We start from the raw sequence: 208,949 nt of genomic DNA, 5'->3' as shown, positions 1-208,949 counted from the left end.
CATTTTCTTTAACACTCAATATTTCTGTCTGTTTGTCCGTCTGTCTGTCCGTCTTTTTGTCTGTCCGTCTGTCTGTTTGTTATTTGTCTGTCTGTCTGTCTTTTTGCCTTTTTTTCTGTCTGTTTGTTCGTTTGTCTGTCTGACCATCTGTCCGTCTGTCTGTCTGTCATATATGAATAATCAACCTATACCTGAAATCAATTGAGTTACAAAAATGATCTCAATTGTACTTGATATTGTAAAAACCCCGTTTCTTTAACACTCAATATGTTTGTCCTTCTGTCTGTCTGTCCATCTGTCTGTCTGTCCATCTGTCCGTCTGTCCATCTGTCTGTCTGTCATAAATAAATAATCAACCTGAAATCTACTGAATTCCAAAAATGATCTCCATTATACTTGATATTGTAAAAGCCCCGTTTCTTCAACTCTCTCTCCAACTGCTGCGACTCAACTAAACAGTAAAGAATAATACAGTAATAGATATAATATATGTGGATATTATGACACTAGAAATATTGTCGTCAATTTAGGTTGCTAAAATGGACATCACTTATTGGTTAGTTCATTCATTCAGTAGAGGGGATGGGGTAAAGAGAGTGGATGGTGGTATTGTTATTTTAGCCCACTGCGAATTTCACTTTATTAGAGTACATGATAATCTAGTGCAACATCCAAGTAATAATATAATGATAATTATAGCATAACATAAAATAACAAGATAATTTGAAACAACCACACTTTACTTTTAAACTAAAATTTAACAGGGATATAAAGGGAAAGACAATTGCCAATAAATTTATGTTCATCCCCATTGATGATGCACAAAATTACCCTTTTTTCAATTACAATTAGAGTTTAAAACTTAATAAACAACAATCAATCAAAATTCATTAAAAGTCTCCAAAGTTCTAAATCCACTGTTATGTTAAGTGTCCAATCTACAAAAGGGTTACTTTTGTGTATCATCATTGGGGATATACATCAATTTATCGGCATTTGTCTTATCCCTTTAGATTCCTGTGTTGTATCTTTTAACATTAAAACATTTTGTTAGATTCCTTTATTTTCTATGTGATTAAGTATAAGTTTGTAGACTGAATTGTGGCTAAAATAAGGATGACAACATCCATAAGTAGCAACGCACAAAAAAAAGAGAATACGCAAAAACCCAAAGTAAATCACGAAACTTTTGAAGAATGAGGCTTATGTCTTTTAAAGCATTACCAACATATAAAGCATGTATCAAAGGAATCTTCACTAAAAGATTCTTCAATAGCAGGCGACAAAATCATAATAGCGAACTGACGAACAGACAAAGTGAATTATAGAGAAGCTTCACTACTTAAAAGTATATAGTAACAGCCGCATAAAGTGTCAAAGATATTTGACAGCTTTTGCCGCAACCATTAGCTTGTTTCAGAGACGTCCAATGGAAGAATACCATCCCCCCCCCCCGCATGAATTTAATTTTTAAGTTTTTACCCCCAAAATTTTAATTTCCAATTGCATCCCCCCCCCCCCAAATAAAAAGATTGGACTTCCTTGTCTTCTTTGTCTTTATACAGTCTGTTCAACTGCTGTTATTTTTAGGGCCCTTACTTTTGATTTATCCCAATGAGGGGAGAGGGCATAAGCCTGTCAATTACACTGGTACCCAAAGTTTTACAGCCAAGTTAACCTATTCGTTAGCAAAAAAACTTGGATATTGAATTTTGATGGGTTGAAACCCAACTAGCAGTGTATAAAAGGGGTAATTTTGTTTACCATCATTGGGAATTTAAATCAATCCCATGTGTGTATTTATTTAAACTTTATAAAAGGTATAAATCTCTATTATTGACAGAATAATCTCAAAACTTTTACTTGTCTTTAATCAATTATGATTCTTTTTATAACTAAATAGTGTAAAAGCAGGAGGGGGGGGGGGGGAGGGGACATTGAAATGTATTTTACACTGACATCCAAACTATTATAAATACGTTCTTTGGCTTGAAAACATTGGGTACTTTGATTGAATTTTGATTGGTTTGTTCTAAAATAGTAGTGTCTAAACTTATCAACGAATAATTATGATTAATAGGGTAATTTTGATTGTCCATTGTCTTATCCCTTAAGATCCCTGTATATAAAAGTTATTAAATACCCCCAGGGGGCTATTTATAATAGTTATCAGATTGTTTGATCAGCTGAAATAAATTTCCTATTCGAGCTCTAGTTTCCTAAAGTGTACAGCAGATAACCCAATTATTGCAGACCCTATTTTCAGCGACTCCGGTCAAATGGAAAAGCGATTTAATGTATAAACGATTTATACATTATACATTCAAAAATTTTAATTTTTCAAATTTTGATTTTTTTTGATGTTTGAAGCTTTTTTAGCTAGTAGCAAATATTGAGATAGGACGCGGAAGCTACGCACACTTTCGGAAACTAAATTCAGTTCATCGATTGTTTAATAACTTATAACAAGGATGACAACATCCATAAGAGCGAAGTTCAACGAACATTTATAGATCAAGAAAAATCGATGTGTAATTAATGGATGCATCACATTTTCATGTACTCTAATAAAGTGATACTTACAGCTGGCTAAATTAGATAACAATAACCCCCATTCACCCTTTTTACCCAAATCCCCTCCCCTCCTACTTTATGAACAAATTGACCAATAAATGAGGTCCATGTTAGTAATTAGTATTAGATTTTTCCTTGTCAATATATCAATTTGGCAATAATTTCATATTTCTATTGCTATTCGTTACTGTAGACTTTTGACTGACATACAGACGGACAATGTAAATTACATTCCAAATTCTCAATGGTACGGAGAATCAGAGCTGAGTAAATTTCTTTTCCCCCATAGCGTTACAGACTGACGGATAGACAAAACAAAGTGAATTATAGAGTAGCTTCGCTACTAAAAAAAGTTATAATTATTGTCAGATATATATGACGTATCAAAATATAAAGAGTTGCTAAACAATTATTTATATCAAAACAAGGATTACAACATACATAAATGCGAAGATTTAAAATTAGAAAAAAGGACATTCGAACCATTACACTTGTAGAGTGTCTTAACTGAATAAGATGAATATAATGTATAAGATGTAAAATTGTAAGTAAGTTTGTAGCAAAACTGTAAAATAATGGATACTGTTTTAGGACACACTTACATTTTTAGAACTTTTTAAAAAGACCGTAGCACACTTGGGTTTGTATTCTCCTTAAAAACAGCCTAAAACCAAGACAAAAATACAGAAAAGGAAGGGACATTGGACTGTTTTTTTGGCCTTGTAACAAGTTCTAGAATTCGCTTGCCAAAAACTTTGGGAACTTAAATAGCAATGTACAAAAATTTCACAACGATCGTAATCTAAAGAAGGGATAGTTTTGTATATCATAATTGGGAATGCATTATAATTTTTTGTCCATTGTCTTATTCCTTAAAATCCCTAAACATTTTTCATTGTTTTTTTTTGTTTTTGCTTATGCTTGTAATAATATTGATTTTAAAGATAACAACAAAACGCATATAGCTAGAGTTTGTGTTTCACAATGGATATATTATTACTTGGATGTTGCATGTACTCTGATAAAGCAATGCTTGCAGCTAGCTAAATTAACGATACCCCCTTTACTTTTTTCCCCTTACACCCCTGTACTGAATGAAACTCACAAATAAAAGAAATCCATATTACAAAGCTAAATTGACGACAAATTTTCCCTTGTCAATATATCCATGTATATCCTATATCCATTTGTTTTAAAATAGTTTTAACAAGAATGACAACATCCATAATAAATATTCAACAAAACGAACGGTCAGACAAACGAACATTTATAACAAAAAAGCGTATCAAAGTATAACTGCCTGAACAAAAAACATATAAATGAAAACAAGGATGACAACATAAATTTCTTGCTACGCTTTCTAAGTCGTAACTAACTACTACAGGAATCACCATGGAAATTTTGAAATCAGAAGTACAATTCTAACATAGTTGAATTAACGAATAGAGCTGACCGTCACAGACGGACGGACCTATCCTAATTATAGAATACTTAGCATGCCTTAAATGTTAACAGAATCGCTACAATAATATATATCTTTTTTGTCAGCCATGTGACGTCACAAAAATGAGGGATTAGCCATTTATTTTTTAAGGGGGTTTTCTTTCCAACTTCTCCTCTCATCTCCCTCATTTTTATGACGTCACATGGCTGAACTTTGAGACACTTTGTCCAGCTACTTTATAAAATAAAAAAACACTAAAATTCATAATGCTTATGGACCCCTAAACGTTACAGAATCACTAAAATAATATATATCTTTTTCGTATGTTTGTCTTTCTCTTAGTTGAGAAAATAGTTTAAAACCACCACAGGACCAGTAGGTATATTCCCTGAAGAGTAGAATCCAATCGGTTCAGTGGTTACCGAGACCTTAAGGGACGGACAGACAGACAGATGGACGGACGGACCGACAGACAGACAGACATCAAGCTACTTTGTATTATAGATATATTTTTCTGTATGTTTGTCTTTCTCTCAGTCGCACAGTGGGAAGTCAAAAACGCAAATTATAAAAACAACAAAAATGACAACAATAGATATAGAATACGTGGTTATATTTTCAGGGGTAAAATTTGTCGCCAATTTTGGTTCTAAAATTGGCCAGTAGGAGAGGAGGGGGTGTGGATGGGAGGTATCAATATTTTAGCCAGCTTCGAGTATTACCTTATTAAAGAACATGAAAATCTAGTGCAACATCCAAGTAATAATATATCGATTATGACAACATTCTTAGGTTAAACAAAATTATTTCTTCTGTAGATAAAAATTATTTGATTAAAACGTAAATGAAAACAGTTTGGAACTAAGCAATTCGATCGAATTTGTAAAGCTTTTTAAACAATGAAAACATAACTTGTATTTTTTTAAAAATTTTTAGAATGAAAATAATACTTATACCCCGAGATTTTGTAAACACGCAAAACTTTGGGCAACCTTAACCACAAATGATTTTATAAAAAATTTGGGATGTTTGTTTTAAATATATTTCTTAAAATCGGACATACAGACTGACGAAAGTACATTTTTATTTTATAAAGTAGCTTCGCTACTAAAAATAAACAATAGACAGATACCTAAAGCTTCCGTATCCATGTTCAAAACAAAACTGATAATAATATCACATTAATGTCTAGTGTGGCCAGTTTCGGACAGTGTACCCAAAGTACACTGGTACCCAAAGTTTTATAAACACAATTGCTCATTCATTACAAATTTCGTAACTTCATAAAAACAGAAGACAGACTGACGGACGTACAATTTATAATTATTAAGTAGCTTAGCTACTAAAAAAAACAATAATAATGGTACCTAAAGCTTCCGTATCCATGTTAAAACTGATGATAATTTCACATTCATGTCTAGTGTGACCAATTTCGGACAGGTGTACCCAAAGTACCCAATTACACTGGTACCCAAAGTTTTATAAACACAGTCGCCATCTTTCCTTTGGGTAAGTTTATACAAATTTAAGGGGAGGGGACATTGGACTGTAAATTACACTGGTACCCAAAGTTTTATAAACACAATCACAATCATACGTTAGCTTGAAAACTTTGGGTAACTTTTATACAAATTTGAGAGGGAGGGGACATTGGACTGTAAATTACACTGGTACCCAAAGTTATATAAACACAATCACGATTATTCGTAAGCTTGAAAACTTTGGGTAACTTTATACAAATTTGAGGGGGACATTGGACTGTAAATTACACTGGTACCCAAAGTTTTATAAACAATAACTATTATTTGTTAGCTTGAAAACTTTGGGTAACTTTTTCAAATCTTGATTGAGTTGAACAAACTAGCAGTGTCCAAACCCTTACACCAATAAATTAAATCAACTTTAGGGTTAATTTTGTTAATCATCAATTGGGTTATTTATCTATGGGTCGTCCATTAAGATCCCTTAAATGACTAGACTATTAATTTTTCAAGATTTATTTTTTTAAAAATATTTTGAAGGGCTTAGTAGAGTGCCGACACCATCCTCAAAATAAACCTAATAAGGCATTTTTTCCAGGGTGGGGAGGGGGTGGACCATTGGGCTGTTTATTGCACTAGTCCCCAAAGTTTTACAAAATCATTTTCTTATTTGTTACCTTACCAACTTTGGGGACTTTGATTGATTGGTTCAGTAAGTTGAGCGTCTGAACCACTAATTGTAATCTAAAGAAGGAGTAATTATGTGTATCATCATCGGGGATGTGCATCCATTTATTTATCGGTCATTGTCTTATCAATTCCCCCTTCCCCCGTCAAAAAAAACACTGTGAACGCCACTACCTACCCCAAATTGTCCCAAATATTGTACATTGGAATATGTAATAATATGTTGAATTATGAATAAACAAGGATGACAAAAAACGAAGTCTAACAAACTTTAATAATGAATTTATTATTACTTGGATCTTACACCAGACTTAAATGTATTCTAATTAAGCGAAACTTGTAGCTGGCTAAAATAATGATCCCCACAATCCATCCCCTTTCCTCCTATTGGATGAATGAACTGACCAATAAATGAAGTCTTTATTAGCAACTTAAATGGAAATGTTGACGCATAGAAGTACACAGACGAATACCCTAATCATATAATAGCTACGCTATTACGAATGATTTGTAACTCAATACCTAAACTGTAATCGTATACAGACATATGGACATACAGATGTACAGATCAATATTCTAATCATAGAATAGCTACGCTATTACTAATGAATTGTAACTCAATGCCTAATCAATCAGGGAGGGAGGGGACAATGGGCTGTTTATTACACTAGTACCCAAATTTATATAATAACGTTTTCTTATTCGATGGCTTAATAACTTTGGGGAATTTATTGAATTATGATTGGTTGGTTAATTAATTAGTGTGTCCAAACATTTCGGCCACTAATTGTAATCTAAAGAAGGACTAATTTTGTTTACCATTATTGGGGATGTACATAAATTTATTGCCTATTGTCTTTTCCCTTTAGATCACTGCTTAACAATTATTTGAATAGACAGACATACAGACCAATAACCTAATCAAATCATAGAATAGCTACGCTATTACGAATGAAATGTAACTCAATGCCTAATCAATCAAGGAGGGAGGGGACATTGGGCTGTTTATTACACTAGTCCCCAAAGTTTTATAATAACGTTTTCTTATTTGATGGCTTAACAACTTTGGGGACTTTATTGAAATCTGATTGGTTGGTTCATTAGGATGAGTGTCCAAACGTTTCGGCCACTAATTGGTATCTAAAGAAGGGATAATTTTGTGTATCATCAATGGGGATGTACATAAATTTATCGCCTATTGTCTTATCCCTTTAGATCTCTGCTAAACAATTATTTGAATAGACAGACGGACAGACAAATACCCTAATCATATAATAGCTACGCTATTACGAATGAATTGTAACTTAAAACCTAATAACCCAGGGCTATAAAGGGATAAGACAATGACCAATGAATTTATGTACATCCCCAATGATGATACACAAAATTATCCAAAATTACGTTTGCATACTCAACTTAAATAACAAACAAATCATAATTCAATAAAAGTCCCTAAAGTTATAAAGCCAGCAAAAAAGAAAACTTTATTATAAAAATTTGAGGACTAGTGTAATAAAGATCCCAATGTCCCCTCCCTCCCTGCTAATAATCAGATAAAAAGCCGGGGGCATAATTTGTCATGTTTCGATTCATATATTAGATCATTTTTAGTAGTGAAGCTTTTCTATAATTAGGGTCGGTATGTCCGTCCGTCCGTAAGGGTTAGTTCTTCTCGTTAACTTAAACATGTTAAAATTGTCCTATCATTTTTAAACTTTGCATGATGATTCCTAGAACAGTAAGGTACGATTTGAAAGGCGAAGCAACTCTATGTATATACGTTATAAGAAAGTCCGCACACCCAAATTTACAAAACTACATACTCCTGTGAAAATTAGGTATACGTAATAAACACGGCGTATTAATAAGATAAGACAAAGGACGATAACTTGATATGCATTCCGATTATGATTAATGAAACTACTTCTCCTTCAGTCAATAAAAGTACCCAAAGTTTTCGAGACAACAAATTTATAAAACATTGGGTACCATTGTTGACATCCTTGTTTATTTTTATGTAAATTTTATACACTTTGACTACAACGTAACAATTGATTAAAAGTACATTAAACAAATTTCAAAAATAATAATCTTAATATAAAACTAATTAAGATTAATCTTTTTTAGATACACCTTAATGGGAGGAGGCCTTTTCGCGCTCTTTGCGCTTTTTTGCTCTTTTTTTCTTTTTCTATTGAGCATACAGACCCAAAACTCAATAACTTTTAATTTGGTTAATTTTTAACTACATTACCTATTCTTAGAGTATTCTTGCTTTTTTTGTTGGTTTGTTAGTCTTCCGATAAAAGCATGAAAAGTGGAGATAGGAAGATATACTCTTAATTTGAGAGATAATGAGAGAGAGAGAGGGAGAGAGATAGAGATAAAAGAGAGTGAGAGGGAGAGAGGAATAAAGAGAAAGGTAGAGAAAGAGAGAGAGAAAGAGAGGAAGATAGAGAAAGAGATAGTTGATTCAAAGCTAAAAATATGAACTATTCATAAAGTAAACTTGCAACTAATATTTTAAGTTTTTTCGTTGGTTTTTAAGTTCTCCGATAAAAGCATCATAGTGTAAGATAGAAAGATAGATTCATAATTTGAGAGATAATAAGAGAGAGAGAGAGAGAGAGAGACATAGAGAGAGAGAGAGATAGAAAGAGAATAAGAAAGAGATAGAGAAATATAGAGAGAAAGAGAGTGTGTTTGTGAAAGAGAGAGAGAGAGAAAGAGAAAGAGAGAGAGAGAGAGAAAGTGAAAGAGAAAGAGAGAGAGAGAGAGAGAAAGAGAGAGATGAATAGAGTAACCTTTGCTATTAATATTTAAAGTTTTTTTGTTGGTTTTTAAGGCCTCCGATAAAAGCTTCACAGTGTAAGATAGAAAGATAGATTCATAATTTGAGAGATCATATGAGAAAGAGAGAGAAAGAGAGAGAGAGAGAGAGAGAGAGAGAGAGAGAGAAAGAGAGAGATAGAGAGAAGAGAGAGAGAGAGAGAGAGAGAGAGAGAGAGAGAGAGAGAGAGAGAGAGAGAGAGAGAGAGAGAGAGAGAAAGAGAGAAAGAGAGAGAAAGAGAGAGAAAGAGAGAGTTGATTTAAAGCTTTAAGTTTTTTTTGGTTAGTGTTAAATTCTCCGGTAAAAGCATCAGAGGAGAAAGCGAGCGAGAGAGAGAGAGAGGGGGGGAAAGGAAGAATGAGAGAAAATGTCGTAACACAATAATAAACTTAACCCTTACAGATCGGGGGGGGGGGTCATATTGACCCCCCCCTCTAGTTTTTTCAATGTCATTTTTTTTGTAGGTGAGATAGAGAGTTGTGACTTCATGACTTTTTAAGTTTAGTAAATATACGTCGGCAAGAGTTGATTTTATTAGGATATCTGGTCTGTGTCGGTCGTGGTGTCCGGTCAAAGTCGGTTGGGTAATACAAAAATTAAAAAAAAATTCTAAATAAATCTTAATTTCTACATTATGACTTTTGTGTATAAGGTAGAAACCTAAATTTTTTTTGGTGAATACTGACCTTATGAGAAAAGTGGTGTTATGACCGTTTGACCGCACCCTGACCGACTTTATGACCGATTTTTGTCCGGCTTTTACTACAGACATATATCATGAATATCGTGGCTTTTATTACAGCTAGAGACCTATAATTTTTTTTGGTAAATCCTTGAGCAACAGTAAACAGATAAAAATATTAATTGGTGCCGCCAACCGCCGTTTTACCGCCGTAACCGCCGAAAATGGCGGTTTCCGTTATTTGCCGTTTTTCGGCGATGATCAGAAAAAGTAATTTTTTTGTTATGAAAAATAAAAGTTCGTCCCTAAATTTTGTCATCCTAGCTGCAAAATTGGCCGCTCTACAGCTGTTTTAAGATTTAGCGGCTGGCCGCTAAAAAGCGGCTAAGGAGCGGCCTGACTGCTATGACTAGAAAAAGTAATTTTCTCTAAAAATACACATGAACCACCAGAAAAAAATTTTACGTCTTTATCTGTAACAGAAGCCGAGATAGAGGGGGGGGTCAATATGACCCCCCCCCCCGATCTATTAAGGTGGGAATTGGGGCCCGATCTGTAAGGGTTAACTTAGGAGGAAAGGTTAAAATTACAAGAATTTGGAAAATAAATAAATATAAACAAGGATGACAACATCCATTAGTAGCAAAGCATAAAAAATTATGTAGCGGATAAACGAACAAAGTAAGTTATAGAGCAGATGTTAAGTTATAATATTAAGTTATATATATTTTAAAGCCAGACCAACAGACAGACGAACAAAACAATGTATAAATTAAATGCACATGTGTCATACGAATCTTCACTAAACCTGTCAGCTGTTTATCTTCTATAGCAGCCAAGAAAATCACACATTTCACTTTTCCTAAAAAAGCATTGACTGACTGACAGACGGACAGACAAAGTAAAATATAGAGTAGCTTCGATACTAAAAATAATCGACTAATTTGAATAAATTAATGGTAGGGTGACAAAGTGTCTCAAAAATCAGCCATGTGACGTCATAAAAATGAGGGAGATGGGAGGAAAAGTGGGAAAGAAAACCCCTATAAAATGAATAATTCCTCATTTTTATGACGTCACATGGCTGATTTTTGAGACAAAATAACTCCTTATATAGATTGAAATTATTGATGGAAAATTATCTTATTCGTTGGCTCACAACCTTTAGGTTCTTTGCATTTAACTGTTATTGGTTGATTCAAAACTAGCAGTGTCTAAATATTTCAACCAATAATTCAATCTAAAGAGAAAGTGCTTTTGTTTATCATTGATAGGGATGTATATCAATTTATAGTCCATTGTCTTATCCCTTAATATTCCTGACGATAAATTGAAGTATATTCCCAATGATGATACACAAAATTAACCCTTCTGTAGATTTTAATTAGTGGTTGTAACGAGATTGGACACTCAACTAAATGAAACAATAAAAGTCCCCAAGTTTGTGAAGCCAACGAATAAACAAACGTTAATATAAGACTTTGGGGACTAGTGTAATAGACACCCCAATGTCCCCTCCCTCCCTGATTCTTCCTTCCCCTAGATGCTAGGGGCGCAGCTGCAAGCAACACAAAACGAACAAAAAAAGAGCAAAAAGGTAGAAAAAATGAAACGAAGATTGAAAGAGAAAAAGAAATACTCCGAGAGAAAAGGGATTTCAAAGATAGATAGATAGCTGAACAGAGCGAGAGAGAGAGAAAGAGAGAGAGAGGGGGTTGGGGGGGGGGGGGGACTGGCCATACAATACAATAAGAGAAATAGTTTTGGGGGTGTAATGGGGGTGCAAAGGGGGGTCAAAAGGATCGGATCGGCTGATTAGGCTTAGTTCAAAACAGGTATACAAGCCTTAAAGATCATCTTCTAAAAAAACCGCGCCAAAATTTGTAAAAAATAAAGGGTGAAAATATAATATTATATATGAGGGCATTTTAAATGCCTTTTTCTTAAAAAATAACTATGAAAGATGTGGATTTATGACAGAAACAATGGTGTTTAACTGTTTATAATTATAAAGGAATTAATTAGAAATGTTATTTCAAAGTTTAAAAGTTTTTGTTTAATCGATTTTTTATTTTTTTTTCTCCTTTTAAATATGAAATAAGAATAAGAATGACAACATCCCAAAACTGTTTAATATTTATTTATTTATCGCATCGCATTATAGACAGCTTTCCGCGGATATTTAAATGAAAAATTTAATAAAACTGGTATTAATATTATGATTTTTATTCTAATATTTATAGAAATTGTCTGTTATGCAATACTATACATGATTTTTTTGGAAGAACCAGTTTTAATCAAGCTGATATCAATCGGTTTTGAAGCAATACTGAAGAATAATATTTTCGTAACAAAACCGGTTTTCCATGAAAATTCGTAAAATAATGGTCATTCGTTTGCTTAAAAATTTTGGGGACTTTTGTTGGGTTGTACAACCTAGAAGTGTCCAAGCATTTCCACCATTAATATTAAATTCCAAAGGGATGTTTTAATTCATTGTCTTATCCCTAACTATGATTAAACATGCATAAAACAAACCAATTTCAAATGAATATTAAAATTGTTTGGATAAAGAATGGTAACTGGACATAATGTCTCAAAAATCAGCGATGTGACGTCATAAAAATTGAGGGATTATCCATCTCTATTGTAGGGGATTTCTTTCCCACTCCTCTTGGCTCCCTCATTTTATGACGTCACATGGCTGATTTCTGAGACACTTTGTTACTAAAGAATGGATGTAGAAAATACGTGGATTAAATGACCGGGGGAAAAAATGTCGTCAATTTAGGTTGCTATTTTCCCTGGCATTTATTTTTATTGGTCAGTTCGTTTTTTATTTAAATAGGAGTGCGAGGATGGGGTAAAGGGGGAGGGATAAGATCGTTATTTTAGCCCGCTACAGGTTTCACTTTAATAGAAAACATGAAAATCTAGTGTAAATCCAAGTTATGATAAATCCATTAGATAATGTTTTTAAAAAATCATTATGCATTAAGTTTGATTTTGATATAGAAATTCTATATATCCCATGACTATTTTTATTGGTGGGGGGGGGGATACTGCGAACCTACCAAGAAGTATCGCCCCCAGACAAAAATGACTTGCCTCCCCCCAAAAAATATTTAAAAAAAACTGTTGGTATAGTCCCTTTCGTGGCGTTTCGTCTTAATTTCACAGTAGATTTTTTCCTAATTCTAGAGTTGTACATCAATTTATCGTCCATTGTCTTACCTCTTACGATATCTTTTTTTTCAAATGAACAAATTTTAATATCCCGTAAACCTGTCAAAACCAAAATAGTTTGGAATTTTTCAAATGCAGTTTTATTTAAAAGATTATCAATGATTTGTTTTATTTATCTCATCGTATTATAGACAGCTTTCCACGGATATTAATATAGAAAACTATAGGATTAAAACTAGTTTTGTTAGCCCCGAGGGGCCGAAGGCCTGTACTAATAAATCTGATATTGATTTTATTGTTTTCATTTTAATATTCGTTGAAAATTGTCTGTTGTACAATCATACAATGCTACACATGATTTTTTAGTATGGCTAAGAACCGGTTCTAATCCAGCGGATATTTATCGGCTTCAAAGATATACTAGAAAATTTTTTTTTTGCAATCTTAAAAATATGCTTTATGATGTAACTAGCGGCTACGCCTCAAGAGGCCTCTAGGGTCACCTTAGGTAATGTGGAGTGGGAATAGTTTACCCTTCACATACATTTTTAGGTTTAGGGGTAATTTCTCTTCAGACGGTGGAGATAGCCTTACCCAATTAATATAGTTAAAAACCTTCCATATACCTACAAGAAACTTCACTATAAAGGAGAACCATATCGGTTTAGCAGTTAGCGAGATCCTTCGCTACAGACAAAAAAAGCTAACTACTTTATATAATAGGATTGTACATTTATAGTCTTTCTTTTTGTCTATCTGTCTGTCTGTTAGTCTGTGTTTGTACCGAAAAATCTCGCTAACCGCTAATCTGACATATTTCTGTATAAACTTTTTATTGAACAGGGTTCTAAAGGTATAAGACAATGGCCGATAAATTGATGTACATCCCCAATGATGATTCCCAATTCACTTTTGTAGATTGCAATTATTGGTTGAAGCGTTTTGACAATCAACTTAATAAACCAACCAATCAAAATTTAATAACAGTCCACAAAGTCGATCATACAACGAATAAAATAAAATTGTATTATAAAACTTTGAGGACAGCCAAATGTCTCCTCCCTCCATCCTCTGAAGGGCACATTCACCTTCCCCTCCCCCCCGCCCCCGCATTATAAAAAACCCTGTTTTATACTTGTCATATAAGATCAAATAAACGGCAGTATTGATCATTTTATGATTTTTCAATGAAAGTTTCTGATATTGCTTTTATGTATTTTCAGAGAGGGAGATGAAATTGGATGTTTATTACACTAGTCTCCAAAGTTTTATAACAATCATAATCGTTGGAAACTTTGGGAACTTTTATTGAATTTTATTGGTTGGTTCATTATGATAAGTGAACAAGCGATTCTACAACTTATTGTAATCTATAAAAGGGGTATTTTTATGTATCATCATTGAGGATGTACATCAATTTATCGGCCATTGTCTTATCCCCCGAAATCCCTGAATTTATTTCAGTTGCATATAGAAAACTTTTTGAATTACATAAAAGTATTTTTTCATTTTATAGAAATCTTTTAAAAGTTAAGCTTTAAAAAATAAAACATGTTTTCTCAAATTAGCTAAAATAGTTTTTAGTAATATAATCTCATATCTATACACAAATCTTATGAAAGATATTTTGTCAATTTTCTAAATACTTTTTTTTACTTTTTTGGGCATTACGCTGTTTATTACACTAGTCCCCAAAGTTTTATGATACCGTTTGTTGCTTCATTAAGTTATAATCTACAAAAGGAGTAATTGTGTGTATCATAATTGGGGAGGTACATCAATTTATCGGCCATTGTCTTATCCCTTTAGATCCCTGTTTTCAGGGCTTTATGTATTTTTTTCTTTTTCACAAGTTATAATGTAATTATTTGTCCACAAAACTTTGCTAATATGCCTTACTTCTCTTATTATTATAAATAAAATACAGGATACTGTAAAATGACATACTTTCACTGTTAGAATTTGATTATAGAGATGCCTTGCTTATAATATTATACCTTGTTGTCCTAGGAATCATTATTCTAAAAATCAGATGAATAGGATAATCATATAATTTAAAAAGTTAAAAATCACCATGTTGTAAATGAACGTACGAACTTTCCAGTAATGATTATAGAGTTGCTAAACTTCCTAAATCGCACCTAACTGATATTGTAATCATAATGCAAAGTTTGAAATGGAAAACTCAATTCTAACATGTGTATATGAACGATGAATTTTCACTTATTGTTGATGCACTACATATGGACATTGTTGTAAAATATTAAAAGCTTGTTCTTTTCAAAAGAAGAAAGTGCTGTGGATTAAAATTATGTGCCATTATCTTCTCACTCTCTTTATAATTACCAGGGAAGGAGGGAACATTGTTAATTAAATTACTTTTTGGGATCTACAGGGATAAGATGGTAGCCTATAAATTAAAGTATTTCCCCTTCTGTAGATTTTTATTGATGGTTTAAACTTTTAATTTTATTAACCAACCAATCAAAATGCAATAAGAGTCCCGAAAGTTATTGAGCCAATGAATAAGAAAATGTTATTATAAAACTTTGTGGACTAGTGTAATAACAGCCTAATGTCTCCTTTCTGTAAATTATTCTGGTACCCAAAGTTTCATACTTATCCCTTAAGATCCCTTTTTGCTAAAGCCAAGAAAACATTGGGCTGTTGGCTTAACAACTTTGAGAACTATGTAATATTAAATTTTAATTGGTTGGTTCATTAATTCGAGTGTCCAAACGTTTCAACCTATTAAAATATACATAAAAGGAACTTTTAGGATAAACGTAAATTTTTTTGTCCATTGTCTTATCCCTTGATATCCCTGCTGTTGAAAGCTAAGGAGTTCTTGTAATTCTTATTAGACTTTTCTAAACTTGGTGTGTCTTAACTTTCCCACCACTTGTATCATATTATCTTGGGTACTTGGGTACTACATACTTCTGGGGGATAAACATTAATTTATTGTCCATTGTCTTATCCCTGGATATCCCTGCTGTAAAGCTAAGGAGTTCTTGTAATTCTTATTAGACTTTCCTAAACTTGGTGTGTCTTAACTTTCCCACCACTTGTATTATATTATCTTGGGTACTTGTATCACATACTTCTGGGGGATTAATATAAATTTATTGTCCATTGTCTTATCCCTTGATATCCCTGTTGCTGTAAAGCTCAGGAGTTCTTGTAATTCTTATTACAGACTTTTCTAAACTTGGTGTGTCTTAACTTTCCCACCACTTGTATTATATTATCTTGGGTACTTGTATCACATACTTCTGGGGGATTAATATAAATTTATTGTCCATTGTCTTATCCCTGATATCCCTGCAGTAAAGTTCAGGAGTTCTTGTAATTCTTATTAGACTTTCCTAAACTTGGTGTGTCTTAACTTTCCCACCACTTGTATCAAATTATCTTGGGTACTTATATCACATACTTCTGGGGGATGAATATTACTTTATTGTCCATTGTCTTATCCCTTTATATCCCTGCTGTAAAGCTAAGGAGTTCTTGTAATTCTTATTACAGACTTTCCTAAACTTGGTGTGTCTTAACTTTCCCACCACTTGTATCATATTATCTTGGGTACTTGTATCACATTCTTCTGGGGGATAAACATTAATTTATTGTCCATTGTCTTATCCCCTGATATCCCTGCTGTAAAGCTAAGGAGTTCTTGTAATTCTTATTAGACTTTCCTAAACTTGGTGTGTCTTAACTTTCCCCAAGTGAGTGAGAGGTCATTGGACTGAAATTTACACTAGTTCCCAAAGATTTATAACCATATTTTTTGGTATTTTTATTGAATTGTGTTTGGTTGATTGCAAAATAAAGTGTAAAAAGTTTTCAACCAATGAATAAAATCTATAATCTTGTGTATTATCAGTTTATCGGCCATTGTTTTATCCCTTTAGAATCCTTCACATCCATCATTAAACTTCCCTGAAAATAACTTGACAAATTCAATTCACTGTTTATATTTGCTAATATGTGAAATTTATTTCCCATTTCTTAACTTCTTAGATTCTAAGAATAAGGGAAAAAGAACATTTAAGTTCTTTTAGTACAGTTGAGTGTAATGGTATTTGTTATGGTATCCAATAATTACATAATTTTTAGGTTAAGGAATGGTTTAAAGAAGGTATAACTTTTTAAAGGGGGGGGGGGGTAGATATACCACACTTTTCTGGGATCTTGCTGAGTCAAGTATCAACTGTTGGGAATATCAAAGGATGACTCCATGCAAAATTTGAGCCGGATCCGGCCAAAACCGGCCGTGAATTTTATGAAAAACCGGTTTTTTCCGGTTTTTAGGGGGTATCTGTAAATCGATTCAGCTGGAGCAAAACCGGTTAGAGGTACAAAAAATTTTACTTCACATGAAATTTAGCCAATGCAATTGCCTACAAAAATGTACTTCATCATCAACTTGATTGGACAACTCTTTCCCCTCCTAAATGTCCATTAAAACCTCGGAAACGGCTAAAATCGCCAAAAATCACGCCTTCGGCGGCAAATAACGGCTAAACGGTAAGCCGGAGGCGAATGAAACACAAATAAAGAAATGTCTGCCTCAAAAAGTTGTTCAACATCAAAGAGATGCTTGAAGTCTCTAAAACGACTCCTTCCCCTCCTTTAAGGGGAAAAACTGAAAAAACGTGATTTTCAAAAGTATGCCAACTTCGTGGGTGTGGGGGGCACTGAACCCGTCACCCCAGGGCACCAAATATAAAGTCTAGGCGGCCCACAATGCTGAATTTTCACCAAGTGAAAGTCTTGTGTCATTATCTCTTATAAGAAAAAAGTTATTAATTAATTAAAATTTCAAATTGTGATATTTTGATGGATTTCTTTGATGAAATGACAGGCCGGTCAATTTTTAGGCCATTTTTTGCGGTTTTTGGGCCGTCACGCCCAAACGGTTTGAGATAATCTCACGGGACCTTTTGCCCAACCTAAGTCTGGTTATTTGTGAGGTCTAGGGAAAAAAAACAGACTTACGCAAAAGATTATAATTATAATCTTTACACAGAAAAATGGCACGAGGTGAGGGTTTGAGGGGGCAAAATGAGCCGACCAGCGATTTTTGACGGCACGCAGCGACGTCGTGCTTCATCCAATCCGGGATTTTTTTTTTCTTAGACCTTACAAATAACCAGACTTAGGTTGGGCAAAAGGTCCCGTGAGATTATCTCAAACCGTTTGGGCGTGACGGCCCAAAAACCGCAAAATATGGCCTAAAAATTGACCGGCCTGTCATTTCATCAAAGAAATCCATCAAAAAATCACAATTTGAAATTTTAATTAATTAATAACTTTTTTCTTATAAGAGATAATGACACAAGACTTTCACTTGGTGAAAATTCAGCATTGTGGGCCGCCTAGACTTTATATTTGGTGACCCTGGGGTGACGGGTTCAGTGCCACCCACACCCACGAAGTAAGCATACTTTTGAAAATCACGTTTTTTCAGTTTTTCCCCTTAAAGGAGGGGAAGGAGTCGTTTTAGAGACTTCAAGCATCTCTTTGATGTTGAACAACTTTTTGAGGCAGACATTTCTTTATTTATGTTTCATTCGCCTCCGGCTTACCGTTTAGCCGTTATTTGCCACCGAATGCGTGATTTTTGGCGATTTTTGCCGTTTCCGAGGTTTTAATGGACATTTAGGAGGGGAAAGAGTTGTCCAATCAAGTTGATGATGAAGTACATTTTTGTAGGCAATTGCATTGGCTAAATTTCATGTGAAGTAAAATTTTTTGTACCTCTAACCGGTTTTGCTCCAGCTGAATCGATTTACAGATACCCCCTAAAAACCGGAAAAAACCGGTTTTTCTTAAAATTCACGGCCGGTTTTGGCCGGATCCGGCTCAAATTTTGCATGGAGTCATCCTTTGATATTCCCAACAGTTGATACTTGACTCAGCAAGATCCCAGAAAAGTGTGGTATATCTAGGGGGGGGGGATGCAACATCACCCAAGCCCCTCGCGCCCACAAATAAGCCGCTGCTGATTAACTTTATAGTGCGACTATATAGATTGCCATGTTCAGACATACTTCCACATAAACAGCCAGGGATTTAAAGGGATAAGACAATAGACAATTGATTTATATACATCCCCATTGATAATAAACAATATATCTCTTTCTGTAGAATAAACCACCAAGCAAAATTAAACAGTAGTGGCCAACGTTTAAGAACCAACAAGTAAAATAACGTGATAATAAAACTTTGGGTACCACCAGTAATTTCTCAGTCCAATGTCCCCTCCCTCCCTGACAAACAATATTAAAGGAGGGAGAGGAAATTTGGCTGTTTATGACAACAGTTCCCAAAGTTTTTTAATAACGTTTTCTTATTTATTGGCTTAACAACTTTGGGGACTTTTATTGAATTTTGTTCAGTTGGTTCAGTATGTTAAGTTTCAACCACTACTTGTTATCTACATAAGCGGTAGATTTATGTATCATCATTGGGGATGTACATTAATTTATCGGCCATTGTCTTATCCCTTTAAATCCCTGGACAAACAACACTTCACTCTGCTAATTAACACAATTAACACTTTTAGCTAATCAAAACGAGACAAATAAAAAGCGGGTTTCATCAAAAATAATTTCTTTTCCTATAGTTTGTGAAAGCTATAAATTTTTTTTATAAACTTGTGGTTATGCCCCTAGAGGCCTCTTGGGGGCACATGAGGTTATGGGGCGATGAATTCAACCCTTCCCCTAAATTCTTGACTTCTCAAAAGTGATGTATCTTTAATGTTTAATCCCAGGAAGGAATTGGTAGTTTACACTAGTCCCCAAAGTTGTATGAAATCATTTGTTGGCTCAACAACTTTGGTAACTTTTATTGAGTTTTGATCGGTTGGTTCATTAATTTGAGTGTCCAAACGTTTCAACAACTAATTGCAATCTACAGAAGGGGTAATTTTGTGTATCATCATTGGGGATGTACATCAATTTATTGGCCATTGTCTTATTCCTTTAGATCCCTGATCCTTTAATGTTTTTTTTAAATTTCTTGTGTGAAAATCTTAACATTTCTAATTAATCAGGAAAAGAAATAGAGACAAACAAAGTATTTGAGTAATAAAAATAACCATAAAACAAAGTTATCATTTCCTTATTTATAAACCCATTTCAAAAACACAAAAAGTGATAATCTGAAGTGGTGAAAAACTTATATTTAATAGTGAGCTAGTAAGTGTTGCTGGTACCCAAAGAAGTGTGTGGTACCCAAAGTTTTGAAACAATGACAAGAATGAGCTCGCACTGTGTGGCGTGGCCGTTGACCCACGCCTTCCTGTTTATGTTAACGAGCGTGGCAACCAGTGAGCTAATCATTGAGAAGCTTGAGTCGGTTATTTCAACAAAAGAAAAGGGTAAGATTAGTTATTTATCGAATTGTATTATAGACAACTTTACGCGGATAGTAAAATGAAAATGTATAAGATTGAAACCAGTTTGCTTAGGCTCGGGACAACAAAACTGGTATTAATTGTATAATTTTATTTTATTGATTGTGGAAAATTGTCTGTTACACAACCTGTCTGTTATACATGAGTTTTTAGTATAGATGAGAACCGGTTATAGTCCAGCGGATATTAATCGGTTTCAAAGCCTTACTGGAAAAATACAGTGTGGCCACCAGTGAGCTTATCATTGAGAAACTTGAATCAGTTATTTCAACAAAAGAAAAGCGTAAGTACTCAAAGTTTACTGGTACCCAAAGTTTTACAATAACAATCTCTCATTGGTTTGCCTATAAACATTAGTGACAGACAGACAAACAGGCAGACAAACAGACAGACGGACAGACAGACGGACAGACAGATGGACAGACAGACGGACAGACAAACAGACAAACAGACAGACAAACAAACAGAAAAATAAACAGACAGACAAACAGACACGGATATTAGATTAAAATTGACTGAAAACTAGGGTAACTCACAGACAGAAATACAGACAGACATACAGACAAACAGACAGATGGACAGGACAATAGGAAGTAAATTTACGTGACAATATCAGGGGAAAATAAATTGTGACGTAAAATATTTTGAATTTAAATCAGGGATCTAAAGGGATAAGACAATGGCCGATAAATTTATATACATCCCCAATGAAGATACATAAAAATTAGTGGTTGACAAATTTGGACACTCAACTTAATGAACCAAACAACCAAAATTCGATAAAAGTCTCCAAAGTTGTTGAGCCAACTAACAAGAAAACTTATTATTATAAAACTTTGGGGACTAGTGTAATTACCAACAATGTCCCCTCCCTCCCTGCGTCTAAATATTTACTTAGTGTACTTGACTTTTCTATAATTCAGTATGAGGGGAAAATGGGCTATTTATTACACTAGTCCCCAAAGTTTTATAATAACTCTTTCTTATTCGTTGGCTTAACAATTTTGCGGACTTTGGTGAATTTTGATTGTTTGATTCATTAAATTGAGTGTTCAAACGTTTCAACTACTAATGTCAAGCAACAGAAGGGGTAATTTTGCATATAATCATTGGGGATGAACATAAATTTATCGGCAGTTGTTTTTTCCCTTTATATCCCTGATCTCTCTACTTTTTTCTATCTTTATTTTCTCTCTCTCTCTCTCTCTAAATCTCTAAATCTCTCTCAATCTCTCCCTTACTCTCTATTTTAAAATAGATAGATTTGAAAGAGAGAATGAAACATTGAAATTGTTTTGACAACCTTTCTTACTTAGAGTTTACATTTAAAAGCAAAGATTTTCAACAAATAAGACATAAAATATACTATATAACGCTACTCTGATAATAACTATAAATTATAAACAAATATTCATGAAATAATCAAGGATGGAGGGGACATTGGACTGTAAATTACAGCGGTACCCAAAGTTTTGATAACCACATTTAAACAATGGGTACTTTTATTAATATTGATTGGTTAGTTCACAACTTTCCAACCAATAAATTTATGGGGGTAATTTTGTTAATTATCAATGGGGATACATATCAATTTATCGTCCATTGTCTTATCCCTTAAGATCTCTGGAAATGATCTAGTTGGTCAAAGTGCGGCATGAAACTTTCAAAAAAAATAAGTAAAATTTTGAAGGGGGGGGGGTAATTCATAGTCAGATATTGTACAGTTTTTATTTTGTACATATAGGTTTTAGCTAGTGATCAAAGATAATGGCCTATTAATTGATGTACATTTCCAATGATAATACACACAATTTTTGCAGATTATAATTAGTGGTTGAAAACTTTTAACACTGAACTTAGTGAACCAACCTGTTAAAATTAAATAAAAGTCCCAATAGTTGCTAAGCCAACAAATAAGCAAGTGTTTTTAAAAAACATTGGGGACTAGTTCAATAAACAGCCCATTGTCCGCTTCCTTAAATTTTCGGTCTAATGGATGTCTTTGATTAAATTTTGTGATAAACAAACAACAAAATCGATGAAACAAAGAATATTTTGCAAAGCACACTGTAAAAATTAAGGTGCTAGGTTTCATGAAAATTATTTTCTCGTATTCATTTGAAACCAATTAATATCCTGTGGATTAGAACGAGTTCTCATGCATATGAAAAAATTATGTCTAGCATCGTATTATATCAAGATTTCTACGAATAAAAAATGTACAATGATAAGATTAAAATCAGTTTTTTACCCTGTGCCTTCAGCATCTCGGGGCAAAAAAAATTGGTTTCAGTCTTTTAATTGTACATTTCATATCTGCGGAAAGCTGTTTATAATACGCTGCGAGAAATAATTAATCCTTCTTCTTGGGAGCTAGGTATGCCGTTTTGGAAACAAATCCCTCTCCACACCGTATAAATAACATATACAAACATACTCAGCATGTTAATTTCAGTGTACCACACTTAATCACCCAGGTTACAAAACAAGGTAACATCCAACAGACAACAAACTCTTTAATTCCATGATCTTTGCATGATAATAAGTTATGTATTTTTTTGGGCCAAGGCATTCTCCCTACTGTAACTAATAATGTTGCTGGATTAGAACATTTTCATCAAATACCAATCTAAAAATCATAATATTAAAACGAGTGTTGGTAGCCTGGGTCTTTGCAACTGGGGGCTAACAAAATCTTAATCTTTTCTATTATAATATCAACTGAAAGCTGTATATAATACAATGCTAAAACAATAATAATGGTCAGAATGTTAATCTAGTTGCAAAAAGATTTTTCTTTCTTTTCAAAGAAACTTATGTTCAAACTTTTAACAATTTGTTAAGCATTTAATTAAAATATCAATGATGAAAATAATAATTATTTCATTATGGCTTCAAAATTGGATCCAGTTCTCAGCTGAAACCAGTACCAAAAAATCATATACAGTATACGTTACAAAAAATGACCGGTCTTTAAAATGCTATTGCACACCTTCTAAAAAAGCTTTAACCATATTGTGTGTGTGTGCTCTTTATACATTTGTATGCTTGTGTTTGTTGCGGTCAATGAGATTAAAGAACATTTACCCACATTTGGCAGGCTATAAAAAAGATATTCAAAATGTCAAAAATCAACCAATTATGTATTTTGAGTGAATTTTTTCCTACCTCTACCGAAGCGGTCTCACTAAAAGATGTCTCAGTGCCTTAATAGTTGAGATATCAAACTACAAAGCTAGGATAGTACCAGCTCATACCAATAACGAAATTAATTCGGAAAAAAATCACTAAACCTATACGTGTTTTTCAGCTGACGTTGGGGGGCAACACATCGTAAAATTGACGACCTCTCCATTTTCCCCCCAAATATTATTTTAGATTTAATTCCCTTGTTGGTTATACCTTATTCCTGGGATAGTACACTGAGATACCACAGTGAGAGGGTAAAGAAGACTAAACTCCAATATCTCAACCCTAGCTTCACTTATAGCGAGCTAAAGTCAAACCAAAGACTCATACCTGGAATCCTAAAAATTGAAAATGTCTCAATTCTAGCCTATAAGATGCCCTAAGGGTACTCTAAAGTGATTTTAGACTATGGGTTCAAATTGTAATTGCCTTTTATTTCTTCTGCATTTACCAAAAAGCTAAAGAACTTTTTTCTAGCCCTTCTGAAGGCTGCGATCTGAAAATTGGGCACCCAGGGCACAAAGCCCAAATTTTATTGATTTTGAGTTATTGATACATGCTTTTTGTGCTCAAATGACTTTTATGCGAGCTAGGAAGCTGAGTAAAGTGTCTATAGAAGCAGAATTTTATGCTTGAGATAAAACTTTGAATAACCCCTAGGCTAAAATTAATTTTACTATGTGATTTTTGGGCTTAAGTTAAATTCACTTAAAATAATTATAGGTTGAATTTTGACATTTTGAACTTTTTCTTTTATAGCCTGCCAGATGTTGGTAAAAGTTCTTTGAACTAATTGACCGCAACACACACAATTATACATATATATAAAAAGCACACATACAGAAAATAGAGTTACAACTTTATTAGATGGGAGGCAGGAACATTTTAAAGACCGGTCATTTTTCGTAACGTATACTGTATAACATGGTATAAGATACATTTATAAAGAACATTAAAATAAAAAATTAATACCAGTTTTATCAACTTGGGCATTCCACTGTCTATAATAGGATGTGATAAATAACTATTATTGGATTTAAACATAATTTTAACAACAGATAAATGGATGCACTACACCACTATCTAATTTTTAGATAGAGAGGAAAGAAAGATTAATAGGAACTTTTATGCAAATTAGATATATTGGTATAAAAAAAAGTAGGAAATGTGTTTGAAAGTTTGCCATATAAATCATTTTTGTGCACCGTATAAATCTGCTCTTCATCAAGGATATCACACATACACATAAAATAAAGTAACAGGATCTGTGTGTGTCTGTTTGTACCAAAGTATCTTGCTAACTTCCTTTACACATAACATCTTCTGGGTCCTGGTAAGGTTTATAACTATTTTTGAGGAGAGTACCACCACCCTCCCAAGAGAAATGGTGAACATTTAGAATATCACACTCGCATAAAAATACTTATGATAAAGTAGTAGGATCTTTGTATGTCTGTTTGTACTAAAGGATCTGACTAACAACTTTTCCTTTACAATTTAGCATATTATTGGTTTTGGGAAGATTTTTTATTATTTTGGGGAAGGTTACAACCACCTCCAATAAGAAATTCCAATAATTTTGAGTATGGCAGGTGTCACAGATTAAGTCACCAAAGCTGGTGAAAAGAATTATATTTCAACTTAAGAATTTTAGAGAGTAAGTTTACAAGTAATTGAATTCATGCACATTTTTTTTCTTCATGTATTGTTGGAAAAAAGGGTAAGTTAGACTATAGATTATCAATTCTATAACATATTTTGTTATTTGTTGGCTTAATAAATTCTTTATCAAAAATAATTTCAATCTACAAAAAGGGTAAAATTAGAAGGAAAACAAAACAATTGTATCTATAATACAAAGTTGAACGATGTCTGTCAATCTTTCTGTATGAAGTTTATGATCTTTTTAACTGCTGAATAATTGGACTCTACTCTTCAGGGAAATATGAGCCAGAGGAATTTTAAACTGTTTTCTTGGGAGGGGATGGGTGTGGAATACATTTATTACAGTGTATTTATTTTGTACCTGGCTTGAACTTGAACGAAATACAACTTTTGAATAGAATGTTTCTGCGATTCAACAAAAATATATGAATATTATCTTTATAAAAATTGTTTATTTCCAGGGTGGGAGGGGACAGCCTTTTATCATAGTAGTCCCCAAAGTATTATGATAACAACTTAACAACTAACAACTTTGGGGACTTTTATTAAATTTTGATTTGTTGGTTCATTAAGTTGAGTGTCCAAATTTTTCAACTGTTATTTAAACAAGGGGTAAATTTCTATAATACAATGCTATACATGATTTATCAGTGTAGCTGAGAACCGGTTCCGATCCAGCCAAACTGGAAAATGAGTTTTCACTAATTTTTTATGTTGTGTTGAAAAAACAGAGTTATATAAATAATCGGCGGTTTTCCAATATTGTGTTTGAACCTCAGATTTTATTAAAAATTTATCCAATACCTTTTCGCAAATATTTAAAATGTTAATTTTTGGTAATTATTCGCGCTTTTCCGCTAGCTGTGTCAAGTAGGTGTTAGCAGGGATCTAAAGGGATAAGACAATAGCTGATAAAATTATATACATCCCCAAAGTTTTTAATTATTCGTTTTCTTATTTGTTGGCCCAACAACTTTGGGGAATATTATTGAATTTTTATAGGTTGTTTCATTAAACTGAGTGTCCAGGTCCTACTAATTGTAAAACCAGCGGTTAGGGACATCCATTGGAATAGACAGACACACACACACATTTACAAACATCCTGTTACTTATAACTAGTTCTTTGGCTAAATACAGACAGACAGACATATATCTTGTTATTTTTATATGTTTTTGAAAATAAGATATTGGTTTCAGGAAGGGAGGGGACATTGGGCTGTTTATTACACTAGTCTCCAAAGTTTTATAATAGCGTTTTCTTATTCTTTGGTTTAATATGGATTTTGATTAGTTGATTCATTAAGTTGAGTGTACAAACGTTTTAACAACTAATTGTAATCTACAGAAGGTATATTTTGTGCATCATAATTGAAGATGTATATTAATTTATCGGCCATTGTCTTATCCCTTTAGATCCCAGTATTGCTTTGCATCCCCCTATCTTGTTTAATTTTATCAATTTCTTTCTTTTCTGAATTGAAAGTTTTCTTCGTGTGTAGTGTAGAGTTATTGTCAGGGATCTTAAGGGATAAGACAATGGACAATAAATTGATGTTCATCCCTAATGATGATAGACAAAATTATCCCATTGTTGAACAATATTGCCATGCCTGATTTGAACCAACCAATGATATTGATTATGAAACTTTGGGTACCAGTATAATTTACAATCCAACTTCCTCCCTTCCAGTTTATTTAGATAAATTGCATTGTACCATGGTTATAGGGATAGTTCAATTGAAGATAATTTAATCTCTCTCCTTTGTAAGATGAACTTTGGGAGGGAGGGGACACTAGTCCCCAAAGTTTTATAATCACGTTTATTTAACAAATTTGAGACTTTTGATTAATTGGTTTATTAAGTTGAGTGTCAAAACTATAATTGTAATCTAAAAAAAGGGTAATTTTGTGTATCATCATTGGTGATGTACATTTATTCATCATCTCTTTAGATCCATGCTTTGGTGTTCATTAAACATTGGGGTAAGAAAGGGTTGTATATTATTTTTTTCATGATTGCCCTATCCCTTTCTACCATATGTATATAGAGATTATCAATAGAGTAATCACAATCAGATCTAAAGGGATAAGACAATGGCCGATAATTGATGATTCACAAAATTATCCCTTAAATTAAGATTAACAATTACTGTTTGAAATGTTAGAACTTGATGAACCAACCAACCAATTTTTAATAAATGTCCCAAAAGTTATATAACCAACGAATAAGAAAACATTACTATAACACATTGGGGACTAGTTTAATAAACAGCTCTTTGTCCCCACCCTCCCTAATCTATAAAAACTTTTGCTGTACAGCAATTTGCTTAATGATCGAAGGGAATCTTCATAAAAACTGTCAGACCTCTATCAGCATCATATTCAAATAAAAATACGATACATGTGTTTTTCAATTCGTTTCCAATTTACCAGAAATAAAATGAAATAAGGGAACAGTTATTTATTGCTTTGTATTGCAGACAGCTTTCTGTGGATATTAAAATGACAAAAAATATAAGAATTAAAACTTTGACCTATCAAAACTGATTTTAAATTTTTATTTTCTCGGAAAAATGTATGTAATATGATACAATACATGATTTTTCATTGTGGCTGAGAATCAGTTCAAATCCAATGGATATTAATCGGAGTCGAAGCCATACTGGAAAAACATTTTTTTGTGAAGTCTATAACTCTATTGGTTTTACTTCAATGCTATTCTTATAGAAACAAGCAATGCATTGGTTTTAAAATGATAGGGCTACTCCATAACTAATTTTTTGATTTTATAGAAAAAATAGCAGGAACTCCCCTAGCATCTAGGGGATCTGTATTTAAAATAACAGAGAAATAGCTTAAAACCATTTCAAGACTTGAATCTAAAAACTAAAATAGCCTAAAACCATCTCAGGACCTATGTAAAGCTTACTTAAAATAGAGAACTCAATCAGTTCATTAATTATTGAGATCTTAAGCTTCAGACAAAAAATACTCTTACTACATTTGGACACTTTACTAAATGAACCAACCAATCACAATTCCATAAAAGTCCCCAAAGTCAACGAATAAGAAGTTTTGTATAAGTGTAATAAACAGCGCAATGTCCCCTTCGTCCCTGCCATAATGTACTTTTGTGTGCTTCGCTACTTAATGGATTTGTCATCCTTGTTTTTTTTTTAGAAAAAAACTTATGCATTTGCTTTTGTATACAACATTGAAATTTGTATTTGGCCTGGGAATACATAAATAGGTAGAAAATAAAATAACAAGGATGACAACATTCACAAAAATTTATAGCAGAATAGTTATTTATCGCATCATATTATAAGACAGCTTTATGCGGATATTAAAATTGAAATTTGTATTTGGCCTGGGAATACACAAATAGGTAGAAAATAAAATAACAAGGATGACAACATCCACAAAAATTTATAGCAGAATAGTTATTTATCGCATCATATTATAGACAGCTTTATGCGGATATTAAAATTGAAATTTGTATTTGGCCTGGGAATACATAAATAGGTAGGAAATAAAGTAACAAGTTTGACAACATTCATATGTAGCGCACACTAATAATATAACTAGAATAGTTATTTATCGCATCGTATTATAGACAGCTTTCAGCAGATATCAAAATGAGGAAATGTAAGATTATAATCAATTTAGTTAAAGCTGAATGACCGAAGGCCCAGACAAAATTTTTTTTTACATTTTTATTTTTATATTTAAATATCTAATCCAGCGGATATAAATCAGTTTCAAAGTCAAAACTATAAATAAATTACATATTTTAGTGTTTTTATTAAATCAAGAATAAAGAGGTTGTGATCAACTGCTCCTATTAAGTCAAAGTATTCTTTATTATAACCATATGCATCTATATAAAACAGTCCATAATTAATAACAGTTTGACTTAATAAGAGCATTTGACTACAACCCAACACCCAACTATAAGGAATTATGTGAAAACAAGGATGACAACATTCATAAAAGCGAAGCACTGAAACGGTAGGACAAACGGACATTAAAACTTGTATAGTGTCAGAACTGAATAATTAAAATATAAATGTATAGGAGCCGAAGCAAAATTGTAAGTAAAATTGTTGAAAAAATGATTGATACAGAATAATGTTTATGGACATACTTACATTTTTAGTACTTGATTATAGAGTTGCTTCGCTTATAATATTGTACTTTGTTGTCCCAGGAATCAGTATACCAAAAATCAGATCAATCGGATTACTAGATCACATAAAAATTTGTTGTTAAAAAAGTAGAAAAAAATCAACATGTTTAAAATGGACGTACGGACATTCTGGTAATGAACATAGAGTTGCTACGCTTTCTAAATCGTACCTAACTACTACAGGAATCACCATGCAAAGTTTGAAGTCAATAGGACAATTCTAACATGCCTAAATTAACAAAAAAAAACTATCCGTTACGGACGGACGGGCGGACGGACCGACCCTAATTATAGAAAAGCTTCGCTTTTAAAAAGCTCCTCTTTATAGAAATTACAAAAAACCTTTAACATTTTGTTTATTTTATATTTATTATTTTGTAAAATGATTGACAGACCGACGGACCAAGTAGATTATATTTTGGAAACTCATTGGTATCTTCACTTTATGCATAGCAGCCGATAAAATTACATTTCCCTAAGTGATTTATAGAGTAGCTTCTTCACTACAACTTTATTTAATTTAATTTAAGTAAGAGGGAAATAATTGAAATAATTTTTTCTCTGTGGGTTTTCCTTTAAAATTAATTTTGTGCTGTATAAACAATTTTGTGCAGGAAAACAGTCATCCAGAGAGGGAGGGTACATTTAACAGTGAATTACATCGGTACCCATAGCTTTAGAACCATGTCATTATTGGTTCCAAATTAAAAGTGTTTAAACGTTTTAAACTATAATGAAAAAAAGGGGTAATTTAGTTTATCATCACAGGGGAGATATAGACAGCAATTAATCGTCCATTGTCTTATCCCTTAAGATCCCTACAATAACCTATAGTGTACTCTACTGTACATACAATGTGATACGTCAGGGAAAGAAGGGACATTTTATTGGACTGTTTATTACACTAGTCCCCAAAGTTTTATATTAACTATTTCTTATTTGGTGGCTCAATATCCTTGGGGACTTTTACTGAGTTCCGATAAGCTGGTTTATTAAGTTAAGTTTCAAAATGTTGCAACCACTAATTGTAATCTACAAAAGTGGTAATTTTGTGTATCATAACTGGGGATGTACATAAATTTATCAGTCATTGACTTATCCCTTTAGATCTCTGGCTAGAAATTGTAAATGTGTCAATATGAAATTGAAAGAATGCCCATAGTAAAATTCCTATAGTTCACCTTCCTTATCCACATATAAGGATATATATATATACTGTAAGTAACAAGATGTCTGTTAGTCTGTGTGTGTGTGTGTGTGTGTGTAGCCATTGTTTCTTAGTGTTTGGACCTAAGTAGTAATGGAGAAGGACGAGACACTTTTGTATAGCCACTAGGACTATCAAGCTCCACGCTCAAGTACATTATGCCTTGACCCGCTGTCTCTAGGGAGCTACTCTTTATTACCTCGCCCTTGTAGAGTATGACAGGTGTCCCAAATTAAGTCACCGTAATGAATGACGCTCTCCGCAGAGAAGCTTGGGATAAAGGTTGTACAGATATTATGAACGTGACTCCAAGTATCCAAACCACTCAATAATCTCCCTTCTTACACAACCAGGGGAAGTTGCGTGAACGTATTCAACTGAGAAATTCGAGTTGCCACATGAGGACTTGAACTCGAACTCTCATCACCGTTACCACTGATCTAGTCTGTGTGTCTGTACCCTTAGTTCTCGCTAACATTGCTGCACCGATATGGTTCTTCTTTACATTGAAGCTTTTAATAGGTCCTGGTAATGTTTATAACTTTTTGGGAAAAGGGTACCCCCACTCTCCCAAGATAAATCTTTTTACTTTTTCTTTCTTTGAAATAAAAATAAAAATATTTTGCTAGTTTCATTAAGATAAAACAATTCTTTCATCTTTGTATTGGGTCTTCAATATCAGATAATAGCGTCAAAATATAAACACAGCCGAGTCTCTAAAACATAACAGAAAGCACTTTACTAGCAGACAAAAAGGGTATCCACCAATTGGGCCAGGTAGTTGTCTTGGTTATACATACATACTTATAAACTTTTTTCTATATCTATTAAAAGTTAAAACGGAAATAATAAACTTAACTTTTCTGTGTTTAAAGGATTTCTGATTATCTACCTATCATTTCTTTATATCATACTAGCAGCTACGCTCCCTAGAAGCCTCTAGGGGCACTTAAGGTAGGTGGGGGAAAAAACGACCTTATACCATTTTAAATATAAGTTTCAAAAGAGTAAAAAAAACATTTTTTGGAGGGGAAGGGGGTGAAGACACCCTCCCAAAAAATAGTTTAAAACCTTCCCAGGACCTATAAGAAACTTCACTGTAAAGGAGAACAATATCGGTTTAGCGGTTAGTGAGATCCTTCGGGACAGACAAAAAACGCTTATTACTTTATATAATAGGATTGTAAAAACTTTTGACAATAAGGAATAGGCATTGTACGATAAATTGATATAAATTTCCAATGATGATAAACAAAATTATACTTCCTGAAGTGTAAAACTAGTCCCCAAAGTTTTATGCTAACGTTTTCTTAGTCTTCGGCTTAACTACTTTTGGGACTGAATTTGAATTGGTTGGTTCATTAAGTTGACTGTTTCAACCACTAATTGTAATCACAGAAGGATATTTTTTATGTATCATAATTGGGATCGGACAATTATTTATCGACCAGTCCTATCCCTTTAGTTCCCTTTGAAAAGACTACTTCTTAACTTTAGAGAAAGTTTTTGTTAAAACTCATAGAAGCAGAAATATCCAATACTTTTCGAGATTTTATCAAAAGTTATCTTTTTATAACTCACTTTGTCCGTCTGTCTGTCTGTCCTTCTGTATGTTCATCAATCCGTCTGTCTGTCTGTCTGTCCGTTTGTCTATCTGTCTGTCTGTCCGTCCGTCTGGCTGTCCGTCTGTCTGTCTGTCTGTCTTTCTGTGTGTCTATCCGTCTGTCTGTTTGTCTGTTTGTCTGTTTGTCTGTATGTTTGTATGTTTGTGTGTGTGTCTGTCTGTCTGTCTATCTGTCTGTCCGAGTGTCCGTCTGTCCATCTGTCTGTCTGTCTGTCTGTTTTTGGGTACCATGAAATTTACAAACCCCCAACCACTCCAGTTGTAAAAGGTTGAATTGTTAGGCTTTGCTACTTAAAAATGTTGTCATCCTTGTTATAAATATATCATATTAACTTTATATATAGTAATCAACTTTAATTTTCTTTTATTAAATATTTCCACTTTATTAGCTTTACTTACTAACAGACGAACAGACAAATATCCAGGATAAGACATTGGCCTATATATTGATGTACCTCCCCAATGATGATACACAAAATTACTCAACTTAATGAACCTCCAATCAGAGCTCATTAAAAATCCCCAAAGTTGTTAACCTAACGAATAAGAAAACATTGTTTTAAAACTTTGGGGACTAGCGTATTAAACAGCCATCCCTCCTTAAAAGCTCTACTTAAGAATGTTGTCATACTAAAGAGACGCCCAAGCTTTTTATTTTAGGGTGGGATGGGTAAAATAAAGAGTTTATTGGCCGTAGAGATACAATTATTTAAGGTTGTCAGAGGGGTGGATAACCCCCCTCCCCCATCCATATGCACACTTTTTCAACTTTAGGGACTTTGTCACACTAGTCCCCAAAGTTTAATAATAACGTTTTCTAATTCGTTGGCTCTACAACTTTGGGGACTTTTATTAAACTTTAATTGGTTGGTTCATTTAGTTAAGTGTCCAAACGTTTTAACCACTAGCTGTACCCCCCTTCTGTACGCTTCGCCAAGAAACGTGGAAGACGAAGAAAGTCGCTCAATTGGTCGTCATAAAAAATAAGGGATTATCCATCTCTTGTTTAGGGGTTTTCTTTCCCACTCCTCCTCTCTTCATCCCTTATTTTTATGACGTCAGAATTTTTTTTGAGGGACTTTCTTCGTCTTCAGAAAAGTTGAAAGTTTAATTGCAAAGAAGGATTTTTTTCTACTTACTTTAACATTGTTCAGACAGGTTCAGAGTAAACTTTTTTTGCAGCGAAGCTACTCTATAACTTCCTTTGTCAGTCCGTCCTTCACTCCGTAACAATGTGATTTTTTTGCTTCTATTAAAGTTAGACAGCTAAAATTTTTTAGTGAAGATTTCTACTTTTATTCTAATCATCAGAGTAAGACACTAGAGTGGGAAGGTGATAAATAAATGTATTTCCCCATTCAAAGGACTTTGTGCTGACTCTCAATTGGGTCTTTGAAAATAGACTAGTAGTGTTGGGAATATTTACACAGCCAAGTAGCAGAAAATGATTTGCTAGCAGAAGAAAAAGGTACTTGGAAAAGGGAGGGCGGAAGTTTTCTGTATATACGTCTACTATAGATTCAATACATTGTTTTGTCAGACTGTCTGTCGGTTATGCTTCAAAAGATGTAAACTTTATTAAATAGGGTTTAGTTATTTTTTCCCTTTTTTAAAATTGTTATGAGAAACGAATATTTGCTGTGTCAGCTTGTCAATTCCATGATTTTTAGAGCTTTGCTTTTATGGATGTTGTCATCCTTGTTATTCAAACAAAGATGACAACATTAAGAAAATGCAGAGTTGTAGGGGACAATGGACTGTAAATTTCAGTCGTTCCCCCAGTTTTAAAATCACGTAATTTAATTCTTTGACTTAAAAACTTCTGTGGGCTCTGTATTAAAGGGTAGTAAATAGCTAAAAAAAATAGCCTAAACCCATCATAAAAATAGCCTAAAAATACCTCTGGACTTATACAATGCTTCCATGAAAGTACCATCCATTCCGACCAGCAGTTTCAGAGATATTTTTCTTCAAACTAAAAAATCCATAAAATTTAACTTATTAATTATTAACTTTGAAAATTTAAAAATCTTTACACTTCAAGAATAATGGATTTATTATGACTTTGATCTTACACCAGATTATCATGTACTGTAATAAAGTAAACCTTGTAGCTGGCTAAAATAACGATTCCCCCTTTATCACACCCTCTCCCCTCCTCTCCACTGGATGAACGAACTGGCTAATAAATGATTTTTATGTTATCAACCTAAATTGACGAGCATTTTCCCCCTGTGATAATATCCACGTATTTTCTACATCCAGTCCAAGAATAGAATCAAATTTAACTTTTAATAACAAAATTAAAAGTTTAAAAAATCAAAAAAAAGTTAAATTTATGTTTGAGAAAAAAGTAGCTTTGGAAAAAAAATAAATGCAAACTCGATTTTAAGAAAGCCTTTGATGCAAATTGCTGCGACTTAGTGTGGGGTTTGGGTTGGTTATTGTTTACTAAATCTTTGGGTACTTTTATTTAATCGATTGGTACCCAAAGTTATATTGGATGTTCTGTTGGGCAATTTGGTTGAGTATTGTTTACTAAATTATTCTTTGAAAGAGGGGATATGGATAGAAAATTAAACTAGTACCCAAAGTTTTATTAATGCAAATTATCTTACACAGCGCGGGATAAGATCTGCTGGGAGGGAAGGGGAAGCAACTTATACTGGTACCCAAAGTTTTATTGATGAAAATCATCTTTCTCAGTGTGAGGTTTGGGTTGGGTATTGTTTCCTGAATCCTGCTATGAGAGTTTGTAGATTATACTTGTACCCAAAGTTTTATCCTACTCAGTGACAGGAAGGGTACACTGGCCGAACTATTACCCAATAGTTACCTAATTTTTATCAACACGTTCTCTCATTGATTTGCCTAATAACTTTGGGTACTTTTATTTAATCTTGATTCGGATGGTACCCAAAGTTTTATCTATTCACAAGCCCTGACTTGTGATTGATCTGTTTTTTGGAGTACTGATTCCTATTACAATAATGTACAATTTATGAGCAAACATCTCTATAATCAAGTCCTAAAAATGTCAGTACGTCCTTAAACAGTATTCTGTATTTAAGAAGTTTTGCAACAAATTTACAAATAATTTTGTCAAGACTTGTATATTTATATTTCGTATATTCTGTTTTGATACTTTACAATTGTTAACGTTCATTTGTCCTACTGTTTCAGAGATTTGCTCTATGGATGTTGTCATCCTTGTATAACTTTCTTATCACTTGTAGGTTATAACCCCTTTTTCCTTGCTTGACAAACCTAAATCCTCCTGGTTTACCTTTTGGATTTACAAAAATGGGAAAGGGATCGGATCTCGCTAACCATTGAACCGATATGGTTCTCTTTACAATGTAGCATCTGTTAGGTCCTGGAAAGGTTTATAATTATTTTAGGGGAGGGTACCATCACCCTACCAAGAGAAAGTTTTAAATAAAACCACGTTAGAACAAAATTTTGGGTACCCATTACTTAACTATGGGTACTTTTATTGATTTTGGAGTGTTTAATTAAAAAAACTAGTTAATGTTTCAACCAAATATTTTTAATGTACAGAATGGGTTTAGTATGTCAATTTATTGTCCATTATCTTATCCCTTAAGGCCTATGAAAATACATCCAATAAGATCTAAATTTATTAAAAGTACCCAACGGTTTTTTTAACGTCTTTAAAAAACTATGGGTACTTTTCTTAAATTTGGATTGGTTAATAAATAAACAATTAATGTTTCAACCAAATATTTTTTTAAAATTAACTGAGTGTGTTTATTATGTCAATTTATTGTTCATTGTCTTACCCTTAAGGCCCCTGAGATTATATCGAATAAGAACCACAATATGATAGTAATATGATCTTAGCTCTGTCAATTACGAGGTGAAACAAAATATCAACTTTCTTTGCAAATTTATAGATTGATAGATAGATAGTACCCGTCCCGTTTTAGAAAAATTTTGTTAAAATTTTTGCCCTAGCCATAATATGGTTGATTTATGCAAAATAGTTTTTCTGTAATCCAAAATTTGCGATGATACAAGCACTGCAAAGTTTTTAAAATTTTCAAAAAGACCTGTTTTTAAAGCTCTTGTACCATCTCAATTTTAAATATTTGTACAAAATTTAAATTCTAGTGTGTCGATATAAACCTGAAATTTACCAAAAAAATGGGGGCAGTTTCAATTATAACATATGGACAAATGTGAAGCAAGTAATTTTCCAAAGTAAAAATTGCCAAATTTCATACATTTATAATAGGGTTGGGCCGGATTGGACGGATACAGATATCCGGCTGTTTTATAATGCTGGATATCCGGTATTCAGGTTTATATTGACACACTAGAATTCAAATTTTGTGAAAATCTTTAAAATTGAGATAGTACAAACTAGGGTTGGGCCGGATATCCGGCCATTTTCAATATCCGGTCGGATACCGGATATTGAAACTATCTGGCCGGATATCCGGCAATATAACCTTTAATATTTTACAACAAAAATCACTGTTTTTTTTTTTAAATCTTAAATGGCTGTAATTTTCTTATTATTGAAGCTAGAAGAACAATTTTTTCTGAATATGTTTATCTTTATGTAAATTTTATATTAGAAATCTCAAAACATAAATTTTGGCGGTGGCAGCAGTACTTGGCAGCTGCCAGCCGCAAACTGACGGTTGGCAGGTAAACGGCAACGGATTTTATGAAATTGTAATATGTCATGAAGATGTATAAAAAAAGCCTAAGTCTAAAATTTGAAATATTCAAGTAAAAATTTGCGGTCACAGGAACCGTTTAAAGGTTTCAGGAGACCTGGAGGTTCAGGACTTGCAGGATTATACCTGGAACCTGAAATCGACTTGAACACCTATATTACATATCCTAGCATCCTGTGCCCGCCAGGAAGGAGGTATTAAAAAAATTTCAACTCTCAGTTATGTGTCATACCCATATTTCGAAAGTCACTTAGTTATAGCCCTCTACCTTTTATACACAGAAAATGGGATAGAAAAAACAGAGGGGGGGGGGGGGCAGGCATTCAACGCCACCTCCCCGCCAATCCTCCAACTGTTAGGGGTTGATATTACAGATTGAGGGTAGTAATAGTTAATTAGATTTATTTGCTATTAAACACATTTAATTTTTTAACTATTTATTGGTGGAATACATAAAGTAGTAAGCTTTTTTTGTCTGTAGCGAAGGATCTCGCTAACCACTGAACTGATATGGTTCTCCTTTAGAGTGAAGATTCTTATAGGTCCCAGGGTGGTTTTAGGCTGTTTAATTTTTATAAAAAAGTTGTTGTAAAAGTTTAAGTTATTTTTCTGCACTTTCATGTCCCTTCTAATATCCCTAGATACTAGGGACGCAGCCGCTAGTATAATATAAAACACCAGTTTATAAAGAGATTTTTTTGCGGGTATTGTCCCTTTCGTGGCAACGCCCCTTAAGGAGCGATTATTCGTATTTTCACAGTAGCTTTCCTCCTACTTCTAGCCCCTTGCGGGGGACTCTAACCTTGCGGGGCCAATTGCATAACCCTGCGGGGCAATCGCCTAACAAATATAACCTAACCTAACCTAAAATAACCTATTAAAAGCAATTTTAAAAATACAACGAATCGCCCCTTAAGGTGCATTGCCACAAAAGGGACTATATCCTTTTTTGATACTTTAATATGTAGTAATTTGGCCGGTTATCCGGCCGGATATCCAGTAATTTGGCCGGATAACTGGATATTTGCCGGATACCGGCGTTGGCCGGATATCCGGTATCCGACCAAAAAAATATCCGGCCCAACCCTAGTACAAACTTTTTAAAATCTGCAAAAAGGTCGTTTTTAAAGCTTTTAAAGATTTTTACTAAAGCTTATGAAAATTAATATACTACATAATGCAAAGTTGTATAATAATCAATAATAATTGATTTAGATAGAAAGATAGATATAAAGGCAGATATATAGATAGATAAATTAGCTATAAGCCAGGAAGAATGAAAAGTTAAGAGGTAATCATTTATCATTCTAGGAATCATCATTCAATCAATAATATTGAAAAGGGTTAATCAAGTATAAACATTAGATAATAGATAAACTTATATGATATTAGAAGGCATTGCTTTTTAATAGTAGCGAGGCTACTCTATCATTTAATTTTTCTGTCCATTAAAGATAGACAGCTGACTTTTTTTTATGAAGATTCACTGTACCAATGACTATACAGTATGTAATTTTCTTTGTTCGTCAGTCTGTGAAAAAGGTTTCTTGATTCTTTGATTTTTGATATAAAAAAAATCCCACAACAAATTATGACATCATACGATAGAATAGCCAATGAGATGCCAGTATACACTGTAATTGACCAATGGTAAAATTTATACTGGCCTCTCATTGGTTATTTTATCGTATGACGTCATAATCTGTTGAGGTATTTTAATCATCTTCTTTTTTTAAAATATCTCCTTTTCCATATTCCCATCCATGATTTTTTGTGCTTCGTTACCTTTGGATGTTGTCATCCTTGTTATCAATACATTATGTATAAACATTTAGATAAACTTATATTTTGAAGAAGCTTTACTTTTTATTAATACATATGTTTAATCAGGAATCTAAAGGGATAAGACAATGGATGATAAACTGATATATTTCACTAATGATGATGCACAAAATTAACCCTTTTGTAGATGCAAAATAGTAATTGAAACAATTGGACCCTCAACTAAATGAATTAACCAATCAATTGATTTTATTTTTGATATAAATAAATGTTTACAGTACATTTTTTATATAATTAGGTTAGGTTATAGTGGGTACAATATACACTGTATATTATACAGGGTTGGGTATGCGATAAACCCCAAATTTATTATTTATTTGATAGATTAGAAGGGGGGTATGTGCTCGCAAGTAACTTTAAGGGAAAGCACTGATAAATCTATCTGTCCATCTATCTAGTATTTGTTTAAGGTGTTTAATGTAAACTCTATTAATATAAATACAACATTGTTTACTTTTCATATTATAGATGTGAATTAAGAATTATACTACACAAGGATCTAAAGGGATAAGACAATGGCCGATAAATTGATGTACATCCTTAATGATGATACACAAATTTATCCCTAATGTAGATTACCAATTGGTGGTTGAAACGGTTGGACGATCAACTCAAACGACCAACCAATTGAAAAATATATACTGGGATATATTTAAAATAGCATGGAAAAGCTTACCATAGAATTAAGTTACTTTTTGCCTTCTACTAGATTTTATTTTAAATATAAATAAATGTTTACAGTGCATTTATTATATAATTAGGAGTAATAAACATACTTACAAGTCATTATATTTACAAAAAAGGGAGGGAGGGGATGTTTGGGTGTTGGTTATACTAGTCCCCAAAGTTTTATAATAACGTTTTCTTTTTCATTACCTCAACAACTTTAAGTTGGGTCTAAATTTTCAACCAATACATGAAATATACAGGGATAATTTTGTGTTTCATGATTGGGGATGAATATTAATTTATCGGCCATTGTCTTATCCCTTTAGATACCTGACTTACAAATTCTATACTGATGTGACAAAGTCAATTAATAGAGTTGAGTAAATAAGAAGCAAAAAAGATTACAATTAGTGGTTGAAATGGTTAGACACTCAACTTAATGAACCAACTAATCAAAATTCAAAAGTTCCCAAGGTTGTTAAGCTATCGAATAATGAGATGTTATCATTAAACTTTGGGTACTATAGGAAATAAAAAAGATTACATAAAGTGGTTGAAATGGTTGGACACTCAGCTTTATATGCCAACTAACGTTATTAAAAAACTTTGGGGACTAATGTAATAAACAGCACAATGTCCTCTCCATCCCTGACTTACAAATTGTATATTTATGTGACAAAGTCAATTAACAGAGTTAAGTAAATAGGAAACAAAAAAGATTATTAACCTACTTGGAGCATTCATATTAAGTACTTTGCTGAACACTTCCCTTAGTTTTAGAATAAATTAAAAATAAGGGTTGGAAAGGTGTGATAGGTTAGGTTATATTGGGTAAATGGTATCCCCACAAGGTTAGGAAACCGTAGGTATAAGCTTCACCGGATTAGACATAGGAAAAGTTTACTCTCTCTTATTTTTAAAAGCAATGCTTTTCTATAGTTAGAGTATGTCTAAACGTCCGTACATCTAATTTTTCGTAAATTTGGACATGTTAGAATTGTCATATCGATTTCAAACTAAGCATGATGATTCCTTTAGATTCCTGTGGTAGTTAGGTACGATTTAGAAAGCGTAGCAACTCTATAATCATTACCAGAATGCCTGTACGTCAATTTTAAACATGTCGATTTTTTACTTTTTTTAACAACAATTTTTTAAGTGATCTAATTTCCGATTGTTCTGATTTTTGGAATATTGATTCCTGGGACAACAAAGTAGAATATTATAAGCAGAGCAACTCTATAATCAAGTCCTAAAAATGTACATATGTCCGAAAACATTATCCTTTATCAAGAAGTTTTTCAACAAATTTACTCATAATTTTGCTTCGACTTTAGGACATTTATATTCTGATTATTCAGTTCTGACACTATATAAGTGTTATTGTTCTTTTGTCCTACCGTATCAGAGCTTCGCTTTTATGAAGTTGTCATACTTGTTATATTATTTTCAAATAAGTGGTTGGGGTTAACAGTACAGGCATATTCTTATGAATGTATTCCGTCTGTTTTCAAGGCTTTATTCCTTATCTTTATTAGGATAACAAGATAACTTAATATACACCTTCTAGTATGATAATAACTATAATTCATATTGTATAAAAGACAGCTTTCCGTGGATATTAAAATGAAAAATTACAAGGTTAAACCTTTTTTTTTTGGGGGGGGGGCGGGGGAGCTTTTCCCCCCAAAGTATTTATAAACTTTGCAGGGCCTATGAGAAGATACATTGTAAAGGAGAACCAAATCGATTCACAGTTAACGAGGTCCTTAGGAACAGACAGACACAGTTCCTTTTGGTGTCAAATTGTATAATTTAGTCAAATTTTTTGTTAAATTCAAAGATACACAAATTGAAGAAAATTAGTATTACGATTAGAGCTGGTTCTTAGCCATACTAAAAAATTATGTTTCATTTCGTAATATAGCCTCTTTTCCACGAAATTAAAAATCACAAAATTAATACAAGTCATGTTAGACCAAAGACTTCAGCCCCTTGGGGCTAACATTGGTCTTTATAACAATTTTAAGAAAAATCCTCAAAAAATACCAGAAACTATTTTAAAAGGGTCATCAGGGCCCAAAGACATGAATAAGAAACAGCTGATCTTCATTTTAAAAGAAAACATTTTAAGTATCGCTAGGGGCGTAGCAGCTAGTTTTATCATAATAGATACTTAATGAAAAAAAATATATGTATAAAGAAAAAGATTTACCATTAATGATATCAAGCATTAACAGTTGGCCAACATATTATATATATTGTGTTTAGAAACTTTATTTTAGTAGTAGCAAAGCTATTCTATAATTAGTTTGTGTGTCTGTACGTCTGTTTGATCTACCAATTGTTTAGAAACATCCTCTTTGTGGTAGCAAAGCTATTCTATAATTAGTTTGTATGTCTGTACGTCTGTTTGTCCTATCAATTAATAGTTGGCCAACATATTATATATAATTGTGTTTAGAAACTTCCTTTTGGAAGTAGCGAAGCTATTCTATAATTATTTGTATGTCTGTACGTACGTCCGTTTGATCTTCCAATTAATAGTTAATCAACATATTATATATAATTGTGTTAAGAAACTTTCTTTTAGTAGTAGCAAAGCTATTCTATAATTAGTTTGTGTGTCTGTACGTCTGTTTGATCTATCAAGTAACAGTTGGCCAACATATTATATATAATTGTGTTTAGAAACTTTATTTTAGTAGTAGCGTAGCTATTCTATAATTAGTTTGTATGTCTGTACGTCTGTCTGACCTATCAACTGTATAGTTGGCCAACATATTATATATAATTGTGTTTAGAAACTTCCTTTTAGTAGTAGCCATGCTATTCTATAATTAGTTTGTATGTCTGTACGTCCGTTTGTCCTACCAATTTGTTACAAACTTCATTTTAGTTGTAGCGAAGCTATTCTATAATTAGCCTGTATATGTCTGTACGTCTGTTTGATCTAAAATTGAACAGTTAATCAACATATTTCATATAATTGTGTTTAGAAACTTCCTTTTAGTAGTAGCGGAGCTATTAAATAATTAGGTTTGTATGTCTGTACGTCCGTTTGTCCTACCGATTAATAGTTGGCCAACATATTATATATAATTGTGTTTTAGAAACTTTCTTTTAGTAGTAGCAAAGCTATTCTATAATTAGTTTGTATGTCTGTACGTCTGTTTGTCCCATCAATTAAAAGTTGGCCAACATATTATATATAATTGTGTTCAGAAACTTTCTTTTAGTAGTAGCCATGCTATTCTATAATTAGTTTGTATATGTCTATACGTCTGTTTGATATTAATATTTAGTCAACATATTATTTTTTTCTATGTGAGATTTCTCTTGGGTGGGTGGTGGTACCCTCCCACAAAAATAGTTAAAAACCTTTCCAGGACCAGGACACGGCTTTGATTTTTCTGTACTTTACTTTGTTGTATATATTATTTTAGGGAGATTGATCAAATTTACCTTCATTTATCTATAAATATTGGCAGGGGAAAATTTGTCGTCAATTTAGGTTGCCAACATGAAGATCATTTATTGGTCAGTTCGTTCATCCAGAAGGAGGGGAGGAGAAGGGGTAAATAGTTGGATTAGTGTTTTAGCCAGTAACAAGTTACCCTTTATTCGAGTACATGATAATCTGATGTAAGATATAAGTATTAATGTATCCATTAATAAAAGATTTTTGGCACTCATGAAACCTAATTATTCTTTGGCAAAGATCAGCCGTGTGACGTCATACAAATTCATCTCTTCCTTAATTTTTATGACGTCACACGGCTGATCTTTTGAGACACTTTACAAAGCTTTGTTAGACTATAAAGGTAAAGTTATTATTCGGCTGTTATTTAAAATAGACTGCAGTTTTCTGGAGATAATTAGTTTGAAATTTTTTATCACCAATTGTTCTTCACGCGTTATCTCTAAATAGATGAATGAAGGGGTTAACCCCCCCCCCTCCCCACCGAACATATAAAATCCCCTGCTCAAAAATAACAAGCTTTGGCGTCATTCTTTTAATTCTAGAGTAGCCTATGCCCAGTTCACAAAAAAATTTTAAAGGTCGACTGATTTATTCTGTAGGTCAACCTAAACAAGTACAACTAACAAATGCCTTCATAAAATCGGTCAACCTAAAGCTTCTTTAGGTCGACCTAAAATTTCCAGAGGTTGACCGATGTCTTTTGTGAACTAGGCTCTAGTCACTCAAAATATGAAAGTCATTGTTTGTTTTATTATTTCTATATAACAAAAGAATCTTAATTGTAAGAAGGGAATTATTTTACCAGGGAGGGAGAAGACATTGGACCGTAAAAAAGTACCGAAAGTTTATGACCAGGTTGCCTTATTCGTTGGCTTCAAAATTTTTGAAAATTTACAAAAGGGGTTATCAGAAAGATATAAAGATAAATTTAGTAATTCTTTGATATGTATATGTAGATAGAAAGATAGACATACAGACAGACAGATAGATAGATATATAGACAAATCCATTAATTCTTGGCATTAATTCATAAATAGATAGATAGACATATAGATGGACACAAAGACAGAAATAAAATAGACATACATACAGACAGACATCTAGATATATAGATAGACATACAGATATCTAGATAGATAGACATACATACAGACAAACAACAAGATAGATAGACAGATAGACAAATCCATTAATTCTTTGCAAACATGATAATCAAATTACCCTAAACATAACAATTTTGTGTGTGTGTGTGTGTGTGTATGTATGTCTCTGTGTGTATATGTGTATTCAGGGATCTAAAGGGATAAGACAATGGCCAATAAATTAATTTACACCCCTTCTATTGATACACAAAATTACCCGTTCTGTAGATGACAATTAGTCTTTGAATCGTTTGGACACTCAACTTAATGCACCAACCAATCAATATTAATTAAGGTCCTCAAAGTTGTGAAGCCAAAGAATAAGAAAACGTTATTATACAACTTTGGGGACTAGTGTAATAAACAGCCTAATGTCCCCTCCTTCTCTAGTGTGGGTGTTTATGTGTGTGTGAATGTGTGTGTGTGTGTGTGTATGTGTGTTTAAACTTCTTATTGTCATTAGTAACTTCTTTGAAAAACAAGGAGGACAACATCCATAAAAGCAAAGTTCTAAAAACAGAAAATATGGACAAACAAACAATAACACTTGTATAATTGTCAGAACTTAATAAAAGTAGAATATAAACTTAAATATATTTCCTACAATATCAATTGAATACAGAAAACTGTTTTTGGACATATTTACTTTATTATAAAGGTACTTTACTTATAAGCTTGTACCTTGTTGTCCCAGGAATCATTACTTCAAAAATCTGATAAATATAATACTTATGTCATACAAAAATATTACTGTCATCAAATTTCCTAAAAGTATATTGTATGGATAATTAGCTGTAATTTAGCGTTGTCATTTGAAATTGAAATTAATGTGGGTAATTTTTATTTTAAATCTACATCCTTATAGAGAAGAAGGGGACATAGGAATGTTAATTACGTTAGTCCCCAAAGTTTTATAAAAGCATTATCTTGCTCGGCGAGTTTTATTGAATTTTGATTGGTTGGTTCATTATGTAAATAATTAGCTGTAATTTAGCCTTGTCATTTGAAATTGAAATTAATGTGGGTAATTTTATATTTCAATCTATGTACTTACTTCCTAAGCTACTCTTTATGTACTATACAGTTTGTTAACTCGAACAAAATTACCTGTTTTGTTAAAAAACTACTAGTTAAAAAGTTTAAGCAGTAATATTTTGGACAAACTTATAAAGTGTGGTTATTATAATTTGGGTACCACGCTACTTTACAGTCCCCAATGTCCCTATCTTATAAATTGTCCTCAAATGGTGAATTTTCAGAACACAGTAATAGTGTCTGACTGATTATGACGTAACAAAAAAAAGTAGCCAATGAGAGGCCACTATAAATTTTACCATTGGTCAATAACGGCCTCTCATTGGCTAATTTTTTTGTTACGTCATAATCAGTCAAACACTATTACTGTGTTCGAATTTTCATGTTCTTATCCAAACAGATGAATAATCAAATTGGTTGTCTGATTTGGTTTAATAAACCTTTAAACTTATACAGGAATATAAAGACAATGGCCCATAAATCGATGTACATTCGAAATGATGAAAAACAAAATACCCCTTTTGTAGATTACAATTAGTGGTTGAAACGTTTGAACACTCAAATTGATAAACCAAGTAATAAATATTTAATAAGTCCCCATAGATAGTTGCTAAGCAAACGAATAAGAAAACGTTATTATAAAACTTTGGGGACTAGTGTGAAAAACAGCATATTGTCCCCTTTTTCCTGGGTTTTTATAGTCCCTACCTTATTTATTGTGCTCAAATGTTGAAATTTTATTTTCTAATCCAAACAGATGAATTATAATCAAATTGGTTGTTGTCTGATTTGGTTTATTGAACCTTTAAACTTATACAGGGATATAAAGGGATAAGACAGTGGCCGATAAATTGATGTACATCCCCTATGGTGATACATAGAATTATTCCTTCCCGGGAGTGGACATTGGAATGTATATTATGATGGTCCCCAAAAGTTTTAGAAGCGTTCGTTGTCTCTAGGAAGTATTACTTAAGATACCTAGGTTTAATTCTATTATGTAAAGTAGTAAGCTTTTTTTTTGTCTTTAGCGAAAAATCTCGCTAACCGCTGCACCGATATGGTTCTCCATTACAGTGAGGCTTTTTAAATTCCAAAGATGGTCCTAGGCTATTTTTCTGCCCTTCCATTCGAATATAGAGCCCCTAGATGCAAGGGTCGAAGCCGCTTGTGAAACATATAGCATATAGTTTAGTTTATAAAGGTAAAACTTATGCATTAGAGCAAAGTTCTAAGTAAGTCGACCATTTTGCTGTTTTGGATGTTGTCATCCTTGTAAATTTTAGGATTAATGCAACAGGGAGGTATGGGATATTGGGCTGTTTATTTCACTAGTCCCCAAAGTTTTATAATGTCGTTTTCTTATTAGTTAGCTTAATAACTTTGGGGACTTTGATTAGTTGGTACATTAAGTTAAGTGTTCAAACGTTTGAGCCTTTAACAGTAATCTACAGAAGGGGTAATTTTAGTCATAAGGATGTAAATCAATTTATCAACCATTGTCTTATCCCTTTAGATTTCTGTTAATGTAAGCAGTTAATGAAGCATCAATTTAGATATTTATTTATTCCAAGGAAAAACATCAAAATTTTCAAGATTTTAAAACCTAACATTTTATATATAAGTGAAACTTCTTTATAACTAATACCCAATAAATAAGAATAGTACCCAAAGTTTTATTGAAATATTTTCTATACAAAACCTAAAAACTTTGGGTACCTTTTTTAACTTTTTCAACATTAATTTTAAGGGGTATTTTGTATATCATCACAGGGGATGTACATCAGTTAATCATCCACATAATTATTTATAATAAACACCATTGGTTGAAAAGTTTAGACACTGCTAGTTTGTACCATCCAACTAAGAACTACTAAGAGTCCCCAATTTTTTAAAGAGTGACCGTGGATATAAAACTTTGGGAACCCGTTAAATTTTCAACCCAACGTCCCCTTCCTTTTTATTTCAAGTATAGCACTATACATGAATATTGTCATCCTTGTTATTTTAAGAAAATTTAATATATTTGACATCAATAAAGAGTATTCAATTATTTAAAAATGAATATATTGAATGCATTATTGAAAACTAGCGGCTACGCCCCTAGAGGCCTGTAGGGTGATTTATCTCAGGATGTTGGAGATACCCTCACCTAAAATAGTTATAAACTATTCATGTGGATTCCTAAGAATCTTTACTGTAAAGGAGAACTATATCGGTTCAGCGGTTAGCGAGATTCTTTGCAGACAAAAAATGACGTATTACTTTATATTATAGGATATACTAGCGGCTGCACCCTTAGCCTTTGGGAGCTCTTTATTTCAAAGGAATAAGAAAAAAGCCTAAAACCATTCCAAGACTTCCTCTTCTGAAGTTTCTCTACAATGGAGGAGCCAATCGGCTCAGTGGCTAGTGAGATCTTAAGCTGCAGACAAACTACCGTACTACATTATATAATAGGATATATATAAAGACAATAAATATTTAAAGAGTTGCTTCTCTCCTAAAGAAATTTTTAAAAGAAGATTCATTTTGATTAAAATGTTTCCAAAGTTTTTAAAAGAGAAATTTGATAAAAAAGTTTTTGAAGTAATTTAGCAATCAGTTCACATAATTGTATCTGTTCAACTTTATTGCTGGCATTATATCGCCAAAATAATATATTATTACTTGGATGTTGCACCAGATTTTCATGTACTCTGCTTAAAGTAAAGGTCGCAGCTAGCTAAAATAATAATAACTCCCACTCTATGAATGAGATCCATATTAGCAAACTGAATTGACAAAAATTTTGGACGTATTGTCTATATCAAATTATCGACATCAGACTGTAGATGTGTTAGTAATATGTAAGCCATCGCCACTTTATTTTGATGCAATAAAAACTTACATAATCATTAGAACCAAAGGAAGGGAGGGGAATGGGATATTGGACTGTAAATTACACCAGTACCCCAAAGTTGTATTTACAACAGATAATTTTAGATTACAGAAGATATAGACAGGAGAAAATTTGTCTTTAAATTAGGTTGCCAATATGAACCTAATTTATTGGTAAGTTCGTTCATAAAGAGATGAAGGTGGTGGATGTGGGGTATCGTTATTTTAGCCAGCTAAAATAATAACTTTGTTGGATTACATCAAAATCTGGTTTAAAATTCAAAAAATAATGTATCAATTAAGAAAAATTATAAAATTTTTGACAATTTAAAGACTTTCAATAATAGTTATTTCTCGCGTCGTATTATAAACGGCTTTCCGTGGATATAGAATGTACAATTATAAGATTAAAACCAGTTTTTTAGACCCCAGGTGCCGTAGGCACAGGCTAAAAAAACTGGTTTTAATCTTATAATTGTACATTTTTATATTCGTAGAAAGCGGTTTATAAAACGATGCTAGACATAGTTTTTTCGTATGGATGAGAACCGGTTCATATCCACCGGATTCGAATGAATACGAGAAAACTATTTAAAACTTATTTTTTTCTAGGTAAGTTAATATACAAACAGCTGTTGACGTCAGAATCAGATTTAGAAGAACAAAATTAGAGGAACTAACAATTTAAAATTGTTTTGGTGGTTTCCATCAAAGTGCCTATCGAGCATTAAAATCTCCCAACCCTGTTATTTTTTTCAATAGATTTTCCCTTATGCCTAACCCCATTTGCGGAGCAGAGATAAAAAAAAGCTCCCCTAGTACTCTTTTTTTTCCCAGTAATCACTTAGTTTTTATCAGACTTACATACAGACAGACAGACAGACACACACACACACACGCAAACATCCTTAATCTTTTAATTGTTATTTGATATTTGTTTATGTAATAACATTGGAAAAGAACTGTTATACAATTAATTAAATAATTATCGCATCGTATTATAGACAGCTTTACGCAAATATTCTAATGAAAAAAATACAAGAAAAAATACAGTAAACTAAAAAGTTGCTGTTTTTTAGGGGGGTGGGGGGGGGAAGACATTGTGCTGTTTCTTACACTAGTCCCCATAAGTTTTACAATAACGTTATACTATTCGTTGGCTTACCAACTTAACGGACTTAAATTTTATTTTTTTATTAAGTTGAGTGTCTAAACGTATCAACCACTCATTGTAATCTATGGAAAGGATAATTTTAGGATCTTCATCAATATATCGGCCATTGTCTTATCCCTTTAGATCCCTGATAATTTAGTGTTATGTAATAAATCATAAAAGTTGCTGTGCTAATATATTTTTTTACTTCTTGTAATTCTTATATTTTTTACACAAGGTATAAATGTCAGGGAACTTAAAGAGTAAGACAATGGACAATAAATTTATGTACATCCTCAATGATAATGAACAAAGTTACCCCTTCCTGTTATATATGATATGAATTAAGTTGACATAAAGCATAACTACAAGATTGGACCTAAATGTACTAAAAATCACAATTTCAAAAATCAAATTAACAGAACAGTTGGCAATGTTTAAAAATGAACTATGAATAAAGGATTTTACTTTATCATATTAGAAATCTTCATTAGATAAAGTTTTAAATCGATAGGATGGATATATTATTACTTGGATCTGACACCCGATTTTCATGTACTCTAATAAAGTGACATTTCCAGCTGTCTAAAATAAAGATATCCCCCAGCCAACTCCTTCATCCCATCCCCTCCACGCCTACCGAAAGATCAATCTGACCAATCCTAAATTATCGACACATTGTCAATATATCCACATATTTTATACCCATTATTGTTGTTTTGTGTTCACTCCAAAAAATTTTTACAGACAATATTTTATTTGTTTATTAGATAATAAATCATATATTGTACAAATAACACAGGTAGGGAGGGAGGGGATATTGGACAATATAATATACTGGTACCCAAAGTTTTATAACCAATTCATCTTATCTGTTGCCTCAGAAACTTCGGGTACTTTTTATTTGATTTTGATTGGTTGATTTTAAACTTGGGTTGTTAAAACTTACAATTTTAATCAGAAACAGAAAGAGTAATTTTAATTGGATGTTTATATATATTTTCTTCCTATAATTTAAAGTAGCAGGGTTATCTTATCAGTAGCTTAAGATTTCGAAAACAGATTGAGTTCTTCATTTTAGGTAAGATTTACATAAGTCTCCTGATGGTTTCAGGCTTTTAATTTTAAGTCTTATGATTGGTTTATGCCATATTTGGAATGGACCAAAATCACTTTAGCCATATAAAGTAAATGTAAACGTCTATTGAGGTTTTTTCAAAATTATTGTCCTTGTAAAATAAGTTTTTTTTATTGTGAAAAGATAAAAAAGGTGAGTAATTTAATAACAATTATATCTTCTGTTGAAAGAACGTAATAAATTTCACTTCACGGATTAATAATTCCCTAGAGTAGTAGGCAGGTACATAATGTTTTTATATGGTCCTTCTGACCCCAACATTCGTCAAACTTATAAAAGGATTCTATTGCAGAGAAACACCATTGTTAATTTTCTGCCTTCAAGTTATACAAGGATTAAATTTTTTCAAGGATTTAAATTCAAGAAAGCTAACTTTTTCCTAAAGAATTCATCTATTTATAGCAAACTCATAGGTTCAGAACCAAACCCTGCAAGGCCCCTCAGGGCTACCTTTTTTATTTCAATAACCATGGAAAGCTGTCTATAATACTATTGTTAGGAAATGGGTTAAACAGAGATTAGGCTTCCTCCCTAGTATTAGTGGAAGTCATATATGTGTTGTTTACGATAAAAGAGCTAGCCGTAGCTAGCCATTAAATATACTCACCTTATGTTGCTTTTGTGAGGTCTGTTATATGGGCTTAATCTTGGTGTTTGCCTAGGTGTTGATTGCTGATGGTATTAGGGGAGTTCCTCATCAGTAGCCTACTATTAATCCTTATAATAAAGTAAACAGATGTTTGTTTGTTTTCTGTACTGAAGGATCTTCCAAACCAATCGGGTAACTAGGTAACTTCTCATAGGTCCCATGAAGGTTTATAACTATTTTGGGGGAGGGTACCACCATCCTTCCAAGAGAAATAGCTACTAGAAAAAATTCCCCCCCCTTAAAATTTTTTTTTAGCTGCTAGTCTAATTAATAATGCTAGTTACTAGTAAGTACATGACACTATTCACTAAATGACTATTGTGAAATTAGAAATTCTAACTCTATCACTTTCTACCTAGTCTCTGTCTCTCTGAAAGTCTGGAATTATAATTCTAACAGAATACACACAATAAATTTCTTCCGAGCATATATTATCACACAAAAAGTGAAAATACTTTACTAATTTGAAAAGTAATACCTTACTTTGTCTTACTCATGAAATTAATCATTATTTGCAAAATGAAATTTTTTGTAGATTTGATGTTTAATATATTATATATGAAGTAATATATCTAAAACATATAAGATAATATTAACCCTGCATGGCCTTTACCTGTGGTATGATAACCCAATATAAAATAACAAAAGCTAAAACACTAAAAAAAACAAGGACGTTGGGATGGTCATGCATAACTATGCATTTGAGTGTAGCCAATCAATTGTTTATGTTTGATAACTATTTTTTCTGCTATTTGTTGATTTTAGATTTTATGTTTCTATGTGTATTTCGACCAATTATTTGATCTAACTTTTGTTCCAAATTGTCATAATAATACCAATTTCAAATACAAAAATATGAATGAATTTTTTATTAAAAAATAACTGTAAGATTTTTTGATTTATCAAAGAAAATTTTATATACCTTTCTATTAATAAACAATCATTGCTATCCAAGTAAATGGATATGCTTAGACTGGTGGTCAATTCCATAAGTCAATTATCTTTGTTTTGTTTTTTCATATCTTAATCTCTTATTTTCTTACTTGCAGCTATGCCCCTAGAGGCCCCTAGTGTCCCTTGAAGGGGAAGGGAGAGTTGACCCAATCCATGTTAGAATTTATTTTTTTAAATAAACAAAAAATTTTTGGGAGTGACTTATTTTCTATGGAAAATTTCTCCCAGTTGGTGGTGGTACACTCCCCCAAATTAAACCTTCCCAAGACCTGTGAGTAGCTGAATTATAACGGAGAACTTTATCAGTTCAGCAGTTAGCAAGATCCTTTGGAATAGATAGACAAACACTTTATTAAAGTCATATTACTTTATTATAAGTATTTTTATATATGATTTTACAGTTGTACTTGAAACAATCATTTTGTAAATGTTTTCCTGTTCTCTTGAAATTGAAATTTCATTTGATTTATGTTGTCATATGCACTTGTAAATAGAAAGTTCATTTTGGAGAATTTATAGAATTTAACAAATAGACAAAATATTGGTAGATTGGTTAGGCTAGCTACTGCTACAGAATTTGTGTTTACACTTTTTAATTTTTCTACCCTTCTTGAACTTTACAAAATTGTAAATCTAGCTTTGATTCTGGAATTTTATACATATATTTGTAATATTATGCTGTAATGGGTATTACTAATATTCTGGCTATATATCATGAAAATTATCTCTCACTTTTGTAAACAAAGATGGCAGAAGTTACCATTTTTTGCCATGTGATCACTAAAATAACAGAATAATAATGAAGCCTATTCCGATGTGTGCAATATTACAAAAATGAATTACTTAACTTTATTATCCGTACATTAACATTTTACATACAGTAAAACTTTTTTAAATACTCTTTCAAAATCATGCAAAAAATAGCTTAAATTCATTAGCCATATAAGCTATTAAACTCCATTATATATATACAAACCCCAAACATAATTCATCTATAATACATCATATTCATATTATATGTGTGTATGCATGTTTGCCAGAGTCTTAATGACAGCTATTCACAAGATATTCACTGTGTATTCTGTTTGATGTGGCAAACATAACATTCTTAGCAAAACACTCTTAGAAACTAAATTAATTGTGAATTGCTGCAAATTTACAATAGTTATGGAATTTATTTCAAGAAGTAACTCATTTTCTCTCTAATAATCTGGTTGGAGGTGGGATCAAAAAGATTCATCCACCTTTATACTAAGAATTTATTGGATAGAGATCTCTAGAAGCTATAAACTATTATCTTGCAGGACTTTAGAAAGTTTTTTTACATGCACACATAAAGAATACTTAGTCATAGTTTGGAAATCAAACAACTTATCCTGGTTTTAAAATAAATGTGAATTTATATTTTATTTATATTTTCAAATGTTAATTTTTATTTCAAAGATAACTTAGTGACAACTTAAAAAATTATAAAGAAAAGTTATATAAATTTACTAAGATTTTGAACACGAGCTTGTGGCCTAAATTTTGATGATAATATTTCATGGTGATGTCACTCCTTTTAAATAATAGTTTTAACAATAGAGCTAAGAATTAAGATTCATCAAACAACAAAGTCAAGAGCCCAGTTCACAAAAGACAAAGGTCAACCTCTGGAAATTTTAGGTTGACCTATAGAAGCTTTAGGTTGACCAATTTTTTAAAAGTATTTGTGGGTTGTACTTATTTAGGTTGACCTACAAAAAAAATCAGTCGACCTTTAAAAGTCATTTGTGAACTGGGCAAAGAATATTTAAAATTGCTACGTGCAACAAATTAGAATTAGATATTAACAAAAGCAAGTATAGAAAAACAACATGAAACAGTTTACATTTTAATCTGGATTTAAATATTTTAAAATTGCTAACAATGTATAATTGTAAACAAGATATTCTTTGCTTAATAATCTAATTAAATATTGCCTTATTATCCTAGAAATTATTATTCAATATGTAAATCTTGGATACAAAAAAATAGTTTTATATTAATATTATCAATACTAATTTAAAATTTTTAAATAGAATTTCATGTTTTAAAAGATTTGCTTTTAGTTGAAAAAAAACATGTCTCATTGACTCTAGAAAAAAGTTGTCTCACAAGTTTGAAAATTGATATAACCTGTTTTGAGAGAGAGAGGATTCCTTTATCTTCAATTTGACCATTTATCATCCATCTTGTGTGGTGACAAGGGATAAAATATTAGAATTGCAGGCAGGAATGTAGCCTTTATTTTATTAGTGTTAAAACAGTACTTAGTGCTGCTTTATCTGGTACTGACAGCTACACCTCTAGAGAACTCTAGGGTTATGTAAAAAGTTTTTTTATTCCTTGATGTGTGATGGTACACTCCCCCTAAATAGCTAAAAACCTTCCCAGAACTTATAAGAAGCTACACTGTAAAGGAGAACCATATCATCTTGGCGGTACAGCTCATTATCATGTATATTTTACAGTAGAAAATCCCAAATAAAGTCATGATATTAAATGATTGTTTTTGTCAAATTTTGGCTTATGCTTCCTCATGCTTGCAAGTTTTTTATTCCTTTGATTTACAAAGTAAAATGTGTCTAGGTCTTTGGAATCTTAACAACCATGTTTATTTTCTACAAGCAAAACAAGCTTAACCCTTAACGGTCGGGGGGGGGGGGGGGCGTTGAACGCCCCCCCATCCGGTTTTTTCTATCTCATTTTCTGTGTGTGAAAGATAAAGAGCCCAAACTGCTTGACTTTTTAAGTATGGGTATGACACATAACTGAGAGTTGGCATTTTTTGAATATCTCCATCCTGGCGGGCACTGAATGCCAGCAAACCTGGCAGGGTCATCCAGGTAAAGAACAAAAATTTGTTTTTGATTTAAACAAAGCATTTTATCTTACCAAAATACTAAAATATCCTCTAGTAGTACATCCTCATATTAAATACAGGTGTTCAAGTCAATTTCAGGTTCCAGGTATGATTCTGCAGGTCCTGATCCTCCAGCTGCCAAGTACAGCTGCGGCCACTGAAACTTAAAATAAAATTTAAATAAAATAAACAATTTCTGCAAAAAAAAATTTTCTTCTAGCTTTAAAGATAAAAAAATTACAGCCGTTTGAAATTTTTAAGTAAAAAAGGCTAAAAACAAAGGTTGTTAAATAAAAGGGTGAAGGAAGCGGAAATTGACCTTGACTTACTTTAGGTCGGAAATTCACCATAACACAGGGGACTTGCACAAAAAATTTTAGCCCTCTAGCTCTAATAGGAACTGAGATAATGAGGGGGGGCGTTCAACGCCCCCCCCCCCCCCCGACTGATTAAGGTGCGGCAAGGGGCCCGACTGGTAAGGATTAATGACCTAAATTATATTCAAAGATGCCTTATTGATTTTCTAAATCAATATTGTAACTCAGTCATTGTATTTTAAAAACATTTGATAAATTTTTTTCTAGCTATACTGAAAAATTATGTATAGGCTTGTAATACAGACAATATTCATAAATACTAAAATAAAAATCATCATAATATTAATTTTTAGCCTCAGGGCTAAAAACTTGATTTTAATATCCATGGATGCTGTCTATAATACAATGCAATAAATAACTATTCTATGTTTTTGGATATTTCATTTTGTACCTCACTGTATTATGTACTAAATTAATATTCTAACAAATATTCTTCTATGTCAAAATCCACCAATTTATCTTACTCTCGACAACCCCCCCCCTAACCCTCCCCCAATCATATCTTCCCTTCTACATCTATATACACATTATATATCATTCATTCCTATATTATCCCTTCTATAAATACTGCTTATACAAGACTGCAGATGAAATAAATGTCTTTACCAAATCCCTACCCTCCTACTAAATAAATGAACTGACCAATAAATGAGTCCATGTGAAAAGCCTAAATTGACCACGATTTTCCTCCGTCATAATATCTAAGTATATTATATATTCTTTTAATACTACTCTTGATTGCCCTTACACCTTTCTCTTCTAGAATAGCAAAACTTAACCTAAACTAAAATATCGAAAATGTTTGACTTTTATTTTGCAGTTTTGTTAAAACGTTTTAAATGCACTGTTCTAAAGTCAGACTTGACAAAAAAGAGGACTTTTCTTTCTATTATCTTTAAAGAGGAGAAACATTTTTAAAAGCGAAGCTTTTCTATAATTAGGGTCGGTCCGTCCGTACGTCCGTCCGTCCGTAACGGATAGCTTTTTTCGCAAATTTAGGCATGTTAGAATTGTCCTATTGACTTCAAACTTTGCATGGTGATTCCTGTAGTAGTTAGGTACGATTTCGAAAGCGTAGCGTAATCATTACCAGAATGTCCATACGTCCATTTTAAACATATTGATTTTTTAACTTTTTTAACAACAAATTTTTATGTGATTTAATAATCCGATTGATCTGATTTTTGGTATACTGATTCCTGGAACAACAAAGTACAATATCATAAGCGAAGCAACTCTATAATCAAGTCCAAAAAATGTAAGTTTGTCCATGAACATTATTCTGTATCAAGCAGTTTTTCAACAATTTTACTTACAATTTTGCTTCGACTCTTATACTTTTATATTCTGATTATTCAGATCTGACACTATACAAGTGTTAGTGTCCGTTTGTCCTACCGTTTCAGTGCTTCGCTTATATGGATGTTGTCATCCTTGTTCAAATACAAAAAAGGGTGACAAAATGGATAAGACAATGTATGATACATTAATGTACCTCCCAAAAAACAGCTGAATTACATCGTTTTCTTGAATTGTATGTTGTACCGGGATATGTGTCATACTTTGATCTAAATAAAGGGGTAATCTTGTTTATCATAATTGGGGGTGTTATGTGCATCAATTTATCGTTCATGGTCTTATACCCTTAAGATGCCTGAAAAAAAAACAGCAAATTTTTACTAATTTTATAATCATTATTTACAGATGGGGTTGGTTTTGTTCATCAAAATTGTATTTATACTTTACATCAACTAATTGTCTGATCCCTGGTAAAGAAAAGAATTTTTTTTTACTAGATTTAAGTAGATATGTGTGATCCAACGAAAAAGGTAATTTTGGTCATCTTAATTGTGGGTGTACTTTGAATCAATTTATTGACCATTGTCTTATCCTTAAGATCCAAGAAGATGCTTTAAAAAGAAAATAAAACATCTACATATCAGTTTTACTATATAAAATTAGGTAAGATAGGGGTAATTTTGTTAATTATAATTGTGGGTGTAATTTACATCAATTTATTGACCATTGTCTTATCCCTTAAGATCTCAGAAGATGCCTTTTGTTTATTATAATTGTGGGTGTACTTTATATCAACTTATTGTCCATTGTCTTATATCTCAATATCCTTGAAATGCCTGGAAAAGAAAAGAAAAAAATAGATCTATCAGCTAATTTTTACAAGATCAAAGTAGGTCTGTGTCAGTCAAGAATAAAGGAATAAAGAATTGTTATTTATCGCATTATATACAGCTTTCCGCAGATATTAAAATAAAAAAATTATAAGATTAAATCCGGTTTTGTCAGGCCTTCCCTTTGTTATAGGAATAATGATTTAAAAATTTATATAAAACATGTTTTAACTACTAGGGATCGTATGGAATAAGACAATAGTATAAACCATGAATTGATGTACATCCCTTTTATTATTTACAAAAATTACCCTTCTGTGGATTAAAATTAATGGTGGGTAAGTTTGGACACTACATGTTTGAAATCCACTAATCTTTCAACTACAAAAATGAAAAGTGGTTATGAACTTTGGGTACAAGTGTAATCTACAGTTTAATATCCCCTCCCTCCCTCCATTTCAAATTTGTTCCTCAATGCTAAGGTAATCACTATGTAAGGTTTAACAATGATAGATCAATTCTAACATATCTGATTTAAAAATTTCTTTACTGACAATCCCAAAAATGGATATATTATTACTTAGATCTAACACCAGATGTTTAAGTACTCTAATAAAGTGAAACTCCTCATCCACCCACTTTATCCCATCCCCTCACCCCCTGTTGGATGAACGAACTGACCAATAAATGAGGTCAATGTTAGCAACCTAGATTGACGACAAATTTTCCTCTGTCATAATACCCGCGTTTGTTCTACATCCATTGGTTTAACATTGATAGATCAATTCCAACATGTCTGAATTATAAATTTCCTTTTCAGACAATATCCCAATATTTGTGAGTAACACGTTAATAAATACAAGCAACACAAAGAAATATATGTTTTTATTCTACAACAACAAAATAGATACTTAAATCAATATATTATTACTTGGATGTTGCACCAGATTTATATTTACTGAGTGATGCTTTCAACTGGCTAAAATAACGGCATTCCTTATCCACCCTCCTTACCCTCATTCCCTCATACTTGATGAAAGAACTTACCAATGAATGAGGTCCAAAATAGCAATCTAAATTAAAGACTAATTTCCCCATCCATTTATCTATAGCGAATGCATCTACCCCCAACAAAAGTTTTATTTTACCCTCCCCTATGTTAGGCTACATTGTAAAGGAGAACCATATCGGTTCAGTGGTTAGCAAGATCCTTCAATACATCCGGACACAGGTCCTGGTACTTTATGTACAAGGATTGCTGGATTGAATGCACGTCAAAACATGTTGATTTCCCCCTGTCCATTAGCTGATTAACTGTAGACACCTCTCATTCAAACATTTTCTATCTATCTATCCATCTATCTATCAATCACTCTATAACTGATTAGCTGGTAGACACCTCTCATTCAAACATTTTCTATCCAAACATATATCCATCTATCTATCCATCTACAGCTGATTAGCTATAGACACCTCTCGAATAAGAGAAATTCTCATTTAAACATTTTCTATCTAAATAAATATCTATCTACCTATCAATCTATACATCTAAACATTTTTGGGGATATAGGGAAGGAACAATGGACTTATAAGTACATCTTTCCCCCCATAATTATGAGTTGAAAGGTAATTTGATAATCAATATGTTTATCTGTCTATCGATAGTTGTTAATTCATTATCATCAAAGTACATCCCAATTTCTTCAGATGTTTGCTATTACATATACAATACACCCAGTAGACTGAAAATATACAAGTTTAAAAAGTACAAAAAGCTAAATGATCATAAAATAAAAACAAGATTAAAACCAGTTTTGTTAGCCCTAAAGGGGCAGAAGGCCAATTTTGATCCACACCGGATATAAATTGGTTTCGTTAAGCCATACTGGGATAATCCTTCTGTATAAAATCGGACCCTAAATTTATAATTTTAAAAAAGTTTCTCACGTTTGTCTGACATAACAATTTTTAAAGGCGAAGTTTTCTATAATTAGGGTCGGTCTGTCCGTACGTCCGTAACGGATAGCTTTTTTCGTTAATTTAGGCATGTTAGAATTGTCCTATCGATTTCAAACTTTGCATGGTGATTTCTGCAGTAGTTCTGTAGGTATGATTAAGAAAGAGTAGCAACTCTATAATCATTACCAGAAAGTCCGTACGTCTATTTTAAACATGTTGATTTTTTAAAACTTTTTAACAACAAATTTTCCGATTGATCTGATTTTTGGAATACTGATTCCTGGGACAACAATAGTATAAGCGAAGCAACACTTTAATCAAGTCCTAAAAATGTAAGTATGTCCATAAACATTATCCTGTATTAAGCAGTTTTTCAACTAATTTACTTACAAATTGCTTTGACTCTTATACTTTTATATTCTGATTATTCAGTTCTAACACTATACAAGTGTTAATGTCCGTTTGTCCTACCGTTTCAGTGCTTCTCTTTTATGGATGTTGCATCCTTGTTTTACTGTACTAACGGTTATACCCCTAGCATCTAAGAGATCTGTTTACAAAGAGGTAAAAAGAATAATTTTCAGCATGGTGTGGTATGCGGCAGCTCTGGACCATGCAGAAACCAGGACATTATAGTGATGCTACGCACCTAGCTAAATCCTGTTATTCTACAATTATAAAGCCACCTGAAAATATGTCAGATAACGGTACTGGTTTCATCTCTCAGTTGTCCTGCAAATGGAGGGAGGGGTGTTACCCCTCCCTCTCCCATCTTAAGCACCGGAACCTTCCCCTTCAACCACCAAGTTATCAGCACCACCTCAACCCTGAGGATAAAGGATCTAAACCTGCCCTCACCTGATAGAATCACCCCCACACAGACTGTTGTTGTCACAAGTAATCATCAAACCTTCCCTCTTTAGTACCCAGACCTACCACTCAACCCCTCTATGCTTATCTACCTATTGTGCTGCTCCATGGGCTATCCTGCCTGCCCCAGACAGGGATAGCCATCTACCTAACCATTGCAATTATCTATGTTTTACTGTATGATTTATCTTTAACTATCTTTATTCCTAATCCATATGTATTTATATTATGGTTAACTGTATTCTTAATTCCCCCCACCCTCTCCAGGGATGGGGAATCATGATTGCCCAAACTGACTATTGTATATGTATTATAATGCTTTTATGTTATGATCATTTATTCCTATCCATGTAGCTATTGTTTGTTGTATATAGCTTTAGTATCCTTTAACCCTTCAATAAAGTGACAACTGAAATAGATGTTGATTCTTGTCTAGTGAATGCTAGAGAAGCGTAGCTTCTCTATAGTAAGGTGTCCACGTCTGTTCACACTGCCGTAGTCTTTATTCGAACTCTGGTGTCTGCCATTTACCCTAGGCGGATACCACAATGGCTCAGAACTGATTTTAAACCGTCTATCTTTATTTACAGTCCAGTAAGTCCTTATACAAACACAGACAGACAAAGTTAGTTAGAGATAAGCTTCGCAGCCTACACTGCAAGTTTCATAAGGGATATGACAATTGAAGATAAATTGATATATCCCCCAGTAATGATAAACAAAATTAAGATAAAGATAAAGATTTATTTTCAAATCGGTTTAGTTATGATAAAAATATTACAAATCATTTACAGATATTATAAATCACATCATTAATATACTTTTACTATTGTGTTATCTACGATTATGAGGCATTCCATAAACCAGAGGTGTATTAAATGGGGCCTTCAGTGTTAGAAATAATTGAAGTATTTACATATTTAAAAATTATTATGAAAATTGAAATGATGCATTAAAATAGGTTTTAAAAAATAAAAAATAAGTTGATTATAATCCTAATCTAAGCTCTCTCACAAGCAGTGTTATATAAAATGGCTTTATTTTTTTGTTAAATAATAATTAAGATAGAAAATGAGAATTGAAAGGTGTAAGATAATCAAAACCATGGCTATGCTAAGCAAAGTTTAAATATGATTATCAGGAAAGCATTCATTGCAGACAGCCTTAGTACATACTGTTTCAACTTGAATCATTAAATAAGCTGTAAGGTTTTTAATAAACATTTTACGTGGTTGGTAAGAATTAAGAAGATCATTAAAGCAATTTTTATTCCAAAGGTCAGGAAAACAGAAGTATGGGAGTTTTTCAAGGCTTTTAATCTAATAATAGGGATATAAAAATGATCACCATCCCTCAGATTAATTAAAATCATGGCTAATTTGTGACCAACCAATCAAAATTTAATAAAAAGTATTCAAAGTTTTTGAGCTAACACATATGATATATCTTGTTTATAAAACTTTGGGTACCAGTTTGAATTATACTCCGTTGTCCCCTCCATTCCTTTATATATATGAAAATATTAAGTAACAAGGATCTAAAGGGATAAGACAATGGCGACAAGTAGATGTAAATCCCCAATAATAAACCACAAAAGCATTACTTCTGTAGATTACAGTTAGTGGTTGAAACGTTTGGACACTCAGCCTAATGAACCAACCAATCAAAATTTAATTAGGTCCCCAAAGTTGTTAAGCCATCGGTTAAGTTATATCTTGGGTACTAGTATAATTTATGGACCATTGTTCCCTTCCTTCCTGTATGTATAAATATAGATATTAAGTAACCTGGATCTACAGGGATAAGACAATGGCGACAAGTAGATGTACATCCCCAATAATAAACCACAAAAGCATTACTTCTGTAGATTACAATTAGTGGTTGAAACGATTGGACACTCAGCCTAATGAACCAACCAATCAAAATTTATTAAGGTCCCCAAAGTTGTTAAGCAAACGTATATGATATAAAAATTTGGGTACTAGTCATATTTACAGAACATTGTCCTCTCCCTTCCAGTATGTATAAATGTAAATATTAAGTAACCATAATAAAAAAAGATAAATACAAAGAAAATATAAAAAAAAATGCTTTTGTGTCTGTTCATTACTCGGGGGTAATTCCCCCTTAACCAAAAGTAGACCCCAAAAACATAGCCTGAAACCATACCAAGGTCCAAATATACGGCATGAAATGGCCTAAAACCATAAAAGGACTTATGTATAGTTTCCCAAAAAAGAAGTTATTTTAGTAGTTATTGAAACCCAAAATTCAAAAAAAAATACTTTTAATGCTTATTTAAGGTTAGGTTAAGTAAAGGCTTGTAAGCTAAATATACAGTTTTTTTTATGAGAACTTTTTTGAAAGCAATTTTATCCCACTTATAGTTATCAGAATTTAATGATTAATGGCTTATTTTCTTCGTTTTTTAATGCAATTAATAAAACAACCAAAAAATATTACAGTTTTTGTTTAAAAAGTACAGTAAAATGTAAAATTAAAAACTTAGGTGTCAACATCTAAAAATGGTTTTAGCGCATTTTTCTTATGTTCAAATCTTCTACCGTTTGCAAGAATGGCTGAAAAACGCTTCAAAGTTGAGATATAGAGCTAAAAATGTATACAGAGGGATATGTACCAGAATATATCAAAGTTTGAAGGCCATATCTTAATCAGGAAGGGAGTAGTCGACTACTGAAAATCCAATTTTTTTCTTGCAAATGGTAGATGATTTGAGCATAAGAAAAATGCGCTAAAACCATTTTTAGATGTTGTCACCTAAGTTTTGAATTTTACATTTTACTGTACTTTTTAATAAAAAACTGAAATATTTTTTTTAATGTTCTATTAATTGCATTAAAAAACGAAGAAAATAAGCCATTAATCATGACATTCTGATAACTATAAGTGGGGTAAAATTGCTTTCAAAAAAGTTCTCATAAAAAAAACACACTGTATATAAATTTAAAACAAGGATGATAAAATCCATAAAAATAACATAATATTAGCTCTTTGCTTATTAAATTGTGGCTAATTATCCCAGGAATCATCAAAAGTAGGGAAAAAAAGCAAAGATACACTTCTTAGTTACAGATAATAGTGTATTATTTTATTTGTACCTTATTGTTTCAGAACTACTCAAGAACTTAAATAACTGGAAATAAGGGGGGTTTCCTAGTTCCACTAATATGTTAAAAGGATGATACTTATTTTTATTGTTCTCTATAGGTTAATCTTTAACATCTTCAGGGAGGGAGGGGATATTGGGCTGTTTATTACTCTTGTCCCCAAAGTTTTCACATTCGTTATAGCTCTACAACTTTGGGGACCTTGAATTGAACTTTGATTGGTTAGTTAATTAAGTTGAGTGTCTATATATTATTATCTAAAGAAGGGATAATTTTGTGTATCATTATCGGGAATGTAAATCAATTTATCGGCCATTAGCCTATCCCTTTTAATCCCTGTACATCTTAGCTTTCATAATACCTACATTGTTCATATTTTACTAGCGAAGCTACTACATAAATATTTTTTTTCTTTAAGTAAAATTTTACATAAAAAAGATCAAATATATATAAAGAAGTGAAACGTTAGGATCTTGCAAAAATCTGAATAGATTTTGTATTTCATTTTAGGAAAGCTTTACATACCTATATGGCATTAGTGGGATGGTTTTTTTTCTGAACCCCCGTTCCCCTCTATGCTAGGGATGCTGAGGCTAGCATCATATAAGCTAACAGGGCGTTATCCTCTTAGAAATTTTTTTTTCAATTTTTTTAAATTTTGTACCCTCCCCCCCCCCCCCCCCCCCCGACTAACGACGTACAACTATTTTAGGTTAGGTTAGGTTATAGGCTTGGGAGCCGAGCGCTGCGGCTAGGCAGGCAAGGGTGTCGAGCGCTGCGGCTAGGCAGGCTAGGGAGCCGAGCGCTGCGGCTAGAGTTCATAGTTCGCTATCGGGAGGGGGGGGGGGGGGTACTCAAATTTTCAACATTGAAAAAAAATTTCTAAGAGGAAAATACCGCTAACAGTTAAAGCATATTGATAGTACTTTATTGTGTATGATTATATATATAATTTTGTTTTTATGTATGTCTGTTTGTTTATCTGTTTTTCTTTTGTCTGTTTTCTGTCTGTCTGTCTAGCATACAAGGGTATCTAGTATATTATAATAAACAAAAAGTAAAAGAAAACGTCACAGCTTTTAATTCTATTCACATTATTTATAATGAACAAAAAGGTGTCTTTGTCTTTTATAAAGGAGTTTTTTCTTGTATATAAAAGTAAACAATGAAAATGTTTTTATCCATCTATCTATCTATCTAAATATATATCTATCTATTTATCTATCTATTCATCTATCTATCTATCTATCTATCTATCTATCTATCTATCTATCTATCTATCTATCTATCTATCTATCTATCTATCTATCTATCTATCTATCTATCTATCTATCTATCTATCTATCTATCTATCTATCTATCTATCTATCTATCTATCTATCTATCTATCTATCTATCTATCTATCTATCTATCTATCTATCTTTCTATCTATCTATCTATCTATCTATCTATCTATCTATCTATCTATCTATCTATCTATCTATCTATCTATCTATCTATCTATCTATCTATCTATCTATCTATCTATCTATCTATCTATCTATCTATCTATCTATCTATCTATCTATCTATCTATCTATCTATCTATCTATCTATCTATCTATCTATCTATCTATCTATCTATCTATCTATCTATCTATCTATCTATCTATCTATCTATCTATCTATCTATCTATCTATCTATCTATCTATCTATCTATCTATCTATCTATCTATCTATCTATCTATCTATCTATCTATCTATCTATCTATCTATCTATCTATCTATCTATCTATCTATCTGTCTATCTATCTATCTATCTATCTATCTATCTATCTATCTATCTATCTATCTATCTATCTATCTATCATATCTATCTATCTATCTATCTAATATTACAGGTGTGTTGGTGACTATACCAGAGAGCTATGATAAAAATGGCCTCCCCAACGAAACTCTGACAGAAGTAAATATAGGTCAGTACTATACTAATATATACCAAGACTAACAGGGACTTATACAGGGAGGGAGGGGATATTGGACTGTATATTATACTGTTAAAACCAGCTTGTAAAACTTTGGGTACTTTTATGATGCTGTGAGTATTGGTTTAAAAAATATGACGTAACAAAAAAAAATTAGCCAATTAGAGGCCGTTATTGACCAATGGCGGCATGCGTAGTGGACTCTCATTGGCTAATTTTTTTTGTTACGTCATATTTTTTAAACCAATACTCACAGCATCACTTTTATTAAAATGTGATTGGTTGGTTCATAACTAGTAATGTACAATCATTTTAACCAATATATTTAATCATGAAAAGGAGAATTTAACTTTATCATCATTGGAGAGACATATCAATTCATCCATTGTCTTATCCCTGTTGATCATTTAGTTTTCAATAAAAGTACCCAAAGTTTTTGAACGAATGAGATGACGTGATAACACAATCTTGGGTACTAGTGGAATTTACAGCCCAATGTCCTCTCCCTCCCTCCCTGCATGTATAACATTATCAATTCATTTGAACTTTATATTTTTGTTACACCATAAAAGCCTTTAAAAGTCATCAAAAATAATCCCTTTTTTTGGAAATTATGTCTATTTGCGAATATGAGACGATATATGAATATGGTAATCTACAGAATTGAATCCTTAACTTAAAAATATTGGCATTCACTATATATTTCTAAGTTTAGGTCGGTTTCAGAAACGTTATTAATACAGAATTACTAAATAGATGGACTGATAGATGTAAAGATAGATTCATATAGAGATTTAATAGATAGATTGTTAGATAGATTTATATAAAAGTTGATAGATAGATTGGTATACAGATTTAAGAGATAGATTGATAGATAGATTGATAAATAAATTGCTATATAGATTGATAGATTGATTGATAGATTGATAGATAGATTGGTAGATAAATTGATAGATAGATTGATAGATGGATTGATATATAGAGTAATAGATAGAGTCATAGATAGATTGATAAATATATTAATAGATTGATTGCTAGACATGGCTAAAATAGATAGTTAGGTATCCAGAAGGAATTATTTTCTTGGCTGTAATTATATGTCTATGGAATCAGACCACAATACTACTCTGCAATCATAAACAGCTATTTGTCCATGAAACTAGACTAAACAAAAACTCTGTAATTGTATTTGTTCATGGAAACAGACCTTAATAATAATCAACAATCATAAACTCTGTAATGGTCTGCTGTTATGTGTCTATGGAACCAGACTAAAATTGTACTCTGTGATTTTATTCATTTATTTGTCCATGGAACTAGACTGCAATACTTCTCTGTGACTTCATGCAGCTCTTTGTCCGTGGAACTAGGACAGAATTGTTTTTGACAGTTCTCATTTAAAGACCGTTGGTATGATATTGTCATCAAAGCTTTTAATATTTAAATATATTGAGTTTACAGAAAAATAGGAGATAGGTCAATTGTGGATAAATTAAGTTTTTATCATAGTAAATAGATATGGAATAATTATGGATTTTAATGGACAGTAACTTAATGAATACCCCCAATTATGATAGACAAAATTAACTCAATTAAACATTTAAAAACTGGTTGAAAAGTTTTTGAATAAACAAATGAGAGAAAAGTACTTTTTTTAAAATAAATAAAAAAAATATTTCATACTTAAGATTTGAACTATCAAAGCAATGAGAGAAAAGTACTTTTTAAAAATAAAAAAAAATATTTCATACTTAAGATTTGAACTATCAAAGCAATCAAAAGTTTAGATTATAATATTTAAGCATTGATATGTACAAAATTATCTCTTAATAATAAAACTTTTAGATTACCTTTAAATTAACAAATTTTAATAAAACTTTTAAATTAGCAATAAATTAACAAATTTCTACAAGATTGCATATTAAATATATACACATATACACACATGGATCTACAGGAATAAGACAATGGCTGATAAACAAAATTACCCTGTCTATAGTTTACAATTAGGGGTTAAAACGCTTGGATACTCTGAATGAACCAACCAATAAAAATGCAACAAAATTTCCCAAAATTTTTGAGCCAAAATAAAATAAAACTTGTTGTAAAACTTTGGAAATTATTGTAATAAACAGCCCAATGTCCCCTCCTTCCCTGGAAACACACAACTTTCAAAACTACTAAATAACTAATCAAAATACAGCATTTTTTTAAAACTTGACCTACATTAATTTTAACTGTGTTGGAATATAATGTTATCTTTTCATTCAAAATATGTTGTTTGTTAATGCAGTCCTAGATTGTTAGTTTACCTCTCAATTTGTTGCCTATGCTTGTATCTAAACCTTTCTTTATATTTAAACCTTTCTTTCCTGACCTAATAAAGTAACAAACAATCAAACAAGAAGCTACCTCCGTCCCTTTGTATTTAATTAAAACAATTGAGAATAGAAAATTCCTGTATCATTAGTACTTTAAGTGTTATATTATCAATGGGATTTATTATACCTGTTTTTTGGAAGCTAAATGCTAAATGTTTTTAGTGAATTTTAGAGTAGCTTTGATTATAAAATCCTTGGAAATACATTTAAAAGAAAAAGGTATAGACCTTTCAAGAACAGAATATTTATGTATATGTGGATTCTTAATTCTAAATTTCTAAAAAACAAAGCTTTTATATTTGGTTTGTATTTTTAAGAGGAAAGCTATTCTATGTTCCATCTTTCTGTCTTAATTCAAAATTTACTGGTAACTTATCCTGCTATGGTTTATTATATTAAAAATTTAAAGGATTTCTTGTGAAGATTTGTTGCATTATAAGTCTGACAAGAGTTTGGGTCTTTTTAATAATACAGTAATTTTGATGTGCAACTTATCAATATTGCCATCCTTGTCCTTTTAAAAAAATCAAATACGAATACAAACAAAAAATGATTATGAAATAAAAAAAACATGATTGAATAAAATAAAAAAAAATATTTGCCACAAATTTGAATAGAAACAGAAAAAAACGGAATTTATTCAATAAAAAAATAGTCAAAACTTTTACAATTGTTTATAAAAAAAAACTACTTGACTATTACAATTGATTTAAAGAACAAAACTAAAAAATCTTTTGATAAATCCCTGTTAAAATAGAATGAGCTTCTTTATTAAACTTTTACAGTTATGATTATACTACATTTTTTATATAAAGCAAACCATTAATTTGTTAGAAAAGATTAATCATAAGTTAATTTTATTTGAGTTAAATAATTTCATCTATAATTTAAAGATACAAGTACAACCAAAACAAAATATACTGGACTAATCTTTTGATACAAGTTTTACAGTATTTACAACAGGAATTGACTTCTTGTTTAAGGTTTTAGTTGACACTTAAACTGTACATTCCAAAGGACTCAAAATAAGTTTTAGAAGAAGATATATCTGTAATACAAAGCAGAATGTATGGAAAAAAATGATGGAAAATCTACTATGTATTAGATTAAGATAATTTACCTCAAAAATTTTGAAATAAGTAAAATTTTGAAAAGCATATTTTCCGTGATTATACTGTAAAATACAACTGACTTCTAATTGTAAATATACTGATATTGTCAATTAAAGGGACTGTGAACGTAAATTTTTCTCATCTTAATATCAAATCTTAACATTATCTCATTCATAATATCTCACAGATAGAGCAAAACGCGCTTTTGTTTGCTTAAAAAACGGCTTTTTCCGACGATTTTTATAAGGTACGGGGAAAGGAAGAAATTTTCCGTATTATATAAAATGTGCATTAAATTGCTTTTTTCTCCCATTATAGCTAAAATTAAACTTTTTCACATAGTTCTAGATTTTTCCTAACAGTTAAGCTGGCTTTTAACATAATCCTTGCTTTTATCCAATGTATAGTTACTTAGAAATTGATAAAATAAGCAATATTTTTTTATTGAAAACCAAATACAATAACAAAGCCAGAAACAGGTTTTTTATTAGTATCCAATTAACTTTAAATGGCCCATCTCTCGCCCACCTTTAATTACAAATTTGTAAATAATAAAGACGCAATATTTCTTTATAAACAGTCTGATAAAAGTGTAAACTAATTCTCCAAAGTGGGTTATTTATTGTTCAACACAATAAAAAAGGATATTATTATTTTATATAACCTATGAGATTCAACCCTTTGTAGACAGTGAGGTATTTTTTTTGTCAATAATACAAATTTAAAATATGTCTTTATTACCTAATTACTACGTTATAAAAACACGAATTGGCAATTTTATAGCATAAAATAAATCCTTAACAGTAAGTAAATTGTTTCAACTATATATGACAAGTTAAATATCCCTACAAACATTATAAGAAACAAAAACGTTCAGTTTTTCCCTGTTTTTTCCTTTTTCCCTCTCAAAATACCATAAAATCAAGGCATTATTTCTGGATATTTTTGTGAATAGGACATTTTTGGTTGATCAGTGTAGTGAAATGTGCTTAGTAAATGTTAAGATTTGATAATCAGATGAGAAATTTTTACGTTCACACTCCCTTTAAATGTTCTTTCTGTTAATTAAGGCTGATCTTTAAATAAATAATTCAAGACCACTTATGGATTAAATTCTGTATAAAGTTGGTTAACTTTGACCCCTAAAGATTCCTAACTTTAAAAACTTTAAATATATAAAGCTAACGCATAATTTGTTATATTTTTTTGTCTTTTTTTAGTTCTATCATATTTGTCTTACTAGTTTAACAAACAAAATTTCATAATAAATTTATATAAAGATTTAATGTTCAGTTTAATCATTTAATTTCAATTTAAGTCAAGGAAAAATGACAAATTATGTACAAATTAGCATGGTTCTTAACTAAAAATAAATCTAAGTAACTAACTATTAAAAATTAAGTATGGTTACAAAGGTTCAAATTGCTTGACAGTGGTGTACCCCCCACAGACACACCCTCATAAAACTGTCAAAGGTGGTGTAATTTAAAAATTACAATATCCCTAGAATTATTCAAGCTACATGCTTCATTAATTAATTCAACCTTTCTGATTTTCAACCAGAAAAATTTAAATACATAATATTATTCATTGGCTTATTCAAAGGTATTTTATATGTATCAAGAATTAAAACATTTCATAATATTATTGTTATGTATGTAATAACTGTCATACTATTTTTCTAACAATGAAATTACTATCTTAAATTAACATTTTCTCTTAAATTTATTTCATCTGTTTTAACATTAAAAGAAACAACTACAAAAAAAATCTAAAAATTTAAACAAACAAAAGGTTAGGTATTCCAGCTGCCCCAAACTTTTTTATTGGTTCATCTAAAGCCAGTCCTGAAAAAAAAACCAATTTATTAGTTACTAATCTTATGGCCCTAGAGGTCTCTAGGGGCATTGAGGTGAAAAGGGGTGGGGGAAAAAAATCAATCACCCCAACCATTTTTAATTTTATCTAAGAAAAAGTGAAGAAAATATAATGTGACAGGTTTATTTTTTTTTAGCATTTTTCTTGGAAAAGTTGGAGATCCCTTAATCAAAATAAATATCAAACTTCTAAGGACACACACACAATAGACATCCTGTTACTTTTACATGATAGTGTAGGCAAATGTACATTGTTATTATGAAATGGAAATCTTTATACAAAACCTGTGTCAAACCAAGTATAAGTGGCGACATCAAATTGTTCAACCTACACAGAAAATGTAATAAATTTAAAATATTTTCTCTCATAGTATTATAAACAGCTTTCTATTGGAATCTTGGTGCTAAGAAAACTGGTTTTATTCCTATAATTGTACATTTATATATATATGGAAAACTGAATATAATTCGATGCTAGACATAGTTTTTGTTGAATGGATGAGAACTGGTTCTAATCCTGCAGTTACTAATTTGTTTCGAATATATATGAGAAAAAAAAATTATAAAATTTTAGAAAGATCAAATCTAACTATTATTGAATCTCCAATTGCAAATGTTCCTTCTGATGTTGTAACAATCTTATGTTCAGATCTAAAATATAATTGAAATTAATAACTTTTTTTCATGTTTTGGGAACTTTTATAAAGTTTTGGGTACTTTTACATACCTAGGGTATGCCATATCTGATGCTGACTTCCAGATCTTATTGTCTACATCGTATATCTCAGTACTAGCCAATGCCATTGTTCCTTTAATTATTGAATTGTAATAATGGATTGTTACAATAAAATGTAAATAATGTTTGATTAATGCATATTTTTACCTCCTGCCTCTTTTCCACCGGATATAACAACATTAATTTTACCATTGTTTTCCTAGAAAATGATGTATGCTTTGATGATAAACTCAAGGCATTAGTTAAAAAAGTATACCTAAAGAAGCTATATCTGGCATGTGACACTAATAGTGAAAGTAAGGTAAATGCCTTGGCCTATTAACAGGTACAAATCACAACAATGCAGTTTGGACTTCAAGACAAAGACAAGACAAGATGATGCTCTGGCTTATAATTGAAGGAGAACTAATAAGCACCTAATATATTTATGCTTTGATGATTTCTTAAATTATAAATAGTTATGTTTACAACAATGACATATTTACCTTAAAAAGTGCACAACCATGGTATTCTCTCAAAGTTTGTGGTGGGGCAAGAGTGATAATTTCTTCTAAAATATAAATTAATAAATTTCAAAAAAGTATACTCACAACTTTTAAATATTTACCAGATAAGACATTGTATTCCAATGCACCCTTTATACCAATGAACATGAAACTAGTGTCCTTGAGCCTAAAATGTGTTTAAAGGTAATTTTTATATTTTTTGTCTTTATTTTAATATAAAAATAAGAAGAAAAGATACAGCAAATTCTTCAGTACCTGACAGAACAACCCCATTGCGATTCAAGTTCTTTTGGTAGGAATGTGGAATCTTTAACAAGCCATGTTCCTGATACAATTATATCATTTGTATAATAATGTTAATTTAGCATTTTGAAAAAAAATATAAATGGTACAATTTTTGGGTATTTTCTATTTCATGACATTGCTTTGTAAGGGGCATTTTGACGTAGTTACAAAGTAGCTTTTTTTAGGTTAGGTTATGTTTGATAAATGTTAATGAATCCCCCGCAGAGTTAGGTAATTGGCCACACAGGGTTAGAGCTAGAGATAGAAGAAAAGAAAATACAACAAAAGGCCCTTAAGATTCAATGTAAAAAAAAAACTACAATTCCCCAATTTTCTAATCACCTCTCTCTTCAAAATATTGAACTGGTCCAGTCATATAATCTCTTGCATAGTATGAGTAATATTTATGTCCACCTAAATAAATAAAAATCATTTTAACACAGAACATTGGATTAGCACTAACATTAAATAGTGGATGTTTTCATGTGATTTTTTTAACCTTGTAGAAACATTACCTCGTTGGCATGTTATTTTATAACATTTATAATAAGTAAAAAATAATACACCTTGATTACAAAGTATTAATTTGGAGACTAGTATTATTTGTAAATTTAAACGCCGAAAAGATTATAATGTTCTTTTTATAAATACATATTGAAAACATAATACCAATTATATAAAATCGGTCCAATACAATTGCTCCACTAGGACCATACCCCCTTTCTTTTTCTCCAGAAACCTAAAAAAGTAAATCTTCTCCTGTATTGCTATTAGTAGCGAAGTTACTCTATAATTTGAAATGTCTGTCCGTCTGTCTGTCTGTCTGAGACAGAAAGGGGGAAAAATGATTTTCTCGCCTCCTATAAAAGATAGAGAGCTGAAATTTGTAGGGATTAATTTTGTTAACATTCTTCATACTTTCACTAAGTTTCATTAAGATTCGTTAATTGGTAGAGGTGCTAGATCAAATACTACATTCTTAAGTTTTTATGATTTTCTCAACTCCTATTCAAGATAGACGGCTGAAATTTTCAGGAATTGAATAATTTCATATTCGGCATACTTTTATTATTTTTGATTAAGATTTGCTTATTGGTTGGGGTGCTAGTTCGATTCCTAGATTTTTAAGTTTTCATGATTTTCTTTACTTCTATTCAAGACAGACGGCTGATATTTAAAGGTAATATATAAGTTAACACATTACATATCCCCACATAGTTTCATTAAGATTTGCTTATTGATTGAGGTGTTAGATTGGTTCTTAGATTTTCAAGTTATAAATCTTAAAGGTTTCATGATTTTTTAGTTTAATGTTTTTTTTTATGAAACTGCAACATAGTTAATTTTTGCCAGATATCCATCCATAATATTTGTGCTTTGCTACTTATGGATGTTGTCATCCTTATTTTTAAATTTTTATTTGTTTAATAACTTTGTGATAATGGTCATATTTTAAAATACTTACAGAGGTGTAGCAAGATGAAGAGTAACAAGCAGTTGCTAAAATTTTTGCAATAATTTGCAATTATTTAAAATTAAATAAAAAAAAACTTACAGCACTTTCAATTCTGGATTGAAATTAAAGTGAAGGAAATGTTTTCTTGCATTTATAAATTCTTTTTAAATTTAACTTCTCATTTTAAATAAAAGTAACAGCTTTTCAAACATAATTAAAATATGCCTAAAATATAGCTAAATAGTAAAATTATAATAATATGCTAAAAATACACAAATTATTGCATTCCTTTAGTAAAATTGTAGGGAAACACATAAGTTTTAACAAACAAGAATCCAAAGCCTCTAAAATAGAAATAATAAGATCCAAAATTTACTTGAAGAAGTGATAGCTATGTTCATTAATCACATGAAAAAAACCTCAGGTAGAATTGATGTAGAACATGGAAAAAATAGGAAAATGGTGGAGTAGGGAGGGAGTTCCAATTATTTTACAAAATTCACAATATTGTATTTAATGCAATAATAATAATGATACTAAACCTAAAATACTCAAGAACCCCCTCATCTCTAGTGTAGTAATCATAATAAAACTTGATCAATGTTTGGATTCCAGATGTTGTTGATATTTTGTGAACATCATCTCCTTTCTATAAGAAAACAAGACTTTTGCCCAAAAAAATTGCCAATCTTGGCCTTCTGTGTTTGACAGATTTTTGTCTAATGCCGTAGACTCATGTCAATAGAATTGAAATTTTAATGTAATAAATTCAATCTTTAAAATCTAATTAACAAAAATATTTTAAAATTTTTTTTTATAAGTTTTAATCTAAATAAATAAATCTAAAAGATAAAAAAGGTCATCATTATTTTGATACATTGCCATAAAAAATCACAAACAGGTTAATTGATTTTTAAAAAATTAATTCAGTTGTTGGTTATAGATGATTAATACTTACTGGACCCATGACAACAGCTACTGTTGGTTGACACTCAAACAAGTGAATATCTTTATCCCAGGAACTTTTACCTTGTGAATCAATATGCATCAAAAGTTTTATAATTAATAATTTATTGTGTAAATTAAATATATAAAATGTTTTTAAATAAAAATTTTATATTTAGAACCTGTGGTAGAATTTGTTGAACAATACATCCCTAAAAGAAGCAACAAATATAACAATGATAATTTTTCCAGTATGGCTATAAAAAGCGTTTAATATCTGCTTGATTAAAAACAGTTTTCAGCCATACTGAAAAATCATGTATTGTATATTAGACAATTTTCTATGAATAGTAAAATGAAAAATAATATTAATTCCAGTTGTTAGCCCAAACAAAACTGGTTTTAATCTTATAATTGTAATTTTTTATAATATACAGGATAAATGTTCTAATGAAATTCAAAGTTGATCTGATTTTGATATTTTTACCAAGATGTTTAGCAGCATAACCAGGATCACAATTTAGGAAACATTTCTCTGAACATTGTAGTGTATTAGTTTTATTGTTTAGTAACTAGAAGTTAATCCATGCTGATATAATGGTTTTAATGATAATCAATCTTTTTTATAATTTTATACAAAGGAGAGTGTTAAAATTTATTAGTATGCTTATAAACATTAATTAATCTTGTTGCTTTACAATACGTATTTTCTTAATGGAGTTCTATGTTCATCTATCATATTATTATGAATCATTTATAATAAACTGTTTGCATAAACTAAGAAACTGCAATTTTATAAATAAACCTGATTTGATATTCATTTGACAATACCAATGTCCATTTGGGGGGTCAGAGGGCTTTTCACAACCAACACCTTTTAAAATAAATATTTATTTGCAACTGATTAATATCTGGTGGATTGGAACCAGTTCTCATATTAAAAAATTATGTCTAGCATCGTATTATGTCCAGTTTTCTACAAATATAAAAATGTACAATCATAATATTAAATCCAAGGCATCTATGGGCTAAAAAAACTGGTTTTAATATTATAATTGTACATTTTATATCTATGGAAAGCTGCTTATAATACGATGCGAGAAATAACTATTACTCTTCTCCAGAACAAGCTTTCCTTGTAACAGCGGATAGCACTTATATGCCTTCTGAATCACATGAATTTTATGAATTTATGAATTTCACTAATTGAAAATTTTGTCTTTTATTTGGCTATTTAAGAAAACAACGTAAATCATAAAAAATGTAGAACTTTAATACCTAGGAGGATCTAAAGTGAAAGGTCAATGGCTGATAAATTAATGCACATCCCAAATGATAATACACAAAATTACCCCTTCTGTAGATTTCAATCAGTGGTTAAAAGCTTGGAGACTCATCTTAATAACCAACCTATCAAAATTCAATAAAAGTCCCCAAAGTTGTCAAGTTAAGGAATAAGAATTGTAAAATTTTAGGGACTAGTGTAGTAAACAGTCCAATGTTCTCTCCTCCCAAATCTCTTCAAGAATTAATAAAACCTGACATAAGCCAAGCAACAGTAGTGGTACCATCCTTGTAACTCAAATCAGTGTCACTATAAAATTAAAATTTTATAAGATTACCTAGTTAATTATCTTTTTAGGACGAGATTTCCTTCAATTTAAACTTATCGTCTGGAGAAACATCCAACAGACAATCAACCCTTTAAATGTGCAAACTTTCATAACTTTTAGACATTGTCTTGGGATGGTAAAAGTTAGGTTTACATATGATTTTGTTTGAGGAAAAGAGTTTTCAGTTAATTTGTTTCTTAAAGGGGGGCTGTCCAGAATTAAAAATTACTAAAATTAAATTAACCACATTCAAAATAATACCAGCAAGAAATTAATTTACTAAAAGATTGACTTGTAAATATAAAAAAAACACTTACATTAATCCTTTTAACTTGCACACTTGTTTAGTAACATCAAAATTAAACAGTTGACATCCTGAAATTAAGAGATGAAAATGTCTCATGCGATAAATCTCATTGAAGGTTAATGTTTTAAAGTAATATTATGCAGGGACAAGGGGCCAGGATTCTGACAACCATATTTGCCACTTCCTTCTTCCCTTATTACAACACAAAACAAGTTTTATGCAAACATTACGCCACATGACATATTCAAATTGTAAGCAATTTCAAATGGATGGAATTAATTTGCTGAATCACAGCCCCTCAATTTTTAGCATAATGAACAATGATAAAAATTCTCATTTTTAGAAACTATGGTTTTAGAAAATCTTTTTTCTCTTTACATACGAATACATAATAATGATCAAACCAAAGCAATTTTGGGAAAACTTAAAAAATAGTAAACATTAGATTTCCATTAATTGTACCTGTATAATTCAGACATTCAACACTGCAAGCTACCTCATTATAAATTCCACCTTGAATTTAAAGTTTTAATCAAAAAATAATTTGTTAGAGAAGATGTACAAAGATATTTTAGTCAATAAAAAGGATAAATAGTTATATTACAAGTGAAAGGAAACGAAAAACAAGAATGATAACATCCATAATTAGCAAAGAACACTAAATAATAAAATGGAAAAAAGTACAAAGTAAGTTATAGAGCAAATGTTAAATTTTTTATTACAAAATGAAAATAGGGAGAGAATATACAAAAACTCAAAGTGAGTAATAAAACCTTTAAAGAATGAGGTTTATGTCTTTTGATGCATTATCAACAGACAGACAGACAAAACAATGTTTTAGTTGTGGTACATCATTGAAAATTTCAGCTTTCTATCTTCATTAGAAGCCAAGAAAACTCATTTCCCCCATAACTTTACTGACTGACTGACTGACGTTAAGAAATTATTACCTCTAGTAGCTAGATTGACAGTATTAATTTCTATAACAGATTTCATGGTGAAAGTTGCAGTAGAAATCTCCACAGCACACTGACATTGCCTAAAGTAACAGGATGTCTATGTGAGAGTTTGTATACATTGGGCTGTTTATTAAATTGGTCCCCAAAGTTTCATAATAACGTCTACTAATTCTTTGACTTAACAAATTTGGGGACTTTTATTGAATTTTTATTGGTTGGTTCTTTAAGTTAGGTGTCAAAACGTTTCAACAACGAATGTAATCTACAGTTGGGGTAATTTTGTGCACATCAATCAATCGGCCATTGTCTTTTCACTTTTGATTTCTGTCTTTCTGTATTATGTCTAGTAAGCGAAGAGACTTATCATTCCACAATTTTCAGAAAAGTTTTGTATTAGGAGGTTAAGTCTATTTTAAGAGGACTGAAATGGATATCTTAGTGTTCATAAGTAGCACAGCAATAGCAAATTTAACGAACATTTAGCGCTTTTAAACAAAGTATTTAGCAATGATGAATTTTAGTGTGAAAAAATATAAATCAGTTAGGGGGGGGTGGGAGGGTGCATAGTTTTTAGTAGCGAAGCTACTCTATAATTCACTTTGTCCGTCCGTCCGTCCGTCAGTCAGTCCGTCAGTCAGTCCGTCAGTCAGTCCGTAACGCTATGGGGGAAATGGGATTTACTCAGTTCCTATAAAAGATAGAATTCTGAAATTTTTTGACAACATTCCCATCATTAAGAAGCACAATTGACTATAAAACATCATTGGCGGTCGGACCGATTTAGCAGGTTTTAGGCTATTTTTATATTTTTCACATTTTTCTCCATATCTTCAGTGTTTATGGTCCGATTTTCAAAATTTTTTCAGTTACAGACATCAAAATTAAATTTCCCGTCGTTTAAAAAAACAACCATGAAGGCCATACTGCCATTTTAGCAGGTTTTAGGCTATTTTTATATTTTTCACATTTTCCTCCATATCTTCAGTGTTTATGGTCCGATTTTCAAAATTTTTTCAGTTATAGATATAAAAATTTAATTCCTGTCTTTTAAAGAAAACAACCATGACGACCAGACTGCCTTTTAGCAGGTTTTAGGCTGTTTTTTTATATTCTTAACATTTTTTTCCATATCTTCAGTGTTTATAGTCCGATTTTCAATTTTTTTTCAGTTATATATATCAAAATTAAATTTCCCGTCTTTTAAAGAAAATAACCATGATGGCCAGACTGCCTTTTTGGCAGGTTTTATGCTATTTTTATATATTTAACACTTTTCTCCATATCTTCAGTGTATATGGTCTGATTTTCTAAATTTTTTAAGTTAAGGATTTAAAAATTAATTTTTTGTCGTTTTAAGAAAACAACCATGGCGGCCAGACTGCCTTTTATCAGGTTTTTGGCTATTTTATATGTTTTACATATTTCCCCATATCTTTGTTTATTTTGATCCAATTTTCAAACTTTTTTGGGATATCAGTATCAAAATGATTTTTCTCATTGTTATGAACATCTTTAACATAATTTACTTTGACCATCGTCATTATACAAAATAAAACAAGGTTTCATGTTTATTTTATCCAATAAATCTATTCTTGATTTTAGTAAAAACCTTTTAAATCTACTTGTACGTATTCCCATCTACGATTTTTTGTGCTTCGCTACTTATGGATGTTGTCATCCTTGTTTTTTATATATCTCTTTATTACTTTAGGTCAGACTCAGGTTAAGTTATAGTTGGTATTTGGTATCCCTGTAGGGTTAGGAAAAACCGCAGAGGTAACACATAGAAAAGAAAACTTTATTTTTCATTAATTTTAAAAATGATGGTGAGGTTTTTATTATTGCTCAAAAGCACCAAAAACATTTTCATGGGTTGAATACAGTTAAATCAATTTGTCCTTGATTTTTATCCAACAAAAAATTTAAGTTAATGTATTTTTAAATGAGCAGAAAACTTAGTTTAACAACTTAAATTTTACTTTACCTAATTACCAGAATAATAAGGCATAACTTGAACACAAAATTGTCCATTATTTTACCATTGGACATTCTGTATAATACTAGTTACTTAAATATAAATAAATTACTAGAGACATGGTATAAATTATTATTATAATCATATTTCGTCTAAATAATTTATAATTTAGTTAATTTAAGGGCATACATTGTTTTTTTAACTATGGGCTGTTTATTGCACTAGTCCCCAAAGTTTTATTATAATGTTTTCTTATTTGTTGGTTTAACATTTCGGGGGACTGTTATTTCAATTTTGGTTGACTAAGACGAGCATTTAAACATTTTAAACACTAATTGTCATTTGTACAAGGAGAACTTTTGTGTATCATCATTGGGGATGTACATTAATCGGCCATTGTCTTATCCCTTTAGATCTCTGGGTTTTATAATTAAGTATTTTATTTTATCTGAGGATATTTCTTTAATTGGAGGGAGGTGCGATTGTACTGTATTATATACTAGTACCCAAAGTTATATATTGAATTTGGTCCCTAATACTGTTAATATTAGATCTTTGATTTGCTTTGTATTTAACTTTGGTATAAAAATCTTCCTGTAGTAAACTTTATTCTGCAGATGGAGTATTTGTCTTTATAATAATAGGGGGTAGAGTACATTGACTGTTATACAATTTGTAAGTTTTTTGGGAAAAGAAAAAAGACGTTTAATATAAATAAACACTTTTTCTCTAAATTTAAGTTGAAGGTTGGGGGCAAATACACATTAATTCATATTCTTATTGCCCCAACTATCTTATTACGTTTGACGCTTTGCTAAATAATTAATTTACTATGTCTTATTAATTTATTTTAGAAAAATCCATTTAAATTCAAATAACTTCAACCCCCCACCCCCCAAGAAAATAGCCTAAAAGCACCACAGGACCAGTTGGTATATTCCCTGAAGAGTAGAATCCAATCAGTTCAGTGGTTACCGAGATCTTAAGTGACGGACAGACAGACAGACAGACGTACGGACGGACAGACATCAAGCTACTTTGTATTCAGGAATAAGGTATAACCAACAAGCAAAATAAATCTAAAATAATATTTGGGGGGCAAATGGAGAGGTCGTCAATTTTACGATGTGTTGCCCCCCAACGACAGCTGAAAAACACGTATAGGTTTCGTGATTTTCTTCCGAATTAATTTCGTTATTGGTATGAGCTGCTTTGTATTATAGATGAAGGAGAAATAATAAAGGGGGGGGGGGTAGTATGTTTATTCAATGGATATATTATATTTAATCACCAAGAAAGTTAGGTAATTATTCAGGGAAAAAAATGCCCGAAATTTCAAAAACTTTGGGAACTTATATTTAACCTTAATTTGTTGGTTGGCTTCTTCCCAACAATCTAAATCTAAAGAAGAGGGTAATTTTGTTTATTTATAGGGATGTTTATGTATGTATATAGATTTATTGTTCATTGTCCTATCCCTAAAGATTCCTGGGTAAAATTTATTCTATAATTTATTTGGTCAAAATACATAATTAATATCACAATATAGGGACTATCAAATACCTTCAGGGTTTCTTAAGGGATAAGACAATGGATGATAATTGATGTACATCCCCCCCAATGATGTTAAACAAAAGTACCCCATATGCTAATGATTATCTATTTTTATACGCTGGGTTGTATCAAATTTTATGAGCCAACAAATGAAAGAAAATGTTTGTAAAACTTTGGGTACCAATTTACTGGCCCCTTTATTATTCAACCCAATTTCTTATATATTGAGTGTAAAACCCAGGAATCTAAAGGGATAAGACAATTACTGATAAATTGATGTAAATCCTCAATGATTATGCACAAAATTACCCCTTCTGTATATTAAAAATAGTGGTTGAAACGTTTGAGCACTCAACTTAATGAATCAACCAAACAAAATTGACTCAAGCTAAATTTATTAAGCAAACGAATAAGAAAACGTTATTATAAAACAACAGCCTATTGTCCCCTCTCTGTCTAGGTAAAGCCTATTAATTTTAACAATAAATATATTTCAGAATATTAGATCATGTTAAGTAATTTCATTATATAAAAAATAATTAACCATTAATTATGCAAAATTTAGGCATGTTAACTTTACTTGAAAGTGGAACATTTATTTTTGTGATTTACTTTGGGTTCAGTGTAAGCAAAGGAATAGAAGAACGTGATTATATAACTTTGGGGACCCATGTAATTTACAGTTCAATGTCTCCCTCCATGTAGTGTATCTAATAGATTTGGAGGGGGAAAAGTTAAAATCCCCCCCCCCCCCTCAAGTAATTTTAATCAACACAACTAGGATTAATAATAAATATTTATATTCTTTGTGACTTTTGAGGCAGGGATCTAAAGGGATAAGACAATGGCCGATAAACTGAAGCTCATCCCCAATGATGATACACAAAGTAAACTTTCTGCAGATTACAGATAATGGTTGAAACGTTAGGACACTTTACTTAATGATCATTCAACTAATAAATCACCAAAGTAAACAAATAAGAAAACATTATTATAAAACTTTGGGGACAAGTAAAAAAAACATCCCAATGTCCCCTCCCTCCCTCTCTGTTACTTGCCAAACTTGGTACTCAATGAAAGTTTAAAATAAAATTTTTGTCGTGTACTCAAGAAACTTTTGGCCAACTCTTGAGCTAAATTAAAATTGATGTCTGCTACATTTTGTCAGTTTTAGATAGATAGATGAATTGATGGATGGATAGATAGATAAATAGATATATATATGTAGATAGATTTGTAATTTAAAATTAAATGGCTATAAAACCATTAATATCCTCTGGATAAAACCGGTTCTCAAGAAAACTGAAAAATCATTTATAGCATTGTATTACAGACACTATTCTCAAATTCTAAATTAGAATTATACCTGTTTTGTTAACCCAGACCATCAATCCCTTGGGACTATACAAAAATGATTTTTAATTTTAATATCCGCGAAAAGCTGTCTATAATAATATAAGATAAATAACTATTATAATTGTTTTAGGTATTGATATCAAAGAAATACACAACGTTCTTTTCTTGCTACTTATAGATATTGTTTTACTTTTATGTGTTAATTTGCAGTTGCCAAAATAAAATTATAGATGTATAATCCAGACCCTTTTTGTCTGCTAGAAAATTGCTTTTTGTAGGGACTTGGCTGTGTTTATATTTTTGACGCTATTAGATGGTTTCAAAGACCTAGTACAAAATCTTGACAGGGTCCTAGCCCCTGTGGACATAGTTACATATAGCTCATGCCCCCTCTTTTCTTTTTACTTGAATGTAAATATTTATATTTATTTTAGGTATTGATATCAAAGACATACCCAACGTGAACGATCAAGATATTACTTTTTTACTACTTTTGGATGTTTTCATCCTTCTTTTATTTATAAAATTAATATAGAATATACGTAGATATATATTAACAGTCAATTTCGTCAATTTAGGTTGCTACCAAAGTCCCCATTTATTATTCTGTTCGTTCATCCAGTAGAAGGAAAGGGTATGGAGTAAAGAGGTGGATGTTTGGTATCGTTATTTTAACCAGCAATTAGTAACACTTTATTAAAGTACATTAAATTTTGGTGCTACTGTGGTATGCGGCAACTCTGGGCCATGCAGAAACCAAGACATTATAGTGATGCTACGCACCCAGCTAAATCCTGTTATTCTACAATTGTAAAGCCACCTGCGAATATGTCAGATAACGGTATTGATTTCATCTCTCAGTTGTCCTGTAAGTGGAGGGAGGGGTGTTACCCCTCCCTCTCCCTTCTTAAGCACCGGAACCTTCCCCTTCAACCACCAAGTTATCAGCACCACCTCAGCCCTGAGGATAAAGGATCTAAGCCTTCCCTCACCGGATAGAATCACCCCCACACAGACTGTTGTTGTCACAGTAATCATCAAACCTTCCCTTTTAGTACCCAGACCTACCACTCAACCCCTCTATGCTTATCTACCTATTGTGCTGTTCCATGGGCTATCCTGCCTCCCCCGGACAGGGATAGCCATCTACCTAACCATTGCAACTATCTATGTTTTACTTGTATGATTTATCTTTAACTATCTTTATTCCTAATCCATATGTATTTATATTATGTTGTACAACTTTAGTAACCCTTAGACCCTGAATAAAGAAACAACTGAATAGACTCTGTTTATTATTTAGTGATTGCTAGAGAAGCGTAGCTTCTCTATAGTATAGGTGTCCACGTCTGTTCACACTGCCGTAGTCATTTGAACTCTGGTGTCTGCCATTTATCCTAGGCGGATACCACACTACATCCAAGCAATAATATATCGTTTTTTATTTATATATTTTTTTTATTGTTACAGGTATTGATATCAAAGACATACCCAATGTGAATGATCAAGATTTCACAGTCACCCTCAATGGTTTCTTTCTAGTAAGGTAAGAATTTCTTTATTATTACTGTGTAATAGTTACCTGTGACACACAGAAAACTGTCCCGAATTTGTATTAATTTTGAGGAACAAGACTCCAGTGACGTCATATTTTTCTTTCCCGAAAAGGGGAAGGGGGGAAGAAAATCTCTTCAAAAGAGATGAGGAAAACCCCCTTTTCTCCCATCTATTTTTTCTTCCCCCCTTCCCTTTTTTTCTTTCCCCCTTCCCTTTTTCGGGAAAGAAAAATAGGACGTAACTGGAGTCTTGTTCCTCAAAATTAATACAAATTCGGGACAGTTTTCTGTGTGTCGTTACCTGTACTTTTTATACATGTAAAAAATTTCTTATTTTTACTGTATAATAGTTAACTTTCCTTCACAGTCACCTTAAATTGTTTCTTTCTAGTTAGGTAAGATTTTCTTTATTATTACTGTATAATAGTTACCTGTACTTTTTAGACAGTTGAAAATTTCGTTTTTATTTCTGTATAATAGTTACATGTTCTTTTAACCCTTACAGATCGGGGGGGGGGGGTCATATTGAACCCCCCCTCTAGTTTTTCAATGTCATTTTTTTTTGTAGGTAAGATGGAGAGCTGTGACTTCATGACTTTTTAAGTTTAGTAATTATGCGTCGGCAAGAGTTGATTTTATTAGGATATCTGGTCTGTGTCGGTCGTGGTGTCCGGTCAAAGTCGGTTGGGTAGCACCAAAATTAAAAAAAAATTCTAGATAAATCTTAATTTCTACATTATGACTTTTGTGTATAAGGTAGAAACCTAAATTTTTTTTTGTGAATACTGAGATATCAATGACCTTATGAGAAAAGTGGTGTTATGACCGTTTGACCGCACCATGACCGACTTTATGACCGATTTTTATCCGGCTTTTACTACAGACATATATCATGAATATCGTGGCTTCTATTACAGCTAGAGACCTATAAATTTTTTTGGTAAATTCTTGAGCAACAATAAACAGATAAAAATATTAATTGGCGCCGCCAACCGCCGTTTTACCGCCGTAACCGCCGAAAATGGCGGTTTCCGTTATTTGCCGTTTTTTGGCGATGATCAGAAAAAGTAATTTTTTTGTTATGAAAAATAAAAGTTTGTCATAAAATTTGGTCATCCTAGCTGCAAAATTGGCCACTCTACAGCTGTTTTAAAATTTAGCGGCTGGCCGCTAAAAAGCGGCTAAGGAGCGGCCTGACTGCTATGACTAGAAAAAGTAATTTTCTCTAAAAATACACATGAATCACCAGAAAAAAATTTTACGTCTTTATCTCTAACAGAAGCCGAGATAGAGGGGGAGGGTCAATATGACCCCCCCCCTGATCTATTAAGGTGGGAATGGGGGCCCGATCTGTAAGGGTTAATTAAAGTTATTTTCAATGGTTAATTTCTAGTGAGGTAAGATTATCTTTATTTTTACTGTATAACAGTTATCTGCCCTTTTTAGTCGGGTAAAAACTTTTTTTTCTTTTTACTATAAAACAATTAAATGTTCTTTAAAGTCAAACTTTTACAGGTATTTTGGAAGGGATGGTTTTTAAACCCCCCTGTAATTTTTCTATGGGGTTAATACACCCCCATTCTGCGCGCTAATGTTAGTTTTTCTATCACTATAGCTCTGTTTTTTTTTCAGGGAAAGAGGGGACATTTGGTTGTTTATTACTCTAGTCCCCAAAGTTTTGATAAATATGTTTTTATTCGATGGATAACAACTTTGAGGATTATATTGAATTTTGATTGGCCGGTTCACAAAGACGAGTGTTCAAGCGTTTCAAACTACTAATTGTAATCTACTGAAGGGGTAATTAATTGTGTGTATCTTCATTGGGGATGTACATTAATTTATCGGCAATTGTCTTATCCTTTTAGATCCCTGGATATTTTTTCAATAGAAGATAAATCATACTTTATAGGAAATATTTCATATAAGGTGCAAAAAATAAGAAAATTATGATAAATTTCTTTCTCTTACTTTATCTCTTTACTAGCGGCTACGCCCCTAGAGGCCTCTAGGGACACCTAAATATTTTTTTGCAGTACCACATTGATACAGACAAACAGACATCCTGTTACTAGCAGATGCGCTCCTTACATCTAGAAGCTCTATATTCGATCAAGGAAAGTGAAAAATAGCCCAAAAAACATATTTGAAAATCAAATAGCTTAATACTATATCCAGGGACATATAAGAAGCTTATAATGGATAATTCAATTAATTCATTATTTTAAGCTACGAAACAAAAAAGTAATAAGATTGATGCTGTGAGTATTGGTGCAAAAAATATGACGTAACAAAAAAAATTAGCCAATGAGAGGCCACTATAAATTTTACCATTGGTCAATAACGGCCTCTCATTGGCTAATATTTTTTGTTACGTCATATTTTTTGCACCAATACTCACAGCATCAATAAGATTTCAAGATTCAAGTTTTCAAGATTTTTGGGATGGATAGGTCTATATTTAGGCTGTTTTTTAACTACGTTATTTTTTTGGTTTGCTTAAACTTTGGGTACAATTTTTATGTTGATTGGTTGGTTCAAAAATATAAATATCCAAACTTGTCACTTATAAATTCAATTTTGTCAATATTGGCAATATATTTAAATTTATCGTCTATTTGGTGAATCCTTGAGCAATACGGAACTTTCGTGATGAGAAACGTCATGGACGTTTGACCGCTCCTTGACCGTTTTTTACTGATTTTATAAAAGGCGATCTGACGAATATGACTAAGATCCACCTAAAATTGGGTAATTTTAGCTTCAAAATTGGCTGCTCTACAGCGGTTTAAATATCTAGCAGATTTTTTTTGTCTCTATTTGTAACAGGAGCCGATATAGATGGGGGGCATAATTTGCCCCCCTCTCCCACCGATCTATTTAGGTGCGATTTGGGGGTAAGGGTTCAGTTTAGTGTCCTAAAGTTTCAAGCACTAAAGTTTAACTACAGAAGTGGCAATTAAGTGTATCATTGGGGATGTACATAAATTTATTAGCCATAGTCTTATCCCTTATTTTAGATTTTGACAGATTTTAAAAGATAACTTTTTAAATTTTAATAATTGATTATCATACTTTTAATTGATAAGCCAAATTGACAATATATCACTGAATTTTCAAGAACCTTAAGGAATATAAAGCTTTCTGCGGCTTGAAAATGAAAATTGTAATATTAAATGAACAATGAGACGATGGCCTGGGCTAACAAAACTTGTATTAATTTTATGATTCTTTTTTTTTAAATTAGAATTGTCTGTGTACGATGCAATTCATGATTTTTACGTTATGCTAAGATTTGGTTTTAACACAGCAGATCAGTTTCAAAGCCACACTGTAAAAGCTATACTATTGTTCTTAGGTTTGATGGATATATAAGAAAGGCATTATATTTGTTTCATGTTTTCCTTTTTGTAAAGTCAGTCTGATACTTAAAATTAGCCATTTTTTGTATTGTTAGCGGATTATGCCAGTAGGATACTTAAACGATGCTATTTAATATTTTAACACAGTCCGCTTATCCTATTATATAAAGTAGTAAGCGTTTTTTGTCTCTCCTGAAGGATCTTGCTAACCGCTGAACCGAACTGTTCTCCTTTACAGTGAAGCTTCTTATAGGTTCTGGGAAGGTTTTAAACTATTTTTGGGGAGGGTGTCTTTCCCCTCCTCCTCCCAAAAATAAACTAAATTTAAAATAGGATTAGGTCGACTTTTCCCTCTCCTACATTAAGTGCCCCGGGCCCTAAAGGCTTCTAGGGGCATAGCCGCTAGTACTTAATAAAAGTATATCTATATATCATGTATTTTTTTTACTTCGACTTTAGGAAAACTTTATTAATTAAGGGGAACGACCATCCTATTTGAATTTTAGTTTTAAGGATTAGGCTTATTTTGAATTAAATGCTAAAAATAAAAAAAAACCAATGCCTTTATTTTTTAAAGATTAGATTTATTTTGAATTCAATGATTATATATTACCTAACAATATTAGAACCATAATTTTTTTTTAAATTAGGCTTTTTTCGAATTTAATGTTGGGAAATAACAATAAATTAACATAATTTTTTAAAGAATTAGGCTTATTTCAAGTTCTATGATGAAACTATAACAATATTAAACCCAAATTTTTAAGGATAACAGTAAACTTTTTAAGGAGTAGACTTATTTTAAATTCAATGATATACTAATAACAATAATATACAATAAAGTTTTTAAGGATCCGACTTATCTTGAAAAAAACATTAGCAATGTAAAACCATTTTTTAAAGGATTTAGAATTCAATTATGTCGAAATAACAGGAAACATACAGTTTTAAGGATCGGGCTTATTTTGAATTCAATGCTGCAGAAATAACAGTAATATAATAGGAAGTTTTAAGTATTAGGCTTATGTTGAATAAAACAATAGCAATATTAAAACCCTCTTTTTTAAAGATCAGGCTTATTTAGAATTCAATGCTGCAGAAATAACAGTAATATAATAGGAAGTGCATCAAATCCATTTGTTTATCTATCATCATTTTCTATATCTATCTATCTATCTGTCAATCTATCTATATATCTGTCTATAACAGTAATATAATAGGAAGTGCATCAAATCCATTTGTATATCTATCATCATTTTCTCTATCTCTATCTATCTATCTGTCTATCTATCTACCTATCTGTCTATCTATCTATCCATCGTCTTTCTCATATATCTGTCTATAACAGTAATATAATAAGAAGTGTATCAAATCTATTTGTATATCTATCATCATTCTCCCTATATCTATCTATCTATCTGTATATCTATCTATCTGTCTATCTATCTATCCATCTATATATCTGTCTATAACAACAATATAATAGGAAGTGCATCAAATCCATTTGTATATCTATCATCATTCTCTCTATATTTATATATCTATCTATCTATCTATCTGTTTATCTACCTATCTATCTATCCATCTTTTGAAACAATCATTTATCTGTCTATAACAGTAATATAATAGGAAGTGCATCAAATCCATTTGTATATCTATCATCATTCTCTCTATATTTATATATCTATCTATCTATCTATCTGTTTATCTACCTATCTATCTATCCATCTTTTGAAACAATCATTTATCTGTCTATAACAGTAATATAATAGGAAGTGCATCAAATCCATTTGTATATCTATCATCATTCTCTCTATATTTATATATCTATCTATCTATCTATCTGTTTATCTACCTATCTATCTATCCATCTTTTGAAACAATCATTTATCTGTCTATAACAGTAATATAATAGGAAGTGCATCAAATCCATTTGTATATCTATCATCATTCTCTCTATCTATCTATCTATCTATCTGTCTTTCTATCTATCCATCTATTTATCTATCTACCTATCTATTTATCTATCCTTTTAATCATCTATATATCTGTCTATAACAGTAATATAATAGGAAGTGCATCAAATCCATTTGTATATCTATCATCATTCTCTCTATATCTATCTATCTATCTATCTATCTGTCTAGCTTTCTATCTATCCATCTAAATATCTATCTAAGTTTCTTCATAAGCATTTATATAACTATCTATCTATCTATCTATTTGTCTATCCATATTTTTATCCATATATTTATTCACCTATCTATCTAACTTTCTTTATAACCATATATTTATATATCTTTTTATCTAGCTATCTATATATTTTTGAATATATTTACCTATTTATCTATCTATCCTTATAATTATATATTTATGTATGTATCTGGCTGTCTCTCCATTCTTATAATCATCTATTTATTTATAAATATATCTATCTATATATTTATCTATTCATCTTTATAATTAATCACCTGAGTATCTATTTGTTACTATATATCTTTTTATCTAGCTATATATCTTTCTATCTATCTATATAGATATCAATTTATCTATTTACCTAGACATATATACTTACATGCTCCATCCATCCATATATTTACCTATCTATCCATCCTTATAAGTAGATAGATACCCATCTATAATCTCTTTATTTATCATTCTATCTATTTACTAATTCAGCTATTTATATTAACCCTTAACGGTCGAGGGGGAGAGGGGCGTTGAACGCCCCCCCATCCGGTTTTTTCTATCTCATTTTCTGTGTGTGAAAGATAAAGAGCCCAAACTGCTTGACTTTTTAAGTATGGATATGACACATAACTGAGAGTTGAAATTTTTTGAATATCTCCATCCTGGCGGGCACAGGATGCCAGCAAACCTGGCAGGGTCATCCAGGTAAAGAGCAAAAATATTTTTTTGACTAAATTAAAGCATTTTATCATAGCAAAATTCTAAAAAATCCTCTAGTAGTACATCCTTATATGAAATCCAGGTGTTAAAGTCACTTTCAGGTTCCAGGTATGATCCTGCAGGTACTGATCCTCCAGGTCTCCAGAAATCTTTAAAAGGCTCCTGTTGCCGCAATTTTTGACTTAGAGACTTCAAATTTTAAACTTATGCTTGTCTTACATGTATACATAATGTATTAAAATTTCATGAAGATCCGCTGCTGTTTCCCCGCCGACCGCTGACTGCGGCGGCTGGCAGCTGCCAAGTACAGCTGCGGCCGCTGAAATTAATATTTTGATATTTCTAATGTAAAATTTACATAAAGATAAACATTTTCTGGAAAAAAATTTTTCTTCTAGCTTCAAAAATAAGAAAATTACAGCCGTTTGAAATTTTTTAGTAAAAAAAGACCTAAAAACAAAGGTTGTTAAATAAAGGGGTGAAGGAAGCGAAAATTGACTTAGACTTATAAAAGGTCGGAAATTCATTATCAAACAGGGGACTTGCACAAAAAAATTTAGCCCTCTAGCTCTAATAGGAACTGAACCCCCCCCCCCCCCCCCGACCGATTAAGGTGCGGCAAGGGGCCCTACTGTAAATGGTTAAAAAAGGGAGGGAGGGGGCATTGGTTTTTTAATTACATTAGTCCACAAAGTATTATACAAAACGTTGTCTATTTCGTTTTCTTAAAAACTTTGAGGACTTTTATTGATTTTTGAAGGTTGTTCAATAAGCGTAATTTTGTGCATCATCACTGGGGATGTAGATTAACCATTGTCTTATCCCTTTAGATCCCTGATAAATATCTATATTACAAAAAATACAATTGAAGTATTAGTAATTAGATTATGGCTGCGGCTAAAATAATTAGGTTTTTTTTACAATAAATGTAATCAATTATTTATACAAGATACAACGAACTGTAAATGATACTTCCCCAAAAAAAAAACGTTTTTTCTTAATCTTATATTGGACTTGTTCTTAAATTGATATGGCTTTGAAACCGATTAATATCCGCTGGATTAGAACTGGTTCTCAGCCATACTGAAGAACCATTTAAAGCATCGTATTACAGACAATTTGATAAAATAATTAGGTTCTTTACAATTAATGTAATTAAGCTAAATATTTATACATGATACAATGAACTGTAAATAATTCTACTCCCCAAAAACGTATTTTCTTAATCTTATATTGGACTGATACTTAAATTTTTAAGCATTTATAACTAATATCCTCTAAATTAGAACCGGTTCTCAGCCATACTGAAAAAAAAATGTAAAGCATCGTATTACAGACAACTTTCAGAAATCTTAAAGGATAATACAATAGAAGGTAAATTGGTATAAATTCCCAATGGTGACAAACAAAACTACCCTTTATGTATATTTGAATTATTGGTTGAAAAAATTGGGACACCGTTATTTTGAACCAACTAATCAAGAATCAATAAAATTCACAAAAGTTTTTAAGCCAAGAAATGAAAAAACTTGTTTATAAAATTTTGGGTACCAGTGTAATTTACAGTCCAATGTCCACTCCCTACGTATCTCCTTGATTGCAATCCCAATATTGCATTCTTGCTTACCTATATAGTGCAAAAAAAACCTGCCTTTAACTCCATAATTCAGGTTTATATTTAAAAAAACAATGCAAATATCTAGCCAAATATCTTAGAGGGAGGGTACATTGGACAAAACATTATATTGGTATCCAAAGTTTAATAAATCATATTTTCTTATACTTTATGTTTCTCAATTATTAATGTACAGAAAGGTCATTTGTTTATCATCATTGGGGATGTACATCAATTCATTGTTCATTGTCTTATCCATTAAGTTTCATTACAATTTTTTTAGATTAAAATTATTGGTTGACATGTTTGGAAACTCAATTTAAAGAACCAACAGATCAAAAGTTCACAAAGTTACAAAGACAACGAGTAAGAAAACTTTATTATAAAACTTTGGGGACTAGTGTAATAAAGAGCCGAATGTCCTCTCCCTCCGTAAAATCATCCCCTGTTTATAAATGTTGTACCTTTTACTTATATTTTACTGCATCTATGACGTTTGCAAATGGTTACCTAGTCACCCAGTAGACCGAGAATGTACACAGTTTAAAAAAGTGCATACAACCAATATAATACTAATTCTAAACAGTTTATCACATCGTATTATAGACAACTTTCTGCGGATATTGAAATGAAAAATTAAAACTAGCTGTGTTAGCTCTGATAGTCTGAAGTCCCGGGCTAACAAAACTGGTATTAATTTTATGTTTTTATTTTGTTTTATGGTTGTGGAAATTTGTCTATACACGATTTTCAGTAAAGCTGAGAACTTTTGGTACTAGTGTAAATAACTTTCCAATGCCCTCCCCGAATTCCAATATATATATATATATATATATATATATACAGAATATATTTACTGTACAAAATCAGGCTTAGAATTTGCCTGTGAGTTTAAAAATCCACTGTTGTTTTTTGTATATTTCTATAATGTTTGTAAAATATTATTATATCTTATTTGTAAAACAGATGATTATCAGAGAGGGAGGGGACAATTTATTACCATAGTCCCCAAAGTTTTCTTAATCGTTGGCTTTGGGGGCTTTTATTGGAATTTTATAGGTTTGTTAATTAAGTTGAGAGTCCAAACATTTTGTATATCATCATTTGGGATGTACATAAATTTATCAGCCACTGTCTTAGAAGTACCCAAAGTTTTTTGAGAAAATGAATAACATAACGCGGTTATAAATTTTGGGTACCAGTGTAATTTAGAGTCGAAGGTCTTCTTCCTTCTTGCAAAAAAATTATTTTTTCATCCATTTTGAATAAACATAATATTTTGTTGTGAAATAATCAAAAATAGCCTTCGTGCGCCAATCAAAGTTAATGCAACATTGCAAAAATTCAGGTATCTAAGGGGATAAGACAATGTCCGATAAATTGATGTACATCCCCCCTTACCCCCACGTGGATTACAATTATTGGTTGAACGTTTGTACACTGAACTTGATGAACCAACTAATTAAAATTCAATAAAGGTCACAAAAAAATTTTAAGACAATGAATAAGAAAAGGTTATTATAAAACTTTGGAGACTAGTGTAATAAACAGCCCAATATCCCCTCTCTCCCTGACAAAAATAAGTCATGCTGTTGCGCCCCTAGAAGCACTTGAGATAAGGGGTGAGGTAAGTCGAACCTCACCTTTCAATTTTAGTTTTAAAAAGTAAAAGTAAATAAAATAGGGGAAGAGGGGGGGGGGAAATACTTACATTACTTAGATTTAATGAATATTATGACATTTTCAGTAAATATCTGTTTGTAGATAAGACTTATTAAGAGTGATAAGAAGATAAATGTGCTGCGTAAAAAAAGATAAACCCTTTATTGTTTTGGGCCATTTTAGTTTTAGATAAAAGCCTTGGGATGGTATTAAACTATTTTTGTGTCCACTTTTTAATGTAACTTTTAATAATAGGGTCTCTGTTTTAAAAATATTATTTGGATCCGATGTATATAACTTTAGCAACTTTACAATGTTTTGTCTTTTGATTTTAAACTGTGCTTACAAGGATCTTCATAGATAAGACAATGGACGAACAATTAATATGCATCTCTAATTATAATAAACAAGATTGCCACTTCTGTAGCTTTGTTGAAAGTTTGGACACTTCTAGCAAACTAACCATTAAAAATTAATAAAAGTACCCAAAGTTTTTGAGCCAACGAATAAAGATAATAAAACTTTTGGTACCAGTGTGAATTACTGTCAGATGTCCCCTCCATTCCAAATAATTTGTAAACTTCGATGCTAATAGATTTTGTCATCCTTGTCATTTAATAATAATAATGGATATAGTATACACAATACGTGGATATATTGATAGAAGAATTTTTTTTTACAATTTAGGTTGCTACAATGGTCCTTATTTATTGGTCAGTTCGTTCATTAAGTAGGAGGGGATCGTTTAAATGGTGTATATATCGATTATAATAATGTTGATTTATAATTTTCGATGAATTTTGATTGGTTTAGTGTCTAAACGTTTCAACCAATTACTTTAATAATAATGTTGATTTTTAATTTTAGATGGACTGTTAACAGACTGGAGTTGAATTTTGATTTGTTGATTCATTAAGTTTAGTGTCCTAACGTTTCAACCAATAATAATGATTTATAATTTTAGATGGACTGATAACAGACTAGAGCTCAAGAATGTAAAGGTAAGACAAATTGTTTTTTTTTGGGGAGGAAAAAGTAAGTGGATGTTTGTTTGTTTGTTTGTATATAGTGATAGGACACATAATTATAAGCTTTATTTCAATTTCATGTTTGATAATTATTAAATGGAAGAACAAAAGGGTTGTGAATTAATTTAAATGTAACTTTTCGTTTTATATAGTTTTTTTTTTGAACAAAAATTATTTAAATTTATTGTATTTCTTGTTAATTTATGTCACTTTGAATTCAACAAAGCATTTGATGTAAATGTTTTTTATTGACACATTCAAGATTTCTTTACATATTAATTTTTCAACTTATAGCCGTATAATATTTGTATATAGGAATATCCAAATTAACAAGGAAGACAACATCCATAAAAGCGAAGCTCTGAAACGATATGACAGACGAACATTAACTTTTGTTGAGTGTCAGAACTGAATATACAAAATATGAAAATATAACGTTTGACAAAATTATACGTAAATTTGTTGCAAAACCTTTAATACAGAATTCTGTTTAAGGACATACTGACATTTTTAATACTTGATTATAGAGATGCTTCGCTCATAATATTGTACCTTATTGTAATAGGAATCAGTAATTAAAAATTCTGATCAATCGGATGATTTATCACATAAAAAAATGTTATTAAAAAAGTAAAAAAAATCAACATGTTTAAAATGGACTTACGGACATTCTGGTAACGATTATAGAGTTGCTACGCTTTTTTAATCGTACCTAACTACTACAGGAATCACCATGCAAAGTTTGAAATCGATAGGACAATTCTAACATGCCTAAATTAACGAATAAAAGCTAACTATCTCGGACGGACGTGCGGACGGACGGACCGACCCTAATTATAGAAAAGTATCACTTTTAAAAATCGGCTCCTAAGTGTCTCTCATATTTTGTTAAGGGGGGTTTAATACTTTAGGTGACGTCAGGTTAGGACTTCACGCATGAGGTAGGGAAAGGAAAATATACGACCACCATTATTTTTTGAAAATTTTAGGGGGTGGGGGAAGCACCGATTTCTTCAAATTTACCTCCAAATACAAAAAGTACGCAAGCTTCTCATTTGTACATACAATGAGGGCTCGGCAGCCGCGCGTAAGCCGCGCATAAGCCACAAATTTAAATCCGCTTGTGGGCAAAAAAATAAGATTATTTGTTAAGGAACAGGTTTAGACATATAGCTGAATTTAAAACTTATAATATGACGATTTTAATGAGGCTTACACAGCAGAAAGGTTTGTTACACTAGTCCCAAAAGTTTTACAATGATAATTCAACCACTAATTTCAATCTAAATAAGGGCATATTTTGTCTGTCATCATTAGGGGTGTACATCAATTTGTTTGCATTGTCTTGATTCTTTATATCCCTGTTAATACGCGGCTGTCGAGCAGCTGCCGAGCCCTGCTGCATACAACTAACATACACCATATGCATAGCAGCAAAAGGAAAATCAAACTTAGGGAATTAAATCAATTTAAAAATGATGATTATTTTCCTTAGAAAAAGGGACTGACTAACAGATGAATGGATAACCATCGTACTACTTTGTATTTTAGATAAAATGCTAAAATTGTTTCTAAAATTTTAGTGAAGGAAGGATTTTTAAAGTATGGCTTCGGAACCGATTAATATTCCCTGTAAATCCGCTTCTTAGTCACACTGAAAAATCATGTATGGCATCATATTACAGAAAATTTTCCACGAATAAAAATATAAAAGTCTTAAAATTAATATCAGTTTTGTTTAGCCCGGCCTTCGTACCTTCGGGGCTAACAAAACTGGTTTCTATATTTTTTTTATTTTTATTTCCGCGGAAAGATGTCTATAATATGATACGAACTATTTCTTTTTCCATGAAATATTTTTATCTGGGTATACTTTGATTCATCTAACTTTATATCTGCAACGGATCAAGTCATTCTTTGTCAGGGAGGGAGGGGATATTGGGCGGTTTTTTTACGCTAGTCCCCAAAGTTTTATGGTAAAGTTTTCTAATTCGTAAGCTTAGCAACTTTGGGGACCTTGTTTGTTGAGTGTACAAATGTTTCAACCACTAATTGTAATCTATAGAATTTTTATCTGGGATAGTTTGATTCATCTAACTTTATATCTGCAACGGATCAAGTCTTTCTTTGTCAGGGAGGGAGGGGACATTGGGCGGTTTATTACGCTAGTCCCCAAAGTTTTATGATAATGTTTTCTTATTTGTTGGCTTAGCAACTTTAGGGACCTTGTTTGTTGAGTGTACAAATGTTTCAACCACTAATTGTAATTTATATATTTTTCATCTGTTTAGTTTGATTCATCTAACTTTATATCTGCAACGGATCAAGTCATCTTTAACAGGGAGGAAGTGGACATTAGGCTGTTTATTTCGCTAGTCCCCAAGGTTTTGGAGTAACGATTTGTTATTCGTTGGCTCAGCAACTTTGGGGACCTGTTTTGAATTTTGATTGGATGGTTCATCAAGTGAGTGTCCAAATGTTTCAACCATTTTTATCTGTTTTGTTTGATTCATCTGCAACGGATTAAGTCATTCTTTGCCAGGGATCTAAAGGGATAAGGCAATGGCTGATATAAATTGTTGTACATCTCCAATGTTGATTCACAAAATTGCCCCTTCGGAAAATCACAATTAGTGGTTGAAATTGAAATTAACTTAACCCTTAACGGTCGGGGGGGGGGGGGGGCGTTTTTATATCTCATTTTCTGTGTGTGAAAGATAAAGAGCTCAAACTGCGTGACTTTTTAAGTTTGGGTATGACACATAACCGATAGTTGGAATTTTTTGAATATCTCCATCCTGGCGGGCACAGGATGCCAGCAAACCTGGCAGGGTCATCCAGGTAAAGAGCAAAAATATTTTTTTGACTTAAAAAAAACATTTTATTTTACCAAAATACTAAAATATCCTCTAGTAGTACATCCTCATATTAAATACAAGTGTTCAAGTCAATTTCAGGTTCCAGGTATGATCCTGCAGGTCCTGATCCTCCAGGTCTCCAGAAATCTTTAAATGGCTCCTGTGGCCGCAATTTTTGACTTAGAGATATCAAATTTTAAACTTAAGCTTTTCTTACATGTCTACATAACGTATTAAAATTTCATAAAGATCCGCCGCCGTTTGCCCGCCGACCGCCGACTGCGGCGGCTGGCAGCTGCCAAGTACAGCTGCGGCCGCTGAAATTTATATTTTGATATTTGAAATATAAAATTTACATAAAGATTAACATTTTCTGCAAAAAAATTTTTATTCTAGCTTTAAAAATAAAAAAATTACAGCCGTTTGAAATTTTTAAGTAAAAAAGGACCTAAAAACAAAGGTTGCTAAATAAAAGGGTGAAGGAAGCGAAAATTGACCTTGACTTACTTAAGGTCGGAAATTAATCATAACACAGGGGACTTACACAAAAAAATTTAACCCTCTAGCTCTAATAGGAACTGAGATAACATGGGGGGGGCGTTGAACGCCCCCCCCCCCCCCCCCCCCCCCCCCCCCGACTGATTAAGGTGCGGCAATGGGCCCGACTGTAAGGGGTTAATGTTCCCAAAGTTGTTAAGCCAAAGATTAAGAAAACGTTATTATAAACACTATGAGTACTCATGTAATAAACAGCCCAGTGTCCCCTCCATCCCTGGGGTGGGGTAGGATATCAAGCCATATTTGCAGGGATTGTATATTCCAGTATTTATATCCGTCAGTCAGTTCGGAACATTTAGTCCCTGTCGTTAATTTAGACATCTTTGAATTGTCCTATCGATTTGAAACTTTTAAATATACATTTACCATTTATGAGTTGCTATAACTCTAGCTATAATTCTCACTAAAATGTCCATTTCAAACATGCAGATTTTAATCTTTTTTTGACAACAACTTTTTGTATAAAATAATCATATTATTAATTCGATTTTTTGCAATAATGATGCCTAGGATAACAAAATACACCATTTGATGTTAAGTATCTAAATATATATATTCAAAGCCTAAAAATGAAAATATACTGTATTTTTCAGATTTTAAAACTTTGCTTTTTTGGTTGTTGTCATCCTTGTGTTTTTCTTAATTTAAGGAAAAGGTTAAAACTCTGACATAAATATATAAGCAAAATTAAATTAGGCAATTTCCCCTTATTTGAAAGTGGACCAGAAATAAGGGATCTTAAGGGATAAGACAATGGACAATAAATTGATGTAGATCCCTAGTGGTGATAAACAAAATTATCCTTGTTGTAGTTTGTAACAACCAATCAAGATTTAATGAAAGTACCCAAAGTTTTTGAGCCATCCAATTAGAGAACTTTCTTTCAAAACTTTGGGTACCAGTCTCCTCTCTCTCTCTGTCAGAAGTAAAAGTTTTAAAAGAAAAAAACCATCTTAAGTTAGGTTAGGTACGGGTAATGAAAGCCCAGGGGACTGTAAATTATACTAGTACTCAAAGTTTTAATTTTTTTTCCAAAAAAGTAGCAGTACCCAAAACTTTCAACCATTAATTGTATTCTACAGAAAGGGTTGATTTTGTGTCCAGTATGGCTCCGAAACAGAAAAATATCCGTTGGATTAGGATCAGTTCTCAGACATACTGAAAAATCATGTATAGCATCGGATAGCATACAATTTTTACAGATAATAAAATAAAAAACTTAAAATTAATTTCAGTTTTCGTTGCTAACAAACTTCATTTTAATGTTTTATAACAATTTATTGTCCATTGTGTTATCCCAATAAGTGGGCCTTAAAAAGGGTGGGGGTTAATGTGGTCCATTCGTCGATAATATTCTAAATTTAATTAAGAGAAACTTAAAACAAATTACAACTACTTTAGAATTGTGCTGCACATTACAAAGTAGAAAACTTTAACAAGTAGCGCTGTAATAACATAATTTTCCAGCTGCGAAACCGATTAATTTTAGCTGGATTAGAACCGGTTTTCAGCCCTACTGGAAAATAATGGATAGCATCTTATTATAGATTATTTTACACGTGTATTAAAATAAACCATAAAATTATTACTAGTTTCATTGATGCTTCATCCTCTCGGGGCTAACAAATCTGGATTTAATCTTAAATTGTTTTTTTTATTTCCGTGGAAAGCTGTTTATAATACGATATGATAACTACTCTCGTAAAAAGACTATTAGATGCTAAACTACTCTACAATTCTAAATGTTAGTTTGTCTGACCGTAGTAGAAGAAATAGGGAAAATTTAAATTTCTCAGCTACTTTTGAAGATTGACGGCTGAAATTTGTTGTGTAGATTCAATGAGCATTCAAAATATAACTCACCTGATCCGTTGATCTGTCGATCATGCTAATCTTAAATTTTACAGTACATAACAACAAAGTTATTAAATTTTAATAAACCTAAGCTTTTTTCATCATTTAAGTATCATGATAAAACATTATATATTTGCGATAGCAATGACATTTTGAAAATATGAAGGGTTAGTAAAGAAAGAAGATGCCTACAAATAGACTCAGACATACTTACCTTATAGAGTAGATTCGCTATTTTAAAATTACGCAGAGTTACAAAAGAATTTAAAATTTATAGAAGCAGTTTTGTAGTACAACATACCATAATACTACAAAGGACCTTTTAAAAACCCCCCAGTATATCAAAATTTTGTAGATACACATTTTAACTAATAATCTAAGTGAAAAGACAATGGCCGATAAATTGATGTACATTCCCAATGATTCTAAAATAAATTACCTCTTCTGCAGATACATTAAGTGGTTAAAACGTTTGGACATCCGACTTAATGGACCAACCGATCAAAATTAAAATAAAATTCCCCAAAGTTGTTATACCAAAAAATAAGATAATGATATTATAATATTTTGAGAACTAGTGTAATAAACAGCCCAATGTCCCCCCCTTCCCTGCATTTTACTACTTTGAAGTGATAGAGGGGGCGCTATTAAAGAGGGGTCCATTTTCTGAATGGGGGGAAGGATGTAACCACCACCGCCTAAATTATTCCAATCACCCCCAACAGACAAATAAGTATAAAAGAAAATGATTATCAGCCGCCGCCAAAACTTTACATGAAATTCCTGAATTTTAATGAAGTTTCTTCTTTGAGATTGAGTTATATAGACAGATAGGGAGAGAAAGATAGAGAGAGAGAGAGAGAAAGCATGAAAAAGAGAGAGAGAGAGACAGAGAGTGAAAAAAGGATAAAGAGAGAGGTGGATAGACAGATAAAAAGAGAAAAAAATATTACACAAATATATAGATGGATAGAAAAAGAGAGAGAGAGAGAGAGATAGATAGGGAGATAGGGAGAGAGAGAGTTAGAGATAGAAAGAGAAATATATAGTTAGAAAGTCATGGAAAGAGAAAGAAAGAAAGAAAGATAGATAGTTAGATAGAAAGAGAGAGAGAGAGAGAGAGAGAGAGAGAGAGAGAGAGAGAGAGAGAGAGAGAGAGAGAGAGAGAGAGAGAGAGAGAGAGAGAGAGAGAGAGAGAGAGAGAGAGAAATTGAGTTGAGAGAGAGAGAGATTGAGTTGAGAGAGAGAGAGAGAGAGAGAGAGAGAGAGAGAGAGAGAGAGAGAGAGAGAGAGAGAGAGAGAGAGAGAGAGAGAGAGAGAGAGAGAGAGAGAGAGAGAGAGAGAGAGAGAGAGAGAGAGAGAGAGAGAGAGAGAGAGAGAGAGAGAGAGAGAGGAATAGATAGATAGATATCATGTTAAAATAGAAGGGTGATATTTATAGCAGGTATCTAATTAAAGGAATAGAACAATGCAATGGCAGATAAATTGATACACACAAAAATTACCCGTTTTGTAGATTACAATTAGTTGTTGTGAACCGTTTGGACACTCAACTTAATGAACCAACCAATCAAAATTCAATAAAAGTCCCCAAAGTTGTCAAATGGACAAATAAGAAAACTTTATCATTATAAATTGTTGTCATGACACCTTCCTCTGTATTTTTTTATTTCTGTACCATTTGCACTTTTATAATAATGGTTTATGCAGGGATCTGGGGGGATAAGATAATGTATGATTAATTAATAAACTTCCCTAATAATGATAAACTAATTTACATCTGTAGTAGAATATGACTATTGGTTGAACAATTTGATTACTTTCTGTTTGAAACCAACAAATCAAGATTTAAAAACTTTGGGTACCAGTGTAATTTTCAATGTCCCATTTTTATTGTAAGCTAACATTATTCTTATAATGGTTTAACCCATAATTGCTTAATCCTTCAATTCTCTGAATTAATGTGTGTATAAGTCTGTAAAGGAGTGTGTATGTGTGTGTGTGTGCGTGTGTGTGCAGCTATGATTGAATAATAAAATACTGGACAACACAATATTAGCCCAGTTCCATGGATTTATTTTTATTATTGCATAACAATAGAAAAGTTACATAATATCAAGATAAATTGATGTATATAACTAATGATGATGAGCAAATTACCCCTTCTGTAGACTACAATTATTTATTGAAACATTTTGATGATCAACTTAATGAACAAGCTAATCAAAATTTGATAAAAGTTCCAGATGTTATTAGATGTTGATTGTTCAAAATTTGTAATTACTCGAACTTTGAAACCGGGCCAGCTATACTTTTAGACACTATCTTGACAATATTGATATGTTCTTACCAGGACTTTGAAACCGGGCCAGCTATACTTTTAGACACCATCTTGAGAATATTGATATGTTCTTACCAGGACTTTGAAACCGGGCCAGCTATACTTTTAGACACCATCTTGTGAATATTAAATATTCTTACCAGGACTTTGAAACCAGGCCAGCTATACTTTTAGACACCATCTTGAGAATATTGATATATTCTAGGATTTAGAGATAAGTATTACAGCAAAATATTAAACATCCCCAATATTTAAATGTTTAATTATAGGATAGAGAAGATTGCTGATTTCTTAATTACAATTGTTTTTTTTGTAAAAAAAAGAATATTATTAGCATTTTGTAAATTTAGTATAAAAATGATTTAGAGTGATCGACAAAGTTTCTATTAAAAGATGTTATTTTTATTTGATTAGTCCAATACACAGTTTAATTGTATATTTTTAACAAATCATCAGTTGGTTTTTAAATAAAAGACAGAATTTTTAAATTTAAATGGGAGATTTTTCACTGCAATACTTGAGGTTATGATAAATTAATTTTTCATTACCTTATCCCCATTTCTCTAATAGAAAATGTAACAGTTTTATCAAAGTATACAGAAAAGGAGATGATGGCAAATTTAGGGTCCAAATTTGTACATTGTTTAAAACGTTTTCATACTGAAATGTACAAAACAAAGCAATGATTTTCTTGGAACTTTTTAACTTGCATACAGTTTTGGACTAATGATTACCTGTCATTCAAACTGGAATCATGCTTTTTAAATTAGAACCAATTAAAATTGTGCATAAAAAGTTTAATGAAAAGAGTGAAAAAAATTGTTCATATATTTTTGGCTTGAAGGTTAATATTCCTCATCTCTGATAAACAAATTAAAATTAGAATGAAAGAATCAATATAAAAACTTTAATGAAAGACAGTTATTTAGATCTTAGAATACATAAACATCTTACAATTTTTTATGTACTAGCTGCTCTGCACTAGCCTCAAGGGCCTTTGCCCCAAGAGTTAATGGATAGTCCCCTTCATATATAATTATAGAGTTGTTCTTAAAGCTATAGAGATATTATCAAAACATTTCTAATGAAAACCAACAATAAAAACTTCAAAAAACCAACACAAAACCAGTAGGTACATTCTCTAATGAGTAAAGCCCAACAAGTTTAGCGGTTACCATGATGTTAAGCTTCAGATGTACAAACAGAAGGACAGACATTCTCCTACTTTTTATTATGTATAATTCTGAATGTAACAAGGAATATTGGTTTCCAGGAATGTAGGTATACCATAGCCTCAGTAAAATAATGTAGGAAAGAAAAGGTTGTATACTATTTTTCCTTCAAAATCCTTTTATTACCAGGGAGGAAGGTGGCATTGGACTGAAAGTTACACTCACACCAAAAGTTTTAAGACCATGTTATTTTATTCATGGGCTCTAAAAACTTAAATTATTTAAACTTTCCCTCATTGAGAATGTACATCAATTTAACATCCATTGTCTTATCCCTTAAGACCCTTGCTAATTTCCATCTCTTTATGAGGCTTTTTCCAAACTTAAACATCCTTACACATTAAATCTAATTCTATGATAATAGCATATAAAGTTTTATGTTTACTGATATTTCCTATGACTATGGAATCAATGTTTAAAGTTATAGAATAGAGAAATATTTAATACAAGAATCATTTTCAAAAATAAGGAATCTTAAAGGATAAAATAATTAAGAATAAATTGAAGTTCATTCTCAAAAATATAAAAAAATTAAAATCATCTCTTGGACACTGCTAGTGCTGACCCAACCAATCAAAAATTTAGGATCAAGTACCCAAGGTTTTTTTTCTTTTATTTAATAACTTTTATTAAATAATATTTTCTCATATTCTAAATAGGGGGCCAATTCAGTTTCAGCCTTAATAGCTCTTCTAAAATGTATATCTATTCCTATAAATCTATTGTTTAAATCTGACAAAGGTAGAAAACATATGGAGAGAATTGTAACATTTTTCCCATTGGAGTTGAATACTTTTCTCTTCAACAGATTAAAGAGTGGCTCTTTTGTTTTCTAAATAAATAAAATGGAGCTACTCTTTAACAAAAATTTGTTTTCTGAGATTGTAAAAATTTGAATGATTGTAGCTGAATCAAAATTGGCAGTTGCTAGTTAAACAATTGGCATAGCACAAATATATCCATTTTTTTATTAAAACTTTGATGTGGTTCAGGCAGAGATTTTAACATACTTCCATTTTATTGACAAGCTGGGTTTATGTAAATGTTGATACCTTTCATTCTCATATCCAATAGTCTTATGTAAACAAAGAAAATTTCAACAAAAAAGAATAGTAATTCATAATATTACATTAGCCATTCATGTAGTATAAGTTTGGTATTATTGGAAATAATAATAAAAACTCCAAGGAGTGTCCCTTGAAGGAAACCAGAATTTGAAAGTAGTCAAATGGATTTTCTTAGCCATTATAAATACTGCAAAAACAACTATTAATACTAGATGTACTTGTCTATTTTATGAATGTGTATTAATCGGTTGTCTATTTGGCACACACTTCTTCAAAGCATAGATAACACAACCTCAAGGAGTGTCCTCTGGAGGAAGTCAGAATTTGAAAGAAGGCATCCATGCATGCCTTTCTTGCATGTGGAGTGGAGTAGTGCCACCTTATGCTGCTAATCATGGAATGTATACTGTGATGTTAGGAAATTAAGGTTTAGAAATTTGTAGGTGTTTATTGAATAGTTTATGGATTGATGAAACATGAGAAATATAATTAGGTCATTCGACCATTAAATGTAAAGAAAGATTATCTTTTCTTAATCAAACATGTCTAAATAAGAGAAATTATTTCAAATGTTCTTCATCTGATATTTATTTGCTTAAAAACAAAACAAATAAGCTGTAGGATTTATTATCAGATGTTAAAAATTGTCAGTACAATAATAAATACAAACAAATTGCATTGCATTAGTTACGACCAAATAATCAAATGAAAAAAATCAAACACCATGCAATCAAAAGCAAATCAAAGAATATCTCCCATGTACTACAAAAAAAGCCTAACTGCATCAAAGTATGTTTGCACATTCATTAATTGTGTTAAGTCCCTTCTTTCCCAAACTTGATAATACAACAAGGAGAATTCTTGATAGTGCAATCTTCTTCCCAGCATAACACCCCCAGAGAAAAGAGAACTTTCTGTAATGTGGTTCAAGAATTTCTACAGTGTTGAAAGCACGGAATGTAGGAAATTATGTGTATTATTCTTTTTCCTGGAGATGCTGCAGGCAAGCAGTCATGGTTTGTATGGTGGTTAATGGAAACCACTTTAGAAAGACCTCATATGCAAATAGAATAAAATATTTTAAATTCATAGGTACACATACAGTACATATACATATATTTAAATTGGCATAATAGATGTAACATTTCTAGACCTTTCATCAATTATTTAGATATACAAATTCTTTACATTGTATTATAGAATGTAAAACAGGAACAAGTATGAAAGCAAAAGTCAAAACTATATATAGGGTTAAGATATCAGGAATATAAAACAAACATTCAAAGCTAATGATCTAGTAAGATGTTTAAGATAATTAAAGCCCTTCTCATTTGAATAAATCATATTTTATCTAAAGATTTTACAGCTTTGTAATACAATCTAAAAGAAGATAAGAAAGTTATTATTAATATGAATTACTGAAAGATATTTTATACATCTATCTTACATTGCAGCTGAGAAAATATCATTTTTACAGACAGACAGATTAGTTAACACTTTAAAATTAAAGAATTATTCAATTTTATGCTCTAAGCTTAGGTTATTTGTTTTCCTATTTCTGTAATGTGAATGCACTCCCACAGATGTATAACATATGTCTAGATTTAAGGTTTAAACACATGAACCTACAATTTTATTTCATCTCAATACATTGTAAATACTATGTAAGCAAAGCAAATAGTTGTAAATACAATAGAATAGAAGAAAGTTTAGCAAGATTTTAAACAAAATTTATTTTAATCTTGATTATTATGTGCTTATGTTAATTTAATGATTAAATGGAGACTTAATTAATTACAGAATTTTGTTTCTTAATTTAACTGTAAGAGCTGAACTTTACAACTTAAAAGATATTACTTAAAAATAAGCTTAAAAATATGTTATATAGAAGGAGACAATAAACATTTCCAATTATCTATACTAAAATTTTTCTAACTAAGTAAATACTAAATTTAAAATCTATTGATAAAGCAATTATAAATAAAAATGAAAAGTTGTTATTTTTTAAAGCAAATGTATTGTATAGCACTCCTCTACAAAACAAATAATTTTACACAAACTGTGAAAAGCAACAGAAGTAAACAATATTAATTCCTAAATATTCATTTGGGCTGTATTTCTGATGAAATTGCTCAAAATAGAATTCTTTGGATCTGCATCCAATTAAATAAGCTAATCAATTAAAAGTTAGCCAAACATTATAAAATTATAACAAGAATTAGCTTTAAATAAACTTTAGCTAATGTTAATTTGATCAAGATTATTTTATTACAAATGTAATTATAATAACGCATTTTTATTCATTGGCTCAACAACTTTGGACACTTTGAAGAATTTTGATTGGTTGGTTCATTAAGTAGAGTGTTTAAATGTTTTAACCAGTAATTTTAATCAACAGAAGCATTGTCTTATCACTTTGGATTTTACCCTAGAATTGTTACAATTACCTATTAACATTACTATTTCACTTGAGAAAATTTAATTTTACTTGAATTATAATTCTCATTAAAAATTTAATGTACTTTTTACAATTTGTTATTGCTAAGTAAAGTATTAAAAATTATTTAACAACCTTGCAAAGAATACATCTTGATATTGTTGTGTATTCTACACTAGTATAGAAACCAATCAAAACTTGATTTTACTCAGAGCAGCTTTAGCTTTTGTTGACAAAGCCACTGTAATAAAGTTATACTTTTGTGTTTTGTAACTAAATCTGTGGAAAATACTTTAAAGCAAAAAAGTATGTTGTGTTTCTCCTTATAAGAAATGTTAGAATAATAAAAAAGCAATACATATAATTTCAAATGTCTAGCATACTGATTAGTGTAAACAAGTATATATGTTTCTTACAAGCATTGCCTCTAGCCCTTAAGTTATTAACTTTTGGCTCCTGAGATTAGTGGTATTTCCATCAAAATTTAAAGTTTTGGACAACAATTAAAGAGTTAATTATTTTACACATATAAGATTGTAACTTTAAATAGAACGCTTTCTTGGTTCATCTTTTGCCAAAAATAATAAAAATGTTAAACAAAAATTTAACATTTTTTCTGTAATTGTAGACTTCTTTCTTGCTATCTGCTAAAGTTGATAATGCATATACTTTCTTTCTTATGTTTTCCTAATGTTATTACAAGTTTAACAAAACAAGGGTAAAAACATCCATATGAAGAATTTATCAACTTAGTCATTTTTTTTTAAACAATAAAAAACTTGTACTATAAATCAATCTTCACAAGAAGTTTCAGGCATTTTAATAACACCTCAGAGTGGACACTATTTGTTCTTTTTCACTTTTAACAAAAATCATAGACAGACAGACAGACAGACGTTGATCATATTCATTATACGCTACAAAAAAAAAACAAAGAAGTATCCAAAAAAGTTTGCCATGGTTATCAGAGTAATACAGGCAGACAGGCTTTGCAGAAATTCTGACAACTCCAAAAGGCTAATGTTTATACAGCTTAGAGTTGAGGCATATTGAACTTTGGAATCTTCACCTAACATTTTGTCGCAAATATTATAAACAGACAGACGGACAGACACAGATTATGATAATTATACACTATAGAAACAAAACAAAAAAGTATTGGAACAAGTTTGCCATGGTTATCAGAGTTCTTCAGGCTTTGCATCAATTCTGACAAAGTTTTCAACATAAATCTTACTTTCTCACTTTGACAGATTTATTTCTATGCAATCACTCTACACACACTCACACACACACACTCACACACACACACATGACCCTTCTGCAACTTTTATGTTTATATCCCTTTACTTTACATTATTTCCCTATGTCAAGGGGATTCATGAGTAGGATGCAAACTTGAATATACGTTAAGACTGGTTCATATCAGAATTATACAAAGAGAGGATGTGCAACAGATAAAATTAACTTAAATAAAATTTCTGACTTAAAGGCCTTGAAGAGTATGATCAGGAACCTTTGTCTATTTCAAAATATCTTGTTCCTAGCCTTAGAAATGCCTAATAAACCACCATTTTTTTAAGGTTCATTGAGAATTGTTCAATTTGTAGAGGTTTTTTGAGATTTTCTCAGGCTAGGAACGAGATTTTTTGAAACGGTCAAAAGTTCCTGATTCTGCTCCTCAATGCCCTTCCTGGGGGCACTATGAAGCCATAGTTCTGATTCAATAAATTTTTCGACACCCATTTACAAATAACTATACAATTAAATGTCTGGTCATTAGCGGTTTTAAGACTTAGGATAAATTTTAAATCATCCAGAGGTGTATTATACTCATAAAAATCATTTGCAGATCCCCGCTATGGTCTCATAAAAAAATGTCCAAAATCGACCCACCCTAATGTACGTCATACCAAAGATGTTAAAAATGATACATATTTTGTTTGGCACAAGACATCAAAAAGTATGAGTAGGCGGAATCCCTTGACCCCAAAAAACTTTATTTGACATCGTTAGCCACGTGTCACAATGTTCACATATATCCATTTCTTGAACAGGTTTAAAAATATTAATGTGCTATTTTTTTAGAATCTTTAAGCTCAATATAAAAATAATATAAAATATTAATGAATTTGGTTCAACTTGGACATCGTTGAGAAATGAGATTTGTTGAACAACAATGCTAGATATAATTTTACACGTTAATTGGTAGTGCCAACCAAATTGAGAAAGAAAAAAACTTATTTATGCCTCTTATCTTTACCTTTTTTTCTATCTTTCTTTAACAAACTTTTTACAACAATATACACTTTGAAAAAAAAATTATCACCTAATCTATTCAATTATATCAATACTAGTAGCCTCTAGGGGCACTTTAGGTGGGGGTAGGGAGAAGTTAACCCCTCACCCATTTTTTATTTCAGTTTTAAAACATTATATTTTGTATCATCAATCATCATTAGGGTCCTATCTCAACTCATCGGCCATTGTCCTATCCCTTAGATCCCTGCTGTTTGTTAACCTTAATATGTCAGATTAAAATTAAATAATGTTTGTGTTTTTTTCAATCTGTTTCAAAGAGGATAGATTAATTAGCAAAATCCAAATAATTTCAAATGTCCTTTAATTTTAATCCTTTATCCTTCCACTAGTGGCTACGCAACAAGAGTAGTGGGAGGGATGGGGACTTTTCTAGGGGCATTACCCTCACCTAAAATAGTTATAAACCTTCCCAGGACCTGTGAGAAGCTACATTGTAAAGAAGAATCATTTCAGTTCAGCGGTTAGCGAGAACCCTCAGTACATACATTATGAGAATCTTTAAACTAAGTGTTTTTTTCTTACTTTTTTAGGTGGTCCATTTGATAAAATAAGGAATTCTGCTGATTAATTTGTATGCAAAATCCATTTATATTAATTTATCTATATTTATGCATTTTTCAGTGCTTTCACACAAACTGCCTGTTGAGCACAAATAAACACCCTCCTTATTTTATTAAAATAAAGATAACGTAAGGGGTTTTAGTACTGGTACCCAAAGTTTCATAAACACGTTGCTCCATTCTTTTTTAATTAAATTTAATCAAAATCAAATTTGTAAATTTTTTTTGGTATTATACAAATAATTGGAATGTACACCAATTTCTTGTCCAATGTCTTATCCCTTTATATCCCTGAGTTAAAGTTTATTGTCTTCTGTTTGAAATGTAAATACCAATATTTATGATAAACTTGTTTTGTAAACTTATAATGCGCAATGCTCATTATTTAATAAGGATGATTTTATTCAATGTTTATCATCATTGGGGATGTACACCAATTTCTTTTCCAATGTCTTATCCCTTTATATCCCTGAGTTAAAGTTTATTGTCTCCTGTTTGTAATGTAAATACCAATAATTATGATAAAGTAAAACTTATTTTGTAAACTTATATTGCGCAATGCGTATTATTTATTCAGGATGATTTTATTTAATGTTTATGATCATTGGGGATGGACACCAATTTCTTTTCCAATGTCTTATCCCTTTATATCCCTGAGGTAAAGTTTATTGTCTCCTGTTTGAAATGTAAATACCAATAATTATGATAAACTTGTTTTGTAAACTTATAATGCGCAATGCTCATTATTTAATAAGGATGATTTTATTCAATGTTTATCATCATTGGGGATGTACACCAATTTCTTTTCCAATGTCTTATCCCTTTATATCCCTGAGTTAAAGTTTATTGTCTCCTGTTTGTAATGTAAATACCAATAATTATGATAAAGTAAAACTTATTTTGTAAACTTATATTGCGCAATGCGTATTATTTATTCAGGATGATTTTATTTAATGTTTATGATCATTGGGGATGGACACCAATTTCTTTTCCAATGTCTTATCCCTTTATATCCCTGAGGTAAAGTTTATTGTCTCCTGTTTGAAATGTAAATACCAATAATTATGATAAACTTGTTTTGTAAACTTATAATGCGCAATGCTCATTATTTAATAAGGATGATTTTATTCAATGTTTATCATCATTGGGGATGTACACCAATTTCTTTTCCAATGTCTTATCCCTTTATATCCCTGAGTTAAAGTTTATTGTCTCCTGTTTGTAATGTAAATACCAATAATTATGATAAAGTAAAAGTTATTTAGTAAACTTATATTGCGCAATGCGCAATATTTAATTCAGGGATCTAAAGGGATAAGACAATTACCGATAAATTGTTGTATATTTATCTCCTATGATTGTACACAAAAATATACCTTAATTATATTGTTAAAAAAATTGAACACTTAACTTAATTAACGAATTAATCAAAATTCAATAAAACTGCCTAAAGTTTTTGACCTAACGATAAGATAATGTGATTTAAACTCCCTGGCATTGTTTAATCAGATACTTGAAATGATTGCTGTGTACTAAAACGCATTTTTTAATCAGGAACTTTAAATGCAGATAGGGAGATGGGGACAATTGGATGTTTATTACACTAGTCCCCAAAGCTTATATTAATGTTTTCTTAACAACTTTGAGGACTATTATTGAATTTTGATTGGTTGGTTCATTAGGTTAAGTGTCCAAATTTTTTAACCACCGATCATAATCTACAGAATTGGTTATGTTGTGTATCATTATTGGGGATTAACTTTGGCGACTTTTGTTGAATTTTGATTTGTTTGTTCATTTAGTAGAGAAACCACTAATTGTAATAACAAAAGGGGAAATTTTGTGTATCATTATTGTTGATGTGAATAAATCAATTTTGAATTAGATTGGGGATAAACATTATTTATTGGCCATTGTCTTATCCCTTTAGATCCCTGCTTAAAATGATTACGCTGAAATAAAGTGGATTATTTACTGATGGCTTCGTATCAAGCCTCTAGGGTCCCATAATTGGTTGGGGGAGAACTTCCCCCCCCATATTATTATTTTTTATGATATCTTAATTGAAATATAAAAAATTAAGATTGATCAAAAGTTTTTTAAACTGAAATTAAATATCTTAATATAGACAGCTGTCCGCGGATAGTAAAATGAAAATCTATAATATTAATTTTAAATAGTTTTGTTGCAATTATAATTGTAACTAAAGTCGTTAATATGTCAGTCGTGACCTCTCTTTTATTTAATGCCATGGACTTATCATTTACAGGGAGGGAGGGGACAATGGGCTGTTTATGACATTGGTCCCCAAAGTTTTATGATAATGTTTTCTTATTCGTTGATTGCAGAACTTATGGGACTTTTGTTGAATTTTAAATTAAATTGATGTACATTCACAATGATGATCCACAAAATTTTCTCTTCTGTAGATTACAATTATTGAAATTGAAACATTTGGACACTGTTAATGAATCAACCAATCAAAATTCATTAAAAGTTGACAAAGTTGTTAAGGCAACAAATACAAAATAAAAAACCATGGGGACTAGTGTAATAAACAGCCCATTGCCCAGGGAGTAAGGGAGGGGACCAGTGTTACAGACTGACATAACCATTCTTTAATTAATTACTAGAAAATCTCCCTGGAACTCTCCATGTGACAGGGAAAGGGAAAAGAGAGGTAGGGGTAAGGGATATGAACGGGGAAAAGGAGGAGGCAGGCATGTATGGTAACTGCTAGCTGGCTGAGCAAGAATATGACCCGCATGACTTATTGCCCCTTTTTATCCTGTTTATTTCCCTTGCCCCCAGCTCCCTTCTCAATTTCCCTTTCTTGTCTGCTTTAAAAAAGGAGGTGGGAAAGAAGGGCGTGAAATAGAGTATGGGAGGGGGGCCTTGTATTTATATTTAAACTACTCTCTGTCTGCTATATTCAAAACTAACACAGCGAGTAGCGGCATTTCTTGCGCTAGTACCCAAACTCAGTTAGAAACTGCTAAATTCTTGCACATTCCCTTTAAGCCAGTACCCAAAGTCTGAGACTCCTAAAAATTGAATATTCGATCCATTGTCCCCTCCCTTACTCCCTGTTTATCTCCTTCCTGCATTTCAAGACGTTAATAATATAAAATTCAGTGTTCTTATTTATTCAAAAGTACAATTTATAAAAACTATTTTTATTAATTTTGGGAGAGATTTAAAAGAAAATTTTAGTTCATTAATATAGAATATTAAAATACTAGAATAAGTCCAGGGGTCTAAGGGATAAGACACTGGCCGATAAATTTAAGTAATCTCCAATAATGATACAAAATTTACCCCTTCTGTAGATTACAATTAGTGGTTGAAATGTTTGGGCACCCAAATAAATAAACCAATCAATCAAAATAGAATATGTGTCCCCAAGGTTGTCAAGCCAAAGAATAAGAAAACGGATAAGATATTGGGGTCTAATAAACAGTCCAATGTCCCCTAATATATGTTCATTTGTATGTCTGATTTGAATTGAGCTTCGCTAATCTAAACGGTGACATCCTTTTTTTAGAAAAAAAATATTCCAATAATGAATATATGATATACATGATATATTTACAGAGAAAATTATTTTGCCAATATGAACCTTATCTATTAATCAGTGGATTCATCCATTTGGAGGGAATAGGATGGGGTAAAATGAGTGCACTGATAGCCAGCTGCTAGAATCTTTTTATCAGAGTACATGAAAATCTGATACAACATCCAAGTAATTATATATCGATTGTTCCAATGGTGGTATGCTAAAACTTGGCCACAACCAGGGAGGGAGGGGACACTGAAAATAATTTTAAAAATTTTTATAAACTAGCTATCTCAATAATTGGTTTAAAACTATTGGGGAATTTTTGAAATCTGGTTGGTTAAACATTTTTCTACAAAAAAATTGTATGTAACTTTGGGGTAATTTTGTGCATCATAATTAGATTTATCGATCCTCCATTGTCTTATCCCGTAAGATCTCTGGTCAAAACTGATACAAAGTTGAAATAGAAAATATAGAGCAACATCCCTCAAACTTGTATTAAACCATAAAAAAAACCTTTTTGTATTTGTATTAGATGTTGGTGGTACCCAAAGTTTTATTTCGTAACCGTAACCAAAATATGGGGTACTTTTATTAAATCTGTTATTGGTTGGTTCCAAATTAGACTTTTAATCTACGACAAGGGTAATTTTGTTTATCATCATGAGAGGGATGTATTTTAATCTATCGTCCAGTGATTTATCCCTTTGGATCCCTCCCTCCACTGTGTATAATGTGTTAAAAGAGGTTGTACTTTTTTGATTTAAATAACTTGAAAGGGATACTACCAAACCTTTCTTTTCTTCAGGGAGGAAAGGTAAAATTAAATTTCTTTGAAACCGATTGATATCCGCTGTATTATAACCGGTTCTCAGCCATACTAAAAGATCATACATATCATTGTGTTACAGCAAATTTTCCAAAAATATTAAAATAAAAATCATAAAAAACCCAGTTTTAGTCTGACTCTTAATTAGCTTCTTGTTTAATATCCGAGAAAAGCTGTCTATGATACGATGCCATAAAAAACTATTCCGGTCATTGTCTGATCCCTCCATATCCCTGGCTTTACCTTTCTACAGTTTGAATCTTTAATCCATAATCTGTTGGGTGTCGAACAAAACTGCAAAAAAACAGACAGTCAAACGAAAAAATTATGTTATAGAAAATTTCGTGATTTTTCTATTATTTATCATATTTTCTTACCATTTCTTTTTCTCGCTCTCTCTCTCTCGCTCTCTCTCTCTCTCTCTCTCTCTCTCTCTCTCTCTCTCTCTCTCTCTATCTCTTTCTTTCTCTTTCTCGCTCGCTCGCTCGCTCTCTCTCTCTCTCTCTCTCTCTCTCTCTCTCTCTTTCTCTCTCTCTCTCTCTCTCTCTCTCTCTCCCCCTCTCTCTCTCTCTCTCTCTCTCTCTCTCTCTCTCTCTCTCTCTCTCTCTCTCTCTCTCTCTCTCTCTCTCTCCCTCTCCCTCTCTCTCTCTCTCTGTTATATAACACAATTTGTCTGCTAGTCCATCCATTGGTTTGTGTTGTGCTTCGGTACTTATGGATGTTGGTCTTTTTTTATTTTTTTGTTATTGCTGCGCGCGCTCCTTATGCTTATTTATATAAACATACCTAATCCATCAATAGATATATTATTACTTGGATGTTGCACCAGATTTTCATGTACTCTGATAAAGTTATATTCACTGCTGGCTAAAATAACCCAATTCAAACCCTTTACCCCATTCCCTCCCCTTCTATTGGATAAATCAACAGACCTATAAATGAGGTACATATGACCAACCTAAGTTGACGACAAATTGTTTTCTGTCAATATATCCACGTATAATCTATATCCATTAATCCATCCGACAGCCAAATGCCAAAACATCTTCTCAGGGGAAGATAGGAATTGTAAATTACAGTACTGGTACCCAACGTTTTATTACCACTTAGTGTTATTCATGAATTCCGAAACTTCATGGATAACATTAATGGATACTTTAATGGGTTTGTGATTGGTTTGTTTTGAACCAGTAGTATCAAAACTTTTCAACCAATGCTATTTTCATGCAATGTCTTATCCCTTGATATCCCTGGAAGGGATTTGAATTTAGTTCTGCACATGTAAAACATTATCAAATCATCTGAACATTTTATAACACAGCACAAAGTGTAACTTTGCTTAACTTTTATTATCAAACATCACCACTTTTCCAAAAATTTTCCTGAAATCGTTAGGGAGATCTTAACATACCAACATTAAGAATCTTTTACATAATAGAATTGTTAATTTATTGTTGATTAAAGGAAGGTCAGGTGGCAATCTACAGACATAAAGACACACAGACAACAAGTTACTTTTTTATTATTGAAGTATTGTTTTTTGTTTAGTTTGGTGGCTCGGGCGACGAGTTGATACCAGTTGACGTTTCTATGGTAAGTTTTCATTCTTGTTAAAAGTCAACTTGTGGCTACGCCCCTAGATGCCTCTAATGACACTGCTATTAAAGGAAGTGTGCTATTAAATTCCACCCCACCCCTATTTAGTTTAGTTTAAAGAATAAAAAGTAAAAATAATTAAGGGTGGGATGACATTTTTTGGGGGGTTGGTGGTACCCTACCCCAAAGTAGTTATAAACTTTTCCAAGACCTATAAGAAGGTATACTGTAAAGATGAATCATTTGGGTTCAGCGGATAGCGAGTTCCTATGGCTAAGACTGACAAACACACTGATCCAGATATAACATTGACATTTTTTTTTATTGTATTGTAAATTGTATAGACCTTTAAAACAATACCCTCCAAAGAGTTTATGTCAGTCAGTATATATGTTTTTGTCGTTCTGAATGTGTTATGATTTTTTTATATCTTTAGTTATTGAAAAAGACCTCAGATTTCAATTAAATTAGTCTTAATGCTGTTTTTTTTATTTATTTGTATAATAGTTTACTAATTTTTTTTAGATTGAGAAAATATGGATTCCAGACATAGAAATATTGAATTTGAAAGATTTTACCACGCTAGCGGTGTTGTCAAAATTACAAGGGCTTTGGCTTAACAGGTATCTATCTATCTATCTATCTTATCTATCTATCTATCTATCTATCTATCTATCTATCTATCTATCTATCTATCTATCTATCTATCTATCTATCTATCTATCTATCTATCTATCTATCTATCTATCTATCTATCTATCTATCTATCTATCTATCTATCTATCTATCTATCTATCTATCTATCTATCTATCTATCTATCTATCTATCTATCTATCTATCTTTCTATCTATCTATCTATCTATCTATCTATCTATCTATATATCTATTTATCTATCTATCTATATATCTATTTCCTCCCTCATATTTCAAAGTAATGATTGAATTGTAGAATATTTCTGAAAATCTTTTCAAAACTTTAATTAATTAATTTATATCAAAGATGAGTTCTAAAAGTATGCACGTATGCATTAATAAAAATAAAACATCTAAAAACTTATAGGTTAGGTTAAGTTAAGTCAGGGTTAGGAGACCCTGTAAGGGCCTAGAATCCTACCCCCCCTCAAATAAAAAAATAAATATGGTCGGGTAAAATGTACTTTATATCATTATAAAACATGATAATAACATTTATAACAATCGATGTATTATTACTTGGATGTTGCACCAGGTTATCATATACTCTTAAAAAGTAAAACTTGTAGCTGGCTATAGTAACAATCATCCCTATGAAACCCTTTACTCCATCCCTTCCCCTCTTACTAAATGAACAAACTGACCAATAAGTAATTTCCATGTTAGCAACCTTGTCATAATATCCACGTATATTCTATATCCATTTTTATAGTATCTAGCTTTTCTCCTTATCTATCTAACTTATCTATTCCTGTGATTATAAATTCCTGATTCTATTAGAAAAATTAAAGAGTTTTGATAGATTTAAATTTCAAGTAATTTTAACAAAGTTATTATTTGTTGGGAGAAGAATTTACATAAATTTTGTTTTAGCTAGTACAATGTGTATTCAACTATCTTTACATCTATCAATTTATCTATTTAATTATTTACATATATAAGTATACTAAATATTTATCTTTAAATCTAATAATCTATTGTTCAATTTATATTTGCATCTACGATCTATAAATCTACTTATCTATGACCAATCAATCTATAAAGCATTGTGTTCATCTTTGTATCAATCTATCTTTTAATCTATATATTAATCTTCTCATAAATCTCTTTACCTATCTATTGAACTATCTATCAATTTATCTATTGATTAATCTATTTATCTATCTATCAATATATCTACTGATTTGTTTATATCAATTAATATAACTATTGATTTATCTATCCATCTATAATCTGTATAAACCTATCTATCTATCTAGAAAACTGGAGCTGATATATGCTGTAGCCTGCAGAATAACCTGGATATGTCCGATGACCTTTGACAACTTCCCGCTAGACGTCCAGGTAATAGAAACATCCAGGGATCTAAAGGGATAAGACAATGGCCGATAAATTGATGTTCATCAACAATGATGATTACCAAATTTGCCCCTTCTGTAGATTAAAATTGGGTGTTGAAGCGTTTTGACACTCAACTTAATGAACCAAGTAATCAAATTTAATAAATAGTCCCCAAAGTTATTGAGCCAACCTGGATATGTCCGATGACCTTTGACAACTTTCCGCTGGACGTACAGGTAATAGAAACATCCAGGGATCTAAAGGGATAAGACAATGGCCGAAAAATTTTATCATAAATAAAATTACCAATTCTGTTGATTAATATTAGTAGTTGAATTGTTATGACACTCAACTTAATGAACCAACTATTCAAAATTCAATAAAAGTCCCAAAAGTTGATTGGCCATCAAATAAGAAACCGTTAATATAAAACTTTGCGGACTAGTGTTTCACAGTAAGGACTTGGTTTCACAGGTATTAGCACATAGCAATAAAAATTCAATTTATGAATGAATACAAAAGTTGGGATTAGGAATTGTAATTATTTTTTGTTGTTATCTCTCCCTTACGCCAAGGATGGTTTGAATTAAAATATGAAGTGTTGGGGGGGGGGGGGGGGGGGTGTATTGTAAGTTCTGGGGGAGTAGTATACACAATAACGTGTACAAGTTTCAACCAATATTATGGCCGGATTATTCCGAGACTGTATTCTGAATGGTTCAATCTACTGATTGTGGTTCTAGATCTTTTATATCTATTCCTTTAGCAAAATATTGCGTTAATGGATATAGAATACGTGAATATATTGACAGGGGAAAATCATTCGTCATTAATTGGTCAGTTCTTTCATCCAGTAGGAGGGGAGGGGATGAGTAAAAAGAGATGAAAGGGGTTAAACGTTATTTTAGCCAGCTAAGAGTTTCACCTTATTAGAGAACATGAAAATCTGGTGCAATATCCAAGTGATAATATATCCATTATTGCGTGACCGTCAACTTTTTGCATTTAATGCTTAAACCACAATGGCAAACTTTGGCATTTCAAAAACTTTGAAAATTGATAATAATTTTAATCATTTATAATCTATCCATCTATTACTGTACCGCGGGACTAGTAGCTTTATTCCACGAAGACCAATATGTTCAGCAGTTACCGAGATCTTAAGCTTCAGACAGACAGACATCATTCTGCTTGTTATTATAGATTGTGAGTTAGTTAAAGAATAGCAGAATTGCAGTGTATAATTATATAAGATTTTCATTTGCATCAGGGATGTAAAGGGATAAGGCAATGGCCAATATATTAATGTACATCCGCAATGATGATATACAAAATTACACATTTTGTAGACTACAATTAGTGGTCGAAACGTTTGAGCACTCATCTTAATGAACAAATTAATCAAAATTCAATAAATGTTTCCAAAGTTGTTAGACCAACGAATAGAAATACATTATAATAAAACTTTGGGGACTAGTGTAATAAACATCCCACAATGTCCCCTACCCCCAGTTTCTATTTACATAGTTTAAATTTAACTTGTTTCATTAATCTTTAAACTATATCCAAGTATTTTAGTAGGGAAGGGAGGGGACAATGGGCTGCTATTCACATAGTCCCCAAAATTTTGAATAATTATTGAATCTTGATTGGTTGGTTAATTTAGTTGAGTGTTTAAAGTTTCAACCACTGGTAGTTATATAAAGAAGGGGTAATTTTGTGTATCATCATTGGGGATAAACATCAATTTTATCGACCATTGTCTTATCTCTTTGGATACCATTTAAGTGCAGCTACACTAAAACTCATAAAAGCAAACATATTTAAATTATACTGGTTCCCAAAATTTTGTCTCGGGTTGAGTACTTTTATCAAATTTTGATTGGGTATTATAAACTAGGAGTGCCCAAACTTTTCTACAATTAATCTTTTATATCATGATAAGAAAGGGAGCAATATGCAAAATACTGTAGACACGTTTTGTCTTATAGAATTTGTGATAAGGGAAGTACTAAAGCATTGTCTTATCCCGCAAGATCCTTAGAAATGTTAAATATCTCTATTTTTTAATGGGGGCTAAGAAATTCACATTTATTTTTAGCTATTCCCAAATTTAGGCAAGGTGCCCTAAACCGGCGAGAATAAAATAACCTAATCTAACCTGACCTAAAGTAATAAACATACAAACGAAAAAATTGCCCCCATTACATTTTTTTGATTTTTTTCCAAATTAAGGGTGGTCGGTATGCTTCTGATTATTGATTAAGGGAAATCTGGAATATCAGACATCAATCTTTAATAGCAACTGAGAAATCAATTATTTAAATTTTAGGTGTGCAAGTTTCAAGTTGGTTCCTTTAACTATGACGACACAAAAATCATGTTTGGCGAGGAATTCGTTGCTGACGCTAAATCTATAAGGTATACATATGTCTGTCTGTTTGTTTGCTGTTTGTCTGTGAGTTTGTCTGTGTTTTTGTCTGTGCGTTTGTCTGTCTGTTTGTCTGTCTGTTTGTCTGTCTGTTTTTCTGTCTGTTTATCTGTCTGTTTGTCTGTCTGTTTGTCTGTCTGTTTGTCTGTTTGCAATATATATGTCTGTCAATATATCTATTCTCTCTATCCTTCAATTGGCCACTTAAATTGTTTATTGGCCTCAAAAAGGATTATATGTAATCCAAGTAATCCAATATTTTTTTCATATCCATAACCGCGGACAACCGGTCAGTCAAATCCTACTAAAATTATATATCATATTCATTCTTGAATGCAGTCATTAAATTTTATTTTAAAGACCAAATGAAACTCACCAGGGTTCGGAAGCCGCGCCTCAGCCGCGCATAAGCCTCAGTTTTAAACCTGCTTGTGTGCAGGAAAAAAATTTCAGAAAGAAGGATTGTCTGCTAAAGAGCAGTTTTATACATTCAGCTGAATTTTATAGTGATAAAATGAAGATTTCACTGAGGCTTACACGCGGCTTACGCGCGGCTTCCGAACCCTGAAACTCACCATGAAACCTGTCTCCTATTTTCAACATGTATTTTGTAGTATGACTGATTGGTATAGAGAATCTTTACACATAAAAAAATCTTCCGTCATGATTAACAGCTGAATAAATGTCATATTTCCTTAAAATTACGGACTTACTGACGGACAGACTATGTGAAGTAGCTTTAAAGATTGGATTCTACCCCAATAGCTTAGTAGTAAGTAAATTATTATCTTTTTTTTATTTTAGATCAGTTTTGGACTACTCAATATCAATCCATGAACTGGATGAAAAGGACAAACTATCAGTAGTTCTAACAGGTAAATTTAGACAAGAGAGACATACAGACAGACAGACAAACAGACAGACAAACAGACAGACAAACAGACAGACAAACAGACAGACAAACAGACAGACAAACAGACAGACTACTCAATATCAATCCATGAACTGGATGAAAAGGACAAACTATCAGTAGTTCTAACAGGTAAATTTATAAAAGAGAGACAGACTGACAAACACAGACAAACAGACAGATAAACAGACAGACAAACAGACATACTAATAGGTTAACTTTATCATCTTTTAGATCACTCCAAAGAGGGAGGGAATATAGGTACTATAAATCATGCTCTTTCCTTTGTTGCCTGAAAAAGGGAGGGAGGGGACATTAGACTATAAATTATACTAGTACCCACTATATTACGATCATGTTCTCTTATTCTTTTGCTTTAAATATGTTAATACTTAGTAAGGGATATATTTTTGGATCATTGGCATGCCCAACAACTTATTGTCAATTGTCTTATCCCTTACGATCCTTGGATAGCAACTACTTTACAAAGTACTCGCGGCTGCGCTTCTAGCATTAGAAGAGGGTAGGTCAACTAAAAGAATAAAAAGAATTAAATAACCTTAAACGTCCCACGGGTCTATAAGAACCTTACTACTTTATACATTAGGATTAATAATAAAATGCAGATTGCTCGTTTTTTAATAATAAGGGTTTAAAATGTTTACTATATATTATATTATTATATATTATATAATTTGTTAGCATATTTTGTTACTTTTAGGAAATTATTCGGTGACCGGTTTTGAATTGGTTTTGCGAAGAAAAATGTCTCACTACATAATCACATATTATTTTCCAGCAGGTATTGTATTTAAGTATTATAGACAGCTTTCCGTGGATAGTATAGATGAAAACCGGTTCTAATCCAGCGGATATTAATCCGTTTCGAAGCCAAACTGGAAAAATGTCTCAGTACATATTCACATATTTTTTCCCAGCATGTATTGTATATTAGTATTATAGACAGCTTTTCGCGGTTAAAATGGCTGAGAACCGGTTATAATCCAGCGGATATTGATCGGTTTCGAAGCCATACTGGAAAAATCTTTCTTTATCTATCTATATTTTCTGTAAATTGATATATTGTTACTTGGATGTTACACCATATTTTCATGTCTTTTCTTAAAGTGATACCTAAAGCGGGCTAAAATTACGATACCCCTATCCAGCCCCTTTACCACATCCTCTCTCTGCCTGCCTAATGAACGAACTGACCAAAAAATGAGTTTCATGTTAGCAACCTAAATTAACGAAAAAACCAATCCTAATATCCAATGATAATAATGATTCCTAATGATTCCTAAGACAATAAGATACAAGATAATAAGCTAGGTATCCCTTTTCTATGTATGTATTTTTACTGTATCCTGTATTTAAGCTTTTATGAATGTTGTCATCCTTGTTGTAGTCAATATTTAATTACATAACATTATTGCAACTTATCGCAAAGGTAATAACAATTTAGTAAATCATTCTATCATGTTCATCTTTTTATTTCTTTAAACAGATTTTCACTTAGTAAACATAATGCTTAATTTGTGTTAGTTTGAACTAAACAAAGCATTTGACACAGACATAATTTTAGAATTCATCCTGTATAAAAGTAATAAAATGTCTGAATGTAGCATAATATCTCACTAACTAACATTTCCTTTACAGTGAAGCTTCTTATCAGTCCATGGATGATTTTTAACTATTTTTGGCGAGGGTACCTCCAATCTCCAAAGAGAAATCCCCCTTGGGAAAAAAAACCACCTTACAAAAAAATATACTTTTTCAATTTAAAACTAAAATTAAAAGTGGGGGTTTAATGGGATTAGTATCTGGGGTGGTTTTAGGCCATTTCTTCTTATCATAAAGGGGCTAGGGGCGAAGGAAGTAGAATTTAAAAATAAAATCTTTGAATTTAAATAAAAGATAAAATTGTAAATTTACTTAAAGCTGGATAAACTTGGATTTCAGTCAGGGATTTCAGAGATAAGACAATCAGAGCTAGATTAATCTACAAACCTTTCTTTACCAAGGAAGGAGAGGAAATTGGACTGTGTATTACACTATATATAGTCCCCAAAGTTTTATAACAATGTTTTCTTATTCGTTCGCTCACAACTGTTTGGACTTTTATTAGTTTGTTTGTTAAGATGAGTGTCCAAACGTTTTAACCACTATTTGAAATCTCTACAAGGGGTAATTTTTTTCTTTCATCATTTTGTCTTATCCTTTTAGATCCCTATTTCTTTCCCGAAATACATATATTCTATGCTAAAGAATTTTGGGAAATATTAAATTTATCCTCTATGGTCTTATCCCTGAAATCCCTGAATTTGTAAAGGTTTGAAAATAGAATTGTTTTGTTGCTAAAATATTTTTCTCCCCAAGCCCTTTTGTCTCAACAATAGATGTAATAAAATATAATTTCATGGAGAAATACTAGAAAATGAATTAGTTTTTTCCTTTAATACGCTTAGTAGCAGTGATGTTAGTGGATATTACATTCAACAATAAGTTAATTTTCATTAAAGTAATTGGTTGAAATGATTAGACTTTTTTAGTTTGGAACCTACCAATATTTAATAACATTACCCAAAGTTTTGATCCAAATGAAGTTGGTATGTAACTTTGGTTATCAGTGTAATTTTCAGTTCAATGCCTCCTACCTTAAACCAGTGCAGGGAGAAAGGAATCATTGGACTGTAAATTATAATGGTACCCAAAGATTATCAATACGCTCTTAAAAAAACAAAAACAAAAGTAGACTTTAAAACTGTTATCTTTACTATCCTGCAGTTAAAACAGGGGTATTTTTTTATCGTCCATTGTCCTATCCCATTAGATCCCTGTTTTTAGGCTGACTAAGGATGACAACATACTTTAATATAAGACACTGTATACAGACATACTGACATTTTAAGGACTTGATTATAGAGATGTTTCACTTATAACATTGTACCTCATTGTAATAGGAATAAGTACTCCAAAAATTGAAGCCAAAAAGGTAAAAAAATGATTTTCATGAACATACGAACTTTCTTGAAAAAAAATATAAAGTTAATCAGCTTCCTAAATCACAATTGATTTTTACAGGAATCATCAAACAAAGTTGGAAATCAATAGGAAAATTCTAATGTGTTAAATTTATGTAAAGAGCCAATCATTCTGGGCATATGGACGGACGGACCGACCCTAATTATAGAAAAGCTTCACTTTTAAAATGAGTATTCCTCTAGAAATTTTTCGCACTCCATTGTGTTCAATTTTGTTTAACTATTGCTTTTAACCCCAAGATACAATAAAACTTTGGGTACTAGTGTAATTACAGTATTCCTTTATACAGTTTTCCCACTCCATTGTGTTCAATTTTGTTCAACTATTGCTTTTTACCCTAAGATACAATAAAACTTTGGGTACTAGTGTAATTACAGTATTCCTCTATACAGTTTTCCCCCTCCATTGTGTTCAATTTTGTTCAACTATTGCTTTTAACCCCAAGGAACAATAAAACTTTGGGTACCAGTGTAATTATATACAGTATTCCTCTATACAGTTTTCCCCCTCCATTGTGTTCAATTTTGTTCAACTATTGCTTTTTACCCCAAGATACAATAAAACTTTGGGTACCAGTGTAATTACAGTATTCCTCTATACAGTTTTCCACCTCCATTGTGTTCAATTTTGTTCAACTATTGCTTTTAACCCCAAGGAACAATAAAACAATATTCAAGGGAAATAAAAACAGTTAAGGATTTCAAACATCATTTTAATAAGAACAACTATGTCTGATATTAATGCAGATATAAAATTTTAATTATATTTTTCCATTATGGCTTCAAAATCCATTAAAATCACTGGATTAGAACTGAAAAATAATGTATCATATCATACTGTAGACAACTTCCCACATTTAATAAAATGAAAACCAGAATAGTTATACCAGTTTTGTTAGTCTTATAATCTTTAAAATATCTACGAAAAGTTGTCTATAATACGATGCAATAAAAAACTAAATATTACAAATCAGATTTCAGCTTATGCTTTGAAATTGTAAACATGAACATGAACAAAACAAACCAGTTAAAAGGCATACATACATCAAGATAATTTAGTATTTTTTCAAATGTTCAGACTCCTAACTGTTAAGAAGACATTTCATGGTTTAACCTGGTAAACACCAGGAAATTAATGGATAAGACAATGGCAGATAAATTAGTGTACATCCCCAATAATGATACACAAAAATTGCATAAATTGGGGGAAATAAGAGATGTAAATTAAGTTAACCGCCATTCTCCCATGAATGTAAAGAAATAAGACAATGGGCAGATTAATTTATGATGATGATACACAAAATTACCCTTTCTGTAGATATAAATTATTGGTTAAAATGTTTGGACAGTATTAGTTTGAAACCAACCAAACACAAAGTTACCAAAGTTGTTAAATTAACAAATAAAAAACCTTATTATAAAACTTTGGGGACTAGTGTAATAATCAGCTAATAGTCCCCTTTCTCCCTGATTATAAACACTATTTACAGTTTGGATTTAGGAAGATTTAGAAGTAAATAGAGGAAAAAATGCATTAATTTTTATGTAACAAAGCTACTGTAATTCATTTTGTCTGTCTGTCTGTTTTTCATTCCTTTAGAATAAATGTTATTTAATCTGATGTTTTGATTGATTTTGGAGATTCCTAAATTATTCAGCAATTAATAAAAATTTCACTAACCGATTGTATAAGCAATACTTTTTTTTCTTCTGACTTTCATTAGAGGTAAATTGGTGAATAACTTTAAAGAGCTTCTCTTTATGGTCGTCTGTTTATATAATAACATTGGCTACGCCCCTTCTAGAGGTATTGGGGGTTGATTTAGACCCCCCCCCTCCCCTTTTTCTATCTTAGTTTTAAAAAGAACGAAAAAAAAATACATGGAGAACCATTTTTTAGGGGGTATTAATTCATTTTATGATTCCTTTAAGATAAGATCTGAGCTGAATCTTTAAATCATTTTAGTGGTGAGCCAGATCGGGGTGAGCGGAATTTCAGCCAATCACAGCGCGGCTTTTCATAAAATGCTGTGCTCTCATTGTTGGAAAGTTGGCCCACCACTAAAATGGTTTAAAGATCCAGCTAAGATAAAAAAAAAATGAAAATTTGAAAACGTCTTTTTAGACTAGAGGAATAGGGCACAAGAGTAATAAATAGAATAAAATCTGGGAGGTAGGGGACATTGTTTGTTTGTTGAACTAGTCCCCAAAGTTTTAATAATGACGTTTTCCTATTTGTTGGCTTAACAACTTGGTGACTTCTATTGTTTTTTTTATTTTTTGGTTAATTAAGTTGAAGTCTATACGTTTCAACCAATACAGGCGACCTTCATAAGGGGTAATTTTTGTATCCTAATTGAGGATGCACATCAATTTATCGGCCATTGTCTTATCCCTTTAGATCCCTAATAATAAATTTGTGAAAGTTTTCTTTACTTACATGAATTCAATTTATTCTTATTGTTTGTCTTTCACAACAAATACAAAAGTAACAAGGATGATAACATACATAAAAGGGAGCTGGACAAAGTGTCTAAAAAAATCAGCCTTGTGACGTCATAAAAATTAAGGATTATCCATCTCTTTAAAGGTTTTCTTTTCCACTTCTCCTCTCATCTACCTCTTTTTTATGACGTCACATGTATTTTAAATTTTATTAGGACTTGATTATACAGATACTTCGCTTATTTCATTGTACTTATTCCTACAAAAGTAACAAAGATGACAACATCCATAATAAAAGCGAAGCACAAAAAAAGAAAGCATTATACTAGCAGACGAAAAAGGTCCTCTACAGGGGGATCCAGGTAGTTGTCTGATTATGCATCAAAAATATAGATTTATTAGATGTATATTTATAATCTTCACAAAATATGATATTAACTGCCAGTCTTAAATATGAGCCGATCATCATGATACACATAAACCAACGGACAAGTTAAATTATAGAATACCTTTGGTACTAAAAGTAGGTGTTTACTTTAGCGTAGTAGAGAAGCTACTCTATAACTGATGTATGATAAACAGTGTCACATAACTTGTCTTTAACTCAAGAGAGAGAGGGGACAATAGGCACTTTATTACACAAGTCCCCAAAGTTTTATAATAACGTTTACATATTCTTTGACTCAACAACTTTGGGAACCTTTAATCAATTTTGATTGGATGGTTTATCAAACTGAGTGTCCATACATTTCAACCACTAGTTGTAATCTAAAGAATATTGTCTTATCCCTTATTTTCCTGACTTTTGGTGCAATGTAATTTGTTAACCCAATAAGATTAATATTACAAATTACATAATATGTACTTATACTTATACACCTATCAAAAAGCCAAGGAGAGAGGGGACATTGGGCTGTTTTTATTACACTAGTCCCCAAAGTTTTATAATAACGTTCGTTGGCTTGACAAATTTGGGGACTATTATTAAATTTTGATTGGTTGGTTCATTAAGTTGAGTTTCAACCACTAATTATGATATACAGAAGGGATAATTTTGTGTATCATCATTGGGGATGTACATCAATTTCTCAATGGTGCAAGGTGATTCCTAAGACAATAAGATGTATAATACAAATTACATAATATGTACGTATACTTATACACCTATCAAATAGCCATAGAGGAGGGGACATTGGGCTGTTTTTATTACACTAGTCCCCAAAGTTTTATGATAACGTTTTCCTGTTCAAATGCTAATCAACTTTGAAGACTTATATTGAATTTTGATTGGTTTTTACCAATAATTATAATCTACAGTAGGGGTAATTTTTTGTATCGCCATTGGGGATGTACATCAATTTTGCGGCCATTGTCTTATACCTTAGGACCCAAGTACACAATATGTGTTCCTATACTTGGTTAATCAAATATAATATTATAATATTACAATAGATATAGAATACGTGGATATATTAACAGGGGAAATTTTTTTGTGCATTTAAGTTGCTATTATGGACCTCTTTTAGTGGTCAGTTCGTTCATCCAGTAGGGGATGTAGTAAGAGGGGTGGTTAGTGGATATCGTTAGGTTAGCAAGCTGCAAGTATTATCTTATTATTAGAGTACATTATAATCTTGTGCAACTTCCATTTAATAATATATTGATTAAGAGTAACAGAAAAATATCCAATAACCATCATTAAAGCCATTAGCTTCCCTCAACAGGATCTGAACAGAAAGAAAAATCTTACTACTTTATATAACAGAACGGACTTGACTGACGGAAATTCTTTATCAAACAGGGAACGTGAAATTTCTTTTTAGCCCTCTATCTCTAATAGCAGTTGAAAAAACAGAAAAAAGACGCCCCCACGGCCGTTTAAGGGCACAACTTTTAGAAATTAAATGATTTTCTGACTTTTTCATTATCTATTTCATATATATATGAAATCAATAATATTGATAATGTAAATTGGAATTTTTAGTTATTTAATGTATGTTTGAATTTAACATAGCATTTGATATTTTTATAATTACATCTTACTTATATAAGTATATTGTATTAAATGCTGATTATAATTTTTGTATATTTCCGTATATCATTTATTTTGTCTATCAATTTAAATATTTATCGATATATCTATCTATCTATCTATTTATCTATCTATCTCACTATCTATCTATCTATCTATCTATCTATCTATCTATCTATCTATCTATCTATCTATCTATCTATCTATCTATCTATCTATCTATCTATCTATCTATCTATCTATCTATCTATCTATCTATCTATCTATCTATCTATCTATCTATCTATCTATCTATCTATCTATCTATCTATCTATCTATCTATCTATCTATCTATCTATCTATCTATCTATCTATCTATCTATCTATCTATCTATCTATCTATCTATCTATCTATCTATCTATCTATCTATCTATCTATCTATCTATCTATCTATCTATCTATCTATCTATCTATCTATCTATCTATCTATCTATCTATCTATCTATCTATCTATCTATCTATCTATCTATCTATCTATCTATCTATCTATCTATCTATCTATCTATCTATCTACCTACCTATCTATCTATCTAGGCATGTTTGTAATTGTTTCCTGGATAAGCTTTCTTGTGCCGCCAGAAAGTGTTCCTGGAAGGTTAGTATCTGTTTGTCTATCTGTATGTCTGTTTATCTTTCTGTTTGTATGTCTGTCTATCTTTTTGTCTGTCCTGGATAAGAAAGTGTTCCTGGAAGGTTAGTATCTCCACAGCAGGGATAGCACAACAGACGATCAAATATACACATGTCTGTCTGTCTGTCTGTATGTTTGTTTGTATGTCTCTCTGTCATGTTAGTATCTACCATTATTAACAGGGGATCTATCGCAGTTCGGTGTTAAATGTTCCTGATTCATTTGGTGTTTTTTCTTTGATATAATCGTTACCAGGAACATTTTACCGTGAACTGCTCTAGTTCCTTAACAGGTAGGGGGATAGGACTACAGATGATTTTTATTTAAATATTTACCCACAATTGGGGATGGTTGATAACATTGGGCATAATATTAATGGTCCAAAGGCACTAACTACCCTCCGACTATTGCAGACATCCAACCCTTTGATTGCACAACATTTGTCTGTTGTAATCATTATGTTTTGGACTAAGACATTATCCTTACTTTTACTATTAAATGTCGAGCATACGCTATGTATAACTTTTAACGTCTTAAGTTACAACACAGGTCTTTTAAGGTCAAACTGGTTAAATACACGAAACATTCATTAAACAAGGATGACAACATCCATAAAAGCGAAGCACTGAAACGGTAGGACAAACGGACATTAACACTTGTATGGTATCTGAACTGAATAATCAGAATTTAAAAGTATTAGAGTCGAAGCAAAATTGTAAGTAAATTTGTTGAAAAAACTGCTTGAAGCAGGATAATGTTTATGGACATACTTACATTTTTGGACTTGATTATAGAGTTGCTTCGCTTATAATATTGTTCGTTGTTGTCCCAGGAATCAATATACCAAAAATCAGATCAAACGGATAATTAGAACACTTGAAAATTTGTTGTTAAAAAAGTAGAAAAATCAACATTTTTAAAATGGACGTACGGACATTCTGGTAATGATTATAGAGTTGCTACGCTTTCTAAATCGTGCCAAACTACTACAGGAATCATCATGCAAAGTTTGAAATCGATAGGACAATTCTAACATGCCTAAATAACGAATAAAAGCTATCTATCTCGGACGGACGGACGTACGGACGGACGGACGGACGTACGGACGGACGGACGGACCGACCCTAATTATAGAAAAGCTTCGCTTTTAAAAATTATTTTTAATCAAAATAAATAGTTGTAGTTGTATAGATGCATGTGATGTAGTTTTGTTAAAAGCCCCTTCTTAGAGCTATTAAAGTGTGCATTCTAGTAATTTTTCTTTGATGATTGTCCAAGACTTAATTTGGAAAATTAGTCAATGCTTTTCCGTGAATAGTTAACCATATTTCAGCGGGGGTGGGGGAGGGAGGCCGGGGGGGCTGTAATTATTCTAATTTGTGAAGGGTAGGGGTTAGATTTATAATTGATGCAATTTGTTAAATGAAATATAACTAAACTCCTATATAGTATGCTTATAAATATTTTTTGTACAAATGGTTCTAATGGGATTCTACAGTCCAATGCCCCCACCCTCTCTGGAAGATTTTTTTATAGTCCAATTTCCCCTCCTTCCCTGATTAAACTAAGCCACATCATTTAAAGTAGTAGGATATTTTTGTTCTGAAGACCTATATAACTATTGAAATGATTTTGTTTTTTTAGGCGAGCTTCACTTAGCTCCTATGATGGTTTTAGGCCATTCCATTTTCAAAATATTTTTTCTAATATTATATTTATATTTCAGAATGACTATTCTTGTGACAGTTTTTCTTGTGTTGGTCAACATTTTCAACAGGAATATATCATTTTAAAAACTTGAAATAAATGGCAATTACATATGTTCATAATTAGAGCAGCAATAACAAGCAAAAAGTTAGTATAAGAAAGAAAAATTAACTTTAATTAAAATAAACTCATATTAAATGTTCTTTGTATTAGATTAAAAAACTGTAATTTACTTGTGTTAATTCAGCAGAAGCCACCGTTCGATTTAAAATTCAAAGTTGTGAGAAAAATATTAACTATATGCGTGTTCTTGAAAGTCTCTGGAATGATTCCTAATACAAACTGCCTTGTTGGCCACTGAAACGCCTTGTTTGTTTTGTCTGTTTTGCAATGATTATTGGAAAGTCTCGCAGAGTTAGGGATCCCCACAGGTTTAGTGACTTAACCCTGCGGGGATAACTTATACCCAATATAGCCTAAACTTGCCTGTAAAAAACGAATCTCCCTCGGCCCTCCGTTTTCAAAATAAGAAAGAGGTGGGTTCCAGTTCTCTACAGGCACCAAATTAATATAATTACAATTTTCTTTGATGACAGACGTCTGATTAACATATCTCAACAGACAAACATTTATTTCAGAAGACGAAGAAAGTCCCTCAAAAAAAAAAAATCTGACGTCATAAAATTGAGGGATGTAGAGAGGAGGAGGGGGAAGGAAAACCCGTAAAAAGAGATGGATAATCCCTCATTTTTATGACGTCACATACTCATTTTTTGAGGGAATTTCTTCATCTTTCATGTACTAGACAAGAGAAATAGTTTCTTGTCTGCAATTGAAGATATGTATCTGGAATTTGTTTTACATGTTTCTCTTTAAACAGGGATCTATGGGAATAAGACAATGGTCGATAAACTGATGTACATCCCAATTGACGATGCACACAATTACCTCTTTGTAAATTACAATTTGTGGAAGAAGCTCTACTTAATGAACCATCCAACCAAAATTCCATAAAAGTCCGTAATAAAACTTTGTGGACTAGTGTAATAAACAGCCCATTGTCCACTTCCTCCCTGTTTCAATCCAATAGTTATGATATTTATCTGAAATTTCTTGTTGTCTTTTCCAATTTCCTTGTTGTAACTACTTTTATATAATTCATAATTTTGTACATTTGGTGATATGATCGTCTGAGTTAGGATGCTGTGAGTATTGGTGCAAAAAATATGACGTAACAAAAAAAATGAGAGTCCACTTTAAATTTTACCATTAGTCAATAACGGCCTCTCATTGGCTAATTTTTTTTGTTACGTCATATTTTTTTGCACCAATACTCACAGCATCCTGAGTTAGTTAACCCTTAACGGGTTTGCGCTCAATGGGATTATCTATCTCATTTTCTGTTTGTGAAATATAAAGAGCTTAAACTAAGTATTTAGAGCAAAAGTATTTGACTCTAAAGTATTCTAAATATGTTACCAAAATATTCTATTACTACATGATAGTACATCCTTATAATATATATATAGGTGTTTATAAGGACCAAATAAACAAAGGTATTTAAATAGAAGGGTGAAGGAAGCAAAATATGACTTTGACTGACTTATTATATTGTATTGCAAAATTTCGTAGCCATTTCATATGATCCTAAATAATATTAGGTCCATCTTTAACTCAAGGAAAATTGCCAATATTTCTGTGTTCTCCCCTAAAAGTGCTTATCGAGCCCTGAAATCCACGCCCACTTGTTATTTTAAAATAAATTTAGAATAAAGGCATTCTTTTTCTCCTGTGCCTTACACCTGCAAGCCCCTCCTCTTAAAAAAAATAAAGGTTTTTTTTAGTGATCAACTATGCACTTTAAGGAAACTGCCAATATGTTTATAATGAATCTCCAATGATTTATAATCTCATTCATTATATTCATCTAATTTATAAATAAGATTACTAAAATCAGGATTCGTCAACAAAAAAGGATAATAAATGATAATCATGAAACTTAAAAACTCTAAAGGGATAAGACAATGGCCGATAAATTGATGTAAATCCCCAATAATGATACACAAAATAACCCTTATCACCAATAATTTATAATCACATTCATTATATTCATCTAATTTATAAATAAGATTACTAAAATCAGGATTTATCAACAAAAAAGAACACATAATAATCATGTAACTTAAGCATGGATCTAAAGGGATAAGACAATGGCCAATAAATTGATGTAAATCCCTAATAATGATACTAAAAATCACCCCTTTTGTAGATTAAAATTATTGTTTGAAACGTTTGAGCACTCAACTTATGAGCCAACTAATCAAAATTGAAAAAACGAACTTAAAGTTTTTATTCCAACAGATAAAATGTGATTATAATACTTTGGGTCCCAGTGTACTTAAAAGTCCTATGTCCCCTCCCTCCCTGATTAAAATTCCCCACTGCACTGGATGAACGAACTGACCAATAAGTGATGTCTAAATTAGCAAACTAAATTGAAGCCAATTTTTCCCCTGTCATAATATCCACTTATTCATGTGTCTAATGTTTAACGAAGAATAGACGTATATCAATTATAGAGTAACTGATCTAATAATAAAGAATCCAAAATGATATATTTCTAACAGTATAACGAGTAATATACCCAAAGCCGAAGGTCTGACAGCCATTGAGGGTTTTATTATAGTCTGTATCATATTTGTGTTTGGAGCTTTAATAGGTAAATTCTTATAGATAGATAGATAGATAGATAGATAAATAGATAGATATACAGCCTTTGAAGGTTTCATCATAGTCTGTATTATATTTGTTTTTGTAGCTTTGATAGGTAGGTTCTGAGAGATTGATAGATTGATAGATAGATATATATATGGATAGATAGACAGCCATTGAGGGTTTCATTACAGTTTGTATCATATTTGTTTTTGGAGCTCTAATAGGTAGGTACTAAGATAGATAGATAGATAGAAAAATCATAGATAGATAGAAAGACAGACAGTCATTGAGGGTTTCATTATAGTTTGTATCATATTTGTGTTTGGAGCTTAAATAGGTATGTACTTAGATATACATATAGATAGATATATAGATAGATAGATAGATAGATAGATAAACAGACAGACAAATACACAAATAGACAGACAAACACACAGACAGACAAACAGACAGACAAACAGACAGACAAACACACAGACAAACATCATGTTACTTAATATTAAAATTAAACATCTATATATTTCAGAGTATGCTGTTATATTGTTCCAGTTGAAAATAAAAACGTCAGCTCCACCTAATTTATCAAAGAGAAAGAAATATAAAGATATGGATGATGTAAGTAGATAGATAGATAGATAGATTGATAGATGTATGGATGTATAGATGGATAGATAGATAGATTGATAAAAAACACCTAATTTATCAAAGAGAAAGAAATATAAAGATATGGATGATGTAAGTAGATGGATAGATAGAAAGATAGATAGATAGATAGATAGATAGATAGATAGATAGATAGATAGATAGATAGATAGATAGATAGATAGATAGATAGATAGATAGATAGATAGATAGATAGATAGATAGATAGATAGATAGATAGATATATAGGTGGATAGATAGATGGATAAATACCTCAGCTCCTCCCAATTTATACAAGAGAAAGAAGATATGGATGATGTAAGTAGATAGATAGAGATATAGATGGATAGATAAATAGATAGATAGATGGATAGATGGATAAAAATATTAGTTACCAACTATTTTGTCCAAGATACGGATAATGTAAGTAGATAGGTAGATAGCAGATAGGTAGACAGATAGATTTATAAACAGATGGATATAAAATACCTTATCTATCCAAGAGAAAGAAATATAAAGATATGGATGATGTAAGTACATAGATAGATAAATAGTAAAAAAATAGATAGTTAGATAATTAGATAGATAGATAAATACAAAGTTTTTTTAAGCTATACCTTTCCTTTTTGTCTTCTATACAAAGCTATTATTGCATAGAAACGTTTAGTGCCAAAAAAGTTAAATTAAGTTAATTATGTTTTTTTATTAAACAAGCTTAATTTTTGCTTATAAGTAGCGTAGCAAAAGTAACAGGATCTGTGTGTGCCTGTCTATACCGAAGGAATTCCCCGAACTGCAGGACTGATATGGTTCTCCTATAAAATGTAAGTTCTGAGAAGGTTTTTAACTTTTACTTTTTGAAACAAAACTTAAAAATGTGATGGGTCGAATTCCACCCTTTCCCCAAACCCCCATATCATGTGCCCCTAGAGTCCTAAAGGGGCGTAGCCGCTAGTAATTACATAAGTAAATGATATAAAAACATTATGCTTTACCTTAGATTAAATTAAATCTTCTAGGATATTCAAAAATTCATTATTCAATAGAGATAAAGGATAATTTTCATATAAGCGAAACTCTTCTACAGTTAGGTTCATATGCCTGTGCGTTTTGGACCGAATAGCCATGGATGGAGGGGACATTAGGCTGTTTATCACACTAGTCCTCAAAGTTTAGGAACTTTTATTGAATTTTGATTTGTTGGTTCAATAAGTTGAGTGTCCTAACGTTTCAACCACTAATTTTAATCTACAGAAAGACTAATTTTGTGTTTGATCCTTTGGGATGAACATCAATTTATCGGCCATTGTCTGATCTTTTTTTAGATCTCTGAGAATAGCTTTAATCAGGGTTCGGAAGCCGCGCTATCAGCCGCGCGGCTGCGGCTGCGGCTGCGGCTGCTTAAAGTTATGGAAGTGGCTGAGGCTGAGAGTGGCTGAGGCTTAGTGCGGCTGAGAGTGGCTGCGGCTGAATGCGGCTGAGGCTTAATAAGAATTGGGGTGGCTGAGGCTTACAGTGGCTGAATTGGAATTTTGTGGCTGAGGCTTCGAGCGGCTGAGGCTTACAGTGGCTGAGGGTGGCTGAGGCTTACAGTGGCTGAAGGATTTGTGGCTGAGGCTGCGGCTTACTGAAAGCCGCGCGGCTCATAGCGGCTGCGGCTTACAGTGGCTGATTGGAAAATTAAGCCGCGCGGCTGAGTGAGGCTGAGGCTGAGAGTGGCTGATAACATAATTAAGCCTTGCGGCTGATTCTGAGGCTGCGGCTTACTGAAAGCCGTGCGGCTGAGGCTGTGGCTGAATTAAATTCAGCCGCGCAGCTGAATGCAGCTGCGGCTGAATACAATATTAAGCCTTGCGGCTGATCTTATGGCTGATTATAAAATAAGCATTGCAGCTGAGGCTTCGGCTAAATTGGATTTTTTAAATGCATTTTAGGACATTTTTTGGAGAGTTGAGGGTGGTTAGGGGTTGTGAGAATAAGAGTGGAGGGAAGAGGGGGGAGGACAGCAGGATTTTTTCAAATGTTTGATTCAGAATTAGTACCCAAATTTTATACTGGTACCCAAAGTTTTATACTGGTACCCAAAGTTTATTCTGGTACCCAAAGTTTTATTCTAGTACCCAAAGTTTTATACTGGTACCCAAAATTATATACTAGTACTCAAATTTTATTCTGGTACCCAAAGTTTTATTCTAGTACCCAAAGTTTTATACAGGTACTCAAAGTTTTATACTGGTACCCAAAGTTTTAGTCTGGTACCCAAAGTTTTAGTCTGGTACCCAAAGTTTTATAATGGTACCCAAAGTTTTAGACTAGAACCCAAAGTTTTATACTGGTACCCAAATTTTACTGGTAACCAAAGTTTTATACTGGTACACAAAGTTTTATACTGGTACCCAAAGTTTTATACTGGTACCCAAAATTTTATACTGGTACCCAAAGTTTTATTCTGGTACCCAAAGTTTTATACTGGTAGCCAAAGTTTTATACTGGTACCCAAAATTTTATACTGGTACCCAAAGTTTTATACTGGTACCCAAAGTTTTATACTAGTACCCAAAATTATATACTAGTTCTCAAAGTTTTATACTGGTACCCAAAGTTTTTATACAGGTACCCAAAGTTTTAGACAAGTACTCAAATTTTATTCTGGTACCCAAAGTTTTTTACTGGTACCCGAAGTTTTATACTAGAACCCAAAGTTTTATACTGGTACCCAAAGTTTTTATACAGGTACCCAAAGTTTTAGACTAGTACTCAAAATTTATACTGGTACCCAAAGTTTTTTACTGGTACCCAAAGTTTTATACTAGAACCCAAAGGTTTATACTGGTACCCAAAGTTTTATACTGGTACCCAAAGTTTTAAACTGGTACCAAAAGTTTTATACTGGTACTAAAAATTTATACTGGTACCCAAAGTTTTTTACTGGTACCCAAAGTTTTATACAGGTACCGAAATTTTATACTGGTACCCAAAGTTTTATACCGGTACCCAAAGTTTTATACAGTTACCCAAATTTTATACTGGTACCCAAATTTTATACTGGTACCCAAAGTTTTATACTGGTACCCAAAGTTTTATACTGGTACCCAAAGTTTTATACTGGTACCCAAAATTTTATACTAATACCTAAAATTTTGTTTTAATATTGGTACCCAAAGTTTTATACTGGTACCTTAAGTTTTATACGAGTACCCAAAGTTTTATACTGGTACCCAAATTTTATATTGGTACCCAAAGTTTTATACTGGTACCCAAAGTTTTATACTGGTACCCAAAATTTTATACTAATAGCCAAAAATTTATTCTGGTACCCAAAGTTTTATACTGGTACCCAAAGTTTCATACTGGTACCCAAAGTTTTATACTAATAGACAAAAATTTATTCTGATACCCAAAGTTTTATACTGGTACCCAAAGTTTTATACAAGTTTTTTAGCAGTAGGAATTTATTTCAACATCTTTAGTTATGATGCAGTACAAAGCCTATCAACTCCCAGACGACGAGCCGATGCGCTACATGTTGAGCCACGGTCGAGGGTTTCTATGACATTAACTCAAGGTCCAAGGGGAATTATATCTTTCCTTTGCGCCTGTTCATGTTGCACACCTAGCACCTAGGAACCACTTAATGTCTTCAGTTATAATGCAGTGTCTGCGCGAGATTCGAACCTATTACATCCCTGATGACAAGCAGATGCGCTACTTGTTGAACCTTGGGGAACCAATTCTTTCCTTTTCTGTATTAGTTTAAGTGACATCTATCCAGCAACCAACTTTTTTTTATTGAACTACCTGCCTGAAAGTTTTATGGTAATGAGTTACGCCTGTTTATGAGCCAAGGAAATCCTCCTACTCCAACTTTACATGTTGCACACCTGCCATAGCAGCAGTAGGAACCATTTAATGTCTTCAGTTATAACGCAGTGTCTGGCCGAGATTCGAACCTATTACCTCCCTGATGACAAGCAGATGCGCTTCTTGTTGAACCTTGGATAATTAAGGGGAACCAATTCTTTCCAATTTAAGTGACATCTATCCAGCAACCAACTACCTGCCAGAAAGTCCTATGGTAATGAGTTACGCCTGTTTACGAGCCAAGGAAATCCTCATACTCTAACTTTACATGTTGCATACCTGGCATAGCTGCAGTAGGAACCATAGAACGTCTTCAGTTTTTAACGCAGTGTCTGGCCAAGATTCGAACCTATTACCTCCATGATGACAAGCAGATGCGCTACATGTTGAGCCATGGTACGCAGGTTAAATTTGTCTTAAAAATAATCGTCTTTAAAATGCTTATCATATGTACACTTGCAATAAATGTATTTGTCATAAAAACTTACCTCTTATGAAAAATGTTTTTTTTTACAAAAGTGCTTTTTATTACAATTATTCATGGGTATAATTTTTATGACTAACTTTTTATGTCACATAATCTTAATGACAATGTAATTATGAAGTTATTACAAAAAATACTAAACAATAGGTACTGGAAAAAGAAGAACTGAATTAAAATAATTTTTTGGGGGGTAGGGTGATTTTTATTGGGTGGGGAGGGCCGGGGCGAGTAAATCCCATTTTTTATTTTGGGGTGATGTTTAATTTTTTTTCTAAGGCAATTTTTTTCTGGTAGTGTGATGGTACCCTCCCCCAAAATAGTTGTAAACCTTCCCAGTACCTATAAGAAACTACCCTGAATAGGAGCACCATATCGGTTTAGTAGTTAGCGAGATCCTGTAGTACAAACATATAGACAGACAAACAAACAGACATCATAATACTTAATGATCTAAAAATAAGACAAATTTTCATTTTGAAATATTGGAGCTCTGATAGCTTTTTGGTACGGTAACAGCTTTGAACCATCTATCATCCGGGTTCGAATCCCAGAAGAAAAAAAAATTTGGGGGGATGAAGGGTGACTTTTATTATTTTTTTATGGGAAAATAGGGGGGAGTTTGGTTGAGCACCCACCAGTTTTAATTTTAGTTTTTTAAAAAATTCAAAAACTTGGAAAAGGCAATTTAAAAAGTTTTCATTAGTTCAGTAGTTATCGAATTCTTAATCTACAGACAAAATAACTCTCCATACTTTATACAAGGTTTTAGAAATAATCATATGTAATTCTTGGTGGAATTGAACAGAAAACCTTTCTTACACATGATGGTGCACTAACCCTTAGAACATAGGTGTAAAGCAATTTTATATTAAAATTTAGTTAATAATATTACAAATAAAGTAAGTTTACCTAGAACAAATCTCCTCTAATCTTTTTTTACACATTATATCCACCCTCCTTTTAAAATTTTTTTTCAACTTGAGAGGAAAATAACTAAATATAAATGAGAGGAAACAAAAATTATTGTCCATTGTCCCAATGTCCATAGCAGAATAAAAACTTTAATCACATTCAATTCTTGGTAGAATTGAACCAAGAACCTTTCCAACACACGACTGCCACACTAACCCCTATACCAAAGGTGACAGAAATTTTGAAGAAAAATTTAGGTCTAAATATCACAATTTAATAAATTATTGGGTGCTAAATTTCATAGGTATAACTCTTATGTACATACTTTTAAAACCTGTTTTAATATGTAATGAGTTAATGGTTAAAGGATACTAGTGGCTGCGCCCCTAAAACCTCTAGGAATACTTAAGGGAAGCAAAAATAATTTATTTTGAGGGTCATCTTTTTTTGGGAGGGAAAAGATACATTTCCCCAAAAAAATTATAAACTTTCCCTGGATCAATAAGAAGCTTCACATTACCACTTTATATAATAGAATATGTGGATATATTAAAAAAAAGAAAATTTGTTAATAAAATTATGGATCTCATTTATTGGCCAGTTCATTTATATATCCCATAAGAGGGGAGAGATGGATTAAAGGGGGTGTATGGGGGTTATTGTTATTTTAGCCAGCTGAGATTATTTCTTTATCAGAGTACATGAAAATATGGACAACATCAAAGTAATAATATATCGATTCATGTATTGCTTATAAATTCAGAAATTGTATAACATAATGATAAAGATAAAGAAACATTTTTTTTATAATAATTGCAGTTTCGAAAATAAAATCAATTTTAGTAAGCATCTTTGTAAAATAAACAAAATCGGATGATATATGATAATCATTTAACTATTTCAATCTATCGAGTACATAAAGATTATGTAGATTTTTTTGCATATTATACAGGACAATTTATTGCATTTTACAGACCTTTTTTTAACCAACTTTAAAAAGTAAAATACATCGCTGTTTAAATTTTTTTTGTTAAAAAACATATTAGGATAATTTGTGTTCAAAATAAACACACACACACACCCTCCCCCAATCTTAATTTAATTATTTTCATTAATTTAAAAATACTATGAAAAAGGAAATATGTATAAATCTTTTTTTTTGCATAACTTTTTCAGTGTCTCTCATCAACCACAAAGTATTAAATACATTTAAAATTGAAGAAATATCTAAGTAGGAGAAGCTTAATTATATAGAACAAGTATTGCGTACCTAAACGGAAAAATAATAGAGAAGCTACTATATAACTTGAGTATCACAAAAATTGATTGCCCCCTGTGAGGTTTGAACTCACGGTCCCTAGTTTACAAGACGAGTGCTCTACCATTGAGCTAAATAGGCCACTTGTACAATAAAAAAAATTTAAGATAATACAAATTCATAGTGAATATTAAGTAAATTCTGAAAAATTTGTATCTTTTAAAAACAATAAAATTAGGCAAACGTCAGTAGGGCAGTTACCCTATAAATAGTATTCAATATTATTCATAAGTATTAACGTTCAAAAACGTATTGCTCCTGGTGAAATTCGAACTTATAACCCCGGCATAACAGTGTAGAAAAACCGTGCGCTAACTGATTGCGCCACTGGAGCTCTTACATTACAGGTTCAAACTTTTTGTAGTTGTTCGAGATGGTAGTTTCTATGTTGTAATTTTAAAAAAAACTTAAGATAAAATTTTCATAAAAGAATATAAAAAAATTTAAAAGTATAACATTTAAAAAAAATATTTTTGGGTGATGGAAATGTCTGACCCCCACCCCAAAATTAGCTCAAAACCATCCAATGTCAATATATATATAACTAGCGGCTACGCCCCTAGAGGCCTCTAGGGGGCACTTGAGGAAGAGAGAGAGTCAAATTTAATAACCCAATTTCTTATTTTAAATTTTTAAAGAAAAGTAAAAAAAAAATTTTTTTTTGGGGGGGGGGGGAATTTTTTTTTTTTAGGGGGGGGGCCTCCCCCCTCATTTTTAATTTTAGTTTAAAAAATTTAAAAAAATTTTTCTTTTTTTGAGGGGGGGGGGGATTTTTAATTTTTTTGGGGGGTTGGGGGTGTCCCACCCCCAAAAAAATAGTTATAAACCTTCCCAGGACCTATGAGAAGCTACCCTGTTAAGGAGAACCCGATCGGTTCAGCGGTTAGAGAGATCCTTCGGTACAGACACACAGATACACAGGCACACAGACATCCTGTTACTTTAGTAAAAGGATTCCTGAGAAGGACAACATTGTCAGTTCAGTGGTTGCTGAGATCTTAAGCTTCAGACAGACAAAATTAAATGAAAATTAAGCCCCGCGGCTGAATTGACGGCTGAGGCTTGTACTAATTTAGCACCTGCGGCTGCGGCTGGGGCTTACAATATCTCAGCCGCGCGGCTGTGTCAAAGCTGCGGCTGAATTTAAAAAATTAAGCTGCGGCTGAGGCTGCGGCTTACAAATATCAAGCCGCGCGGCTGCGGCTGCGGCATAATCATAACTTTGCAGCTGTGGCTGAGGCTTTCTTGAAGCCGCGCGGCTGAGTGCGGCTGCGGCTTCAAATTATTAACAGCCGCGCGGCTGAGTGTGGCTGAGGCTTCCCCAACTATAAGCCGCGCGGCTGATTGCGGCTGAGGCTTAGAGGGGCGTTGGCTGAATGAGGCTTAGTGCGGCTGAGGCTTAATGTGGCTGAATTGGAGTTTTGTGGCTGAGGCTTACAGTGGCTGAGGCTTACAGTGGCTGAATGCGGCTGAGGCTTACAGTGGCTTATGTTTTCTTTAAGCCGCGCGGCTGCGACTAAGGCTGAGGCTTATTGGGTGGCTGAGGAAGCCGCGCGGCTGATTTTGAGGCTTCTCGTAAGCCGCGCGGCTGATGGTGGCTGAGGCTGAGGCTGCGGCTGCGGCTTCCGAACCCTGGCTTTAATCTTTGATTTGATCAAATATAAACTTAGTTTTAAGATTTATGTAGCAAAAGGAAATGTTTCTAATGATTTCTTGAACTATTAGGAACAATGAATTATTTTTATTACTATAGGGCAAGCTTAATCAAGATATTTCTTTTACTTTTCGTTCAATTTTTGTGATTTGATCATCTTTGCTTTTATGGATGTTGTCATCTTTGTTTTAATAGAAGCTTCTTAACCCTATATTATAATGTATATATAATACGTAGATATATTAACAGGGAAAAATTTGTCGTCAATTTAGGTTTTCTAATATTGGCCTTATTTATTGGTTAGTTTATTTTTACAGTAGAAGGGGAGGGGATGGGAAAAAAATTAGCCAGCTGCAAATACCACTTTATCAGATTAGATGAAAATCTGACGCAACATCCAAGTAATAATATATCGATTATAGAAACAAATTAAACTTTTCATCCAAATTATTCTTTTGTCCTCCTGATTATCTAAACTTCTTTTTAGATTATTTGTTTCCTTAAAGTATTACGTTGTGTGTATGTCTATTTGTTCGGTATGATCCAGAAAACAACGAAATTATCCTAGGGAAACCAGTTTTGTTAGCGGGGTAGCAAAACTGGTATTATTTTATGATTTTTTATTTTAATATTCGTAGAGAATTGTCTGTTATACAAAGCTTCATATCCAGTAGATATTAATCAGTTTGGAAGTCATACAGGAAAATTACTTTGTATCAAAGTTAGGGTTTCTAAAGTCTTTTATGTCTAAAGGAAACCCTTACTTCAAGGCTAGCCTATACATGAACCATCCTGGGACTTGTGTTAAGCTTCCCCAAATAGGATAATTCAATTGGTTCAGTAGTTATTGAGATGTTTCAGACAAAAATCCTTAATACTTTAAAAAATAGGATAAAATTATTTCAGTCCTACTGAAAATCAAAGATTCAATATACATAGATGTACATTTGGTTAGGAAAAATTTAACAAAAAAATTAGCTGTCATAAAAAATTAAAGACTGTCGGATTACCGACAAACTGACAGGCTAAGTAAATGATGTACAAGCAATTAATAAGTTTAGAAATAAAAATAAATACAGCAGACTGGCGAACAAACAGACAGACATACAGACATTTTGAATTATGAGTTTGCTACTAAAAAAAAACTAATTTCGAATTTATCAATATAATCAAATCTATTACTTTTTTAGGTGAAAAGAGCGTTTTTGAAGATCGATATCAACGGGGATGGAAAATTGACGAAACGAGAGCTGCTCAGCGGTAAAGAATTCACTAAAGAAGAGGTAATATAAAACTTTTTTTGTGTGTGTGTTGACACGGGTTCGAATCTTCAACAAAATCGAGTCATACTAAAAAAAAGTTAAATATAAATAATTATTGATTGTTTTGTTTTTACTTAAATCTGAAAATTCATAAAGAGTTATCCCTTTTAACATCTTATTATCAATTTATATGCATTTATTCATTATTTACCCAGGGCTCGGCAGCCACGCATTAACCACCTGTAGGTCTCAAGAAAATGAACCTTTTTCAATCCAAAAAAATCAACTATAAGTGAAACCTGACACAAATATAATAATCCTTTTTTCAATAAAATTTAAAGCATCCAAATGGGTTTTAAATTTCAAGCTTAGTCACAGTTGTCGCGCTGCTGCTGAGACCTGAGCTGGATCTTTAAATCATTTCTATGGTGCGCCAAATCGGGGCGCGCCGAATTTCAGCCAATCACAACGCGGCATTTCATAAAATGCTGTGCTCTCATTGGTGGAATGTTGGCTCATCCCGATCTGGCTCACCACTAAAATGATTTAAAGATGTGTATAACCCTCCCCATCCCTGGACAAATATACATTTTTTACATATTTTATGTTGACTTTTTAGGATTACTAATCCATTTGTTTTTAGGTGTTTTTAGGATAACCACGTCATAACTAATGACTTTTAAAAAGGGGCGCAACCGCTTTTTTTATGATTGTATGTATGTGGGGGGGGGGGTGTATTATTATCTAACTAAACATTATCTATAATACAAAGTAGAACGATGTCTGTCTCTCTGTTTGTCTGTCTGTTTGTCTGTAGCGAAGGATCTCGCTAACCGCTGATCCGATCGGGTTCTCCTTTACAGGGTAGCTTCTCATAGGTCCCGGGAAGGTTTATAACTATTTTCTTTGGGGGTGGGACACCCCTACCCCCCCCCCAAAAAAATGAAAAATAGGGGCAAAGCCGCTAGTAAACTATTAAAGAAATTAATTTTGTAATTTTCTTTATCTACCTTTCTTAACAATGTATGTTAATGTATGTGGGTGTTATGTGTTATTATGGTGCAGCCGTTTCTTCATAAGGATAAGGCAAGAATAATGAAAAAAATGTATATTAAATTTTGTAGCAACAATAAAAAATATCAACTGCAGCTTTCAGAACATTCTAATAGCACAAAAAAATGTATATACATGAAGTACATATACAATCTAAAGAACATATTATATGTCTCAATGTAGGGTAATATATCTGTATAATTAGACAGATGGACAGACAGACAGACAGACATAACTGTATACCTGTCACAAGTATCCATTATTCCTGTGGATATATATAGAGAGAGATATGGTTTCATTCTTGCAGAACATGTTATAAGTCTCAAGGGAGAGTAATATATATCTGTATAATCAGACAGATGGACAGACAGACAGACAGACATAACTGTATACCTGTCACAAGTATGCATTATTCCTGTATATATATATATAGAGAGAGAGAGATATGGTTTCATTCTTGCAGAACATGTTATATGTCTCAAGAGAGAGTAATATATATCTGTATAATCAGACAAATGGACAGACAGACAGACAGACATAACTGTATACCTGTCACAAGTATCCATTATTCCTGGTTATATATATAGAAAGATATATAGTTTCATTCTTGCAGAACAGGTTATATGTCTCAAGGGAGAGTAATATATATCTTTTTAATCAGACAGATGGACAGACAGACAGACATACATAACTGTATACCTGTCACAAGTATCTATTATTCCTGTGGATATATATATATATATAGAGAGAGAGATATGGTTTTATTCTTGCAGAACATGTTATATGTCTCAAGAGAGAGTAATATATCTGTATAATCAGACAGATGGACAGACAGACATAACTATATACCTGTCACAAGTATCCATTATTCCTGTATATATATATATAGAGAGAGAGATATGGTTGCATTCTTGCAGAACATGTTATATGTCTCAAGAGAGAGTAATATATCTGTATAATCAGACAGATGGACAGACAGACAGACAGACATAACTATATACCTGTCACAAGTATCCATTATTCCTGTATATATATATATAGAGAGAGAGATATGGTTTCATTCTTGCAGAACATGTTCTATGTCTCAAGATAGAGTAATATATCTGTATAATCAGACAGATGGACAGACAGACAGACAGACAGACATAACTGTATACCTGTCACAAGTATCTATTATTCCTGTATATAGATATATATATATATAGAGAGAGAGAGATATGGTTTCATTCTTGCAGAACATATTATATGTCTCAAGGGAGAGTAATATATCTGTATAATCTGACAGATGGACAGACAGACAGACAGACATAACTGTATACCTATCACAAGTATCCATTATTCCTGTATATATATAGAGAGAGAGGGATATGGTTTTATTCTTGCAGAACATGTTATATGTCTCAAGAGAGAGGAATATATCGGAAAATATATAATCAGACAGACAGACAGACAGACATAACTGTATACCTGTCACAAGTATCCATTATTCCTGTATATATATATAGAGAGAGATATGGTTTCATTCTTGCAGAACATATTATATGTCTCAAGAGAGAGTAATATATCTGTATAATCAGACAGATGGACAGACATACAGACAGACATAACTGTATACCTGTCACAAGTATCCATTATTCCTGTATATATATATAGAGAGAGATATGGTTTCATTCTTGCAGAACATATTATATGTCACAAGGGAGAGTAATATATCTGTATAATCAGACAGATGGACAGACAGACAGACAGATATAACTGTATACCTGTCACAAGTATCCATTATTCCTGTATATATATATAGAGAGAGATATGGTTTCATTCTTGCAGAACATATTATATGTCTCAAGGTAGAGTAATATATCTGTATAATCAGACAGATGGACAGACAGACATAACTGTACACCTGTCACAAGTATCTATTATTCCTGTATATATACAGTATGACCCTCGAAAAAGTATTTTTTAGCATCTGCAGCCCTTATTTCTCAATGAATTATTAAAAAATGTATATGTCCTTGTTCTCTATAGATTTCCACATAAGTAGATATAAAAATTTTAATTTTACCTCCATTAACACCGGAGATTTTTAGAGCTAAAGTTTTGAAAAAGTGACTGAGAAAAAGAATTTTTTTGTTTCTCATAATTTTTGGATGGTTATATTATGTTTTTCTGGCAACTGAAAAATAATACACAAAGAAAAACAAGTTAACTAATTATTTCTTTTTTATTCCACCAAAAAATATCAATTTTTAATGGCAAAAAATACTACTGAATGAATTGATTATTTGCAAATTTTAGGTTATTTATTTACCCTTATTTATAAAAAGGATTAACTATGACAGTTGCTCCGCCCCCTTTTCTGACATCTCAATCATTTAACAGGGGGGTAATTAAGTGTTTTAGACAAAAAAAATCATTATGTTCTAATTTTATTTTCTTTATAACTTTTTTGTTATTAAAGTTAGGATTATGAAACAAAAACAATTTTAGATTTATTTGGTTTTTAAATCTAAAACAAATTTGCCTAATAAGTAAGTTTTTCAAAATATCATTAAACTAAAAAGACTAAAAAAATATGTGTAAAAAATGCTTTTTACTCAAAGCCTAAATTTTTTATTTCATTTTTGTATAAAGTTTCTGCTAGTAACAAAAATAAAAGGACTTCTACCTTAATTTTGCTAAAAAAAGTCGTTTCATGTTAAAAGTTACTTTTTCCTCAGTCACTTTTCAAAACTTTAGCTCTAAAAATATCTGGTGTTAATGGAGGTAAAATAGATATTTTTATATCTACTTATGTGGAAATCTATAGAGAACAAGGACATATACATTTTTTAATAATTAATTGAGAAATAAGGGCTGCAGATGCTAAAAAAAAACTTTTTCGAGGGTCATACTGTATATAGAGAAAGAGATATGGTTCCATTCTTGCAGAACATGTTATATGTCTCAAGAGAGGTAGCGTACACTGGGTAATTTCCCTGAAATTGACAAGTTGACCAATATAACCCCCTGTTATTATCTGTTATTTAAATGTCCGTATGGTTGCTAGTAGCGAAGCTACTCTATTATTAACGTCTTATGTCAGTCAGTTCGTCATCCTGTGATTATATAATGTTTAAATGCTTTTTAAATCATACCAAATTGTTTTAGGAATTATCATGTAAAGTTCAAAAGGAAAATTAATAAAATGAATAATATACAGACAATCTTACTTTGAATTTTGAAAAGCTTCACTATAATGAAGTAGATAGGGGAAAGAAAATGTCAAACTTTTTAACCAATAATTATAATGAAGATAATGAGTAATTTTCTTTGATATTATTGGGTATGAACAACACTTTATTTCCTGTTGTCTTATCCCTTAAGATCCCTGATAGATATTATTATATAAATAAACTTTATTATGTGAAATTATATAAAATTATGAAGACAATAAAAAAGTAATCGATTTATTATTATTTGGATGTTGCACCAGAGTTTTATGTACTCTTACAGCAAGCTAAAATAACATTAACCCCATCAACCAACTTTAACCAAGTGACCAATAAATAAGTTTCATGTTAGCAACACAAATAGACGACAATTTTTTCCCTGTCATAATATCCCCATATATTCTACATCCATTTACATAAAATTAAGAAGACAATAAAAAAAGTACAAAAATTCTCATGACAAAAAAACCTGGGATCTAAGGGATAAGACAATGACTGATAAATTGATGTACATCCCAAATGGTAATACGTAAAATTACCCCATTGTAGATGAAAATTAGTAATAGAAACTTGTAAACACTTAACTTAATGAAACAACCTTTTAAAATTCCTCAAAGTTGTTAAGTCAACGAATAAGAAAACGTTATTATAAAACTTTGGGGGCAAGTCTAATAAACAGCCCATTTTCCCCTCTCTCTCATGACAAAAAGAAATGAAGAAATGTTAACAAAAGAGAAATATGCATAACATAACATTTTTATACATTATTCTCTCTTTCTTAATTTCTCCAGAGGTTTACATATTAGAGTAAGCCGATTTACAAAGTTTTCATTTGTAATATCATGGTGAAAAGTTTTTAAATAATTTGTGACATTGTTTATATAAATTCATGTTTCATATCTTTGATCATTTTTGCTGTTATCTAATAATTTATACCTATATTTTTTTATACAAAATGAATTGAAAATGATTGCTAGTATCAAAATATAACTTCATGTCTTAGAATAGTGGTTTTTTAACAGGTTGAAAAACATACTAACATATTTTTGGAATGTAATCTTTATATACGTTTTAGACCATTATCTAAAAAAACCAAACATGATAAATAAAAAAGATTATATGCCTTCCCAGATTCGTCTGCAGATAAAATATTCATTTACAAAGTATAGATTAGATATTGGCCAAATAAATCCACAAATGAAGATTTGGCAGAGTTTTTTCTATCTCATTTTCTGTGTGTGAAAGATAAAGAGCCAAAAATCCTTGACTTTTTAAGTATGGGTATGACACACCACTGAGAGTTGGAATTTTTTGATTATCTCCATCCTGGCGGGCACAGGATGCCAGCAAACCTGGCAGGGTTATCCAGGTAAAGAGCAAAAATATTTTTTTGACTAAAACAAAGCATTTTATCATACCAAAATACCAAAAAAAATCCTCTAGTAGTACATCCTTATATGAAATACAGGTGTTCAAGTCACTTTTAGGTTCCAGGTATGATCCTGCAGGTCCTGATCCCTTAGGTCTCCAGAAATCTTTAAAAGGCTCCTGTGGCTGCTATTTTTGACTTAAAGACTTCAAATTTTAAACTTAAGCTTTTCTTACATGTCTACATAACGTATTATAATTTCATCCGCCGCCGTTTTCCCGCCGACTGCGGCGGCTGGTAGCTGCCAAAAACAGCTGCAGCCGCTGAAATTTATATTTTGATATTTCTAATGTAAAATTTACATAAAGATAAACATTTTCTGGAAAAAAATTTTCTTCTAGCTTCAAAAATAAGAAAATTACAGCCATTTGAAATTTAAAGTAAAAAAAGACCTAAAAACAAAGGTTATTTAGCCCTCTAGCTCTAATTGAAACTGAGATAATAAGGGGGGGCATTGTACGCCCCCCCCCCCCCCCCCGACTGATTAAGGTGCGGCAAGGGGCCCGACTGTAAAGGGTTAAATATTGTGTATAATTAGTACATTTAAATTTTAAAATCGACCCATCCTATCAAATATAAATACTCTTTTATTCTCTAGTGAGATTAATACCCCCCCCCCCCCCCAAATAAAAATATAATGACAAAAATATATGTTGCAGGAGTAGCTGGACAAGGTGTCTCAAAAATCAACCATGTGACGTCATAAAAATGGGGGAGCTGACAGGAGAAGTGGGAAAGAATTTTCCTAAAAAAGAAATGGATAATGGATGACGTCACATGGCTGATTTTTGAGACACTTTGTCAATGTCCTGTTACTTACAGGAGGATGTCTGTTGTTTGTCTATTGTGGTTAAGACATAATTCTAAAGTTTTCCCTTGCAGTATTTACATGTGTCAAAGTTGACTGTTTTTCTGAGCCAAAATCCTTTATAATTTATTTTGGAGGTTATTTCCCCCCTCTATTTGCTTTGCCCCTAGGGCTAAGTATCTAATACTAGGGGTTATGCCCCTAAAGGCCTTTTTGGCATGGTAAGAAGCTTTCACCCATTTTAAATCTTTTTTTTAAAGTAAAACAAATTTTTTAAAGTAAAACAAATTTTTTTCTAGGGGCTATTTTTTTTGGGAGAGTCATTGTAACCTTCCATAAAATAGTAATAAACCTCCCCAGGACCTATGAGAGGTTACATTGTAAAGGAAGACCAGTGGTTCAGTGGTTAGCAAGATCTTACGGTACAAACAAACAGACATATAGCTACTTTTATTCTAGGATAAATTTGACACAGGAAAAGAACAAGAAAAAAGACTGACTAAAGAATATGAGCATAATCTTATATAACACAAGAATGTCAACATCCACAAGAGCGAAGCGCTGAAACTGAAGGACAAACGAACATTAACACTTGTAGAGTGTCAGAACTGAAAAAGCAGAATACAAATGTAGGATAATCATATGACATAAAAAAATTGATGTTAAAAAGGTTAAAAATTAACATATTTTAAATGCACGTATGGACTTTCTGGTAATGATTATATAGTTGCTAGGCTTTAAAATCGTACCTAACTGTTATTTTTAGAAATCATCATGCAAATTAAGGACATAAGGACAGACGGACGGACGGACGGACTCTAATTATAGAAAATCTTTGAATGTCATAACTAAGAAAAGAATATAACATGATAACAACCAAACAAATGATGTTAAAACTTTTCTCTCAAAAGGCGGTTTTTATAGATTTATTAACACATAGAATCACATTAAATTTCTTTCAATGTCTAGACTGTGATTGAATTGTAATAATAAAGTGTTGAAATATTCAAGGGAATGTTGTATGTAAGTTTGTCTCTCTTACTTATTCACTTTTCTCCTCTCTTCTGGTGGGTTTCCCTTAAAGGTACCTTGTTAAACACCAAACCCCCCTCTCCCCTCATTTTGAAGGTAGAAAGTAGTTTTTGAATTTTTTTATTATTTTAGGGTTGGCTAAGAAAAAGAAAAAAAACACCCTTCCCTCGATTTTAATTTATCTTAAAAATAATTGGGATATAAGGGTATAAGTGATCGACATGCCCTTTTAGCATCCTGTAAAGTTTAATATATAATTCCAAGTTGACTTTTAATAGTCTTTTTACTATGATTCTAAGGCCTTTCAAATTACTCCTTCTTTAGACCGAAATTATTGGTTAAAATAATACACAATATCTCAGTAAGATATAAGTAAAATATAAAAGTTTTTAAAAAATTAAATTTTTCTTTTTAAAGCAATTTTTTTTAACTTAACTGAAACAAAAAATTGGATGATTCGAATTATCCCCCCTCCCCCCCACTGAAATGCCACTTGCAGCGTCTAGGGGCGTGGCCGCTAGTGTATGATATTATACATGATACATATTGGTATATGATTTCTAGCAGATGTTGAACAGACCTAAATTAAATTGATATTGAACCAGCAAATGAATATGATTATGCAAAATAGGGAATTTCCCTCAATGTTTTGCTGGACCACAATACCCCCCCCCCCTGTTTGATTTGAATTTTAAACGAATATTTGTGACAACTTTTACTATAACCCTCTTTGATGGATTCGAACCTGCAACATACTGAGATGGGTTTTTGAAAGAAGAACGCCGCATTTTATTATGAAATTATTATGAAAATGCCTCGTAGGATTTAAACAGAGTATATAACTATTTATTTAATTATTTCGCTTTTGTTGGTATGGCTTTTATAGAAGAAAAATAAATAATCTTAAATTAATTTTCGCTGTATATTAATTAATGCATCTTTTTAGAGCTATATTAGACATTATACAAATGGCTGAAATAATAATTTTAAAATTTGGAATTCCTTCATAATAATTTCATAATAAAACGCGGCATTCTAAATTCAAAAACCCATCTCTGATAAAGTACCCAACATTCTGAGAGAAACTTGGAATGATTACCAAAAAATACTGTAAGCAATATCTTTATTTTTATTCATTATGGTGATTATAAACTTTGCATGTTGATTTCTTTGACAACAAGGTAAAATTTAGATTGAGGAGTAACTCTATAATCAATCATTAACAAAAGTTTTCCATATAAGGCTTATCCCTTTAGATCCCAGAAGGTTAAAAGACGAGCAAAAAATGTCCGCCCATAAATTCATAAAGCTATAGGAGAAATGAGACTTCCTCATCTGCTATTAAAGTTGACCTCTTTTTTTTCTTGTCAACACTTCCATTATTTTAGCCCATTAATCAGCTTTTCAACCCGTATTTTACTGATTTCCATAAATCTTTTATGTTCAATTTTAAAAAAATAAACACACAATTGAATATACTTTTTACAGACATACTTACATTTTAAATGTTTTACTTTTAAGTTGTGACTAAATCATGCTATTAAGATAGAAATTGATAGGACAATCTAACATGCATAAGACCAATTCATTTATTGATTGATAGAATGACCAAGGACGTACAGACAAATTCACAAAGTACATAGCTTCCCTACCCGAGCATATGAATTTAATCAGATCCAATTAAAATCATACATCATGATATAAAGTTTAAAATCAATAGGACAATTCTAACATGCATAAATACGCAATAAGTATATAGCTCCTACCCAAGTAAATGAATTTGATTAGATTAGAGTGTGAAAACAAATGTCATGATAAAATTTCTCATATTGAAAATTCATGTCTGCCAAAATTACAATTTCAATTTAACAATGTACTAAAAACACAATTTTGTAAATTGGAGTTTTTAGCAGCGCGATTACTCTACAAATCTTATATAAAATTTCTTCAATTGGATATTCCAGTACGGCTTTTAAACCAATTAATATCCTCTTAATTAATCAACTTGCTTTAAGCCATACGAAAAAATCATCTATTATGCAAAGTCGTTTGGTTTGTGTCCATCCGTCTGAAGCCTAAGATCTTGGTAACCAATTAACCGATTTGATTCTACTGTTTAGGGAATATAACTACGGGTTCTGGGGTGGTTTTAAGCTATTTTCTTGGGGCTTGGGACAACCCGCCTCCCCCCCCCAAAAAAAAGGTGCCTAATTTTTTTTAAATTACCTTTTGGGGCAAAGCCTCTAGAGGCTAGGGGCGAATCCGTGAGTGTATAATATTGTATTACAGACATTATTCTAAGAATATTAAAATAAAGATTATAAAACTAATACCAGTTTTGTTAGACTGTGATTTCGGCCCCTCGGGGCTTACTAAACTGGTTTTAATCTTTAAATTTTTCATTTTAATATCAGCGGAAAGCTGTCTATAATACCATGCAAAAAATAACTATTATAATGTATTTAATTTATAATCTTTATAACTTTATAGTTTTATTTCTAATAGATTAGGAAGCCTGGATGACAAAGGAAATCAGCATCTCAACAACCAGTGGAGCCTCCACCACCAATTTGTTTCCAAAAACAACAAGAAAAAAAAACACTTTTGAGTACGGTATGGGGACACTCAATCTCGCTATCTGTTCAGATTGAGGATATATTTGCGATGGCCGACATGGACGGGGACGGTGAAATTGAGTTGACCGAATTCACAGGTACATTGTTGACCGGCCGGGTTGACGGCGACTGTCGCGTCGCTGGTGACATTCGCGAGGGTGTTAGCGTTCGCGAGCGATGCTGGCGACATTTCGCGCGAGTTGGTGTGGAAAATATTGTATTCTTTTCCCTCTCTGTTCAGATTGAGACAATCTTCGAGTTGGGCGACGTCGATGGGGACGGCGAAATAGAGCTCGGAGAATTTATAGGTATAGTGTATCCATCCAGATCACTCTATCACTACTATCACTAATACCTCTCTCTGTCACGTGACAAACTCTCTAGTAGCTAAATTGTCACATGACTCTTTGTCTTGTTTGTGATGATATACAGGGAGGGAGGGAGGGGACATTGGACTATAAATTACACTGTTACCCAAAGTTTGAATTTGCCGGTTTTGGGTACTTATGTCAAAAATTTTAAAAATTTAAGTTGTCCCAAACTTTGAAACCATTTATTTTGACTGTAGAATGGAATAATTCCAATTACCATTATTAAGTATTAATTTATCGTCCATTGTCTTATCCCCTAACATCCCTGCTAACAAAACACAGAATTACATAACAAGCGCAGCGCAATTATTACAAACACAGTGTGTTCTTGTGTGAGTGGCTCTTTTTTTTAGCGCATTTTCTTTTAGTTCTTTTTTTATCATCTTGATTTAAAGGATGTGTTTGAAATGTTCATAGGACAATGGATGATAAATTAATCTTCTCCCACAAATTCTAAAGTCCATAATTATCATGGAGGGAGACGATATTGGGCTGTTTATTACACTAGTCCCCAAAGTATTATAATATTGTTTTCTAATTCGTTGGTTTAGCAACTTTAAGGATTTTGATCGTTGGTTCATTAAGTTGGTTGTCCAAATGTTTCACTCCACTAAATATAATCTATAGAGGGGATATTTTTGTGTAGAATCATTGGGGATGTACATAAATGTATCGACCGTTGTCTTATCCCTTTAGATCCCTGATACTTATTCCTTTAGTAGCTGAGGAGAAAATTAGTATAAGAAAAAATAAAAAAAATGCCTTATTCATTCTGAGGGAACAAAATGGAGAAATTATTCTTTTTACCTTCATAACTTTGCCTTTGGAAGCTGAAAAGATTTCAAACACTTCCTTAATTCTTTTTTTTTATTTAGAAATACTTATTTACCGCATCGTATTATAGGCAGCTTTCCGCAGAGTTAAAAATAAATAAGTTTTGTTAGCCTTGAGGGGCCTAAGGGTTGGGCTAATAAAACTAGTATCAATTTATGATTTTTATTTTAATATCCATGGAAATTTATCTGCAATACGATGCTATACATGAATTCTAAGTATGGCTAAAAACCGGTTCTAATCCAGCGGAAATCAATCGATTTTGAAGCCATACTGGAAATTCAATTTTATTTCAAATGTGTGTAGGAGTATGTGTATGTGTTTCTTTGTCCGTGATTACATATTAAATAGGCAGCATTGTTTTTAACCTAACCTAAACCTATCCTTTTTAGTTTTTTCATTAAATAATATAGCTTAATAATACCTCTTTATATAAATTTGCTTTTTATGCTTTTATTTTTTTATTTATTTACTGTTTCTTGCTTTAAAAACTTTATTTTTGATACTTAGATTTGGGTTACTTAAGGGTTAGTGTATTCTTGTAGAGCCCCATAAGGGCTAGAAAAAATGATAACAAAAAGAAAAATCAAAAATACGACAGGCAGACACACATCCAATTATCTAAGGGGTTGGTTGTTTAAGTATTTTTTATTCCATAGAATTGAATATACACAAATATAAACATTAATATTTAAAAAATAAAACAAAAGTAAAACACAATATGGTTTTTTTTCTGGAGACGATTTCTCTTAGTTGGGTGGTGGTACATTTGCCTAAAATAATTATAAACCTTGCTAGGACCTATGAGAAGCTAGTCTATAAAGGAGAATCATATCGGTTCAAACACACCCTGTTACTTTTATGTGAGGATATAAAGCCAGTGCTTATTTATTTTTATTACCTAACACCAAATTATTATAGTTTGAAGCCACTCTATAACTAGGATGTATGTCCATCCATTATGAAACTATATATTTGTTCGTTTCCTTACTAATTTCAGAAGCATAATTTGGAGGGAGGAGACATTGGACTATAAATTACACTTGTATCCAAAGTTGTTATAATCTAGTAGTGTTCAAACTTTTTAACCAACTAATAAGTAACTTTGTCTATCATTATGTAAAGATGTAAAATCAATATACTATCACTAGCGGATTTGGGGGGGGGGGGTATTTTTCATTTTTAGGGGGGTTTGGGGTGTCCCACTTCCCAAGAAAATAGTTATAAACCTTCCCGGGACCTATGAGAAGCTATCCTGTAAAGGAGAACCCGATCGGTTCAGCGGTTAGCGAGATTCTTTGCTACAAACAAACAGACAGAAAGACAAACAAACAGACAGCCATTGTTCTTTTTTGTATTATAGATATGTTGTCTTAGCCATTTAATATCCTAAAGATCCTTGATATGTTGCTGCGCTATTTATGGACATGGTTATCCTTATTACCCTAAGACCAAGGATCTTAGGGTATAAGACAATGGGCGATAAATTGATTTATGTAACCAATGATGATAAACAAAATTACCTCCATTGGAGAATAATGTTATAGGCTAAAAAGTCTGGGGCCATTATAAGTTTGGAACCAACCAATCAAAATTCAATAAAAGTACCAACGTTTTTTTTTGTGCCAATAAATAAGATAACGTGGTAGTAAAACTTTTGGTACCAGTGTAATTTACAGTCCAATGTCCCCTACTTCCTAACTAAAGTGGGATATTTAAAATAAAAATGATCTTGCTCCACTTCTTATGGACAAAATTACCCCTGTTTTATTACTCCTTCCCCCCCCCCCCCACAACACCCCCCCACCAACCACTGATTTTGCCATACATACAAGAATTATTTTGTGCAAAGAAATGAAAATTTATGAACTTTTTCTGCACTTTTTATATAATTTTTGGGATGGGTATATATTCCATTATTGCAAGAGGTCCAACTCCCCCCCCCCCCTTCCAATCCTACCATCTATAGTATGGTTAAAATCTCTTCAAAATCAAGACTTTAAAATCAGGGAGGGAGGGAACATTTGGCTGTTTATTACACTAGTCCCTAAAGTTTTATTTAAATGTTTTATTATTCTTATAATTTTTCGTACCATTATTAAGATTTTAAGTAAATTTATTAGCCATTGTCTTATCCCTTAAGATTGCTGCTTTAAATATTTTTATAATGAAATTAAAGAGGGGGAGGGGTCTTTCTTTCTGAAGAAAAGATACCTTTCATTTTTTTTAATGTAATGATTATAGGAATAGGAAAAATTTTCCTGTAGGAATTTTTTTAATTTTAAAATCATTGTAAACCAAAAAATTATTCCTTTGTATACGATAATTTTTAAATCCCATTTAAGTTCATTATTAAATCTTTTTTTTTCATTACTATTTTTTGCTTTTCTTATTTGCTTTGATATTAATCCTTTTTTGTTACATTTAAATATTTAGGAATTTCTATGATTAAACAGTTTATATAAATAAATATAACATTATCTTCTTTTTAGGAACAAAAAATGGGAATCAAAACTTCAGATCGTTTCATACTAAAGATATTAGAATACTTGCGGTGTTAGGTTCAAATTTTGGTACAAACCGCGTCATAACTAAAGACATTTAATAATAATATTGGTAGAATGTCTTGGCAAATAAACAGTTAAGGCTTATTGGTTGCCTATTGGGTGATGGTATGCCCAGTAATCTTGAGGGATAAGACAATGGACAAAATATATATTTACACTCCTATTTTTAATAACCAGGGAGGGAGGAGACAATGGGCTGTTTATTACACTAGTACCCAAAGTTATATAACAATGTTTTCATTCGTTGTCTCAATAATTTTGAAGACTTTTAATGAATTTTTAATATTTGTTTGTTGAATTGAGTGTCTAAACGTTCCAATCACTAATTGTAATCTACAGAAGAATTATTTTTGTAAATCATCATTTGGAATGTACTTCAACTTGTCGGCTATTGTCTTATCCCCTTTGATCCCTAAATTATTTATATAATCGTTCTTTTTATAATAAACAGAATACAAACTTGTAATTTAACAAATATCAGTGATCTAACGGAATTGGAAAATTATGTACATCCCCAATGATGATACACAGATTACTATTAGTGGTTGAAACTTAATCAACCAACCAATCAAAATTTAATAAAGGTCTCCAAAGTTGTTAAGCCAACGAATAAAAAACGTTATTTTAAAACTTTAGGGACTAGTAAAATAAGCAGCACATTGTCCCCTCTATTTACACTAAAGATTCTTTTATAATTGTTCTTTTTTATAATAAAAAGAATACAAATTATTATTTAACAAATGCGTTTAATACTCCTAAGTGGCGCAGCAATAACATTCTAACAATTTCAGGGATCTAAAGGGATAATTAAATGAAAATTAATGTGCATACCCAATGATTATACACACAATTACTCCTACTGTAGATATAATTAGTGGTTGAAACGTATGTACATTCAAATAAAGGTTTCAACCAATCAAAATTTATTAAGAGTCCCCAAAGTTGTCAAGCCAATGAATTATAAAACTTTGAGGACTTTTGTAAGAAACAGTCCAATGTCACCTCCCTCCCTGGTTTAATATTATAAGTAGCACAGCAATAAAAAGCTAATAAATATATCAAGATAATTGTTCAATTGTATTTTTCAGAAGGTTAAAGTCATCAAAAACTGTATGAATAACATTACACTGGAACCCATAGTTTTCCTTTAAAAACTCTGGGTACCAGTTTTAACCAATAATTATAATCTATAGAAGTGGTAATTTTGTTTTTCATCCATTGGGGATATACATCAATTTATCGTCCATTGTCTAATTCCTTTAGATCACATGACTAACGACCGACGGACATACCCTAGTAATATAGTAGCTGCGCTACGTTTTAAACAAAATTGTAAACAATTTGCAAAGACTCTCTAAATAATTGCTTTCCAAAAATTTCTTTTTGTTACTTTTTCAATAGCTTTTAGGTTACCTAAGATTAAATTCTAAATAAAAAAAGTAAAATTTGGATCGAATACCATGTAGAGAGTGGACATTGGGCTGTTTATTACACTGGTTCTCAAAGTTTTATAATAACGGTTTCTTATTGGTTGGCTCAACAACTTTGGAGACTTTTATTAAAATTTGGTTCAATAAGATGACATGGGACATTGGACTGTAAATTACGCTAGTCCCCAAAGTTTTATATTAACGTTTTTTCATTCTTTGTCTGAACATTTTTGGGGACTCTCATTGGATTTTTATTTGTTTGGTTCATTAAGTTAAGGGTCCAAACGTTTTGTTGTATAATTATCGGTCTTTGCCTTATCCCTTTAAATCCATGCATTTATATAATTTACTTGGACCGTACGTCGGTCTGTCGGTCATGCTTTTAACATATTTCATATTTTAGGATTGATGTGCCCACCTGACAAAGGAGGCAACGAGAAAACCCAGAGAAACGCCAAAATTATTGAACAAAATATTGAGGTAGGATTTCAAAGCAAAGCTACTTAATAAGTCGAAATGTACGTCTGTCCGTATGAAACGTGAATTTCTTTGCACCTATAAAATATAGACGGCTGAAACTTCTTGTCAACATTAATATCAATATGGAGCATAATTAAGTATAACACACTCATGGCGACAGGACTGCTTTTTGGCTTGTTTTAGCTACTTTTAAAGACACAGAGAAAGGCCAAAATTATTGAACAAAATATTGAGGTAGGTTTTTGAAATTGCTTTTCTGCTGGATTAGAACCGGTTCGAAGCCATCGTATCCATGGAAAGCTGCATATAATACGTTTTAAAGACGCAAAGAAACGCCAAAATTAATGAACAAGCTAAGCCACTCTATAATTAGAAATGTCCGTCTCTCCGTAAGAAACGTCAATTTATTGGCTCATATTGGTTCTCCTTTACATTTTAGCTTCTCAATTTTAAGACTTTTAATTTTTCTGAGGGAGCGTACGACCACCCTTCCTAAAGAAATCGCCTCTTGAAAGAATAATACAACTTTTAACTGCCCGTTCTTCGGCCCTTCGGGACAACAAAACTATTGTGAAGCTACTCTATAATTGAAAATTTTTGTCTGTCCATACGTACGTCTGATAAGTTACTCAATTTTCTCAAACATTTCAAGGCAAGATATTTCGTTCTTAATTTGAAGAAAATAATTTTTTTCTTTTTCGTTTTGTGATTTAAAAAGTATTTATTTTTAATCCAATATAGAATGTGTTAAGCAGAAAAGCTACTCTACTTATACTTTTACACTATGATTTATATATTTTTTATCTGTCCATTAGGATCTCGAAAATTACATTTTCAAAGTTTTGACCTTGTACTTTTCAGAGAAAAAATTTTTTTTTTACAATACTTCCCTGCGTTGCTTCAAAATGTTATCATCCTACAATGTGTTTTTTTTTATGAGAACTTTTTTGAAAGCAATTTTACCCCACTTGTAGTTATCAGAATTTAATGATTGATGGCTTATTTTCTTCGTTTTTTAATGCAATTAATAGAACAACAAAAAAATATTTCAGTTTTTATTTTAAAAGTACAGTAAAATCTAAAATTCAAAACTTAGGTGTCAACATCTAAAAATGGTTTTAGCGCATTTTTCTTGTGCATAAATCTTCTACCCTTTGCAAGAAAAAAATTGGATTTTCTGTAGTCGACTTTGGGGGGCCAGTACTCCCTCCCTGGTTGAGATATGACCTTCAAACTTTGATATATTCTAGTACATGTCCCTAATAGTATCTGTATACATTTTTAGCTCTATATCTCAACTTTGAAGTGTTTAGCAGCCATTCTTGCAAAAGCTTGAATATTTGAGCAAAAGAAAAATACGCTAAAACCATTTTTAGACGTTGACACCTAAGTTTTGAATTTTAGATTTAATTGTACTTTTTAAATAAAAACTGAAATATTTTTTTGGTGTTCTATTTATTGCATTAAAAAACGAAGAAAATAAGCCAATAGTCATTAAATTCTGATAACTATAAGTGGGGTAAAATTGCTTTCAAAAAAGTTTTCATAAAAAAAACACACTGTAGTTATTGTTGGCAAAAGAATTTAACAAAAAACCCGCATTATAGTGTGGCATTCATCAGGGCTCTAAAGGGATAAGGCAATTGTGAGATACACAAGATTTCTCCACTTCTGTAGATTACAATTAGTGCTTGAAACGTTGAAACTGAAAGAACCAACCAACAAAAAAATCATAAAATTTTGGGACATTGGACTTTCAATTACTCTGGTACCCAAAGTTTTATAAACACGAAATGTTATTTCCTGGTAAAAAACTTTGGGTACTTTTATTGAATTTTGTTACCAACATTTTGATCAATATATGGGGTAATTTTGTTTATCATCATCTGGGAATGTGAATTACTATTTATCATCCATTGTCTTATCCCTTGCGATTCGTGCGTAAATTGTAAATGTGTTACCTAAGCAAAATTATATTTCTTCCACAAAAACCTGAAAATTAGGTTTTTCCATTTCTATGGAACAGCTATTGTCGATTTCTTTCTCATTTATGAAAATATTTTTAACCAGGGAGCTAAAGGGATAAGACAATGGCAAAGTCCAAAAAGTTGTTAAACTAATGAATATGAAAACGTTACTATAAAACTTTGGGGACTAGTGTAATATACAACCCAATGTTCCCTTCCTCCATGGCAGCTAAAATTTCTACAATAAGGGTATGCCAGTTCGTCATTTTTAATCATGATTGACCTCACCTGCTGAAAACTTTAAAAATTACAGTCATGTATTTGTCAAAACACATCCTTTTACTTTTATGTAAGTATCTATACTATATATTTTATGTTATAATTATCAATGTGCAGCTTATGGTAAGTTTATTAAATGCACATTAAATGCAAAATAAATTTAAAAAATCAGTTTTATGTACAGTATTAAAATTGTATAAATTTTTTGTATAATATATTAAAAATTGTATAATATGAATTAATATTATAATTGACTGCTTGGTCTTTAATTGTAAATCTATGCTTTACATCTATTACCGTTTATTCGATATTGTATTCTCAAAAGCGAAGCTTTTCTATAATTAGGGTCGGTCCGTTGCTACGTCCATAACGGTTAGATATTACTGTTAATCTAGACATGTTAGAAGTGTCCTATCGATTTCAAAACAGGTATGATTCAGAAAGCGTAGCAACTTCATAATAGTTAATTGAAAGTCCATTTTAAGCATGCTAACTTTTAACTTTTTTGGCTTCAACTTTTTATATGATAAGATTATCCTAATCATCAGATTGTTGTAACAATGATTCCTAGTACAACAAGGTGGATTATTAAAACAAATGCATCTTTATAATCAAATTCTAAACATGAAAGTATGTCCTTTCCTTTATTTTGTATTTACGCAATTTTGCAACAATTTTTTTTACAATTTTGTTTACACTTACAAATAAATATTCTTCTTATTAAGTTTTGACATTCTATTAGTGTTAACGCTCGTTTAATTTTAGAACTTCAATGTATTTTGTCATCTTTGTTTAATTATATATATGTACATAAACGCTGAAAATAAGCTATTAAATGATATTTATTGTTAGCCCCAAGGGGCAGAAGGCTCGGGCTATATAACTGGTATTAATATTATCATTTTTGTTTTAATATTAGTGGTAAATTGTCTGTAATGAAATGTTATACATGATTTTTCAGTATGGCAGAGAACTGGTTCTAAACCCAGCGGATATTAATCCGTTTCGAAGTCTTACTGGAAAAATATGTATCATAATATTGACCGATATGGTTCTCCTTTACCATGTGGCTGATCATGGGTCCTGGGGAGGTTTAAAACTATTTTTGGAGATGGAAGTAGTAAAAAATTTTAGAAAAATTAATGAACCAAACAATCAAAATTCATAAAAGTCCCCAAAGTTCTCAAGCCAACGAATAAGAAAACGTTATTGTAAAACTTTGGGGACTAGTGTAATAAAAATCCCAATGTCCCCTCCTTTCCTGATATATGACAGACATAAAAACATGTTTTGATCATAGAGTAGCTTTGCTACTAACTCCTTATCTAATTATTAACCCAGGATATTAAATTACAAAGACATCGTGTCTTAAGTTATCTATATATTATTTTGAATTTAACTCAGTCAGAATGTGTACAATGGGCTGTTTATTACACCTAGTCATCACAGTTTTATAATAACGTTTCTTATTCATTGGCTTTACAACTTTGGGGACTTTAACTGAATATTGATTGGTTGGTTCATTAATTTGAGTGTCCGAACGTTTCAACCACTAATAGTAATCAACAGATGGGGTAATTTTGTGTATTAACATTGGGAATGTACAATGTACATCAATTTATTGGCCATTGTCTTATCCCTTTAGATCCATGACATTAACTGTATTATATGAATGGATATAGAATACGAGGATATTATGAAAGATATATTTGTACACAAATGCTGCTGCAAATAAGCTATTTAATAAAGTCAGTAGCTGTCTATAGTGCCCTAGAAAAATGGGGATATATATATCACTGCTATACCTATTCATTTGACGTCAAGAAATATACGGTATACCCCATCTCTTTTCTAGGAGGGTTATTGTCCCCTTTCCTTCTCTTCTCTTCTACTATGACGTCAATAGAATAGGTAGGCCAAAAGCTGTTATGTCTATCCCCATTTCTTAAGGCACTAAACACAGCTACATAAAATCATGTATCATGATAATGACAAATGGTGTACAATACTTTTTATTAAACATTAAACTAGTAAAACTATGTCCATAAGCAGAGCAACAAGCAAAAAAAAAACATTTTAAGATGCTAAATTACAGAAATATCATAACTACCATTTTTGACGTATGTTTAGTGCCCCCGGAAAATGGGGATAGATGTCACAGCTTTTGGCCTAAATATTCTATTGGCGTCATAGTAGAGGGAAAAAGAAAGGGAAGGGGTCAAGAAACCCTATAGGAAAGAGAGTATAGGGTATTTCCTGACGTCAATAGAATATGTAGGCCAAAAGCGGTTGCATCAATCCCCCTTTTGCTAGGGCACTATCAGCTACTATGGGACAGCTACCAAAAATACTATGATGTAAAAAGTGAATTCATCATATTTGTATCTATATAAATTATACATTTGCTTCAATTGTATAGATATAACCTGAAAATTTTGCTGTTTTCCTCAAAGTACATAGCAAGCACAAAAACCCATCCCACCCTGTTTTGAAATAAAATTAAATTAGAGGGGGGTTGGGGTTGGAAGTAGTGTCTTAAATTAGGTTAGGATAAATAATTGGTAACAAGGTTAAGGCACAACAATAATAAGGATAGGTTCCCCTTCAAATGGTTAAACATAAAAAAAATCTCCACCCCCTCCACCTATATATATTTTATTTCAAAAATATAGGAGGAGGTGTATTCCTTGCTTGCTAGGCACTTTCAGAAAAAGCACTTTTTTGTAAAGCAAAACCTATATACTGGTTTGTTTATCATAAGCATCTAAGGATTGTATATATCTATACTTATAACATTTTGTAATTCAAAATAAATTTCATACTTAAATACTTGTGAGTTGGTAATTAAATATACTCATTTGTATATAAAAATCACACTGATAATTACCAAAATTTGCATTTTGTTCTACATGACTAAGATACCGGTTTCTTTTTTAGGAAAAGATCCGCACCGCGCGGCTGGACCTGTTCTTCCTGGGCCTCTTTCCCATCCTCTTCTCCATCTTCAACCTTTTCTACTGGATCCTCTTTCTCACTAGGTAAGGTCTCCTTAATCAGCTGTTTTTTTTGTTATTTCCCGTCATTTTTCTATATTAACCTTTCCGCTTAAATAGTTTGACTCATTTTGCTGTCATTTTTAGTAAATATGTAAATTTCTCCATTCTTTCTTTGCGCCATTTTTCTGATAATCTTTCTGCTTATATTTCGACTTATTTTTTCGCCTTTTTCATTGATATTTTTCCGTTATTTTCAATGCTACAGTTCTTTAATATCATTTTCTCGCCATTTTTGTCTATCTCTTTTAAGACAATCTCTATCCTTCTTTTAGTATGTTTAATGTTACTTAATAGAATAGCATAAATATTTTCTTCTCTATTTAGAAGAATTTGTCTTATAATTCATAATTAGTAAAAAAAATATTATAGTCAAAATAAATTTATTTCCCCTCTATAGATTTTTAAAAAAATAGCATTTTCATTTACTTTTATTAATTTTTTTATTACTTCAAGCAAAGCTACTCTATAACGAAGGAATGGCCTTTTTCCATGTCTAGAAACTTAAAAAGTAGCAACTTTAAAGTCTAAGTGCCTATAAAAATGACGTCATACAATACAAATGACCAATAGCAGTCCAGTATACATTTTAATTGGCCAGTAAGGCGCCCTTTTTATAGGTTCAATAAAAAGCTTCTATTCTTTTTTTTAATTGTGAATTAGATTTTTAAAAAGTTAACTTTTTTTGCTGTGCTACTTTTAGAAAATCGTCCTTTTTATCATTATATGTTTTAGAATAATAATATTATTTTATTTATTTATGTATAATTTTTGTTCTCCATTATTATCTAATTAATTTGCAGAAACAGTAACCGTTAAATGTAAGTAGAAACAGAAACTGATTTGAACCATCCAATCATCATTGCATTTTTAGGGTCTCATTGGAAACGGGGTGCTTTCACATAAAGTACCTTGTTGAGCACTGATAAGCCCCACTTTCTTCTTGTAAATGGTGGGGGTTCATTTGTTAGGTTAGGTTATATTGGATACTGGGTGCTGATGACACCGCATGTTTAGGCCCTGCAGGGTTAGGGTCTCCCACACAGGGATTAGGCATAGAAAATTAATCTCCCCCTTACTTTCAATTTATTTTAAAATAATAATATGGGGGGTGTTTATCAGTGTTCTACAGGCACTTTGTGTGAAGGCACCTCTGTCAATAAGCTGCTGTATAATACTTTATTGTATATGTTTTTTTATCAATAACTTTAAAGAGAATGATAGATAAACTGATTATCCCCAAGGATGATAAACAAAAATTGCCCTGTCTGAAGCTTAAAATTATTGGTTGAAAAGTTTGGACACTACTAGTTGGGAACCAACAAATCAAAATTCAAGTACATATTTTTTTAGTCTAACGTATAAGATAACGTGGTTATACAACTTTAAGTACCAGTGTAATTAATAGTCCAATGTCCACTCCCTCCCTATATAAATTGTATGAGTGTTAAATTAATCTTCTGCTAAATTATGAATGATAAAAAAAACTTTCTTTCTTTTTTAGATTCAAAGCCTTGATTTGGGTTGTACAAAACTTCAGTGTTTAAACTTTTACACCAATAATATTGATGTACAGAAAGAATAATTTGTTGGGGGATGCAAACTATCCCTAAAAAATAGCTACAATAGGCATAATTTACAGAGTTTGAGGGAAAAGATTCAATTATAGTCCATTGCAAAGAAATTGTTCCATTTTGCTGAATTTATCATGCGTATTTATCTTTGCCAGGCCCTAAAAAGTCATTGATAAAAAGATTATATGATATAGTATATTGCAGCAATTTGCCATGAGCCGTTTTTTTTTTTAATCTAAATGTTGTAGATTATATATAAAACCCTTTTTATTTATATCAAAGCAATTATAAAATAAAGTAAAACTTTTAATCATTTGAATGTAAATGGATAACTAAGAAATTCAAGCGAGTAGAATACTCACAATGAACCATTAATTTTTTACTTTTAATTAGTCCGAGACCATTTTTAACTGACCAAACCTGTTTGTTTCCAGTATGGCTTTAAAACTGGTTCTAAGCTATACTAATTACTAAGCTAAATGTATTGTACCATATTATAACAAGTTTCCCACAAATATAAAATATCAAAGTCGTAAAATTTAAACCAGTTTTGTTAGCACAGGCCTTCTGCCCTGTGGGGATATCAAAACTGGTTTTAATCATATTTTATTCATTTTAATATCCACTGAAAGCTGTCTATAATTCAATGCGATAATTAACTATCAAATATACAAATTAAATTAAATAATGGTGCATTTTGAGTATTTTCGTGAATTGATAATCCCAGTTTCCTATTTTCTTCAAATACCTAAAAGTTTCACTTTTTCTATAATCATTTTGATTTATACGTTCTATATACATAATTTAATAATAAAAAAATTTAATTATAAACTATCAGACTCTTATAGGGGGTCCTAATTTATGTAAAGGAGTTATAGGTTTTTTTAAAATTAAACCTTATAACTTGTATTATAGATTAAAAACTCTGAAGAAATAACACCAAAACCATTTTAAACATTGATTTAAAAATTATGTTAAAATCGGTAGTAAAAAGTAAATCTATATTTGAATCATAGTGTATTATTGATATATAAAATTAGCGATTTCCTTCAAAATGTCCAATCTAAATAGTACAGAATCCTTCAAATTCGCTGGCTTTCAACTTTTAATTTTAAGGGGTATTAAGTCAATTTATCGTCCATTGTCTTATTTCTCTTTTCAACACTATGCCTTAATCTTTATCCATTTGCAGATACACACACACTGTGTTTGGCGTTGCCACTAAAGAACTAGTTACAAAATTTCTATTAAATGGTTAGACTATTCACCTTTTCTATATCCTATAATATGTAGTTGTAATGTTTTTCTTTCCAAAGCTTAAGTTCTCGTAAATGGCCTCAGATTGAACCGTGATTTTCTTGGAACCTGAATTAATGTTTTAGGTTGGTTTCAGATTATTTTTCTACCCCTTTCTATCTTCCCCTAGATACTAGGGGTGCAGCAGCTAGTTTAAGATAATGTAACAAATCAGGGAATGCTATTCTGTCAAACAATTATAATTTCCTCACAACCAATTTCTCACCCTTCTTACCCACTTCCCTTCAGTTACATTAAAAAACAAGTTCTACGCCAACTCTATGCAAAGAAATTGTTTAATTTTTGGCAATTTTAAATGGAATTATTTGTCTAAATCACACATTCTGATAACAAATAGGTGACGTTGTGTACAATAGTTGTGCAAAATTGATGCATACAATCAGTCTCCAAAGTTGTTAGGCCAACTAATAAGAACACGTTATTGTTAAACTTTGGGGACTAGTGTAATAAACAGCCCAATGTCCCCTTCCTTCCCCTAATAGGTGACGTTATACAGAAGTTTTGCAACAATGATGCAATATAATAATGGATGCAAGATACAAGTGGATCTACTAAAATTGGAAAATTTGTCGTCAATTTAGCATTGACTTTATTCCTCATTTATTTGTCAGTTCGTTCATCCATTAGGAAGGGTGTGGATTGTTGCATTGTTTTTATAGCCAGTTGCAATCATTACTTTACCATAGTACATGAGAATCTGGCGCAACATCCAAATAATTATAAATCCATTAATATAATTCTATCAAAATAACTCTAAAACCCAGGAATCTTAAGGGATAAGACTATGGACGATAAGATGATGCACACCTCCAATTGTTATAAATTAAGATATTCTATCTGTAAAGATTAAAGTTATTGATGGAAAAATTTGGACACTGCTATTATGTAGTACCCAATTAAGAATTTATAAAAGTCCCCAAAGTTTTCAATCTAAAAATTATTGAAAATATTTTCAAAGCTTTGGTAACCTTTTCAGTCCAATGTACCCAAATTTATTTAGCCTGTAATTGGTAGAAAATATATTTTTATGCCATTGTCCTCTCCCTACCCCCTGGCTAAAACCCTAGTGCTAAAGCCAACTTGTGCAAAACTATCTGAAAGAATGTGTGTGTTTATGTCTGTGTGTGTTTGTGTGTATGTTTGTGTGTATATGTGTATATGTGTGTTTTTGTGTGTGTTTTTGTGTGTGTGTGTGTAAGTGTAGGTGTCTGTGTGTGTATAAGAGTATGTGTGCAGGTAGGGGGGACATTGGCTGTTTATTACACTAGTCCCTAAAGTTTTGTAATAATGTTTTCTTATTGGTTGGCTTAATAACTTTTGGGACTTTTATTATATTTTGTTTGGTTGGTTCATTAAGTTAGGTGTCAAAACGTTTTAACCACTAATTGTAATCTACAAAAGGGGTAACTTTGTGCATTATCACTTGCGATGTACATAAATTTATCGGCCATTGTCTTATCCCTATAGATTCCTGATTAGATTCCTGGTTGTTGTGTGCTTTTGTTCAGGAACATTTAGAGGGAACATTGAACTTTAAATTACACTAGTACCCAAAGTTTTACAACCATGCTTTCTTATTTGTTTACCCAAAAACTTTGGGTACTTTTAATGACATTTTGATGATAGGTCCCAAACTAATTATATCAAAACATTTGAACCAATAATTTTTATCAATGAAATTGTCAACTTTGTTTAACATTAAATTGGGGTTATAAATCAATCTATAATCAATTTATCCTTTAAATTGCAGGCTTAAATTCATTATTAATGATTTAAAATAGAAATATATCTTAAACTTCATATTAGTTAACCATGATTTAGAGACAATATCCTTTCTTTTTTTAACGCCTAGTTTTGTAGGGCTGGTGTAATATCAGTTGGGTGGTTGGGTAAATCCAGCCACCGCAGCCCCTAAACCCCTCCTGCCTTGCCTTGTTGCTACAGGAATCATCCCTAAACCTCATAGCAAGTAAAGACCTATAAGTTAAAGGTAACTTCAGCTCAGCTGCAAGCAAGAAAACTCTATGGACATAATACATTTTGGATGTCATGCTGTTTAAGAATTTAATTTCATATGTATGTTTTTTTTTAAATGTTAGGTATCATATTGTATTATAGACATCTTTCCGCGGATATGAAAATTAACAATTTTAAGATTTAAACAGTCTATTATACGATTTGATACTTGATTTTCAGTTTGGCTGGAAACTGGTTCTAATCAAGCAGATAGTAATAGATTTCAAAGCCATACTGGAAATGTATTTAATTTTAGAATTCAAGGAGGAAGGGATAGAAATTAATTTGTTGTCAATTGTCCCATCCTTGATAAATTTGTACAAAAAAAAGTATGAAATTATATTCTTAAAAAGACTGAAGACCCCATTTTTGCAAATGGCATCTAAATTGTTTGTTAACAACCCTCCCTAGAACCAGATTACTGTATTGTTATCGTAATCATCAATGGGTCAGAATTTACTAAGATCCATATTTTGGGGGCTGTGTGTCCACAAGGGGGAAGCTACACCCTACATATTCCTGTGGACACCACCTCTTTTTGTATATAAATATGTTGTACATTTATTGTATTTATGTTTTCTTTGGTATTTGTATATTTTTTTTAATGAGATTTATTTTTGTGACTTGTACACTTAAACAAACAAACCAAGAATAGCCAGGAGGGGGGGAGGTGACATTGGTCTGTTTATTACACTAGTCCCCAATGTTTTATAATAACATTTTTCTTATTTGTATGTTTCCAAAATTTGGGAACTTTTATTGAATGTTGATTGGTTCATTCATTAGGTTTAGTGGCCAAAAGTTTCAAACAATAATTGTAATAAAAAAAAGGGGTAATTTTGAGTATCATCCATAAGAATATACATCAATTTATCAACCATTGTCTTATCCCCTTAGATCCATGTTTGATAATATATATTTAGTTGTGTACAAGTGCTGAAAATTAATCTTGACTAGTATTCAATTTTAATGAACATACATATACAGGGTTGTAAAAAGTAATACTAGTATAGTTGAAATTTTAACTTTAATGTTTTTTTCATTAAAAACGCATGTAAGTGTGTGTTAATAATATGCATATTTCTTATAATTTTTAGAGACAGCAAAAAGTGTCATGTGTGACGTCAAAAAAATATGTCTATTGTCCATCTTTTTTTAGGGGTGTTCTTTCTCACTTCTTCTCTTGTCCTTTCTTTTTAGACATATTTTTATGATGTCACACATGGCACTTTCTGCTGTCCCTAATTTTTATATTACTACTGTTAGTTTAATTTTAAGTATGTTTTTTATAGTATTTTTTGTTTGTACATAATAATGTATTTTGAATTATGTATAAAGCACAAATTAGAAATTTATTTCATCTTATTAAGTATTGAAAATAAGATGGTAATGGAGTTTTACATGTGATTGGATTTTAAATTAAGTCAGGTTAGGTTAGGTTTTATTTACACAGAATAGTTCTCTAGCGCTAGGGCACCACAGGTTTTTAAAATCTGGAAAGACCTATAATTTTATTGACTAACTAAATCATAACTTTTTTGTTTTTATGTCGGCCATGACTACTTTTGTTAAATGTGACATAACATAACAAATGCCAACCTAGCACATTTATGTTTGACTGATCTACTTTAAAAATGAGTAGATAAATATGTACTAAAGTATAGAATATTGAGATGGCATGTGCTATTTGTAACTCTGTCCACAGGGTAGGACACCTTTTCTGATTGTAGATTGGGTCTTTAAAATCAGCAAATAGCGTTAAAAAAAAACAAAGATCCTACAACAACAAAACTGAAAGTAATATACTAGCATTCTAAACTGGTCTCCACCACTTGAACCAGCTAGTTGTCTGGATTATACATCTATTAATTATACATTTATTCAAATGGCAACTGTAATGTTTGACTTTGATACCATGAAAAAAGGTAAATTAATAAAAATGTAGTTACTACTACTATTATTATTATTATTACAGTTATGGTTTGTTGTATATTTTGCTTATCCACTTGAGAATATTAGTTGCGACATTTCCTACTTAGATGATGCACTTTGCACAGGTTGGCCATTAAAAAAGATGAATATTTTATAGTAGCTGAGAAAATCATGTTTCCCCTTAAATTTTTTGACCCTGAAATATATACATATTGACATATTGACATATAGACAGATTGAATTACAAACACACAGATAAAAAATAACTCTTGTAGCAAATATTTACACACCAAAAGTAACATGATGTATTGATTGTGTGTGTGTGTATTTTTCCAAAGGATCTCTCAATTTGTAATCTGTTAATAATTGCTCTCCTTTGCAGTGTGGCTTCTCATAGGTTTAGGAAGGTTTATAACTATTTTGGACAAGTGTAGTATAACCCTCCGAAGAGAATTCAACCCTTTAAAAAATAATCCTCCACCTCTAATTTTTTTTCTTTTAAAACTAAAATTGCCGCAAAATATACTTGAAACATTAAAATTATGAAATTTTTGCTGTTAAAATTGTTTTCATAATTTCAAAGCAAGTCAAAACATCTTGCTCACCCTGTACATTTTAGTGAAAGTTTGTACATAGTTTTATTATTATAGAATTTCTTTTGTGTGTACTTTTATTTAGAACATGTTTTATAGAGTGCCAACAAATCTACATTTAAATCCATATGTCTGTAAAGGATAGCTATGAGTGTAAATTCATACATATTGGAATCGTTCTATTGCTTTCAAACCATGTATAAAGACCCATATAGCATTTTTTCTATCTAACACCAAATACTGGGCATGATGATAAGACATTTGTTGTTATAACAGATTTGTTAAGTTTAATTTTAATGGATGTTATCATCCTTGTTTAATTTTTTTGTTGAAATAAGCACCCCAATAGTTTTAAAATTTGTAAATATTTATTATGTAGGGCAACGAAATATGTATACATTCTTTAAATAAAAATAGCTTAAAACCATAACAGTATGAAGGGGGGTATTTTAATGAAATGTAGATCCTAATTGAATCATTTGTTAGCTAAATCTTAAGAAACTATATATCAAAGTTATATACATAATTGTCCTTGTTTTTGGAGGGATTTTGTTATAAATATTACAAAAATTAATTAAAACTCTTAAAACTGAATCCAAATAAGTCCTGCTTAATAAAGAAAGATATAATATAGAAAAAGACTTCTTTTACAATATTATCTTTTCCTTTAGAGTAAAGGCGTTGATGACCGACTATCCATAAGACAACCAACTCCTCCCCTCTAAGACAAGCAACCCAGCTGCGCACCTCAGAACATGGACAAGCCATTGCACATGAGCGCAGGTCATTCATTTATATAGTTTATAATGGATATATTATTACTTGGATCTTACATGCATACACCAGATTTTCATGTTTTGTAATAAAATGAAACTTGCAACGGGCTAAAATTATGATTCCCAATTTCCATCCCCTTTACCTCTACTAGATGAACAAACTGATCAATACACAAGTTCCACGTTACCAAGCTAAAGTGACGAAAAAGTTTTCCCCTGTGATAATATCCACGTATATTCTACATCCATTATTTTTATTCAAAATATGTCCTAGAATAGAAAATATTTTTTTTCAAATAGTCTTTTATTGAAATACTGTATAGTAGCTAATTTTCAACCTTAGAAGTAGTTAGCTTAATTTTTAAAATAATTTTTTTAAATGGATATCGATTGTCAAGCGCAACTCTAAAGTCAAGCTTACTCAAATAATTACATTTTTTCTATATTTGTATCCTTTCTTTATGAACTACAGGGTGGGAGGAGATATTTGATTTCAAATTTTATATGTATTTTAATTATTAAGGATATATTCTCTTTTTTAGGCTAAGAAATCTTAAGAACTTAGATTGCATGTATATATTAATAGATGCAAACTAGCAATGATAAAAGATTTTCATACATAATTTATAAATCATAATCTACACAAAGGATCAATTTATCTATAATAACATAAATCATAGCATTTTTCCTATATTTACTTCTTTCCTTATAAACCAGAGGGAGGGTAAAGATATTGGACTTTAAATTATACTACCAACTGGTACCCAAAGATTTTCATTCTATAAACTTTGGGTACTTTTTGTAATCTGAATTAGTTGGTAAAAACTAGCAGTGTTCAAACCTTTCCATAAATAATTATGTTCTCCACAAGGGTATCATATTCAATTTATAGTCCACCATTGTCTTATCCCTTAAGATCCCTGATAAACCATAACTACAGAGATAGGCCAATACACAAAAATTTCTTACAAAAATTCTAAAATTCTGCCGTTCAAAGCTGAGGGATAGGGGAGAACTTTTATAAACTCTTAAATCATAAACTAATGAAAATGAAAAAGCCATAAAAGCAAAGTTCAAAGTCTTGTGTCGTCATAGAAATATTTAATAATATTTACATTACCCCCCCCCAAAAAAAAATTTACCCCGGGGTAAAGAAAAGGTAGATTTGATTCTCATCATTGGGGATGTATACCATTGTCTTATCCCTTAAGATCCTTGAGACCTATTGTAGAAAGTTAAACAATTAAAATATGTGTTGCAATTATAGCACCTGTATGGTACCCAATGTTTTATAACAAAATAAACTTTGGGTACTTTTATTAAAATTTGATTGTTTTATAGTACAGACTATTAGTGCCCAAACTTCTCAACCAATATTTTTTTTCATCTACTTTTAGGTGTATTTAGTTTATCCTCATTGGGGATGTATACCATTATCTTATCCCTTTGGATCCCTGAGACCTATTGTAGAAAGTTAAACAATTAAAGTCTGGCACTAAATTAAGAGGCATTTACAGATAAACTTTTTGTCTGCTGCAAGTTTGAAGAAGCGTAGCTACTAATAAAATGTTTGTGTAAGTACGCCTGTTAGTCGGTAAATTTCAAACATGAAGCTTCTTATAGAACCTTATAAAAAATGACGTCATACAATACAAATGACCATTGATAGGCCAGTATACATTTTACCATTGGTCAATATAAATGTATACTGTATCATTGCTTTTCAAACAAGCCTTTAGTATTTGCTTAGATTTTATCAAAATATGGCTTAATGCTACTCCCCTAGAGGCCTCCAGAAGCAACTAAAATTTTTTCTTTTCAATCTTCAATGTTAAAATCAGCTGTTTACCTGCTAGGCGTTTTTTTTTATTTTTGAAAATTTCTCTTGGAAAGGTGGTGGTACCCTCCCTTAAAACAGCTATAAACCTTCCCAGGGCCTATAAGAAGCTAAATTGTAAAGGAGAAACATCCTGTTACTTTATTATAAGGATTTCTGGAGAGTTTAGCATATTTTTTATTTAAATTTTTATTTTTATTGTGTGGTAGAACCTATTTTAAACTACCCAGTAGATCAAGAATAAACGATAAAAGGGCAATGAAAAAAAACTACAGAAATACTACTTCCATAAGTTTAATTAAGTTCATTGTACATTTCAGTGAGTTTAGAAATTAACTAAAAATCCCCGAAATCCATGGATCCTATGGTATAAGACAATGGACGAAAAATTGTTTTACATCCCCAATGATTATGCATAAAATTATCCCTTTTGTCGATTACATTAGTGGTTGTAAATTTGCACACTCAACTTAATGAGCCAACCAATTAAATTTTAATAAATGGTCAATGAATAAAAAAACGTCAGTTTGAAACTTTGTGGACCAGTGTCATGAACAACCCACTGTCCCCTACCTCCTTTGTGTACAAAATCCGACCCTAAATCAACCAACCACCCTTTGAATTGGCAGTTCTAACAAAGCTTAACAACAAAACTTTAAAGTTTAAAGTGCGTAAAATTGCAAAAAGTCGGAAAGTATTTCAATTACTGAAAAAAGTTACTGATAAGTTTTAAGACATTTGTTTGATAAGTCACACAAATGTGGCTGTTTATTTTTACCAATGTGTTTTTAATTATTTTTTAACAGTAGATATTTTTTTTTTCCTCCATTTTTTCAATACTAAGAGATTTGTATTTAAAGGGATAACAAAGGGGAAAAATAGCCTAAAACATCCCAATGCTTGTAACATTTTCAGTACTCTTATTTATTGGCTTAACAACTTTGTGACTTGAATTTATTGAATTTTGATTGGTTGGTTCAGGCAGTTGAGTGTCCAAATCTAACCACTAAATGTTTTGGGATGTATGGGGATGTACATCAATATATCGTCCATTGTCTTATACAATTAAAAGGAACCATTAAATCAAAAATTCAATTAACCCTTTACAGTCGGGCCCCTTGCCGCACCTTAATCGGTCGGGGGGGGGGCGTTCAACGCCCCCCCTAATTATCTCAGTTCCTATTAGAGCTAGAGGGCTAAATTTTTTTGTGCAAGTCCCCTGTTTGATATTGAATTTCCGACCTTTTATAAGTCCAAGTCAATTTTCGCTTCCTTCACCCTTTTATTTAACAACCTTTGTTTTTAGGTCTTTTTTTACTTAAAAATTTCAAACGGCTGTAATTTTCTTATTTTTGAAGCTAGAAGAAAATTTTTTTTCCAGAAAATGTTTATCTTTATGTAAATTTTACATTAGAAATATCAAAATATAAATTTCAGCGGACGCAGCTGTACTTGGCAGCTGCCAGCCGCCGCAGTCGGCGGTCGGCGGGAAAACGGCGGCGGGTCTTCATGAAATTTTAATACGTTGTGTAGACATGTAAGAAAAGCTTAAGTTTAAAATTTGAAGTCTCTAAGTCAAAAATTGAGGCCACAGGAGCCTTTTAAAGATTTCTGGAGACCTGGAGGATCAGGACCTGCAGGATCATACCTGGAACCTGAAAGTGACTTGAACACCTGTATTTCATATAAGGATGTACTACTAGAGGATTTTTTAGTATTTTGGTATGATAAAATGCTTTGTTTTAGTCAAAAAAATATTTTTGCTCTTTACCTAGATGACCCTGCCAGGTTTGCTGGCATCCTGTGCCCGCCAGGATGGAGATATTCAAAAAATTCCAACTCTCAGTTATGTGTCATACCCATACTTAAAAAGTCAAGCAGTTTGGGCTCTTTATCTTTCACACACAGAAAATGAGATAGAAAAAACCGGATGGGGGGGCGTTCAACGCCCCCCCCCCCCCCCGACCGTTAAGGGTTAAAGTCTCCAAATATTTTGATCCAACGAATAAGACAACATTCTTACAATAATTTGTAGAATAAAGAGTCCAATATCCCCTCCCTCCCTGTAGAGTATGACAAAATGTTATAATCCTTCAGAATGTAATTTCCTTCCAACATATATTTGAATGGATTTTCTGAAGATGTTATACATAAAAGTATTAAGATAAAACTGCAAAAAAAGTACAAAAAGGATGTAATTTAGTATTTTTAGGCACCTTACAGTTATTTATCCTATTGTATTCACAGCTAGCTTAGGCCAGGTACAAATTTACCTGAGGATACCAAAGAAACTAACTAGCTGGGGTGTTATAGGAAGGTATTGTGAGTGCATAACCACTCTTACTTAAATCGTAGCTGTACCTTTCCTACTATGATTTTTTTCAAAATACATTTTCTTGGCTGCTGGGTTTCAATTTTTCTTTCTACTATAATTATGAAATGAATTGTTTGTTTCAGTGAGCTAGTTTACAAAGTTTAAAGAGCAAATCTAACTGTCAATTGGATATTTTAATCATATAATCCAATCCATCATAAAACTACTTTTCTCAGATGTTCATTGATATCTAAGCATTCAACAACAAAAAAAATTAGGTCTCTACCTTATACACAAAAGTCATAATGTAGAAATTCAGATTTATTTAGATTTTTTCATACCTACAAAATAATGACATTGAAAAAATAGAGGGGGGGGCTAATTAGCCCCCCCCCCCCCGATCTATAAGGGTTAAGCAATTTGAAAATTGAAAAAATAATTTACTGTATCTTTCACTCAATTAATATGTAGCTGAACAAAGTGCCTAAAAAAATAAGCCATGTGGCGTCATAAAAATGAGGTAGATGAGGGGAGAAGTGCGAAAGAAATCTCTAAAAAAAAGATGGATAATACATTATTTTTTATTTGACGTCATAAGGCTGATTTGATTTGATTTGATTTGTCCAGCTATAATCAAAAGTAAACATGGCTAAAATTTGGTTAATTGGTCATGACAATGGATATGTTATTACTAGGATTTTACACCAGATTTTCATTTTCTCTATTAAAGTTAAACCAGCAGCGGGCTAAATTTATGAAACCCCCATACCTCTGTTTGTCACATTGTTCCCCATATTATTGTATGAACGAAATATTCAATAAGTGAGTTAGCAACCTAAATAATATCCACGCATGTTCTACATCTATTGTCATGGCTGACATATTATTGACATAACTTTAAATTGTCTACTAAATTACATTCAATAAAAGTAATCATGGCTGACATATAATAAAATAAAAAGTATTATATTACAATTACTACATACTTATGTTGATATAACAACTACATAAACAATTTGCAAAAAAAAAGCTAAAACTAGCAAAGATTATTATTTTGCTAAGACAATCTAGTTAAGATTTTTTTAAGTACATAAGATTAAATTAGAATTTCACATTTAAATAGAAAAGTTATTTCATTTTTAGTTTTATTTGTATGTTTATCTGTTGTTTTATATTAGGATATTTATTTTGTATATTATTGAAATATTGTATTAGAAATTACATAGTACATAAATACATATCTAGGCATATTGTAGTAAAATAAGACCAAATAAATTGAATAATGAACATGAGACATATATGTTGTAGAAAAAAAGAGTGATATGTAACACAGTTGAATATTGATTTATTTGAATAATTATAAAAATATTTCAGTATAACTTCAAAACCTATTAATATTCACTGGATTAAAACTGGTTCTAAGTCATACTGAAAAATCATGTATTGTATTGTATTATAGCCAGTGTTCAACGAATATTAAAATAAATAATCATAATATTAGTACAAGTTTTGTTAGCCGGATCCTTCAGCCCTTGTGCCAAAAAAGACTGGTTTAAATCTCATAGTTTTGATTTTAATGTCCATGGAAAGCTGTCTACAATATGATGCAATAAAATATTATTTGCTCTGTTATAAAATACTCATCATTATTTGTTTTTATAGGTTTATTTAGATCTCAATGTTGTCTTGTAATAATTTGAATGGGAAAATATGACAATCCTAAAATTTAAACTACTTCTTTTTTAATCTGTGTACAATGTTTGTTTAGACTTTTTTTCTCTGTATGTGTATTTTAAGTTATTGTAGGTTTATTGTAAAATTTGTAACTTTGTGATGTATTTAATTTTGTGTTTATCAATCTAAGCTAGTTAATTTACTGCAAGCCTACTAAAGACAAGTCAAATTATGAAGTTTTGGTTCCTATTTTTAATTTTTAAGGCAGCCAAACTCATGGATTCATTGATAGAAATACGAGATGAAACAATAAATCAATCTATCCTATTATTCTCATGCACCAAATTCTTCTTTTGATTTATATTTATTAAATACAGGGGTAAAGAAAGGGTTTAAGAGTTAATGTCCTTCTTTTAGTGATTAAGAGATATATTTTCCCCATTAGAAAAATGAGCATAATTTTCAAAAGATAAATTTACTCTAATGAAGTTTAAATACCTGAAAAGAAATTTAATGAAAAGTCTAAAATTTTTAATTGAATTTTTGAAGCTAAAAATGTGTTAATTTTAAATTATTTGTTTAGGTCTGAATGACAATCAATGTTGGTAGGGCCCCATCAGACCAGTCAGACCAGTCCACCGCCCCCCATTCATCAGCAATGGCCTTAATCCAGCCCGCCCACTCACCAGTGCTCCCACCCTCAATCCACACTCACCTCTATACTGGTTGCCAGAAAAGAAAAAAAATGAACATTTTCTTGTGCAAATGAAAACAAAAAGACACATAAATCTATGAAGTATTGTAAACAATATCAAAATAAGTAGTTATATATCAATGAAGTTTTAATATAGTGTCCAACAAAAAATATTATATTACTCCCCTCCAACAAATATAAAAGTGGTATATACTATACTATTACTCTATATTTAGGTATATATTTAGGTTTTACTTTGAATCAAGGCAAAATGAAGTTAGACAAATTAAGGTCAAAACAGCATGAAAAAATTTACAATTTTTAATTTTGTTTTCTTGCAAAATTTGATAAAAGATTGATTTTATTTATAAATACATGATTGAAAAGACTTTTAAGATTTTTGAAACATTCTACAATAAGATGTTTTTTTGTGATGTTTTGGTCTAAGTCTAGCCTAAAATTTGCTAAGTACATAACACATATTAAGTTAAAACTAGTCAACTATCATAATCATAAAGATAAATATATATTAAAAATTGTCTATTATTGTCACAAGTCTTTGTTTTAGAAAACTGGTTCTAAGATGCATATTATGTTATTTATTGATTTGTACTATGCTCAGCAGAAAAATATAACAAAGAAAATTAAATCAAATAATTTAAGTGCCCTATTTAAAAATAATTAACTAAATTAAAGAAAGTTCTTATAGATATTGTTTTCTATTTTTATTTAATTAGGCTAAGAATATGTATTAAAGTGTCTTTTTAAATTATTTGCACATTATATCTTGGTAAAATCGCCACAAAAACCAAGCAATAAAAAATCAACAAAATCAAAAGAAAAAAAATCATAGATTATTTTTTAAAAACCATAATGTTTCTGACAAAAAACATCTACACCGATGTAAATATAATAAAAACTAAAATGTATTATCCTAATACTAAAGTAACAGGATGTTTGTCTGTCTTTTTGTGTGTACTGAAGGATCTTGCTAACTGCTGAACCGATCAGGCTCTCCTTAACAGGTTAGCTTCTCAAAGGTCCCGGGAAGGTTTATAACTATTTTGGGTAAGGGTAACACCACCCTCCAAAGAGAAATCACAAAAAAATCGAAAATATATTAAATATTCCGCTGCATAGTGTCGCTAGCGTAGTGGCGCTGAGTAGAGACATGAATTTAACAGCTGATCGTAACATAGACAAATTATTTCTCAAATTAGATATTAAAAATTTTAAAAAAACATTTAAATGCCACTAGAGGCGGCCAGGGGCGTAACCGCTAGTAATAAAATATAACAGTCACCAGTATTATAAATTAGTACCATGTATTGCTTAATATTATGATTATAAAAAAAGAGACAAGGACATCTGTGTACATAAATAGTGCAGCAATAATAGAAAAAAATATAAACTATAAGCCAATGATATATATTTACTGCATTGTATTATAGACAGCTTTCCTCAGATATTAAAATGAAAAATTAAAATTAAAACCAGTTTTGTTAGCAACAAGGTGCCAAAGTTCCTGACTAACAAAACTGGTATTTTTTATGATTTTTATCTTAATATTCAGGGAAAATTGTCAGTAAAACAATGCTGTACATGATTTTTTAGTATGGCTGAGAACCATTTCTGATCAACTGGATATTTGTCGGTTTGGATGAACGTAAAAACAAACCGTTATTATAGAGTAGCTGGTTTACTAATATATATTAATTAATCTTTTTTTCCATTCTTTACATAGCTAGTAAATCATATCTCAAATTGATTATAATCATTATAAAATTGAATGTCAATTCATTTTATTTAAAGAAAGCTATAATCCATCCATCAAAAATATATAAAAAAAAGTTTAGATAAGAAAAAGAAATATGTGATAAAAAAAAGAGTAAAAAACATTTTCAAAATTTCTCAAATTTTCTTTTTTATCATTCAAATAGAGTTTAAAATGACAATTGTATCATGTAAGTGTTGCAGTATTAATATTTTTTTATTCAAGTTTATTTAAACTTAAAGGACTTTAATAAACCAAAACTATTAATGATATGATTAATAACATGAAAAATATTTAATACATGAATACATTTGTTTTCTAATACTTAACTTTTTAGTCCTTCATGTAAAAGATATTTTAACAATTATTTAGAATCTTCACTGAAAATCTTTTCAAAGTAAGTTAAAGTTTCTATTCAATGTAATAGAAAATTTTTTTATTCAATAGGATTTCAAATTATTTGCTGTAAGCTTACATTCTTTTTAATTCTATCAACAATATATTTTAATGTTGTTTTTTTTTCCTAAAACAATTATATTTTATCCTTATATTGTAATCTTTGATTCAATTAATTTTGCTTTTGTTGATGTTGTCATTCTTGTTTTAAGAAAACATGGAACAATTACACTGGTACCCAAAGTTTTATGATTAATACCATGTTATTTTATTTGTTGCTTAATAATTTATATAAGAGGACGCCAATTGTCAATTATTTATAATGAATCTAAATTATATTATTTCTTCAAATGCTATTTAAATATTGATATGATTTTATTTTGCATTATTTGTTTTTGTATAAATAATACTTATTTGTTCTAAAAACTTAAAGTAAGAAGGTAAAAAAACATGATTTATTTAATTACCATACAAAAAATACTGAAAAAAACTTATTTATATGTAATTTTATTTAGAGAAAAATATTGCTCAATGTTAAGCTTATTGTATAAAAACTATGAATCATAAAGTAGATGATGTAAAAAATGAGTAAAGAGTGAGAAAAAATCACACCTCCAAAACACACTTTTGAAAACAATAAAATTACCCAGTGATGGGAAGAGACATTGGGCTGTTTATTTCACTAGTACCCAAAGACTTCTTATAACGTTTTCTTATTTGTTGGGTACTTATTTGTTGGGTACTTTTGATAAAGAGAGGGGTAGGTTTCTGGTAAAATCCGTAAAGGTTATGTGTTATAAGTTAAAAACAGTAGTAGAACGATAAAAATTTATGTTAACTTAAAAAAAAAAAAATGTTGTCTATAGTTCTTTTGAATAAGAAATACACATATTTAGTGAATATTATCGTTCTACTACTATTTTTAAGCCTTAAAACACACACCTTTACGGATTCTACGAGAAACCTACCCCTCTCTTTTAATTGGTTTGTTAATTTAGTTGAGTGTCCACACATGTTTCAACCTAATTGTAATCTACAAAAGGGATAATTTTGTGTAGCATAATTGGGGATGTACATCAAGTTATCAGCCATTGTCTTATCCTTTTAAATACCTGGTTCTCTAACTGTTTTCAAACTTATGTAAAGAAGGGTTAAATTATGATGTAATAAAAGTAAATATGTAAAAAAAAAACTATGTAATCATGTTTTAAAATTATAGATAATATGCTTTCATTATGACATAATAATAATAAACGAATGATATATTTTCAATGTTTGATTCTAATTTCTTCTTATTTTTGAATAATACCATTTTATTGACTAGCGGCTACGCCCCTAGAGGCCTCTAGTTGGGAAGAATTCGACCTCCAACCCCCTTTTGATTTAAGTTTCAATAAGAAAAAGTTTTTAAAAATTTAATGTGGTTTTTTTTATGTTTTTAGAGGCGATTTATCCTGGAAGGTTGGTGGTTCCCTCTCCAAATAGTTCTAAACAATCCTAAGACCCATGAGAAGCTACATTGTAATTGAGAACCATATCGTTCTAGCGGTTAGCGATATCCTTCTTTACCGACAGACAGACACACATTATGAGGATTGTTTTCTGCTTCGCTACTGAGGGATACTGATATCATTAAACTTGTTGATAGCAAAGTTTTACTAGTAACTGCAAGACAATACCAAAAGGGGTGTAAAACCAATAGGGGTGAAAAAGGGGGAAGGGCTGGGGAGGTTTTTTTGCCACATGCTTTACCAAATATACTTTATAACAAAGTAAGAAATAAATGATTATATCATAGTACATTTCTTGTATTCAGAAAATAATAATTTTTGAAATAGCAGTTTGGAAGACGTCATTTAGGCCAATGTTAGCAACTTCATTCTTTAAGCTTTGTTTATTAGCATGATTTATCTAAATTTATTTTTAAAAGCAAAGCTACTTAATATATTACTTTGTCTGTACGTCTTAGGCATATGGATGTTGTTATTCTTGTTTCACTTTGTCTTCCCTAGCTCGGTAGCTGTGGCTGAGGGTGGCTTCAGCTAGGTTTAGGTCTAGGATAGCTATGATTTAAAATTGCAGATTTTGCCCATAAGTTGAAACTGCCGTTTTAAACTTATGTTTAAAAATATGTGTGACTGTCAGTGAGGCTTATGTCTAGGATTCTGATCCTAGTCAAGCTCCAAGGGTTCCTACGCAATCATAATGTGCTTGTCAAGTTTTTTATAGCAAAACTTTTATATAATTTGTGTCTGTCTGTCTGTCTGTCGATAAGGGATAGATCAAATAATAAATAGCAATTCTATGATCATAACCAAAATGTCTTAATGTCCATTTCAAACATGCTTTTTATTTTTGACAACAATTATTAGTAGCGAAGCTACTCTATAATTCCGTCTGTCCGTCCGTACGTCCATAATTAATGAATTGGTGGAAACGTGATTTTTTCGGCTCCTATTCAAGATAAACAGCTGAAAATTTTAGTGAAGATTCCCACTATATATGCCCATCTGATATATACATTGTTCTGTCCGTCTGTTTGTTATTTGGGGTGCTACATCGATTCCTAGATTTTTACGTTTTCGTGATTTTCTCAACTCCTTTTCAAGATAAAGGGCTGAAATTTTTAGGGATTAATTTATTTTATATTCTACATATTTTCACCAAGTTTTATCATTATTTTTTTTGTTGATTGGGATGCTAGATCAATTCCTAGATTTTTTAGGTTTTCATAGTTTTCTCAATTCCTATTCAGGATTGACGGTTGAAATTATCAGTGATTGAATATCCTCATGTATTACATATTTTCATTAAGTTTCATTAATATTTGTGTATTAATTGTGGTGCTAGATCAATTCCTAGATTTTTAAGTTTTCATGAATATAAGGTTGCGTGATTTTTAAGGTGTGATGATTTCCCTATTTTACCAATATTAATATTTATTATATAACACTGCTTTATAGTATTTTTTTCCTGATATACAATCATAATTTTTGAGCTTCGCTACTTATGGATGTTGTCATCCTTGTTTTTGTGATATTATTATTCTACTTACCTTATTTTTGAAATAATAATTGGTGGTACATATATGTTTAAATTAGACATACAGGCTTTCTTGATGGAAAAGCTATAGGGTTGATAATATTCTTTTCTAAATTGTGCTTAGAAGTTGTATAGCCTACGAATAAGAAAATGTTACTAGTGGCACTTAAGGGGGTCCTTTAGTACAAACAGACAGACAAACAAACAGACAGACAAATAGAGAGACAAACATCCTGCTACTTTATTATAAGGATTTTCTTAACAAATTAAATAACACAAAAACTATAAATATTATTTTATTTTCTAAAAATATTTACAATTTTTTTGGGTTTCCCCATACCCCTCATTTGTTTTTGTTTAAAAAAATTTTGGGGGGATAGTAGGTATAATCTCTGAAGAGTAGAGACCAATCTGTTCAGCAGTAACCTTTTGGTTACAAAAAAGAAGACAATTTTTTGGGCAGGGTATATTTTTTTTTGCAGGTTGAGGGCGATCCACCCAACAAGCTTAATATCACCACAGGACCCGTAGTATATTCCCTAAAGACAAGAGCCAAAACGGTTCAGCACTTAACTGGAATTTACAGCCAGATAGATGTAAACATATTTGAGTGTGTAGTGCAGCAACACTATGATAACAATATATTCATTAAAACAGAATGGTTGACACTGACAATAATAGAGAAAATACTTAATTTTCTAAGGGGTAGTTTCTCAAAATGCATTTAAAGATTTTTTATGTTACCATTTTAATTAATTTCTCAAGATTGTGCGGTAATGTCCAAAAGAATGTAAACACTAGTATAAACAGAAATTCAAAAATATTAGAAGAGGTATTATATATCAATATAACAGTATTCGCTTCATTAACTCTTTCAACTGCAAAATCATGAATGATTTCTGTAATTCCTTTCCTGGGAGCACCTTGATAAAAAAAATGCAATATCAATAATCAAAATATTTATTTTATAACTGTTTAATAAACTCTAATGAAAAATGTTCTGGCATAATTCTGCCTACCTACATATGGGCCAAAAAACAAAAAAAACCTAAATATCAATTCACATGCAGGGCTCTCCTGCCACCTTAACCTACTTCAATACAGGTGGGGCTGCTGTTCATGACACTTTAACAACTAAGGGGGGCAAATCCTTTTAATGTTTTTAAACACCCAAGGCATTTGATAAATTAACACCATACAGAAACTAACTCTTGGATTGCACAACTTTCACCTGGAAGTCCTAACTCTGCATAGCAAAAAGTTGTGGCAGTTTTTTGGTAAAAACTCCCCCTAATCTAAATACTAATATGGTGAACCTGACAACGCATCAGCATAAATTATTTTTTACATTAGATTAAATGTGCCCTGTGTTGAGCTACTTATGTGGGTTAATAGTAAACCAAGTAGCAAACCCAAAACTGTAGCTCAACATGTAGCGCATCCGTAGTTGTCTGGGAGAAGTGATAGGCTCTAATCTGAGCCTGACACTGGTTCATAACTAAAAATGATTCCAACTGCTACCCTGTCATGTGTGCAACTTAATTAGTTAGAGTGGGGGGAATGCATTGGCCCATAAACAGGTGCAACTCATTACAATGCACAATTAGGACTTCTCAGACAAAGATCATGCAATCATAGGGATGGTTGTCTGTTGGATGTTACTTAAACTAATAACTTTGGTCATTAGAGTATTGCATCCCATTATAAGCCTATTCTGCTCTGGATTCTCTATCTAGATAATCACTTATAAATCTAAGGAGAATCTTGCTCTTATGAGGTAAGGTAAGGTAAACCAAGAATCAAAGTATTCTTTGTTTTAATTAAAAATGAAATTACCATGTTTTCTAAGTATAACTGCTATTTCTTCTTTGTTAGGATTTTTTTCATAATATTGCGTATTTTCGTCATAGATTTTCTTCCGAGTACAATCCAACGCAGTATCACCTAAAAAGATAAATGTTAAGAAAAATTAGTGAACATCTATTTTTTCATATCATTGATTTAAAGTAACTAAAAGCAGCTAAAAATTTCATTTATTCATCAAACCTAAACATCGTATCATATATCAAAGATAGGGCAAAACAGACACTTTAACTGCTGAAAGACTGCCACAAGTAGACCCAATACCCCAAATTTCAAGCCTTTCAGATTCAATAACAAAAAATTTATGGACATTTGAAAATACATTTTAGTTGGATGAAAATTTTTAAAGATTTCCTTTGCTCATTATAAAAATTTCATTATAGATTATACTATATTATATATATTGGGCACAAAGTTTGAAAGCCAATTTTTACAAAATATAAACACCCCTTTTATAGTCAAAATATCTAAATGAAAAAAAACTTAAGTGATGTCCCCATTTGTCCCTTTTGGTATGGTTGTTCCCTAGTGGGTTTGTTTCCTAGTACTAATACTATTGCTGACAACCATTATACCATTATATTTCAAAATTTTTCTTCTACACACATTTATTGAATCAGGAATTTCCTTCATAGTGCCTATTCTATCATATCAAACCCCTATGGTATTTAGATTAATTAAAATAAGAGTTATGGTAGTTTTTGAAGTGTTATTTTCAACTGTAGATCAGGTAAAGGTAGGTTATATTTGGTCCAGGGTAGCCCCTCAGGGTTAGGGCAAGCCTATATGTAACTTACCTTTGTTATCTCTGGCATTGACATTAACTCCATGTTTAATAAACATTTTTAGTCCAAGTTTATTATAATTACAAGCTGCATACATAAGGCCAGTTTTTCCTAGATTTTAATAAATTAGTTCAATATTTTGTTTAAATATCATATAGAGGTAGTTATCAGATAATAAGGGAAAAAGACTTGATGTCTGTCTTTAGCTTAAGATCTCTGTAACTGCTCTACACTTCAGGGAATATACCCACTGGCCCTGAGGTGGTTTTAAGCTTTTTTAATGTAGAAAAAATATCTCCCCTTACATTTTTTTCCTTTTTTTGTATGCAAAATCTAAATTGGGATCTACTCTTTAGAGAATATAGGTATTAGTCCTATAGTGGATTTTATGTATTTTCTTGGGGATTAGGGCACCCCCATATCCCCTCCGCCCCCCCCCCCAAAAAAAAAATAATTTAACACCCTGAATTTTAAATAATGGATTTCAAAATCTGCACACTAGCATGCAGCATCAGCAGTCACACTAATGTGATTTAAAGATAAAAGCTCTGCTAATATCTGAGAAACAAACCATCATAATCTCTAGCATTGAGATCTGCTCCATGTTCCAGTAAAAAATTGAATACCCCTGGATCTCTTGCAAGCATAAGACTAGTTGCACCTAAATGTAACTTTATTTAAATCTATTCTATTAATCTAAATACTTTTTTTGATTATATACAGGGTGCGCCACATAAAACCGGACTTTTTCTAAATTGTAAACAAATTAGCATAAAATCGTCAATTTTATAGATTTTATTAAATTTTAAAAACTGGGAAGTAAACTAGGTATATGACAATTAGATCAATGAATAAAATCGCCGCCAGCATCAATCACCGCCTCTATCCGCCTCCTCAACCGCCGGCAGTCCCAGGTCAAAATGTACCTGTCCAAGCTGGCGAAGTTCTCCTTGATAGTGGCAATTAGGAAGGTCTTTGTGGTATGAGCACGTCTATTGGTGCATGCTTCAAAGTAGCTCCAGGCCCAAAAGTCTATTGAGTTAAGATCGGGCTGCTGGGAGGCCACATTTTCTTAGGATTGTGAGTAACCGCAGAATCCAAATTCACCCAACTTTCAAGCTACCCTTTGGCACGGAGGCCTTTATTTGGACCACAGTTGAGCTAGAAAGACGTTCTATACCTTTTAAGAAATGGCATGAAGATTCAGCTAGGGTTGTCAGCGCAACCCATAGTCTAAAATAAGTTTTTAAGTTCCATATTTTCACAATTTTACACGATTTTTGACGTTTTTGACATCTCTAAATCTGCCACGTTTCACTTTGCCGGATAACTACGGCCAAGCCATTTTAGATAGAGAGCTCTAGTCTTTTCTAGTGTCTTACTTATGTATCTAACAGTATCCCCAGCAAGTTGCATAACTCTACCTCATCTACAGATGGGCTGAGGTCCGATTTAGTGGGCCCTAGTCGAGAATCCAGATTATATCACCAGCGCATTTCGAATCTGCCTTGTTGAACTTAAGCGCGGCCAGCTCGGAGTACGAGCCCATCTTCGTCCAAAGATTTTTTTGTGCTTGAAGGTCATTACCTAAGCTTTTTATAGTGGGGTCAAACGTCCTGATTAGTCAAGTAGTTTTGACGCTATGACCGTTTTAAAAAAGTCCGGTTTTATGTGGCGCACCCTGTATATATTTTTAATTTAAATTATTCAACAAAGTAAATTTTTAAACAAAATATATACAACATTTAATTATGTAACTTCATTTATATTACCAACCTTCATTATTTTTAGCATTGATATCTGCTCCATATTCCAATAGAATTTTGATTACTCTTAGGTCAGGTGGTTGATCAAGGACATAACCAGAATAGGTTTTGAATTCATGAGAGGAAATCCTCATGAGACTAGTCCAACCTAAATTAAAATATAAAAGTAAAGAAAATATTATCTAAAATTCTTAACCAACAAATATCTACATCTCCAATTTTAACAAAATCTTATAAACAAATTAGGAATTACGCATTTGTACGGTCCTAGTTGACTTTGTGGTTCCTTACTTTTGTATTACAATTAATAATTTCTATTTTTATTAAATGTATTTAACCATGATAAAGTTAAATAAATGTTATGTTATGTTATGTTTTGTAAGTGAATTTGAGCAAATATAGTCTGTATTAGGTTTCATTAAAACTAAAGATGTTTAACCCTAATTGATTGTGAAGGAAGTTTAAGGGGGGAGGACACACACCCTTTTTGTTTTTTAGCTTATATTATTTCTATACATTATACAGACCCCAAACTCAAGACTTTATAAGTGGAGCAAGTTTTGACTGGCAATAAATTTCCAACTATAGCGGTGCATCACCCAAGTTCAACCTGAAATCAGGGAAGGAGGAATTACAAAAGAAAATATTTCATGCAGTGTTTAAAAAAATGTGATACAAAATAATCATAAAATATTTTATACTTGTTTAAGTTGACCTAGGAATAATCAGATTACCTCCAAATAATATTTTGTGAACTAGGCTTCGATATAATTTTACCCCATTTTACTTACCATGATCATTTATAGAATCAACATTTGCTCCATGTTTTAGCAGTAGTTGTACAATTGATAGGCATTCGTTTTGTGTTGCAACATGAAGAGGAAATTCTGAAAATAAATAATAGTTACTGCATAGGATACTAACTGCCACTCTGCTTTTCACATAAAAAATAAAGAACCATTATGATAAGATGGATTTTTTAAAATTTTCCCTTGATCCTAATTTTTCTCCTATTCTGGAGAACAAAGGTCCCTGATATCTTGAAACAATAATTGATATCAAATCAAAATAAAAAGTATTTCCTTCTTTTTTCTTTCTGATATTTAACAAATTATGTGTAAAAATTGCTTGCTTCATAAATTAAAATGCAACTATTTAAAAGCTCATAAAACTTCTCTTAAATAGTTGATAAATTGAAATAATCCTCAAATAACCTGCAATAAATTAAACATATTAACAAAAATAAGCATAATAGTTATTAGAAAAATTAAATGTTATAGTTGAAATAGTTATTTACCTAAAATCTTCCCCATAACTAACTTTATTTAGATTTAATCATTTTACCTCCATCTGTATCCTTTACTTCTAAGTTAACACCTTCTTTTATCAATTCTTTTATCAATTCTTGTATTCTGCTTTCATCCTCCCCACAATTTGCAGTTTCATGCAATAGTTCTGAAAATAAAATTTAATATTTTAGGGATTTTGCAAAAACAGTTTCTAATCCTATAGTATTTTACTTTTCTTTTCACTTTGTCAAATTTATTATATCCCATTTACCATTTAATGTAAAATTAAGCAGCATGCATAATGAATGTAAAACACATATCTACCTTTCTCCAATTCAGTTGGTGCTCTTTTCACCTAAATAAGTAAAAATATTATAGTAATAAGGTAATACTATATTAATGAGAAAATGTTATATTTTGACCCAAAAAGTAAAATTATTTTTTATTGACCTTAATTGAGAAAATCATTTTTAACAATTGACATTTCTTTGAATATGCCAATAAAGCTCTTGCTAAAATATCAAAGTCAGATAATATAAAAAACTTATTTATATAGATTTACATAGTACATAGTTTATAAAAAGTCTATTTTGGTTCCTATTTCATAAAATTCCAGTTAGAAACTAGACATACCTTTCTCTCTTACTCCCCCCACCCCTTTTATTAAGCCCCTACATCTTTCTTTATCACATTAAATAAAAAGTTTTAGAATAAATTGGGCCATACTTTATAAATATAATTTGTTATTACTTTGGTGTTTTTACTTAGTTGGTAGAAATCAAGGATTTTTATGAAAAATAAGAAAACCTATTATGAATTGGGCTTTAAAATGATAAAGTTGTTTCTAAGAGTACTTTTACTCATTATCTAATTTACAATATAATATTAAAAGTTCAAAATAAACACTTTAATTTTTGTTTTTTTATGTGCAGTACCTGAATTTTCTCTGTAAAACTACCAGTTGTGAAACACAGCAAACAAAACTAAAAAATAAATTACATTTTAAAGACTAAATAGCCAATTTTACTTAACTCAGATTACTATATTTTTCCTTGGAATCTTAATTTTGATTAAAGAACAATACAGAATTTTAGGGTTAGGATTGTATTGTAAAAAAGGAGAGACAAATGTATTCAATGCTTTTTGAATTACTAAATTAATCTGGAAAATGGATAAAATCAAGTTATTTGTAGTTTTATATTAAATACAGATATGCTTCTAGAAGCCTCTTGTGGCCTTTGAGATGGGGTGGGGGGGGAGTGTTAACACCCCCATTTAAATTTATTTTGGGAGAGATAAGATACCATCCCCTAAAATAGTTAAAAAACCTTCCCTGGACCTAAAAGAAGCTTCAATGTAAAGGAGAACTATATCTGTTCAGTGGTTATTGAGATCCTTTGCTAAAGACAAACGGACCTTACTACTTTATATAATAGGTTTTGTGAGTATACTAGGGGACATTTTTTTGTAGGGGCAACTTCTCTCAAAAATGCTTATAAACTTTCCCTGGATCTATTAGTAGCTACAAAATTTAGACAAAAAGACACACAGACAAACATCCTGTTACTTTTATTTATGATATCTTTAACTTTAAGCTAATCATTTTTAACTCACACAGACATTCCCTTAGTGAGAAAGAAGTGAATAACTAAACAAGGATTACAACATCCATAAGTAGCAAAGCTCAAAAATTATGAATGGATATTAGGAAAAAAATTACTATAGAGCAGTAATAAAAAAAAACATTTAACATGATAAAATAGGTACAACAGGAAACCTTTTAAATTATGCAACGTTTAAAATCACAAAAACTAGGAATCAATCTAACACCTCTATTGATAGACAATTCTTATTGAAACTTCGTGAAAAAAAGTAGAATCTAAAATTGATTAACCTCTAATATCTCTACCATCTATCTTTAAAAGGAATTGAGAAAATCACAAAAACTTAAAAATCTAGGAATTGATATAGCACCCCAAAGAAAAGACCGTTAAAATTATGTTTTCACCATAATGTTACGGACTGATAGACGGACAATTTTAATTAAAGAGTAGCTTTGCTACTTAAAAAGATAACTCACTAAGCTAAGTCTTTTCATGTTCACAGATGATATAGAACTGAGTGTGAGTAAAAATAGAAAGTAAAATAATAAAATCTGTGATTTACAGTTTTTTTTAGGTTTTAGAAAGTTAACTCTAGGTCAAGTATAGGTCAATATCTATACACACCAACACACACACAAACACACATACATACAAACACTCTCATACACACATATTCATTCACACCCACATACTTACACACACCACCCCACAACACACTCACACAAGCATACACACACACCAGCAAACCACAACACACATACACATATACACACGCTTACGCACCACCACACCACACCACTTAACATACATCACACACACATCAACACACACACTCACACACACACAAAATCCATGCAAATTCACACACACAAAATCCACGCACACACACCCACACATACTCACATACACACACACATCCTTAGACACAAAAACCCAAACACACACACACTCATACATACACACACATATTTAAAAACCAGAGGTTTATAGGGATAGGACAATGGCCGCTGCTTAATTGAAATACTGGCAACTGCAACCATAGCATCTACTGCTGTAGGGGTAAGAAAGGGGCAGAAATATCTAAAGGTTTGCTGTTAAAAATGAAATAATCTATGTGAATCTTCTACTGTATAAAGAAGAACTCAATAAGTTAAGTAGTTTTAGAAATTTTTTTAAAAAATCCAACTTTATATAAGGTAACTCATATTAAACCTGTTTTTTTTTTAACTAAAACACATATACAGACATTCCCTAGTTCTAGAGTGGCTGATTAACTAAAAAGATAACTCACTAAGCAAAGTCTTGTCATATTCACAGATAATATATAACTGATATTATCCTTGTGGAATTTGAAAGTGAAATAATCTAAATCTGTAATTTACAGTTTTTTTAAAGTTGACTCAAGGTCATGTAAAGAGCAAAATCTTTACACCTCACATACACACACGCTTACACAAAAAATTCTACACTCATCAATCAGCACACAGACAATCCTTACACACAAAAACCCAAACACATGCATACATTGTTAGTAGCAAAGCTACTCTATTAATCAAAATGTCCGACTGGCTGTCACGAAGTGGGGAAAACATGATTTTCCTCAGAAAATAGAACCATATTGGTTAGAGAAATCTTTTGTAGGGTTGGGCCGAATATTCAGTTTGGCCAGATATCCGGTCATTTTTATTATCTGACCGGATACTGGATATGGACAGACAGACAGACACACTGTTACTTTCATATTTTGAAATATATATTGCATAATATGGTTCCTTTTGGTCCCCACCTAGAGAATATAATATAAAAGAACCATATTGGTTAAAGACATCATATGCTACATAGACAGACAGACAAACACACTGTTACTTTCATATTTTGAAATATATATTACATAATATGGTTCCTTTTGGTCCCCACCTAGAGAATATAATGGAAACAGTGGCACAGAAATTTCTACACATTCCATCATTCTACTAAATGAACTAAGGTACCTAAAGTTTTATAATAACATTTTCTTATTCGTTTGCTTAACAACTTTGGGGACTTTGAATTGATTTTTTGATTGGTTGCTTTAATAAGTTGAGTCTCCAAACGTTTTAACCACTAATTTTAATTTTGTGCATCATCATTGAAGATCTACATCAATTTTTGGCTATTGTCTTGTCCTTTTATATCCCTGTATTTTTCTACAAATATAGAAAATAGAAAGAATGACAACATTCAAAATTAGGGAATTTAATGTCTGTCATTCTTTCCCTCTGCGTTTCTGTACCATAAGATCTTACTATCTTCTGAACCAATATGGTTCTCTTCCCAAGAGAATCGTCCCACTTTCTTACTTTTTCTTTAAAAAACTAAAATTCAAATAAAAAGAGCAACCCTTCGGCTTCCCCTCCCTCATTTTCCCTTTTAGCCTCAAGGGGCATAACTATTAGTAATAAATGTAACTAAAATTCATATGGAATTATTTTTGGATATATTATATTATATTTAGGTTAGGAGATAGAGTAAATGTCGTCTTTAACAAGGGAAACTTTTTAATCTAAAATAGAAATTAAATTAAAAACTATTTCTTTACAGTTACAATATGATATTTCATTATTTTCTTTCATGATAAATGTTTGTTTTCATTTCAATTATAAATTCTTCTTCTTTCAAATTCTTATTGATATGTGTACATAATTTTTGCTTTTATACAATTAAGACTTTTTATAAAAAAAAAGGAAGGAGGGGACATTTGGCTGATTATTACACTAGTCCCCAAAGTTTTATAAGAGAAAGTTTTCTTTTTGGTTGACTTAAAATCTTTGGGTCCTTTTGTTGAATATTAATTTGTTGTAATCTACAGAAGGGGTAATTTTGTGTATCATCTAAGGTCTTGTACATCAATTTCTTGGCCATTGTATTATCCCATTATAGCCCTGTGAATAATCCTCCCTTCCCCTAAAACATATATTAGGGTATATACGTATGTAAATAAATTTTGTCTTATCCCTTAAGATCCCTGATTTTAAAAAAGTTTATTTGACAGGATGGTTCAAGTTTTATTCACAGTGATGATGATCATGATGTTCATTTTGCAGTTCAGAAAGTTTCAAATCTTCCTGTTTAATCAATTGACATATTATTAAACCCAGAACCACTTCATTATGCAATCTACATTTTCCTGGATATTTTGTCTACGGTAGTCCATAAGTGTACAGCTTTACAGTACATTGTTTCTATTTGTTAAAGCAACACATATGATAAAAGAAAAAGATTCTGTTTAAAGTAAAATGCTGATATTTCAATCAAAATCTATATTTTTGTATTTTTTACCGATCCACTTCATTATGCAAATCAAAAGAAAATCAATGAGAAAACGTTTGTTTTGCCCTTTTCTCCACTTTTAAAAAATAATTCTGATAAAATAACAATTTTTAAAGGGATTTATGCATTAATTATAATGAAAAACAGTTTATGGTAGATTTTAATGATTTTTCTAAATAAGAAATAATTGAAAAAAAGAAATTCTATCCCTATCACTTTAGAGGACAGCTGCTGACCCCCTGTCTTATGGATGAAGCTAAATACATGTTAAAGATAAAAATTACCCTGAAAAGTATACAAAAATGTTTTTTGATGTGTTAAAAAAATTTATTTTAAAATCTTGATTTTGAGGATGATGGCCTTTAAGATGCTCTTACTGGTGGTGAAGGTGAGCTAAATGTTATATAAGTACATGACCATTACAACCACTTGTCTATTAACCTATGTACCATTTTTTGTAGTCATAGCAGCCTCCAGTGGAGCCTCTCGACATGAAATATAACCATTATCTAAAAACTACATTATTTACTTTATGAATTTTAGTAATTAAAATTGTAATCTTTTTTTTTTTTTAATATTGCTTGGCTGGAGGCTGCTATGACTACAAAAATTGGACCATAGTTCAATATATAAGTTTTCATCATGGGCATGCACTTTGATAACATTTAGCTCACCATCACCACCAGTAAGAGCATCTTAAAGGCTATCATCCTCAAAATCAAGATTTTAAAATGGATTTTTTTTAACACATCAAAAAACATTTTTGTATACTTTTCAGGCTAATTTTTGTTTTTAACATGTATTTAGCTTCATCCATAAGACTGGGGGTCGGCAGCTGTCCTCTAAATTGATAGGGATAGAATTTCTTTTTTTTGATTATTTCTTATTTAGAAAAATTATTAAAATCTACCTTAAACTGTTTTACATTATAATTAATGCATGAATCCCTTAAAAAGTTGTTATTTTATCAGAATAATTTTTAAAAGTGGAGAAAAGGGCAAAACAAACGTTTTCCCATTGATTTTCTTTTGATTTGCATAATGAAGTGGATCAATAAAAAATACAAAAATATAGATTTTGATTGAAATATAAGCATTTTTCTTAAAACAGAATATTTTTCTTTTATCATACCTGTTGCTTTAACAAATAGAAACAATGTACTATAAAGCTGTACACTTATGGACTACCGTAGACAAAATATCCAGGAAAATTTAGATTGCATAATGAAGTGGTTCTGGGTTTACTTGGATGTTACTAGGGTTGGGCCAGATACTTTTTTGGTCGGATACCGAATATCCGGCTGATTTCTAACTCCTGATATCCGATATATGGCCAGATATCCAGCAAATTACCGGCTTTAGAAATCAGCCAGATTTCCGGTATCCCGATAGTTTTAATATCTGGTATCCGGCCGGATATTGAAAATGGCAGGATATCTGGCACAGCCCTGGATGTTACACCAAATTTTCATGTACTCTGATAAAGAAATATTTGCAACTGGCTAAAATAAAGATACCCCCCATCCAACTCCTTTACTCCATCCCCTCCCCTCCTACTAGATGAAGGAACTGACTAATAAATGAGGTCCATATTAGCATGCAAGTTAAGCAATGTTAATCTGATAACAATCTATCTAGTATGGGTTCAAAAAAATTTTATATTTGCTGGATTAGAACCGGTTCTCAGCCATACTGAGAATCATGTAGGGCATTGTATTTGAAAAATATTTCCACAAATATTAAATGAAAGTAATTAAATTAATACCAGTTTTGTTAGCCTGGAACTCAGGACTAACAAAACTGGTTTAAATCTTAGCATTTTTCATTTTAATATCTGCAGAAATCTATCCATAATAAGATGCGAAATTAATTAGTATTTAATAAAAGACATACTTTTTTTATATTTAATTTCTTTCTTATTTACAAAGTAAAACTTTGCATAATTTTGAATTGCACTTGAAATATGATTATTTATTAATCTTGTATGTGTAAGTATCCCCCAAGAAAATAGCTTAAAACCACCACAGGACCAGTAATATATTCCCTGAAGACTAGAGCCAAATCGGTTCAGCTCTCACCAAGATCTTAAGCTTCAAATGGACAGACAATATTGTATTAAAAGATAAAGACATAAAGTATAAAGTGCGGCAACACTAAACTAACAATATATTCAGTAAAACAGAATGGTTGACAGTAATAAAGTAAAACTTAGTAATCTAGTTAAGGGATAGCTGCTTAAAATTTATTTTTTTACTTTTTTATGATACTATTTCAATTTATGTTCCTACAATCTCTATTCAGAGGGTTGTGGTACTTTCCCCAGAATAGTTATAAAACTTTCCATGATCTATGAGGAGCTATTTTATAAAGGAGAACCCTATCGTTTCAGTGGTTAACAAGGTCTTTTGGCACAGAAAAACAAACATCATGTTACTTTATTTTAAGAATATAAATAACTTTATTATCTATTTTCCCAATTTTGATTTTAATTATTTAATTTGTTCATATTTACTTTATAAAGCATTGTTTATTTTGTATTTAAAATTTAAAATTGAAGTTGAATAAATATATTTATTTACGATTATTGAGAAACTAATTTTAATTAACAATTTCATTTTAGATTAAATTGATGTTAGTTAACGTCCTCCAGGAAAAGGAAAACAAGATATTGGACAATCAATAATATTAAAAAATCCCAAGATTGGACGAATAAAAATATAAAAGATTATGAAACTCGTAAGCTTTACATCATTAACCACATTAACTGCAAAATCATGAATAATTTCTGTAATTTCTTTCCTTGGAGCACCTAGATATAAGAAAAAGGCAATAGCAATAACTAAAATATATATTTCATAAACTGTAATCAAAAATGTTTTGGCAAATTTCTGTCACAGCATCATAACCAAAGACGTTAAATATGGTTCCTATTGCTGCTATGTCAGGTGAGCAACATAAAAAGTTAGAGTAGTGGGAATTTATTGGTCCAAAAACAGGTGCAACTCATTACTATGCACAGTTGGGACTTCTCAGATAAAGGTCATGCAATTATGGGATTGGTTGTCTGTTGGATCTTACAAAAACTAATATCCTTGGGTATTAGAGTATCGCATCCCTTTACAAGCTAATATTGCTCTGGATTCTCCAGCTAGATGATCACTTATAACTCAAAGGAAAATCATGCCCTTATGAGGTAAGGTAACGTAAACCAAGTACCAAAGTATACTTTGTTTTGTTATACTTAAGTTTTAATTTAAAATGAAATTACCAAGTTTTCTGAGTATAACTGCTATTTCTTCTTTTTCATGATTATATGGAAAATCATTATGACCATAGATTTTCTTCCGAGTACAATCCAAAGCAGTAAGACCTAAAAAGATCAATGTTAACAAAAATTAGTGAACATCTTTTTTTTTCAAATAATTGATTTAAAGTAACTAAAAGCAGCTAAAAATGTCATCTATTTATCATAACCTTAACATCATATATCATAGATGGGGAAAAACAGGCTCATGTTTCCTTAAAGGAAGCATTCACTTTAACTGCTGAAAGACTGTCACAAGTAGACCCAATACCCCAAATTCTAAGCCTTGAGCTTCAATAACATAAAAATAGAATAAAGGCATTTAAAAATGACTTTTCAGGCAGATGAAAATTCCAGTGCTCATGATAAAATTTCAATATAAATTATATTGTCTAAAAGCAAATTTAAATGCCAATTTCTACAATACAAAAACCCCTTTTCATAGAGATGTCCCCATTTTTCCCTTTTAACCCCTGGTATGTTTGACCTGTAGTGGCTTTGTTTTCTAGTACATTTGTTTTGTTTGTCTCCCTAGTACATTTTTCAGTGTACTTTTTGTATTAGCTAAAGATTGAACTATTGCTGACAACCAATAATTATATTGCACAATTTTACTTTTACAATATGAAATAAGGGGTTGGAGTATTTTTTGGTGTGTTATTATTAAGGTTAGGTTATATTTGATACAGGGTAGCCCCTCAGGATAAGGGCAAGCCTATATGTAACTTACCTTTATTATCCTTGGCATTGACATTAGCTCCATGTTCAATAAACATTCTTAGTAAATTATTATTATAATCATTTTTATATCCACAAGCTGCATACATAAGGCCAGTTCTTCCTAGATTTAAAAAAATAAGTTCAATATTTTGTTTAAATAACATGTAGAGGTAATTAGCAGATAATAAGGGAAAAAACCTTGATCTCTGTCTTTAGCTTATGATCTATGTAACTGCTCTACACTTCAGGGAATATACCCACTGGTCCTGAGGTGGTTTTAAGCTTTTTTATTGTAGAAAAAATATCTCCCCTTTCCAAATTCTTTTTTTTTAGAGAATATAGGTATTGGTCCTGTGGTGAATTTTATGCATTTTCTTAGGGGATAGGGCACCCCCAATCCCCCTACCCCCCAAATCAACCTCCTGATTTTAAAAAAAGGGTTGGGGGAACCCCACCGCATAATGGATTCAAAAATTGGCACACTAGCAGCATAAGCACTGTGATTTAATGATACAAGCACTGCTAATATCTGAGAAACAAACCTTCATAATCTCTAGCATTGGGATCTGCTCCATGTTGCAGTAACAAATTGATTATCTCTGGGTATTTGGCAAGCATAAGACTTGTAGTACCTAAATGTAACTTCTTTCAAATCTATTCTTTTAATGTAAAGACTTTTTTTGATTATGAATATATTTTTAATTTAATTTTAAATTTATTACTTAACGGTCTATTTCATTTTCTATCCCATTTTCTCTGTGTGAAAGATAAAGAGCCCAAACTGCGTGACTTTTTAAGTATGGGTATGACACATAACTGAGAATTTTTTGAATATCTCCATCCTGGCGGGCACAGGATGCCAGCAAACCTTGCAGGGTCATCCAGGTAAAGAGCAAAAATATTTTTTTAACTTAAACAAAGCATTTTATCTTACAAAAGAACTAAAATATCCTCTAGTAGTACATCCTCATATGAAATACAGATGTTCAAGTCAATTTCAGGTTCCAGGTATGATCCTGCAGGTCCTGATCCTCCAGGTCTCCAGAAATCTTTAAAAGACTCCTGTGGCCACAATTTTTAACTTACAGATGTCAAATTTTTAACTTTTCTAACATGTCTACATAACCAATTAAAATTTCTAATATAAAATTTACATAAAAATAAACATTTTCTGAAAAAACATGGTTCTTCCAGCTTCAAAAATAAGAAAATTACAGCTGTTTGAAATTTTTAAGTAAAAAAGGACCTAAAAACAAAGGTTGTTTAAAAAAGGGTGAAAGAAGCGAAAATTGACTTTGACTTACTTAAAGTCGGAAATTTATTATCAAACAGGGAACTTGCACAAAAAAATGTTGCCCTCTAGCTCTAATAGAAACTGAGATAATAGGGTGGGGGCGTTGAACGCCCCCCCACCCCTAACCGATTAAGGTACCACAAGAGGCCTGACTGTTTTAGATTTATTCATATTACTAACCTTCATCATTTTGAGCATTGACATCTGCTCCATATTCCAGTAGAATTTTGATTTTTCTTAGATCAAGAGGTTCATATTCATAGAGGTATGAATATTGGAATTGAAAAGATGAAGCCAGCATAAGACTAGTCCAACCTAAATTAAATTATATAAATCTTTCTATCTAGTAACAAGCAGAAAACACAATACCATTTTGTAATTCTGATAAGTAAATATGAGCAAATATAGTATATGGCTTTATCGTAGTTTTATCAACGTGTGGGAGTGAATGGGTCAAATGATTAAAAACCAATCTTGAAATGTATACTATGACTGTTAAAAGTTTTTTTGCTTAACTTAGAAAGCTTAGAAAAGTGTTTGCATTTGCATTAAATAAATGCCAATGTATTCTTTAAAAAGCTTATTTGTTGGTTTATATTAATTGTTGATGGGTTTGTCCAAACTAGTTAAATCCTTTCAACCCATGATTTGAATTTTATAAAGATATATATCAATTATTATCATTGTGGATGTACAACAATGTATGATTCATTGTCTTATTCTCAATAACCCTGTAAAAATTTAAACCTTGTGATTGCTAGGTAAAATCATTAGTTTATTAACTACCCCAAGCAAATCTTATCACTAAAGGTCTAATATTTTAATGCAAACTTTATTGTAATTAGGGTGTTCAGTAAGTGTTTCAGTAACATAAAGCGCTTATTGTTGATTTGGGTATGTTAGATATGTCTGGTTTTCAAATGTACATGATGAATCCTGTAGCAGTTTATAATTTAGAGAGCCTCTAGGGGAATTTTAGGGGGATTGGAGTAAGTCATCAGCCCTCCTGTTTTTTTTATATTTCAGTTTTATAAGAAATAGAAGAAAAATTTTTAAATTTTTTTCCAGGGTGATAATTCTTAGGAGGGTAATGGTACCCTCTCTAAATATAATTATAAAGAAGGATCATATTGGTTCAGAGCTACAGACAGATTAAAATTCTAGTCCCAGTACATCCTCTGAAAACTGTTTCCATGTTTAAAAAAAAAACCTATTAAGCCTTGAGGTTGGGTGTAACTAACAAATAAACAATGCCCCTATTCTTTATTACAGCATCAATATAGGAATCATTAAAATTGAAATGCTTATAATTTGCTGTAATATATCAAATAATATCTGGAAGATACCTTTATAATTTTTAGCATTTGGATCTGCTCCATGTTCTAGTAATAATTTGAATACTCCCGGGTCTGATGCAAGCATAAGACTAGTTGTACCTAAATGTAACTTATTTCAAATCTATTATTTTAATGTGAAGATTTTTTATTATGAATAAATTTTTAATTTAAATTATTTAAAATCAACAAAGGAAATTATATATGACATTTAATTGTTCAAAAATGTAACTTCATTTATATTACCAACCTTCATTATTTTTAGCATTGACATCTGCTCCATATTCCAAAAGAGTTTCCATTATTCTTGGGTCTGGAGGTTGAAATTCATAGTCTGGAGGTGGATAGTCGATGGGTAGAAATTCATACGATGAAGCAATCATAAGACTAGTCCAACCTAAAATAAAATATATCTTAAGCAGAGTATCAAACAGATGACACAATACCATTTTTGATAAGTATTCATAAACAAATATCTATAAGGGTCCAAACTCAAGACTTTATAAGTGCAGGAAGTTCAACCTGAAATCAGGGAAGGAGGAACTTTAAAAGAAAATATTTCATGCAGTGTAGAAAAAAATATGATGCTAGAATTAAGGATTTTCATCAAAATACATAATAATTTAATCATACTTGTTTAAGTTGACCTAAGAGAAAATCAGAATTTTTTTTTTTGAACTAGGCTTGTATGTAATTTTATCCCATTTTACTTACCATGATCATCTCTAGAATCAACATTAGCTCCATGTTTTAACAGTAGTTGTACAATTGATAGGCATTCGTTTTGTGTTGCAAAATGAAGAGCAGTTGCTGAAATAAATAATAGTTACTGCATAAGCCATCAACTGCCACTCTGCTTTTAAGGTAACATAAAGAACCATAATGATAAAATGGATTTTTTTTTATTTTCCCTTAATCCTAATCATTATCCTATTCTGGAGGACAAAGGTCCTTTATATTCCCCCTAAATGCTAAAGCACCTTTTATATTATAATATAATAGGGTTATTAAAAAAGAAGAAAACATTTTTAGCACCTCATAATTTTTTTTATATTGTAATCCATACATTTTGGCTTAAAATACAAAAAAAAATGTATTACATTTTTGGAAAATATGGTAGTAGGTTTCCAAATTATTTTGTCAATATAGAAATCAAATGCCATGTTATTTGTCCATTAAGAGGAGAGAGAAAGTTTTGTTGTGTGATCACACATTGCCAGAATATTTGGAATACCAATTATTATCAATGATCAATATTACAAAAAAAAAAAATGAAATACTTTTCTTTCTATTTTAAGGTAAGTTTTAAAACTAATTATGTGTAAAAATTGATTAAATATTTATAAATTTAAAATGCTACTAGTTAATAGCTCATAAAACTTCTCTCAAATGAATAAAAAATTGGAACAATCCTTAAGTAACCTTTCATTAATTGAACATATTAACAAATAACAGCTTTAAAGTTATTAGAAAAATTCAATATTATAGTTGAAATAGTTATTTACCTAAAATCTTTGTAATAACTAACTTGATTTTGATTCAATCAATTTACCTCCATCTGTATGCTTTACTTCTAAGTTAACTCCTTCTTTCACCAATTCTTTTAATCTACTTTCATCTCTGTACCCTTTGACCTTCGAACAAAGTGAAACTTCATACAATAGTTCTAAAAAAAAAATTTAATATTTATAAGATTTTGAAAAAACATTTTTTAATCCTATAGTTTTTTACTTTTCTTGTAACTTTGTCAAATTTATTAAATCTTACCATTTAATATAAAATTAAGCATGCATAATGTATTTATAACACATATCTACCTTTCTCCAAATTAGTTGGTTCTCCTAAAATCTAAATAAGTAACAGTATTAAAATAGTAAGGTTATACTCTAATCTTCAATGTAAGAAGTTTCTTATCATTGAGAAAATGTCCTAATTTAACACAAAAAGATAAATTATTTTATTAATCACAATGGAAATTTCTTTTATAAAATCAAGTCTGATAAAATAAAAATTTCTTTATATAGATCTAGTACATAGTTTATGAAAGCCTATTATGCTTCTGATTTTATATTTTTCATAAAACACTAGTTTTCTCTCTTATTTCCCCCATCCCCTTTTTTTAAGCCCCTAAATCTTTCTCTGTCACATTAAAGAAAAAGTTTTAGAATAATATACACAATTTTTATTGGGTCATACTTTATTGGCAATTATTTTGGTGATGAATAATTTTTTTACTTAGTTGGTAAAAATCAAGGATTTTTTATGAAAAATAAGAAAACCTGTTATGAATTGGGCTTTAAAGCGAAAAAATTTTTACTCATTATCTAATTTGCAATATAATAATAATTATTCAACTTAAAAGTTCTTAATAAACACTTTAATTTTAAAATACAAGAAATAATTAGTCAAATGTTTTTTTTATGTGCAGTACCTGTATTTCCTCTGTAAAATTACCAGTTGTGAAACACAGCAAACAAAACTGAAAAATAAATTACATTTTAAAGACTAAATAGCCAATTTTACTTAACTCAGATTACTATATTTCTCCTTGGAATCTTAAGAACAATAAGGAATTTTAGGGTTAGGATTGTATTGTAAAAAAAAGGAGAGAAAAATGTATTCAATGCTTTTTCAATTAATAAATTTATCTGAAAAATGGATAAAATCAAGTTATTTGTAGTTTTATTTTAAATACAGATATGCTTCTTGAAGCCTCTTGTGGCCTTTGAGATGGGGTGGGGGGGGGGGGAGTTTCAACACCCCCATTTAAATTTTTTTTGGGAGAGATAAGATACCATTCCCCAAAATAGTTAAAAAACCTTCCCTGGACCTAAAAGTAGCTTCAATATAAAAGAGAAACATATCTGTTCAGGGGTTAAGGAGATCCTTTGCTAAAGACAAACGGACCTTACTACTTTATATAATAGGTTTTGTGAGTTCACTAGGGGACATTTTTTTGTAGGGGCAACTTCTCTCAAAAATGCTTATAAACCTTCCCTGGATCTATTAGTAACTACAAAATTTAGACAAAAAGACAAACATCCTGTTACTTTTATTTAAGATATCTTAAACTTTAAACTTAAACAGGATTACAACATCCATAAGTAGCAAAGCTAAAAAATTATGAATGGATATTAGAAAAAAAATTACTATAGAGCAGTGTCATACAATAAACATCTAAATAGATAAAACAGGAAACCTTTAAAATCACGCAACCTCTAAAATCACAAAAACTAGGAATCAATCTAGCACCTCAATTAATATTCAATCCCTGATTATTTCAGCTGTCAATCCTGAATAGGAATCGAGAAAATTAAGAAAACCTAAAAATCTAGGAATCAATCTAGCACCCCAATTAGGAGACAAATCTTATTAAAACTTTGTGAAAATAAGTAGAATCTAAAATTGATTAATCCCTAAAATTTCAACCCTCTATCTTTAAAAGGAATTGAGAAAATCACGAAAAAATCTATAAATCGATCTAGCACTCCAAATAACAGACCAAGAAAATTATGTTTTCACCATAACATTAAGGACTGATGGACGGACATTTTAAATTATAGAGTAGCTTCGCTACTAAAAAAAATAACTCACTAAGCTAAGTCTTTTCATGTTCACAGATGATATAGAACTGAGAGTGAGTAAAAATAGAAAATAATATAATAAAATCTGTGATTTACAGTTTTTTTTTTAAAGTTTTAGAAAGTTAACTCTAGGTCAAGTATAGATCAATATCTATTCACACCCACACACACACAAACACACACATACATACACACACTCTCATACACATATATTCATACACCCCCACACACTTACACACACACTCAAACGCACATACACACACACACAAAAAAAATATTTCTACTCTCACCAATCAGCTCACACACATCCTTACACACAAACACCCAGACACACATACACACACACACACCACCCCTCAACACACACACACTCACACACACATACACACATATAAAAACAAACCACCAAACCACAACACACATACACTTGTACACACACACACGCACCACCACACCACAACATACATCACACACACATACACAAACACTCATACACACACACACAACACCCACCCACCAACACACACTGACATACACACACACACACTCATACATACACACACACCTATACAGCCCCAACACACATAAGCCTTCACAAACCAGAGATCTATAGGGATAGGACAATGGCCGCTGCTTAATTGAAATACTTGCAGCTGCAACCATAGCATCTACTGCTTTAAGGGTAAGAAAGGGGCAGAAATATCTAAAGGTTTGCTTATAAAACGGAATAATCTATGTGAAGCTACTGTATAAAGAAGAACTCAATCAGTTAGGTAGTTATAGAAATTTTTTTTTAAAATCAAACTTTACAAAAGGTAACTCATCTTAAAACTGTTATTTTTTAACTAAAAAAAAATATACAGACATTTCCTAGTTATAGAGTGGCTGATTAACTAAAAAGATAACTCACTAAGCAAAGTCTTATCATATTCACAGATAATATATAACTGATATTATCCTTGTGGAATTTGAAAGCAAAATAATTTAAATCTGTAATTTACAGTTTTTTTAAAAAGTTGACTCAAGGTCATGTAAATAGCAAAATCTATACACCTCACATAAACATACACAAAAAATTTTACCCTCATCAATCAGCACACACATCCTTACACCCAAACACATTTATACATTGTTAGTGGCAAAGCTACTCTATAATTCAAAGTGTCTGTCCGTCCGACTGTCTGGCAGTCACAAAGTGAAGAAACATGATTTTCCTCAGCTCCTATAAAAGATAGAAAGCTGAAACACTCACACTTTCATACACACACACTTACACACACATATACACATACACACACACTAACACGCACACACATACACAACCACACACACACATGCACTTACAAACCAGAGATCTCAGGGATAAGACAATTGCAGGCAGCTGCTAAACTGATACACATCCCCAATGATGACACACAAAATTAACCTTTCTGTAGGTTAAAATAAGTGGTTGACACGTTTGGAATTTAATCAAAATTGTTAAGCCAATGAATAAAGAGCGTTGTTATAAAACTGTGGGTACTTTTACAATAAAACCTCTATATCCCCTCACTCCCTGCAGGTAAACGCTTATCACACAGAAAACAAGGATGACAACATCAATAAGAGTGAAGCTATAAAATCAGATGATTGCCCAACCGAACATTTACATTAAATTATAGGCCTTAAAAAGGGAATCAAAATTTAATGCAAATACTGGATTCAATTTGTAAACATGCTTTAATTTGATTAATGATTGATTATAGAGATACTTTGCTTACAATATTATGCCTTGTTGTCCTAGGAATCATTATTCTAAAATCAGACGAATTGATAGTTATACCATACAAAAATCAATGGCTGAAGTTTTTTTTTAAATACAGGTTACTTTTCTTTCAAACTGTTACAGAAGTCACCATGCAAAGTTTAAAATTGATAGGACAACTCTAACATGACTGAAATAACAGTTAAAAAAAAATGTCGGGGCAGTCGGGCATAAGGACGAACAGACGAACCTAAATATAGAAAAGCTTCGCTATTAAAACCACATGTAAATTTTACAAAATAGCCATAAGGCAAAAAATTTAATATACAGCAATTTTAGGAAAAACAGGGAAAGATAAATTGAATACAGTTTAACATTAACCATAAGCTTTTCAGTATTTTTTTAAAGGGGACGTGATTCAGCAATTTATTCCATTTAAAATTGCTGAAAATTTGGATTATTGTGGCGTAATGTTAGCGTAAAGCTTCTTTTGTGCTTAAACTAACTTAGTAGTAGGTACGCATGTAACGTGGGTTGTGTCGGGGATCTAAAGGGATAAGACAATAGCCGTTAAATTAATGTACATCTTCGATGCTAATACACAAAATCACCCCTTCTGCCAATTACAATATGTGGTTCAAACATTTGAAAACTCAACTTAATAAACTAGCCAATAAAAATCTATTAAAAGTCCCCAAAGTTGTCAACCCAACAAATAAGAATACGTTATTATAAAACTATGGGGACTAGTGTAATAAACAGCCAAGTTTCACCTTCCTTCCTGCTTTTACTATGCTAATTAAATCTATATTTTAGAAGCATACCTTAGTTAGTGAGAAAACAAGGGTGACAACAGCCATAAAGCAAAGCTCTAAAATCAGAGGGAAGAATAAACAAGTAATAATTCTTGTAGATTGTCAGAAATTTATTAGTAGAACATTAATTTGCAAGTCTAAACAAAATTGTACATAAATGTGTTGCATTAAAACAGACAGCAGTAAAAGGACATACTTTTCTTTATAGGATTTAATTATAGAGAAGCCTTGCTTATAATAATGTTCTCAGAATTAAGTCGGAAGAAAGATACTATAAAATTGCCTCAATTGACTATTGACTCAAGGGGCGTGGTGACGCTTCCGGTACAAGTCCACTCCACGTCACTCCGCTATTTCAAATTACAGTGTAACGCGCTCAATCGTCTAGGGTATCAACACCCATCAGACAACCAACTCTTTGATTGCACGTCTAAGAAGTCAAAACTGTGCATGGTAATGAGTTGCATCTGTTTTTGGCCAAGACATTCCCCCAACTATTTATGTCATGCATCTGACATAGCAGCAGTAGAAACCATTTTTAATATCCTTATGACGCGGTGTCGGACCGATATTCGAACCTATCACCTTCCCGACGACGAGCAGATGCGCCACGTGTTGAGCTACAATCGCGGGTAAATATATAGCCTAAAACCATCCAATGACAATAAATCAGACCTTAAGCTTCCCTTACATAAAGAACTTACACAAAAAATACCTTACTCAGAGACCGTAAGACATAAGACAATAAAAAAAATGTACGTCCCCTATGATTATAAACAAATTT

The 208,949-nt window shown here is 31.5% G+C and overlaps 5 protein-coding genes and 1 long non-coding RNA gene across 6 annotated transcripts in view; 1 reads left to right on the top strand and 5 right to left on the bottom strand.

The window, feature by feature from the left end:
• LOC145333388 (uncharacterized) overlaps positions 1 to 450 on the bottom strand; it is a 10,959-nt gene extending 10,509 nt beyond the window's left edge. Inside the window, exon 1 of the mRNA XM_080178505.1 lies at positions 358 to 450. The gene's annotated coding sequence lies outside the window, so the exon portion shown is untranslated. The remainder of the gene's footprint in view (positions 1 to 357) is intronic.
• Positions 451 to 20,083: 19,633 nt separating this feature from the next.
• LOC145333965 (gamma-aminobutyric acid receptor subunit alpha-6-like) lies at positions 20,084 to 182,985 on the top strand. The gene is made up of 21 exons (XM_080179226.1): positions 20,084 to 20,274; positions 65,071 to 65,145; positions 83,687 to 83,762; positions 94,286 to 94,322; positions 115,515 to 115,559; positions 116,088 to 116,185; positions 117,516 to 117,600; positions 119,930 to 120,018; positions 120,833 to 120,903; positions 121,660 to 121,740; positions 129,035 to 129,095; positions 130,858 to 130,914; positions 133,472 to 133,557; positions 134,080 to 134,168; positions 143,615 to 143,707; positions 153,867 to 153,933; positions 159,441 to 159,517; positions 164,701 to 164,801; positions 169,568 to 169,697; positions 172,920 to 173,031; positions 179,433 to 182,985. The coding sequence occupies exons 1-19, from the start codon at positions 20,145 to 20,147 to the stop codon at positions 169,620 to 169,622; spliced, it is 1,473 nt and encodes a 490-aa protein (XP_080035352.1). The 5' UTR covers positions 20,084 to 20,144; the 3' UTR covers positions 169,623 to 169,697; positions 172,920 to 173,031; positions 179,433 to 182,985.
• On the bottom strand, positions 71,407 to 72,093 carry LOC145334315 (uncharacterized). The gene is made up of 4 exons (XR_013884803.1): positions 72,022 to 72,093; positions 71,868 to 71,932; positions 71,746 to 71,810; positions 71,407 to 71,459 (listed from the first exon to the last, which is right to left on the bottom strand). It is a non-coding gene; the product is annotated as an uncharacterized LOC145334315 (long non-coding RNA).
• Positions 72,386 to 77,368, bottom strand: LOC145334399 (uncharacterized). The gene is made up of 8 exons (XM_080179853.1): positions 77,323 to 77,368; positions 76,835 to 76,885; positions 76,383 to 76,440; positions 75,991 to 76,046; positions 75,258 to 75,326; positions 74,940 to 74,987; positions 74,635 to 74,664; positions 72,386 to 72,465 (listed from the first exon to the last, which is right to left on the bottom strand). The coding sequence occupies exons 1-8, from the start codon at positions 77,366 to 77,368 to the stop codon at positions 72,386 to 72,388; spliced, it is 438 nt and encodes a 145-aa protein (XP_080035979.1).
• A 2,376-nt stretch (positions 182,986 to 185,361) lies between the features above and the next one.
• On the bottom strand, positions 185,362 to 191,491 carry LOC145333739 (uncharacterized). Its single transcript, XM_080178960.1, has 9 exons — positions 191,394 to 191,491; positions 190,783 to 190,813; positions 190,514 to 190,624; positions 189,961 to 190,056; positions 189,180 to 189,317; positions 187,975 to 188,064; positions 187,416 to 187,514; positions 186,592 to 186,699; positions 185,362 to 185,678 (listed from the first exon to the last, which is right to left on the bottom strand). Exons 5-9 carry the CDS (start codon positions 189,301 to 189,303, stop codon positions 185,491 to 185,493), a joined length of 609 nt encoding a protein of 202 aa, XP_080035086.1. The 5' UTR covers positions 189,304 to 189,317; positions 189,961 to 190,056; positions 190,514 to 190,624; positions 190,783 to 190,813; positions 191,394 to 191,491; the 3' UTR covers positions 185,362 to 185,490.
• A 7,339-nt stretch (positions 191,492 to 198,830) lies between these two features.
• Positions 198,831 to 208,210, bottom strand: LOC145333387 (uncharacterized). Its single transcript, XM_080178504.1, has 11 exons — positions 208,175 to 208,210; positions 204,454 to 204,501; positions 203,840 to 203,870; positions 203,575 to 203,688; positions 202,737 to 202,832; positions 202,273 to 202,419; positions 202,035 to 202,124; positions 200,869 to 201,003; positions 199,937 to 200,026; positions 199,405 to 199,515; positions 198,831 to 198,844 (listed from the first exon to the last, which is right to left on the bottom strand). The coding sequence occupies exons 1-11, from the start codon at positions 208,208 to 208,210 to the stop codon at positions 198,831 to 198,833; spliced, it is 912 nt and encodes a 303-aa protein (XP_080034630.1).
• Between the last annotated feature and the right edge of the window lie 739 nt (positions 208,211 to 208,949).

This window comes from Acartia tonsa, chromosome 12, assembly GCF_053477335.1.
Source record: "Acartia tonsa isolate MP-2025a chromosome 12, ASM5347733v1, whole genome shotgun sequence".
Classification (NCBI taxonomy): Eukaryota; Metazoa; Arthropoda; class Copepoda; order Calanoida; family Acartiidae; genus Acartia; species Acartia tonsa.
The sequence above is the reverse complement of the archived record's forward strand: the minus strand, read 5'-3'. Positions and strand labels throughout refer to the sequence as shown.

Bases quoted from the DNA above. Each gene is read 5' to 3' on its own strand.
- LOC145333965 (XM_080179226.1), top strand. From the start codon at position 20,145: ATGACAAGAATGAGCTCGCACTGTGTGGCGTGGCCGTTGACCCACGCC. The intron at 116,186-117,515 runs GTATCTATCTAT...CTATCTATCTAG, and splicing joins CAAGGGCTTTGGCTTAACAG to AAAACTGGAGCTGATATATG. The intron at 143,708-153,866 runs GTAATATAAAAC...CTATCTGTTCAG, and splicing joins AAGAATTCACTAAAGAAGAG to ATTGAGGATATATTTGCGAT.
- LOC145334399 (XM_080179853.1), bottom strand. From the start codon at position 77,368: ATGAAATCTGTTATAGAAATTAATACTGTCAATCTAGCTACTAGAG. The intron at 76,047-76,382 runs GTAAGTGTTTTT...TTAATTTTATAG, and splicing joins TGCAAGTTAAAAGGATTAAT to TGACACTGATTTGAGTTACA. The intron at 75,327-75,990 runs GTTTTATTAATT...TTATTTTAAAAG, and splicing joins TGTTGCTTGGCTTATGTCAG to GTGTTGGTTGTGAAAAGCCC.
- LOC145333739 (XM_080178960.1), bottom strand. From the start codon at position 189,303: ATGAGGATTTCCTCTCATGAATTCAAAACCTATTCTGGTTATGTCCTT. The intron at 187,515-187,974 runs GTTTGTTTCTCA...ATTAAAATCTAG, and splicing joins CAATGCTAGAGATTATGATG to GAAAAACTGGCCTTATGTAT. The intron at 185,679-186,591 runs GTAATTTCATTT...TTTTTTATCAAG, and splicing joins AGTTATACTTAGAAAACATG to GTGCTCCCAGGAAAGGAATT.
- LOC145333387 (XM_080178504.1), bottom strand. From the start codon at position 208,210: ATGGCTGTTGTCACCCTTGTTTTCTCACTAACTAAG. The intron at 202,420-202,736 runs GTAAGTAAAATG...ATTTTATTTTAG, and splicing joins TGATTCTAGAGATGATCATG to GTTGGACTAGTCTTATGATT. The intron at 201,004-202,034 runs GTATCTTCCAGA...AATTTAATTTAG, and splicing joins AAATGCTAAAAATTATAAAG to GTTGGACTAGTCTTATGCTG.